This window comes from Larimichthys crocea, chromosome XVIII (assembly GCF_000972845.2).
Source record: "Larimichthys crocea isolate SSNF chromosome XVIII, L_crocea_2.0, whole genome shotgun sequence".
Lineage (NCBI taxonomy): Eukaryota > Metazoa > Chordata > Actinopteri > Sciaenidae > Larimichthys > Larimichthys crocea.
The window spans coordinates 12732208-13003849 of record NC_040028.1 but is presented as its reverse complement, the minus strand read 5'-3'; the positions used below and the strand labels follow the sequence as shown (position 1 = coordinate 13003849).

Below are 271642 nucleotides of genomic sequence, written 5' to 3'. Positions count from 1 at the left end.
TATATATATATATATAAACTCTCTTCAACTTCAGACTTTTCAGCCCATCAAGTCTTTCAGAGCTTGTCTGAGAGCAGTCTGCTGACTGTATATTGCAGTGTGGATGGGCAGGCAGTGGGTGGAGCATGATAGTCTGAATGCACCTGTGCGTGCACCACAGACATTACAGTGCAACACAGCACTATGTGGCCACTAGCCAACTTCACCACATCAGCCTCAGTGCCAGCTGCAGAGGAGACATTTTAATTGAATCGGTATACGGTTTCTGGAATCAGGCACTAACATCAAAAGGTCACATGATGCAATCATGACTAAACAACCTTTGTGCGGATGATAAATGCTGAGGCAATTAAAATGACAATGATGAACTTAACAGTGCGTAAAGTGTGCCCCCATACACCGTATATATACACCTGGACCAGGCCTGCAGGTAGTACTTTCTGTGTGAACGTTGGCATTTACAAACTGTTATTGAAAGTCAGTGTCAAGGCTAAAATACACTGCATGCGGAACGGCTCAGCCACGGCGATGGAGCCGATACGTTTCAATCTTAGTCAATGTGTCAGCTCACACAGTCTCCGTCCCCGCTGCGTCACGGCTCCGGAACGACTGCGGCGTCCGGCAGCCCTCCGCAACACATACGCAGAGCTTCTGTTTTTCACAGACGCCAGAGCACGGCGCATAAATTCAGCACAGAGCAGATTGTGCGGGTAAGGAAATCGGCTACAAAATACAAAATAAAACCCCGGGTTGATTTTAAAAATAAAACAAGAACACGTCATAATGGGCAGGGCCGACCTGAAGTCAACAGGTGAGGGGTTTTCAGGCGTAATCATTGATGACATCTCACATCTTTTTTATAAGGATTCCAGAAAAAAGATTCGGTGTGGAATGCCATTGCAGGATTCAAAGAGACTACAGCCGGCAATATCGCACGATTATGCGTGAATTCACGAGATCTCGTGCGTTCTCGCGGCGCTCAGTAGCTGGCGGAGACACACCTGAGCGTATCGCAAACGGATTATGTGTGAGTTGGCGGACGGCGGAGTACGCAGTCGTTCCGGAGCGCAGCCGTTCTGCAGCCGCTCCGCATGCTGTGTATTTTCGGTGTGAGGCTTAAACATGGACCGTGGGAAAGGTAGGGGGACAAGCAGATGATGCTTGTGATCAGGTGTCTACATTATTTGATTTGTTTGAAGAGGTCAGAACTCACATGTGCATAAAGAGTGACTTTACCCTCTACCTCTACCGGGTAGCAATAAAGTTACTCTTCAAGTGTTGGAGTCCTGACCTCCTCAAATTCAAGCTGTGCCTGAAATTGTTACAGCTGCTTGATTTGATACATTTGTACGGAAGCCGTAAAGGGTCATACATTTTATTCCACCCGTTTTTCTGTCATAATGAGATAATTTCCTCCGTTTTCCCGTGATAACGAGATAAGCAGGACCATCCTGACTGTTCACTCACTCAGTATAAAGCATATGTACTGTATCATTTTGGAGAAATTCATCCTCAACGTTCATTATTTTGAATTGAAAAGGGCATTATGTACAATATTTACTCTACTGTAAAATCTCTTTGATCTATAATTTCTGACAAAGGGTGATACACTTTGACTAATCCTCCCTCCAGTCCTGAGATCAAGTGTATCAACCTTTGTCAGAAACTATGGATCAAAGGGATTTTACAGTGGCGTAATAGGTTTGCTTGCTCCGTATCATGGACTACATGCATTTGCCATACATTCTGTAATACGGGCGCACTTGAAATCAGAAAAAGACGAACATCTGCTCACTTGACAGCAGTTGACATTGCTACACTAAATTATGTTTCATGCAATGATTTAATACACTAGGCTATCGTTTTGTTTTCTCGAGATCTCAAATTAATTATCTCGGGTGGAATAAAATGTATGTATGTATGACCCTTTAGGGCTTCCGTACATTTGCATGCTAGATCACTGTTGTTTACCAAATAGAGTCACAGTACATGGCACAGCACATTTCTGAACTGGATAATATTCAGAATTGTGCTCGGTGTTAGGACACAGACAGTTTATTATGCTGTATATCATATATTTTACTTTAGAATTTCCACTGAACTTACTTAGACTGCACTTTATTGATCCCTTTGGGATGACTCCCTCAAGGAAATTGAATTTCCAGTAGCATACAGACACTTGTATACAAAATAAAGAAGATAAGAAAAAAATACAATATAAGATAAACAAAAGACTCTTAGCTAAATTTATAAAGTAAACAGTAGACAGTAAACAATAAACTCTTAACAGTAAAACTCTTAGCTAAATATATAAAGTAGACAGTAAACAATAAACTCTTAACAGTAAACAGTAAAACTCTTAGCTAAATGTATAAAGTAAACAATAGAACAATAAAACTCTTAACACTAAGCAGTAAACTCTAAATATATAAAGTAAAATAGGATCAGATTTAAAAAATGTAGAGAACTGTATGAAGAATAAATATAGATAAATAGATAAATATAGAGGACTGTGTATGGCATGTGTTATTTTGCAGTGGATAAATGACCAGTTATGTAGTAAGATTGACTTAAATTAACTTAGCAGTTAATTAGAATATTGCACTTGCACGATATGACTAATGGTGTATTCCAGTATGCTTGGTTGCTAAATGTAGAAGTAGCTAATTTTTAAAATGAATATGTGCATGTCCATCATGTATGGTGCAAGGCGCCAAGAAAGAAAGAAGAGTGTCCAGATGATTATTGCACAGTGAGTAAACTACCACTCTTTCCCTTCTGTCCTCTTTACTCTATTTCCTCCTCCCCCAAGTGAGGAGTTGTAGAGCCTGATGGCATGAGGGACAAAGGAGTGGCATGAGGGACAAAGGAGTTGAACAACCACTGTCTTCTTCCAGATCGTGTTTTATGAAGACAAAAACAAGGTCATTACTATGAGTGTAACCATCACTGTCCTGAGCTTAATGCTCACTTCAGCCGCTGTAACTCTGTTTGTGTGGAGAACGGAGCCTGGATCCTGAATGAGAGTCAACTACCTGGGCTACCAGTACATTTTGACCACAGGGGAGTACTCTGATTACCAGCGTTGGATGAGCTACAGCGACAGCATCAGGTCCTGCCAGATCATAAGAAACGTGAGTCACTTTCATTTCATTTTTATGATTATGTTCAGGCATTCAGAACTTGATTTAGGTTCAGGGAAAGTTTCTAGCCTTTGTTAAATATTGATTATTATTCAGTGTATTGGAGACACATTTAACTGAAAATCCGAGTTTTCTTATTGATGAGTCTCTGACTTGTAAATAGTGATGTAATTGTAATTCTGAGGTCAGAACTTTGGAAAGCTCCAAAATGTCCATGCTTCATAACATGGAAACCAAGCAAACAGGCCTCGTATTTGCCAATAAATCTCAGTCAATGTAATTATAAACCCAAATGTGATGCATGTACTGTAGTGTCACATCAGCAACCCTGAACACTTGCAGGTGCATTGAAGTATTTTGTATATTTTCTCTGATTTTTACTATCATAGCTGTTGCTCACCCCTTGTGCAGGGATTAACTGAATTATCTGTCTTCGTCTTGCAGACTTCCAGTGGTGTGTTTAGGGTTTGTGTCTACGAGTGTCCCGACTTCAGTGGTCAGATGATGGAGCGCACTGATGATTTGAGCAACCTGCTTGACCACTGGCACCTCCACAAGGTTCACTCGGCCCAGGTGCAGGATGGTGCCTGGATCTTCTACGAGCTTCCCAACTACTGTGGACACCAGTACCTGCTGGAAAGAGGAGAGTACCGCCGCTTCGCAGAATGGGCAGGCCCAAACTCCAATGTGGGCTCTTTCTGCCAAGTTACCAACTTTTAGACTGTCACTCTTTTAGTTCTTGTTTTCCATCTCTGTTCTTTGGAAATTCAATAAAAAAAGATTGTGCTCGACATAAATATGAAGTCTGAATCTCGTCTTTCAATCTCAAATCATTCCTCAAAGAAATAATGTCAGATTTGATCAGTCAAATCAGAAGTCATTTGTGTTTCTCTAACCTGATGTCATGCTTGTAACATTATATGACTAATGGTATATTCTAATATGCTTGGTTGCTAAATGTAGAAGTTGTAGCTCATTTTTAAAATGAATATGTGCATGTCCACCATGTATGGTGCAAGACGCCAGTGTTGGAGATGCAGCTTTAAATGCAGCATTAACAAGACACGTATAGTCAGTAAATATACAGAGAACACTAAGTTTGACATAATATCCACAATAATCGCAGTAACAAATTTATTTAACTAAGCTGAGTAGAATCAGCTACCTCACTTAAAATATTTTTATTTTACCTTTGATACACAATGGAGGCTCTGAACTGCTCAACACTGTCCATGGCATAGACACTCACTTCAGATACAATAAATACTCTTTTCTTACATGATTAGAACAACTGGAGCTTGTGACTTAAGGATTGGTTCAGCTGGTAATTAGTGGTAGTATAAATATGATATGAGATTTCTGCACACTGCTCCTGTATTCAAAACATTTACGTCACAGTTTCAGCGGAGTGCAAGTGATTCTAAACCACAAAAGACTCAAAGCACAAATATTTTTTCAAACCTTCTAAAAATCTGATACAGCTATAAATATTTGAAGCAGTAGTGGTAATAATTTAGATATTGCATGTTTGAGAAGATGAAGATAAAGCTCATAATATCATAGAAATTATTAATAATTGGTATTGTAACAAATGATAGTAGATGTAACCTGAGGCCACAATTAAGTAAAAAATACTAACAAAATAAATGCATTATCTACTTTTATGCTTACACACATTTTTGAAACGACAACAACAACAACAAAAGCCATTATATTACAGAATGACTTGAGCGTCAACAAAGCTGATAGGAGTGCAGGAAGAAGGTCAAAGAGCTCAGCTAAACCTGTGGACAAAGAGGCGCAGCTTGCTGATGATTCAGTGGGATTTGCCAGTAAGAGCCCAGGGCATGCCAGCTGCTGTTAGTGCTGACGCTCAGCTCACTGGAACAACGCTGTGACCCCAACAACACAAAAGGAATCCAGCCAGCATGTTCTCCCAGCTGCTGTTATTCACCCCTAAAGCCTCTTTGTTTACCCCAACTCGTGATGCTGTTTTTGGGAAACAGGAGAGAGAAAGTGCAGTGCAGTGCTGCTTATCACATTAAGCTAGTGTGCGCCCTCTTGTGGATGATGTTTGGAGCTGCAGTCCAGACAGTTTTCTGTACTTTTAGTCACATGTGGCTGATTTTATTGATTTGGATGACATCCCTTAGTTTCAGTCAATACTTTTCAAAGCTGTGTGACTTAAACCCATATTGCATAAGGGCAGATCCGTAAAGAATTAGTTTCCCACTTTGGTGTGGAGGGACATGACTGGCCTGCACAGACCTCAACCACATCCAAAACCTGGAACACAGACTGTGAGCATGACTTTATCACCCAACATCAATGTTGGACCTCACTTATGTTACAAAATCTTGTGGGAAATCTGGAGAAGTGTGGAGGCTGTTATAGCAGCAGCTTATTTAGGCTGCATACGGCTACAACATCGTCCACATAGTTTGGTTCACATAATGGAAAAAGCTAACTAAGTGTGGCATTGTCTGACAATTCACTGCAGAACAGAGATGAATAAAGAAATGAGAGAAACTAGCATGTTTTAAGACATGTACAACACTTTAAATCATAATTTGTCTGTGGTATAGGTTTTCCAGCAATAAAGTTAAATTAACTTGTTAAAGTCTTAAAATTAAAGTGAAGCAGAAATTCCTTTTAAAATGGACTAGTAAAAATCATTCAGAGGCCTAAGACTTTAGGATTAATATTCTACAGTCATCTTTAATCCCCTTGGGTCTTATTGATGGCCCTATCCTTTCTTTGGACCACAGAGGGTTAAAGATCTCCTGTAGTTTTGTTTGTGCCCTGAAATCATTTTTACTGTATCATGTAGACATTTTACAATTCTCAGCAATTTGCTCCCTTAAACTGCCTTAAATGTTACAGAAGTCCTAAAACATTTCTGCTGTAAGTCTTCCCCAGTTCCCCACATTTCCTCCAGCTCAGTTATTTTTAACTTGTGTGGATATGACTTCTCTCAGCAGCTAAGAGAAACTATGATAATCCCAGGAATGTAGATTCTTGGCTGCATGAGTTACCTTGTAAGGCAGCAATGGGTAGATGGGAGAAGAGAGATAGACATAAAGTGAGAGAGAGCGAGAGGGTCAGGAACATCCAGACAAGGCTCATGGACAGAAACAAAGTCAGCTGTATACAAAACAAAGTCTACCGTGGGATTAAAATGCTGTCGAAACACCTTTGTTGGTAACAGCTTGGTCCTGCAGTGTTATGATGAGTAATACCACCATGACGTGCACATATTTCCTGAAAATGTCTCCCAGCAAAACTCCTAATGGGTTGCTCAATAAATGATGATTGCTGATGCACCCTAGGGAGCTAATGAAAGGCTGTGATATGACACAGCATAGGTTCCAACTTAAAGTAATTAAAGATGACAGTGGCCACAAGTGCCACTACTGCTGCATGGAAAATGACATGCTATTATTAGTGTAGGAATGCTGTATGTGGACAGAAAAACAATTCTGTAACTTTATGAAAACTGTTGTCCAACACCACTTCATGCTGTAATTGTTTAGCCAGGGTCTGAACTTCTCTCACCTTTACATTTTCATTCTTGGTCAAACTATTTTAAGAAGCAACTCCGTGCAACACTGTAAATCTCTTCAAGTCAGGTGTCAGGTATAAACACTTTTGATGTCGCTGTACAAACTTGGTCTGTATTGAAGCACAACCCCACCATTACTCTAAGACAAGTGAACATTTGTGTTAACAGTGGACTCCCATTTAAGTAAGGCATACTGTCCCTGTAACCTGATTTGTTCATCTTATGGTTAACCAACATTTTAATCGTCTTGCTCCTTATGAGCAAACTGAACTACCATTGGTTTGGACTCACCTCTATGGAATTAGCAGCATCGTTAAAGTATTTTGAGTAATGGTTTGTTGTTGTACCTCAGCATTTTTTTTCTTGTTTCGTTTGTTATTGGTTATGAATCTGTTGAGTCACCCTGCACTGAATCCAGAGATTCATCTTCAGGTGCATACATTTTGTAACTGTTTTTTTTAATGTTCTCATGCATTTAATCTGCTACTGTTCACATTAAATGATTGCTCATTATCTGAAAGAAAAAATGGAAAGTACAATATATTTAACGGATAAGATAGACAGAAAAAATAATAATACATAATATAAAATACAATTTTGCCTGAAACTTTTAAGTGCAGACTGTAAAAATTGATGCTGCTGTGCAGATGTAATAACATTTTTTATTATTACATGATCAAAAAAAAAAAGCTTATGATCTAGAACTAGCAAGCAAACAGTCAAACATCAAGCAAGGTCAACAACACAAGACATAGCAGCCAGCTAATATTACTTACTAGTCCAACAGCAAGAATCCCAGCTAAAAGTCAGTCCCAGATTTACTCTGGTCTTGTCTCTTTTCCTGCTGACAACAAAATATCTTCAGTGATTACTAGATATTTAGACATGAGGAACAACTTGAGCAAAAAAAGGCTGCATCAGAAAGTTCAGGAAGTTCCAGTGTTATCATTAAGACGGACATACTGCTATGGCCGGACAAGATACATTTGCTCTCGGTCTCTTGACACTCTCTTGTCCTCTGAGGAGACCCACTGCAGAGAGGTCGTGTCCCTGTGATGTGGCTCTCTGCCCACGACACCCTCAGTTAGCCAATATTCTCACAGCCTCCTTCACACACCTGCCACTCAAAACACACACATGCACCTTTTGCTAACACCTTTCACAGCATGCACCTTGCACACATACGGACCTGCTGGGACCTTAATTTGGACCTGAGGTCTATGCAGGGAAAGCACCCCACCGTGCCAGACCCAAAAAAGATCCTGATTTGAGGTGTCATGATGAGAGTTTATATGTCATTTGCTGTTATGTAAAAAGTGATATACTGCAATGTAATAAAGTATTAGATGTGTTACTTCTACCACCACTACTACTTGTTATAGCAATAATAAGAATTATTTAATATATCTACATTTGGTATCAGAACAAATGCAGAGTGCCTTAATAATGCCATAAGTATTACTGTATATTAACAGTGTATCATTTTCTGTGATCTTAAATCATCAGTATGTTGTTAAATACACAAACAACAGGTGTAGTTTTCACTGGAGACCACAAGATGGCAGAATCGCACACAGAGTACTTACCAGTGTAAGGCTTGGTTCATACAACCAAATAACCTCTACAAGCTGGTTGATGCATGCTTCACTAAAAGAACAGCATCACTTATCAGCAGCCTTCAATATTTTTCCTGCCTGGTCTGATATTCAAATCACTGTGTGAAATATTTGAGAGTAAAAATAGATTTTTTTTTCTTCTTTTTTTTTTTCTTTTATTCCATCGCAGATGGAGGCTTCCAGGGAATTATTTTGCTGCTGTGGCAGTTGTCAAACATGATAGATAAGATAAGACACAGAGTAGCATTAAGCAGGCCAGTATGGAGAAACAGGAGGCAGTGCCTCAACGATCAATAGATGATTCACACTGCATTCACAGTGAATATGGATTGGACAGTGTCGCCCATTTTTGTATTCATTCCCTCTTCTGCTCTTCTGTCTGTACATACACACACACACACCTTTGTGATAAAGGTTTACCGGGGAGCCTGATGTGACGTCAAGCTGGGGAGAAGGAAAAGAAGCAGTATTGCCATGGAAACCCATCTCCCTCAGTTTCTCTATGATCTCTGATCCATCCCAGATCTGAGCACATGAAGGCTGTATTACTGCACAGACGTGCAGCCCTGCACAAAAGAAGAGCTTTTTGGAAAGCGAGACAAACGTTTTAGGTTACTTGAGGATGACTGCCTGGGAGCGATATTAAAATGTTTGTGGACACTGACTTCACGTTTATCTTTTATGGCAAACTGCATAAATAGATTTTATTGCCTGTTTAAAGTATGCCAGTATGCCATTTATAGACACATGCTATACCCAACATTTGTGGGAGTTGTCTTGTGTTTTTCAGTTATTCAGTTCAGTTGGTTGTACTATGTGTTAAAGTGATTTCTACCTGCTTATCAGATGACCAAATCTATGTGTTAAAGGTACAAAATCTTTAGTTATTCTGGCTTAAAACAGTGTGTACACATTCCTGAGAAGATACACGGTCAGGCAAATTAAGCATGATAGCACCACCTTCCTTAAAATACAACAATTCTTTCGTCTTTGTACGGTTCTGTGGTTTCAGCATCTTGTTGTCAGTTCGCTGTACATATGTTTATGCAGACAGAGAGAATGAAATACACATCTTTGGTTGTGTTGAATCGATTCAGAGCAAGTGATGCATATAACACCCCTTTCGCATCTCCTGTGCTGTACACCTGTACTGGTCTCATTGATCAGGAGGTATTAATACTCTAAATCAGCTCCCAGCACAAACAAACCAAAGAAGCATGCTCTGCAGTAGTTTTTTGATTCAGGTTGTTAAAAAAGCTTATCTGGCCCAAACATAAAGTTTATACCTCCAGGGTTTCATCGTGTCATCTCCAGGCTGTGGGGCACGTGTTGTCCTCTTCAGTCATGTGGATTTGTCGTTGTTTGGATATCTGAGCTTGTTTGTGTTGTGTGTTTCATTTGCATTGAACAGAAACAGCCCTACAGTCCTGATCTGTCCAAAGTCACAAGTCTAACCCTAACAGCCAAAAAACTTTTATCATGCGCAGTAGATCACGAGTAAGTAAGTGTCACGATTTTTTGCTCTGCTGTCTTTAATGTTTGTCTTTTTAATGTCTTCTACAGTCATCTGATAGGCTACAGCTTCATAGCATCCTATTTTTATGATGCTGCCTAATTTACTCTGAGATTAGCAGGAAGCTTACCTCACTCCATGTGTGTACAGAGTTTGACATTGTTTGATTATAGTGTCTAGTGGCCCCCTGTCAGGTAATAACAAACTTTGTGATAAAGGTGACGGTCCTCGAATGTCGCCTGTCATGGTGCAGATTTCTACCAATGTGTCATTTCACAATGTGACTGTGGACCGAGCTTTGATTTATCAAGATGAATGCTTTGTGTTTACTGCACCAGCCTTGTTCAAGTAAAAACCCCACAGATGGCTTTAATTGTACAGCAGCTCAATGATGCATGCTCGCCAAACCAAACACTGGTTTATGACTTAGGTGGGGTGTGCAAGGACTGCAATCTGACTAACACACACCAGTTCCTTAACTGTGTTTGCACATACACACACACACAGGCCTAGGCTGGTTGCTGCCTGTCGCTGGCTTTCTGAGTGTTTACAATGCCGTATGAGGGGGGATCCTGGGAGGCAGCTATTTTTAGCTCTGGTTTCATCATTCCTCTCTCTCCGCTCTGCGTGCAGCTGCAGGCTGGTGCTGCATTCTAATGAAAAGACGAGCGGATGGCAGTAAAACACCTTCTGTTTGCCTCACACACGCAGAGAAAAAGGCTCCCACAGCTCACACAGGTTTTTAAAATCCAGACAGATAGCTCAGGCATCACAGACTGCTTTCACCTCTTTTATTTATCCAGTGTGATTTCTATTTGGATGTTACTCAGCTGCATGCACGCGCTGTTAAATAAGGGACAATGGTTGCGTGTGGCAAATGTTAAATTTATATGAGGCGTGAGCTGAGGCACGTGTTCTTTGATGTGACCAGGCAGCGACCTCAAGCCTCAGCCTGCAGTGTAGTAATGGCGGATGGGAATGTTAACAGTCATATGCTGCAGAACTGCCACTGTTTCCTCCGTGGGTTGCCACAACACACTCAGCATCTCACCCTGTCATGTCTTACATTGCATAACACCCCCACCCCCACCGCGTCCCCCTTCTTACCCTTCAACACTTGGTACAAATGGTACAAACAGATGAAAATGCCACTGTGACAGGAAGGGATCATCATCACCACTTCACCACCGTGTTCTGTACACTTGCTACAATTAAGAACAGCAAGGTTATATCCTCTGTGTTATTGATTCTGATGAAAGACTTGATATCTTTAAAGCTGCACTCACCGATATTTTCATATTAGCAAAGGATCGATTAGCTCTGTGCAATGTGAAAGGTTCATAGAGATGAAGCCACATAAAATGATCACCCAACAATCCTGTTGTAAAGCATTTTGGCGTCTTTCAGCTCATTGTTTTGGATTTACAGATTTATTAAATCAAAAATGTTCATAATAATCAAACTTTTTTAGTATCTCAAATCAGGACAACCAGTGGCTCATCTGGTAGTGCCCCATGCAGGCTGGCCCCTAATGCAATTGCCCAATTCAGTTCAATTCAATTTAATTTATAGCAGCAAATCATAACAAACGTTATCTCATGACACTTTCCATACAGAGCAGGTCTAGACTGTAGTCTTTATAATATTATCTACAGAGATCAAAAATTCCACCATGAGCAAGCACTTGCCACTACGGTGGCAAGGAAAAACTTTTAACAAACAGAAATCTCGGGCAGACCCAAGCTCATTGGTGGACAGTCATCCACCGCAACCAGGTTGGATTCCAGGCCCCCCCTCTATTCACCACTCCTATGAACTGTTGACTGTGGCTATCAAATTAAGGCATACAAAATGCCCCCACCAAGATATATAAAAACAAATAAATATCTCAGTAGGGGCTACCTGAACTCTGGCAACGTCTCAGTCTACAAGTCCCTGGGACTGAGACAAGGGACAGTCCTCAGGAAATGAAGTTTGAACTAGGAGACCTTAGCCTTGTCAGCTCTTTTGGTTCAGGGTGTGTATATCTTTGGAAATTAGCTTGCATTCTCTTTGAAGGGAAATTGTCATGGAGACACAACAGCAAAACAAGCTCATGATGGAATCAGAGGTTCCCAAAGCGAGGTCTATTGATAGCCCACGCAGAATGGAAAACGGACATATCTGGGATGAACTGGTGTGTTTTCCTTTCTTCAACCTTTCATCTCAGCTACCCCCCCCCCGCCCCCTGTGCTTCTCTTAAACGTCACCAGATTTGTATTACATGGTTGTTACCGTGTCTATTTTTGGAAATATAAACTGAATTTTGCTCCAAAGCAGCACAGTGTGGTTTGTTTAGAGAGACCGGTTGCGTCACATTAATTAAGATCCCAGTGAGAGCGTGCTGTGTTTGAGCTGAGGAGGCACTAGAAGAGGCAGATAGATGGCAGACCCTTGTCCTGCAGTCAAACCTGAAAAGAAGCAGTACCGTATGTCTTTGTTAGAGATTTTCCATCTTGTGAGAAAAAGTCAAGGTTTATAATGCTCCCTCTTGACCAATTCCTGGTGATTTCAGCAGATGTGCCTCTTGCAATAGAGGATAATGCAAGAGTTTTTGTAGTTTTGTTCGAGCCACTTTTGAATATGGATTTTAGTACACATTGTCAGGCTATTCGGAGATATCCACCACCTTCAACTTGCAAGCACTGCACTTGCATGCAAAATGTTGATGTAATACAACTTTACTTCTGCCCCACTACATTTCATTTAATATTATACTTTTTACTCCAACTAGTCAGGCATGAGTTGGGTGGAGTCAATCAGGGTATTCATCAAACTCTATATCTTAAAAAAAAGAACTGTCCCACCTACAAATATACAGTGTGTCTGTAGTGTATGTGTGCACAAACTTTGCATACTTTATTGAAAGCAATTATACATTATAATTGATTAAAATACCAAACACTATAGTAAGTAGTAACGATTTAAGTATAATTTATTTGACCACTAATCACTGTTATATACACATATATCAGACATTGCATGACATGATGACTACTTTTCTTTTAATGTATCTGATAATACCTAGTTCTACTTAGATAGTTAGATGGCATTTCAGTGATATTTCAAAGGACTCTTACTTATATCAATATTCTGAAATAACAAATCACTTTGCTGGTTTGAATCAGTTTATTCAGTTATGTATAAACACTGCAGTTCATACACCAGTTAAGTAAAGGCATCACCATTCATCACTGATTCAAACTGTTCAGTAGTACAGTATATAAGGTGCTGCTGGCTATGGCCTCTGGTTCCTGATCACCTCACCACTTGCTGCTTATCATCCAATCAGCCCATGTATTATTAGGGTTGCAAAGGGGCGGAAAGTTTCCAGAAAGTTTCCAGGGGAAGTTAAGCTAGGGAATTTTGGAAATATTCCAAAAAGGAAAACTATCCATAGGAATTATCAACATTTATGGGAATTATCTACAAATTGGGGCTAATTTAAACAACTTTTTTAAAATTTAAACATCATATCCAAACAGAAAGAGAAACTTCTTGTTTTGTCATAAGCAGACATCCATGCAAAATAATTTAAAAAAAAAGAAACAAACAAAAAACAACATGACATTTCAACAGATTTGTAAGTGGAACTTTATCAAGTTTGAATTATTTTATCGAACAATATTATGCAGTCAACACGCTCTGTGTGGCTTCAATAGTCTCTGTGTGCTCTGGTCCAGAGTTCTAGAAATCATCTGTGCATGTGATGGAGGAATGCACAGTGCATGTAAGGGGCATGGCCTCAATAGCCCTGCAGTAAGCAGTGTGTTATCAGCATGTGACTGAGGAATAAAATAGATATTCAAGTGTACTTGCATGAAATCTGGTTGTTTTAGTCAAGATTATGCTAAAATATATTATCCCCAACTATATTTAAGTTCCCTGTAAAGGGCCAACGTTTAGTTTATTCCCTTAAATTCCCGTCAATTCCCATGAAAAGTTTTCAACTTGGAAAATTACCGGAATTTTGCAACTGTATGTACTATTAAACACAGGTTAGATTTTCCAGCCCAGCTCAGCCAGATCATTCAGTCTCCATTGTTGTAACAACACCACAGTTAACTCTGTCTGGACATTGCGCCTGTTTTTTACGGTGGCCGGGAACCCTCAATGCTGAAAATAAAAGAAACGCTGCAAACAAAAAGAAACAGCGCTGCAAATAAAAGAAACGCTGCAAACAAAAAGAAACAGCGCTGCAAATAAAAGAAACGCTGCAAACAAAAAGAAACAGCGCTGCAAATAAAAGAAACTTCACAACGGAAGTGAATTACCGGGGACTATTTTTGCCGGTGCACCTGTAGTTTTTTATGTGAGCGAAGAAGAAGAAGAAGAAGAAGAAGAAGAAGAAGAAGAGTACAGAAGCGTATTGCATTCACTTGAAAAAAATAATTAGACACCTGATCTCGTAATTATGAGATAAGGAAAGGTGCCTTATTGGCCACTGCACTTCGGTAAAGTTAGAAAGATATTGGCACTTCTGAGATCAATAACTCTTAATTGAAACGTTGTTAAAACACAAAACGCATATTTTCAACCGTAGTAAGACAGACAATGAGCTACAACCTAATGTTCATCACAACGAGCTACAACCTAATGTTCATCACAACAAGCTACAACCTAATGTTCATCACAACGAGCTACAACCTAATGTTCATCACAACAAGCTACAACCTAAATAATAATCTCTTTTCTAAGACACATATGCAGATTTAGAAAAGTCATTAAATGAACAAATCAAATTGTTTTCTGACAACTCCACCTGATTCTTGTTCTACATGTTCCCAGCTACTTCTGGGGTGATTTTCAAGTTCTTTTACTGTACCGTACCGGTTTGTACCGTACAAACTGATGTAGTCGGGCACTAGATTTTAAAGTGTAGATAGCGTTACCGCAGTACTGTATCATATTAAAGTTATTGATTAATATTCCTAATAGAAAATTCCTAGAAATTATGAAAAGTCTTAGTAAACACTAATGTTGTTGGTGTGGCTCCGAGGATGGCTTGTTGTGATGAACATTAGGTTGTAGCTTGTTGTGATGAACATTAGGTTGTAACTCGTTGTGATGAACATTAGGTTGTAGCTTGTTGTGATGAACATTAGGTTGTAGCTCGTTGTGATGAACATTAGGTTGTAGTTTGTTGTGATGAACATTAGGTTGTAACTCGTTGTGATGAACATTAGGTTGTAGCTTGTTGTGATGAACATTAGGTTGTAGCTCGTTGTGATGAACATTAGGTTGTAGTTTGTTGTGATGAACATTAGGTTGTAACTCGTTGTGATGAACATTAGGTTGTAGCTTGTTGTCTGTCTTACTATGGTTGAAAATATGCGTTTTGTGTTTTAACAACTTTTCAATTAGAGTTATTGATCTCAGAAGTGCCAATATCTTTCTAACTTTACCGAAGTGCAGTAGCCAATAAGGCACCTTTCCTTATCTCGTAATTACGAGATCAGGTGTCTAATTTATTTTATTCAAGTGAATGCAATACGCTTCTGTACTTCTTCTTCTTCTTCTTCTTCTTCTTCGCTCACATAAAAAACTACAGGTGCACCGGCAAAAATAGTCCCCGGTAATTCACTTCCGTTGTGAAGTTTCTTTTATTTGCAGCGGCGTTTCTTTCTTTTATTTGCAGCGCTGTTTCTTTTTGTTTGCAGCGTTTCTTTTATTTGCAGCGCTGTTTCTTTTTGTTTGCAGCGTTTCTTTTATTTGCAGCATTGAGGGTTCCCGGCCACCGTAGTTTTTGGATTCTTACCACCACCAGCCAGTTTTGGATTTCCCTCACTGACTCCTGTCAACTCCTGTTCAGCTATCCACATATTACAGTTTTCAGCAAACCAACAACAATCTCAAAGGTGGCAACCAACATGTTAATGATGAATAAATAAACAAATGTCAATTTGAAATATAATACTTCTTCCTCCACCATGTTTCTGAATCCAACTGTGATGGAAAATCACACCCATCCATCTATCCATGCCTCCATTTTCTAAACCCAGTTATCTTAAAGTAAATAGGTTACAGCTGTTTCTTTTGTTTGCTTTTGCGTCATCTCCTCATCTCCACAATATAGATGAATCTCTTTTTGTATTGTTTTTTTGTTGTCTCGTTCATCTTCTTTTCTTTTTTTTCTAACATCAATATTTCAAGATGAGTGTTCTTCAGTATGCCAACTGTCTCGTCACAGCCAAGCTGAAAGGTTGGAGCAGACAGGTTCTGCTTTCTGCAGTCTTGCCTCTGAGATATATCTGGTGCACTCTTCATGTTTGAATGTATATGAAATTGATTTACTGTGTGTAATGATGTACTCAGTCAGGGCAAATGAGTCAGACGAACCAAAGAGGAGTCCTGTGTGTTTATATAACATTCACAGGAAGATGAATGAGGGCTATTTTACACTGTTCAGCTGCTCAGATGCTTTCAGACACTCAACTCGCTGGATTCTGTCAACAAAATGTTAATGAAGGATCAACAGAGATGCTCAGCACTTCAGAGAGCCTCATTTAAATTTCATTTGAGACAAGAGACATGGAGCCACTGGTCTTAAACAATAACCATAACAAGACAATTATGTTCTCTCTCTCTCTCTACACACACATACACACTCACACACACACACAGTAGCTGTCAGGTTCCTGTGGAGATAGGGGGTCAACTCACCCACTCAGTAGTTGCAATCGCTCTAACAAGACTGAGAAGGTGAGAAGCCTGAGACAGAACAAGAGGAGAACACAGCCACGCTGTTTGACCGTGGGGAAAATAAAGAAGCCACACGATGCAGTCATGGCTGTCAGAGTACCGGCTCCCTCGAGGAAGGAGGAACGGACTGACCTGCATGTCATCCATCTTAAGACGCTCTTCTGATGGATTTGAGTTCATTCTTTCTGCAAATGGGTTTGATATTAACCTCATGAATGTGCACCCAAAACGACAAAATTGAATTTCTAATTGCCAACGCAGTGTCCATAAATCCTGTACTGTGCAGATTGTAAAGCCCATTTGAGTTTTGTGATTTTGAGCTATACAAATAAAATGAACAGGAGTTGATTTGCACTACCTCAAGATGGTGTTATATTGTTGTTGTTGTTCTGTTTATTGTATATACTTGTTTTCTTAAATTTAAATTTGCCTTTACTTTTTATATTTTATATTCTATATATATATTTTTTTCTTTTTTTAAATAATGTTTTATATTTGATATCGGGCTGCTCCGGGACCAGAAGAAACCAATTATGTTTCATCCCATGTTTTACATGTGCTGTAATGACAATAAAAACTCCTTGAATCCTTGAATTTAAGGCATAACACCCCAGTACAGCCTCACAGAGCTGAGTTTCTGTCTTGTTTTGAAGTATATTTGCATAGATAAGAGAGAGAAAGTGAACATTTTCATATTGTGTGCTTCTCAAGGAATCAGAATTGAACCTGTGAAGCTGTTTTACTCCTGTGGTTACAAACAGTACCATCATAAGTGACATCAGAAAACACAGACAATGGCAGGGATCAATGTGTTTTGATGGCATTGACTCTCTTTCTTTGCATTTACCTCTAAAATATTGTCAGTTTATGGAATGGTGACCTCTGTATTATGTATCATATTGAATTGGAAGCTAATTGTACTTCACCGTGGCAGAAATATAGCCAGAAACACGTACAGTGGGGTGAAACCCAAAGCTTTTAGCATCTCACTCTGAATTCATGCAGATGAATGTAACAGAGCACATACTTGAGCAAATGACAGCACTTCCTGTCAGTCTGCATGTGAACACAGACACATTGGTGTTATGACTGTTAAATAGCAGAAGTTGTATGTGAACTGCGAGTGGGTGTTATTTATGTGCAACCCCAAAATATGATATTTGAATTTAATATGACTGGGGAATGAAGGAACGTTTTTTGTGCTTATTGCGGATCGAGAGAGTTTGACTTCTCTTTTATCAGGCTGCAGTGATCCATCTGAGAGAACATCTTGTTAAAGTAATACCTCAGCTATATTTAGAACTGTTTGCATCCTTTGTGTCCTCTCTGAATTAGGATCTCATCAAGGCTTTCAGTAACAGTAAACAAGCCCCCAGATGTTTTAAAAGTGGCATATCAGTCCTAATGAAATGCTGTGAAACAGTAGAGCTTAGCCAGCAGGGATGGATGCAGTAATTTATTCTCTTGTATTTCTTCTCCCAGGCAGCCAGGATAGGTGGCACAAATGCAGCGTTTTAATTAAAAACTGCTGAGACACAGCGATGCTGGAAGACTTGGCAGCCGCTGAGAAGTCTTCCCATTCCTATGGTGTGTAGGCAGTACACTATGGTGCGCTTAATTCAACTGAGGGAAACCAATAACCAGGAACCCAATTATTACCTTTACAGGGAGCCAAAATTATCTCCAAGCTCTCCCATTGTCTGCTGTTCCTGTGAATTTATTTCAGTCCATTTTTGTATGGTTACAGGACTAACTAAAAAAAAGTCTCCCAGCAGGTGTGTCACTCCAAATCTGACATGCAGGACAACGACATTTTTATATGAAGAACAATGTGCAATCCCACAAAGATGAGACTTCCAAAAGCTTAAAGAAGAGCTGGACTTTGCCAGACTTTAAGACTATGATTCCATCATTTTGGTTTGTGACCTCTTAAAAGACTTACTGGCAACTCTTCTCGCTTACAGGTTAAAATAAAAGTAAGGTCATTCATTTAAAGAAAAAATGGCAACTTGTGTTAATCATTTCAGGACCTTTATGTTAGAAAACAATGGTTTGAGAGATTAAGGTGCATACAGTTAGAGTTAGTTGTAGGGTTAGAGTTGGTGCCTGTCAGATGGTCAAACAGCTTCAAAAACACTCTCCCCCCTAACTTTTCCTTTGTTAGAATTGGAGAAGGTGTGGCTTTGTCTGACGATAACTATAATTTTCTTAAACTCACAGTCTTAATCTTTGGACCCACAGTTGCGTGGAGGTGAGACACGACCCAGGGTTTGATCTCCTCTTTTTTTACACAAATTCTTCTGTTAATATTTTGTGTTTAGAACTGAGTGCAACAATTTCAGGCAGTCTCTCCTGTAAAGTTTTCCAGGAGAGCCTGCCTGAAAATGTACATTGTAATCCCCAAACGAGAGTGCATCTCTCCCGCTCTATGACAAAACGGCTATAAACACTTTTTTTCTGATTTAGTAAGAGAACATGGCGAACTAACTACTTTTTTTTCCTGCAAGCTAATATCATGGATGCATTCTGAGTGAACTGGATGTAACAACTACAATTCCAGATCAGTTTTTACCCCTCTGTAATCTCACACTTTATAAAAGGTTAATATTTTACAGATTTTCAATTGCTTGTGTTATCATTAGTGAAAATGACCCCCATTTTTTCACTCAGTTCTAAACTAGCAGCTGCCACTTTTTTGTAAAAAAAAAAAAAAAAAAAAGAATAAAATGAAAATTGAGCTTCACCCAAAAATTTAACAGGCATAAATTCTTGGAGAAAGACAGCAGATTGTTGAGTCTCATTTCCAGGTTGTCAAAAATACAGATGTTTTTATGGTGAATGGGAAACAAACAAAGTATCTCAGAGTGAGCCACACAATACTGAAGCTGGCCTTTACTCATCTTTCTGACTGACCCCTTTTTTAATATGTCTCAATGATTTTATAAAGCCAGCCAATTTGTTTTTTTAAATGATTCAAAAACAGTAGGAGATTTCATGTTTCATTAAAATAAATGTGTTCTTCCAAATACTTGACTTCTTTCTTTACAGGGATTGTTTAATGGCAATAAAGCTTAAAAACCTCCCTGTCACGACCGAACTACGGACCAGAACCCAAATGCACAACTCTCAGACAAAAGTTTGAAAATAAAGTTTTTGTTAACAAAAACGAAAATCGCTCTTGACAGAGGAAATAACTCTACACTAATCTAAAAAACTAAAACTCACTCGACAAAAGCTAGACTAAGAACAAACAGAAAATCATTCTTATGCAAACAAAGTAACGAAACAACAAGTCTCCATTTCCTGGTTGAGCCGCTCCGTTTGTCCATTGGACTCACGGTGGTATCCGGACGAGAGGCTGACTCTTTCAGGGTTATGGTATTGGTTGAAGATGCAGTCACATCTCCCTTAAGTGAAATTTTATCATTTAATGTAATTGTACAATATGTCTCTGTTGATTTGTTCTGTACACCTAACATCTATTGCACGTCTGTCCGTCCTGGGAGAGGGATCCCTCCTCTGTGGTTTCTTCCACCTTTTTTCCCTGTTAAAGGTTTTTTTGTGGGCAAGTTTTTCCTCATTTGATCCGAGGGTCTAAGGACAGAGGGTGTCACTCCCTGTACAGATTGTAAAGCCCTCTGAGGCAAATGTACTTTGTGACTTTGGGCTATGCAAATACATTTTGATTTGATTTAATTTAATTTGACGGTGGCACCGCTCAAACTGCAAAATTCCTCCCAGAACTGAGAAATGAATTGGGATCCCGGGTCTGACACAATGTCTTTAGGAAAGCCATGGATGTGAAACACATTATTTAACATGATTTCTGCCATCTCTTTGGTGGATGGTAGTTTAGGCAAGGCAATAAAATTAGTCATCTTAGAGAATCTGTCTACCACTGTAAGAACAGTGATGTTACCTTGGGAGACTGGGAGCCCTGTGACAAAGTCCAACGAAATCTCAGCCCATGGTCGACTGGGTACTGGAAGAGGTTGCAGCAGTCCCATCCGAGCATTGGAGGACGTCTTGTTTCTAACACAGACAGGACATGCCTCCACATACTCTCGGACCTCACAATCCATGGAGGGCCACCAAAACCTTTATTGGATGGCGTACATGGTTCTCTTGATTCCCAGATGGCAGGTGAGCTCTGAGGTGTGAGCCCATTGAATCACCTGTGGACGCATAGCAACAGGAACAAACAGGCGATTTGCCGAACAACCACTAGGTCTAGGGTTCTCACCATTAGCCTGCTTCACCTCTGATTCTATCTCCCATGTTACTGCTCCATGGTACCGTGGCAGGATGGGCTCAGGTTCCTTGGCAGCAGGCTTGGGGTCAAACAGATGAGACAAGGCGTCAGGCTTGGTGTTCCGGGACCCCGGCCTGTAAGACAAAGTAAAGTCATAGTCCATCTGGCTTGGCGGTAGTTCAAACGGTTAGCCTTGTGAATATAGTCTTATGATCGGTCCAGACCACAAATGGATGTTGGGCCCCCTCTAACCAATGTCTCCACTCAATTCCAACGCTATCTTAACAGCAAGTAACTCACAGTTGCTGACATCATAGTTCCACTCCGCTGGTGAAAGCTTGCTGGACAGGAAAGCACATGGATGCAGCTTGTGGTCCTTGGCAGAGCACTATGAGAGAACCTCCCCTACTCCTTCGTTGGAGGCATCCACCTCCACCGCAAACTGCCGTCTGGGGTCTGGTCTGGAGAATGGGAGCAGTGGTGAACAACATCTCCAACAGGTCTTTGTCATCTAAAGCTGTCTTAGTCAATAAATTAATATCTGACTATGATATTGATTTGTTTTGCCTCACTGAAACCTGGCTGCAGGAGGATGAATATGTTAGCTCCTCCGAGTCATTATAATACTCATGTTCCTCGAAGTACTGGTCGAGATGGTGGAGTTGGAGCCATATTTGACTCAAGTCTATTAATAAATCCCAAACCTAAACTAAATTATAATTCATTTGAAAGTCTTGTCCTTAGCCTCACTCACCCAACCTGGAAAACTTTGCAGCCAATTTTATTTGTTACAGTATATCGAGCTCCAGGTCCTTATTCTGAATTTTTATCTGAATTTTCAGAATTTGCATCAGGCTTGATCCTTAAAACAGATAAAGTAATTATTGTAGGTGATTTTAACATTCATGTGGACAACCACAATGATAGTCTTAGTACTGCGTTTATCTCTCTATTAGACTCAATTGGCTTTTGTCAAAGTGTAAATAAACCGACTCATTGTCTGAACCACACTCTTGATCATGTTCTTTCATATGGCATTGAAATTGATAATATAATAGTCTTCCCACAGAATCCTCTTCTGTCTGACCATTTTTTAATAACCTTTGAGTTCATACTACCGGACTATAAGCCTTTGTGTAGAAGCTTCTACAGCAGATGTTTATCTGATAGTGCTGTAGCCAAATTTAAGGAAGTGATTCCTTCAGCATTGAATCAAATGCCATGTCTAACTGTAACAGAGGACTTGTCTACTTCCTTTAGCCACCCACAAATAGACCATCTTGTTGATAGTATTACAGGCTCATTACGGACAACTCTAGACTCTATTGCACTTCTGAAAAAGAAGATAATTAAACAAAGAAGGCTAGCACCATGGTATAGCCAGCAGACTCGTAAATTAAAACAAGAGACGTGTAAATCTGAACGCAAATGGCGTGCCACTAAACTGGAAGAATCTCATCTAGCCTGGCAAGATAATCTCAAAACATACAGGAAGGCTCTCCGTAATGCCAGAGCAGCCTATTACTCTTCTTTAATTGAGGAGAATAAGAACAACCACAGGTTTCTCTTCAGCACTGTAGCCAGGCTAACAGAGAATCACAGCTCTACTGAACCATCTATTCCTTTAGGTCTAAGTAGCAATGACTTCATGAGCTTCTTTAATGATAAGATTATAACTATTAGAGACAAAATCCATCACCTCTTGCCCTCAACAGGCATTGATCTGCATTCTGATACAGCAAGTTTTGAAACAGCTGTAAAACCTGATATGTATTTAGACTGTTTTTCCCCCATCGACCTTCATCAAATAACTTTAATCATTTCTGCAGCTAAGCCGTCATCCTGTCTCTTAGACTCCATCCCAACCAGGTTGCTCAAGGATGTTTTACCTGTAGTTAGTAATTCGTTATTGGATATGATTAATCTGTCTTTATTATCAGGATATGTACCACAGTCCTTTAAGGTAGCTGTAATTAAACCTCTTCTTAAAAAGCCCACTCTAGACCCAGAGGTCTTAGCCAACTACAGACGATATCAAACCTTCCCTTTCTGTCTAAGATACTTGAGAAAGCTGTAGCTAATCAGCTGTGTGACTTTCTCCATAACAATAGTTTATTTGAGGATTTCCAGTCAGGATTTAGAGAGCATCATAGCACAGAGACAGCATTAGTCAAAGTTACAAATGACCTCCTAATGGCATCAGACAAAGGACTCATCTCTGTACTTGTCCTGTTAGATCTTAGTGCTGCATTTGACACCACTGACCATCAAATTCTTTTACAGAGACTGGAACATCGAATTGGCATCAAAGGAACCGCCCTAAGCTGGTTTAAATCGTACTTTTTAGATCGATCTCGGTTTGTTCACGTCAATGATGAATCCTCCATGCAGACCAAAGTTTGTCATGGAGTCCCACAAGGTTCTGTACTTGGACCACTTCTATTCAGTTTATATATGCTTCCTTTAGGGAACATTATTAGGAATCACTCTATCAATTTTCATTGTTATGCTGACAACACCCAATTATATTTATCGATCAAGCCTGATGCAACCAATCAGTTAACTAAACTCCAAGCATGCCTTAAGGATATAAAAAGTTGGATGACCTACAATTTTTTGATGTTAAATTCAGACAAAACTGAAGTTCTTGTAATTGGACCCAAACACCTCAGAAACTCTCTTTCTAGAGACTTAGTTACTTTAGATGGGATCGCCCTGGCCTCCAGCTCCACTGTAAAGAATCTTGGAGTTGTTTTTGATCAGGATTTGTCCTTTAACATCCACATAAAACAAATTTCGAGGACTGCATTCTTCCACCTACGTAACATCGCTAAAATCAGACGCATTGTCTCTCAGGCGGATGCAGAAAAGTCCACGCATTTGTTACTTCAAGGCTGGACTATTGTAACTCTTTGTTATCAGGCTGCTCTAATAAGTCTCTTAGAACTTTGCAGTTAATTCAGAATGCTGCTGCACGTGTTCTGACAGGAACCAAGATCAGAGATCACATCTCTCCCATTTTGGCTTCCTTGCATTGGCTGCCTATTAAATCTAGAATAGAATTTAAAATTCTTCTCCTTACTTACAAAGCTCTTCATGGTCAGGCACCATCGTATCTAAAAGAGCTCATAATACCTTACTACCCCTCTAGAACACTGCACTCTCAGGACGCTGGGTTCCTTGTGGTTCCTATAGTTTCCAAAAGTAGATTGAGAGCCAGAGCTTTCAGCTATCAGGCTCCTCTTCTGTGGAACAAACTACCATTCTGGGTTCGGGAGGCAGACACGGTCAACACCTTTAAGAATAGACTTAAGACTTTCCTTTTTGATAAAGCCTATAGTTAGGGCTGGCTCAGGTCATCCCTTAGTTATGCTGCCATAGGATTACACTGCCGGGGGACCCCACCGAGGGTTATGCCTAGCCAGGCACGGTATTGGTTGAAGATGCACAAGCTCCCGGATCGAAACCCCGCTCCGCCTCGCTGTCGCTCTCGCTCTCTCTCTCTCTCTATATATATATATATATATATATATCTATATCTATCTCTCTCTATATATATATCTCTATATTTCTCTATATCTCACTCTCTCTATGTATATATATCTATATCTCTATATCTCTCCATATCTCTCCATCTGTGGACATGTCTCATTAATGCATGTTACTAACCAAACTTCCCCGGAGTTTCTGTGCTCTGTCGTCCAGCAGGTTCTTGTGGATTGTGGCTGCTGCTGTGATCCTGCATGACGTCCACTACATATATTACTACTGTCATTATTGTTACCATATCTCCATTACAGTTTATAGTTAGTTGATGATTTGCTGCTGCTGTGCATTTGTGTCTCTATATGTCTCGCACAAGTACCACTGCTACTGTAATCATTTTATCATTCATTGTAATTCATTGTCTTTTTATCATTCATTGTGATTCATTGTCATTTTATCATTCATTGTAATTGTACAATATGTTTGTGTTGATTTGTCCTGTACACGTGACATCCATTGCACGTCTGTCCGTCCTGGGAGAGGGATCCCTCCTCTGTGGCTCTTCCTGAGGTTTCTTCCACATTTTTCCCTGTTAAAAGGGTTTTTGTGGGCAAGTTTTTCCTCACTCGAACCGAGGGTCTAAGGACAGAGGGTGTCACTCCCTGTACAGATTGTAAAGCCCTCTGAGGCAAATGTACTTTGTGACTTTGGGCTATACAAATAAAATTGATTTGATTTGATTTGATTTGAACATCTCCTTGAGCCGGGTGAAGGCCTCCTCAGCTTGAGGAGACCACAGGAATGGAGCTTGAGGAGATGTGAGAGCATGAAGAGGAGAAGCTTTTGCGCTGAAGTTTCTGATAAACCTCCTGTAGAAGTTACCAAAGCCCAGAAACTGCTAGACCTTCTTGCGGTTATCAGTTGTAGGCCACTGAGCCACAGCGCTAACTTTAGCCGGATCCATTTGTATTTGACCTGGGGCTATGGTGAAGCCCAGGAATGACACAGATTCGGCATGAAATTCACTTTTTTGTGCTTTAACATAAAGCTGGTGGACATGACCAACATGAGAATCTTTATCTGGGGAGAAGATCCCATCCAAATAGACAAACACAAACTGGTTGAGAAATTCCCTCAGTACGTCAGTGATTTGGGCCTGAAACACTGCAAATGGCATCACACGGTATTCGTAATGCTCAGAAGGAGTGTTAAAAGCAGTCTTCCACTCATCCCTCTCTCTAATGCGGACCAGGTGATATGTGTTTCTTAGGTCAAGCTAGCAAGCAGCAAAAAACGATGACATGAGGGTACCGATTCTTAATGGTAATGTCATTTAGAGGTCCATAGTCAATACAGGGTCTCAGGGAGTCATCTTTTTTCCCACAAAGAAAAACCCTGCCCCTGCTGGGGGGGAGGATGAGGGGCATTGATGAGTCCTGTATTTAAGAACGCACAGGTGGAAACAATCAGGGCGGAGATAGGTAATCCCGAAAGAGGGGAAACAGACAAAAGGGAGGAAGTGAAACTGGTGACAACAGACACAGACAGGAAGTGGAAACAAAACAAAACAGGAAATCACAAGACAACATAGACACAAGACAAAACTAAATAAATTAACTTAACAAAGTTTTCTGGACATGACACTCCTGAGGCTATTCATTCTGAAAGAGCAATGGGGAAACTCCAACACTCGAGCGAGCAGTGGTCTAGTAACTAGTAATAATGCTGATGGTATGTGTGTGAGCAACCAACACACACATGAAATATGAGCCTTGCACTTCACTAGCTGGGTAACGTGCTGCCTTCTTCCTCAAACAGCATTTGCACCCTGCAGAGGAACTGACAGCACACTCACATTATACTTCAGTCCTGCTAATATTCGCCTCATCATTTACTTCAATTGAAGCTTTTATGAATTGAAGCATGCATTTCCTGTTTTAATGCATCCTCTTGTCGGCTGTGGCGGACCATCAACCAACTAAAATGCTGATGGACTGTGCTGGAAATGAAGAAATTGACCAGGTGGCCCAGGGCCACGAAGTACTGACGTTCAAGTCTGGATAGAGAATTTTCAAACATGTTCTCCAAAAATGACATTTATATACTAGTTTTTCAAGTGAGGTTGAATGCAATAGATTCAACAAAGTAGTTATTTTATCCGGTAGATAAAATAACTGCTTTGTTGAATCTGTATTCACAGAGTAAGAGTGAAGGAACGAGTCACTGTTATCACGAAACAAACCTAACCAAACATAACCATGAACCTTAGACTGAGTTGCTGCCCCAAGTGAGGGAGTTCAAGTATCATTTTCATGAGTGATGGAAAAATAGAGCATGAGATGGAGTGGTGCAGCATCAGCAGTATTACAGCCATTGTATCTGACTGTCGTGTGGAAGAGGGCGCTGAGCCAGAAGGCCAAGCTCTCAATTTTCCAGTCTATTTACATTCCAACCCTCACCTATGGTCATGAGATTTGGATAATGACTAAATAAATGAGATAGCGGTTACAAGCAGCCGAAATGTTTCCTCTGCAGGTTGGCTGGGCTCAGCTTTAGAGTTAACACAAGGAGCTTGGACATTCAGAGAGAGCTTGGTGTAGAGCTGCTATTCCATCATGTTGAAGGGAACAAGCTAAGGTAGTTCAGGCATCTAATCGGGATGCCTCCTGGAAGCCTTCCTTTGGTGGTGTTCTGGGCACATCCAAGTCATAGGACACACCGGGGCAGACCTGGTCAAGCCATATTTCCCCCTCCTGAGTTGTCAAACGGTTTGCCAGAATGTCTTTGAGGCTAATTGATAGTCCTTCCATGGTCTACCCAAACTCCTCTACAACTACTGAAGCTGCAGCCCTGTTAGCTGCTTGATACCCATCCACTGCCTTAGGAGACCCCTAAGCGAACAAAGCCCAAAATACCTCCTTCTTCAGCTTGATTGCCACCTTCACACACCACAACCGGCGCTGGTGACCTTCTGACCACAACTGCTATCAGTTGTCTCAGTAATGAAGGTTTTGAACATGGCCCACTCCATGTCCCTAACTAACCCTGAGATGAAAGAAAAATGATTATGGAGGTGTGATTTCAAAATTTCAGGGGCTAGGCGTTCCCAGTTCACCAGGGTTGGGTTGGCCACCAGACATTCAAAATGGCATAGCAAAACTCATAGGAAACTTGCAACAAGTAGGACTTATGGTGGAGATGAGGAAACGGTATAAAGTGTGTTTTCATTTTATAAAAAAAGATGACAACAGTACTTGTTGTAATTTTTGCTGTACAAATATTAAGTAATTTCTTTCATTATTGCGGATGACAGACAAACTGAAATAGTTGTTATGGCTAGCTCTCAGGCTAACTGGTTCCAAATTAAACAGCCGTTAAACAGTGCAGTGTTCTATTCTGTGGTAAAACCTGTGTAGGCCTACAATTTTAAACTGATCAGGAATCAGTCAGGAAATCAATTAAGAATCGGAATGATAATCAGAATCACTAATGGCATTGGTATCAATAAAAATGTTTTGGGCCATAAGTAAAACTTGCATAGAACTGTGGAAAAAACACAGATATAATCAGTGATTAAAATAAATACCTCATTGTACTAGCAGCAGAACAACCTTGTGGGTGTTTTTGCACTTCACATTAAATTTATCATTCATTATCATTCAAATCAATGTGGATCTGTGACCCTGTTGTCAAAATGAAAACAGTCAATACATTTAGTACCAGTTCCATGTATCTTGGCCATAATGTGACTGTACATCCAGGGGCGCAGATAGTGGGTGTGTCAGGTGTGTCATGACACACCCACTTTTGAATGACCGTAGATCCGTCCCACCCACTTTTATGTAGCTTAACGTTTTGTTTTTTTTTTGTTTGTTTTTTAAACTTTGTCTTCTTCAAATCTTCTGATTCAAGCATCACGAGGAAACCAAAATATGAATTAACATAATATTTGGTTTACTGAGGTGTGTGCTGATGTGCATGCGTTGTGTGTAACAACGCGTACGCATCAAGCAAGTGACTCGTTTGGACTGTGCAGCAAAGAGTGTGGAGTCGTCGTCGACTTTGGTTGCCACGGTTACCAACTGATCACTTGGACAGCTAGCTGCACGTTCAGCACGGCATGGCATGATGAGAAGGACAACAAAAAAGCAAAAGACTATTGCGTCATTTTTTCAAAAAGTCACTTCTGTAAGTAAATTGTACTTTTTAAATATATACTTCATCACACCACATTGCATTTCTGAGAGTCTCGAAATGTCCTCTCGTGAAAGTAAAATCGTACGAGGCAAGAGACAAACTTTCGCCTTCTGTCTCCGCGTAGCCTGTAGCCTACATGTAAATACCTCGTTGGACATTAATAACGTAATGCCGTTTTAATGTTAATCTGACTTTCCTCGCCACGCACGAGCATAGGCCTACTGTTTAACAAGGACTGACTAAACGCACGTAGCCCACCCAGTTTCTCAGCATTTTTTAAAACGAGTTTAGCATTTTTGTGAGGGGGTTTCTGTGTGTGATGACAGTTAATAATTTGTAATGATTTTCATGAGCTACGTTAATATCATCATTGTCCTGGCCTGCAGGTAGTGGCAGTACGTGTGTGGTAGTAGGATTTGATATAATATTGGTTGAAATAATATAATTAGCATATCCGTGTATGCTGGTTTTGGGTTCGACGGAGCTCCGGTGATGTCTGGGCACACGTTTTGCCTACACAGGATCCAGATGTGAAGTAGCAATGGAATGGTAGCTTAGTCAACATGGCTCGCTAGCAGTGCAGTTGTGTCCTGTGGATTAAAATGGAATAATCGCAAGAAGTCATGGTATCAAGACAACGTTTTAAGGTAGGACGTTTGGTTATTCATTTTGCCCACTGCTGCGACACATTGACTTGAGCTCATTTGGTTGTTTTGAAGCATTCCCTGAAGAAGGTTCTGCTCATTTGCGCTAAATTGTATTTTTATTGTGCTAATACAGACGGGCATTTTTGTATCTATATTCTTCTAAAAACTCACACACTTAAAACAAACACTTAAAGCGATGGCCGTGTGTCTCAAGTGTACAATTCACCACTTCTGCGCGATTTTGACAATAGTATCTGCACAACCTTGGCTAGCAGGACCGATGGTTTCATTATCAGTCAGTTGAGAGGGGTCCATGGTGTTTGCATTATTCCATTTCATGTGACTACTCGCAAGGAATTCTTACCGCTGAGCCATGTTCATGTATTCATTCTTAAAAAGCTGCTACTGTAATGTTTTGTGTTCTATGGTGGGGATTTTTTGGACAGCACTTAGGAGCACTATAGTGTGAGAGTGGGTGTCAGGCTGGCAGCCTGAGGGGGGGGGGGCATTGGGGGCAGCTTCGTCCCCCCCAGTTTCTCAAACCTATCTGCGCGCCTGTGTACATCACAGTGTTTTACTGATCACGCAGGGGATGTGTATTAAAGTCTGAGAAGGACAAAGTAATGACTGTACTATTAAGGCAGGAGCAAAGGAGAACGTAAGGTGACCTTACGTTAGGTGAGGTCAGTTTTTTTAAAGCAAGACTACAATCGTTGCATACTTCAATGTATCAGGACCTGGTCAAACAGTATATTTTGTGGTTTTGGATTTGGAGGTCTTGTTGTGTAGGGTGTCTTATGTGAAGGGTGGATATGGAGACACGGTTAGCATCAGAAGATTTACCATGCACTCATCTGCTTTAAAATAGATCCACAATTAAGAAGTAAAAAATTGGAATTGTTATTTTTTATTACACGAGTTCCTCAGGAAATAATTTCAGCCCTACTCGAAATCTTTCTGATTTAAGCATGCGTGCCTCATACATCATCACCAGAGGACTAGCAGAAGAATTTAATGAAAGTGACCAGTGTCTCTACTGAAGGGAGGACAGAAAAACAATGTACCATCGTGAGTGTAAAATAGACAGTATGGTTTGTCTTATCAGCAATCCTGTAACACATAATATCACACATTAGGAAAACTTGTCATGGTTTCTCTTTCTCTCTTTTTTCAATGCTTGATGTTTCTGTAGTGTTGTCTTCCCTTCTGCAATGGGTCATCTCGTCTTCCATAGTGGGTCTTGTACACTAAAGCATGATAATCACATTAGGAGCGCAGCTTTTCGCTGATGGAGAACAGTACATCAATGTGTTTACTTCCAGCAGCTGGAATATATCCATGACCAGCAACGGAAATGAAAGAAAATGATCCAGGATGATCACAAGGCTTAAAGGCCAAACTAATCAGATGACCATTCAGCTGGGGATTCACTAATTCGCTAAATGCCCATTCAGTTTTCTGTTTTTCCTCTCAGAACACAGCTTGTGCACTGATGTGAGGAATGTTTCACTAATGTTTGGGTTTACATCAGCCTCATTAATTCTTAATTCCGGTGTGTTGTAAAAAGTGATTTATTGTGATTAAACTAAAATATGTTTGTATAGAAAGGGAATTACAAGGTCATGAAATTTTTTTTTACTTTTCATCAGTTGGATATGGTGGAAGATGGACAGTAATAACTTCAGATGAGAGGAGAACTGGTGACAATATGTAATAACGTAAATGAATTATTTTAAATTTAGACAAAGATTATTTCATTTAAATCTAATGATGAATGAATAGCGTCTAACAAAGTGAATTAAAATGTAATGGTTCATAAATAATATCGAGTGTATCTCAGGAAGCATATGACTTAAAACAGAGAGCTTCACAGTCTTACAATATTTATTCCCTAACCACTTACTCTTAGTGTCTAAACATCCATAAAAAGTTGACACTTTAAGTTGTTAGTTGTAATTAAACAGTGGATATTGTATGTCCACATTTTTGCTACTTGCCAGATTTGCTAATTAACAGTATTTTCTGGTTTTGTTAAGGAAAAATGTAAGATGTGGAGAACAGAGCTCTCGAATCACCTCAGTGGACAGGAACATCAAGTTTACATGAAAGGATGTTGCGAACAACAGTCTGCCCTTCTTGGACTGCGACGTATACATTAATGAAGATATGAGCCTCCAGATTGGTGTTTACAGGAAACCTACTGTACAGAGCAGTGCCTACTCTTCTACTCTCACCACCCACTAGCTAGGTGTTATTAGAACCTTGCAAAACAGGGCTGACAAAGTGCCTACGAGTGCCCAAGCTCAAGAAAAGGACCACCAACATTTAAGAGAGGCACTCAAAATTTGTGGCTATCCATACTGGACTTTTGAAAAAGTTACCGCAAGATCAGACAAGACAGTTGGTGATGAAGAAAAGGATTACCATCCAGATACCAGATTAACATCGTCATCCCCTGCGTATCTGGCATATCAGAAAAACTCAGGACGATCTTCAACAAACATATAATATAATCCTGGTGTTTAGCAACACACTGAGGCAGAAACTGGTACACCCTAAAGACACCTCACACCCAGCAAAGCAATCTGGTGTATGCTGTCCAGTGCAGTGAGGAGTGTGCAGACCTATACAGTTGTCCCTCACTATAACACGGTTCACCTTTCGCCTCGCTGTTTCGTGGATTTTTTTTAGTGTAATTTTGCATGCTTTTTTTTACAGCGTACTGTACAGTATGAACGCGCATTGTGTTCAGCGTCCTGATTAGCTAAGGGAGTACTGTACAAAATGCGTTGTATGTTCTGCACTCGGAAAAAAACACCTGCACCAAGGCCTTCAGAAGAAAAAGCCGTTACAGCGGATCGGCACCAGGCCAAAGAGGCACCGTCAGAAGAACTGTGAAATACGGTTTCATTTACTAATACAGTATTGTACTTATTTTTGTTAAATCTGCAAAAGTTTGAACTTTGAGAGTGTTTAAATAAGAGAGCAATGTGAGAAAATGTTAATGCCTGTCTGAGAAAAGTGAATAAAAGTGTGTGGTTAGGGGTTTTACGGCCTTAAAACATGTATAATAATTGTAAAAAATAAAGCTGATTACTTCACAGATTTCTTCTATTGCAGGTTATTTTTAGAACATATCCCCCGCGATAAACGAGGGACCACTGCACATCAGTGAAATCAATAAAACCACTCGTATAGCGTATAGCTCAACACAGAAGGGCCAACTCATCAAGACTAGACTCTGCAGTGTTTTGCACATTTTGGGCATTTTACACTGGGCTTCATGTGACTCCAACAACCATCATCCACACCGGAGCTCAGTTGACCTTGACAACTCTGATGAGAGTTGTCACGCAAACACTGAGCACTAACGAACCAAATGGAACAATGGGCTGGTCAACGATCCTGGATAAATAGATCTCCCCACAGGTTAGTCAGAACTGAAGAAGCTTCTTGGATGAGAGGTGCAAGTCCAGTGGCCCCTTTTTTGCCGATTCAATGTTGTTTTTGTGTGTGTATGTATGAATACTTGTGTGATTGTGGGTATCTGTACAGTACACGGCGGAGCAGTTTGGAAAATGGCAAATGACTGATTTGAATATCAAATTGCTATGAACACAAATGTCTTAGTGACCATTTTTTCCATTTCCATTTGTGAGCAGCGACCTCTCTGCCAACCACAGCTGAAAAAGCAAACCCCAGCTACTGCATCATCTCACATAATTTTCACATTAAAGAGAACATGCAGCTCCTGCCTTCACACCCTCTGAGAGGGTGAGGTGAGGAAAGGTGAGTTTCATAGATGAGAAACCGATGAAAAAATAGTGCTCAGGTTTCAGGTCTGCAGTTCAATAAAGTGGTTAAATCTCCCACCTTTCTCCTTTGAATTGACAGATTCAGGTTCAGTTCAATAATTTATCACACATCTTATGAAAGGCCTTAAAACAGCGTTTCAGGAGAGCGGAAGAAAAGTTTTTTAAATGCTACAAAGCTTAATAAAAAATACATGACTTGGAAGGAAAGAAGAAAAAGAAACCTGTAGCAGTGTGAAGGTGCTGAGGCAATGTTGCACCAGAGGCTAGTCATCTGGAGCTGTGGGAGTTTCCCGGGGGCTGTTTGACCTGCAGAGCTTATTGTGAAATGCAAAGATTGTGGGGGGCTGGAGTCAATGGAACTGGCATCGGGCCAGTGGCGGGGTATGCCCTGGACAAGTCTCAAGTTCATCATAGACTGATACATAGAGACAAACAACCACACACTCACATTCACACCTATGGACAATTTAGAGCCACAAATTAACTGCACGTCTTTGGACTGTGGGAGGAAGCTGGAGCACCTGGAGAGAACCCAACCCAACCCATACAGACACAGGGAGAACATGCAAATTGCAAACCTATATTGCCTATACATCTCCAGCTGTAATGAGTTTCAGATCAGAGTTTCTGATCACCTGATGAATTCAAGTACAATAGTCATTCTCCTTTTAGCTCTTTTTTTGGTCTCTATAGTCTCTTTAGGGAAATATCTGGCTCTTTAGCAGTTAAATGCTCCACTGTGTTCACCAGCTAGCCGCTAACTGTGTCCATCTGTGTTTTTCTTTTGTTCTTGTTGATGAAAACAGCTGCCCGCTGTGGCTGGAAACAAGGTTGCTGAGAATGGTGAGCATGAACCAAAACAATAAAGCTGTGGGCCATAAACCTAAAATAATGTGCTGCAGAGTCAGATGGTAATTCTCTGTGGGTGCACCAAATACGGTTTCACAAAACACATTGTTACTATAAAAATCTGGATTATTACAGCTGTAACATATTAGTACATGCACGAATATAATGTATATTATATATCATATATTTATTGATTTTAGGATCAGGAAGAAAATGAATAAATGCAAAGGATGAAAAAAGCATCATTAGTAAAATATTAAACTTTAGAGTGGTTAAGACTCCAGACTTCATTCTCTTTAGTTCTTATTACTGTATTGCACATTCAAGCATAAGTATCTCCAGAGGTCTAATGCATTTGAATATTTTAAATCCAATTTATGCATTTTCTTTTGAATTAAGGATTAAATAATTGAAGTGCACCTTTGAATAATTCAGTAGTTGCTTTGGAAGCTGAGGTCAGCAGCATGAGGCCACAGATCTGTAAGTTGTAGTGCAAATTTCATACATACCGTGGTGAACAAACAGTGCAGATTCTTCCACACAGGACACTGAATAGTTTTTTTTTTTAAAAGGAAGACATGAATCAAGGCATAAGTACATAGGTGGATTGAGGGTTAGTTAATGTCCTCCACTGCTAAGCCTGGGATTTGATTTCCCAGTGGTGGTGCTTGGTTGTGCATTCCAACAACGGGTGAAAAATCTAATCTTGTTGTTACACAAGTAACTTGTTCTGGTTAGTTGGAGGGAAAATAAAACATTAAATGCATTTTATGTACACCTGCAATTAACACCTGGTCATATTAGTCAGCGCAAGAAGTTGTAAACATGACACAGAATTGATATATTGGGACTAACTGGAGTTAAACATTAGGGGCCATGATGCCATGACATGAGGACATTTCACTCGCCCATCTACAAATCGCCAACAAAACAGTCTGACTGCTGCTGAAAACTTGCAAAGGACGAATGTTCATAAAGACATAATATACTTGTTTGTACCTGCACAAGTGGTTTCAGGTCAACTTACTAAAGAATGAGCTCAGCTCATGAATACACACTCTTTTAGCTCTGTTTGTGGTCTCTATCAACTCCTGAGGAAACATCTGTCTCTTTTGCCGCAAAATGTTCCACTATGTTCAGCTGCTAGTCTTCAAGTGTGTCCATCTGTCATTCGGTGCTGCTGTGTCTTAAAATGATGCTGATAAAGGCAATATGAGTAAACAACATGTGGAGTATGTTGTGACATTATGGTTTTAGCTGGTTATGTTAGCTTGCCAGCTAATGTGAACAAATTGTTAGGTAACTAGTGTAGCTAAGCTGGGGTTGGCCAGCTGGAGTCAATGGAACTGGCATCGGGCCAGTGGCGGGGTATGCCCTGGACAAGTCTCAAGTTCATCATAGACTGATACATAGAGACAAACAACCACACACTCACATTCACACCTATGGACAATTTAGAGCCACAAATTAACTGCACGTCTTTGGACTGTGGGAGGAAGCTGGAGCACCTGGAGAGAACCCAACCCAACCCATACAGACACAGGGAGAACATGCAAATTGCAAACCTATATTGCCTATACATCTCCAGCTGTAATGATTCAACAAGATCATTACATGATCATGTGGAGTTTCTGATCACCTGATGAATTCAAGTACAATAGTCATTCTCCTTTTAGCTATTTTTTTGGTCTCTATAGTCTCTTTAGGGAAATATCTGGCTCTTTAGCGGTTAAATGCTCTAAATGTAACTAGTGTAGCTAAGCTGGGGTTGGCCGGCTGGCTGTAGCTTGGCTGTGCAGCGTGGCTCCTGGCATTGGTTGCTGTAGGCTGATGGGGTGATCTGCTAACAGCAGTTCGCAGTTACTACTACGGAGCCAGGGGTCCAGATAAAACATTACAGATACAGTAACATTAATCAAAAATTCATACTTCTGTTCTTGGACTACGTAAATGTGGGCTAACATGTGTAACACTCATGGCACACCACTACCACACCATGTATTTCAATAATTTGGGGGAAAATGGATCATATTTTATTAAGAAAATGTTCTGTGATGTACATGGTTTCCTGACAGACAGTAAAGTAACTGCCAGCAACTGCATAGCTGCTGTAAACTTGTTCAGTTAGCTTTACTACCTCCCAGATTGGATGGACGACCAGTGTTTTTCACTGGTAGCATAAATGGAGCATCAGGCCTGGACCAGTGGAATGCAACAGAGAGCAGTACTGGTGTTGAACAAAGTAATCAGGCTCAACAGCTTCTATATAGACACAAAAAAACAGCAGAGGCAAGAAGACTGAAGAGGACAAAGACAAATCTAAGAAAAGGCAAGGAGAGTGGACAAGCAAGAAGCTGACTTTTAATCGTTGGTGAGAACTTTGTGAAATAAAAGGCTGGAAGACAGACTGTACTGGGCTTCTTGCTGTTAGACCGGCTTCAAACACTATGTTTTTTTTATCTTACTACCCCCAGTTTGAACCATAGTGCACCTATATTTTATACCCAGTCTGCCTCTTTGTTGTTTGAAGAGTATGGAGAACAACCATGATCTGTTATGGGATTGTTTACATTTCTACATTATTTACTTTGTTTACTTCATATAGCATCATAAACAATTCATTATTGTACTACAAATGATTTCTTCATCTGAATATGAGGCAAAATTCTTATTCCTCCACGCTGTGTTCAGTTCACAACTGTGTAACACAGCTTGTGTTTTTTCATTAACAGCCAGCATGTGAAAAGTGGAGTGGCTCAGTGACATCAGAGAGGGATTTACCTAGTAGGATCAAAGCGATCCTTGATATTAGTGTCCTTCACCGCCTCCTTTGCATCCCAGCTCCCACATCCACCCACGAGTCGGCCATCTGGGATGATTTCAAGAGACTGCATGCTCCAGATTAAGGCATAATGAGCAGGGGAAGTGGGAAGTCACTGCATTGTTTCACCTGCCTAGTATATACAGATACACATTCTTTTATTTGGCCATACTGTTTATTACTGAATGAATCTCTAATATTGGATTTTTTAGTCTACATATATTTTACTGAATATATCATTTTAGGTCAAATACACCATTTTACACTTTTACATGCAGACATTTTTTATGAATGTATTTGTCCTTGCACACATTTTACTTTAGAATCAACAGATTGTGGGTTTTGAAAGCTAACTTGAATATTTTTAGATTCATTTTATTAAAATTTGGCTGAAGAGACATTTATATAAAAAATCCTTCACACTGTTAATCATTTTTACTCAGTTTAATCACAAGGTTGCAGTCCTCAGATCAGGTTTACCTGTTGAAATTAACAAAGTGTGTGTTATTTTGTAATTCTCCCCTCTCCTTGTGTCTTTACTTCTTTCCACTTTTCATCTTCTCTCCCACCCTAAGTAGTTTCACCTGTGTCCAACAGATGAACTACTGTTGCTCAAATTGCTGAAAAAGTTAATGCTGGTTCTGACAGAAAGGTGTCAGAACACACAGTGCATCACAGTTTGTTGGTACGGGGCTGCGTAGCCGCAGACCAGTCAGGGTGTCCATGCTGAACCCTGTACATTGCAGAAAGCCCAAGCAATTATTAACATTATTAGGAATCACTCCATTAATTTTCATTGTTATGCAGATGATACCCAATTATATTTATCAATCAAGCCTGATGAAACCAATCAGTTAATTAAACTCCAGGCATCCCTTAAGGATATAAAAATGCTGAATTCAGACAAACCTGAAGTTCTTGTAATTGGACCCAAACACCTCAGAAACTCTCTTTCTAGAGACTTAGTTACTTTAGATGGGATCACTGTGGCCTCAGCTCCACCGTAAAGAATCTTGGAGTTGTTGTAACATCGCAAAAATCTGACGCATCTTGTCTCAAGCATTTGTTACTTCTAGGCTGGACTATTGTAACTCTTTGTTATCAGGCTGCTCTAATAAGTCTCTTAGGACTTTGCAGTTAATTCAGAATGCTGCTGCACGTGTCATGGGCTAAGTTTCCATTCAGTTTAAACACTCCCAAAAAACTCAGGGACACAGATGATTCACTTCCATTAAGTTTAATGGGAATCTTGTGAAACTATAACACAGTACAATGAGACATTTATATCATTAAAGAAGCTAAACACACAGTATCAAGGTAAATAGCACTGCTTAGCTAACGTAGCTGTGTAGCTTATATGATGAAATACAATCGAGCTAGTAAAAACAAGAAGCAGTAAAACATAAAGATAACTTAGCCAAGCATAAAACTAATTAAATCAAATCAAATCAATTTTATTTGTATAGCCCAAAGTCACAAAGTGCATTTTCCTCAGAGGGCTTTACAATGTGTACAGGGAGTGACACCCTCTGTCCTTAGACCCTCGGTTCGAGTGAGGAAAAACTTGCCCACAAAAAACCTTTAACAGGGAAAAAATGTGGAAGAAACCTCAGGAAGAGCCACAGAGGAGGGATCCCTCTCCCAGGACGGACAGACGTGCAATGGATGTCAGTGTACAGAACAAATATACAGAGACATATTGTACAATTACAATGACTGACAAAATGACAATGAATCACAATGAATGATAAAATGACAATGAATTACAATGAATGATAAAATGATTACAGTAGCAGTGGAACCTGTGAGAGAGATAGAGAGACACAAATGCACAGCAGCAGCAAATCATCAACTAACTATAAACTGTAATGGAGATATGGTAACAATAATGACAGTAGTAATATATGTAGTGGGCGTCATGCAGGATCACAGCAGCAGCCACGATCCACAAGAACCTGCTGGACGACAGAGCACAGAAACTCCGGGGAAGTTTGGTTAGTAACATGCATTAATGAGACATGTATGTTTACAGATGGTGGTTGAGGAGAGAGAGAGGAGAGAAGCGAGGAGAGAGAGAGAGAGAGAGAGAGAGAGTAAGAGAGAAGTTTTGAGTAGACTGTTCAGTAAAGGGAGATGTGACTACATCTTTAACCAATACCTTATCTGACTAGGCACAACCCTGAGATAGAGAGATAGATAGATAGATAGGGGGGGGGGAGTCCCCCAGCAGTTCAGTCCTATAGCAGCATAACTAAGGGATGACCTGAGCCAGCCCTAACTATAAGCTCTATCAAAAAGGAAAGTCTTAAGTCTATTCTTAAAAATGTCCAATAGTCAATAGAACAATAGTCCAGCCTAGAAGTAACAAATGCGTGGACTAGTTTTTCTGCATCCGCTTGAGACACGATGCATCTGATTTTAGCGATGTTACGTAAGTGGAAGAATGCAGTCCTCAAAATTTGTTTTATGTGGACATTAAAGGACAAATCCTGATCAAAAACAACTCCAAGATTCTTTACAGTGGAGCTGGAGGCCAGGGTGATCCCATCTAAAGTAACTAAGTCTCTAGAAAGAGAGTTTCTGAGGTGTTTGGGTCCAATTACAAGAACTTCAGTTTTGTCTGAATTTAACATCAAAAAATTGTAGGTCATCCAACTTTTTATATCCTTAAGGCATGCTTGGATTTTAGTTATTTGATGAAGGTCAATGAGAGAAAAAAAGGTTTTACAGCTGTTTCCAATCTTGCTGTGTAAGAATTCAGATCAATGCCTGTTGAGGACAAGAGGTGATGGATTTTGTCTCTAATAGTAATAATTTTATTATTAAAGAAGCTCATAAAGTCATTGCTAGTTAGACCTAAAGGAAAAGATGGCTCAGTAGAGCTGTGGCTCTCTGTTAGTGGGCATTCATATCGGGACAGTTGTTTTTCAATTCATTTCAGTGGGGCGCGCGTGTTTCCGCACAAGCAGCCCATTTGCAGGCATTGCTGCAAAAAACTTTGCAGGTGTGTGGGAGAGAAGTTGAGTCAGATTCAACTTTTGGGAAAATGGAGCCCCACGTCGCGCTCCGGCCGCCAATCAGCTTCTAAATCTGATTCCGACTCACAATTTACACCGCAAAATAGTGATACGAAGAAGTTTAGTTTGATTTGTATCCGATGATAAGGGAGAGAGAGAGAGAGCAAGCTTTGCTAGAGAGACATAGAATAACAATAATAGAGAGTGAGTGCTTGCCTCGATAAAGCTGTTAATCAGAGAAATAAAGTTATTTCCTGATTGTTTCACAGTGGTTACATTCAGCAGGTATAGACAGAGCCACAGCAACCCACTACCCTCCCACCACCAGTTTCGGGTTTGCCTGCCCCTGTCTGAACGTGGCCTTAGCCTGGCTACAGTGCTGAAGAGAAACCTGGGGTTGTTCTTATTTTCCTCTGTTAATGAAGAGTAGTAGGCTACTCTGGCATTACGGAGAGCCTTCCTGAATGAAGAGTAGTAGGCTACTCTGGCATTACGGAGAGCCTTCCTGTTTTAAGATTATTTTGCCAGACTAAACGAGATTCTTCGAGATTAGTGACACACCATTTGTGTTCAGGAACCGCCCCTAAGCTGGTTTAAGTCGTATTTCTTTGAACGTCCTCAGTTTGTTCACGTCAATGATGAATCCTCCATGCATACCAAAGTTTGTCATGGAGTCCCACAAGGTTCTGTACTAGGACCACTTCTTTTTAGTTTATATATGCTTCCTCTAGGGAACATTATTAGGAGTCACTCCATTAACTTTCATTGTTATGCTGACAACACCCAATTATATTTATCGATCAAGCCTCCAAACTCCAAGCATGCCTTAAGGATATAAAAGTTGGATGACCTCTCTTGTAATTGGACCGAAACACCTCAGAAATTCTCTTTCTAGAGACTTAGTTACTTTAGATGGGATCACCCTGGCCTCCAGCTCCACTGTAAAGAATCTTGGAGTTGTTTTTGATCAGGATTTGTCCTTTAACGTCCACATAAAACAAATTTCGAGGACTGCATTCTTCCACTTATGTAACATCGCCAAAATCAGACGCATTGTCTCTCAAGCGGATGCAGAAAAACTAGTCCACGCATTTGTTACTTCTAGGCTGGACTATTGTAACTCTTTGTTATCAGGCTGCTCTAATAAGTCTCTTAGGACTTTGCAGTTAATTCAGAATGCTGCTGCACGTGTTCTGACAGGAACCAAGATCAGAGATCACATCTCTCCCATTTTGGCTTCCTTGCATTGGCTTCCTATTAAATCTAGAATAGAATTTAAAATTCTTCTCCTTACTTACAAAGCTCTTCATGGTCAGGCACATTCATATCTAAAAGAGCTCATAATACCTTACTACTTGAGCAAGGCACCGACCCCGATATAACTTATAGTTAGGGCTGATATCAGTAGTAGTCTACGGAAAGCAGAAGGCCAGAAGATGACCTTGAGTTAGATTCACAGTCTGTGTATGGTGGGAGATGGAGTTAGATGATGTGAAGGCCTATGGGACTGGAGAAGGTTCTAAAATACGCATTCACAGTCACAAATGGTAAATGGACTGTACTTATATAGCGCCTTTCTAGTCTTCCGACCACTCAAAGCGCTCTACACTACATATCTCATTCACCCCATTCACACACTGATGGTATTGGCTACCATGCAAGGTGCCAACTGCTCATCAGTTTGCGGATCTAACCATTCATATACATTCACACACCGATGGCACAGGGTTCAGTGTCTTGCCCAAGGACATTTCGACATGCATACTGCAGGAGCTGGGGATCGAACCCGCTCTGCCTGTGAGCCACAGCCGCCCCAACCCCACTACACCTGCTGATCAAATCTGATTACATAGACACATATTCTCAATACACATCAGCAGAATCCATTTACAAATCTCTGCAGAAGGCTTGCACCAAAGTAATATAAATTTTACATTCAAGTTCCAGTATGCACGATTTAGTGGCGTCTAGTGGTAAAGTTGCATGGTTACTGGTGCCTCAAGTCAATAAATATATAAAGATGTCTGTCTTTGCTGCTCCCTTCCTGCTGAAGTACCAGGCAAGACACATAAGCTATCATTCTGCATACTGACCTACATACCAGATAAAGTTCACATCAACAGTTACGCTACATCTCACTCCAGTTTGGAGCAGCGAAGCAGCTGCTGAAGTAATACGTCATGATATAATCAGCCTAGCAAATGTCACATCCTACGTAAGGTGAAGTCAATCAGTACATTGATTCTCAGAGATTTACTTTCAAACCTGTGCATAGGATTAACTGTTGAGTTGAATGAATAGGAAAATGTACCCTAGAATGCATTTTAAAAGGGAAATTGTGCTCAACTCTGCTAATGTTGAATTCATGTCAAGATGCTCAAAAGGCTGTTGTTGTGTTTTTGAGCAATATTGGCAAACTGTTTAAGTTAAGAACACAGAGTCAGTAATGGCTTTTCATCAATGCAATAGATTTCTTTGTATCAAAAAACAGATATTGTACTGTGAACACACAGGGGGTTTAGAGCAGTCATTCTAATGCCTCTTCTCCCCAGAGGAATCCAGGCTGCTCAATATTCCAGATATAAATCCCATTATTGGCTGGGTGTGATGTATCTGGATTGTCTGCATACATTATAGCTGTTCAACCACCAGAGAGTAAAAGGGTGGAGAAGAGCTGGACACCTCATGTTGTCATAAACATTGTTCCTGTTAAGACCCTTTAGGCTCTAATGCTTAAGATGTAGTGAAATGAAAAACCCATTTCTTGGATCTGCATTCTGCAACAGGCATCCAATATTTGTATTTACATTCAGTGGAAGGTGGTAGGAATTATTCGACCCTCTTTCTCTCACACCCACCATGCATTATGCTCTTAAAGACTATATGTGTTTGTTTACTTATACATGGATGTCTACTTTATATTCTCCAGATCAGAGTCAATCTTTAGGGTCTTCTTTCACCAAAGAAGTGGTGGGGGCATGACACAAGGGATGGATGGGCTGCTCTCGTCTGTGCCACAGTTGCTCAAACAGCTCAAAGAATTCTGCACTCAGAATTCTGGGACCTGCAGTGTTAAACTGCACTTTTTGTAAGACTGAAAGACTTTTATTTTTAGTCCAGTGTTTAACTCTCAACTCAATAGTTACAGATGGTTGCCTCTTCCGTAACTATTGTGCAAAAATCCTGAAAGCTGGATGCTTTTAGATGAACTCACATTGTCTGAGGGCTATTAAATGATCATCCATGTGTATGACATCAAAAATGACTGCCAGCTGATGGAGGAATCAAATGCCTGATGTCAAGGCCACCACACAAAAAAGCAACCTACTCTTCAGTAATTGAGTTGTCAGCCACTTACCAGCTGTGACTGCGCTCCATTATGAAATGTGCACAAATGTTACTGATGGCTCTGGAGAGTGTCCCTGACTGATTTTTGTGAACTCTTTGATTCATCCATTGTGGGTGAGGTGTGGATGCAGATGAATGGAGCTCAGATGAGTAGGCTGGACAGACAGGGGAATTGAATGACTACTGTTGCTATTATTTTCCATGAGCAATCTAGGATGAAAAAATCTGTCATGTTACTGGGTGAAAAACAGCTGAACATGCTGAACCAATGGAATGGAAGATCTGTTGTGTTGTCTTGTTCTTGTATACAGCTCACGCAGCTGCCTTGCACTCTTCAAGCCACTGCATCTGTCTTTTGTCCATTTATTACTACCTCCCACTTCCTGTTTTGCAGTAGTCATATTGATTCCTATTGTGTGTATGTGTGTGAAACACTGCCTGTGTGGGCGGTGTGTAGTCAACGTTGTATACATGGTGGTGAGTTGTTTCCATGTATATAATTGTCTACGACACAATACTGATGGTGAAATGATGATGATGATGGTGGTTGTAACGTATCAACAAGAAAATGTGAAGTTTAGAGGAAGTGAAACAGGCTGCAGTGCAGAGGCATGTGGAGCGCTTTCTAACTCAACCACTATAGGTACAGAGGGTCTCCAGAGGTGAAATAAAGAACCAGAGTTTGTAGCTATAGATGCATCCTCTGCAGTTTCTTCCCCCCTTGTAGCAGGTGTCACATGAAACTGACTGAATTGTGACCTTCAAACCTTCAATCTGTGCGTCACATCTTCTCATCTACTCACAAACCATCCTTGAAGTTGCACCGTGTTCGCAGTGTATAACACATTTGATGTTGCAACTGCTGTTTCTCCCTGTGATGAAACTAGACTGGTGTCCTCTCATTTCATCACTTGGACGGTTAAAAGCCACCTGTGTCCAAGCCCACATGACACGCCCACACACTTGTTAATGGAAAAAACAGTCAATCGGGGAAACTATAGAGGAGGTTTCTTGTTCTTTTTCTCATTTCACAGAGGTGATTAGGGTCTGCTGTCGCAATAATATTCTGATAACATACTTGCACCAGATACCTGCACAAACAAGTATGGTCTTCAGTTGGAACAGCAAATATATTTGAGAGAAACATGATGTCACTAACATACCCAATTTGTTTTCCCTACATTATCTCAGAAAATAAAGCAGGATAATCATTATAGTTATGTGCCTATAATTAGGAACTCATAGCACTTGGTTAAAGGGGACCCCTTTTGCTTCTTCTTAGTTTCTATCATATATATAATAGGGGGTGTGGTCTTTGTTTAAGACATTTTGGAAATACATCAATGTGTTACTGTTTTGGTTCACTTTCACTGCTCCTATAAAATTGCTAATTCCACTACAACAAACAGTGATTTCCATTGAAAAAGCTCTAAAAACCCACTGTACATTTTCCTGGTGAGCACTAGTCAAGAGGGATGCTAGTAAAAGTAATAGTAGTAGTAATAACTAGAAAGATTTCCGAAGAAATTCTGAGTGTGCCTAACTCTGGCCCCATCGCCCCCATAAAAAACTTCGGGAGAAGTAGCATGCCAAAAAAAGGGCGTAAGAATAATAATAAGTGCTGTGAATAGTATATAGTGTGCTCTTTCAGGAACACTCAATAATAGTATTTGTAGTAGATGTCAAGCAGGACCACAGCAGCAGGCACAACCACAATCACCGATCTAGGCATAGCCACGATTCACGAGAACCTGCGAGATGAGAAAACATTGAAAAACATTTCATTGAAAGAAAAGCAAAGAACAACAGTGAAGAGTGGTGATAGACAGATGGTTCATCCAATCACCTGATAAGTGTTTTTTAAAAGTGGCCGACCTTATTCCAAACAGTTTCCAATGACCACTTCCCAGATGGTTCTGTGGGAAAAAACATCTGATGTAATCAGGTTAAAATTAGTTTGCCCATTACACCATAACAATTAGTGGCAAATTAATTTATATGTAAAGAGACAGGGTTTTGGCACAAAACAAAATCAAGACCTGAGCAGCTATATAATGGCTTTAATCTGTAATCTGCTTTTTGTCACAAAAGAGGCAAAATTGTGCTTTTGTGCCTGTTTGTCTGCTTCTCAGTTTAAGCTGTGGGCCATCTGTGGCCCCTTTTCTTTATTGTTGCTGATATTCAAGTTTCAATTAGTGGAATATGACTTTATCCCCACCACGTGACCTTTTGCCTTTACAATTACATCATCATCTCTGACATTCAACAGACCGTGTTCCCTCCTCTGACTGCCTTGAAAAAAAAATACAGAATAGTGCTTGAAAGTTATCAGTGAATGTCAGACATACTTCGGGAAGTGTTAGAAACTTGGAGCAAATGGTGTTTTTCTCCTCCAACACAATCACATTCCTCTGGGCTACTTAGGAGAACCAAGGCAGCAGGAGAGCCAGTTTCCCTTTTTTAGATTAGCTCGTGCCCTGTAGGTTTTTTCTCTTGTGCCTCCACAGAGTTCCCATCGTTATAACTGTCCCCATCTTTGGGTTGTGGTTTTACAGTACAACCTCTGTTCATGGCTTCTTTTTTTGACAACCCCCCCTCTATGCTGCTTTGTTTGACTGCTGTTGATATCAGACAGAGAAAGTTACAAATGAACTGAAGAACTTTTATTCACTAAAATTAACGACAGCTCAGTGTAACATCCAGGCAACAGGAAGATGGAAATGTGAGAACGAGAGGAGGGGGAGAGGGGAGAAAATAAAGCATGCTCTTCTTGTTTCTCTGGGGATCAGCCTCTTTTAGCTCACATGTACAGCAGCAGGAAGCAATGCAGGATTTAGTGAAATGAGGCAACACGCCACATGTGTGTGAAAGAGAAAGCAAAAACTGTTACATGTACATCTATGTACATGTATGTGTGTTTGTGTGTGTGTGTGTGTGTGTGTGTGTGTGTGTGTGTGTGTGCTGTAAGGGGGAGCTTTAAGAAAACCAAAGTGGACAGATAGATGGCTGCTACTGGCTTTATTCATCAGTGACTTCACTACAGAAATAGCCGGCAGCACAACAACAGGCCGACACATTGCAGTGACACCTTTAGAGCTCTGTGACATACTGTGCAGGATGTACTCTGTGTGTGTGGGTGTGAGGGGGAGAAAAAGAGGCACACAGAGAGATAATGTAATGGTAATGGTGAGAACTATACAGTAAGAAGAGATCTAACAGAGGAGGCAGTCTGAGGGAGCACAGTGCAGTTTTATGTTCTCTTGCACTAGTTTTCCCTCAGGCTTTGACATGCTCTGCCATATTTTCCTGTTTCCATGGCGTGGTCAGAAATGAATTGTCTTAGAACTTAAAGCAACATTATATAACTTTTCTGGGTTCGAGTGACAGCTTCAATACTATTTTGATGCTACACAGAACTTGTAATGCCTCTGTTATTCCCACTCTGCACACACCACCAACTACTTCACTGATTTTGGTGAAACTGGATCATATTTTATGGAGAAATGTTTTGTCCCAGTAGGGCATGCTGAACGGGAGCAGAGACGGTGTCATGCTAGAACTGGAGCTGGGCAAGCGATCAATGTAATCTGACGCCGATCTGGGCTTCTTGCTGTTGGACTAGTAAGTAATATCTGGCTGCTATGTCTTGTGTTGTTGACCTTGCTTGATGTTTGACTGTTAGCAAAGTTTCCTCATTTAGGATCCCACCTCTGGGATGGACTCTTCATGGGCCTCTCAGTGCTGGTCAGGTGTATCCAAACCCTTCCTCATGAGCGCAGCAAGAAGAAATGCTGACATCCTGGTGGTTGGGATAAATAAAAATTATCTTAACTTTGTTTTTCCAGCATCTGATATAGATGTCTTTCAGGCATGATAGAGTACCAGCTACTGAAAGTTCAGCTCAACCATACCAGACAGTAATGTTCGCTCTCAATGGTGTAGAGTATTTGAGTATTTGAGTAGATAGCTTGAATTTCTACAAGCGTCTGAGATAAAAAGAAAAGGCCAAGTTTTTAAGCAACACCTCAATATAATGTAGTCCTGTACAACACCACATTAAAGTATGACCTTGGTAGCAAACATAAAACTATAGTTTTCATATAGATAGCATGTCAGGGCTGTGATATGGACTGCACTAGATTTGACATCATTTAGATTGATTGGTGTAACTATTGTAAGATAGACAGTGTACAGTAGATGTTTCTATTCGTGAGCAGGCTGAGCCCCCTGACTACAATGACCCTTGTGGTCAAGGGCCTCAGCCTGCTCACGAATACAACAACATACATCCAGCCTGTTCTCTTCCTCACATATGCATGTTTTGTGATGACCCTCAGCATCTCATATAGACACAGGGTTAAGCATCTGCATTAGACAGCTTCAGGTGACGTAGTGTATAGAGCAACAAAGTGTGTCTGCACAGACACAATGTGATTTTTGGTGGGCTCATCGCTGGGCTCACCCCACACACCCCACATCCAGAGTTTAACCTGGTTGAGCTTTGGGTGCAAGTGCATTGGCAGTGTGTTATGCTGTGCACTGCACATTGCTTGACGTAGCAAAAAAACACAACACAGCACAAACCATTAAAAATAATGGGTTTCAGAGCACAGTGCTGCTGTATCACATGACTTTTTGCCACAGTAATGTCAACGTGACTTGCATAATGTGACCTAACTTAAGTACATTTCTTGAATGTGTTAATGTGAATGTTATTGTTACAAGGGTTTTCTTATAGAATCTATATAGTGCTTGAGCCAACAAAAAAATCTGGCAGCTGCCAGAATATTACCATAATAAATATGGTATAAATATATAATTTCACGTTTAAGGTTGGCATTTTATTCCATATTTTAAAATGAACTTTGTTAATATTTAAGACGCATGACATGGAGTTTGCTTCTTAATGTGCATTTGAATTTAGATTTAACCTGCAAAAGAAGATTTTTTGGGCCACTGGGGGGCAGCAGAAACAAATTGTGCACACATGATTGACATATCCTCACTTTTTAAGTTAATATGTGGGAAGAACAACACACACAACCAAGTCATTAACCAGTAATGTGACGCTAATGCCCACTGGTCTTCCTTATTCCTCACACACTCGCCTGTCATTTGCTGAAAACAGTCAGTCAGAAGGAGGAAGACATTTAATATTTTAAAATGTCTGTAGATATCACAATAAAAAACTGCCAAACAATGACGGTAAAAGACAGTAAAATATGCCATTAAATATTAGTGTTTTACTGTATAATTAACATTTTCTAATATAAAATACCACTTTATTCTGTACAAATTCCTTTGTACAGGTTTTGTTTTACCCTATACAGTCATATTTCATGCCGCCTTTTACTTTTTCACGGTAAAATCTACAGTGCAGCTCTGGTGGCTCTCAAAATGATGGCTGTAAGGTTTCTAAAGACAGAGTTTAAAATTATTTAAAAAACAAACAACATTTATTAATCATCTGTCATGAGCCAGTTAACTGCTAACACCTAACAGACAGAATAAGAAAATATGAAGTCGAAAAAAGGAAGGAAAAAGAATGATTCGCAGTTGTTGATCAGCGAGAGAGAAAGAGGGAAGAGAGCGAGAGAGGAAACTGAACAGAGAGAGAGAGAGAGAGAGAGAGAGGGAGAGAGGAAACTGAACAGAGAGAGAGAGAGAGAGAGAGAGGGCATTAACCATGCGCACATGAGAATCAGACAGGCTGAGAGAGAGAGAGAAGATAGAAAAGAGAGGGAGAAGAAAGGCTTAATTAATTCAGGGTGGATGGGAGGGATGTTGCCGCTGTCCCTGTCGAGGCTCCAGTACCTCTGTTGTCGTGCTGCATGTAGCCGCGTGTTGGTGTGAGGAGAGCGGGAGAGCAGAGGACGACTCGCCTGCTACACACTGTAGACACTACGGTCCAGCCCCGCCGCATCCTGGAGCCAGCTGGCCGACTTGTCTGAATAGCTGGGGCTTCACTAAACCACTGAACAGGGATGTTACATGGACTGTGGCTGGAGCTGTGATGGCCAGAGGTAGGGGAGACTTTCTCTGTGATTACTCCTCTTCCGTTCATGTCGATGATCACGCTGCTTTTCCTCTGTCTTGTCCTCTCTGTCTCTTCAGCACTTTGTCACACCTCCCTCCTTGTCTCTTGTTGAATTTCCTTTTCTGGCCCAGTTTTGTTTTTGCTTGTGTGCACAACAATTCCTCACTCCAACTTCTTTATTTTTAATGCTCTGTGTGTGTGAGGCAGAGATGCTGATCAGGCTTTGTGTTGAGGTTGAACTCTTGTAGTTGTGGAGGTTCGAACAGCAGTGGATGTGTGTGTGTGTGTGTTTGGGTGGAGATGGATTAAAAACAAAATGTCTCAGACTCATTGTGCCTCGGGAACCAGAACAAATCAACACAACATCATGTCTGTAACTGTGGTTAGAATCCAGCGGCAGCAGCTCTCAGGGTCAGGTCACAGCATGGAGAGGCTTTTTGTGATGAATGACGGATGTATTGAACTGAAAATATACTCGGACATGTTTCACCAATAGGGTGACCTTTGTTCGGGAGTTGCGAGCTGAAGGACAATGCAAGAACATTTCACATAATCAGTAATGACTCATTTTAATACAAGATATATTCCATTAAAAGTGTATGTATCTAAAAATGTGTTTGTATTTACTCATATTATCTTAATCTTGTGCTGTCCTTAGTTCTGACAGGGAGAGGTAAGATACAGAAAGGCTGAGATAATTATTATGAGCTATAATTCTCCCACTATGACTTTATATTTTAGTCTCTAATTAAACTCTATTGGTTTTTGAGTATATGTTAATGTCACTCCCTTCTAATCCTAGGCTGCCTCCTTGAGAGCGGTGCTTTAACATGAGACGGCTGACTTCTCGTGATTAATCTGCAGCCGGCACGCCTAATTACATCTCATCAAGCAATCACCAAATGCAATGGTTATTTATTCCTTGACAGCATCCACTTGGTTGGTGATAAACATTAGGGATCCTCGTCTGCGAGAGCACAGCAGCGAGTCAGAGCTGAGGGAGAATCAGGAGAAGAGGGATCAACAGAGGAAAGGAGAGAGGCAGCAACTGAATAAGGAGGAGAGTAAATACAGAGGATGGATAGAGGGTGAAGGGAGGAGGATCGTTTAGCAGCACTCTCATATGCAGCTCACGTCCTCAGTCCCAAGAAAGAATATAAGCACCAGCGTGTGAGCTATATGTATACTGCCATGTGTGTTCAAAGTGTGTTATTCATGTTGACATCATGTCTCTGCGAGAGGCCAGCTGGTGGGTCAGTGGGTCTGTGAAGATGGTGGTGAAAGCTTCCTGATGATGATCCCTGTGCCATCAGACAGTAATTCATCACATGGATTAAGAGGTGAACAATCGCCTGTCTGAACATGGATCTGCGTGATTAGGACGAGAGCATGCACAGACCCACTCAAATTGATTCCTTTCATTTCCGTAGTGACCCGGATAGAAGACACCACCACCACCCCTCCTCTACAGCAACACCTGTTTTTCAAAGCAAGACCTTTAGACAAACATTTAAAACAATGTTTAAATTAAAACACTGTAAATCACTCAAAGCTAGTTTGTACATAAATATTTAATACCTCGGCTGACCCGATGCTTTTTAGTTGTTATTGTCACTGACTGAATCAGTAGCTTTTGGCACTGCAGCACAGGTGACTGACAGTTGTTGATATGATAAATTGTACTTCCAGAGTAAAAACCCAGTGAAAGGCTAAAAATTCCACAGACAGGCAGCTAATGATGAGCAGATTATAAACAGTCGGCCTAGTTTTATGCCTTATATCTGAACAAGCAATGCGCTGAAGTTGGAGTTGACGTGGAGTTTGTCTTAATGTGCATTTGAATTTAGATTTAACCTGCAACGACAGATTTTTTTTGGCCACTGGGGGGCAGCGGAAACAAGTTGTGCACACATGGTTGACATATCATCACTTTTGAAGTTAATACATGGGAACAACAACACACACAACCAAGGCATTAACCAGTAATGTGACATGCTAATGCTCCCCACACACTCGCCTGTCATCTGAAAACAGTCAGTCAGAGGAGGACATTTGTTTTCATGATAACATCTAGTCTTTCTAAATAACTCTGCTCAGTCCATTTCTGAAGTAAACTTAACACAACACTTTCCACTTGTTGGGAATTTGTTTATTCTGTGGCAGGAAAGCACTTAGTGAACAAAAGCGATAGTGAAACTCTTAAATGAGGCCTAACCTGCCTAATCGAATGGTGCAGACACACTGCAGCACTCTTGTTTGTCTCATAATAACAGGCCTGCAGTCACATTATTTGCTTTCACTGGAATGTAAAGTCTGAATATTTGTGATGGTTATATTGGCTGGAGCTTTTGCAAGTGCAACATGAGGTCACGATTGAAGGTGGACTGATTTTCAGGATGTTTTCAAGGCCTTTATGTTTGCGTCATGTTTGGTAACTGTTGGCTGATTGGTGAAAGATGACATATGGTAGTGAAAACACTGTAAGAACTGTAAGCTATTTTAATATTATTTATTTATGCTTTGCTAACATATGAGTAGAATCAAAACTGGGAAGAACTCAAATAGATGTTTGATAAAATCTCAATAATATCCACAGCTACTTGTAGACCTTCATGTGATTTATAATATAATACTTATGACCCCTCAAAAGTTCATTTAAAGCACCCTGCCACTCAAAAACATGTTTTGCTTATCATTTTGTCACTTGGATGTCTGTGCAGTTATTTTCACATTTATCCTCTAATGGATGAACATTTCTCTGCGCTCACAAGCAGGATTTTAACTTGAAGATGCAACTTACATGCTGTGATGTGTAATTGTGAAAGCCCCAGCAGATACACACTGGTAATGAACTTTTCAGTGAGGGAGACAGCTTGTAAAATGAAGAGTATTTATTGTGTTCCAGTTAATTGCTGGGTGTTTAGATTAAGACATGTAATTTAAGGCTTCAATGTATGCAGATACAAAGTTTTGAGTCTGTGGATTCAAGCTCTGGAAAACAGTTCATTTCATTTCACATCAAATCATCATAGACCAGAGAACGAGCATGTAAATCTATTATTTCAGTTTGGGTGATATTCCCCTTTAAATACAGGGCATCAGTTGTGGATAGATTGGACTTTCCATTCCCCTCTGCGTTTTACACACAATCCCCCAGTTGCCATGACACCCATGCCTTCCATAAATACTCCTGGTATTTGTGAGGCTACATCCCCAGTAGGTTAGAGAACAGAAAGCCGTGGCCCTATGTGAGCCTTGCCTGCAGCAGAGCTAATCGCAGATCAATCCACAATGTTCCTTAGATAGTTTGAGTGTCAGCTGCAGTGCCATTTCCAAGCCCAGTCTGCTCCACTGGATCCCCAGCACATCACACACATCATTCCTTCCCCCCATCTTCGTAACCATGACAGTGTACACCTGCTATAGGCAAATAGTCTGGTAGAACTTCATGCGATGACTAACGATACTGAGGAAGATCTGACGTTCATCATACTAGTCTCCGCTGCAAGCTGTGAAAACAGAGCTGATGATTCATTCTGTGGAGCTGGAAAGTACGACCGGAGAGGATTTAAAAAAAAAGATTAAGTGGAAACAGTGAGTTCTGATAACAGGGGCGAGAGGCGAAGATGGTCTTGGACAAGAAGAGGGAATAGTGTGTGTGTGTGTGTGTGTGTGTGTGATTCTGCGTATCGTATGTGTGTCTTGTCAAGTCTTGACAGGGGATTAACAGTGCTCCTTTTATGGGTAAAGATGTAGCTCTGTCTGCAGCCCCTAAGGTTAACCGTGCCCCTGTGCAGTCGATTCTGTGAAACACTATTAGCTACTCAATTTGTCTTCAACTGTGTCTTTGGCATGCGCTGACCCCCCCCCTCCCCACCACCACCACACACACACACACACGCACACACACACACACACACACACTAAAAAACCTCAAACAGAAGGAAACTCTATCCGGAATGGAAAACAGTTCTCCTTTTTGAGGAGTGGTTAACAAAAAGCTCTTCATTTAAAAAGGCCAGTTCTCTGTATTGTTGTCATTGTCGCTGCTAATTCCTGTTGGCCCGGGGGACGGTGCGTACTCTACAGTCATGCACTACCACTGACTAACTGAATGCACCAGGCACTTCTTTGTCAGCAAGAAGTTTCATTGGTTCAGTTCATAAACACACACAAAATATAGATTTTAAGAACAAGTTAAGGGGAAGACACTGAAATATAAGAAACACGACAATATGTAAAATACAACACAATTAGCAATTAGATAAATGATGATGAAATAAAAGATGATGATGTATGAATATGTACATTCTTTTCTGTCTACAGTCAGCATTTCGTATTGATCATTGAAAAGATGTTTTGTTTCATCGTGTATGTAGGATAGACAGAAGGAGGAGAGCTTTGGATAAATAATGTTTTCAGTTTTGATTCAAAGATAGACGACGGGTTCTGTGATCTCTGAACAGTCAGACTGATGCCCACATGTCAGTGACAGATGGCCATTAACCTGAATTATGCTGATTTCATGTAGGACAGCCTTGATATTGATACTTTACCCACCGAGGTGGACATAGACAGGAGAGTCAAGGCTCTGAACCACCTGCATGTTAATTATTTATTATTTATTATTATTTTTATTTAATTATTTAAAAGAAATGCACATATCCACATTAATAAAATATTAAACACAAGCTGATGATTTTCTCTCATTACACATGGCACAATCCATACTTTGTTCTGTTACCATGTGTCAGCACTATGGTTGAGTTTTGTTTAGGTTTAGTAAAAGATTGGGGTTGAAGTTCTGATGAGACCTTTAATGTGGTTATTCTTAAAGTAAAAGAACACTGACTTCCAGTTGGAAGTGAACAGCACTCTCCCACATTGAAGTCCAATATTTTGTTGACCCATCTATCCACTCCAGCCTCCTCCCACCTGATTTCATCCTGTGCTCCCGTGATGCAGAGAGCTTCATCACTTGGACATAAACATATGTTGTTTTGAGGGCCCTTGCTGAAATGACTGAGTGTCCTAATACCAGGCCTGATCCTTCTGTGCCTAATGAACAGCCATTTTAGGTTTTAAAACATACTTTTCCTAATGATATAAATAGAACCTTTAAAGGTTCAACAGTGTTACTATTCATTGGGAATTATATAAGATGAGCCCGGTTCCACTCACAGACTTTGATCCACGAGAGCTCAGGGAGCTGTCCCACTGGGAAATCAGCCAGTGTTTGAGTGTTTGAGGGATCTTTGCTTGACTTTTTGAGCATTTTATGCACAATCTGTAACTCCTGGTTACTTTGCTCAAGAATATAAACCCACTGTGTGTAAATGTTGTATACACAATGTGTACAAGAGCAAGAAATATGAACAAAAAGACATGTTCCCTTTAATTGATTATTTTATGTTGTGTACTTGTTCCAATACTGTTGTTGCAGTTCTTATGCTTGAGGTTTCTGCCTGTTTAAAAGTTTTTCCTTGCCACTGTCACCAAGTGCTTGTTCATGATGGGAAATGTTGTCTCTGTATAAAGATATAAATAGATATAGATATATATAGATATAACGAGTATGGTCTAGACCTGCTTCTAGATAACTGCTGTTATGATTTGGCACTATATCATTTTGAGTTGAATTGCATTTTGAACAGCAACATTTTAAAGTGCCACTCCGTTCATCATTCAGATTTTGGGTTAGAGTAACCCCTAACTCATATCACAGGTGAGGTAAATCACAGTGTGTGGGTTCAGTGCTCATGGCTTCACATGGGCCATGGTGTTATGTCCATTCAAAATGATATCTTGTCATATCATACTGTAACAGCTTTTCTTTATTGTTCTGTATTGTACACATTAAGTAATGTGTCTTAGACTGCTATAAAGAGCCTAATGATCCATTACAAGTGCTAATTGTTGTGAACACGGCAGAGGAAACCTGCCATAGGAACCAGGTGATTGAAGTGATTCAAGTGCTTCAGTGACTAATAATGAAGAATTGGTCCTCGTTTTGTCTCGGAGGGTGAAAGAATTAAAACCTCAACCCACGCACACTCGAGTTGTTTGATTTCCTTCTTTTGTGGGAAGCTATGAATACGCAGGAAATGATGATGATGGCAAAAACTGTGGATTTCAGGCTCGCACAAAAACACACCTACACACAGGAAAATGCTAATCCAACCCAACAGACACGAGCCGCTGCTGCAGGTGTGCAAACGCTGTTAGAGTTAGAGACACCCAGCCAAATCGCATACTGCACTTGATGTATTACAAGTAAGAATGCTGCATGTGTGTTTCACTGAACTGAATGTTCAGCTGACGTGATAAAGCAGATAAAATGCAGGGCCTGAGATGCCATGCTGAACAAACACGCCGCTCTGCTCTCACTGAGTCTAGGTCTTTGAGAGAGTGAGCTTTGACTGTGTCATCTTGATTTTAATAATATGAATATAATATATAAAGATAATTAGTGTACTCGAGTCCTTTGTGAAATTTCTGTTCGCTTTCTGACTGCACTAAATTTCAGTTGACCCAGCCTTTAGCGTGCCATTTTTCACCTCCTTTTTGCTGCCTGCCAGGTGGAAGCGTGAGGCTACGAAACAACAGTGCTCTCTGTCAGGGGCACGAATCTGGTTAACTGTGTCTCCACATTATAAACATTGACATTGAAGATCGGTTTCACATGTGTGATTACAGCCTAAAGGCCTTTATTCGAGTGAAACGTGCAGCTGAGCTCTTGTGTCCGTGCAGATCTGGGTTAACAGTTTGTAGTCTTTTTTTCTGCACTTGCACAAGAAGCGCTACATCGTTTTAGTAGGACCCACCACAGAATGCAGGTGCAAACTGAGTTTTTCAGTAAGCTACTGACCCAGTTATAGCGGGAGGCTCTATATTTAGCAAGTGCATGGATCATGAAGATTATCGCAGTGCTGAAAATGACTGATGTTTGACACAGAAAAGCTGCCGTTGGTATCCATTTAATGGCTTATGGCCTATGGCTTCCTGCAGCAGACGTGTCCACAGTGAGTGAAAACACTTTTCTGGCGAGAGTGTATCTGTGTCGAGCTGCTATCAGGGCTTCCACACACTCTTCCTGTAGCGAGGGCCTGCCTAGCCCACAGCATCCTGCTAAACACTCTACAGGGGTATGTCAGTTAGAAGCGTCCTGCGTGACATTTAGCTCCCAGTTTTATACTAAAGTGTACTGCCAACTTTAAGCCCGACTCTGAGTCTGGACCAGCCCTTCACTTTTGTCACCATATCTTCCTCTGTTGTTTTGTCAGAGCTCCAGTTTGTGTTCGGCGGCCCTCCTCTTCAGTGTTATCACTGTAATCATCATCAGTATCCAAATTTGGCAGTGCTGCTCTCTCCACATGCTTTATGTCTTAGAACACCTCTTGGTGGTGAATGTGCAAACACAACAGCAGTAGAATGATGTGTTGGACAGAACGGTAATCAATTGTTCAGTCTCACTGAGTTTAAGATTCCTCTGGGGTGTAGTCATCGGGACTTGTCTCATCATTTGACCGTCGTTTTTAAATGTCTTGTCATTTTTTGTCACAAAACATTATGTCTGCTTGCCACTGATTCTTTAAGCTTTCAAATGAAAGAGGTGGAGCATTGATGAACATAATGTACCGTGGGGTGTTAATAACCCCTTCTTTTTTTTCTCTTTGTCTTCTGTTTGGTAACGCCAAGAGGCTCTGTGAGTCACTGACGCCAAACAAACCACAGCACTGAGGCAGCACATTTGAAGATGCCTCATACAATGGGTGTCCTTTGGTCAGGTCTATTTCCTCCCATACATTATTGAGGAAGAGTTAAAGATGGAGAGACACTTAAGAGGAACCTTGTATTTAAATTTATATTTAAACTTGCTTACACTGTGGCAGAGAGTTAGATGTGATGGTCAGGACTGTAAATACAGACGTTATGTTAGCGCTCGAGCCCATAGAGAGAACCATCAATAATGTGTCAGTGGACCTTCTGAGTGATTGAAAATGCCACCTTAGAAATACATGGAGTAACGCCCTGTAAAAGGCGACTCCATGTCATATCTGGGTAACATGTAAATTAGTGTTGTCCAGTGTCAGGCCTCTATTAGATCATACAATGATACAATTTACAATGGCCAGGGCCGATCATAATATCTTGTACTAGGGCCCATTACTGTATATTACACTGCTGGTGATGATTCATACATTTTCCGTCCACCAGTTTTTAGATGCATTCTCAAAATATCCTGAAACAGTCACACATACATACGTGAATTCAGGGGAGTGTCCAGCATCTTTGCTGTTGGTTTGAGGCTCCACATGAAGAAATGTGTGGATGAGCCCTTGTGCAAACACAATTTTAAATAAAGAAGACTAAAAACGTCCACGGAAGCTTCCACTCTGCTGAACAGATGAAAATGGTGGGCAGCAGATCTGTGTGAAGTTGTGAGCAGACTGTAATGTTCCTCAAATTAACATAAAGCAAACGTAAATTGCATATTTCTATCATGTTTTCATGTTTCCGGCATCTTTTTCCACCTTTAAAACAAATAAATGCAGCCTGTCTGAGGTGTGGTATCTTTGGACTGAGTGAGGCTAGCTGTTTGCATTACTGCCATATGTTTAACATACAAGAGTGAGAATGGGATTGACCTTGAGCTAACTACTGTTTTGAGAGAGTGAACTCTTATTCTATGGTTGAAAAAAAAGAAAAGTGGTTTGTGTTAAAAACAGACAGACATATTGAGGAGACGCAGACACAAATGATTCATAACTTGTCATTACATCTGCTCACAGCATCTGCAGCGCTCTCCCTCTCCCCCTTCCTCCCTGCGTCTCTCAGTCTCTCTCTGCCGTGGTGCTGCTCTTTGTCGTGCACTCCAGTGACGTCATAGTTGCCGGGCAACCTCGTGAGCAAAACAGAATCCCTCTCTGCACAGAGGGGAGGCCCCATACGCTCTCTGTCTCTGTCACACGCTCACAGTATATACATATACATCCCCCATTTGTTCCCTGTGCTCTGAAACATCACTGAACCTGTGCACCATTAGTACCTGCCACCTTCCACATAACCCAGGAGAAGAGATCAGCTGATAGGAGAGGGAACCATGTTAAGTGGGAAAGTAAGAACTCTGCTTCACTTTGAGAGCTTGCTAAATTTAGGATAAAGATCAGCCCAGAATTTGATTTTATGTGCAGAATCTTCTGTGACTTTGATGTTGGGAAATCCTTCTCAGGCCGAGCCTTTTTAGGGTTTAATGATGTATGCTTTCAGCGGGAATAAATGGACTGCTGGCAATCAGCCCACTGGACGTCTGTTTAGCTCACTGCATAGCTGTGCGCATTTTTTTAAAACAGTGAGAGCAGTGTTGGATAAAAAATGAAGAATTTAATGATTGTGATTCAAATAAGTTCTAATATACCAATAAAAGATATGCAAAAGTAATTTAATACAGTCACAACACAGCTGGGTTAAATGTATCAGTGTGATCTCATCACAGCATCATAAACAGCCACTAAAAGAACGTGTTGATGCCTTTGAACCTGTTAGAGGTGCACGTGTGATGAATTTTGGACATGCAGGAAAGGACATGACAAGTCATGTGACCTTCATCGCCATGGTAACAATAATCATGTGGTTAAAGTTGTGAAGTTTGGTTAGATTCAGGCGACAAAACAATGTGGTTATGTAGTCACGTAAGTGAAGTAATAGTTAACTTCAAACAACAACATCTTTTATTCTTTAAGATATTATAAATCTCATTGTAATAAATATAATTATGATAATAACACAGGTCAGACAACCACCCCCCACCCCCCTGTGCTTTGCTATAACCCGTGAATAAACAAAGAGAGCTTTGGCTGTCTGGTATTTTACTTGAACAAAGAACTTTGATGCTGCTATATATATTAGCAGTAGTCGAGTTGTAAAATGAAACCAGGGGGGATGGTGAAAATTTTCATTTATGTGACATATTTTCCAGCAGGGGGGTCTGGGGTCCTCCCCCTGAAAATATTATATTTCTTAGATGCAATTTCCTGCATTCTAGTCAATTTTAGGGTGACTTGCTAGACATGGCAAATCCTAAATCCCATCTGATTCATAGCTTGCATTCTCAGTTGCATGGCCTGCACACGACAATACTATTTATCGGAAAGAAACAATAACCACTTAACTATGGACATCATGTCATTCACATCTTTTTTAAACATATTTGTAAAAACATTTTAAATATCTTTATTTGTGAATGTGCTCAAATATTTTTTTAAACACAACTTTGTGTATGTTTTTAACATCTTTGTGTGTTTTTAAACACATTTAAATACATTTAAACACATTTTTGTTAAAAATCTTCACTTAAAAAAACACAATTTAAGGAGGAGGAAAGAAGACTTCGAGTTTTAAGACGACGCGATGTTTGAAACAAGCGGTATTAAAGAATATGAAGCAGCAGGTAGCAGCTAGCGGTGCTGCCAAGGCTAAAACAACACAGAGTGTGGATGATTGACACCTGTCACCTGTCGACCAATCAGAGTCAGGAGAATCTATTAGTACCGCCCACATTCACCTTTGACCCACCAATGACGATCCAGAATGAAGTAAACCCAAAGGTAGTATATCGCAGCAAGAGGTCTCACTTCACTGTCAAAGCCTCTTTGTCTTTATGTAACAACCAGGAGTGATTGATTGACTGATTCAAACTAAAGCAGAGACATAGCAGAGACATTAGCAGAGACATTAGCAGAGACATAGCAGAGACATTAGCAGAGACATTAGCAGAGACATTAGCAGCGTTTCTTCGCTGAAATAGAACTTTTGACACAAAACAGCAAAGATAAGACATACTGTGTCATTTTGTGGATTTTTTTTGCTACTCTTTGTGGGCTAGCTCACCGAGTTTTCATCGCACAGTGATGAGACACATATCTTTGTAAGATATATTTTTATTTTTTCCCCAGCCGCGCCTCCCCTGAAGTCCTCTGGCGCCCCCCAAGGGAGGCGCACCTCACACTTTGAAAACCGCTGACATAGGTAATAGACTGATTATCATAAAGCCCCCCTAAATGTCGAACGGTAATTCTATTTCCAGTGTTAAATATAAGTAATTTTCACATGCATTGATAAAATGCCATAAGGGATGGAAGAAGGGATGACCATTTTAGAAGAGGGATGATTTTGACCATTTCCCCCCCCCCACCCCCCCTCAACTCGAGTACTGTATATTAGACTTTGTCGCTCCTAATACTACATCACCTGACATCTTTTTCTGTTTGACCCTCAGTGAAAATTACAATATATGCACAATGTAATGTGCATAAAGGCAATAGAGACTAAATGGCTTGAGATGACATAGATTATTACATTTATGCGGAGGTCATGTGACCTCACCACATCCACCGCAGATTAGTTTAGATTAAGAAGATGAATTTGCAAAATACTGTGACTTTACAAAACAAGCAAAAATCTTCCTCTGCCAGCTTACTTGGTGTTGTCACTGATACTAAAAAATCAGTATGACATAGAACTTGTTAACATTATTTGCAGAGGCCACAAGTGATCACTGAACCTGCAGTGTTTTTCTTTATTGGCTAACTTGGAATAAATGTCATTTTGTTGTAGCTCTGACAATCCTTCATGTCATATGTGCTATAAAGCTGCTCAGGTATTTGCACAAATGCAGACGTGAGGTTGAGCACATGTCAATCTGCACAACATGACACATTACCACTTTGGGAGTAGCCAGGAAGTTAAAAGATACAATAACAGAGTCACAAACCATAATGTTTTGGTCACAGTTCTGACACATGGTGGGTGGAAGAACTATAAAAAACAAATGCTCAACAGAAACCAACTGCTGGTGACAGCAGAGCCACAGGCCGGACAGGACAGGGAAGTCAGTCAGACAGCTGCAAACACTTCTGTTTTTTCATGTTTTGTGCCCACCGTAATTTTTTCCTTAATGCTTGGAACGGAGTGGGGGGGGGGTATGCCCAGGGGGTATACCCCCACTGGTCCTCTAGAAAGATGATCTTATGAGATTTGTTGCATCATATGGGTTCATCTCAGTGTGGCCTTCATGTTTTGACCCTCTTCTATTTGATATATGTTGTATGCAAAATGTTTTCAGTGAATGTGACCACAGTCAAATCATGATGATCTGCTCTCACACAACACACTGGCAGAATGATGGGCAGTACTTAAAAATAGACTGACTCTGTTATCAAGATGATTGAAGTCTTTTCAGTTTGTATTTTATTCTTAGATTGAGTTACAATACAGCTTTATTTTTTAGCTGTATTTTTTTTTGTATTTTTGTAGATATTTTAGAATTTCTCCTCAGTACCTGCAGCAGTAAATCCAAAGAGCCAAACATTGTAAATATATTTACACCAAATGCATCCCAGCTGACTTTGGGTGAGATGCAGGGTACACCCTGGACAAGTCACCTGCTCATCACAGGGCTGACACATAGAGACAAACAACTATTCACACTCACATTCACACCCAACGGCAATTCAGAGTCACCAATTAACCTGTTAAGTACGTGTCTTTGGACTGTGGGAAGCCGGAGAGAACTCACACAGACACGAAGAGAACATGCAAACTCCTTGACCCGGATCTCACCAGGGTTCAAACCAGGAACGTTCTGTGCTAACCACTGCAGCACTGTGACTCCAGATTGATGCTTTTTATTTTACACTTTTACAATGGAGACATTTTCATTGCAGAAGAGCACAGATGGAAGCCATAACATTAATGACAGCTCTGTTTCTCAGCGAAAGCCATGGCCCACAACTCCACAAAGCAAACTGGATGCAGCCATTAGTAATGTTATTAATTACACTGATGCCATTTCCGCCGCTGCAACAAATGTGTCATGAGAAGGACGTACTGCATGAAATTTATGAGATTATATGTCTCATTTGCAAGAACATACATTATTTTGTATTAAGCGAACAATTTCATTTGAACAAACAAAACTCTGTTCTGCACTTAATGGATTTATATGTTTTAATTTTCGCAACACAACGTGTGCATTTGTGCCTGCCTGCATATTTCCTGACCTGACACAACAGACAATAACATTTTGAAAAGCGCTGATGTCATTGTGCTGACACCAGATTAACATACATTTGGGCAGTTTTGAGGGTAATGACTGAAAATGAACTTTTCTGTCATTTGGGTATGAGGACTTAAATGCTTCAGCTGTTTTAAGAGTGAGGCCGGATTCAGGCCAAATCCAGCACTTCAGCCAAAATGCAGGTTTTTCCGTTCATTTGAATGTGGGCACTGCATTTCAGCTGCAGCATTGTCAAATGCCACCTGCTCTGTTTGTATTTCAGGTAAAATGCATGCAAAAAAAACGCAACTAAAGATTAAGAATACAGTTTCTATTCTATTCTATTCTATTCTATTCTATTCTATTCTATTCTATTCTATTCTAACATTCCACCAATGAAGAAGAATTAGAATGAAGCTGCTTTACACTGATGTTTTTTTTTTTCTGTTGTTGTATTCAATATATATATAGATGATCTATATTATCTTAAATATTATATATCTATATATAATATATATAATATATTTCTATATATACATTTATATATATAAACACTGTTTGTCCATGTGCTCTGCAGCCCTGAGCGTCTATTGAAGATTGGTTATAGAAAGACTAAAATGAGAGGCCAGAATGCCTGAGAGTGGTCAGGCTATGGGTATCAAAGAGATATTTTTTGAATTTAGTTTTCTCTGATCTCTGCTGAATTTTATTTGTGAGAAGAACCGCAGTGAAAACTTTCACTCAAAAAACTGGACACCATCTTGTCTTTTCAGAAACGTGTCCAGTGTTACTCTCAATCAGTGCTTCACAGTGCACAGTGCAGTTTGACTCCACAGTGTCTGGGGCGCTCATTTTTGTGTTGGTTCAGGTTAGGCCAACCTCTGTCATGGTAAGGCTAAATTAGACTAGGACTTAACTGTAACGTAAAAAAAAAAAAAAAAGATCTGTTTGGGTCTAATTGACATTTCTTGTTCTATAACTAACAGCCAATTTCCCATGAGAGTAGCGTCAGTGATGATGACTGTAACACCACCACAGGAAGTGACATATTCTGAAATTAAAACAGGTCAGATGTGTTTGTATTAAAGTGCTGTTTCAGCTCTCTCTGTACTTAATACATCACTCTAGTTTTTACTTACTTTGATCAGTGTTGTTTCGCTGTGTCTCAACCAGCTGTGGAAATGAAATGTGTTTTGACACTGACAATAAAACTAAAGTGCACTAGCCTAAAACTATAAATTCAGTCCGTTGATGAAGCTGGTCCAAGCGCTGTTTATTTCAGCCAGCTGATTCCCAGGCTGCTCCTCCTCCTTCACATCCGTCATTCTCCACCTCCCATCTCTGCTCTAAATCTCTTCATTCATCATTTTCTGTCATCTCTGCTGCCTCTTCCCTCTGCAACCACCTCACTCAGGTTTTTATATTTTATATACAGTTCAGAGAATGTTGATGATCACCTTAATTTATGTTCTCTCTCTCTCTCTCTCTCTCTCTCTCTCTCCAGGTCAGAGAAGATGTTTTTTGTTGCAGACCTGCTGAAGAAACCTTGTCCATGATGAGTGCAGACAGTCCCCATACATCCTTTGTTTTTATATTTTGCCATTCAAAGTGATAATACCAATATTCGCAGCAGCTCTGCAATATTCAGTGTGTGAAAGCGACGAGCCCCAGCTTCAGCCGAACACTTCTCAGTTGACCATCATCCTCAGTTTTCTGCTTTCGGCATTTCTCCTGTGGCCTCAGTTGTTTAGACCTCAGCTCACAAGGTGCTTGTTCTAAAGAGGCAGCGATGACATTCCAAAACCTCTTCAGCTCAGTCTTATTACACAACCTGACCCAAGGATAACCATCAATCCCCACAGCGGCACTCGTGTACCGACACACTCCCAGACACAGAGCCACTTCCCCGGCTTCAGGCAGTATGGGAGACGGGAGCTGGGTATGTCTGAGCCCAGCTGAGTTTGCACAGCTGCAACAATACAGTGAATGTGAGTACATAGATGTGTAAATCTGGGGGTGCCACATTTGTGTGTGTTCTTTTGTGTGTGTGTGTGTGTGTGTGTCTGTGTGTGTGTGTGTGTGTGTGAGAGAGAGAGAGAGAGAGGGAGAGATTGTGGCATATATGATGAGTTTCTGTGTGTGTGAGTCTGAGCAAATACTGTGTGGGTGTGTGTCAGGGCTGTGTGATATGACCAAAATCTCACACAACAATACATTCACAATATGGCACATTTTCTGTTGATTCAGTGAATATAGTGGACCACACTGTCAGACTTTTCATACACATCCATGCGACAGAAGGAGCCCTTCGTTTAGGTGCTTCCTTCTCCAGATTAGGGCCGTGTGAAAAATATGTTTTATTCTCAAAAGTCTGAGAACAAATTCTGACTTTTAGGAAACATTTTTTCCACATGAAATACAAGCAACACAGAGATTCATAAGCATATTTTTGAGTTTTACATGGAATTCACTTTTCGTGACCGCTGAGGTAAAAAACTCATTTGCACAAAGCTGAACATTTTACATGACGTTATTTGCCTCAACACTGTAGTGACAAAGAAAATGTGATGTAGTGGAGGGACAGGAAATTTAGCAATCACCTGCCGTGGATGTTGGTGTAGTACCATAGAGACGTTGCTGTAGTACCATAGAGTGAAAGAATGAAATGAACAATAGAGCATAATATAAAAATGATTTATGTTTTCCATGTCACATGATATATACAGTCATATTGTACAGCCCTTGTGTGTGTGTAGCTGATGTTCATTGTATTCATGGTATAGCGTGCAGAAGACTTTATGCAAATCAAATTCAAAAGAGTGCATGACTGGACTTTAGGTTGGTGTGCAGACCCACAAGCCACAAATGTGACCAGTAATATGAAGTGAATGTCCCTAATAACTTCAACAACACAGTAGGGCTGCACGATATAGCCTATAACCAATATCTTGATATTTTTAAGCTATACACGATATATATCTCGATATTTTTATTTCTCCTGTAAATCACTATGAATGTTAAATTCAACCCTTTGATGCAAAAAATAACATCAGTATGATGATTCAAGTAGACCCCTCTATTAGATTAGTAACGGCTGCGCCGCGTTTTAGCTGCGTCCTCTGCCCTGCGTGAACTCACACCGGGCGCATCTTGGCAGCGTAGCGAGCCGGCCAGCTGTTACGCGGCGCGTACGCCTCCGGAGTGGGCCTTGTCTCCCCTCACCTGTTACAAAAAGTACGCATGCGCACAGGGGATTTTTCTGGGTGGGCGGGGCAGTGTGCTGCGTGCTGTGAGCAGCACCAGGAGTGACACAGGTAAAACTCCTGAGAATTAAATGCTGACGGCTTAAAACATTTACGTGACAAGTACTCGATGGTCGCGATATAGTCATTTCATACATCTCACGGAGAACAAGCCGTGATATATCGAGTATATTCGATATATCGCCCACCCCTACAACACAGTAAATATATTGTCTATGTACTGATGTTAGCTGATCTGTGTTGTCTTCTTTGTTGCTTATATGATAATGAGCATGTTGCGTTTGTCCTAGAAGTCTTGAATGGACTGATTTAAAGTGAAGGAGATTATTTAATCATTTTCTAGAGTTACTGAAACTCACTTAACTTACACACTCTGTCATTTCCTGTGTGTAGGCAGAATGTCAGTCTGTTAATGACATTTGTTCACTCTGGGACTTGTGGCTATCTCTTCCCTCGCTAGCAAACACATTTGTTAGTCAAAAGAGCATCTGTCTTCTTGTTCCTGGTGGATTCTGCCTGTCAGCATGGATGATGAAGAGAGTATGACTCGCTCATGCAAGCTATTCTGTTGAGGAATTACACAATTATGCATAAATCAGTATTTCATTTAGAAAGTGGAATCACATCAGATCATTCTGTAAGTCGCTTTGGATAAAAGCGTCTGCTAAATGCAATGTAATGTAATGTAATGTAATCATTATGTCAGATTGACTGATTGACCGGGAGGTCACTGACAGAAGATTCAAACCACTAAGATAGAGGAAGTCGGTGTCTAAGCTTTGTTAAACCTATGTGTGGGCAAACACGTGCAGGGCTCCAGGCTGCCCCTAAATGGTCACATTTTGCCCATTAAATTTGAGACAGTGCGATTCAATTTTTCATCTATTCGCACATGTGCGACCAGTAAATTTGCCGATTTTTTTTTTTTTTTTTGTGTGATTATAACCGAGTTTCCTGGGTGCGTTTAACTGGATGCAGCTAAGAAAGCAACAAACGGACAGGAGTTGAGGTAACATCAGCGCCAACCACTCACTCTCTAACCAGCACGAGAACACGCCTTACGGCAGAGCTCTGCCAACCCTAGCCCTACGGTAACTCTGGAGGGACACCATACTTCACATACAGGAAAACTTGGCTAAGACAAAACAGTATGTTACATTATTAAATATTTTTTTGTTGCTGACAAACTTCTGCTCCAGTCTGAAACATAATGTAAATGTGAGTTTCTGCATTTATTGTCAAAGTATTTATCAGTAATACAGTGCAAATTAGAGGAAATGTGAATATTTACAAGTCGATATAAAGTGTGTGCCCCTAAATTATCTGCTTGCGCCCCTAAAATTTTAAGTTGGGGGCCACTGTGCTCCTAGTAAAAAAAGTTAGTCTGGAGTCCTGACATGTAGGCTCTAGATCTATACTGTATGCATGTATGCTGATGATGCATGCTTTTATGTTGCATGTGAAGGAAGTCTACCTTCACTTCACACTGTGCTGCTAACAGTCCTTTTCATTTCATCTCTGCTTCATCTGGCTAACAGAACCCCCATCATTTCCCCATCAGTCACTGCACTGCAAACATTTGAATTAGGGGAGGAAGTTTTCCTACTTCTGCATAAGATCTACTGAACTTCTGCTGAGAAGTTCATCTGCCCTGTCGTAGGTTTTTATGGTCGAATTCTTTATGATCTGCGTTAAGCTTTAATGAGAATCAGGATCAGGTAAATTGGTGGTAACTGTTGTCAGGCTGCATGCTAGCTTGAGAGTGTTGACACAACGTAGTGTAGAGACGAGCAAGAAGTGGCGTTGCGCAGCTTCCAGTGGTTGCTCGCCATGTGACCCCGCACAGCAGAGAACAGAATAGTAATCCAGGTTAATCCTCACCCCGTTCGTGTTGCTGTCGCTGTGGTCGAGCAGGGTTTTTGCTTTATGAGTCAGGTTGCAGTAGAGATAGGAGTATAATGGAAACATGACAAATGTGCACTCTGTGAAGGCCCCGGCAGGCTGGGAAGGTCTCATTTTTACTGATGGAGAGGAGGCGAAAGACAGGAAGGGCTTGTGTATCACCATCCGATCAATCAAGGGCATAATGAAGGACACGAGCTGTGCTTTTCTCTAGAGATGAGCATATGTGAAGGAGCTAAAGACTAAAGGACTGGTGTAATTAATGAGCTGTATAATGTAATGAAACAATTAGTTCATCACAAACTATTTCAGTAGCTGATTAATCACTTAAATCATTTTTGTTCTAGCTCCTGCAGTGTCATTTTATGATAATTAATGTAATATCTTTTGGACAAAACGGATCATGATCTTTTATTTTTCACAGAAAAAACAATGAATCAATCAAAACATAATCAGCAGATGAACTCTTAATGAAAACGTTCATTAGCTGCAGCCCTAATTAAATCAGTTATAGCTGATTAATTGATTAGTCAATCGACAGAAATGAATCAACAGTTTAGATAAATGCTGATTCATTTCAGTCATTTCGAGCAGAGATGCAAAACTGTCCCTGGTCCCACCTGTTAGGATTCACTGCTTTTCTCTGTTTTAAACAATTATGAACTGAACACTTTTTTTTGAACTGTTAATGCATGAAGAGGCTTCAGACTTTGGGAACATGTGATGGACATCTGTCATTATTTACTGACATTTTATAGACTAAATGATTCATCGTAGAAACTATCAAAAAGAAATAATGTTGCAACCTTTTAATTAAAACCACAGTTGACTGGCTGAAGCTGTTGCGTAATTTAATTTATTTAATTATTATCACTGTGAAATCTGTAAATTAATGTATATAAAAAACACACACACAATTTCGCTAAGGTCATTTGGTTAAATGTGTTTTGTTACTGATGCTAAACAGTGTGTGTATTAAAACAAATCTCTCTATAATAAAGTGAAATCAAATCTGTGTTCTTCAATCAGCCCTCACGGTTGAGAAGCTGTTGTTAATAAATGACTTCAAATGTTAAAATGATTATCAAAGTTGTCAATTAACTTTCCTTTAATTGATGACATCATTCTGTAAAGACTAATTTCCTCCAGCTGTAATGTTGCTGACCTGAGTGCAGACCACTGACCACACGTTGCACACCGGATGATCTTACCTGAAACCATACACTTGTCTGTCTCTCTCTCTCTATCTCTGCTCCTCCTCCTGTCATTGTGGTCTCGGAACGCAGGACAGAAATAGAAAAGAAGCTTTACAGACTGCAAAGCTGCTGAGCACTACGAATAATGAAGTGAAGTGTCATCCATAGTTGATTATGTGAGCTGACGTGACGGGTGAAATCAGGTCTTGAGCATGTGTGTGTGCCCATGCACAAGTGTATGTCTGTCCCCTGTAATTGTTTGGCAGATGATCGTGGGTGGAGGTCATAAATGTTCTAAACAGAGGCTCTGTGACATGTGCATGTGTGTGTGTGTGTGTGTGTGTGTGTGTGCATGGGTATGGGATTAGCATCTAAAAGTGAGAAAGACACCATGTCCCCTTTTACTTTTGACTAACAGGGTGACTCACAGGCTGAGCTCCACTGATGCAGCACCTCATGGAACAGACGAGTACTTATCAGGGCATTCGTTAATGAGATGCAGCGTGTTTATTCACTTTTCGTGAAAAAGAACATTTTGAATGAGACATATGATTACATAAACCTCTTGAGGAAATGTACTCGGTGTGCGTACAGCATGACGGGACTCCTCTGTGCGCTCCCAAGGTTTTTTAGATGTGAATCAAATGTATCAAAGCAAACACACTGCAGTTACAGTGATGAGGAAATTCTGTTTTTCTCTTTCTCAGACTCCACGAAGAAGCTGAAGGATGTGCTGGAGGAGTTTCACGGTGATGGAGTCCTTTCCAAATACAACCCGGAGCAGGTGTGTCTCCATCAGCCTTCATCCGCTTTTATCTTTTACCTCTTATTTTGGTGGCTGATATTCTGTCTCACTCTGACACAGCTAGTGTCCGTGCGCACACAAACACATGGTGTGACGTTATCGGATACTCATTTAGTTTCCTCTGATTCAGTGTGATATCAAGAAGCCGAGTGCTTAGTCATTCCACCACGTTTATAGATAAATGCTGTGGTGGAGACACACCCGTGGCATCAACTTTGGCTTCTGACGTCAGCAGCTGTAGTGCAGACTACAGCGCAGGCTGTTTTATACCGCCGCCTGAACTCTGGACACTGTCGCTATTTTCAGGGCTGACTCCTTTGACACTTCTCTCTGTCCTCTGCACATTCCCCACCTGGCATTCAAGTGTTTGGTTCTTCTAAACTCAGCAATTAACTGCCAGCTTACTCATTTTCACTGTTCATTTCTGTACATCATTTGATCCTGTGTGGTAACTTTAACTGTTTGGGTTCACACATATAGTTACATATATTATATATGAGCTGACTGACTTCACTGCCAGTGCTTACGTCTCGAGCATTCACAAAACATGACTGACAGTTTACAAAAGCACAATATTATGGCATTTAATTTAAAAAATATGTTTCAGCTGGTGTGTGTGTGTGTGTGTGTGTGTGATACACAGGTCTTCCCGGCATTGCAATGTGTTCTGAATAATTAACGCAAAGCTTAAGCACAATGTGAAATATGAACCATCTGGGCTGAAGCAGACAGATCCTCTTTAGGAGGTCGATCTAGGGATCAGTTTAGTTACTAGAGGACTCTAAGTCTCTGTGTTCTGCTGCAGGCTCGTGGCATAGATTTGTCACTTTTACAGTTTAATATTTGTTGAGTATATATTGTGGGAAATCCCACAGCAAATCTTGAATGATGATATGATCATTTTGTGGTATGGTAACAGTGTTGTCAACACAAATGATGACTGAAGCATAAAGCTTTGTTCAAGTCCCGCTCATCTTTAACATGAAGTTCAATGAGATGCTCCGTTTGATTATTAGTTTTTTCACCTGCATCATCAAAGCACACTTCCTGTTATCAGCCACTTCAAACAAACTGAAAGCCATGAAAATAGCTGTCACTTTAATTCATCTCCATGAAATCTTGACGTTGCATGCATGTTCTCAGTGTGCACCCACAGAGGTATCAGGCTGGAATTTTTCCAAATTTGACAGTTTTGTGTGTTTAATCTGATTACAATAAAAGAAGTTTTGTAAGTTCAAACATGCTGCATGTTTTTTTTGAGAATTCATTTACACCTGCATGGAATGTCATATGTCAGAGGGAGGGGACCTTCAGCCTAAACAAGGCTGCAGTCACGTCCGATCCCTCCCCCACAGTATTATCGCCCCCTCTCTTCCTCTCTCTCTTCATTATCACCTCCTCTTTTCCTCACTATTTGTGATGACATGACTAACGGCCCGGCTGGACGTTTGACGCCATAGGGGACCGGACTTAATGTTCATGTGGTCTTTCAGCGACCACACTGTCACCTGGCGCCACTGATGACCACCGTGGCTCTGCTTCTGCCATCTTTCAGTGTGTGTGTGTGTGTGTGTGCATGCACCTCTAATGACTCATCTACCCACTGTGCCAGCTGTAGTGGAATCTTATTTTTTGTCATTGTGCAGCCTGGCCTCTTCTGAAGGAGTTTCAAACACTGATCAAAGCAAAGACAGTGGATAAAAAGAAAGAACAGTGATTGACACTTCTAGCCGTCAGTCTTGTTGTTTTTTCTCCATTGAACAGACGAACAAGCACAACAGCAGCACAATAATTCTCAGTGATTGATGAGTGACTGAGAGAAACACCCACAGGGTTTCCCTCCACAGCAGCAGGCTCCATTAGGCGTGACCCAAACGTTTTATGTCATTGTTGAACACGCTCGGCTCAAACTGTTTGGAAGCGTGTGTGCTTTGTCTTTTCACTGCGTGATATAAGAGTTGATGTGTCGGTTATTTTTTCTCGTTCTAGGAGGACCCTGCTTATTCTAAACTATGGTCAACAGTGATTTCTAGCAGCAGGGAACAATGAGTTGGATCAGCGAAACACAACATTCGTGTGAAAACTGAATTCCATTTAAAAAAGATGAGCCTTTAAGTTCCCATGCAACGGAAAGCAGAATGCTGTTTGCTTCTCATCTGAAATGTTTCATGTAAAAACAGGCGGATATGAACAAACAGATATTGATTGGCGTTTGCAGTAGCCAATAGTGAGTGCGCTGCTGTTAGCGCTATGAGCTTGTCTCAACGTTTACTTTTTAGTGAACCCGGCCCAGTCTGTCAGGGAATACAGCGTCTTACAGATGTATCTTTATTGCTGCTTTTGGCTTCTGGCATCCCATGGCAATCTTCCCACCAGGAAAGTCTGTAAATCACCCCAGTGGTCTAACATTATTTCCGGTTGGTCTCAGAGGCCGTGCTCAAACCCGGTCCAGTCCAGCTGATGGCACAGATTTTGCCTGGCACGACAGACAATTAGAAGTTAGCTACTTTAGCTAAGTGGTTAGGCTAAAGCTATCTGTCCAGAAACTCTGTATATCACAGAGAGTTGATGCTGAGCAAATATATTGTGTACAAAATCTGATCCAGTTTCTCCAAAATCATGAATAAAGTTGTGCTTTTGTACAGTTACTCATAGACTGGATCAAACAGGAAGCACTCTGCTCCATCGGCGTCAGAAGAGACAAAGCGTTTCATTGGATGTAAAATTAGTAAGTTTATCAGGAAATGACAAACTCTAAAATACCATGAAGAATACCTGAAAATACTGCAGCCCTAATTGAATCAGTTATAGCTGATTAATTGATTAGTCAATCGACAGAAATGAATCAACAGTTTAGATAAATGCTGATTCATTTCAGTCATTTCGAGCAGAGATGCAAAACTGTCCCTGGTCCCACCTGTTAGGATTCACTGCTTTTCTCTGTTTTAAACAATTATGAACTGAACACTTTTTTTTGAACTGTTAATGCATGAAGAGGCTTCAGACTTTGGGAACATGTGATGGACATCTGTCATTATTTACTGACATTTTATAGACTAAATGATTCATCGTAGAAACTATCAAAAAGAAATAATGTTGCAACCTTTTAATTAAAACCACAGTTGACTGGCTGAAGCTGTTGCGAAGCTGTTGACTGGCTGAAGCTGAAAATACTGAAAACACTTTGTGTCAGTGTGGGTCCAGATATTAAACTTCATGTGCTGTAAGCACATCAAGAATATCAGGTTCTTATGCCCTTTGTTCATTTCTGGTCTAGTCCTTCTAGTCCAAAGTGGTCGCAGCCTGTCACAAATGATGTCTGATAACAGTGCGCTTTAGATGCAGATCTGGAATCTAGGCAGGACAGTCTGTAGTCTGTAGTAGCCTGAAGTTTGATGCCAGAAGAAAGTCAATCAAATCATTCTGACAGCCGTGCCAAAATGAAAAAGATTAAATGAACCATGTAAATGTGTCACAGCTGCCCTTGGGAGATATTTAAAGATTGGCAGCCTTAAATGTGAGTCCGCTCACAGGGAAAATGATCGTCGCTTAGACTCTGGGGTCAAAGTGTTTTTCTGTGTGCTTACATTCAAGGAAATCTCACACACAGCTTTGGTTTCATAAATTGTATGTCTGGAGTGTATGTAAAAAGACTGTGTACAGTCACAGCATGAGTACACATGAGCATATTTGCCTGTAACCTGCCATGCTCCACGATGCACAGCAAATTAAAGCCTCATGGTTTGTTTGGCCAAATAAGGAGAAGTGAGTGATATGAATAATGCCTGGCTGGCTTTGGGAGCTGTCAGGGTTAGGTCAACAGTGTTGCGCAGAGGGAGGATCCTCATCACGGTGTGTTCTTCTGTGATGGGCGTCAGTTACTGCAGCTTCCAATCCTCCGGACAGGAGCACATTAGAAGCATATTTTCTCGAAGTCTTGGCGTGCAAAAGGGATCAGTTTTACTTTGTCCTATTTTGGTGTGAACCAAATGTTCCCTGGAAGGAAACAGGGTCTGTCCATACTGCAGCCTTCTAATGTTTGCATAGTGTATTTGCTTTTACTTAAAACCAGAGAGGAACTCTTGACCAGACACAGCTCACCTAGAACTGATGTGGCAAATGTTGATGGCACTGGTGTGATGTAGATCTATAGATGTAGAAATACAAGTGACTCTTTTTAAAATTTGAAACAATAATTGTGGGAAAAGAGTTTCTCGTTCTAGCTTCTTAAATGAGATGATTTGTTACTTGTCTTTGTCACAAATCATTATAAGTGGTGCAGTTTTCATCACTGTCACCTCATGGCCACCAGTCCTCTGGGACCTTTCTGTGTGGAGTTTGCATGTTTTCCCCCTCCCACAGTCCAAGACAATGCAGGTTAATACTGTAGGTGACTTTAAATTGTCCATAGGTATAAACCACTATCAGTATAAAGAATGGACAGTGTATGCGTGATGTCACTCACAGGTTCCCTGCCGATCTGAGGTGGGCTGTATGACACCTGGTTACTCTGTTATGGCACCCACCTGTCAATCAAAGCGACCATGCTCTTATTCTGCATAACTTTAAGCCTTAATATAATGTGAACAGGTGAGTTGTATATAAATTCACCCTCAGTACAGTTGTCATGAACGGGGAAATTAGCTACAGAGACCAAAACTGTTTTTTGTACCAGGCTGTAAACATGTTTATTTCTGCTGTGAAGTTGGACATTTGGACATGGGGACTTATGGAGACTGACTCACTTCTGGAGCCAGCCTCAAGTGGACGTTTGAGGAACTGCATTTGTTGGCACTTCCACCTAAGCTTCACTTCACAGCCATGGAGGTTGCAGCTTGGTGTGAACATGTCTAACCCTAACCCTGAGATGATGTGGCGACTTCAGGGTGTACCCACCTCTCACCCAAAGTCACCTGGGATTGGCTCCAGCCCCCTCTGATAATTATAAGCGGTTATGAATTATAAACAGAATGTCTTTGGGTTTTAGACTTTCCATCATTGTCGCATTCCACAGACTAAACAATTGATCTATTAAAAAAAAAAAATCAGCAGCTTAACCATTAATGGAAATAATGGTTGCAGTCCCGATGTGGTCACTTCCTTTGGGAACATGAATAAATGACTGAGATGTGTTGTTAATTGACCTCTGTAGGGAGGGAATAGGTCATACATTTACAGAATATTCACTTCTTCTTTTTATTGTTTTATCAAAACAGACTAGTTTCTAATTTTCAGATCTGTTTCAGCTCAAATGAATCCAAGCATCAGAAATGTTAGAGAAATATGTGTTTGACAAAGAATGTGTGCATACTACCTGATACGTGTCACCTTTCATTTGACTTCAGAGTATGCGATCAGATCACCTGTGCTTGGAAGAGTAAGAACTAAAACAGTCCCTGCAGAAATGTGGAGCGCTCCGTGTGATCTGCAGCCTAACAACTTCTGACATCTTCACTGACGATACAACCTGGCACAAAGCAGCTAACCCCTTCTCTTCTTCTACCCACTCCTCCCTCACTCTTTCCTTCTTCCTCCTCTGTCCCTTTCCCGTCCGTTGTTTTCCGACTGTTAAACAGAAGCAAGACGTTCTCAACCAAGTAAGCCTCAGCCCGGCGGGCTCTGCTCTGCATGCTGTGTGGTGTCTGTGTCAGCAGACTGCATGCACATTCTGTCCACTAACATAACATAACCCAGCCTTATCCGCTACAGATGGTCTGTCACTGTGCCACAGGGAGGAAAAAGGCCAGAGGTCATGGGGTCGCTGAGTTGAGTTGGGTGCCACATGGCTGTGTGAGGGGCAGCTGAGGGAGGGTGGATTAATCAAAGGAGCATTACATGTCTGTATCCAGCAGTCTGTGTTAATATGACCTCTTTCCTGTCTGTACTGCTTTCTTTACATTGTTTTGTTTTCTTTGAAGCCATCAGGACTCTAAATGCTAACGGTTCATCCGGGTGCAGGTTCCAGCACCTCCATTCTGCTCCTGCTAACCTTAATGAGATATGCTGTGGTGGTCAGTCGACTGGTGTGACAGACATTTTACTGACCTTTAAAGCCTGGCTGTGAAGTCTGTTGAGAATGTTTCCACTTTAATGGCTTCAAACCATGTTGTCATTAAGCTCTTACTTATAAATACTGGCATGTCACCCCAAATCAAGGCTGCAGACCATTGCAGATCCATTTCAGGGCCGATCAACCTGAGCCAAATGTCCATCATGTCTTTTTTTCATTGATGTAACAAAAGAATTGTGCATCTGTGGTTGGTGTGAACTTCATTTCATGAGAGTACCTCAGTAATTCTGCTAACCTGTTTGTTCTTTTCCCTGTCTTCACGCAGCCCATTGATTATGAGGGCTTCCAGCTCTTCATGGCCACATACCTGGAGAATGACATCCCAGAGGAGCTGTGCCAGCACCTCTTCACCTCCTTCAAGAGCAAGACGGGAGGCTGCTCTCCTGATCAGTCTCGTGCAGGAACGAGCTTGCTGGGTAAGCTTTAACAACGCCGGTCAAACTTTTCATTTCACTGACGTCACAGGACACAACAGCGATCCAGTGTCTTCATGAGTTTTTGCCATTAGCTGTTTCATTCATACAGATTCACTTTGAACTAATCCAGACTGGGTATTGAACACAAGGGAGCTTAAAAGATACTATCAGAGGATGAGATTAATACATTAATAGAAGCAGACGAACCTGTTCACTTTCCCAAAGATGTTCTCAATGTTTTGCTCTATTTTGTAGCCTATCTAGCATGCTCTTTCCAGGATATCCATGTCATGTTTGAGGTTCGATTCCTGGCCTCACAGTCGGGATAAGATACCGAACCTGCATGTGTTTCGTTGAGGTCAGCATTTTGGATATGCAGTGCTCCTTGATGAGCAGCCGCTGAATGGGTGGATGTGTTGTAAAAAAGTGCTTTGAGTGGTCGGTAGACCAGAAAAGCACTATATATATATATATATATATATACACACACACACGTCCATTTACCAAATGAGTCATACTGACCAGAGCAGAAGACAGAAATGTCTGTGTTGTAGGTCTCTTGCTCCTCGCTCTGTGCAGCATGTAAACTGTGTCCGCCTCCATCCTTGAGTGCTGTGTGGGCCCTGGCACCAGGATCTGCCTATCTGCTCCTCACTGCAGAGCAGCTGAGGTGACAGATGGACTATTGAATTAGAAATCTATTTCTGTGCTATAATGTTTGTAAAAGTAAGAGGCAACAAGTGCACAGGAGCGAAATGTGAGTGACGGCGTGTCACTTTGGCTAACAGCGGTGGTGCTGGGGATGCCAGTGTCACAGATAGGTTGTGACATCCCAGCTTTGACTTCAGACGTCGGATTCATGTCACCCGCCAGCTCTCGCTCCCTGTGCGATCCTTCTTGCTGCTTTCACTGTGAATAAACGGCAGTGAAGTCATCTTTTCTTCACTGTGATTGCAACAGAAGAGCTTCAGTCAGATCTACAGCTGCACGTTTGTGTCCAGATGATGGCTGCTCATCTATCCGTGTTGAAATTGAACGTACCCTGTGGAGTTTTCCTAAAAACAAAGGAAAGTTATGTTTCCATTTAGTGATCACCAAAAATGCAGTTTGTATCCTCGAGGTCCAACGAACCTGCTCAATGCATCTTCTTCTCATAAAACAGTCAAAGCTGATTTTTCTCAGGAGTTTGAAGCCTCCTCTTGTTGGTGCACTGCTGCCTGTTTTGGCACACATTACCACATATCACGCCAAATCATTGACGGTGCCGTGTAGCGTCGCCTGCATACACCAGACGCACAAAAGCAGGACCCACAAAGTTCTTCATTGTACCACTAGACAGTGTAAGTAAGTGTTACTGATGAAATTCAGCTGTGGAGGCAATTTTACTGCTACTATATCAATGATGTGACAATTATTTAGCTGATTAATTGTTTTGTCCATACAGTGTCAGAAAACTGTGAAAATGGCCATTGTAATTTTCGTCAGAGAATGTTTGCTAATATTTGCTCGAAAAATTAATGATATGATTAATACATTTAATTTTCTGTCAATAGACTAATTGTTCCAAGCAGTTTATTGTGATATGATGTCAGCAGAGTCTGGACCATCGTGTCCATCTGAGGTTATATTCACATTGTGCAAAATCTAATCTGCTTCCGGTAGACATCCAGGTACAAACAAAATACAACAATCAGGAAGCCCAAATAAAAGTGACATATTCACTTCATCATCGTGGGAAAAATTCAATATAATAGACCGGAGGTTTCGTTTATCGAGGAGTGCACTGGTTGATCAGTGTGGATTCTGCTGCTTCGTCAGTGTGTGTTCAGGTCGATGCAGCCTGTACTGCCACCTGGTGGTGTTTCTGAAGAACCATCATGACATGAAGCAGCCTGGAGTCGGTCACTGTACTGATCGAACCCTTTAGTATGCTTCAGTGATGTTTTTATTATTTTATCATCCATCATCCGGCACCATCTGGTCTGAAGCTCCCAATCTGTGAAGTATCATCAATTTTTGCTGTGTGGACAACATGTTTCACCACATGTAATATGCTGCTCTCTCACATATAATACACATCTCTATCTCGTCCACTAACAACGCCTTCTGCCATTCCAGCAGTTGACGTAGAAACATGCAAACATTTGTGCTCTTAAAGGGTCTGAAAGGATCCATAACCCATGCAGTGTCTGTAAACAGTGTCTGTGTGTTGTTAGAGGATATAAAGAGAACTCTTTCTTCACTGATGTTCACTCATTCTTGCTGCTGCTGCCGCTCTCTTTTTTCCTTTCTCGAAACAATGACTGACTGCAGAAGCCCGTTCCATTGATGCAGGCATCTCTATTCAGACCGAAGTGGCCTGTGCCCCCATTACAGGTACCAGAGCAGGCCGACTATTGTCGGGGTGATGTCGTCTTAATGGGACAAGAGTCCAGCTGGCTCTGACCTCCCGCTCCCTGTTTGCCATGCTCTTGTTGTGTTGATGTGAGTTTATGGTATTTTTGGCTGTGGATCAGTGGGTGACTTGATGCTTTGTGAATGGTATTTGTGAGGTTTTGACGCGGTGTTGTCATTTTATTCTGCTTCCTGTCCCTCTGTGCATCCAGAGTTTTTTGAATTGTTGTGACAGTATTTCTTAAGCATTTCTTTATGTTGCTCTTAACAACTAACTGACTCTTTGTGCATCTAACATCGAGAGGCACCTGGCTGCAGACCTCCACTGTCAGGCACCTCCACTGTCAGGCCCGGAAGTGATGACGTTTTTTGGGGGGTAGGGAGGTGGAGAGGACATTTTGAGAGGGTCATTTTCATAGACGTATATACATAGACGCCTCATTGAGCAGGTTGGTCTGTTACGTTAACGTGTCCGCCATATTGGATGTGGCAGATCTGCCCGTAAACTAATAAAAGGAAATGGACTGAACTTCATAAAGCGCCTTTCTACAAAGTTCTTTAAGTTAATGTCTCTTATACCACCATTCACACACACACTAATTATCTGGGAAACAAACAGGCACCAAAAACAATTACTCATATATATATATATATATATATATATATAATATATATATATATATATATATATATATATATATATATATAGATGACAGTGGAGGTCTGCAGTTTTATTTTGAAATATATCCCGTTAATTTCCGGGCCTGACAGTGGAGGTCTGCAGCCAGCATCTCTTGCTAACATCTCCTCCCCTGATCCCCAACTGTCTTCATCACTTCTGCTCACTCTTTCTCTCTCTGTTTCTTTTTTTCGGTGTCTCTCATGCCATCAGGGATGAACGGGAAAAGCATCCTTTCTGCAATGGGCCGACACACACCGGAGCACTCCAGTGTGATGAGCACAGCAGGCTCAGGAGCCACCACCTCGCCTTGTTCATCTCGCTCCTCCTCGCAGCGCTCAGGGACAGGGGCCCATACGCCTGGGGGGCCCCACAGATCACCCTGCACCCAGGTCAAAACCTCAGAGGGCAGCAGCAACGCCCTGACCCCCAACGCTGGTCCTGCCAGGTCACCGGTGTCCCCCAAACTTTCACCAGGTAAGGTTAGCGACACTGAGACTGACTGAAATAGACCATAAGTCTGATGAAGACCCAGTCTGACACAGACAGGTGGTCCACTCAGCTCACGTACATGTGACATATCAGGGTGCAAATAGTTACTGTAGACAACAAACAACAATTTTTTAATATTAAAAGTGTTTATCAAGCTTTGAGTCTGATTCTTGAACTTGGACACATCAGTTTGAGCGCTCTACTTTGTGTTCTCAGCCACATTTCCTCTTCTTATTTGATCAATTCAAATTGAATTGAAGTACGAATTTATAGTTCTTACTTAATGTTAATGGGTCTCTACATGCTCTGCAATAAGCTGGCGACTTGTCCGGGGTGTACCCCGCCTCTTGCCCAAAGTCAGCTGGGATAGGCTCCAGCCCACCATGACCCTGATGAGAAGAGGTTACAAGTGGTTAGTGTGTAAGATTTACAGGGGTATATTGGCATAATGTAGCAGAATTATAATATTCACAACTATGTTTTCATTAGTGTATAATCACCTGAAAATAAGAATCTTTATGTTTTTGTTTTTGTCCTCTTCCACCATATACGCCGTGTTACCAGGCCAGTGTGTGTACAGTAGCTCAGGACAGACAAATGAAATACTGACTCTAGATATGGTCTTTTTTTTTTGATGTGATAAGGAAGGTGAGGTGTGGGGTATTCATTTGGTTGCAATGTGCAAACCTCAGCATTACATGCCACTAAATTTTACACACTGGACCTTTAATTCAAGTTTTATTTGCATATGCCAGATAGAAAATGCAAACATTATTTCTTCATCTATATAAAACTACATTTAAAATAAGAAATCCCAAGATTAGAGTGTTGAAGGGATGAATATTTGACAAGGGTTGTAAAATTAAAATTTACTGAAAACATCAGACCAGGTTTCTGGTTAAGAACATCAAAGTTTGCAGGTGAATTTAGAAACCTGATCAGATTTAGTCGTCAATATTATACTTTAATATCGATAATGTGAGTAAATAAATAGAATCAGAGTTTGATTTTGTAAAAATGGAATTTGAGTCTATTTTTTAGACGTACAGTTGTTCATCCATTTGTCTTTTCTGATTGGTTCTCCTGTCACATGATGTCACATTGTTTTGATCCGCAGCCTCTGTCTGTACTGTAAATAGACTTTTGTGCTCTGTTTTGTCTCGAGCTTTAGCTTTGAGTTTTTACAGGGGTCAGACTTCTCTAAAACTGTCAAACTACATACTTAATGTGTAATTTAGCTGCTGTTTTTTTTACTCCATCCATTCCATTCATTTCACCAGAGGAAGCACAGTGCTGTAGAAAGATTGATGGCTGCTGTGAGTAGCTTTAAACACTCATGTCGTACATCAACAGAGAGGAGCCACTCGGAGAAGCATTTGTCACTGCGGAGGAGCCCATCGCCCCAGAAGGGCTCCCTTCTGCTGTCGCCCCAGGTGGTCTTTCTCAAGGACATCGTCTGCTACCTCTCCCTGCTGGAGAGGGGGACACCAGAGGACAAGCTGGAGTGTGAGTGACAGGGATGGAGGGTGGGGTACAGGCGGAGGGTCAGCTCCCCTCAGAGGGATTTGGAGTTAGAGCATCTGTCGTATGCTCGGGTCATGATGGAGCTGGTCTCTGAGCCTGTCAGCTCAGGTTGACAGCAAGAGTAATAAGGCTGTTCCCTCCTTCTCGAGCTGCCTCCCCAGGGACGTAGATATGGAGCTTACACCTCCCACACAGGGCAGAGCAGTGACATGCTGTGCCTGCTGTGCCTAGTTGACTTCTTTAGTGTCTGATGCTGTATTGGCACACACTGACAGGGCTAATCTCTCCTAACTGGTCCCAATGCCCCATTACAGAAGTGGCACGCTCTACTTCTTTAACCCCGTGGCCATCTGGAGAGAGTCCAAGAAGGAATGCTAGAGCTTCAGAGAGCTACTAATTATCAGACATAGCGTCTGATAGCGTCTGAGTCATCACGGGATCTCTTGTTTCTCTCCTTTCCCCTCTAGTCATGTTCCGGCTGTACGACACTGATGGGAACGGAGTTCTGGACAGCTCGGTGAGTTTTTACCTTTCTACCTCTCTCTCTTTTCTTTCTTTCTCCTCCATCTTCATCGCTCTCTCGCTGTGTTTTGTGTCTCTCTTTGGCCTTTGCACGCAGCAGCTCTAAAAATAGAGAACTGAACACTCTGGTATTTACACGAGATCATTTGTGATGCTTGTGTTCAGCTTGATGTTAGCCATGTGCTGAAGTGACCACATAAACACACACTCTCTCCTGTGAGTGTGTGTCATACATGCAGGGGGAAACACACTCCATACGCTGACTAACAGCACATCATTCACATGACAAGCAGCAGAAGTTTCACATTTCTCACACCTGTCATCATGAGATGAATCTGTGAGCCGTGATGGATGCGAGAAGTTAAAGCTGTGGTGGTCGTTCTGTCTTGTCATCTTCCTTCTGTAGGAGCTGGATCGCATCATCAATCAGATGGTGCATGTGGCGGAGTATCTGGAGTGGGATTCAACAGAACTGCGGCCGGTGAGCAAACTCTCTACTGCAGGGGTGTCCAAACTTCTTTTTTAAGAGGGCCAGACTTGACAATTTGACAATACTAACATTTAAAATATGAAAAAATGAACAATACGTTACATATAAATGCACAATTATCTTTTTTTTAATGACTCTATCTATCTATCTATCTATCTATCTATCTATCTATCTATCTATCTATCTATCTATCTATCTATCTATCTATCTATCTATCTATCTATCTAAAAAAAAGAACGATACAAAAAAGCAAAGCTTTGTGTGGAGGTGTACTCACAACAGTCTGTCTGTGCCTCTGATCTGTCCCTGCAGATACTGAAGGAGATGATGGAGGAGATCGACTACGACAGAGATGGGACGGTCACACTGGAGGAGTGGATCAGAGGAGGACTCACCACCATCCCTTTACTGGTCCTGCTGGGCATGGATACGGTATGGATACATATTAGGATAATCTGTGTGTGTGTGTGTAACTGTATGATTTGTCTTCACACAGCCATTTCTATATTATATATGTGTTGTGAGATCAGTTCTCAGGATGTTTCTCAGTAATAATGCTCTCTGGTGGACAAACTATAGATATATTTTTGAATTTCCTGATACACGATCAAATCAGCTGTTCATCTATCAGTCAGGCGTTAACTGAGTGATGCACTCCATATACGCATGTGACATACCTCACACTCCACAATCATTTTCCAAACACACCCTCACAATTTAATGGCCTATTTAAGCTGCAAGATTGACATCTCCCAGGCTGGTCATCGACACTCAATATCTATAGAGCTGCAGCCTCAGCTAGGAAACTGTGATTATCTTCTTAGCTTTCTTAAGAATTATACTTTCAGTGCTTCATCTATATTTTGTTGTCTCCCCCCAGAATGTACAGGAGGACGGGCAGCATGTTTGGCGTCTGAAGCACTTCAACAAACCAGCCTACTGTAACTACTGCCAGACCATGCTGCTCGGAGTCCGCAAGCAGGGCCTCTGCTGCTCCAGTGAGTCTCTGTCTGTCTGTCTGTCTGTCTGTCTGTCTGTTTGTTACCTCCTGCATCTGACTCAATTTTCAGCTTGTTGTGCCTGAGTGTCTCGGAGTCCATGTTGTTTTTCCAATTAGAAGTCCTCACAGTCATCATTAAAAAAACATTAACACGGGTATTGTGTGTAATTTGATGATTGATTTCTGCAGGGAGCTGATGTTATTGTCACTGCTGAATGAAAGTACTCACTTATTGTCTAAAAAGATCTTTTAATGTGGTGAACCATGTATTGAGCCATGTTTGTAGTTGCAGTTATTAAGATGAGACAGGACCGATGTTCCTATACCCTTCAATATTAAAATAATCAATATGTTTGTATGCCACCATACTGTATCTGTCTGAACCGTGATGCTGTGAGAATCTCACAGACTGTTTCCTCTTGCTGTGTCCCCACAGTATGCAAGTACACAGTACACGAGCGGTGCGTGTCCAAAGACATCGCCGCCTGCATCAGCACCTACGCCAAGTCACGTAGACACACCAACGTAAGTACAAACACCACGCATGAAGGGCTTCATTCTGCGCACGAAGCGCCGTGCCACTGATGGACTGATGCTGCTCAGTAATGAGACAGGAACACTGACCTGTCTGTTTAGCGGATTCCCACTGGCTCATGGTCCTGTTTAACAGAGCAGCGAGCATCATGGGACAGTCTGTGAGGTCATGCACAGCTTCTTCTAATTATTATCCTCTGTATTTTAGCACTCACACAATTAATTAAGGCTCTATAGAATCACATGCTGATTGCCGTGTGTAGAGTTTGAACTTCCTGTCAGACTTCCCTGCAGTCATTTAGCTTTTATTTATTTGTCTACTAATTGATGATGAATTTAATCATCAATAGTTATAACTGACAATTCATTTAAGTCAAGCAAAAATGCCAAAAACTCAAGATGAGACAATTTGCTGATTTTCTCTTTTATATAAAAGTAAATAACTCTCTGCAGTCTGAAGACTTTAGACTTTTAACTTGTTATAGCCGTTCCTAATCATTTTTTTAGACTAAATGAAAACAATCAACAGATTAATCGACGTGAAAAGCATCAGCTGAGGCTCTCCCATCCCTGCTGTGGATCACAGCATGTGTGTCTGCTTGTGCTACTTCTGTTGGAGCTCTGCGAGGCAGCGGCCGTCTGCGTGGTGCGCGCAGCAAAGTTCAAGTCAAGAAAAGGAAATTTAGCTTTTTATCCTGGAAAGCAACCAGGTGTCTGAGCTTTTGTTATTCCCCTGAGGTTATTTTTACTTCCATTAACATATTGTTTCTCTCTAGATAAACAGTGTTTAGCTTTTAATCATCACAGTTGCCTTTGTTGTACTGTACAATGGTGCGTGAAGGTTGTGTGGAATAACTGAAAATGTTGCTAAACCCTAATTGATGTTTACACCGTGATTTGATGACTAATAAAATGATTAAAGTATTAAGAAATATTCCTCTTTTAACCTGCAGGCTATGCAGCATGTATGGATGGAGGGAAACTCTCCTACCAAGTGCGACCGCTGTCACAGAAGCATCAAGTGTTACCAGGGCCTGACGGGCCTGCACTGTGTGTGGTGTCAGATCACTGTGAGTTGTTGCTTATGCAGACACATATATATAACTCAAGTCACACTGATCTGCAGTGGCCGTATACCAGACTGTGTATTGACTGATAGAAAACATATTAAGTACGCAGCAGTATCAATTGTGATTGTTTTTATGCTAAGCTCTCACATTATGTATTCTGAAGTCTATCTGTCAAACTCTTTCAGGACATTACATTCAGTTGCCAGTTTATTCAGTAATGTAATGTCTTGATCTAACTGTATTGTGTTATACTGACAGCTGTATACGAATTATTGTTATTATTTTGTCCATCCCATTTATATCAGTGATGGTAAGCTAAATAACAGAAACCGCTCTCTTTATACTGTAATGCAGTTCACCACCACAAACTACAACAACCATAGAGTCAACACCCATCAACACCTCAGCACAAATTAAACATTGTAACCTTGATATAGGTAGGATTTATTGCAGGACCACATTGGGTCAAGCTTGGTGTATCATTCCCTGGACTTACTGAACCTTAACCACAACCATTATAAGCCAAACCCCCATACTCAAACATTAACCAAGTCATAGATAGATAGATACTTTATTGATCACGAAATTCAAGCATCCAGTAGCAGCATGCAAACATACATTAAACATGCATTAGAATGAACATAACACAGCAGCCATGCGTTAAAAAAACCTGAGATTTATCTAAATTTAAATTAAACCTGTGCTAAAATATTGAACATTTGCAGAGGAGTTGAACTTTTAAAAAATTATATATGTGCAGAGAAATTAGACATTTGCATAGAAATTAAATATATATCTGTGTATATCTGTGTCATGACAGCAGAGTTCAATTGTTTACTTAATATGGATCAACCTTTTGTTCCAAATGTACTATGTGAACGTATGTCCCCACAATGTAATTATTACAAGTACCTACACACACACACACACACACACACACACACGCACACACACGCACACACACACACACACACACACACGCACACACACACACACACACACACGCACACACACACAATTTACTTGTCATTGCCTTTCAAATCCACTAGATGTCACCACTGACCTGCAGTTTGCTCAATATTAGCCCTGCAGTCAAAGCACTCACACAGCAGTTGCTCTCATGTCAGCATGAGAAATATTCAGCACAAATGGAAATGTTTTTCGATTGATGCTGGACGACCTGTCAAACAGTCCACGCATACTGTCCAGATAAACAGCCTGCAAAGTGTAGCGTTTCATACTGCTAACATTTGATATACTCAGTCCCACAGATGGATTACGCCCACATTTCTTATGTTTCTCCCTCTCTCCTCCACAGCTCCATAATAAGTGTGCGTCTAATTTGAAGCCAGAGTGTGATGGAGGAGCCTTGAGGGACCACACTCTGCTGCCCTCGTACATCTGCCCTGTTGTCTTGGTGAGAATGCATTTCTCTGCTATCCAGACACATCACTGCACACCAACCAACCAACCAACCAATCAATCAATCAATCAATCAATCAATCAATCAATCAATCAATCAGACTTTATTTGTATAACACTTTTCATACTCAAAGTGCTTCACACAAAAACACTTCATTTTGGTATTATTAAAAAGCCACTCCCAGAAGACCTGAGGGTCCTCGAGGGTTCATAGGTTAAAAGTAAATCAGATAAATAGGCTGGACTAAGACCATTAAGAGATTTATAAACCAGTAAAAGAATCTTAAAATTGATTCTGAAGCGCACAGGCAGCCAATGCAGAGACTTTAAAATGGGTGTATTATGTGCTCTCTTTCTGGTCTTCATCAACAGACGAGCAGCTGAATTTTGTAATAACTGTAGTTGATCTATAATAATGTCTCTGTGTTGGCTTGAGAGAGAAACAGCCATACATTGATATGTACAATATACAATGATAACTCCCAGGTTTTTTACTTGTTGACTAGGTTTGAAATAGTAGTTTCAAATTTAGTTTCTCTCTCTGTGCTTCAGTACCAATAATTACAACTTAGGTTTTGTCCTGGTTAAGCTGTAAAAAATTCTCTGCCATCCATAATTTTATGTCTAAACTGCAGTTAAAAAGGGGCATGTATTGGCCATGAGTCATGAGGAGATGTAGCAATGTAGAGCTGTGTGTCATCAGCGTAGCTATGGAAATTAATGCCATGTCTTCTGATGACGTCCCCAAGCGACAGCATGTAAAGGTTAAAAAGTGTAGGTCCTAAAATTGAGCCTTGGGGAACACCACAATTGAACACCTCACAACTGTGACTGTATTCTTATTTTAAAAGTTTCTTATTGATAGAAAACAGTGTGTGTGACCAGTTCGCCTCGGTTTTTTAGAAGATTGTATTTATTGCAAGACTGTTATATTAAACCTCTCCTGCAATGCTGTTCATCTGTAGCTCAGTACGATTGCACCCAAAGTTGTTATTTTTGCCAAATATGGCCAAATGCACTCTTCTGTGTCATACTACTCATTGAAACAAGGGTGGAACAAGGATAAGGACCACGCATAAAAACAAAAAGAACATTTTTAACCATATATTGAGGATTGTTTAAATATTTTGATGAGTGGAAAGCCACCACAACCTGGATAGGCGGAGCTGTTTCTTGCTATATGTGGACTATGTGAATGCAGCCACCAGAGAGCCCCCAAGCTGCAAGATCAGCTTCAATATATTGTATTTTGGGAGAATTAAAAATACCTGTCTTTTTTTGTAGCCAGGAAAACCACCTAATTTGCTGTGTGAAGCACATATATGCTTCAAAAAGCATATAAGCTTTTTTTAGGTTATAGGCAAACCTAAGCTGCTCTGATAGGGAAGCTGTGACTGTGTTTGTGGGGTAATCGAATCAAAATCATCTTTAGACTGTCACGTCAAACAGTGAGTAATGAATGACAGCCGCCCGACATTCACTGAAGTGAGGAGAATAATGGTAGGCACCATTAGCAATTGTATCATGGCATCAAAATAATAATAGATAATAGCTTTTGCTGGTTTACGCAGTGGCCTAATAACGTTGTGGGTATACATACCATAATCACAGAAACAGATCCAAAATGGTACTGAAGGGATTGCAGTGTTACATGGAAATGTTTCTTACTACCTGAAACATCAGTACCATTCTTACTATTTTTTTGTTTTTTTATTGTTTGCACATTAATATGGAGGCTGGTCAATTGTATTTTTATTCATTTATATAAGTTCAGTTATTTATTTTTTACTGTTTTGGATTGGTGGGGAAAACATTTTTATGTTTTATGTCACCTTGTTTTCAAAGTTTACATTAAACATGTTTCCGGAACATGCTGCATCTGTTGCATTTATTAATGTACTCCAGCCTGTTTTCCTCTAAAAATGTAACAGATTGTTGCATTGCCACGGATCATCTGATAAGGTTTAGAATATCTCCCTCAGAGTTTGACTAAAATAGGGCCCCCAAACAGCTAGAAATGGCCTTGTGGATAGGACAGACGATAGAGAATAGATGGAGTGATGACTTCACTGGCTCTATTAGTGACATGTCAGTCAACAAATTTCCTCTAACAAGTCGAGTCAGGCCACATCCTCCACACACCTGCATCAATTTCACACCTAGTGATGATTCTAGTTTCAGGTTTGTGGTCTGACTTCTCAATTTCCATCACAGATACATCATCGACGAGCTGATTTATATGCATGTTATCCATATCCATACATTAATACAAGGAGCCATGCACCTGCAGAATATTTGATTCTAAAGATTTCAGAAATAAACAGTCTTTTTCTTCTGTGCTCTGGAATCAGTGTAGAGTAAATGAAGCCTTGACCCATGGTTGCTTATCTACAGGATCGTCATTCTGTGGTGAAACGCGGTGAGGGGGAGTCTCCACCCAGCACGAGCCCCGATGACACCAACCAGACTTTCAAATTCTCCCCTGGAGACGGACAAGCACTGCAGGTACGCCAGTCCAGCATCCAGCAGCGCTCCATCATCTGGGTTGTTTAAAGGTCTGGTGTGTAGGATTTAGTGGCATCTAGTGGTGAGGATGCAGACTGCAACAAACTGAATACCCCTCACCTCACCCTCTCATTTCAATTGTGTCAGAGAAACTATGGTAAAACTTGTGTAAAACACCCTGTCTAAAGCAACGAAAACGTCTTCCAGGTGACTGTTTATGACTGAAACCAAAGTTATGAATATCATATTCCATTTCTGTCAGTAGATTCTTCTGCATCTTACTCAGTGGACCTTTAAGTGACCACACAAAGCTAGTTAAGAGATGCCTGAGTCGGTTTTACTTTCTTGTCTCCAGATCACCCCTCTCCCAGGAACTCACCCACTCCTGGTCATGGTCAATCCCAAAAGTGGGGGGAGACAGGGGGAGCGGTAAGTTCCCATCACCCACTCACACCCTCTACTGTGGTCAGGTGGTCTGTTCTACTATTGGATTTTACATTTAGTTACAAGTTATAAATTAAGTTGATCACAGCTGCAGGAACACTTTGAAACTTGATTATGTCAGAGATTAATAGTGCTTTTTATTGACATTAAAACAGAAATTAATCGTTCAAAAATCAAAGATTTGGTGAATAATAGTCCAGATGTAGTATTATTAAAAGCCTGTGTGTTATTAGAGCTTATCATTATCTGAAAATCACAGTACACTTCAGGAAATGGATTTCACAGAGGGCTCCAGAGGTTCGCCACCTTCCTGTTGTCTCCCTGAATCCTATAATTTTAGGCGACGAGGGCTATAGATCAGCGCTTTGCTCCCCACCTACCACACAACAGAGACCAATCAGACCCTGTTGCTCTCCCTCAGCCTGACACATTACCATAGCAACATACTCTTTATTACCATTAGAAAGGAAATTATCTCCTATTAATAGACCTTACAAGAACAAAAACACACTGTGAACAGGAAACCAGAGGCTGTTGCGTTGCTATTTTTGTCTGTGTGAAAACTGAAACAAGTTTTTCTGTTTTCATCTTCTAACATGTTTAGTTTGACGGATGACTGCAGCAACTTATCACAAGTTGCTTCTGCCCTACATACAAATATAATAAGTTTAAACTTATTTTACATAATCCGTCTAAATCTGTATTATCCACTGACTAATACAGATCCATCAACTCTCTTACACCTTCCTATAGTGTAGATCCACGAGGCTGAAGCATCTTTCTTGTTTGTATGAATATTTTCAGGTATTCTGATGGAATAAACCGACTGTCCTCTTGTTGGATATTAGAGGCATATTAGGAGCTAGTAAAATTGCCTGCATGAGAGATGATTGTGAAGGCTTCAATGAGCATTTTATGTAACTCTCACAAGGTTACAGGAAACTATTGTGTTGAGAGAAGAAAGACTTCTTCGTCTCTCTTCTTCCTAAACTCTCCAATGATTCATCCTGCACACTTCAGACAGTAACACTGAAGAACAGATTATTTCATAAGCATGTGGAGTCATATCTTTGAAGGTACATAATGCTTACACTTGGTGTGAATATTCAAACTCAACATGGCATCATTTTCATGGCTGCAGCATTCCATAAAATTGAAAACATTCTATACAGGTTCCTCGGAAAAGCAGTCATAAATTTAATATCTCATGTAGAACTTTAGATATAGTTTAAACACTGGTTGAGTGCATGATGACCCATCGAGTTATCTCTGCTTAAAGTGTGCTATGTGCCGCATAAAGATGAAGAAGGAAGACATGAATTGATTTGCATTTATTTTTTCTATCAACGTCACGGCGCTCTGATTCACCAAACATTAAATGCATGTACCATCTGACATGCTTCAGAATAGATATCGCCTCACAGAATTTATGAAGCCCATACAGCACAATATTATAATATTTATTTTTCATTCTTCTAACATGTAGACATAACCTAGATTATTCATTTTGTATAAGTCTGATATCATGATTGGCATATAGTGTTTCAATGATCTCCGGAGGAGTTAAAGTCCATGTAAAGGCAATACTGAGATTTCTTTCCAAACACATTAAACATGTTGGAAAATAGTTGCTGAAAACATGTGAAGGATATATTACTGAAATGTGGAAATGTTTCAGTCCAGGATTTTGTGGGCGGTCCTTAAAGGGCGGCTCGATGACACGCTGAGGCCACCCTGAGAATACCCCTGCACCCCTGGTAGATAGACACATGAATTCATCTCGCTCAGTGTTTTAAAGTTAGTCATATTATATTCTGAACTCATCTGACACGTTTCAGTCGCTTCAAAATGGCTGCCTGACTGCTCCCACAAGCGGGCGTGGCTTCAGCACATTCAGAGGACACGCCCCCACAGTCCTGGAGCTGAGAATTCATTTTTACCTGATTCTGACAGCTAATTTAATAAACTTGTTGATATTTTTTATTCAAATTTGGCTGGATGGTTAATAACACTTTCTTCTTTAGTCTGACAAACATATTTATTCAGACACAGACTTTAACAGTATTTATATTTATCTTCTTCTTCCAGGGTACTGAGGAAGTTCAGGTACCTCCTCAACCCCCGGCAGGTATACAGTTTGGATCGAGGGGGACCAATGGTAGGGTAAGTGTCTGCTGCATTCATCCATCTCTATCCATTCGGTCAGTGCTCGGGCTTTGTCAACTATTTGACATGTTAATATGAGGATGACATTTGTTTTCTATGTCTCAGAACATATCATCGCCAACATGTCATCTCATTCAGACAGGATTTATTTCTAGAGTGAGGATCGGATGAAATGAAGCTATCATTTGTTGAAGGACAAAATGAAGGTGTGCAGTGTGCAGTGGATTTCAAGCATTCAGAGTGCAGACTGCTGCATCAGGAGTTTGTGTTTCCGAAAAAAAAAAAAGAAAGACCAACATGAATATAAAGTAGAAATACAGTTAGTTATTGTTGAGTGAAGGAGCTCTGCTGTCAGCCACGTCTTTCCTTTATGTCAAATGAACCTGCATTGGAGGTTGCTGAAGGAGAATGGGAACAGCGCATTACTGTCGCGCAATGCATTTGACCTCTTGACACACACACACACACACATATATACATACACATACGTGCAGAGCTGAGAACAGCTTGTACTTTGACGTGAATGCTGCTGCACGTCTCATCCGTTCACGGCAGAAAAATGGCAGACACAGCTGACAATGCTTTACCTTGAAGGTGAAGCACTCTCTTCACCATCCTCTCACTTCCCCTTTGTCTGTGCATCTCTCTCTCTCAGTCACGACTAACAGAGCTGCTGCTCTCCAGAGCTCATTGTAGGAAAGACGACCGAGTGACGCACTCAGGGCCTTCAGGGAAAATTCTGTACATGATACACGTGGTGTCACACACTAAGACTGGTACCCTGATATTACACTGGACTCTGGAAAAGATATCAGTGTTGGGATCAGAGACTTTTTTTTACAGTTACAGTTCAGTAATAAAACTTTTTTGTTCAAAGTGATAAACAATATGTTTTACAGTCTTCCCAAAAATGTCATGACTTATCACTACAAGGATGTTTAGTCAAAAATATTATAAATTATATCAATGCATTAGTCACATTTGTTCCTTAATTTCTCATTGCAGCCATCATATGATATTGCTCCCACAGTGTTTTAGAACATCATCATTCTGTTGAGATTGGGACTGGCAGTGATGATGTCATTTTTAATAAAGCAGCCCAATCATCGTGTTCTGCTCCATCTTTTCAAGTGCATGTGTCTATTATTCCAGTAACACACATCTGAGCACATCTCCGTCAAAGTGATGTAACTCTGCGCTGCTGAGCGGCGGCACAGTCGGTGTGTCGGTGCTGCTCAGAGGCTCTACGCTATGCACAAGCGAATGTAAACACATGCATACAAATAAACACGCAGGGCTGAATGGAGGTCTGTTGTCACACAGAGGGTTAACTGGCTCTCAGCTGAACCCTCCACAACTGTTACCATGGGCTCCCTAGCAACAGGCTTAGCAGGCTTTGAGGTGAGAGGCAGCTCACTCTGAGTAATTTGTTTAGGGAATGCAATTCCTCGCTGTACTTTCAGTCATTACAAACATTGTTTCAGCCCTTCCATTAATGTAAACCTCCATTTGGCTCCGTGTAGAGGCGCATGTTTCTCCCAAGCTGTCATACATAAAGCATAGCCACAAACAGTCAGGAGTAGGTGGCTTAATGAAACTTTTATGCTGACATGAAAGGGCTTTGGTTGGATGTGATACACAGCTCCGTGTTGTGGAAATGTCCCCATGGTGGGTGTATGTCAGTGTAGTTCCTCTGCATGTCTGTTAGAGAGGGACCTCATCGAGCAACCTACTGTTATTTGAGTGGACTGCAGTAGCTTAGACTTGAGGGAATAAGGCTGGCAATATTGTTTCAGCTGCCAGTGAGACATGAAATCTGATTCAAAAAGTCCAGTATGGTCCAGGTCCAAAAAGGTTACAGTGGCAACGATTTTATCTTTCCTTGTGAAGATGGCGAGCAGAAATACAGCCTTCACAATAAAAAGTGACCTGTCTGTGTGCACGTGTTTGCAGAATGATGCCGCATTGCAGTTTGGTCAAAAATCAAGCAATGTTAGGTTTTTTGCTGGAGGGGCTGGAAGCTGCCCTACCGCCTCTGCACACACTGAAGATGGGTCACAAATATAATAATAGTTTTTTTTTTTCTTTTTTAGAAATGATATAAATAGTACATTTGTGGGAGCATACTCACAGGTGTAGATTTGGTGATGCAGTATACACGGCAGCAGCTGAAAGTGCATTGACTTAAAGGTCTGGGATGTCAGATTCATGGTGCTCTATTTACAACTATGTTTTCATTAGTATATAATCACCTGAAAAATAATCATTATGCTTTTGTTACCTTAGAATGAAACTTTTATATCTACAGAAGGTCCTTCTTCACAGAGTCCTCCATGGTGAACCGCCATGTTTCTACAGTAGCCCAGAAAGGACAAACTATACACAGGCTGTTGACAGAACCTTTTGTGTTTTTTTTGTTTCACAGCCACATCATTTCTTCTTACGCTAGGAAAGAAAGGGTGAAAAAGAGGGTTCCAAGCAGTTACTACTTGATTAAATGAAATCCTACATCCTGTCCCTCATTCATGTGTTTAGTTACGGCTTAAATCATCAGGCGTTGGCTACCTAGGAAAGACAATTCATTGTTGGTTTTGATTTTTTCGTGGGATTATGTGACAGTAGTAAATCTGTAGAATAATGATCACAATGTTTATCCTTTAGTGTCGAGTGAGCCTGTCATCTTGTTTGTGCTGCCAAATCACCACCTACATTTATTTATTTTGAGATGGAGACACAGTTTGGAAGGTCTACGGCCATTACTGTTCAGGACCAGGTGGTTGGTGTGAAAGGGGTCGGTGCACTGTATGCAGCTGTCTCATGACGGAGAGAGATGAAAGCTACTGTCGACACCTTTGTCCCGGCACACATTAAAGGTCCCTTTGAAGGGCACGCACTCTGTGACCACTTGGTGACGACGGTTTCCAGGGAAAGGAGTGGAGGGAACACAGCTGGAGAGGGCGCACATTGATCAAACTCTCCCTCTGTCTTTCTCTGTCGACTCTTTTATGCAGTCTGTTTAAGGCAAGAATGTAGCACCGTCATTCCTCCTCCCCGTTCTGTATAAAACGTACAAACACGGAATTGAGGGGCATTGTTGTTCTGCCGCTAAGCCGGCAGAGGAGGTAGTAAAAGAGTTGAATTGACTTCTGTGTAAAATGGGGGAACCGGCAGCTATTCACACACATTTACACGTCCTGCTTCCGGAAGGCCAGCAGGTTTCAGCCGGGTCTTCAGCATTAGATCATTCACAGCTTTGATAAAAAAATCCTTGTCTCAACTGTTCCAATCCAATCAACGATTGGATTATCACAGATAATACACTTTGACACTGAGACTGAGGAGCTCTGTGTAGAAGCAAACACATTGTAAAACACTTGTTTCTGCTTGTGTTGGTTACATTTCCTGTATTTTCTGTCCTCCCAGGCTCAACTTTTTCCATGATGTCCCAGATTTCCGGGTGCTTGCTTGTGGGGGTGATGGCACTGTGGGTTGGATACTCGACTGTATAGGTACACTGATTTTTATCCTCTGAAATAATGCCTGGAACATCACAAAATATCCAACTGTTACAACATGGATTAGTTAGTTTGATGGTCTTTTTAAAAACCAAGTTCACCACAGTTTATAGACAGACTTCTTGGCTCAACTTTAACCTGCCAATCCAGGTCAGACAGCTTCCCTGCAGTGAGGGATGATTATAAACACTATAGTGACAGATACATGACTAAAATCAAATCAGAATTGTCTTTTATTACATCTCTTAAGCAAGAAACTGTTTTTCCAAAAAAGACTGATGTGTTCCTCTTTGCCTTTGCAGATAAAGCCAACTTTGCCAGGCACCCCCCAGTGGCCATCCTCCCTCTGGGCACAGGGAACGACCTGGCACGCTGCTTACGCTGGGGAGGAGGTGAGGCACTCACCTAATCATCTGTTTTGTGTAATCTTTCACAGTGGCTCTTACTGCTCAGACAATTATGGAATTTAAGTAAAAAGTCAAACCAAAGCAGACGAGTGCAGGCCCATCACATGTGAATTTTTTCACACAGTGTTATTTAGTACCCCACAAAATGTCATTACATAGAAATTGTTATTTTTGTGTTTTAGCGCCCCCAGTTTCAGAGTGTAATCCCACTGTGGTAAATGTGGACAGCTGTACACATGTATTTCTTCTGATTACATTACTTCTGATCAAAAACTAGCCGAGCCGACAACTTTGCTAACAGCCAAACATCAACAAGGTCAACAACAAGTGTTAATACAGTTATTACAAACTAATGTTGTGCAGTCAAACATTTATAGTGGAGAGTCCAACATTTACGAGGATGCCAAATGTTTGGGGGAAATTAATTTTGCATCATCTGAGATTTTTTCATTTGATGGAAAACAGAAAAATACATGGAAAAGAGGTGGTGGGTCATTACAAATGACTGGAAAACTCATCATGAGAATGAAAAAGATTGATTTATAGATTTCTAGTTATAAAATATGGATATCAGATCATGTGTAAAGGTTCAGCTTAGTTCATTAAAATGGAACAGGCTTAACGTGGGTAGGTTATTGACAGGAGTCTTAACACTCTGTTTGGGTCCATTGTAGTGCTTCAACAATGAGCCTAGTTTCAGGATAGGGGTCTCCGTTGCATACTAGAATTCAAAGGCAGGCATGTTTGTGCATGTTTCTGGGAAATGAGAGATGGGAAGACGGGAGTGGGAGCCCTTATGTGACAAATTAAAAACAGTTATTATGCAAAGCGTTGTGTAAATCCTCTGCCAACCATTGATTTGTTGCAGTACTTTAGGCCAGTAATTAGAATGGCTGGTTATGACTGCTTGATTGTTACTGCTTGGAGGACCAGCAGGGCACTTACCCGGGCTTATGAATGATATTTTGTCAATAAGTTGCCAGGTCCAGGCGGCTTTGGGACTTTTATTGGGACTTTCTTTCCTACTAATAAACATTGAAGCAAGAGATTGAGTCTCTGCAGCCTTTTAGCCTGATGATGATCTTTATGTGAAGGTGAGCTGATTCTAACGTGTCACTGGAGGAATGACAATGTCAGTCATTCAATATCCCAACAATCCCAACAAATGGACTAAACCATGTTTCTGCTGTGTTGTCGCTTGGTTTATTTCATGTAGCCAGCTTGTATGTGTGTCTGTATATGTGCGCATTCACAATAAATGTGGTGAGGATCTTTTTAGAAGAGGGCAATTGTTTTTACGTGAAAAGGAAATTGTTCCCTCTTAATGTGTCAGAAGATCCGCATATGCAAACACACTCATATTTCACACATGATGTTCCCAGTGTGATGGCGCTCATTAAGGCCCGTGTGACACCTTTGGAACAAACTTACGCCTCTGATCACTATTAAGGAGCCTAGCTGCTGAAGCAGACTGTCAGCTGTGGAGCTCCCCAGGGTGCTGTTGGGCTCAGAGGTGTTGCAGGTGGCGGTCTTTATGAAACAGTAGTCTAATCAGTGCCATTGTATTTCATGATTGAACCCATAGAATCCACTATTTCACATATAGCCATAGTATGGACTGTGTGAAACAATAATTAATCAGGAGGCACTGATTAAAATCTCTGCCAAATCACTTCAGTCAGCTCTTTACAATAATGGCTCATGTTCGGGGTGTCGTTTAGCTCATTTGGTAGAGCGGCCGCCCCATGTACAAAGGCTCAGTCCTTGCCACGGCAGCCCAGGGTTCAAATCTGACCTGTGGTTCTTTCCTGCATGTCATTCCCCATCTCTCTCTCTCTCTCCCTGCATTCATGTCACTCTTCAGCTGTCTCTGTCAAAATAAAGCTTGAAAAGGACAAAAAAAATTCTTAAAATAAATAATAATGGCTTATGTTCATGTAGGTGTACACTTATTATTGTTACTCTGCTGATTGAGCTCAAACCAGCACTAAACTAAATCGACAATTAAATCTGACTGTAACTGTTACCAAGAAATGTTCAAGTTTCTCTTACTGAATTTAAAATAATTGCAGAAAACAAAGTATATAAAAATGGACCTGGGTGTACCTTTAGGGATCGTATGTATAATTTATGTTGTTTCTGTTCTCTGCAGGTTACGAAGGTGGCAGCTTGTTGAAGTTTCTCCGGGACATCGAGCACAGCACAGAGGTGGTGCTCGACCGCTGGAACATCGACATCGTCCCTGATGACAAGGAGGAGAAGGGAGACCCCGTCCCCTACAGCATCGTCAACAACTACTTCTCTATTGGAGTGGTAAGACAACTGATATAGACAATAACTGACAGATTCAAATATCTACTGTTATCCTTCCAACTACCAAAATGATGTCTTACACTCATTTAACAAACTAATTAATTATGCGTTTACCAACAGGTACTGGTTCATTACTTTGTTATATCAACAATTACCAAATGTCTATAGACAAGTACAATTTAACAAGCTGCTCGAAGTCTAATATAGTAAACAAAAACGAGATGTCACCTCTAACCCCCAAATTTGTGATGCGTGATACACAGCCGTGGTCTGGTTCAGGAGCGTCCCAGAAGTCTCTGCTGTCACTCCCTGTACAGATTGTAAAGCCCTCAGAGCCAAATGACTTTGGGCTATACAAATAAAATCTGATTTGATTTGATATATACATACATGATAAAATATTTAGACATATTGGGTATTTGGGATTTGAAGTTCTGATTAGTCATTATGTGTATCAGTTATCAAACTTCAAATTGTCTGACTGAAACGTACGCTGAAAAAGATTATTTGGTCTTTGTGGATGAAGGCAATTAACAGATTCATCAGTGAATTTCAGCTCCCTCATGGGCAGGTTTGGTCTTTTAATTGGAGGAAAGAAACATGCTGCCAGGTTCCAGTTGCTTAGCAACCTTTTTATCTTGTCCTGATGGAGATACTGGTATAAAGGCTCAGGGACGTTTATACAGAGGTGACAAACAAGACCTTCATGAAGTTATCACGGTGCTGCTCCGCTGATTTAGCTTCAGTGGAGTCAATTAGTGGATGTTTCCTCACTGCGAGCCAGTGAAATGTGTTGCTTCAGTGTTTCTTTATGGAATATAGCAGCTTCCAGACCTACACTCTACAGTTTAACCATCAACAACAATTAATTATTTAAATGAATTTTGCTGTCATCAGCTCAGGGTCGTTGCAGGAATCCTATAAATAGCTTTGCACGCTACCTTTTCCCCTCGCAGAGCGGGTTAGTGTGAGCAAGCCTTCACTCGGGTACCAATACACCAAGTCAGTGCAAAGCAGACTGTTAGCGTTGGTGCTTTGCCAGACTTTGAGCTGAGTCATCACCATAGCAGCTAAAGTAGGAACCATCTGATGTTTTCAAGCACCATTAAGCTGATAAATAAAAAATAACAGTTAAGCGCGTTGGACATGCAGCACGAGTGTAAATAAACAGACGTGACATGAGTGCGAGGAGGACATATGTGCACAGGTAGAAGTTAGAGTACTGGCAAGGAGAGGATCAACCACGGTGATGTTATACAACTGCACCCCCGCTGATATGTGCACATGAGTCAGTGTACACACACAACGCGTGAACGAGCCCATGAAACACACACCTATACATCACTGCTTTCCATTTGTCCTGGACTTTTCCAACAATGACTCTTTCTCCTCCAAACCGGGTGAAGCCAGTGTCAGGAAGGAGCGATGCTCTCTTTGTGGTCTGGGTAGCACTGCCAGTGTGTCAGATAGAGCTACTCAATAGTATTTGGCAGGCACGTTCATCCTTGTGTGTGTGTGCACAAGATAAAAATAAAAAACTTTAGGTCTTTAGGTCAAGAGTTTTAAATCCACCATCTGATGTACTGTTTGACTTTTCCATTGTGAGATGAACCGTTTTGTGAAAAAACATGATTTTAATACTTCCACCACAGATAACCACAGCTCCGTGTTATCCATAAACTGTTAAAGCCATCACATCCATGAGCCGTTCTGTTGTACTAGCTGACATGTTGCTTCATTACCACAAACACAGTTTATTTTGTCTCAGTCTTACCTGTAATTTACACTCAAAATGCTAATTGAGGCCGCATTCAAATGGGGCAAAAACACATTTTTTTTCCATTCATGTGAGTGAGGGTAGTGTGTTTTGGTTGTGGCGTTGCAGGCTGCAGGGTTGTCTGCCAAAAAACACAGCAACCTGAGTTGGGCCTGGTCCAATTTTTGGGTTTGGGTTAGGTTTAGGGTTAACAGGGCCAGGGCTAACCTGAACCCTAACCTGAAATAAAACGTTATTTCTGATTTTCACAGTGGTTACAAACCCCCAGCAGCCCCCAACACATCGCTTAATCCTGTCCGAATGCAGCCTAATCCATGAAAAGTCATAGTCCACAGCAACAAACTTTGAAAAAAAACCCTTCTTTTTTTTAAATAAATAAAAAATTAAATCAAATTAAAGTAAAAATGTACATTCAGTAGGAAGGAATAGACAGGACAGGGAAGTTGTCATATAACACTATTTTAATTTTTCATGGGATTTGTTCACAAAAAGAAAAATAGAGAATAACAGCAGTTTTATCCTTTAATGTGAAAGACCTGTGTGGAGCTGTGACTGTTGTCCTCAGATTCTGACAACGCTCCAATGTGGCACGGCCGCTAAACAAAGCGACAGATCGCCGTGCCCCCGAGAGCCACAGTGACAGATGGCCGAGTATCTGGGTGCACACGACACCTGAGCAAACCAATCTCTGACTCACACCAATGATGTAGCCATTAGTAACCCTCAAATCTGGTTTACTAACCATACAGGGTTTGCGTTTCCTGCCGTCCCATCGCAGACCTTGCTACTCGGGGTTGGGTTGCTATGGAGACAGGAGGCTGGCAAGGCCAAATCTGAGAGCTTCTACAGTCATCTGGCCTTTATCTCGCTGACTTAATTGTGGATGACATGGTGTGGAGCATGTGGTTGGCTCAGGACTGTAAATCTGAAAGTCTATTATGTCACTTCAATCTATTCCCATATTTGAGAAGATTTTATTGATCCCCAGGGTCAAAAAACACGTTTTTCTGTTCGCACAAGTGCAAATATTTTTATGTTTGCTGAACAGATACCTGAAGTTATATGCGTCTTCTTTACAGAAGATGAGGATTTAGTAGGTTCAGCTGTTGTGCTATTGGCAGGAGCAACTGGCTGTGTAAAGATGCATTGAGCAGTGGGCTCGCTGTGGGGGCTGGCAGCACCACACTAAGAGACAGGGTAGCAATAAGAATATGTGTGAAGCCTCTGCCTCCTGCTTCAAACAAACCTTCCTTTTAAAACGTTCGTCTTAAATCTGTTGAATTATTTAAAGCTATACAAATAGCAAACAATGGCAGTGGATGTAACCGTCTGTGTGCACACGCAGGTCGGTATCTGTGCTTTCGTTTGACCCGCAGCCTGGAAAGAATCTTGTGAGAGGAATTTGAGAGAAGGATATCACACCATGTCAGCAGCCATTAAAGATGCCACCTCATGTTGCAGTGAGGAAGCTGATCCCTCTGCAGCGCGTGTCTCCATGCAGGAGATTCTGTGGACAGGTGCACAGGTGTAAATGTGTATGTGCATGCACTCCAATGCACATGACTCTGTGTGTGTGTGTGTGTGTGTGTGAGAGAGCCCTGCAAGATGATTCCTAGTGTTAATGGCCAGTTCCTAATGTGTACCACGATCCCTGACTTTGCCATTAGTCAGGAGGGTGTAGACTATCCCGCGCCTCTTCTGATGGACATATAAGTCGCTTGCTGCTGCTTTCACCTGATAGGCAACAGTTGCACCAGGACAGCTATTATGAAGGGGTTAATGCTGGTCAATGCAGACATCGCTGCAGCCCTCTTAATCCGAGCACAGATAGGATTACAGTAGTCTAAGAAAACATTTTTATTCTTGAACAATCTAACCACAAAGTCTATTTAGTAGCTGCTCTGGAGCTGTCACACAGCCTTCCTTCCTTTACATGGAGTTTGTCCAGTCGTCATGGACGATCAGATTTCTATTTTTTCGAGCATTTCAATACTTCACATTCAGCTTAAAAAATGAGATGAAAGGTTTTCTTGTGAGCAGAGATAGAAACTAGAAAAGTGTGGAGTGCGGGGATGGATGTTGATGATAGTGTTATATAAGTGTTAAGTTAATAAAAACCTTTAGGCTACAAAATAAAATGCATTGCCATGTCAACTACCAGCACAACATCATGGCATAGAGCCTTATCCTCAAAATGCTCTGTTACAGCAGCTGCACTGAGCAGCACTGGTCTACAGAAATGAAATGAGCTGACAGTTTAACAGAAGAATAACACATCACCAAGGGCTGAACAGTTTGCACACAATAATATAGAGCATGCATACACACACACACACACACACACAATTGCATTGCTAGGCAACTCAGTGGTTGTTGATGTTATCCTCCTGAGAGAGAGTTGCAGCCAGAGCTGAATTGTAGTCGTACTCACCTGTCTGAATGTCATTCCGTGAGCTCTGCACACTGCAATTATGCAACAAGGCCTCCGCAATTTCCTCGTTCATTCTCAACATGTCAAGTGTAAACCCACCATGACATCACCCAATCTGCCGCCTCCTGATTGGCTAATCTAGAGAGCCAGAGGATGTTCCATAGTAGCGACTTGTCAATCATACAGTAGCCACGCTATAAAGCATATGGTTATTAATTCTAACCCTAACCCATGGTGACATCAGCCTTCATTTTATTGCATTGTTGTGCCCTTGACACTCTGATCAGCGGAGTGCTGATTGTTTCTTCTCTCCTAGGTGGAATCAGTAAGTGACTGACGTTTAGCTCTGATTCAGACTGACAAACTGACAGTTTGTTGCTAGTCTGAGCTGTCATTTAGTACAAAACTATCCTGTGTAAGCACATAAGGTTAATCAGCAGCCAATTATTTATCAGAGTATCATTATTTCTGTGGCTTTCAAGGTCTTTTAATGAGGGAGAGCCATGCTGTGAGTCACAGCTGAGCTGACTACAGTGTTCGGTCCACGCAGTGACAGTAATGATTCGGTGTAATCAGTTTACTTTGAAAAAGATTAGTTCACCCCAAAGACTGTGTGAGATATGGATGAAGTCTCTGTGATGTCACCACAGGTTTCTGAAGACCATCTTAGAAGTCCTGCCTCCACGTCTACTGACTAATCTAAAAATGAGAAAAGGCGTGGAGCTGAATAAGCCTGGTTGCTCAAACAAGCGACATGTGATGGCACGCACCTGTCAATCAAAGCGACCATGCTCTTAATTCTGCATAACTTTAAGCCTTAATATAATGTGAACAGGTGAGTTGTATATAAATTCACCCTCAGTACAGTTGTCATGAACGGGGAAATTAGCTACAGAGACCAAAACTGTTTTTTGTACCAGGCTGTAAACATGTTTATTTCTGCTGTGAAGTTGGACATTTGGACATGGGGACTTATGGAGACTGACTCACTTCTGGAGCCAGCCTCAAGTGGACGTTGCAGCTTACTTGTCTCCTTTTTTTTGTTCCGTTTTCACAGTTTATCAGGATTTGTAACAGATGCAACCTGAAATGTAACAAGCATTAAGCATCAAGATTAAAGTAAAGGTAAGGGGGGTGTCTAAAAGGGGATTTATTGAGCACTCAGCAGATCTCTGGGATGGTTGGCGAGTGTTTGCCTCTGCACCACTGAGATGCCACAGAAGTTGAGTCACATCCTAATTCTTCTTTGGTTAAAGTAAGAAGACTGTAAAGATATTACAGTTATTGCCTTATTGCTGCCAGTGTGGGACTTTTTATGAGAGGGCGAGTGTACCCGACAAAGACCCTATTACGCCGAACAGAAAGCTGTTCAGAAAAGAAGCAAGACCACAAGGAACAGAAAGCGTGCATATAAAATGATCTGTGAGTGTGTGTGTGTGTGTGTGTGTGTGAGCGAGCGAGAGAGAGAAATGGAGTAGCGCTGGCACAGACTGAAGGTCAGGGGAAGTATCAGTGACAGGAAGTAAGCGCCTGCCAGGTTCAGGCCAGGTTACCACGGTAATGAATGACCGTGCTGAGTGACACCTGGCTGGTCTTAAAGACGGGGGGAACGGCACTCAAAAACACACACGGTTGAACACGTGGACACACGAGCAAATTCACACACCTAGGCAGGCTCCTGAAAAGGTGGCTTCAAATCAAAGTGTGTCTCTATAACACGAAATATTCACGACTTAATGAGCAACGTAAAGTTACAGTTCTGTTACTGCGATCAGCTCTTCAGTGGAATGTCCTGAATGCATCCTGCATGAAGACAAGATACAAACAAACATGGACCCACTCTGAAACACTCAGATACTGTGGGACCCTTCATGTGTTCATTCTCATATACACACACCTGCATCAGCCCCAGTCACTTACTGTTCTGACAAACAACAGCAAGGATACAAAGAGTAGACAAACGTGAAAGCACTGTTCATTCAACAGACCTTCTTCACAGCAGCCATTTTGACATGAAATAGTATGTGATTCAGGTTCAGTTCCATTCAGGTCAGACAGAGTCAGGGTGCTGCTGTGGTGCATGTCGGCTCACAGTTGCTCATCAGGTTGTAAGTGGTCAGCTGTTTCACAAATCAAAGTGTTTCCTGATTTCACTCCGCTGTGGCTCAGGTTTGATTTGAGCAGGGCACAAAAACCTCTTGGTGAGTGTACGTTCATGATCTCACATATACTGTTAAACATCTACATACAATAAGGCCATCACAATATCTTTTTAAAAACTACACCATTATGGTGGACAAAAAAATGAATACTAAAAATGTTATCGATAGCGATACTGATAATATGCTATCAGTCACAACTTTTATTGTGTTTTGTCTCTTTTTTGGCAGATAAATTGACACTGGCAACCACAAGGTGCATTACCACCTACTGTGTCTAAACCACCAAGTGAGAAGGGAAAGGGTTATTTACACAATACATGTATATTATTAACATGATATTATATGTCCATACTTAATTTAAATATTGGCCTTTTTAAGCTTTATTGAATAGAAACAGCTGAAGAAGTGACAGGAATGTGTGGAAAGAGACATGGAGGATGATCGAACCCTGGGCCGCTGTGGCAAGGACTGAGCCTTTGTACGTGGGGGGATGCTCTAAGCTAACTGACACCCCTATACTTCATATTTAAATATTACGATTGTCATCAATATCATATCAATATTTAGTAATCCCAACACCTTTGTCTACAGACAAACAAGTAAATAAATGTTTTGTAAGCAGACTATCTAAATAATGTGTTACCTAGTGTTTTTTTCTTTTCTTGGCAGTAATTGACTTCCATAACAGGAGCAGGAGTGTACATAGGTTCTTAGATATAGCGCATGTTGTTATAAATCATGGATGATCACTTACATAGATGAATGTTTAGCTTGGTTGTCGATCAGAATCATAGGACATGAGAGATTTGAGGCTGACTATGACATTTCTCTTTGACATTAAGCTAACCAGAGGCCAGTGAAACACGATAGGGGTGAGCTGACAACCTATTTCCCCACCTGGTGCTATGGGTCGCCCCGAGGTGACATTTTCCAGCCACTGTTTTTGTTGTTGTTTTTTCTTGTTTGTCTCTCTTCACCCTTCTTACTTTTCACATCACTCATCCAACAGCACCTCATCTACACACACACACACACACACACACGCACACCATGTGCAATACTTCAAATGGCAAGATCAAAACACCCTTCATCACACGGGCAAGCATAGGAGACGGCAAATGTCACATATTGTTACAGGCAGGTGGAGTGGTGAGCGTGGTCAGTGATGGCCTGCAGCAGGAGACTGAGAGCAGATTTAGTGACATGAAACAGCCCGTCATGTTTTGGAAAGCTTGTGTGGACACTTTGTGTCATTGTCTGGCATTGATCCACATGCTGTGCTGGACACCCTGCCCACATTGTACCAAAATCAGTGAAAACATAACTCTGTGTTTTGTTCACATGTGACAAAGCCTCCTCAGGCAAATTGTAAACAGCTTACCCTCACACAACTGTCCCATGTTCTGTTGTGATGAGTAACACTGCCACGACAATCAGCTCTTTAGTTGGAGCTCTGCGGGCAAAGTCAGTCTCTCGTGTCTCGGGATCATTGCAGGAAAGCGGTTCACCTGTGATGTCTCCTCACCGGCCTCGGTTCCAGTATCAGATTGTCTGTTAAAGCGGCAGATGCAGCTCTATTTTAAGATCTGATATGTGCTGATGCCGTGAGATCTCAGCACATCGCTGTAGTGTGTGGTTGTTGCATCGCAGCAGGCCGGTAGCACCGGTGGATTTTGATTGTGACAAGTGAGGATGTGTATAATTGTCCACCTGTCTTGTCACAAACCTTCCGTTCTCCTTGTTGCAGAGAAGTGAAACACCTGCACCGGCAGGCGCGGCGCCAGGCGGGTGTCTTCGCCTGTCAGAGTTGCACAATGGAAGACTTTGGTGTAAACACACACACTGTTACAAGCCAGAGTCCCAAAAAATGGGTAAAACAGATAAATAGTTTGCCCCAGATTTACCATGAAATGAAATAAGGTGTGGGTTACACACACTTCCAGGAAGTGGAAATGCAGGAAGAAAACACTTGTTGCCTCTTAAACAGCGGCTTGCTCATTTGCCTGTTATATCCTATTGGCACCTTAACACCTAGCGACGAGCCAGGTCAGTAATAGCACACTGTGTGGTGTCACATTTATATTTATTGATATTTATTTTTAGGCTTTGCACCACTTTCAACATCCACAATGTTTGAGTTTGTTATAGTTTGGGCACCAGAAGAGTAATCATATCTTTTAGCAGCTCTTTGTTTATGGTGACAGCACTAAATATATATGAATGAATGTTATTTGTTGCCAGAATTAGAAAGTTAATGGGACAGGGTCATGTTTACCACTCTGTTCATCAGCTCTTCTTTTAACGACACATCCCGATGTAGATTTCAGCTCGTCAACAGTTTGATGTCTCCTTTGTCGTATCTGACGTTTCATAATGTGTCAAACATTTTCAATAGATGACAAGTCTGGACTACAGGCAGGCTAGTTTAGCACCAGCCCACCCATTTTCTTCCCCTACCCGGGGCTGGGTTGCAGTGGCAGCAGGGTGCTCCAGATGCCCTTCATCTGGGTGATACAGAGGCGTTCCCAGGATAGATGGGTTATGTAGTACCTCCATCAGGTTCTGGATCTGCCCCAGGGTTTTGGACATGTCTAAAGGAATGTGATGAGACTGAACCACCACAGCTGGCTCCTTTGGACACAACAGAGCAGTGGCTCTACTCTGAGCTCCTTACAGTCCAAACTCCTCACCCTACAGTATAAGGCTGAACCCAGCTACCCTTTAGGACTCTATACTATGGAGCCATGCTGTTTGAATACATACAGAATGTGGTTTGACATTGTCTTGCTGAAATAAGCAAGGCCCTGAAAAAGAAGTTACCTACTTGGCAGCATATGTTCATGTATATTGTTCAGCATGAATGGTACCTTCACACATGTGCAGGTTACCCACAAGCCCGATCGTCCCGCTCATCTTTAGCCCAGAGGACTCATCAGACCACAGGCCAGTTTTCCACCTCTCCACCTCTCCGTCTTTACTTTACAAAGACTCTCTGGATGTTCTTTTTAGACCCACTGCTGTTTCCAGTTCACCTGGAATCCTTGTCCACAGAGATTTGCACAGCAGGAATCCTTCAATATTTTCTGTCATGCACATGGAATGAGTACAGCTTTGGTGATCATGTGTTTCTGATTTGTTTGTCTTTATGCACTAACTGGTGGAAGTCGGTCTGCTTGTGTCATGCGTCTTGTCTCTGTTAAGCACTTGGAGCAGAACCAGATGATGCTATTATACAATGATGGAGTGAAAGGATGAGTCCTTCACTCTGCCTTCATATGTTAACGTCATTACTGACTCCACCATCAGACTGACACTTTCCATCCACCATGATCTTGTGCTGTGTACCCTCTCCACCACACGAGCCACATACATGAATTACATCCATGTTAGCTATGTTACTGATGGATGGTCGATATAATCTGTGAGTCGGTGCGTCTTGAACTTCTTGTTTGTGTTCAGAGGCTGTTTATCTGTGACAGACAGAACACGTCCTCGGGCCTGAGCGCAGAAGAAGCAGCTCTGGACAAACTCAACCCACTCAACTTAAAGCAGCTCTGTTTAATTCATCACTGCTGTGTGTTTATGTGTATGCTGTATGGATAGATAGTGTACAGCCAGTTTGCAGGGATGTTCATGGGATATTCTTCTGTTGCTGTAGCCTTTATGTCAGATCAGACTGGAGCTTTATTGAAGGTGTGATGAATGAAACATGATGCTAATAATAAAATGGCTGCGTGTTGTAAGATGCAGAACATGGATAATGTTGTTTGGACAGCGTGACTGCTCGTGGTGTTTGTGTTTGTCTGTGAGTGAGGTCAGACTCAGGCTGCTCTGACTGATCTGGGCTACATTCACCTCTGACCCAGAGTTCAGGGGTTAAACACATGGGGAGAGGAGAGCTGGTTCCAGCCTGAGCCCTGTTTGGATCAACTTGTGACCTTTCTTTCAACACGGCAGCGTGTCCATTACAGCTCTATTCCACTCACTGCAACTTCAGACTGTGTAGTGCTGCACAACAGAGCCAGGAGCCACCATTACTGTGACAATTACATTACATGGAAAACTCACTTTTTGCTGTAGCTTTGAATGGTTTATTTATACATCACAGTCCATTTAAGATTGTGGACACATGCTAAGGTGGAAAAACTTCAGTAAAACCATAGACTGTATAAAACAAATACATCATATCTATGACAGTTTTCTGAAGAGCCGTTGTGAAGCTCAAGTGTTGTGACAATCATGCCTCTGCCGGGAGCTGAGGCAAGCTGAATGAAGCCTGGTGGGTCAAACAAGCCACCTGAAGCTATAGAGACTGTAGAGACCAGGCTGTAAACATGTTTATTTCTGCTGGGAAGTTGCACATTTTAACCTGGGGGCTTATGGAGATTCACTCGTTCCGGAGCCAGCCCCAAATGGTCGGTGGAGGAACTGCAGTTTTTGGCACTTCTGTTTAGGCTTCACTTCACAGGCACAGAGGTTGTCACTTTAGTGAAACACATTAATATGGTAGGGGAGTTGCAAATAACAATTATGTTCAATACTGATTAATATAACATGAAGGAAAGGTGAAACTAAAACATACATACAAAGAATAATCAGCACTATGCAGCTTTAAACATGTACTGATACACAACTTAAATATGCTAATTCAAGCCCTCATACCAATGAAATGCCATGGCTTTTTACTGTTTTTACTGCTTACAGGTTTTATGTATTTATTGCTATTTAACAACCATGTAAATATTTTAACACATCAATTATATATTTATTTATCTGTTTGTGTCTTAAACATAAACTTTACATATAATTTTAATATAATTTATCCAAGAAATAATCATCTGCAATCAGTGATGGATAGGATGTGTGCAGGTGTCACTGGATCATCTCAGATAAAAAAAACTACTGCTCACATGACTCTTCCCGCAACCAGCATCCTGCAATTACCGAAGTGGCCACAAGGACATAGAACAACTTAGTCATAACAGAACAAACTTTTGCTATCATATACGACAAGGCAGCAGCACATTTAGCATTTTATTTTGGAAAATAAAAGCTTTTAAAATAACTGCTGCTTTAATTTTCAGTCACAGTACTGTAGGTGAGTCATCCTGCAGATTGAATAGATTGCAAATTGCTTCATTAGACTACGTTGTAAGGTGTGTGTCCTATAAAGAGGAGAGTGCAATGATGTGCAAGATCTGTAGACATATTCACCAAAACTACAACAGTAGATGTGTGGATCAAAGTGTAAAATGATACAAAGGTGCTTGGGTAACACTTTATAATGAGAACACACTATTAAGCATTAGCAATTTATAACATTTATCATTTATAACGCATGTGTACTCATTAGTATGTGGTAGTTACCGGTGCTTGTTCTAAAAGTCAGGGATGAACTTTCCCAGAGTGTAACATCTGTTAACATTGGTACCACGCTGTCTTAACGTTTGACATAGCGAGCTGTGATAATGTGCAGGTTTTACTGACGTCCTGCAGCTAATGTTGTTTCTTCTGTTCTGTCTCACAGGATGCCTCCATCGCTCATCGCTTCCATCTGATGCGGGAAAAGCACCCGGAGAAGTTCAACAGCAGGTGAGAGGATGACGAGATTTAGAAAAGCAGCTTGGAGGAGTGAAGCACGCTGGCACTGAGCAGTCGATGAGAGGGAGTTTGTTTGTCGAAAAAGGCCGTTAACCTTCCCCATTTCATCGTCTCAATGCCATTAGCTAACAAGCCTCAACCTTATAACCAGCTAGTGACCTCTCACTTTAATCTGGAAACCCAGTATCATTCTGAGCCACAGTCGTCAGCAATCAATAACAGAATAAAGGCTGCCTGCCTGCTGCCTGCCTGCTGGGATCAATATATTGGCAGTGCCTCGTTTGAGTTAAAGCTGAACTGAGCTGTGACATGTGTGTGAAGTCCAGTGAGACTGGAGCTGTGGTTTCCACAGTCCAGCTACAAACACTTGGAATGCCAAAAATGTGTCTTTTTTGTTTTTGTTTTGTTTAATCAGAGAAAGTTCTGACCTAATTATTAAAGACAAATGAGGAGTTAATTATGTAGAAACTATGCTGTGATGGAGACAGCCACAGCGTAAATGAGACTCACACCGCTTTAATTCAGATGTAAATTAGCGTTCTTGCAAACTGGCATGTTCATATCTGGTATTTGTATGATGTTCATTACGTGCTCTGTCTCCGTCTGATAAACAAGTGTAATGACGTATTAATGAATTGTTCTGTATGATTGGAAGCTGCCTCAGTCTGACTAAATTAAGAGAGGTCAGCAGAGAGTGACAGCGATCCAGAGTCAGATAAGAAGAAATGCTTCAGTGATGATGCACTGGCCAAGTTCAACCTCCACAAGTCAGACATAATCTGAATCATTACAATAATAATATTAAGGACAAAGCTCCTCCAGAGCCTCGGAATACAGTATACAACAATCCTCATCAAGACTGACATCAACAATGAATTGATGTTAAGTTGTCACTAACAACTTAACATCAGTCATTTTCAGTGCTTTGTTTTGTGCGAGAATAGAAACTGAAGTTCTTCTGTTATTGTACGTTCCATTAGTTCTTATAAAACTTCTTATATAACAGTCATTGATCATAATTGGCTGTGTTGAGGTAGGGCCTGGTAAGTCCTTGATAAGTCCTTGAATTTGATGTTTAAGAAGGTTTGGGATGAAAGGTGAGGGGACATGAATGTCTGCGCAAACCTTCTTTACAAAAATGTTTTACATCCTACATTCTGATCAACATCTGAGTCAGTCCTTTGTGAAATGTCTTCTGGGAAGACAAACCAACAGTGGTGAATTTTGACCTTCTCATGAGAGTTGTTGATAACAGCAACAATGGCTGTCCTCGTCCTTCAGGTGTAAATATTAACCACCATCCACAAATATGAGAAGCTGTGGGGGAAACACGGCCTTTGATGTCTCCCTACTTCCATTCCCATCAGCCTTTGCTGTGGCCACGCCTCGCTGTGATGCCTCATCATGTGGACAGTCAGACAACAAACAGCAGCAGTGGACGCTCACTGATCACTGATGATGAGCGCATGGTGCTGCTCGCCTCATTTCTGCAGCCATCTGGTTGTCTTTGCTGTAGCCTGAGGCTGAGGTGTGTGTGTGTGCGTGTGAATAAACAAATGTGTGTTTATGGATGTGTTCATGTACTCAAGTGTCACAAAGCAAACCTATATGCAAATCTTGCATGTGGATAAAAGCCTCTCTGAGTGCACATGAACACAAATGGTGTGAGAAATCAGGGCGGCGTGTGGCTCTGAAGGAAATCATAAGTCCATAAGTCATAATAAAGTATAAAAGCTTGTTTTGAATGCTTGAGTCACCTGGGAGGCAGCTCTCTGTGTGTCGTGGTGTTTGTATGCTGCTGCATCCCTCCACCACTAATTAGCCTACATGCTAAGAGAAAATCTAAGAAGAGCAGGGAGAGTACGAAATGCATGCAGTGTTTACTCTTTGAAATTCAATAATTAATGCCTAAGTTTCCACACATGGTCCCATACCTGCTTCCAGCATCACAGTCAGAAGGAAGAGAGTGTGATGAAAGAAGATACCTCTGTTCCCCCGGGGGGCTTTCTGTCTTCCACTGAACAACAGGCCACGGTTAAAGCATGGTAAAGCATGGGGCACACTCAGGACACACTCAGGACACACTCAGGACATACTCAGGACACACTCAGGACACACTCAGGACACACTCAGGACACACTCAGGACTTATTTAGGAAATACTCAGGACATACTCAGGACTTATTTAGGACACACTCAGGACACACTCAGGACACACTCAGGACACACTCAGGACTTATTTAGGAAATACTCAGGACACACTCAGGACTTATTTAGGACATACTCAGGACATACTCAGGACTTATTTAGGACACACTCAGGACACACTCAGGACACACTCAGGACTTATTTAGGACACACTCAGGACACACTCAGGACTTATTTAGGAAATACTCAGGACATACTCAGGACATATTTAGGACATACTCAGGACACACTCAGGACACACTCAGGACTTATTTAGGACATACTCAGGACATACTCAGGACATATTTAGGACACTCTCAGGACACACTCAGGACACACTCAGGACATATTAAGGACACACTCAGGACATATAAATCTATAAAGCTGCATGTCTTCCCTCTAAAATGTGCCTCTCTGTTGCTCTTTGATGGTTCAAACTATTTCTGTTCTCCTGACTGATCGCTTCATCACTGTGTGAGCCACTCGTGGCGCTGATCCAACTGTAGATCCAAGTGGGAGTGTTTGCAAAACATGAACTGTACTGACACTCCGCCCTGCACAAAATAATACCAACAGTCCAATGTACACTATTTACAGTAAGCCAACACTGGAGGTTATTGTTCTTCTGTGGGTTTTTCTTCTTTGGTGCTTCCACGGAGTAACAGACAGCTGATGGACAACCACGACTGTTCTGTTGTTGTCTGACGGATGTTTTGGCACGCTAATATCCGTCCTCTTTACAGCGATTTGAATTGAAAGGAGTCAGTGTGAAGGACGAGCTGTTTTTTGTCTCTATGGGTGAGCGATGATAAATCACCTTTGACCTGGTGAGAGAGGCCCGTGGCCTCATGGAGCACTAGCTCAGCCCCTCCCTGCCACTCACAATCCCGCATTGTCTTCATGTGTCTCTCTCAGACACTTGCACCACACACCATCCCCCGCTCGTCAAAACATAACAACCCCCACCCCCTCCGGTGTCACCCTCCTATCCCGGGCCTGTTGGACAGAGGAGATGTGTGACTCCTGACACCTCACGCTGTGGAGATTCATCAGCACCTAATGGTCACAGTAGCCAGACCTCCAGGAGCCCAAAGTCCAGGTGCTAATGACTTCTCACAGTGAGGACAATGCTGTCTTTCTGTGTTTGTGTTTGTCATGTGGGGGAGTTGGAGACAAGAAGAGTTGAATTTGGAAGTGTTGAGAGGGGAGGGAGAAAGAATTAATTTAGGTGCATCCTTCCCTCCTGATTTCGGCCTCAAATCTACATTTGTGCAGACTGTTCTATCTAAAGATATATTCCATTTCCTGAACATGGCAGTTCATTACACAATGCAGTTCCTCTAAGGGCTGATTCAGACCAAATCAAGCGCTGCTGCGAAAACACCAGTGTTGCCAACTTGGCGACTTTCTCACTAGATTTAGTAACTTAGCGATTAAGCGATTAGATTTCTAAAGAGTGACTTGTGACAAATTTAGTGATTAGTCAGTCCATCAGGGAGAAGATGAGAAATATATTCAAATAGTTGATTGGAATTCATTCCCATGCAGGCAGCACAGCTCTTCTGTCAACAGCTCCGGGGTCTCTCACCCTCCTCCGTCATAGGCAGTGGTTGATGAGGTCTGCCGGGCAGAGACGCTTCTCTGGATCTCTGGATCGGGATGATCTAAAATATGCAAATAGTTTGTTTGGTCTTTTCAGTGCCTTTGTAGATTTTTTTGAAGTTGTAGATTATTTTTATTTTTTACTTTAAATGTCCCTGTAGTCAGTCTGTGATCAGATTTCTTTATCCACCGTTTATCTGGCTCAAAGTCATCTCCTTCTCACTGCGACCACAAGTGAGACCACAAAATGAGTAAAGTGACACAAGTGACATGCAAATGACCATACTTTTCGTGCTAATTGTGGCTACTTTTATTTGGAAAGAGTAGGCAACACTGGAAAATAGGTTTTCCTGTTTATGTGAATGGTTCGGTCGGTTTAAGCTGTGGCTATAGGGCTGCAGGGTATGCTAAAAAAATGCAGCAACCTTTGGTGGAGAAGTCGATACATATTTAACTTTTAGTGAAACAAAACCTGATGTCACACTGCAGTGTCCAATCCAACAGTTGGTGTCCATATTCATGCACACCATGTGTACCTGCCTAACTTTCACTCCTCCAACCGAGTCAGGTGTAGAAGCAGGTGTGATGTTGAGTGAAGCTGTGATGGTCAGGCAGGTGTGCTATGTGCACTAATGAGCAACATGTGACACTGTACCCAACACTTAGAAAGTGGGACATTTCTAGTTACATGTAGAGGCACGCGTGGCCTATCAGTGCATGGTTGACTGAAGTTAATGTTGGCAGGTGTGATGTTGCCTCATCTGATGCAACAGAAAGAGAGACTGACCATCCATCCTTCACCCAGCGTGTCATTATTGCAAATATATGTTTCTTTTACAGGCTGCAGTGCTAATGTTACGCAACTTTGCACTGCATTGTGTTTAAAGGATAAAACACGAGACTAACTTTTGGTAAAAAAAGAGCCAAAGATGATCTTCTTCATAAAAAAAGCAGATTATAGATTCATAAACAGCCAGTCTGCGGTGTGTAGATATCAGATGGTTCTACTGTAGCAGCCCACTGTCATTTTCAGGTGATTTGATGAAGGGAAACCCGTGTGTAACCATGGGGGGTTTGTCTTGCCACCTTGTATCCTCCCGATTTCACACGATGTATGAGGGGGGAGGGGAAGAGAAAGAGGCGGTGGGGTTAGAAGGTCAGTGCTCATGTTGGAGATTAAAAGAGATGCTTATCTGTAGGGAGGGTAGCGAGGTAGGAAGGGCACAATGAGTGAGAGATAGCTACAGTAGATACAGTAAACAGCTAGAGAGCTGTGGAGCCCCCGAGCCTCGCTGAAGCACCCAAACACTGTTTCCATAACACCACTTTCAACCTTCTTACTATAGTGCCAACCTCTGTTGTCTTTCCGATGAAATGTGATTCCACCAGGTCTTTGAATTTCATTTGAAATGTTACAGTTTGGAACCTATCTTACAAAGCAACTGTATTCATTAAAGTTGAATTAAAAGTAGAATTAGCAACTGCTTTGCTGTTTTATGGTATCAGCTGTTCGCTCTTGCATGCACACTTCCTTACAGACTGAACAGGAGACCAAAAAAATGATTTCAAAATGTCCCTGTCATAATTGGAAGAATACCCCCTATTAAAAGATTATTTCAGATCCTTTTTGTACCAACAATTGACTAGATTTGGTGCAAAAACATGGAAATAATGGAGGAAAGGCTTAAGGAAGTAGTGTGCCTCCCTGTTGCACTCTCTGTTCATAAGAGACGGGAAAAACACGAGTTAATTGCATTTCTTACAGGCCGTCTCAAGTGGAAGCAGCTTAATGAGGTTAGGCAGCTCGCCTAGTTGAGAATCACAACTGTTCCTAATTGTGATCTCAAATATGCTCATAATCCCCTGATTTGACAGCAGTGGAGGTTTCTGGGGGGGTATTAAGGTGAAAGAGAAAGAACAAGGGACAGAAAGACAATTAACAGGAAGACAATCGTGAATGAGTGCAGCGGCTTAAGTCACAGCCGCAAGTGAGAAAAACACAGTGATTGTAACATCTGATGTGTGTTGTACAGTTTAGGTTCATGTTGGGTTCTATCTATCTGTCTTCTTTGAAAATGGACAAACCATGTGACAGGGTTGTGTTCCAATTAAATGTTCTATGTCCTGTTCTTGTTCTCAGTGCCACAGTGGTACATAACCTAGTATGCCCACATGATCCTGAGCTGTTGTGTCAATAGCTGTGTTGTCAGTATCAGCAGCATGTCGACCTGCCAGTGAACTTGTCATATCATGAAGTATGTGTAGATGTCTGTAATAATGCAGCAGTTATGAATCTTTTGCAAAAAGGTGACGGAAATACCCTTGGTGGACTTGAGTCATGGAGGTTCATGATCTGTTTTGTTCTTGAGACCACATACAGCATCCGTGATCAAAAATTACTTTTCACTTTTCACATTCTAATAGTGGGGAGCCCCCTGTTGAACATGACCCTATGTTCAAAGATATAACATAATTTCCAACATCTGTGGTGAACGCTGCAGTGCAGAAACAACAATCACCCAAGTAGCATCAGAAGCAGTCAGTATCAGCTGCCTGTGAGCACCAGACCAAAAACAGGCAACTCGGAAGGCGTCATTGACAGGTCATTGACTAGGAGTCAGTTGATGGCCATAAAAAACCCAAGAAGGGTATCCATCCAATGTAAAGGAGGACCGTCTTTGAACAGAGACAGGTCGCTGTCTTGCCACTGTGCCTCAAATATAGCCTCAAAGAACTGCACGGCTGTAGACTCTTGTCTTGTTATCACACATTTTGTAGACAGGTTAGGGATAATTTTGGAACTTTGCGTCTTACAGTCACTCGGTGTGAGCTGTAGTGGGAAGATGGTGGGAGTGCTTTCTGTAAGGAGCTATGAATCCATGTGATAGCTTTTGACAGGGTTCAACAGTGTGTCATCTTTGCTCATCCAAAAAAAAAAAAGTTCAAATCAAACGACTTACAGAGACCAGCCAAAGACTGCTGAATGTGAATTATGACTCTTCAACATCTTGTGACAGAATTCCCACAGTTACCTCCCATTCACTTCAGTCAGCGAACCAGTCAGTTCCCGTCTTAACTGTTGAGAGCTCTGAATACATGCACCATCAGAGCTCATCAGAGCTTCACAGTTGATATTTACAGACTAGTCAAGCAGGGATTTCACCTTGACTGTAAAGTGAAAAGTCATTTAGAAACTGCAACAAATGACACCAGACAACACTGCATCTATCAGGTCACCTCTGACAAATCCTCTGCAGGGCAGAAATGAAACATTGCTCAGTCAGTTTTCATTGAATGTTATGAATCACAATAATATTTATGCTGATCTTCAAGTCTCCACCAGCAATGTTTCCCCATGTCCCCCCCAGAGGCTATGTTGACTTTTTTAACTCATCTCTAAGGGCAATGAAGCACATTGTTTGTGCATTGTTTCAATGAGCATGTTACCTCATTCTGAACATTTCAAATATTCTATATTTGAAATTATATTCTATAATGTAATACACATTTTTGCACCAAAAACACCAAGACAAATTTCTTGTATGTGAAAACCTACTTGGAAATAAATCTGATTCTGATTCTCAAAGAGCGGACATAGATGGTGGGTTCTGGGGTTCAGTATTCAGCAAGCAACACTGCCAATACCAGTCCCTCCACAATAAAGCTCTTGGTGCATCGGTGGAGCTTTGACCTCTGCGGTCACAAGGCCGCGAGCTGTCATGAGCTGTCAGATTTGGAAATGTGAGGTAACTCGAGCCACTGGACAGCTTCAATATGTGTTCAGTGCACCTGAAACGAATCACGCTGTAGGCACGCAACACTGAACTCGTGTGCAAGCTAAAGTTAGGACTGGGAATCTTTAGTGAAAAACATGTTAGTGAAAAACATGTCTGTCCTCTGTGTCCCCTCTCACTCCTCAGGATGAAGAACAAGCTGTGGTACTTTGAATTTGGCACCACTGAGACCATATCTGCCACCTGCAAGAAGCTCAATGAATGCATAGAAGTGGAGGTGAGTCACAGTCTTATCAAAGCTGCTCTCAGAGAAGGAGTGGAGACAGCAAAAAGCAAATGATTGTGTAACTGACAGCAATACAGGAAGATGTAATTAAATACTCCCCAAAAAACAGTAAAAGGGGTCAAATAAGAAACACTGTGTGTACACTACTGTCTTTTTCCTGACAGAATTTTAAGTGCTGTTATTTGTTTTTCTAAAGAAGTAGTTTTCTCATGAAAAAATTAGGCGAGCACGTCATCAGATTAATGCTCCATAAAGTCACCGAAGGCCTCATTCCGCTGGATACCTGGATGATTAAAGCACAGCAAGACTCCAAGAAAACACACTCACACACTTTTTCAGGAACTACTGGAGCTCTGAGGGTTTATCTCAGAGGGGTTCATGGCAGCTTCATATCTTTATTATTATCTTAAATAAAAAATCCAATTTGACCATCATTGGAAATGGGTTTGTATTTATTGTTAGACAAAATATCATTGTTTTCTTGATTTAATTGAATTTAAATGATTAATGTCTTGATTTAGATCTATATTTACATATGCTGTATTATATTTTTGACAAATATTGCCTAAGTCAATATTCTTTAAGATCAAGGCTGACAAATCTACAGACCAACCTGTGATGATCTGTATCTTCCTACGCTATCTGTTGCACCTGGCCACAAGCACATGAAGACATAAATCTTTAACAGAAATGATCTTTTTAAATAAACAAACTCATAAAATGAAAGTAGATCTTCAAATCCTCTTGAAACCTTCTGCACTTTGAAATGCAATCATTTAAACTTGAAATATGACACAAGACTTTTTGAAATATTAAACGTGTATTCAACTTTCTAAATTCAAATAAAGAGTTTTTGATTTATTACAGTTTGAGTGGTACATACTGGGTTTGCACTGGGCGGAATGTTCAGAGTAAAATCTTCAAAAAGGTTTTTCTTCATACATAATTTGTCCATCAAAAAAATGGAAAAAGGAAAATGTGTGCTGGTCGCAGACACGTAACTCCTGAAACAAGCAGACTTTTGGCTCCCTGATCTTCCAAGCAAGAGGAGCACCAACCGATTGCTACATTGACTCCTGTGTTAAATGAGAGCAGAGATTTCTGGAGGAAAGTGCACGTGCTCTGATATAGATATTTTTTTTTACTTTATCCACACAAATCATATATGTATGTTAAGCAAACCTGATTAAACCAGTTATTTCTTTCTGTCTGCATCTTTCTCTGTCTGTCTCACTGTTTCATTTAAACAGTGGCATGTTTTTTGCATCGCTCCTACTTCTGTAGAATTTTCAGTTGCTTACTGTAGTGCTTTGCAAACTTTACTCAAACAGGAGACATTGTACATTTGCTGAGAGCTATTTACTCATTTAGCGTGTGTATGAGATTGGCTTAAAATAAACTACAGTTTGTGTGTTCATGCTAATGAAGGAATGTGTTACCAAATGCAACAGTGTGACTCATTAACAGTTTTTGGACAACAAAGGAGCTCAGAGGAATACGATATATCACACAGACAAGACATGTTAGTCTTATACTTGAATCTAAATATGCTTTTATGTAGCCATTCACTGCATTTATTATTTGATTTCTGATATATGGCATTCTATGGAATGATATGTTCCTCCATGTTAGTAGTTATGATAGGTCCTATTGTATTTATCAAATGCTCAGACTGAACAGAGCAGTAAATAATCCATCTGAACCACACGCTGTATGTTAGAGATTTTTATAGAGAGTATAGATACCTGCTCCTGTTTCCTAGCAGAATTTGTCGCCCTGATTAAATTTTAAGGTCTTCAATTCAATCAGTAAATATTATTACATCTCAGAGACTTTGCATTTATACAGCCTCTTAGGGAGAATCTAGCTCAAGCAGTGAAGGCTCAGAGGGGTGTGACTTCCACATAAGGTGACATCATGTTTAATGAGGAACTGTGTAGGCGGGCAGCAAATCATGAGCTTGGTCAGGTGATGCGCACAGGCAGGCAACCTTTGGAGGTCACATAGGGAGAGGTGCTTAACCACGTGGTATAGAAAATACACAGCAGACACACACACAGACAGACAGATGGACAGAGAGGGATGGTGTCATCCTGACAGCATTTACTGTGAAGCTTCTGCATTCATTGTTGGCTTTGTGTTACAATGACCTTAACAACGGAGGACTGAACAGAAAGCAGTGAAGCTACTATGTGTAAGGGAAATAATAACGCCAGTGTAGGAGTGTCACAACATATTTATATTGGTCTTATTGGCCAAAATGCAAGATGGCATTTGTGAATTGAAATTACACAAAAAAAGGTTGTTTTAAATCCTTACAGTGAAAATACATGCATGTGTTTGAGGGTCTATATAAAGGTTAGTACAGATACAGTATGTGAAAGCTGAACAGGTGTATGCGAGTGGCCCAGAAACAATGGTCTAAATTACTGGATTACTGGATTAGTACAAATCACTGCACAGTGTGAACACTTCTTTATACACTTTACAGAGCTGACCGGTACCAAACTGCTATGCACCCACTGACAGGCCCCTATTAATATTGGTTAGAAAAACATGTCAATGAACATAATTAAAAGACCATGTGTAGGATTTAGTGGCATCTATTCACTTCACTTCAGTTTTATTTATATAGCACCAAACCAGCTTATCTCATGACACTTTCCAAATAGAGCAGATCAAGACTCTACTCATTATAATAGTATTTACCTAACAGTTCCCACCATGAACAAGCACTTAGCAACAACGGCAAGGAGGCAAAAACCTCAAACAGAACCCGGTTCATGGTGGATTCTGCTGTGTCAGGTTGAGTTTAGAGACACAGAGGTAAGAGGCTAAAGCGCCTCTAGGGGTATAGTGATTGCAATCGCTTTTCCTCACCCTCCTGTCCCTAGTGTGAAAGAGAAAAACGTGAGAAAAACATGGAAGGCCCTATCTAGAGCCTGTGTTCTGTTTGTCCATTCTGGGCTACTGTAGAAACATGGCAGAATCTGATATTTATATATATATAAAAGTCTCATTCTAAGGTAATAAAAACATGATGATTCATATTTTCAGGTGTTTATAAACTAATGAAAACAAAATTATGGATATTATATTCATTTCTGATATTTTCTGTAAATATTGCCCCACTAATATAAACTTGTGCAAGATCTACTAGTACTGTATGACTTCATAAATAGATGTACTGCATAGTATTCCACATGTTGTGGAATAGACACACACACACACACACACATTATGTGGTGTGTGTACATTTGCCCGCATGTTGTGGGCACGCTGTAAAGTCCAGCATTTTTGTGGCTGCCTTGATCCAGATGTGGCTAGACACAACATAATTTAGAAGTCAAGAGTGCCAAATATTATGCAGTATATTGTTAGTATCATACTGTATGCATTGTTATTAAGCCAATCTCATTTTTACCGTCTGTTTTGCTGCTTCACACTTGGCCTCTGTCCTTGTGCATCAGGCCCAAATATCTTGCAGTCTTAAACAAATCACTGGTGCAAAGAGATAAAAGTATAAGCATGGACAGCTATTTTATTCCATGATGCAGCAAGTCATACACTGCAGCTTTAATGTCTGTGATGTTAGCATTAGCTCCCTCTCACTCAGTATATTTAAATGCACACAAGAAGCTACAGACATTAAATTAAAAAATCTACAAATGAAAGAAAAACAAACTGAATAAACGAGTAATGAATGCGATTTCCACCCATATGGCATGAGGGGTCACTGAATTGTATGAAAATGAAAATGATGTGTATCAGTTGAGGCCTTCACAGTCACCACATCTCAACCCAAATGGATGAGTATAGGAGACTTTAGATGGATATGTTAGACAGCATGCCCCACCACCATCATCAAATCAATGAATGAGGGAATATCTTTTGGAAGAATGGTGTTCATCCGTCTAGTTCAGAGACTTATAGAATCATTGCCAAGGATCTTTTAGTGGTTCATGGTGGTCTAACACGTAGCACACTTTGACACTATGTTGTTTTTTCTTTTAATTTGTCATCCATCTGTTGGGTGACCAGGGCTAGTAATTGAACCCCTACTACAAAGACTGGAAAAATACTAATTTTAGCTGAAGTTCAATCAGGAAAGACAAGACAAGTGGAGGAGAAGAAACTGCAGTAGATTTATTTGACTTTGGCAATGACCCTTTAGATCAGATTTAATTATACAAACAGAGCCCTTTAAAAACAGACATCATCTTCTTTTCATTTCTTTTTTTTACAAAAGGCTTCATGATTCAACAAATAACTTTTTTTTATTCTCATATCTAAAAGCTCATTGTTTACGTTCTAATGTAACATGTAACAAATATATGTGTTGAGATGATGCAAATATCTTCACAGACGTCTAACATTAATTTTTCTTAAGTTGTCCTTCTACGTAACTAAGACTATAGATGTGTAAAAAGAAGGCTACGTCAAATTATTCCCAAGGACATACATGAGGGGGTTCCTGCTATTCTCTTTCTTGGCTGAAAAAAAGAGGAACACTAACACTAACATGCTATGAAACATGACCATGGTCATGTTATTGTGTACTGAAAACTTCAACACAGTTTCAAGAAACGGCTTTGTACCAGAATACATTTGCCAGTATTATATCTTTGCACAGATGGAAGCAACACACAAAGGATCATAGCGTGGAAAACCCTTCAAGACGTTTCTTCTATCTGCTCCAACCCCAACTCCACATAGCTCCCTTCAGTTGACTCAGAAAAGATCACGCCTGAACCACACACCCTCAAAACAAGCTGTTCTACAAGGCCCTCCTGGGCCCTGTCCTCTTATTCTTCTCCACTTGCATAGTGTTCCCTACCATTGCTATGCAGATGACCAACAGGTATCATTCTAATTCCTCCCATCTGTGTGTCAGATGGGAGAAAGGTGGTGGTGGTGCCAAACTTGGATGGCAAGGAATATAGGAGTGACAAACTGTCATTATCTGCAAACATCTCATCCCATCTCTGAACTAGCCCCTTACTGTTGATCTCTAGTTTACAACATCGGGAGGATTTATCCCTTCCCTGTAAGGGAAGCAGTCCAGGTACTTACTCAGGCTCTTGTCATATCCCACCTGGACTACTGCATGCACTTCCTGTCTGTCCTAAGTTTCTCGCACCAGTCATCCTCCATTTCTGCTTACTACATTAGCATTGTATCCAGTTCAAAACTCTGGTGCAGGTCAACAGTGCAGTGAAGGGAACTTCTTCCTAGATACACCCTACACCCTAGATCTTATACCCCAGTGCAACCATTGTGCTCTTTTGCCTCTGGACACTCAACCATTCCATCATTCAGAAGACCCAGTGGTCCTCTTGGTCAAGCAAGAAGTCTGGACAGCAGAGTTGTTGCCCATCTTCCCATGCAGACTCCCTGTTTTTCAGACTACAACTCTACAACCCCTGCTAGCACCTACTTTCATGTTGCCTAGTTTCTTTGGGATAAAGGGATATCTCACACTGTCCTACTGTGGTTGAAATGCATCTATTGTATGTTGCTTTGGACAAAAGTGTCTGGCAAATTTATGTAATATTATCATGGTGTCTGATTTTGCTGTTTCTGTGAAAATGAATTACGTGTAAGAATCTTTTGTATCCTTGTCAGTCAGGGAGCAACAGAGTATTGAAATGAAATCTTTGTCTGTCACCTCTCCTCAGTGCGATGGGATCATCTTGGACCTCAGCAACACCTCCTTAGAAGGCATCGCTGTGCTCAACATTCCCAGCATGCACGGCGGCTCCAACTTGTGGGGTGAGTCGAAGAAGAGGAGGAACTACAACCGCATGAGCAAGAAGGTTCCCGACAGGATGCCCGGCAGCACTGTCACAGATACCAAAGAGCTCAAATTTTGCGTGCAAGGTGAGTCCAAGGAGGTGAATGAGTTTCTGAAGGAGGTGTTGAAAAAGGAAATAAGAGACTCAGGAATTAATTTAACTGTTACACATTTTCAAGAAGGTGCCATAAATGGCTGACTTCCAAAATTCAAACATATAGTATATAGACACATTAAGTACAATAAACAGTTAGCTCTGCAAAGTTGGAGCAGAATACTAGAGGTGGTCAGGCCCTACTGAATTAGTGACTGGCTCCTCTATAATCATAAGTAATAATAATAACGCTTTCCCTGCCCCACCATAACACTGTATTTGTGACCCCTCATCACAGGTTATGACCTTAGTCTGGACATATCCTTAGAGGTTTCTTCCACCTTTTTTCCCTCTTAAAGGGTTTTTGTGGGCAAGTTTTTCCTCACTCGAACCGAGGGTCTAAGGACAGAGGGTGTCACTCCCTGTACAGATTGTAAAGCCCTCCGAAACAAATGTACTTTGTGACTTTGGGCTATACAAATAAAATTGATTTGATTTGATTTGATCTGATGAGTAGTTAACCTAGGCAGGGATTCAGACAAACCCGCCCTGCATTTAAACAGCACATGGGCCTCCATTGGTGGTGATATGTTGTTTAAGGCACCAATGAAACAATGAAATCTGATCCAGGAAGTCCAGCTGGAGGAACAGATTCATGTGTTTAAAGAATTAGCAGACGGAAGTCTCACATCGTTTTAGCACTGTGCTAGTGCTGGAGAAAGATCTGGCTTGACTCATTATCATCCTGGTATAGGATGACTTGTGTATTTCTTTAAATCTATGACCAATTGTCTTGGGAGGAACCCAGGATTCGTTAAAGAAATGTTGAGGTAGGACTTGTTTGTTTTAACACTTGCATGTGGGGAGGTGAGCCTTCCCAGCCAGAGAAAATGTAGCAGCTGCTAGTTTAAATGCAGTTGTACCATGAACGAACAGGTCAGGGTCAGGGAAAATCGCTGTTTTCAGAGTGCAGGTTGCTAGCTATGCGGCTGTTCTTCTTGTTTCATGTAGCGACGGGCAGATAGTGGAAGGGAATGACAAAAACACATAGCCAATGGCAGGCTTATACAAACAGTCTACTTCCTGTGAGTCAGACTATTCAGAAGGCAAAACACTACACAGTGGCTAACAAAACATGGAGATTTTTGTCTTAGAGATTGCAAAGCAAACAGAATGTAAGGTATAAGGAACATGCACTTGCATGTATTTGACTGGCCAACACAGAGTATCGAAGAGTGACGTTCAACTTCGTCTGGATGAACCTGTGTTGGCACCACCGCTGACTGAGATAGCTGCATATTTTCCATGCAGGGCTGCTGTTGGTCTGAACACAGGGCTGTGTATTGTTGACAGAGAACAATGATAATGTATTTTCATTTATTGTTCAATTAGGTTTATTCAGTGGTGTGCAATGGTGAAGCAGTGTCATGGTGTTTTCTGCTGTCTAGCTGTCATCTCCAGCCTCAAACAATTTGCATCACCTGTCACCCTTTTGTCTCTGGAGATGAAATGATCATGAAATGTTGCATTTGATGGGAAAGAACAGAGTGTGGTGACTTTTTCACTCACGTTTACATTCATGATAGTGTGGTTTTTTTGGTAATAGGGTCAGGTGTTGCACCTGTATATAAAAAGGAAACCTGCACTGTAGATTCACATGTGATGTGTGAAATCAAGGTTACAACCCAGGAGTGAATGGGCATAAACTGACAGAATAATGCCTGTAATCAGCCGCTCTGTGGTGTCCGAGCCTTAAGTGGTTGCTTGATGTGGGGCGGCAGCTTGTTCGTGGTTCATGCTACAAGTGTAGACTTCATTTGAATGTGGTTTAAAGTATTACCTTTTAGTCACTTGCCTCTACAGCAGTAATCAACTTAATTAAGGTTCTTGATCATCAATGGTTTTCCTCAGCGAGCGAAACCAAAACTTTCCAAGGGTGACACATGACCATATATAGATACTACACATCTCCCAGAATTCACCTTGTCACCTACATCTGGGCTTTTAATTCTTGATGTTTTAAATAAGTACAGTATATATATATATATATATATATATATATATATTAGGGCTGTCAATCGATTAAAAAAAATTAACTAATTAATCGCAAAAATTTCTGTAATTAATCGCGATTAATCTATCAATAAATGTATCAATAAATTAAATGCATTTTTCTGAGACTGAAGCTTATAATGAATATTTATTTATGTAAAATGATCAAATTAATGGAATAAACTCGCTAAAAGTATATGAAATTCATTCATTTATTGGCTTAAGGTGCACATATGCACCTGCAAACAGAAAAAAGCCAGAATGAGGAAATATACTGAGGAGTGCCACACTCCTGTAGTGTGACTGGGTGTTTTGCTTTGAGGTGATTGTTAAAGTCGGTGTTACTTCTGTGGAATTTAAATTCGGCTTTGCAAACTGTGCAAATTGCCTTGTTTTTGTCCAACGAGCCATCGGGCAACTTTTAAAATGAAATGTTCCCCCTAAAAGTCCGTCCCTATCCCTCTTTCCGCCATAGACTCTCCTTTAGTTAGGATAGATCATAGACATATATACACAGACTCTCCTTTGTTAGGATAGATCATAGACATATATACACAGACTCTCCTTTAGTTAGGATAGATCATAGACATATATGCACGGACTCTCCTTTAGTTAGGTGATCATGACATATATGCACAGACTCTCCTTTAGTTAGGTAGATCTAGACATATATGCACAGACTCTCCTTTAGTTAGGATAGATCATAGACATATATACACCACGCCTCACTGAGCAGGTTGGTCCGTTGCTGCGATACGTTACGTGTCCGCCATATTGGATGGGCAGATCTGCCCGTAAACTAAAACAAGCAGGGCCGGTTTTAGCTATGGGCAATGTGGGCGACGCCCCGGGCGCATCTCCGTGAGGGCTTTAAGTTATTGCCTCTTATACACCCATTTCACACACACACACTAATATATCTGGGAAAACAAAGCTACACTTTGCCACATCCAAAATGGCGGCCGCCACCGGAAGTAAACAAACCGTGTTAATTGCGTTAATTTTTTTTAACGCGTAATTCTTTAAAATTAATCGACAAAATTAACGCGTTAATTTTGACAGCACTAATATATATTATATATATATATATATATATATATATATATTATTATATATATATATATACTATATATATATGAATACACATTTTGGCAGGTATGGGCAGACAGCACCACAGCTGCTGAAGGGATGTCTTGACGATTGTGTCACTCTGGGTGCTGACATTTCATCAGTGTATGACAATGTGTGCCTGCTCACTACCTGAGTGTTGACTTGTTGATCTGCTGCTGCCGGAGCACATAAAGGTCAGTTTACTTGTCACAAGGAGTACTAGTCCACTTTAGAGAAGAGTTGAGTAACAAGCTGTCAGGTCTGAGCTCAAGTTTTAAGCAGTAAGCCTGTGTTACAAACTGTTGCATGGGTGTGTGGAGTTTAAACGACACAGGCATTTAAAGCAGAGTAAGAAAAAAGCTGCATTTTTAGAGCCAGAACATAAGTGATGCTTTGATTTTCTTTTTTAAATCTGACTCATGAGTCCCCGACTTCAAAGTTTTATTTTTCCACACAGCTCTGGTGCACTTTCTCCAGCTCTCTTTGAAGAGGACATTTATATTTGTGAGATGAGACATGTTTTTACATAAATGCCAGTCTAGTTTAGTGCATGACTTCCAAGTCACATGTCCAGGAAAGGACTTACCTCACATCAGTGTGTTACAATAAATACATAAATCGACCAACATCAGCACTGTCTCCAAAATGTTTCAACAGGAATCAGAAAATTTAAACCAATCACTGTCAACAAAACACAGTGCAACCAAACTGATACCAATCACAGGGGAAGTGCTGTCCAATCAAAGTTGATCAATCTGAGTTAATCTTTATTTATTTATTATTATTATTTATAGATTTGTTTTGAGCAGTGTCTGGTTTTATCATGTAACTAACCTTTTTTGTTTTTTGATTTGTTAGCTTTGAGCCTGCGTTTGAAGTCGACATTAGAAAATAACCCCACTCAATGCTTTTTCACTAAGCTTCTGTCTCTCTCGCTTCACTTTGCCTCGACATCTCTGCTGACTGAACTCAACCTTGTTTCCATGGAGACCTACGGGGCTATACTGAAGTAAAGACTGGAGGGGAAGAAGAGCAAAAGGCAGGAGGAAAGGAGGACACAGGCGGAAGACGTAGTGAAAGAAAGTATAGTAGGAGGACTGACACTGATGAGTCATCAGTCTCCTTGTAATTGATTGATATACTTCTGTAGATTTTATTCATTTGAAGTTAAGTGGGCTGATTATAAATATGTTTGGGCAGTGCTGCAATGCCCTACATGTCGTTCTAAAGATTCTTTTGGACACGTTAAATCTATTACAAGTGGCTCTGTACCAATAACGTCACATAGTGGGTGAAATGATTCAAAAATTAGGGAGTAAGCATAGAAAGGTGAAATTTCTGATGTAAGACAACAACCTCGCAATTCTATATGACAGAGGGAGTCAATTCTGATTTCAGGAGGTCTGGATAGAGACGATTTCCCCATGTTCAGGTCCACAGCATCATCATGTTTAAGTTGCATTATAATTTAGTTATACATTACAATTATTTGATATATATTGAAGCAGCATTGTCATTGTATCAACATCTGCACTGTGTGAAGTCAACGACTCAAATCAAACAGAAAGCTATAATCCAACAATCTCTGCCAAAACTGAATAAAACACAATCCACCTATTAGTGACCTGTGACATATGATATAATTACTCCCCTGCTTCGTGTATAGAAACACGCTTAGGATATAAATCACTCGCTGTCTGCCAGTAATGTGGCATAATGAGAAAACAACTCCCTAATCCAAGAACATGTACATGACATACTCTTACATACGCCAGACTCTGTATGAGTGAACACACCATTACTCTTATGAAGTCTCCTTCCTCTCTCTCTTCCTGTGTCTCACCATCCACATCATTTAAAACATTGTTCTTCACTTTTTCTGATGCAAACTGGATGTAAGTCTGTTTCTGTTGTAGTCCAGGAACTTCGGGTTCTTGCTGGATTTGGGGATCCCCCTTGTGATGCAACTCTAATCACAGTCTACCCGCCAATCAATACGTGGTGGTTGTCTCATCTACTCAATGAACCAGTGAGACCTTCTAGTCTTCTGTGGCTCTGGAGCTAATCTCAAATTATCAGGAGGTCTGTGTGAAAAACTCTGGACATGGACTTTGAAAGAAGTGGGCATTCAGTGGAAGGGCCAGGGAAGGTCTAACAAAAGACACTATTGAGTTGCATTATGGGTATTGTAAATGTATTGTAGAGTGTTTTGGAGCTTGATTCAGAGCAGGGAGTAAAAGTGAAGACACAGATTCTGACTCTCTTGTGAGGCACTGCTTAGTGAGTCCTTTAAGACAAAGCATCCTTTGAAACACACACATACACAGTATAGTACAGCACGGCAGATACACGGCAGTTCCCATCACCATGTGGTCACCTTTGAGGCCCCATTAGCTGTCGACCCCAGCATCGTGTTCTGCTGCCCCGGTCCACTCTGAGTTCAGTCCAAAGGTTCAGTCACTATGCTCAGGTATTTACGTGTGAGAGCCTTTGCAGACGTTGACTCCATCCATGTTGTAAATCATCAGCCTGGTCTTAACTCTTGACCTCAATCCAAGATGTAATCCCAAAGTAGCCTCCTAAATTAGTGAAGACCAACACAGTGTCCTCACTTGAAGGGATTTTCTTTATCTTATTACACAGACTGAGCAGAACTACACATAAACACGACCCCGCCGCCCTGTGCTACATGACGCTTCACTGAAAGCTTCTTATATTTTTTAGAAAGAGAGAGGGGGAATGACATGCGGGAAAGAGCCCCAGGTCGGATTCGAACCCTGGGCCGCCACGGCAAGCACTTAGTCTCGTGCAGTCAGTTTTTGTAAATGGGAAAAATGTACATAAAATACAAAGCCTACATTTACAAGTATCTTGTTGAAAAGACAAATATGCAGTGCAGGATGTGTCAGCGTTTCCCATCCCTCTCTGAGACTGAAAGACAGATTTTTGTTCAGAGTTTTGTATTTTGCACAAGCAAACATTTTATATAAAGTGTAGGCCATTAGTTTCTCATACTGGAGACAGTTTTAGTAAAACTGGTGAACCTTTCCGTGTGGATTCATTCACACGGTGCATGTTAGAACGTGTGTGTGTGTGATGGAATGGTTGTGCTGTGCAGAGTTGTCCCTCAGGATTGAACTCTTATTAAATTAGCTTCTTCTGCTAATGCTGTTTAGAAATAGGGCTCAGAGAGGAGTGCTCTAGTTTCACAGAGAATCGGTGTGTCCTCGTGTAAGGTATGCGCTCATGTGCCTCACTTTCTGTGTGCGTAGTGTTGGCGTGCATCTGCCAGCATATGTGCGTGCCTGCATGTTTCTCATACGGCTAATTGTTAATGGCAGTTGCCTTCTCTGGCGCAATAAACTAAAGCTTTTAAATCCATTTGTTGCAGATAATGCAATCAAGCAGGGTTACCCAGAGTGAATGAAAGACGCCTCAGGCGCTTCTGACCTCAGTCATAAAACTTCAGTCCTCTGAGTCACTGCGTTTCTGCTCTGCTTTCTGCTCTGCATGGACTCAAGGGACAACTGAAACAGACACGCAGACACAGCCTATAGTAACGTATAATTGTGTAACAAATGTAATACAGTGACATGCGTCAGAGAAATTTAAACATTGCGTCTTTTACTGTTTGAACAAGAGTCATTAAAGTGGAAGAGAGTACCTGCTGAACTGCTGTGACAGCTTAAAGGCGTGCTCACACTCAATTATGTTTCTCATTGTTTGCACAAATTTGACTTCTGGAAAGTGTTTACACACCACAGACAGCATATTCAGCCGTACAGAGCAAGCCAAGTATGCAACAACTGTGTGTGTGTGTGTGTGTGTGTGTGTGTGTGTGTGTGTGTGTGTGTGTGTGTGTGTGTGTGTGATGTCTGGGACTCTAATAGGTCTCTGAACTTAGCCAGAAGTCACATTTTCAAACCACTTTTCTTCACTTTTCACAATTCTGAGATAAGCTCCGATGTTTTGCTCGAGACAGACAAACATCTTCAACTCGTCTTTTCCTCACTTCATGCTGCCCGGTGCAAATTCACACCTGTTCACATTCCAGTCTTTCTTTCTTTGTTTCTGATCGTGTCTCTGCTGTTGCTACCAAAAAAAAACATTTCTTTACTCTGAGCGCACCTTAAAATCCTGTCTCATGTCAGGTCAGAAAGAACTGATGAGAGTCGGGTTCAAATGGGCTCAGGTCAAATTGTCAAACATCCTGGAAGGTCCTTGTCAGCAGCCTAAGGCGAGGCAACTCTGGTTTAACTCAGACTTCTGTAGAACCAGCGGTGAAGTTATTCTTCTAACATTTATCATCTGTGTAACCACAATTCAAGACCTGCATATTTCTTTATTACTTTGAACGTAACTGGTGTCATTTATTCTGAAACTCTAGAACTGTATTATGGCCCCTGAGAGTGATGTCTTTTTGTGGGGGGGTGTGTTGGTGGAAATCAAAATCTAAAAATAACACACTGAAACAGACATCACGCCTGAGCTCTGAACATCTGTGAGTTTTGAAGCATCTTTTAATCTGCCTCCTGTTCTGGCACTTAATAAACAGCACAAAGAAAAGCCTAAGCTGCTGTGGTGGAGAGAAACCTGTCTGAATTTTGAAATGAGGTGAGGTCAAAAGTCCATTCTTGTCAGCTGGGTGGAGATAGATAACAGTCAGAAGAGCGGAGGAAAACAAAGCTGTTGACAGGAACAGGATTCGCGTATGAAGGCCCCGGTGTGGGCCCATCCCATCGCCCATCACCATGCTCCTCCTCACATTTTATCTCTGCACCATCTCTGCCCTCCCCTGTTTATTTCCTCTCTGCTCCTGGATCAGATTTCCTCAACTTCCTGCTGGGGATTTAGCTTGAAAGGATGCATAAAAATAAAGTGGATGGAGAACACAGAGACTGACAAGTGCAAATTGTTTCTCAGTACTTAAAAGCAAATAATTGACTGTATGATGGGTAGTGCAAGAAATTACAATCAGAAATTCAGTTAATTCAGATTTCAGTTACACTTATACTTGAGTATTTCAGACAAATATAATAATCATTACTCCACTACTTTTATCTGACAGCTTTAGTTACTTTCTAGATTAAAATGTTACAAAGAAACAGCTCCTTCAGCTACAGACTGCTGCTCCCACCATGGAAGAAGGAGATCTGACACAGGTCCTTCATTCAGACAGCTGGCACACTCTTCAACACCAGCATGACCTCATGACTTTCTTCAGCTTGACTTTTTCTATGTATTTCTTATCCATGATTACATTTCTTATAGCTTAGCTCAAGTGATTGCACGCAACTCCCCATCCAACCTGTCCTCACAGTGGAGTCGCTGGATTAAAAGAACCTGCAACTGTGAACAAAAAGCAGCTGGAATGTAGCTAACCAGTGGCTGCATATCATAGCATGTACTTCATCAACCTGTATGCAGATGATGTTAAACCTTCTTTGAAAGAGTCTTAATGAATAACAACCTGAACTGCAGGTGTTAACTGAAGTAGCTAACAGGGGAGCCACCTTGTTTTAGCCAATCGTAATGTGCTAATGTAAACGCTGGATCTCTAACACCTTCCCTGGAAGGTTTTTAGAGCTAAGCTAACACTCCAGATAATTACTGAATTCAGATTCTACACGTCATCGTCCTGAAAAACGTTGGCTAATCGAATTACATGGGCAGTGCTAGCAATCACAGGGTTACAGCGGTTAATGGCACGTCACAGGAAATCTAACTTTAGGCTCTAGTTTGTTGGAAAGCAATAATTAGCAAGTGAGTAACTAGTAATTAGTAAAGTAACGTCAGTCCTCATTAAAAATGCAGTCCACATTATGAGTCAGTAATGAGTTCATTGATAAGTTTAAAGGTGCTCGGCCCTGTCAGTACGCTGGTGCTGTTTTTTTAGAAAGCTGCTATTTTAGGTGTGCTCTGACCAGGTTCCCATTGCATCTCCCCTCGATGACTCATTTGTTTTCTTTCCCCTGCTTGTCCGATTCTCTCCTCCCTCTCTTCTTCCACCCATCACACCCCCCAAGCTTTTTCCCCCTCCTTTCACCTTGCCTTCTCTTGCGCCTCCTTCCCTGCTTCCCAAGGTCCACAAACCCCTTGCCCACCTCCCCACCCCAAGGACAGTCAAGCTGTGACACACCATGAAGGAGGCTATATTGGGCCGATCACATCCAGAGCCTGCATATTGTTTCTTCTCACACAACAGAAACAGCAGACTATAATTACTCTGATTCACCCCCACTGGTCTGTGGAGCTGGAAATAGTTCCTGTATGGAGCTGCTCGGCTGCTCTCAGTGGATGGTGGGAGAGTGGATGACCTTCCAGTCGTAGATTTACTCAAAGTTAATGAATGACAAATGATCCTTAAAGAGGCAAATCAAACAGGATGGGAACGGAAAAGATGACGTGAGATATGAAACGGGGCTGTAATGTGTTCTTTCCCATGATTCTCATGATGATTTGTTTTCTGGACAAAACTGAGAGAAATATAGTGAGTGAAATCTCACCATCTGGGTACTAGCAGTCCATGCAGGGATTTAGTAACGCGGTATATATGTGCGTGCGTGTATTTTTGCCCTGTATCATAGTAACATAGTGTTCTTTGTCAAATGGCCAAGTGCTCTCCCCCGTACCTTTACCTCCGTTGGTGCTGGCGAAGTGAGCCGCAGTTCCTCTTGACCATCTGCCATGACTCTGGCCACCCTGAGACAATAACAGGCCGCTCGGTGAGGGAGGGCAAGTGGGCGGAGGAAGGATACACAAATATGCCTGCTTATAATTATAGCCCAACACCTCGAGCTATCGCACAATGAAAGCTGCAGCTATTCCTGAAGAGGATTTAATTCATCTTTAAGTTTCCAATTCAAGGCTTGTTATAAATAATCATTACTAAAATTAAAACTGAATGCACAGGTCTGCATATATGCTGTATTTTCTTAATGTTAACACATCTCATAGAAAGAACCAGAACCAGTAATAAATGGATCCTGCTAACAGGCATTATGTGTGTGCCCAAAGCTTGATATAGCTCTGTGCCTTTTATTCGGTTCCTTTATTACGATCAACATGGACACTGCAGTTTATTTGATTTGATCCCACATAAACCTTGTCAAGCTCGTGTAGCAGCAGAATAATCTTCTCTGGCTGTTAGCATTTTTTAGCACGTCTTTTTGGGCTTTTTGATCTCCTTCCTGTAAATACATCAAGAGACCCTTTCAACTCATCAGTCATTAAAATCCACCAGAAACTCCCGAAGGTTTATCCGGATGCCTTGAAGTACATTTACGTCTGACTAACAGCAGACACACTATAAATGGACTTATATCAATAATAATCATGATAAACTTGCAAGCCTAGCAACACTAAGGCTAGGCTTAAGCAGCAAAACACTGACTCTTTACATTTAAAAAAGATGATGTGACAGTGTTGATGTCTAGTCTTCAGATATAATGCAACTCTCACTTCTTGAAACATAATTACCATATTTGGGCCAGTACAGTATTTAGCCTTCTTTAAATTATAGCCTACATTTGTGACCAACCGAGTCTGTTTTTAACGAACAAATGTTTTGTTAATAGTTGTTTATTGTTAAACTGAATTAAAATGTTTTTATCAAATCAGAAGAGCTCCTTTCTGTTTCAGACGAGTGTGTCTGTGTCTATGTTTGATGGACAGCAGCTGGACAAAGTAACATGTCGTGGCCGTTGTTAGCATTGGCATTGAAGAGTAAAGAGCACGCCGGCATAGTGGTTTGAGAGCCCCTGAGCTGATAGACATGTACTACATGTTTGTTTAAAATTGTGTTGAGCTCACAGGATTGCATGAAGTAGACAGATTTATTAGTAATTTGCTGGATCCACGGTAATGTGTCTTTAAAAAAAAAAAAACAATTCTTTAAAAAAGCAATCATTTGATGTCCCTCGTGTAGTAACTCTGAGGACCCCCTATGGGTTGCGGACCCCTAGGATTGAATAACATGTACCATTGTGTGCCGAGCAGATAATTGGCTTATCTGTCTGACGTTAGCAGTTTACCATTCTGCCATGATTTCTGCTTTGACATGATGTTTGTTACTGTTTGAAATTTTGATAAGAGACTTTGGCAGGAAAGCCGTTGTGGGCTGTTCTTTATTTATTATCAGACTGACTTCAAGGACTTCAGTAAGAATGAATGGGTTTGGGGGTGAGAGCCACTGAAAGGGTAGAGAGTCAGGAAGTTCTTTGTTCTTTTCATGAGATTTATTGAAAATGATTCAAACATAGAATACAGCCAACCTTATCCTTCGATGTCAATGTTCATCTCCCTCTTAGAGTTTTTGTTTCATACTTATATGTTTAGATTTTAGGTTTAAATGAATGATCTATATTTTATCTATCTTGTATTTGATTATTTAAACAGTTAGAAGATTATCTGTAATAATGTGTTATTAATATCCTAAATAAAGGCGAGTTTTCAGTGTCTTCAGATTGCCCGCACAGAAAGAATAGTGCAGCACAGCAGTGACGATTCTCGCTGCCCGCTGCTTGGCAAAGCAATGCCATCCCATCCCAGAATGCACTGTGGTTGCGTTATGTAAGAGGCTGTTCTATTCTATTCTTAGCTCTACCTCACTGAGAAGTAACAGTGCTGGTTGCCTGAGAGTCAAAAGCACAGAGATCTGATGAGGTGGGAATCATCACTGAGGTGAGAACCAGCACAGTGGGCTATTCTGTCATCAGGCTCTCACACTGGGACACGGGCAGGACGGCATGCCCATTTTTGGTATGGAGGAAGTAGAGATGTATAGGTGGGTGTGTGAAGGTGGGGGATTGTTTTATTTTTTTAGGTTTAATAGTACAACAGGAAAAGGATATATGAATAGTTCTGTTTTAAAATCCTAAAATAAGACGTCAACGCTCACAAGAATGATTACTTCTTCTTTCTTTAAAGCTCGCAGTGGAAGACCAAGACTCACACAGGCCCTGTTTTTCAACTGCAGAACATGACAGACTGCGTCCATCCAGCTGTCTTTTTAATTCCCATCTGTCATGTGTATCCATTGTGTTGGTAGCCCCCCCCCTTCTTGATCACTTAGTCTCCAACTGTCCAGTTTCTTCTTAATGGATGCCCAATCCTATTAAAATGATTTCCTGGAAAGCTCTGCAGAGACATGCATATTAACATGGGTATGTCCCTGTGCAATTAAAGCATCATTTCTGTATTTGATGGAGGATAATGAACATGTGATCAGAACTGTAGCTTTTAGAACACTCAGATCATGTATTGAGTATTTATTCTTCAGTGGAATTCAGTGTGAAACTGGAGGGAATTCATTACTTTGGATCTCAATAAATAAATGATTCAATATAGGATTTAATGGACACCAGCTGTGAAGGAGTCCCTAAAGCTGAAGAAGCGGGCCTTTCATGCTTGGTTGGCTCAGGGGATCTCCCAAAGAGGCTAGAAGTGTGGCAGCTTCGGAAGACATTATGAGGACACAAGTTCAAACCATTCACCATCTCAGGAAGGGAAAGAAGGGCCTGGCTTAGCCTGAGTTCATTCGTAGAGGGGAACTGCTGACCCAGAAAGTCATTGGGGTGGATTCGAAGATTGCCTCATCAGATTGTACTATGCACTACTAGCATTAATACAACATTGGTTATGGGTGCTTGGTGCGTACTGCTCTTGCCTGTAATTTAAGGTCAGTTGTATATTTCTTTTTCTATTGTATTTTTATTGTATACACTTTATTTAAGTTCCTCTTTGTATCTGTTGTGCTGTGGTATTTCTCCTCAGGGGGATTCTTATCTAATCTTACTTTGGATCTAAACAAACATCCTGCACTGTGTCTGCGACGGTGTGGAAAAGAAACATGAAACAGCATGTAGATCTTTATTTAAAACCCATTTTTTACATAATAAAACTGTAAAGTAACTGTTTTTACCTTCACTCCAAATGAAGCTACTTTACTTTAACTTATTTAAACGTTGATACCATATAAAGACTTCTGCAGACTCACAGTTAATGTAATCTTCCTCTGAAAATGTGAAACGGTTGCATCACTGTGTGAATATCAAGCTGTAGTTTTACTATTTCAAAAGTTCCCTTCACTTTTTATATCAATGTGCACATTTTCATATAATGAGCCACGACTGGTTGCAGTGTATTTCTTCTCCTCACGTGCACTTCTCTACTAATGCACGTGCCCCGAGAGTTTAATTCTTAAGTGGACTGACAAAACTGATGTACAGCCTTTGAGTCATTAGAAAACATTTATTCCGTAGACTGCGCTGACATTTTCTTTTGAATCGTCATCTGAAATATTAAAGTGCCTGTGACTCAGCAACAGCAAACTCCTTCCCCTGTAAACCCCGCTCATCTTTGAAGCTAGACACGAAAGGGCGGCACTTCCCCAAATGCATCACGTGCAGGTCCACACTTGTGTCTTTATACATGTGAACCAAACCAGATTACATATTCAACATGCAACAGCTGCTGTACATAGTTTCATTTTGACCACAGTGAGAAGAATTGATTGAGAGCATAGTTTAATAAACATATGTTAGAAAAAGGCTGTCAAAATGCTTACGTACCATTTTTCCAAACGTGAGAAGTCGTGACCCGGACTCATCCTGAGCTCTGTGTGGCAGAACACATTTCCTCTGCAGAGAGGAGCCCAAACATGCAACAGCTTCCCGTTCTTTGTTTTGTTGAAACAAAGCCAAGAAGGTGAGCGATGTCTGATGACATTGGAGAATTATTAACAATGTTTACGCTGTAACAGACAGACAGACCTGCAGCCTGTGGCTCCAGTCACAACAGGCAAGCGCTGCTGGTTGTAGCTTGTCTGGGCTGGAGGGAGGTTTGAGACCCTCAGGGAACGCTGTGACTGGGTGCCTCACACAAACTCTTTTTTCCTGCCTCTACCAGAGCCATTAAATAACGTAGGCTCATTGCCTTTATATTTCCGTACTTTTATTCTTTTTTTCCTTTTGTCTGGCATTAACATTTGGAACACGTAATTATAAGAGAGGAGAATTGCGCATTTAATGGATAGGAACCTTCAGAGGGTCATTCTCTCTTCCTTGTAAGATGATTTTTTTGACATTTTAAATACTTCAGCACTGAACAAAGACAAAAACCATCCGGGGGAAACCTGCTTCTTTTTGCGTGCATGAGAAAGGACTTGAATAGGATAGGATATTCAGCTGGCAGAAGCCTACCTGAATAAAGTTAATCAACTCCTAGAGCGCCGCACTAACCTGCGAGATCAGCCATGGAGAACGGGTTACAGAGGCAGAGATCTGACTCAATATGGGCTCTGTTTTTGTGTGGAGCACCAGACCACATTGTCAAAAAATAAACAGAATGAGAATAGTAGTAGAAGATCTAGTTATAGTAGTAGTAGTAGTTGGCCTTGTCAACTCGGCAACTCAGTTCCTGTTGCCATGTTTGGACAAGATGTACACGACCACAGTGAATTAGTGTCAGCGACTTGCCACCGACGCGGTTTAACGAGAGAGTCTGAGTTTGATTCTGCTGTAGCACCTCACAAATTATCACACTGGCTGCGAGGACAAAACATTTCTCAGATTTTCTCTAATACATCACTTCACAAAGCATTTGTAAAACCTGTGAAGTGGCCGGCGCCATACAAGCACATCATCTCTCTGTCACATTAAATGATGTATGAGCTGAAGTGTATTGAATGTGAAATGTCAAATGACATCAGCACTAACCTTTAAGAGCATGTCTGTAAATATTGACTCTTATGCATCACACTTTTCAAACAGAGAGAGAACACAATAGAAAATGTTCAGGAGTCGTGTGTTAAAAGGTTTGACACAGAATTACAACTCTGCTTGCTCTCTCTCCTTTATTTAACCAGGTGGTTAAATATTATAGAACATAGTCATGACATGTTATGTGTTAGCTAGAGGCAGAAAGAAACTGAGTAAAAGTCAAACGTGTGTGGTGAAAACTGCCTCAATATAATATCCATTAATGATGTCATAGTGGCCACAAACCCTCAAACGCTCTTCTCTTGAAGGCATTTGTTATATTAGACTCCTGTGTGAAGAATGGAAAAAAAGAGGGCTTGGAAGTGAAGTTCAAACCAAGCAGCAACCTCTGTGGCTGTGAAGTGAAGCCAATGCAGCAGTGCCAAAAACTGCAGTTCCTCTTCTAGTCCACTTGAGGCTGGCTCCAGAAGTGAGTCAGTCTCCATAAGTCCCCATGTCCAAATGTCCAACCTCACAGCAGAAATAAACATGTTTACAGCCTGGTACAAAAACAGTTTTGGTCTCTGTAGCTAATTTCCCCGTTCATGACAACTGTACTGAGGGTGAATTTATATACAACTCACCTGTTCACATTATATTAAGGCTTAAAGTTATGCAGGATTAACAGCGTGGCCACTTGACAGGTTGGTGTCATCACAGGTGGCTTGTTTGAGCAACCGGGCTTCATTCATCAGAAGTGTCCTCCCCTCCCACTGTCAACAACACTGTTTTGCGAGAGCACCATCACTGCATGCTGGGCTTAGCGTCGCCCAAGACGATTAAGATTGCTTTAGAGAAGTACGGACAAGCCGTAGCATTGTTTTCACTCATTCCAGAATGATGATCTGTCGCTTTCACTCTGACCATCCAACAGCTCAAAAGACAAATACATGACAAAAAAAGGTCAGGGTCTTGTTCAGATCTATTGCTGGCATATCTTGATTTTGTCTGGACAGCAACACATGCCATTTATTTCTAATTGGAACCAGGCCACGTTTGCTTTGAAATGCAATTCCAATCAGGTTTCTACAGATGCATCTCAGTCCGTATTGTATTGGTTAGTGTCTTCAGAGTAACTTGCAGTATGATACACAACAAGGTCAAATCCAGAGTGCCACAAGTGCCTCAGAGCAGCTGAGCTACCTAGATACAAGCAGAGCAGTACGGAGGACAACATGGTGAACAACGGTCCACAACAGACGCTGCAACAAATCGTCTGCTGGCACTTTGGTTGGTGGGGGGGTTTCTATCCAGACAAAGCTGCTTTGCCTGCAGTCTGAACAAAACCTAGAGGTCAGCAAGTTTGTGTGTAGCCATCATATCACTGTCTGTGACAGGCTGCTTTAGCATCATGGTGCATCTTGTTTTCCATGCTGATTATCATTTGGAACAGCTCCATAGACAGTTTCCTATACACAAACAGCAGTTGTGCCTGATGGGGCTGAGGTGGAAGCACTGCTTCTGGAGAGGGAATGCGGGTCTTGTCAATCAGGGACAAGGACTTTTTTCCCCCCACAACACCAAAACACCAACACCTCAACTCATTTTGTTAGGGAAATTGCTTGTCTTTTATAATATATCTCTGTACCTGCATTATGAATGTTGGCTGTAACTGAACTCTCTAAAACCCTCTCTCTCTCTCTAACCGTCCTTTCAGACTTCAGTGACCAGCTGTTGGAAGTGGTTGGCCTGGAAGGGGCAATAGAGATGGGACAGATCTACACTGGACTGAAGAGTGCAGGACGCAGACTAGCTCAGTGTGCCAACGTCACCATCAGGTCAGAAACTCCCGCCTCTCGGCGGCCTCCTCCATCTTTTCCCTCGTTTAATCCATCCACCTTCTGATCTCCATCCTTCATCTTTCACTTCATCTGTGTCGTGTCACTACACCCTCCCTTCCACTGTATTTCTTCTGGTCAACCAACCAGAAACTTTTTGCACAAAATGAATCCATCTCCATTCCGTGTGTACGTGTGTGATCAAAAATGTATTCCTTTTGAGTGTTTTTGTGCATTGGAAGGATGAAATCCCTGCAGCATCCAAACAATAACATGCCTGTACCTGATAAATTATATATTTCAACTGCACGCTCTACTAAGTGAAGCCGTGGACTGACTCACAGCACAGAATGAGAAATGATCTGTCTGTAGTCTTGAGTTCTGATAGCCAGGTTTGGATTGATTTGGTCTGATGCTAATCACATTCCTTCCTCTTGTAGTGAAGATTCTTACACATGTTGAACATGGTCAGACGTGGAGCGATTGGCTTGCTTTGTAATATATTTGCAGTGAGAGGTGAGCAGGCAGATAGGGACGCACAGACAATCTGACAAGCGGGTGCAATCCCATTAAACTGTCACAGTCATCCCACACAGCGCTCACTGCTGAGCTGAATGGTCTTGAACTTTTTTCTATGTGACGTACAGTAACTGCTGTCACCATGCCACCATGATGACAGACTGGTCCTGACGGTTTGTGAAGTATAACTGTTGTTTGAGCAGTTCTCTGGACATTAACAGGACAGCGTTCACACAGTGGAGCATTGCTGCAAGATTAAATGCATCAACATGTTCTCACTGAAGATAGGCTAACAGTCTGTTATGTGTAACTCTGTGTCAGCGAATCGACCTGTGATTAGTGATCAGTCAGTCAGCTTCATGGTGTTTTGTTCAACTCTTCTTATTTAACACATATTCATATCTGTGAGGTTTCTATGGTTACCACACATAGAGCGCCTGGTGTTTACTCGCTGAGCGTTCGTCTGCCAGTCTGTTCACACGAGGAGTGCAGTGAGAGGCCGCAGATCCGAGCGAGGATGCAGGCGGAGAGTCGCTGCCCGTCTAAGAAAACCTTTAATAATGACACTTTTTACACACACATGACTGCGATGCTCATGTAACTCCATCATCTGCTCACGTCTAAGAGAGTCTGTGCCAGCCATTCCTTCAAACATCAGCCTCCGCTCTCTGCAGGGTGGTCAGAGATCATTTGTTGAAGGGTCGCTCTGCAACAACACGCTTCAGTTGTACAAGTGTGAGGTTTAATAAACACAGCATGATAGAAAGGAGCAGATATGAAAAGCATGTTTGATGCTACATTCAGATTTAGTAAAATTCTCCACGGAAAGGCTTTTATTTTTTGTTGCTCCAGCCAAACTCAGCCGGGTTAACTGTACAGTGAAGCAGTTACTGTACCAGAGAAGTGACATTTACAGGTTGTTCTCTCACTTGTTTCGGCAAACTGCCCCTAATATTTTCCTAGACCAGAATTAAAAGGGCATTCATCACAGTCATTCTCCCATACTGTGTTTCTGTAGCCGGAGAGGCATGCATTAAAGTCTTAAATCAACTTTGTGTGTGTGTGTGTGTGTGTGTGTGTGTGTGTGTGTGTGTACAGTGGGTCTGTGAGTTTAAAGAGTGGGGGCCTGTCTGGGAATGGGTCTCATGGGAACAAAGGGTGCAGTGTTTGACCCTGTCCTGGGACAGTGTGAACAGGCCTCTCGTGCCTCAGAGGTGTGTGTGATCTGACCTTCACAACCTCCAACCTCCCCACCCTCTCTCTCTCTCTCTCTCTCTCTCTCTCTATCTCTCTCCCCTCTCCCCACCCTCTCTCACTCGTCCTTCTGCTCTCTCTTCACAGGACGTCCCGACGGCTGCCCATGCAGATCGATGGCGAGCCCTGGATGCAGCCCCCCTGCACGGTGAGAGTTCAATCGGAAACAGTCGCCATGTTGAAAACTTGTTACAAGATAGGGATCTTCGTGGGGCCTTCAGCATGTCACGTTGGATCCCTTTAGGCCTGAAGACCTTATATTTGTGAGGACTATTGTAATGTACAGCCAGATGTCTAGGTTTCATCACAGCACACAGTAGTGATGTGCTGCAGAAATAGCACCTGCCTAAATTTAACTACAAAAATTAGGAAATTCTTTTTTCACTCAATATTCACACATGTAGGTCTAAAATACAACCAACACACACATAGGACTTATAGACATGCAAATATGCAGAGACAGTGGGGGCACTTAAGAGTACGGCACCTTGCTCAAGGGCACCTCAGCAGTGCCCAGGAGGTGAACTGGCACCTCTCCAGCTACCAGTCCACCCCTCTCCACACGTACTGCGTTTCCGGTTGCCCATGCCAAATCCCTACATCCTGAGCTACTGACGCCCCATCACAGACAGGACTAACTCGATAAGAAGGGTATTTCTGCGTCATCCTTTCATCAAAGTTGGGAACAGTGACCACTGCTTTGACACGAGGGGAAAGCGGGGCTCTTGCATAATTTGGGGGGTCTTATGCAATTTATTGAACGTGCAGGACCGACCAGATCTGCATGGCAGTCCCTTCCCACTCAACGCCTGTCTGTAAGCATCACACCAGGTTTGATCCACGTCACTGTGTTAGTCTCTTCTGGGTCTTTCAAACATCCTGGATGCCAGTGGACTGCCACTTCTCCTTTCCAGCTGATAAAGTCAGCTGTATGCCCGACCAAGACGAGAGTTCCTCTTTTGTTTGTCCCCCTCCTCTGCACACCACTAGCCTTGACCTCCAGCACTGTCATGCCTTCAAATGATACAGAAAAGGAGGACATCAACTATTCATCCTCACAGCATCTCAACATTATTTTCAACATTTTCCGCTTTGTTATAGCAGACCTTCATGTAGGCGGACATTAAAAAGCTTTTTGTTGCATTTTGTGAGTTATTTGCAAGGTCGCAGTCTGTTGTAAAGAGCCGGGAAGTGAGAATGATGATGTCAGCCTGGCAAATGTGTCATAAACCACCGCTGGAAAACGTTTTCTCATCCCGTCCTTCTCTGTCTGATTCTTACAGATCAGGATCACGCACAAGAACCAGGTCCCCATTTTACTGGGCCCGCCTCAGAAGACGCCGTTCTTTTTCTTCAAGAAACGCAACCGGAGCCGCGATTAGGATACATGCATGCACGCACAACAAACACACAAACAAACTCACATATACAGTACATATATGCACACACACACACACACATGCCAACTACCGTATAGGCAGCTCCATCAGATGACTGGTACACTGTTCCCAGTTTGGAGTTTGAAAAGTGTCAAAGTCAGGATGCCTACAGATAATTAATTCCCAGGGGAATCTGCAGTGACAGCACACGAAAAGAAAAGACTCAGTATACAGTACCGACCTATTCCTGTGTAACCATCATCCTTTACTCGTGTCCCAGCCGCCATGGGTTTAATCTCAGCCACTTGGCAACAGCAGGTGTTTCTCAGTCCAACCTGCCCCCCTTTGCCCAAAAAACTCAGCCATATGCCAGTACTGCACTGCCTGCTAAACACAACTTTGGCTGCTGGGATTCCCTCACATCCCTTGAATGAAGTAAAGGAAGTGATAGTGAGGGGATGGAGGGTTGAAGAAGCCGGTCGTATGAGAAAGAAAGAGTGGAAACACACTACAATGGGAAAGAGAAGTGAGAGTGGTGTGGCAGTAAGCAGAGTTGTTTACAAGGGCAGTGAGTAAACAGAGTAAGATCCACCTCTTCGTTAAAACACCTGTATGAATAATGAAACAGCGGTTGCTTGTAAGAGCGCTCGCTCCCGGGGCCTCCCCGCAGACTGGCGGCATGGTACAGCCGAGGAGAGGAGTGGAAAAGCCTCATCCATTATTGACTCATTTTGTCTGCGGGTTGATGGCACTGGGACGTAACAATGGCCTGTTATAGGTGGAAGCATGCAGGGATTTTAGCCTCTTAGCATCACTGGCCTACAAAAAAAAGTATGGTTAAAACCAGACTGTGTGGATGATCCGGCTGTAGACCTCAGGCAAAGGACGTGCTTGTCCAGTTGTGCACAGTTATCTGCGTAGAGTCTAGATTGGAGAGAAACTCATTTGTCCTCTGTGCTTGGTGACGTGAACACAACTGTCCCAATCAAATCAGCTCCTGTGCACCATATGCCATAGGAAGCTTCCACTGGGTCAAGGATTGAAATAAATCCCCTCAAGGGTATAACAGCACGGCCCCCAGGGTTTTTATTTACCACTGCATTGACAGGGGGACTAAATTTATCCCTCTATTTCAGGGAGGGTGCATCTCTCCTCCAGTGAAACCCTACGCCTAATTACCGTGTCAAACATCAACTCGCAATGTCAAGTGTGCTGTGAGAGTGCAAATCCCGGAGACTGCCCCTGCTGTAAGGTGCTGGGTGGCTTCATCGTGTTCATGATTTGTTTAATTACACCAAATAAAGATGTGATGGCGATGGGATGAATTTTGTTCTCACCAGAGAAGACGGAAGATGGATATATCATTCAGAGAGCAGGGAGCTTAGTTCAGTGTTTATAAAGAATGTATCCATATTACTGTCCCCACAATATGGCAAACTATATTATACAGTATGTGCAGAAAGAGTATATGTATATTTCTGGAAAGTAGGTATAGCTCACTTATACTGTACACACGAATGTGTTTTTAATATATCATTGTTATTCATGTGGAAATCTTAGCTTAGAAGGGTTCAGATCAGTATTCTTCACTGTACAGAGCTGCTACACTCACTGTCTGAAGGCAGTTTTCCACTTTGTCTAATTCACATTGTGTAATTGTGAATGTAGCGCTGTGTCGGCTTCTCTTCTCGGCTTGGAAACAGAAAAAGAATTAAAATGACTGAATGTGTGACAAAATAATCTCACGGTTCACAGTCCAGCTTTATACATGATCTTCATCAGCAAATTGATCAGTCTCAAATCCTCGTATATGAAAGTAGAACTGGACCAATATTCAGATTTATTACAGATATATTGTATCACTGTATGTGTTGGCTGATTTTGAAGTAATTTAAGGAAACAAAGAGTCTACAGCTGTGCAAGCAGCCCTGTGAGGCTACTGTTAGCATGCTATCATGTTCACAGTGACAATGCTGTATCTCATTTCTCATACTTCCATTTGCTATTTCGAGTCCATAACTGTCACTTATGGCAAAATGCAGTGTACTTTGAGTATCCAAATGGTTCACTCGTAACAGTCAAAGAGTTGAGTGTGGATCGCTCTCAGTGGTCGTCTTTTTGGCTATGTAGTAGAAGGGAAGGGACCACTGGCATTGTGAAGGAAGCTGCTGGAGAATGGGATAATATACAAATATAAGTTGCACATAGGTTTTCTATTTATATTTTGATGGTAAATGTTTTAAAATGTTTGAATAAGGTTACGTCTGGGGCAACTGGACTTAACCTTTTTGACGAAAGATGACCTGGACGACCCTCACAGAATTGTTGGCGTTAATGATCCACCACGGCAATCGGTAAAGGAGAAGAAAAAAAAATGTTTTCATTTCCAGGACTCAAATTGAGAGAACATGAACCTGTCAAAATGAAGAAGTACAGAGTGTACACAGTGTACTACATACAAGTGTACTGATGGAAGTATCTGAATTGAGACACAGCTTTAGTCTAGCATGTTAGCATGCTAATAAGTACAATATAGTCTGAAGGGAATGTCATGAAACGTTAAGGTATCTTTTGAGTTATTGCAGTTTGAGTGGAGCATGAAGGTCTGTACCAAAGCTCATGGTGATCTATACATTCCACTCAAAACTACAAATCTGAATCTAGCAGTGAGGCTAGAGAAGAAGTCAGTGGATCACCAAGTCAGAAGGGTCTAACCTTTGGTGACCATGAATGTCTGTACAAAGGTTCATAGCAATGCATCAAATAGTGGTCAATTGACCGACCAACAATCGCCATCGCCAGATTCATGCGCAGCTAAAAACTGTTTCTCTGACAGAGAGTAAATCATTTTTCAAGGAAAATGTCTCTCTCACCATTTCTTGGTCACAATTCTTATGTCAGTATGTTTATGTAAAAAAACAACAACAACACAAGAACAACCAATATATGGTCATCACATATCAATATTGGCCAATATTGGTTGTATAAGGTGATGCGTGGACCTTGAGTTGAGATTATTTCATCACACACTTTTACCATGTGGTCAAGATGTTCAAAATAAATTTGACACTGAAACTCAAGGGAGGGTAAATGTTCAAATGTTAAAACCCTGTATGTGATGTGAATTAGATGATTGTGGAAAACTGTCTTGCACCCTGCTGATACGTGCAGGGCGGAGAGAGACTGCTGAGATGTTCTGGTGGTACAAACTGAGCTCCACTGTATAGGGTCAGGCTTTGATGCCTTTGGACCCTGGTTCCCTTTAAAAAACACTGAGTCTTTACTCTGGCACCCAGGCCCCATGAAAACATTCCAGTGTACATATACTGACATTTACCGTACCCAGATGTGATATCGGGTCCCTGCAAACAGCATCAAACATCAAGTTACTCGTTACTGTTACTTGAATCCATCAAAATGGTTTTATTTAAATATTTACCAACTGAAAGCCATCCAACATAACTAATATAATCTTAATATTACAGCAACACTGTGGGAATGTCACAAGATAAGAAATACAGCACATCGTCGTCTTTTTCATTTGTAGTTGACCCCAATGGAGCCTGGGTGCCAAGAGAACTCAGTCTGAAATGAGTGCATGTTTACAGTTATTTTCAATTTACTGAAAGAATGCTTTGAGACAACTGTATTACCAAGTGTATATATCTGTTTATAATATTTTATCTGAAGTTAACTTACATCACCGCATGCCTGCTGAAACAAAAGGAGAGTGAACAAAACGGAGAGTGTGGATCAGACTATTCAAACTCATGTCTTTGCTTCAAGGTTCCAGTTATCTGATATATTTATTTGTTGTGCTTTTCATTTCTTTTTTTGTCAGCATGTTTATGAACATGTTCAAGAGAGATGGCGGGAAGAAGCTGTCTTGTTACATTAAAAAAAAAGAGAAAAAAAAGAAAGAAAGAATTCCCACATGAAGTTTCTACCATTACAACCTCCATTTGTGGTTTATTGTCCAATCAGTGGGCAGCAACATGAAAGCCCACGCAAAGCCCGTCAGTGTGAATTTCCAATGTGTACCACAAGTCATGTCTATTCCTGTCCTGTAAAGTAATCAATTGCCTTAACAGATAAATGTACCCGCTCTGTGCTCACAGCTTTGCACAGGGCTCACACAGAAGACAGAGGAAAGTAGACATGGCACAGAAACAACCATTCTTTGTGGACATTTTTAAATGTTGGTCTAAAAATGACCAGAGAGGATTGGCTTTAACCTTGATTGTCAGCAACCAGACCCTCAGCATTCAGACGAGTAAAACACAGAAGATTCTATCAGTGCTTTTGTGTCATTCTAACCTTCAGGTAGCAGCGGAGGCTGGCCAACATCACGGTAATGGACTGATGTCACGTGATGCCGCTGAGCTTACCTGTATTAGCAAACACGGAGGTGATATCTGAGTCCATCTTTATGTGCAGGTTCAGTTTCCTGAAGTGCGTTCTCTTAAAAAATGAGCCAGCAAATCCAATAATATGTTACTCCGTTCTCTCAGTGATTTGTGAATAACCTGGCACTGTGGCAAACATCACAGGAATCAACGGTCAATTTGTCTGATTATTTTTTTAAATACAGGATCATGTATGTGGGGCGGACTCAAAGACATTAGTGCCCATGTAATGACACAACAGTGTGGTGACTGATGTGTTTACAATAAGAAACGTATTGAATATCACTAGCCTTATCATTTATCCTTTTTTTCTACTTGTAGATATTTCATAACTGACCAGTTGTCACCATGGAGTTCACCAGGTTCAGTCAAATTATTAAATACAAATCCACCCATGGGCACTCAAATATATCAAAGTATGATGTTCATTCCCGGGGCTGTTTTGTGTCGTTTTTCTTCCCTTCAGCCAGTCTGCTTCACTTGTATTCTGAGAATGCGGTCTGACAACAAGTCAGACAGGTTTCCAGTTGTAAACAGAGTCTAAGTCCTCTCATCCACTCAGACTACTCGTGATGGAAAAGCCTCTTTGATTTCTCCCTCTGTGATTTTTGAAATACACATTTTTGAGCCAGGAGAGAATCCTCTGACTCTGAGGTCACAATAAACTTCCTCTTTCTGGAGAAATGTGGAATTCATTTTCTTGCGGATAGTTAGATGAAAATATCAATAGAATCAGGGGTGGCAGGGGTTAGCTTAGCATAAAGACTGGAAGCAGAGGGGAAACAGCCAGCCTGGTTCTGCCTACTAACAACTCTAACGCTCAACAATTAACCTGCCGTGCTTCATGTGTTCAGTCTGTATGTTATTAAAGCAACAAGTTGTGATTTTATGTGGAGTTATTGACACTGCACAGAACATCTGGAAGGTTCTGCTGCGTCTTATTCAAAACGTGACTGCTAGCAGCCAAATGGGACATTTGACATTTGGATAACCTGAGTCTGAAATATTGGAAATTTCTGACAACTATCACTTCTGGCACAAAAGAAGATCATTTAGGATAGTTAGGAGGTCTGACTGCAAGGTTAGTAGTCAGAGGAATAATGCATGGAAACTACCGAATTGGAATAAACAGAGACTTTCCTGTTGCTCCCATTCTGCTGATGGTGAGTGAATGCATCATTAATGTTAATCTGGGAACAGTCACATTGCATAAATTTTGTTTACAGATTAAACTAACGACATACAGTGAGTTAATTAGTCAGCTCTACAGGGGTTGGTTGGTCTTGTACCTTAACTAAAGTGGTCTTTGACTAGGAACGTTGGATCTTTCTGAAATCTCTAATATTCAAACTGGAACTAAACTGAAACCCAAATGTAATAGATATGATGTCATAGTGTCACATGTTTTTTTTTTAGCCTCACAGGATCAACTCTGCAGTCATACAAGCATCTTCTTGTTTCTAATACACACAGTGTTCCTGTCTCTGCAATCCATCCGACGTGACATGAAAGAAACTCCCAGCGAGAAAGCGACTCAGCATTTCCCAGAGTGTGAACTCGTCTTTTAAGTTCTACGTGTTACTGTATAATATTTAACACCCGGGGTCCTGCGTGATATATGAGTACCACCACACAACTCTGTGTTCTTCATTAGCAGCACTTTCATTTATCAACACAATCACAGACATTTGTTTCCATCTGCTCCATGTGGAGCTATCTGCTCCCTCCCCCCACATTCTGCTCGCCCCCTGCCCTCCGAGGCAGACGTGGCTCTACAGTCCTGACTAGTGTGATCCAGTTCTCATCCGAGGACAGATTAGCAGTATTGAGTGACATCTGAGGCACCGATACAGCAGAGCCTCGGCAAATCATCACTCTACATGTAAACTAAATGGTCAAGTCATAGAAGTAGAGTTCACAGGGTGGATCACACGTCAGACAGCCAGGTCGTCACAAAGCTTCAGGGGATTATTACAGAGGAAAAAGCCACTGTATATAAGCAAGAGGACAGTTAATCAAATTATCTGATTTAGAGACTCCACACACTGCTGCAGTATGAACAGCCCCCTCATCCCATCAGGGTCAGCTTATAGGGGACTCCCCCTCCCATAGAGGGTCAAGGGCAGACCATCTCCCGTGTCATTCAGGACCTGACTGGATGAAAAATCAATATGTTCAGGCTCTGCACTCTGTCTCTACAGTATGTCATCCCCACTGTTTGATAGCTGTTGGCATTTTGATGGACAAAACATTTTACCAAATAAATCGAGGAGGTTGAAGATGCATTTGTCCTTTTTTCCCTCCCTTTACTCTCATAAACTAATGGCTGCACTAATCTTAAGTTGGTTCGATCTGGATTGGACCAAAGCACGTGTGATCTGATCACAATGTGTTAGATACCGTCTGTTAGTGCAGCCTGATAAAGACAGAAACCAGATTTTTTTAATTCTTCATGGATCGTTTGAAGACATCCAACAATAACTGAGTCACTGATGACATTAAACAGATTGAGACTGAGAGGAAGTCTGTGATTGAACAAACGATGAGACAATGGTTTGAAGGTGGCCAAAATAACAACAAGAGTTTGACGAACCCTTTCCTGGCGCAGTGTTACAGAAATATCACATTTTAAACTTGACAAAGGTCAGTGGTGGAAGACGTATTCAGATCCTTGATTTCATTCAAAGTAACAATGCTGCAACATAAAACTTAAAAGTGCCCCATGTAGAAAAATATACTCATAAACCCGTGTGAGTGTTTTACTATTATATATTATATTATTCATTGTAATTCTGGATTAATTCGTGGGGAAGTAGAAGTTGGTTTAGGTGGAGCTAAATTGAACAGTTTTATACTATTGAGAGGTTTAATCTATAACAGTGCATCATATTTTATAAACTTAAAAGTAGTCAAACTAAAGCCATCATGGTGGACTCTTAATAAGTGCCCTGCAGACCCAACGTTTTTATCCTCAAGAACCCCTTTTTGGTGTTTAAGGTTCATTGGAGGGCAGAAAAGAGTTCTTTAAGTCACAACAAATAGTTTCTATAGTATAAGAACCTTGTATGTTTGATAATGTTCTTTTCAAAAGTTCTTTGGAGTACTGATTACTGGTCAAAGGGGGACTTACCACCTTTGTAAACCAACAAAGGGACAGTTTGAACACTTGGGTTTTAACTAATGGCAGCTACATGCCTAACCTACTGACTTGTGGCAGTGTGTAGAAATTGTTGTTGTGGTGCTGTTTCTAATTATAAAGGTTAATATTCTACAACTACTTTTTGGAGAAAGCAAGTAATGTGATCGTTTATATATTATTATTATTATAAACTTTAATTTCTAAGGTTTTAGGTTTTTTCAAATCATTCAAAACTACACAATCTGTGGCGTCATTTATAAACTATACGCTATCAGCACTATGAGCAACAACTATGGAATGAATTACAGTGCAGACATTCATCAAAATATTAGTATTTTGGCATTTACAGAGCTGCCAACGATCTCACAGACAAGCTTGTTAAAAGTTACATGCGCACTTTGGTTTCAAGTGTGTTCAAATCTTAAACCTGAAGCAAAGAAAACAATCAATGGGAAACAGATAATTATGATAGAACAAAAGGCTCCTTGTCATTTTCTGCAGCGTGTTCGCCCTTTTGGCCTTCATCTGTAGCTTTCTACAGAGCCAGCAAAAGCACAGCGAGATATCTGAGTGAGAGAGAAAGACAGAGAATCAGGAAGAAAGGAGAAAACGTCAAAGAAGAAGCAGGCATTGAATTAAGAATGGGAGCGAGACAAGAGCGAAACAATAAAAGAAAGCATGGTTATACAACTGGGAGCCTCACAAGAGAGTCTGCCTTTGGCAAGGCTTCTTCAATATGGCTGCTAAGATAACAAGGCAGGAATTATCTCCCAAAGTGCTATTAATAGCAGGCAAGTCACATCTTGTCCCTCAGTGAGGGAGCATCCTGCGCCCAGAGGCACTACTTTCCCATTTTAACTATTTTTCAAATGTGCAGTTTGACAGACATGTGCAAGCTGGGACAGACTGCAGAGACTCTCAGTTATAATGCCTCATCACAGTGACTGCTGTTTTTGCTGTGATGACACTAAAGGCCACGTTCACTGATGGCCAGAGGAACATGAGTTTAAATTCTAAGTAGTATTAAGGAGTAAGGAGTATCTCACCACAAGGTCCCTGTACTGTAGAAGTTCTTCTGGAGCTCTCAATCATATCAGCAATGAACTTTGAACCTCGGTTTATTAAGAGGAACTCTGGAGGGTTTTAGGTGTCAAAGTTTGTTTGTTGGGGAGTACTTCTGCATATGAGGGGTTCAAAAAGAGTTAAACAACATTTCTAAAATGAATAAACCAACACATTTGATTTTTACACCAAAAACATGATTTGGCAAAATACATAAGATTTAGAAAGAAAGAAAGAAAGAAAGAAAGAAAGAAAGAAAGAAAGAAAGAAAGAAAGAAAGAAAGAAAGAAAGAAAGAAAGAAAGAAGAAAAGAAACTGCGCAAAATCTGATAAACTGACTGACATGATATCACTTGGGTCAGCGCCGGCTGGGCCTGTTACAGAAAATCTGAAAGTTGAAGATAGAAAGAGGTGATTGTACCTGAACTCTGCTCTGCTACTAGGACTGTCAGCAGTCCTAGTAGCATTGTGGGTAGATACCAGGTTTTGACCAAGGGCCGACCTCTGTGCCTAAAAACTACAGTTCCACTAATGGTCACCTGAGGCTGGCTCCAGAAGTGTCTCCATAAGTCCCCATGTTGAAATGTCCAACTTCACAGCAGAAATAAACATGTTTACAGCCTGGTACAAAAAACAGTTTTGGTCTCTGTAGCTAATTTCCCCGTTCATGACAACTGTACTGAGGGTGAATTTATATACAACTCACCTGTTCAGGTTATATTAAGGCTTCAAGTTATGCAGAATTAATGGCGTGCCTGCTTTGACTGACAGGAGGGTGCTGTTACAGATGGCGTGTTGCTGATTGTCCACATCTTTGCCGATTTTTAGATTAGCTGGGAGGTGAAAATGGCAGACCACCAACATGGCGGTGGCCAGAGCCACAGCTCCTTGGAAACCAGTGGTGTTCTTTTGATAATGAATTTGAAAATCTACAACTCATTGTCAACTGGGTAACCTCTCACCTGATGACTATTTCCTGATTTAATCAAATGGACTTATTTGATCAAAGGCTGTTTCTTTGGAAAAAGAGAACTTTTAACCTGTAAACTAAGGTGCCAGGCGTAGTGATCTTGTGGCATTCTCGCCCGGCTTGGGAATGAATTCTTAGCATCAGGATTAGCCCACATTGCACCCAGGCAGCACTGCTGACCTGGCCATGATGTCAGTGTCACACTAACCCACAGTAGTAGTCTTTGAGGGAACAGGAAATTGATGCTTTAAATCATACCCTGCCTTCACAGCACCCACTCTCACACTCACAGTCATCCAGAGAGAGAGAGAGAGAGAGGTATGTACACAAGCAGCATGTCACCCTTTGCATATGGCACATTTATTTAAGGAAAGAGTAAGAACAGCAACACAATGTGCTCACTCTCCACACGCCTCCAAGTGACCACCCACCACATCCGCACCAACCAAGAGGTGCAGCGCACAGCGGACCTGCATAGGCTGTTGATTTGGAAATAGTCACACTGAGATATTTTCTGTTCTTTAATGCTTCACACATTTACAATTCAATTGGACAGTGGATATTTTTAAACCTTCTCACGTCCATATTTTTGTCTGCTTGTCTAAGTGGAGCCCATACCCTGAAAAACAAGCTGTTTGCCTTTGGCCTTAGACCTCTAGGACGAGCAACAAAGATAGCACTGTACGCTGTGAGAACTACATGTGTGTTTGTCTGTTCTTACTATGCAGCAGGCTCATAATCTGCATCGTGGCTGCTGGGATTTACAGAGGATTATAGATTTCATACCAGCTGCTGGATTCTGTTTTAAACTTGGACTGACGTTTGTAATAACATGGAGTGTATATGAGGGATTCCTAACTTGGTGTCTCAGGTGATAACTACTAAGGTTATTTATTTATGACCTCTAACCTCTGGGTTTCAACAGCCGTTTCTTCACACACATATTTGCGAGCAGCAAGCACTCACACACAAGTCAGGATGGCTTCAGGTCTGTCATTTTAAACACAATGGAAGTTTTATTCCAACTGAAGAACACTTGTTTTAAAATAATGCTTCACTTGATGGATCTGTTTGAACTCCACCTAGGGCCACCTCATTTAAAAGTCTGAAGACAGATTGTCACAGATGGTTTAATTTGTCCTCTGCAGTGTGTATATTCATATTACACAAACCTCTGCTGCCGCATATAAGAGATGTGACCACATCACACTGGGAATTTTTGGAATGTATTTAAAGATTTTGCTGCTAGTTTTTAAAGCCTTGAGTGGTTTTAAACTCCCCATGAGCCTGATCGCTGCTTGGCAGGGACCTTCTAATGGTTCTAATGGTTCGCTGAAAGTGACTGGACTTTTATTGTCTGTGAAAAGCTCTTCTTAACTGGAGGTATTTGTTGTAATTAAATAAATGATAATCTCATGTTTGGGATTTTATGTACTTTTATTATTTGTTTTCACAATAAAACACGTTGTAACTTTATTAAAGGAGAATATAAATAAAGTATAATCTAATAATCTTTTATTTTAAATAGATAAAAGATGAACATCCTGACTGTGTTGCTTTACTTTGAGCCTTACCAGTAGTGAAGCTGGAGAAGAGCTTGTGGTGTCATTAAAACACTTTCTTGTGTACAAAGTTGAGCTGATGTGGTGGTTGCTAGGAGAAAGGTAGTGGTCAAAATGGAAATGGTTCATCTTCAAAGCAACCTGCCATGAAAAAATGTCAAGTCAATCAGACTTTTGTATGGTGGGCACAGTTGTAAATGACATCAGTTAATGTCTATAGCACATTTTATGCTAATCTGACTACTATCTTGCTGTGACAGACAGATGATTACCTCATCATCACCTTTCTGCCTCTTCACTTGCAGCGCAAGACAACTCCTTCGTTCAATGAATCAGACTGCGAGCAAATATAAACGCTGATGCAAGTTATTTGTATTTGTTTAAATAAATACATAATATAGGATTTTGTATGAAATATTGTTGACACATGTAATCAAGGCCAGTAATGCTTGTATGCTTGAGTATTTTCTTTGCAGATGTTATGTAACACATACAGTTTGAGGTAATGTCTGTAAATTCTATAATTCATTCATTTCTATCATTTACTACATTTTGTAGTAATTTTGTTCCTTTCCATTTAAATCATAATGTGCTGAAGTTAAAGACACGTTGTTCTTTTCAGTGTAATAATCTGTCATTAGAGCTCAGGGAAGTCGTCCTGACACTGACTTCGCTCCAGCAGCTTCTGTGTGGGTCTTTAGTAGATTTCCACTGCAGCTGGCCCTTTAACAGGCGCCTCTTGGCATTGATGCTTGAAAAAAATGTGAATGAAATCCAGCCATTCATAAAAATAGGACACTGCGGCGCTGTGATTGGCCAAACCGAGACTCATGCATAATTCATTAGCTCCATAGAAACCATTGGCTGTTTTGCTTAACAGACAGGGTCGACCAACCAATTGGCGCGTGACTCTGCGTGCCGCTCGAGCCCAGGGGAAAAACCGAGCGGGCCATTAACGAAAAGCTCAGTCAAGTTTTGTGGGTCGAAGGACGCGCATCAGTTTATCCGTACGCAGAGACTACGCGGCTGTCTACACGCTGTTTTTTTTCATTTGTGGATATTTCTGCCGCATTCTGTCCACATAAAGGAGGGCTACACTCAGACACGGTAAGCTGCAGCGTTTATTTCAGCGAGAAGTTGCTCTGACGAAGCTCCGGTGCGGTTAGATATTTTTTCTAACGCTCTCTTAGACTACAGAAAAAGCGCAACGCCATCTTATTAAAAGACTCTTATGTGGTGACCATTTTATTTGGTCACACAGAGCGTGTGTGTGTGTGTGTGTGTGTGTGTGTGTGTGTGTGTGTGTTCTCTCGGGTTATCTGCGTGGATATTATTGTCTTCGTCTTATCAGCGCGGTCAGGCGACTGTTTGATTTTTTTTTTTTATGAATGGACGGGCCGTCTCTCTCTCTCTCTCTTTTTTTCTCCCTCTGTGTTTCCACTCGGGTCGAGTTTCACTTCATTGAGAAAAACAAGGGATGGGTGGGTGGGGGAAGGGGCGGGAGGGGGAGGAGTAGAGGGGGTGGGGGTCGGGTGGATCTCCGTCCCCTCTCTCCCCTCCCTCCCTCTCTCCCCCTCTCCTCCCCCCCTCTCCTCCTCCCTCCCCCCTCTCTCCCCCTCCTCCCCCGCTCTCCCCCCTCTCTCCTCCTCTCTCCTCCCTCCAACACACAAAGTTGTGAGGAGAATGTGGCTAATTTAGTCAGGTCGGCGCGGTGCTAAAAGTTAGCCCGAGTTACGCAGTGTCCCGGTTCGGCTTGTTTACTTTGGACACAAGCTGGCTGACCGTGCTAAAGTCTGCCCGGTCCTGGCGCGGTGTACTTGATGTTTCTGATTCTTAGTGTTAGAGGCTGCTGTCCCGTGTGAGGACCAGCCGGTCACTGTAGTATTTGATTTTAGTAGCAGCAGTAGTAGTAGTAGTAAATGTCCTGTTATTTTAAATCCATAAATGGAGGCTCATTTCTCCTTAAAGTGGCTCCACATGAGAGCGTGTACAAAGACTACATGTTCTGTCTGTAATTATTGCCCAGCAGCTATACTGTATTCGTCATCTATTAACAGCAGATAGAGGAGTGAGTCACGTCACTGTGCTGAGGAGGCTGTGAGCACAGAGGGCAGTGTGGATGCTTTACTGTTGTTGTTGTTGGTGGAAAGGAACTTTTTTTTTTGATAGTAGGCTAGTGTACACAGGGCAGCTGGGAGTTTGAGTTCTGCCAACAGCTTTATGGGTGGTGGAGCCGCACGTCTTTCAGGCTGGTAGGATGTGTGTATGATATGTAATGCTCACAGATGGCTGGTGAGCGTGGCTTATGTAACAGTGATGGAGAATGACCTAACGTGTGTTTACACTGTGCTCTCCTCAAAGAGCTGCTTGTTGGTTAAATAGAGAGGCTGGAGGAAGATGGGGGCTTTGTTGCAGCGTCACAATAGGATGCAGAGTGCCGGTTCTCCTGCTACATGAACATGCTACTGTGTGATGAAGCACACACACACACACACAGTGAAACTGACAGTGTACTTGTACTAAGGTCCAGGTGACTGCACATGTTCCTGCTCTTAAAGTGTGTGTTTCTTGTGTTTTTTTCCAGTGACCCAGGCACTGTCGCTTTAAAGCGAACACCCCCCTCCCCTTCCCCCCAACATTGGTACCCCCCACCCCCATCCCACCCCTCGATCACCCAGATAACATGGACGGATTCTATGACCAGCAAGTCCCATTTATGGTCCCACCCAGTGTAAGTGAACGCACGGCAGCCTCAAACCTCACATCCTCACGCTCCATATATCACCACACATCTACAGTCTACAATCCACCTGACTTTCTGTCTGCATCATCTGCTTTCTGTTGACCCTCTTGACATTTGTTCGTCTTCGCTCTCCCAACAGCACAAGTCTCACGTGGCGGAACCGTCTCACAGCAGGCCTCTGAACGACAGGAAGAGGAAGTTTGTTGACACAGAGCTCGCCCAGGACACAGAAGGTAATGTCTGCTCCTGTGTGTGCTGTTTTAACATGGAATTAGACTGGTGGAAAACTATACTCAATATCGATGACTGCTTTGATTTCCAGAACTCTTCCAAGACCTCAGTCAGCTGCAGGAGATCTGGATTGCTGAAGGTGAGTTCTGTATTCATTTTCTAAGAACTTCTCACGTTGCTTCTTGGCATGGAAAGTCCTCCATCTATCCAACAACACGGTTTCATAATGTGTCTCTTAGTCATTGGTGCACAGAGTGAAATTAGGCAAGTTTTCAGATTAAAGATTAACTTGATGAGAATGTGAAGTATTGCTATTTTTGTTCTGGCAACTAGAGCAAGAAGAGCAAAGTCCTCCACACGAGAAGCTGCCTGTGCCTTCACTAAAAGTCGCCGTGTTCAGCTGCTTCCTTTCTCCCTTTTCACACTGCATTATGTTTGTAGATGAAACAGTTAACTTGCTTCCAGCAGTTAGTTTGTAAGCCGCAGTGAGGTCAGAAGAGGTTTGATTTTTCTCACGTGTGATATTCTCGGTCTCTTTACAGCCCAGGTGCCCGACGATGAACAGTTTGTCCCAGATTTCCAGTCGGACAGCTGTAAGTACTCTCTGCCTGTGTGTCCTCCAAACTGCTTTCTCGACATCAGTCAAAGCCCACACAGGATTAGGATCTTTAGCCCAGTCGGTTTCTCGTGGCGATTGGGTCTGGTAATGGAGTTATGTTTTAGCAGAGCAGCGTCAGATATCTTCACAGCTCTTAGGAGCTCTTATTATCAACCCGTCCTCCCCCTGCAGAGGACGAACCATCCTCCATCTTCAAACAGAAACACGGCTCTGGGAAAGGTTTCTCCTTCCTTCTCTCTCTCTTCCCCCTCCCTCCCTCCATTTTGAGTTTAATCAGCCGATTGGCATGGGGCATCACATGAGCCAAGCTCCTAATCTGATTTCACACTTTCCCGCACTCAGGCCCTGCTGCTGATGTGGGCTAGATTCCAGTGGATAGGGCAGCTTTTTCGGAGCTGCCTGTTTCAGTCCTTCTCCTCAGAACTTGTATCTGAACGGCTCCACACAGCCTTCTGTTTGTCTCCGCACACTGCCTTCAGTCTGCAGCTCAGGGATATATTTGTATTATGCCCAATGAAGCATTTTATGACCCCTCCTCCCCTCCCTGCTGTCCTCTGAGTTTATGTTTTCGTCTGATGCGTAGGAGGTGGAGACAGGGTGTGGTTGCTGCCTGTCTTTGTCAGGGCTGCCTTTTTAAATCTTGGTTAATGTGGCACGACGAGCTGCAAACTGACCACTTGGCCGCCGCACTGTAACGTATTATTGAGGTCGGCACATAGACATGTATGTATTTTAACAGACAGAGAGCACCGTGTGTGTGTGTGTGTGTGTGTGTGTTACTGAGAAGGGAGTTTGGCAGTTGCTTCTGTTGCTAGGCTGCAGGCCATTCTCTCTCACAAGTTGCCTATTCACCAAAACCAGATTTTCCGATATGAGCTACAGTCAGTCGGACATCACATGGGGTGAAGCACCATTCCACTGACCCCAAACTGTGAATCATTTTGCTCTAGGGTGGAGGAGCAAAGAGGTTGGGCGCTACTTGGTTAATCCCCTTCCCCTGGCCGAGCGGTCCAGAGTAAGAAAAGATGCCTAATCTGCCCATTATTTACTGTTCTGTCTGTGTGAGGAGTCTCACTCCAGCCATTAGGTTTCACAGCGCACACATGGGAGCTCACATACCCATTGTTAGCTCTGCTTAGGTCCATCAGCACCACGGGTGATTTATTTGGCTCCCACTCCCTCTGCGCCCAGGGATCCAGTTTCTGCCTGGCTATTATGTGGCGCCCCGGAAACTGCAGCCGATCGGCAGAAAGCTGCAGCGAGTGTCTAATGGTTACAGCGCGGGGAGAAGAAAATCATTCACCGCCATTAGATTACAGCCACACTGATTCATGGGTATTGGTGCAGGGCTGCCCTAATGGGAATCAGACGAGAAGTTTGATAGCTTTTGTGTGTGTAGTGCAGTTAGTATCGCGCTACCTAGCAGCACTGGATGGATGGCTGTTTTCAGAGCCTGGTCAACCATCATTAGGACACATGATAAATTGCTGCTAAGTGGCTCTGTCTGTCGAGGGAATACAGAGACATTGTCCATGCGTCCATTTATCCATCAGTTCCAAATGTGGTTAAGAGAACTGCTGCACTTGTGTTTATGGCTTCAATTAGGTAATATTTGGAGTTTATCTAATGTGCTCCTCTGTGCATCTCCTCCTCTCCTGTCTAGTGATGTTTCATGGACCGCCACCAGCCAAGATCAAACGAGAGCTGACTCCCTCCAAAGAGCTGTCTCCCTGTCGCCAGGACAGGAGTCCCATGCCCTACGGAGAGAAGTGCCTTTACAGCTACAGGTATGTATCTGTGGTTAGATTAGCAGTGCACCGCGAGCGTGGCTCGTATTGATTATCCCTCTGTGATTAATGCTGTTCCATCTGCTCATCCACAGTGCCTGTGACAGGAAGCCCACTCCCGGGTTCAAGCCATTAACTCCCCCGTCAACGCCGGTCTCTCCTTGCGGCCCCACCAGCACAGCGGGAACGCACCCACTGAGTGAGCAGACCCCACCCCCCCACACCCACGTAGCCAGTCAGACTCCGGGGCCCCGTCCAGTGCACGTACAGCAGCCCATAGCGGCGAGCGCGGGATCTCCCAACCAGCAAGCACTCCCGGTCCACAGCCCGCCATTCGCCGTGCCCTGCGCGCCCATCAACCAGGATGCCAGCAACTTCACGCCTGAGCACAGGTGAGCTGAGCTGCTGCATCACCTCTTTCTGTGAGCAAGTGTATCAGTCAAAAGGTTAATTCCTGTTCCTCTCCCTGTCTGTAGGTTCCAGAGGCAGATGTCAGAGCCATGTCTACCTTTCCCCCCATCAGAGAGTCAGGGGCGCCCCCAGTTCTTGCCCCAGCCCACTAGCAGCAGCAACAACAACAGCCTGCCACGTGACAGTCGGCCACCATACCACCGGCAGATGTCGGAGCCGCTGGTAGCCGTGCCTCCCCAGGGTTTCAAGCAAGAGCTCATCGACCCACGATACACAGAGCAGGGCGTCCCCACCATGGGCCCCCCAGGTCCACCCCAGGGCCCTCAACGTCAGGCTGCTTTCCACCCCATGGCCATCAAGCAGGAGCCTCGTGACTTCTGCTTTGATTCTGGTGAGTGTCAGGCTTTAGAGAACAGTCCGTAACTTCTCAAGACTTCCCCATGGAGCTTTCTGCTCTGAACCAAGGCAGCCCGCCGCTCACTGTGTGCAAGCAATTGTCTGGGGCTGAGTGCAAGTAGAGCAGACAGAGTGTGAGGAATGTGCCCGGCCGTGTTTGTTCTGGGCGCTAACACGTGCCTGTGAGTTTTAGCATGCAGCAGAGGGCCCGGGTGCACCAGGTGCTCCTTTCACACAAACGCACCCTCCAAGCGCATGTTCGCGCCTCCAAGCCTAATCTGCATCATTTCTCCAGAGTCATGCCTGCAAAGTAAAAGTGGGTCTTTTAGCTCAGCCTAAGCCTCCAAGGGCAAAAAGTAAATGGGTCATCCAGCCAGGTGCAGAGAGAACCTTCTTCACTGAGCCTACCTGGAATAGATCTAGGCCAGAGCACTCGGAGGACTTAGTGACCTGCAGCGCGGCGTTTGTACGAGCCTCGTTGCGGATCAACAATAACGTACAAGAGGCCAAATGGTGCGGGCCCTCTTCACGAAGCCTTGTCAAACAGTCGCGGCAGAGATGCTGTTTACTCACATGGTAGATCAAACAAGGCAGAGCTACTGTTGCTGCATTGTTTGATCCTAACGCCCACACAACCCAGCTGTCGTCCTCTCTGTTTTCCCACTTTTTCCCCGTTCCCTCGTACTCTCGTTCCACCCCTGCCTGGTGGGTGACCGGCTGGCCGGGCGATGATGTAATGCCAAATCCTCTTAGCTTCTTATGGCCTTTTTAAATACCTACGTCACAGAGGCCTGGTATCTCTGCGTGGTTGGAAGAAGTGTGTGTCCGACATACCATTATAGAACATATCGTTGCCACAGTGCTGGTGGAAGAGTTGCTCTTCATGGTCAGACAGCAGTCGCTTTCTGCAGACTCTTGCTTGAAGTTAGGACGGGAGGAGACAGACACTTGAGGAGACACTCGCTCAGGATTGATCTCTGGCTGTCTTATCAGCAGACAGGAAACAAGACATAAAATAACAGAGCGGGGCTTTACACACTGCAGAGACACTGCAAACGGAAGACAGGCCTTGACCCCTCGGGTGGGGGAGGAGCAGCTTAACTCGATTGTCATTGAGATTTAAAACAACAAGCATGGTGCTAATCCTATTTCCAGGCTCGGTGGACATGCGAGGGATTGTAGTGCACGGTCTAGAGTACTGATCTGGACTTATGTCCACTTTTAGGCATGTTTAGGATCGGACATTTTCAGGCCCAGTTGTTGGAACTGCAGTGTCTCCTCCAAAGAGTTTGGACACTGTGTATCTTTGTCCAAATATATCTGTCAGCTGCAAGGTGGATTGTGATGTATTACACTGTCCCTGGTCTAAATTTACACACCTTTCTTCTTCTCTTGTTCACAGAAGTGCCTAACTGTCAGTCATCGTTTGGGAGAGCGGGGAGCTTCTACCAAAATAACCATGAAAGTAAGTTCTGATGAACGTCTCAGATGTTTGGATTATTTAATCAGCGTGGTCCATCCTTTGTGACCCTGAATCTCGTGGTGCTGAAAGCTCAGCGTCTGTGAGAGAATAGCGGTCAGCAGCAGTGAGATGGCGAAAATCTATCAATGCATCTTGTGTAGCTCCTCCACACGCAGTCCATTTCTCACATCAGCAGCCGGCAGAGGCTTAGCGCAGTACAAGCTTCCACTCTTGGGAAGCTGCCCAGCTATATTGCTTTGCATGCAGTTCAGGTCTCTGGCCTGAACGTGGTCAATGGCCTCCATGTCAGAACAGAAGCCTCTTTCCCACGCTCATCATCTCACTAATGTCGTGCTTCTTCTGTTCTTCATTTCCAGGCTTCTCCTTTGACAGAGATACTCAGCTGTACTTTGATGACACCTGTGTGGTCCCTGAAAGATTAGAAGGTAAAACACCAATGACAGAGCACAGACACTAGATATTGTATGCCTTTTTAAAGGCAGCTACTGTGGGCATTTTCTGGGACAGAGTCCAGTCCTTTGGCTGCTCATGGTGCAGAATGAACAGCGAGTCCACTTCACAGTGACCATCTGGCAGGAATGTCTCACCACACTGTGGCCGTGGTGGAGTACAGTGCTGACTGACACTTTCCCCTTCTGCTTCTTCTTCTTTCTTCTGATCACAGGTAAAGTAAAACAGGAACCCTCTGTCTATCGTGATGGACCGCCCTACCAGCGCCGGGGCTCCCTGCAGCTCTGGCAGTTCCTGGTCACGTTACTGGATGATCCGGCCAATGGCCACTTCATAGCCTGGACTGGTCGTGGCATGGAGTTCAAGCTCATTGAGCCCGAAGAGGTCAGTTCCCAATGTCCACAACTGGACTTCTGTCCTGTCCTGTGTATTCATGTTGATCTAATGAGTTTCATTTCCAATCCATGTTGCTAACATGGATTTCTTTGTGTTCCTGCTCTCAGGTGGCTCGTCGCTGGGGCATCCAGAAGAACAGACCAGCCATGAACTATGACAAGCTGAGTCGCTCGCTGCGTTACTACTACGAGAAAGGCATCATGCAGAAGGTAAAGGCACGTTCACCTTTTCTTTACTCTCCCTCCTCAGCGACTTTGTGCAGCACAAAGATTTGATTAAAACCACGGGGGGTTCTGAGTCAGCAGCTAAATACTTGTGTTTTGGTCACATTTCTGTTCAGTGTTTGCTGCCTCAGATCCAAATCAAGTTTAAATTTGATGGCGGATCAGTGATGGTCACAAACCGGAGTCTAATATGTCTCCCGTCCTTCTTCTCAGGTGGCCGGTGAGAGGTATGTGTACAAGTTTGTGTGCGACCCCGAGGCTCTCTTCTCCATGGCCTTCCCTGACAACCAGAGGCCCAACCTAAAGGTGGACCCAGACAGCCTGCCCGGGCTGGACGATGACACCGTGCCCCTCACCCACTACGATGAAAGCGCACCCTACCTGCTGGATGCCGGGGAGCAGTGCGTGGCAGGCTTGCCCTTCCCGGATGGCTACAGCTACTAAGAAGACGCAGGGTCCCGACGCACGACACACACATGTTAACACGCAAACACTCCCAAAAGTCTGTCGACACCCACTCTTAAAAATCCCGAGCTGGAACTGCTGAGCTGCTTGGAAGAGGAAACTCAGGCGCCCGGCTCCTTCATGGTTCCCCCTCCTGCTCCCTGGAAAAACCTTCAGAGAACTCTGTAAGCTCCCTAAGCTGAGAAAGAATGAGGGGGAGAGAGAGAGAGAGAGAGAGAGAGAGAGTGAGAGAGAGATAGAGGGTCAGCAATGGGTGAACTGGAATCGGTCGCTCTGCCCACCTTACGAGCTTCTAAAAGTAAGGCTGCTGTTGCTATGGAGACCAAACGAAGCAACACCAACTTTAAAAAGAATGGACAGGACCTCCCCGCCCCGCCGCCCACCCCTCCTTTGTACAAGACTGAAAGAGTTGTTACATTTCTGAGTTTGTGACAATCTGCTTTTCTTAAAAACAATCAAATAACCTTTAGAGTAAAAACATAACAATCTAATGAGAGAATTCTAAATGCAGCACTATTCTATAGATGCCTTTTTGGGTACCCCACCCCCACCCACACCCTACATATTCATGTCACCACATCTGATCAACGAGATCTGTGAAAGGGCTTTAAATTGCAAAAGAAAACAAAAAACGGATCGATTAAACAAAAACACACGACACATTCTTACGGAAGAGGAAGAAAATGTCTTTTCTTTTTTCCCCTCAAAATTCTAAGTGGTCAGAATTTAGTTTGAGAATTCTGAGAATAATGATTCTTTTTTTTTTTTACTTTAAACTTGGAACTTAAATAAATTTTTCACGTGGCCATAATCCTCTTCCGTACATTCTACACCCACACTAATGAGTTAGTTTCCTGTAGATAGGACTTGTTTGTTTTTTGATATGCCAGCTGTTTTGTTGAAACTTTTTTCAGACCCAGAACTCTCAGGTTTCTGGGGCGTTGCTGTATTTCAGGCTAGTTGGTTGGGCTGCTCTCTCGTGTAAATGTTCCTTTCTTTAACCATTTCTACCCGCGTACGAGATTGTATCTGCTTCCCTTTAGAGACTGCACCCCGTGGTTGGAGCCCACAGTCTATACAGTACACTCCTCATGTCTGTTCATCACTGCTGGGTCCTTTTTTTTTTCTTTTTCTTTTTCTTTTCTTTTATTAAATATTGCTCAGTGATTAGTACTCCCATCTCCTCCATTTTTTTTAAAGGGATCCATAACACGAGTACATAATTTTCCCAGAGGCATTGATGATTCCTAAAAGCCTCAGAAGTTATTATGTATGATAGATGGTCGCGTTTTGTTTCTCCGTTTCCTCGGCAGTGTACTAGTTTCTCTGATGCACCAGTATGGCAGGAGCATCAGGACGTTGCATGCAAAAAAAAAACAACAAAAAAAGAAGAAGACTGGTGACATTTTGACACCTTCTTCTGGACACCTCTCTGCCAATCACACGTTGTCAGCGGGAGACTTCTGCTTGTCTTTGCATGGTGTAATCAGTCCAGACTGTGTCCACTAACATATCGCTTTACCGTCTCTGGACAAAGAAGATTTGTGATATTCTCTGCATTCTTTTTGTGTTCATTATCTATGTTTCTGAATGGGGGCAAAGACAAACGTATATAAAGTATATATTTTTGCTATAAGGCTGCATTTGTTTTGATTTTAATGTATAAGCTGTATAGATCTGGCTCTAATAGACATGTACCTTTTTAAAAGCCAATTATGATGCTACTACTGCAGACTGTTCCTTTAACAGGCCTCTGTGTGGGGTTGGAGAGTGGATGAGGAGAGGTTGTGTGTGTCTGTGTGTGTGTGTGTCTGTGTGTGTGTGTGTGTATGTATGGATAAAGGCCAGAGTTCCAGCTAAGGCCACAATGAAGACACGCATTATATCATGGGATCCACCCCGGGCCACAGTGGATTGTCTGCACTTGTATAGGCTTCAGTCCCCTCCCTTCACAATGTGTTTCTTACACTGCTGAGTTTATTATAATCTGTACTGGGTACAATAAACGGTCCTTTATGCTTCACTGGCTGCAGTCCTGGTGTGTTTCATCATTCCCTTTCCCCCTTCCCTGTTTGCAGTCCAGTCAGCTGACTGGCTGCCGTGCTCTGGCAGTCACTGCACTTGACCTGGCTGATTTCCCTGAGTCACATGCCTCTGATTCTTTGATACGTTTCGAGCAAACACTCATTCCTCATCTGGTTCATTCTCTTAACGCTGTAATTAGTGCACAAGTTAATTTAAGTGAGCAGTCCTACAAAAGTAATTCAAAAGTATTTCCGATAACGTGTTGAATCAGGGTGTGTTGAGGCGTACACTCGATGTTATCTTTAGTTTGGGAAATGAAACCAAAACATAATCAGTGCTTTAGTTTGCTGCTGATGCATACAGTACAGAGCCTGAGGGAACAAAAGTTCTATTGACAATTTTAATATGGTTATTTACACTTCAATGTTCTCATGATCAAGTTTGACTCATCAGTACACTGTAGGACCTACCCCCTTAAAAATAAAGCTTTGAGGTGTCCTTTATGCTAATGCCATGGGAGAACCTTTGTTGGTTCTGCAAGGAACTTTTTACCTATTGGAACCAGTTGCTTCTAATTGCTGTCTTAAAGAACCAGTAATCAAAACATCTTTAAAATGAAAAAGATTATTAAATATAAAAAGCTTCTTGAAAACACCAAAAGTGCTGCAATTGTGACTTAAAGAACTCCTTTTTTTGGAATTCAGTTACCCAGAGAAAAACACAAAAAATGTTCTTAAAGACAGAAAGTTCCCCAGAGAACTCAAAGTAAAGCTAAAACTAAAGTGATTCTTCGTGGTGATGCCAAAGGAGAACCTTTTTCAGTTCTGCATGGAACCTTTTACCTATTGGTTCTTCAAAGAAGCAGTAGCTGCAAAGGGTCATCTCAAAGAACCTATAAAGAGAGCTCCAACAGTATGTTGGGCTGGATGGCACTGTTGTTTTGTGCTTATTTGAGTATGTAGAATTATTAAAGAGGTTGACTATTAGCCCTGACTGAGAGCTCAGAATCAATACAACCCTGTAATAATAAAGTAATGAAACAAAGTGTGATGATATGGAAAAACAACATTCAATTTGATGCCAGCAACATGTTTGAAAGTTGGACAGAAGACTGGAAATTTTATAAAATGGTGAAAGAAAAACTCCTGGTGGAACATCTCACAATGAATAAAATGAACTGACAACAGGTTAGTAACATCACTGGGTCTAAAAAGAACATCCAGAGTGGCTGAGTCTTTGTGAAGTAAAAATGGAGAGGGGTTCACCACTCTGTGAATTTCTGTGCATTTCATTGTCTATAGTTCATGATATCATTAAAAGATTCAGAGAATCAGAAGAAATCTCTGTACGTAAGGGACAAGGCCAAAAAACAATATTGGATGGTCGTGAGCTTCAGACTCAGAGGGCACTGCATCAAAAACAGACAGGACTCTGTCATGGACATCCCTGCATGGGCTGAGGAACACTTCCAAAAATCATCATCCGTGAACACAGTTCATCGCTGCATCCACAAATGACAGCTGGAACTCCACCAGGCGAAGAGGAAACCGGATATAAACCAGATCCAGAAACGCTGCCACCTTCTGTGGACGCAACCAACTTTAAGTGGAAAACAGTCCTGTGGTCTGACGAGACCACATTTGAAATTCTGTTTGGAAATCATGGACGCCACGTCCTCTGGGCTAAAGATGAGAGGGACCATCCGGCTTGTTATCAGAGCACAGTTCAAAAGCCAGCATCCGTGATGGTATGGAGGTGCATTTGTTCACACGGCATGATGGGTAACCTGCCCATGGAGCAACATATGCTGCCAAGGCGACAACGTCCTTTTCAGGGATGGTCTTAGTTATTTCAACAAGACATTGTCAAACCATATTCTGCATTGATTTAAACAACACTTTTAGATGACAGCAAAGTCTTCTAAGTTCACAGATGCTTACAGAGAGTTGTTAAAAGATGAGCTGATGAATGGAGTGGTAAACCTGACATGTCTAACCATCGTTTCAACATTTCACGATGTGTCTTTGTGCTACTTTCAATTAAATATGTTGTTTCAGTGTTTTCACATGATATTTTGTTTCTATTAGGGTTAGGGTTACATTTTACACAGCGGGACAAACTTTTTGGAAACAGGGTTGTATTAAAATATCTAACACATGAACTCCCGTACAATGATGGCAGTTAAAGCACAATCTGCAAGCTTAGATAAAACTAAGATCAATGAATGGAGGTAAAGACTGTGAACATCTTCCTTTAATCCTTTTATCAAAACCAAATAAAAACTCAATGTGAGATATTTGATGGAATGCTTTTCATGCCAAAATGGTTCACCGTGTGACACTTGGTTTGCAGTCATTAGATTATGAATGAATTCTTGCAGCACTAAAGCACAGTAACTACTACCATGATAAGAGCCTGAAGGCTGCTACCTATCTATGTTGCGTGTTTTGCCCCATGGTCCTTCAAGTAGGAAGTCTTTGCCCGTTTCTAAAGTGTGTACATCTGTAGGTGTGTATGTAGACAGTGGTGGAAGAAGTATTCATATAATTTACTTAGTAGAAAACCTGAATTCAAACTTTTACTTAAATAGAACTACAAGTATCTACGTAAGAAAAAGTACTCCTAATGCTAAAGAAGCTGTTATGCTGTTATATTATTGGATCAATATTATCAGTGCTAAACATTTAAGTGGTTTGTTGAGGAGCAGCTCATCTGAAAAGTTCATATACTGTTGGGTAATTTTGTAATCAGAAACGATGCATGACATTTTTGAAACTGATATTTTAAACATAAAATCTTAACCAGTAACTAGAGCTGTTGGATAAAGTAGCAAAAAATGGAAGTATAAGAACTTTAAAAGTGTACTTCAGTCCTCATGTATTCTCTGAATGGTGTGTGAACTCTCACTGAGGACGTGTGAGCCGTATGATTTTTTACAACCATCTTGTGATGTTTGTTTCATTTGAAGGACTTGCTGAAGTCTGAAACTCTTCCCAGAGGCATGTTTTCATGTCTTTTTTAATTTTTTTTTTTTACAATGTCTGGCTTGTAATATGACAGTGGACTTAAATCTGTCTTGAAGTGAAACACATAGCATGATGGTATCTGATATGTGATAAAACGGTGAGGCTTTAGACTCTGGCTCTGTTTGGATGGCCAGCAGCACTCTGCCTGGTGTTGACTCAGACCCTTATCAAACCACAGTGAGTGTAAAAGCCGAGCTCTGGTCTCCAGTAACACAGCCTGGCAGGCAACTCTGCGTTGATTGAGCGAGCAGAGTGCCTTTGAATGTTGAAAGACCTTTTAGTGTTCTCGGGGGAGGTGCCCTGCCCTGCTGTATATACGTGAGTATATATAAGTAGCTGCCAGCACTCATAACACGTTTTCTGATCAAACTTTACTCCTAGCTGTTTTTTGTGTTTTTCCTCGTTCTTTGAGAGCAGTCGGCAGAGCTGTGGGCTGCGGGTGTCCTGGAACAATGTAGAGCAGTCCACTTTAGACTGACTTCTATGAATAGTGGGACATTGTTGATGTCACTGGCAGAAATTCAAGCATTTGATGGCCCTAATACACTGTTTATGACATGTATGAAAACTGTTCTGCTTTGTATTTACTGAGCAGTGTCTGATTAATACAAGCAGAAATGCATATTATTGTAGAAGTTGAAATAATAACGCCTCTCAACAGACACCCACAGTCGTCCTGTCAGATGTAGATGAACAGTGCATCACTAACACACCTCTTGACTTTTGAAACAGCAGCTTGACCAAATGATCTTTGAAGTCCACTTTAGGGCTCTCTTACTCGAGGTAATGGACTTCATGGCATTAATATGTTTTGTTAGCAGTTCTGTGAGGCTGCACTGAGGGAACCGTGGGACTTTGAGCCACATGCTCACATGTTCACGGTGACAATGTGAGCATACTGATGTTTACCATATATAACTGTATTCACCATCTACGTTTGAGCATGTCAGCGTCCCGTCTTTAGCTCATTAGCACTAAACCCAAAGTACAGCTGAGGCTGATGAGAAGTTTGGACCAAGCAGCAAACTCCTTGGCTGGAAAGGAAAATCAATGCACAAGTACCAAAAACTGTGACTCCTCGAGGGGCCACTTGAGGCTGAAGTGAGTCAGTCTCCATAAGTCCCCATGTTAAATGTCCAACTTCACAGTAGAAATAAACATTCACCTGTTCAAATGATATTAAGGTTTGAAGTTATGCAAAATTAACAGTGTGGCCACTTTGATTGACATGTAGGTGCCATTAAAGATGGCTTGTTCGTCAAATTTTAGATTAGCTGGGAGGAGGAAGAAGTAGGACAGCCAACATGGTGCTGGCAGGAGCCACATATTTGCAATCTAATATTCATAACTATGTTTTTAAAATGACCTGAAAATAAGAATTATGTTTTTTTGTTGCTTTAGAATGAGTCTTTTATATCTATAGATGCTGTGGGTCCTCTTCCATGGACACCGTATTGAATTGTCATGTATGTGTGTGTGTGTGTTTTTTATTTTTTTGTAGCCACAGTTTATCTTACAAGCGAAAGGAAGAGAGTGAAGCAAGCTGGTTCACAATCTGCAACTTCACCCCTAGATGCTACTAAATCCTGCACACTGCTCTTTTAATGAAATTTTATAACTAGGTTCAAGGAACAAGGTCCACGCCTTGAACTCATCCCATTTTCGCTTCACATGTACTTAAACACGCCTTATCCATTTACTCCCTCATTGATGCCGTTTTCACATTTCACATTTCCATCACTTGCAATAAACCCATCTAAACTTAAATCTTTATTGGCGTGGTCCTTGTTAGTGAAACGTGGGGCCAAAATGATGATGATGTTGATGTTTGTGTTTTTAACCCTCCTGTTGTCCTGGGGTCATTTTGACCCCACATTTCACTAACAAGGACCACGCCAATAAAGATTTAAGGAGGGTTAAAAACACAAACGTCAATGTCATGGTGGATGGAGGAGAAGGACATGGAGGATGTGAGGGCCATGAAGGTTTGTACAAATTTGCACAGCAATCAATCCAATCGTTTTTTAAAACATTTCAGTCTGGACTAAAGTAGAGGATCGCCAGAGCTGCTGCTAGTGTGCCCTAAAAAGTCCTTCTGTTGTGCCATATACTTTTTCATCCCCCACACCTGAAACCTGCTATCCACAGTCAAGATTAAGCCATGAGCCCAATATAATGACCCTGATCCATTTAACAGGAGCGACTGAGGCTTTGGAACCGTCCCATCACCTTGGAAATGTTCCATAACTAGTACTGAATGCCTCCTCCTCCTCCTCCTCCTGCCACTTATTGACCTGCCAAAGGTTAACAATAAGGTATGGATGGAGCGTACACCTGTCAGAGAAATGATAAAGAGCTCCACACATATGAAACAAACAAGGCTGCATCAGGCATCATAAATGTCCCTTTAAATCAATACATACACTATTACAGGGTGCTTGACACACGGCCCGGGGCCTGAGCGTGGAGAAAAGTGGATGTACTGAATGAGTAGTCCTTCAACATATATTATACCACATGACCAAAAGCTGCTTCCAAGTAAATTATTGATCCAGATACAAGACAAGGCAGCTTAGGCATAATGTGGTTTCAGCTTTGAATCTTCAGACCATGGCAGGCACTCAGTGTGTCAATACACACACACACACACACACACATACAGTTTGAGAGAGCAGATCACTCTGTTCTGGCTAAGACTACTGAGAAATATGGGTCATGCTGCCGGGAAGGGAACAGCACAAATCTTTCACATTATTTGGCCAACACGCTGTGTTCGCACAATGCTAATTACCATGGTGAGACCATGCTCTTAAAAATTCTGTTACATAACTGATTTCACACAATCATGCACACACACACACACACACACACACACCACCCACAAGTCGTTGTTTATTTCAGATTTTCACAAGCTCATGTTTATCTTCCATTAAACATGGCTGCCCTCCAGTGGACGGGTACCTGTACTACTAGAACACTAGAGTACTGGGGTATCCTGGCTCTAAGATTCAGTAATAGACATACACAGCACAATGTAATTAAAGAATGCACAAGTTAACCAAAAACCGAAAACACATGCTGTCATCATGCCAGAGCCTAAACCAGGGCGTCAGAGAGCTAGTGCCTGAGCCGGGGCAGAGCAGCACAGCACAGAACGTCTGCAGGATTGGGAAGGCCTTTATGGGGTGATGCTGACCGCTTCAGTACAGCTCATTTAGCTAATAACCCCTCCACCAAGAAACCCCCCACAGAGAGAGCAACAAGAACACATAGTGGACAGGTGGGGAGGTCGTGTTTTTCAAACAGGTTTTATTACAACACACAGTAACAAACCACCTGACTCAGAACATGCAGTCAGCACATACAACACTACACAGCAAAATATACAATGATCCTTATATAACAATGACAAAATAATAAACAATAATGTAGCAAATGGTAGCAAAGGTGTTTCCAATGACACTAATTAAGGTTCAGTTCCATTTAGTGCAGCAGAGACTTTCCAGGGAGTCAACATGCAGCACAGCAACACCCTGACTCTGTCTGACCTGAATGGAACAGAACCTTAATTAGTATCATGTTAAAGTGGCTGCTGTGAGAAAGGTGTATTTCTCACAGGTATATAGTCCAGGACGGGTGTCAACATTCAGGAACAGCTCAGCTCTAGCCCTTATAAAAGCTTGTAACCTACCTTTCTCGAGGAACAATATTAATCTCTCTATACCTGAGGGTTTTGATCCAGTTTTGTAGAATACACTTTACAGTGACAAGAAGGAGTTTTTTTAAAGAAGTTTATAAGGTGATGCTGAGAGATGTAAGTCCCTGGAGGGAACATCAGGGTCGGTCTTAGAGTTTGAGATTTTTTTTTCTTGTTGAGCTTCAGCCACTGTCACTAAACAACCCAGAGAATCCTCTGTTTAGTCCATGCAAAGCGTGTGTGCAGAGTTTCTGGTGTTTGACTGATGTTTGTCCACTACTGTGAAGGTTAATGGATGATGCAGGGTGGGTTGTTCAGTCCCTGGCTCTTCCTGTCCTCATGTTGGAATGTCCTTCAGAGTCTCTGCCAGATGAATGTGCTGTGAGCAGAATGATCACTTCCAACATGCCTTTCAGCTAATTGACATGTAATGTGACGGAGGCGACAGCTCTGACAAAACATTTCATTAGCGCTGCTCGGCGTTACTTATGGAAACCATTTGTTAATGAGCTGGTTTGCTGTTAGCTGTTAGGTGTTTGACAGAGATTCAGAACAGCTTTAAAATGCTGAGTAGTAGTAGTAGTGACACACTGAGTGTTTCATATCATTGTAAGCTGATTGAGTTAATAGGACAGAACTGGAGCTATAGCAGACAACAGGTCACTTACTACTTCATTTAAGTGGAGCACATTACATAAGTGGACATAGTAATGTACCGTACTGTAGTAATTATTTCATCAACCAATCATGAAAATACATCAAAATGGATTTACACCTATTTCAACCTATACCAACTTCACTTATATTGAGGTCACTGTAGGGACAGTGTTAAATCTTAGATTGTTATGAGGACACGGACTTCTTCTCCTTGAGTCACAGAGCAGCTGTACGATTGTGTTTAGGAAAGCAGACGTCATTCTGATCGTTACTATGGTAACCGAGGTCAGAGGATAGGCCTGTCTCACTCCATAGACACAACAGATAATGTACCACTAACCACTAAGGTTGAACATAATTCCTTGTTTGTAGACTAATCACCATTTATGGACAGAGAGAAGTTGTGTCACTATTCCGATCCAGAGAAGACTACATGTCATGACAAGTGTATTAATAAATCCTCCATTCTCCTTGATCAAGCTTGAACAAGCTTCAATAAAGCTTTCAGCAGAAGACAGCTTGGACTCCTCTACACTGACTAAACTGACCATTGGTGAACAGAATTCTCCACACCATGGATGAAATCAAAATGAATACATCAAATAAAACAGACAAACATCTGAGGTATGTCTGTTGTTGTATGCGTTGTAACTCCATCACTAACTAGGGCCAGTTTCCTGGCTCAACAACAAAAAGACAAGTCACACATGATTGACATGTTGCAACAGATGGACAAACTGTTCCTGCTGCAGCTGAATTCTTCACAGGCTGCAGCTTTCTGTCTGTCTGTCTGTCTGTCTGTCTCTTTCTGTGAATCGTGGGTGTCATGTGGGCTTTGAGGACTAGAGCTGGTGTAATGTGTTTTTCACTCTCTGCTGAACACTGAATTTCCACAGCAGGACAATAAAGGTGCTGAATCAACCCGCACAAAATCAAATGTAGCACTTACCAGATTGGGATGTGAATCCGTCCTGGTGGCCACTGTACAGCCACAGGGGGCTACACCTCACTTTATTTCAGATACCACTTTTCTTTTCAGAGAGCTTAATATATTGAACAGTGCTGTGCTTGGTAAACTTCCTCTTTGATAATGTTGTAAGATGGTTCCCTGTCAGCCAGACAGGGCTGAGTCAGACTACTTTGAAATGTTGTCAGTTAATGAATACAAAGGACCTGGAAATATTTGTAATTATTAACATAATCCACTGGATTGGATTGAGCATTGTTCTTTTCCCTCCCTCCAGCTCAGCCACAGTGTGGAAACCGTCATCTAAGAAAGCCAAAACAAACAAACTTCCATATTTTAGTTTCCGATTTTTACGACAGAATCTTTTGATTCAAGTAATCCTTGACAACATAACTATAATCTAATCACACTTTTTTTTCTTTCAAATGTAATCTGAGCTGATTACAGTTACTAATTGTTAGCAATCTTACACCATTGTGATTACATGTAAACTGTTACCGCCCAGCCCTGGAGCCAGAATGACCCACAGGTGAATGGATGACAAGTTATTCTGCATCTTCCACTAAAGAGCAAAAAATAAAAAACAGCAACCAAGCTAGGTCAACACAGAATATTATTAAAATATTAAGTAACATACTAGTTACTGTTTGCTTTCAATGGACAAAACTCTTATTAATTACTCTAATTTAAAGAGTCAAATAGCTTTACTTTACACTGTACACTGTACGCACATGTTCAGTCTCAGAATACAGTCTCATATTAGCACTCAGTTCACATGAGTATTATCTGATATATGGTCCACGAAATCCATTCGGCATTGTAAAGGTGAGTGGCACGGCAACATGCAGACAGCTGTCACTTCACCATCACTGACGTGCATTTGATGTGCAGTAATGGTCGGTTTGGGTAATTACTAATTGTGTAAAAATGTTTTGCATTTTAAAAGTACACAATTACTGTATTCTCAGTTATTAAACTAAATACTGATGGAAGCATATACTACACAGGAATAGATTCGATCATGTGAAGGAAAATAATGAAAGAAGAAATGCAACTCTAATATCTTTTTTTTAATATGTATTTTTTTTACAGTGCTTAATTGCAAACTAAAAAGAGCCACACCAAAAACAACAACAATAAAAAGTCAGTATAAGACAATAACTCAAGATAAAGATTGCATATTAAATGTTTAACCTGCTTTAAAGACATATTAGTATAAAATATTAGGATAAGTGGTAAGAGGGATTATTTTGAGAGTGAGTTCAGTTTGTAACAAAGTCCATGATATATATTATAATATATATATATATTATATATCAATATAATATAGTGGGAACCTTCGTTCAGTGCTATGTTTAGTGAAGTATGAAGGGAATGTATAGGTTTCACCTGTACTTCAAAACATATGTGTATATGTATATATATATGTGTGTGTGTGTGTGTGTGTGTGTATATATATATATATACAGTATATCACCCTGGCCACATATGGTCACATTCAAATATCAAATATGTTATGTTATATGTTTAGATTTTTTGTGTCACATGTCACATATTGTCTGTGAGCCTCAGTTCAGTGTTCTGTGTGATTTCCTCTGTGTGATTTCCTCTGTGTGGTTTCCTCTGTGTGGTTTCCTCTGTGTGATTTCCTCTGTGTGGTTTCCTCTGTGTGATTTCCTCTGTGTGGTTTCCTCTGTGTGATGAACACACAGCACCAGCATCGTTTGGGTGGACAGCTCCTTTAAACTCCACAGGCTAACAGGCTAGTTACCAATTGACTTGATTAGCAGACAGACGTGGTGTGACAGCAGGTAAACTGTAGCCACGCTGAGCCTGAAACCAACTTTATTTATGTATTTATAATATATGTTCACCTTTTTGAACAGCAGGTAATACGCTTGACTGAACGGGCTCGTTGGTTTGCTGGTGCCGTGTCATGGACTTGCTCTGTCCGCCTGCTTCTTCGTGGCCCTCGGCGGCTTGTTCGGCCTCTCAACCCGTGACTGTGCTTCAGACCGCGCGGCCCTACGTGCTCGGTAACTACGCGGGCGTGGCGCTGCCGCCGCGGGTCATCCCTCGGGTCATCCCTCGGCTCTGCAACACGGTGACTCAAACCCCGCGTCCAGGTGAGTTATCAAACAATATGTCTGCCCGGCGGGAAAATGCCTGATTATTTATCGAAACAGTGACTTTGCACAGTCTGCTTGCTGCTGCGGAGGACCTGTGTGTGTGTGTGTGTATGCTGTAAGCTTGTTATGAGTCAGCAGTTATTGAGGTGACTGTGATGTCATCAACAGGTGAGAGCAGGTTCTTCTCTCTGAGCAGGTAAGCCTCCTCTGTCCTCATGTGCTGCATCATGTGCTGCATCATGTGCTGCATGTGGAAACACGTGAAGAACCTGAAGCTGCTGCTGTCCATCCTGCAGGTCTGTGTTTGACCTGGTGAACGCTCATCATTACCTGTCCTTAACTGACCCCAAGCTGCTCAAGTGGTATCTGAGTCTGTGTCCGGAGGACAGAAAGATCATACAGGGTGTGTATAAAATGTGATTAGTTGATTAATTGTATAATTGACTGAAAATGAGTGAGTCATTTTTCTGTGAGGATCTGCTGCTTGTCTCAGTCCCACCAGACAAAACAAGACCTTTAAAGAGGTCACGAGGGGCGAATGTCATTATTTTCTGACATTTCATAGATCAAATGATTCATTGAGCTCAAGTGTGTGTGTCTGTGTTTCAGGCTGATGTGTGTATGTACACTGTATCTTGAGCTAATGATTATTTCCATTATCAATTCTTTTAACTCATTCATTGATGAGTTGTTTGGTCCATAAAATGTTGATCAGTGTTTCCCAAAGTGACGTCCTCACATGTCCAAAGAAGAAACTCCACATCTGTGAAGCTGAAAGCAGCATTTTGACTTTCCTTCTCATAAACGGACTCACAATGACTAATCGCTTGTTAAACAAGGAGTTGATTACGTTTTATAGTTGATAATTAATGGATCGTCATCAGTGAGGAAGTCATTTTCAACATGTTGACGTTTTTCTTTCTCGTAGATGAAGGAGGGTTCCATCAGTTCCTGCAGAGACACCCGGCTCTGGAGCTGTCTCAGCATCATGTTTATGTGAAGTGTAAGTGTGTAAAGCTGCTGTAATCTTCTAATAACTGTATAAATTATGTAATGTCATTTTTTTAAATTTCCATTGCAGATAGTGCTGGATGCAGCGGTCCTGCCCGGCCCTCCGTGATGTCCGACCTGCAGCTGTATGTCTCACAGTAACTACAGTGAAACTGGTGACAGTACATGAATGAGTTAATGAGTCATTTACTGTTGAAACTGTTCTGTTCTCAGCTCGAGACCGATGGGAGAAGAGAAGTGCAGATGTGGTAATATGCAAACCTCGCTTTTCATTTATATTTTTCCGTTTAAGCACTGAATCGGATTTAAAAAAAAAGAAATGAACGCCTTCTGAAGGTGTTCACATTGTCCTGCAGCTCAGGTTACATGTCCTGTGTTTGGAGATGTCTCTGACTCACTGTCAGACAAACACACAGGAGGTTTGTCTGGAAAGCTGCTGTCTGTCTGCTGTCCCACCTGGATGAATAACCTACTTGTAGAAATCACAGAAAAACATTTAGTCTAGGACTAGTCTTAATCTTTGTCGGCCAAACTGCCCCCTACAAAGAGCTGAGGTTTTCAGTTGACATTAAAACCCAACTTACTCATACTCATAAAGCTTCACCTCCTTCTGCCAGAAATGCCCCATACAATATACCCCGGCAATGTGAGGGAGACTTTGACCCTGCTTAGACCACAACAACATCCACATGTGGAAATCTTCAACACAGAACAGCTCCTCTACCTGCAAGACAGCTTCCAAACAGCCTTCAACCACCCCATCACACAGGAAGCAAACCATCAGCAGATGGTGAGGCTTTCTGTCTATATTTAACAAATGAAGTTTGAACACTGGTGTAGTTGTGAAGTTGTACATGTAATGTGACTAATATTAATATTTTTTTTAGATGGACAGCAGCAGTGCAGCTATGTGTGTGGACGTGGAGCTGGAAAGATCCAGACAGTGGAACAAGCCTTTGATCTGGAGCCAGACATATGCTGAAGTCCGCCCATTACAGTGAGCATGCATATGTGTTGATTTCCTGCAGCATCCAGCCATTCTAAGCTCCTTATTATTTACATTTTGATATGTGGACATGATGAATTGTCATGGTGTCAGTGAGAACTAGTCTGAAAGTCATACCTTGATCAACCAGAGCAAATCATACTCAACTACACAAGTAGTAGTAATTATTTAGAATTTAAATGTTTTAAACATTCATTAAACATTCATCTGAGTGACGTAGATGAATTAAGCAATATAATGAGAGGGTGTGCTTTAACATCAATACTGGCATGACAGTGATGTGGTCAATTAGTTAAAGCTCACCCTTGAATGCAAAATTGTGATTGCACAAGAATTACCAACTTTTTTTGGCTTGTTGTTTCCGCTCCGGTCTCAGTTTCGATGGAGATGCAATCAGTAGACTTAATGGAATGGAACCCAGTTTACTACTCCAGTAAATATTCTGAACCTTCGTAATAATTTAGCAACATAAGCGATGTTAGTTCCAGCCAGCTAACGTTAAAGCTTTCTAGAGATTGTGGAGTTTCTCTAACTGAATAAATACCACACATATATACACTAAACTGAATAAATACCACACATATATACACTAAACTGAATAAATACCACACATATAAACATTAAATTGAATAAATACCACACATATACACACTAAACTGAATAAATACCACACATATATACACTAAACTGAATAAATACCACACATATACACTAAATTGAATAAATACCACACATAGACACACTAAACTGAATAAATACCACACATATAAACATTAAACTGAATAAATACCACACATATAAACATTAAACTGAATAAATACCACATATATACACACTAAACTGAATAAATACCACACATATAAACATTAAACTGAATAAATACCACACATATACACACTAAACTGAATAAATACCACACATATATTCACTAAACTGAACAAATACCACACATATACACACTAAACTGAACAAATACCACACATATACACACTAAACAACAAATACCACACATATACACACTAAACTCTTGTAGTTAATATAGTACAATTCAGCATGCAGCTGATGGAGGGTGTTATCCAAACATTTCCAGTAACTCCACACTGTTGTAAAGTCCAAAGTCAAAATGTGTTGAAAAAGATGGATGTAATGTTTTTATCTAATGAAATATTCCTCTTCAGTCCATATTAATTGACCTTTAGTCTTTAAAAACAAAATTTTCTCTGTGCTCACTTAATTCCGACATGCTGCACATGAGAGGTAAACACCTGTATTAACGGGGCAGCAGGAACAGCACCATAAAATATTCATAGAGAATATTCATTAAAGAAATGCAGACGTATTACTTTATTAAATTTTACTTTCAGTGGACTATTTATTTACAAGTTATATATTTTCAAGGTGTGACAAAGTGGAGATGGTGGAGTAATATTTTTATTGATGAGTCAGGTGTGTTTAGTTGACCAATCAGATATCTTGGCTGGAACTACTTGTATATTTCATATTAAGGAGTAACACTGTTTGATGTTACAGGTCCGAATGGCCAACCATGGAGCAGTCTCCTTCTGTAGACACTGTACATGATGATGAGGCCTGTTTAAGCTTTGAGGATCCTTGTGAGGACCTCAACAACATCATGGAGGATGATAAGAGCATACTGGTCTGTGTGGCCAGTGAAAATGGGAAAGCACATAACACTGACACCTCCAGCAGTGAAGCTCTGTCAGGCAACGGTGAGACCTCAAAGTCTGTCATCGAGGCAAACACTGCAGAGCACCCCCCTCCACCCTGCGTTACTACCTGTGACGTTAGGGTTGGCACAGAGCCTGCAGCATGCACGTCAGCCTCCACCCAAACCGAGGATCCAGGATCATCTGACAAGCATGTCATCACCAAAGTCCACATGGCGGATCTGGACTACCTCGCTGAGGTAAGCCTGGGAGCAGAGAGCAGTCATTAAAATGAAATGAAGCAGCAAAAACAACGTCTTTGTAAACATTTCAGGAATTCATCAAACTCAAGACGGCCAAAGAGCTGAGAGAGCAAAAAGAGCAAATGAAGAGGTGAGACACACTCCTGCTTAGACCAACCCTGAGGAATTTCTGCTGCAGCAGCACTATTATCTTTAATGATCTATATGTACTGTGTATATTTCCAGCCCTGGCTGTAAAGTGGGGAAGGAATGTGAGTGTGTTGAGCGTGCTCAGCAGGCAGAGCTGTGCGTCCTGGCATTGCAGCACAGTATGTGCAGACAGCACTGCTGGAGACTCTACTACACCTCTGCTGAGGAAGGCCAGCTCACCCCACTGTAAGGACGCACAGTGTGACAGAAGCCAGATGTTTGGCCACACTGGTGTTTACTTCATGCCCCCCCCCAACCTGTCCTGCAGGCCAAAGAGCCCTCCTGTGAACATGGCGAGTGTTCTGCAGAAACTAGACTCTGACTATCATCACATGAGGGAGAAGATCCTGGCAGGGGTTCCTCTGGAGAAACTTCCACCTCTTTCTGTTGACTCTGAGAAGATTACCACAGGAGCCAGGTACACCCCTGCACAGGTGAGACTCCGACTGTTAACCCACATTTCAAACATTTGAACCACAGCTGTGATTGTGATGGTCTTTGTTGTCTCCTTGTTTAGATAGTTGGTGTGCTGGGAAATGTTCCTTCTCGGTATGTTAACACACACATGCACGTGAGTCTGGTGAAAATGAAATTCCAGTTCAGCAGACTGGGCGTAAAACGTTCTGTAATGTTCTTTTTGATCCAATGAAGCTCTGAGGAGTCACAGAAACATCACACATCAGGGGAAGAAGACACAAGTCCAGAGAATGAAAGCAGAAATGGCTGCCAGGTATGTTTACAGACTGAGACGTCAGAGAAGTACACCACAAAAAATACAAATCTTTGAGCAACTTGTTTATTTCAGCTTCATTTGTTTCTCAGCTCGGTCAGAGAAAGGAGCAGCCGAAGAACGGCAAAGCAAAGAGAGCTGTCACTTCTGTCCCCCAGAACAGAGCCGCTCTCTGCAACAAGAGCAGGCCGACAGGTGAGCAAAAGAATCCTCCTCATGTTTTTAAGTAGTACTGTGAAGCATTAAATCAGAGCTGCTGTATGCAAAGGGATCAACACGGCCGAGACGTGGTACGATGCTGAAGAGGACGTGGAGCCAGCAGGACCTGCTGAGATCGGACAAGAACCAACAGTGATGACCAAAGAGAAGACCTGTGGTAAGTGAAGGTAGCTACACTCACATATTTGAACAGTTTGGATTCAAAGTTCAGTGCTGAGTCTGTTTTAGTTCCAGAACCAGACGGTGAGGAAGCCAAGACTTCAGTCCTGTGTGTCTCCAACCTGCCCAGGAATGTGACAGAGGTGAGTGTGACGCTCAAACAGTGAGGATCAAGTCAAGCTTAAAGCATTGTAGAGTACTGTGACATCCAGCAGAGGGCAGTACAGGCTCGGACTAAAACCATGTCCTCCTCAGAGTGACGTAATGCTGTGCTTTGAGAAATACCACGTCTGTGAGGTCAACATCTCTGCTCTGAAGAATGATCTGAGGTGAGTTACTGCCGTGCTCTTACATCAGCTGTAACACACACACACTAATGTCAGTGCCTGAACCGTCTGCTGGGTTCTCTAGCGTTGCCATAGTGACGATCAGTGGACCCCAGTCGGCCGAGGCTGCAGTCAGAGAGCTGAATGGCTTCAGCGTGCGAGGACATACTTTACATGTAGAGCACCTGGATGGGAGTCACCATCCGTCCTCAGAGGTCACCACCAAACCACAGACCTCCAAGACTGGAGCCAGCAGCCCTGACAGAAAGGTGAACGTGTGTTACAGATTGAAACGTGCCCAGTTTGGTTCATCTCACACTCTTAAAGTCAAATCTGTATCCTCTGTCCTCTCCAGCTGATGGTTCAGCCACCGCTCAGCTCCAGCATCAAGAGCAGGAGGATGGTCTGCATCTCCCCCACAGCCAAAGGAACCTGCGTGCCCCAACACTACGGCACCATGGACAGCTTCAACACCTTAATGTCAGAGCTGACACAGCACCACCCAGACATTGGGAGGCAGAGGATTGTGGACGCTCTGATGGAGCTGAAGGCCAAGCACCAGGGCGTCCTCAGCAGCCTGCCCCTCAGCACCATCAGGGAGATGACCTCCGAGCTTCTGACCACCGCCAACACTGTGCAGGCATGAGGTGGCAGCGCTTTAAAAGGTTTCTTGTTAGCCGTGATCTGTTGGAAGTTATTTGTTAGTGCAGCATCACAATCCCTCAAGTTTTTCTTTGAAACATTTCAAGTCAGAGGGTATGTAGATGTCCTGAACGTACCACAGCGTGTTCTGAACCAGAAGCATCACAAGGTTTTTGGTTTGTTCGTTGAAAGAGGTTTCTCACAGTGCCTCAGCCAGTTGTTCAGTCATTCCATCAATTTGAAAGGAAACTGTGTGGTGTCTCTGGTTGCATGAAGTTGCTTTGTTTCTATCATTTGTCAATAAAAGAACTGGCATTGAACTGGCTTTGTTTACCTTCCTTGACTAATACTGCTGATTAGACTGACCACTGTGTTACTGTAGACACCAGGGGGCAGCAGAGGGCGCTCTTTACAATGTTTAGATAGTAAACTCACAAGTAAAGCTATCATGGGCCATGTTTCATGTAATTTACTCTTCTGAGATGGTCACCATTCAGTTGCAACAACTGATCAGTTAGTTGTTAAGTATTTGATTATAAACTCTTTATACGTGATTAATTGTGTTTTAAATGATTTCTTAAAGGAAAAAAGTTCTAATTCTGATTTAGCTTCTCACGTGAATATCTTCTGCTGTCTTTAGTCCTCTGACAGTAGAGAGAGTCCTGGACAGTCTGCGGGGCACCGCTAGGTGCAGGTTTGAACCAAGCTGCAACCTCCATGGCTGGGAAATTAAGCCAATGTGGAAGTGCTAAAAACTGTAACCCCTCAAACGTCCACTTGAGGCTGGCTCCAGAAGTGAGTCAGTCTCCATAAGTCCCCATGTTGAAATGTCCAACTTCACAGCAGAAATAAACATGTTTACAGCCTGGTACAAAAAACAGTTTTGGTCTCTGTAGCTAATTTCCCCGTTCATGACAACTGTACTGAGGGTGAATTTATATACAACTCACCTGTTCACATTATATTAAGGCTTAAAGTTATGCATAACTAAGAGTGTGGCTGCGTTGATTGACAGGTGAGTGCTGTCACAGATATACTATTAGAGCACCCAGGCATCTTTTGGCTCGGTAATTAGATTAACCAGAAGGCAGAAGAAGCAGTACAAACAACATGGCGGTGGCCCTTTGGAAACCTGTGGGTGATGCCACTCATGCTCTATCCATCATCATGTTCTAACTGGTTTGAAGGCCTGACCCTGGTGCCAACTGTTCAACCATAGTCTGTATCAGACCTGGATGTAGTATGTGTGACGTCCCCCACAGGTTTCTGTAAAGCTGCTGTGAAGCTCATCTGTTAACCCTGCATAACTTGAAGCCTTAATATCATGTGAACAGGTGAGTTGTATATAAATTCACCCTCAGTACAGTTGTCATGAACGGGGAAATTAGCTACAGAGACCAAAACTGTTTTTTGTACCAGGCTGTAAACATGTTTATTTCTGCTGTGAAGTTGGACATTTGGACATGGGGACTTATGGAGACTGACTCACTTCTGGAGACTTGGAATTTTTCGCATTGGCTTCATTTGGCCGCAGGGTGGCGCTTGGTTGGTCTCGGTCATGAAGAGGTTAATGTAATCCGTGGTGGGAGATGGGCGGAGTTTCCAGCTGGGACGCAAACCCGACAAACCGAGAGAGCAACAGACTCTGTGGAAAGGACTGAGCGCGGATCTGAGTGCGTGTTTGTGTCCATGTGTCCGGACTCTGTTTGGATTCTCCCCGTTCGGGTTTAGACGCACCGTGACCGACAGGAGCCGAGAACTCGATGGAGGAGCCGTGGATCCGCTGTCAGCTATGGGAGAAGTAGTCAGGACGTGGAAGGCGAGCAGAGGCGTCCGACAGGGACAGCGAGACCAGAGCACAGAACTTTAAAACAATGGAAAAGTGTCCTCCGTGTCCACACCGATCCTCCAGCACAAGTCCGCCCTGAGGCTGCCGTGGAGCTCAGACGGTCCAAACACTTTGACTACTCATCAACAGGCTGCAGTCAATGAGAGCTGTGTCCGTGCACTAACACATCACACACACACACACACACACACACACACACACACACACACACGGATCCGGTATTTGACCAAGCGCTGATAAACACAGCGAGCCGCACCATGTGGAGCCCGAGGACGGGGACGTGGATGTGGCGAGCGGCTCTGTGCTGCATGCTCCTGGAAACATGTCTGCACAGTGCCAGAGGTGAGACAAAGCACAGCTCAGTGACTCTGCAATGCATTCACTGTTATCTGTATGAGTGTGTTTGTGCGGCAACGTGAGCAGTCTGTTTGGTGCAAACACAGACAGACAGACAGACAGACAGACAGACACACAGACAGAGTGTTTACAGTGGACAGATGCTGTGAAAACAAGTAAAGGAATTTAACTGTGGGGCTTCATCATGTCATCACTGTGCACCAGATCCACACCACACGCTGACTGATCTGGAAGACACTGTGTGTGTGTGTGTGTGTGTGTGTGTGTGTGTGTGTGTGACAGTGGTCTGTCAGATCACTGGTGTTTCCCTGGCTGCACATACGCATGGAGAGAAAGGATAGAAATCAGGGCTCAGCAACAGTGGTTGCCAGGTTGGTTACCAGGCAGATATTTTACAGACTTTGACTGTGTCCATAGCAACAGAGCATCTGCTGTCGTGTGGATACCTTGAAAATGAAGCGAACAGTTCTGCTTCTGCTAATCTGGAGGTGGTAGTAGTCTGTTTACCTCTGAAGCACAGAGGAGGTGACACAGGGATGGGTTTGTGTTTATCTACACATGCAGACCGTAGGGATCAATGGTGAAGGTTCTACATGTGTGGTGATACATTTTGACACTTTTCAGGCCTCCAGCAGAGGTTCCTTTAAACATAACCGTATCATGCCCAATATTCAATACTGGTACTTTCTACTGTAAGATGTATTGTATCTAACTGTCATTAATACAACAAATACTTTGCCGTACCTCCTTATTTATGTTTGAACAGCAACCAAAAGCCAAGAATGAAGTGCCTATTATCCAGAATGGCTGGTACCCTAGAAACATCTGACAGTTGAGTTCAATCTAATGCAGCTCCAGCTTCAAACATCACTGTCGAGCTGAATAAACAGCACTCTCTCTCACACACACACACACACACACACACACTCTCTCACACACACACGTTGCCAACATACCCAGAGTGCTTTTTGGATTGCATCACCGTGCTCAGGTGTTTCTGTTTTTCTGCTCTCAGATCAGTCCTTATTTTCTAACTGTCCCCTGTCTGTGATGTCGTCCCACACCACCTCAGGTCTCAACATGTGTATGAGCGGCAGCGCTACGTCCTGTGAAGAATGCCTCCTGATTCACCCCAGTTGCGCCTGGTGCGCACAAGAGGTACAGCTCACCTGCTGCGTTACAGTCAGGCTTTAGGTGCAGCGTCCTACAGAGGTGGAGGAATGTAGGGCATGTGAGTCTGTACCATATTCTCATGAGTTTAAGACGGTCAGTAACAGGACGTTTGTGGCTCTCCATCCTTCAGGAGTTTGGGAGGGGGCGGTCTCTGACGTCGCGCTGCGATTTTAGTCAAAACCTGCAGAAGAGGGGCTGTGAGTCACGGTTCATCGAGTTCCCCACCAGCAGCATTTCTATCCTGCGTAACAGGCCCCTGAGTTCTAAAGGGTCCGGGTCGACCCAGTACGATGTTGTCCAGATCATGCCTCAGAAGATCTCTCTCAGCTTGCGGCCAGGTACGTGTTCTGACTGCTGCACGCATGAGAGAGCGCTAAGAAAACCTTTTCTCATAAATAATCCAAAGTGTCTTTCTTCGACTCTTTCACGTGTTTGTTCTGCCCATCCAGGAGACCAGACTTGGTTTGGACTGCAGGTTCGTCAGGTTGAGGACTACCCTGTGGATCTCTACTACCTGATGGACCTCTCTCTTTCCATGAAAGATGATCTGCACACCATCCGTAACTTGGGCACCAAGCTGGCTGAGGAGATGGGCAAGCTCACCAGCAACTTCAGGCTGGGCTTTGGTACCTTTGTGGACAAAAACATGTCTCCTTTCTCTTACACAGCACCCAAGTACCAGGAGAATCCATGCAATGGGTGGGTAGCAGGGTTCACCGCATGCTTTGCTACATATTTACATTTAGTCATTTAGCTGACGCTTTCATCCAAAGCACCGTACAAAGAAGGAAACAATCAACGTTCAGTGGTAGTTGTAGAGGGGGAGAGATTTAGCATGCCCAGCTGTTGGTAGTGCTAGGAGAGGAGGCGCTGGGGCATCAGGTCAAAATGACAGATAGAGCACTGTGTCATCTGCATAGCAGCGAATAATCAGACATAGAGAGGTGTAAATAGCCAAGCCAGGATACGCTGAACGAGTGAGGTAGGATTCAAACCAGGACAGAACCAATCCAGAGATGCCCATGTCTGAGAGTATAGAGAGAATGATGACGGTGCAGTTAACTTGAGGTGATCTTCAGGATGCTGTTCCACAGCAGATGAAAGGGAAATCCTGAAATAATAATTCATTCTGACCCTCACATTCTATTTTTGCACATTCATGAATCATGTATAGTGAGAGATGGTGCAGTTGCAGCAGTGAGAGTTTTTTTTTTTTCATGTGTGATGAAGCTGAACAGTTCTTCAAAATGGCCCCTCTGCTGTGGGTGGCTGATGAGGGTAAACTGACAGCCAGCAGAATAGACAGAGGGTAAAAGAAATGTGTGGCACACCATGTTTGCCCCGGAGGTGACACTGCACTGCTCTATCTCACTGACCCCCATCGCGCATCACTTCCCATCTAGGTTATGGCGTGGCGTGTGCGTGTGTTTGTGTCAGTTACACTCTGTGAAGCAATGCAGGGAAATACTTAAAGGGATACATGACAACATTTTGACCTCAACCCAGCTCACTTCTACCCAATTTCCACGTTGAAGAATTATATTTTAAGCCATTATCAAAATGAACCATCATTGACCCTTAAAATTGTTCATGAATGTCACACAAATCAACTAATTTCCTAAATAAATGTGCTGAGAAACCAGGCCAAACGTTTGATGTGACTCTCAGAGGAAATGTAAATCTCTTGTCTCTCTGTCACCCTGCACAGATACAAACTGTTCCCCAACTGCGTCCCCACCTTCGGCTTCCGCCACATCCTCTCACTGACAGATAAAGTGGACCGATTCAACGAGGAGGTGCAGAAGCAGATGGTGTCTCGGAACCGGGACGCACCGGAGGGCGGGTTCGACGCCATCCTGCAGGCAGCGGTTTGTAAGGTGACTTAGTTTATCTCTCTTATTTTAGAGCTGTTGGAGTTTCTTTAAACGATCCCTGGCTCGGCTGTGCTGACTGACAACGCACAGTTAGTTCAGACGGAGGAGAAAGCTGCTGTGAAACCACAGAGAAGCCCCCGTGACAAGCCTCTGTTTGTTGGTTAATTAAAAGCACCAGGGGGTATAGACAGGAAGTGCAGTCTGGTGCAGCTGGTTAAACATGAGGACGAGTCAGAACGCTCTCCTCCTCTCCCACTTAATTGTTTTCTACAGGAAGAGAATGACTCCTGCCTTGTAATTTACTCGCGCTGCTCTGTTTCAGACAGTGACTTGGAGCCGGGCCTGATTGATCCTAGTTTCTCTGTTTTGTTTAGTTCAGTGGAAGTTCAGCGAGTGGACGTGAAGGCCATCACATGAATATGACTTAATGAACTTAGTAAATTGAGTTAGAGAGTTGCGTGGTGCCTAAAAGAGAAAAGTATTCATGAAGTCTGTCTGAGTAACGCATATGTGGATCTTATTGAGGGAAATTATGTATCATCTTTTCCAATGAAAAATTCCACTGAACTGCTTAACATGATTCTGTTTTAATGCTCATCATGTCCATGAGTTTGCTTCCTCTTGAGATGGCGTGGCCTTCTCTTGCATTATCAGAGACTGTGAAAATGATGAGAAAGTAAAGGGTGTGAACCGTTTCAGATCCACATAAAATGACTGAAACATATCTCATCATCCATGTTCAAACACATCAACATTTCCATCAGATACACCTGAGAAACAACTGCTGCGTGCACCTCTTGGACCACAAGCAGAATTAAAGTTATACTGGGCTGTGTTTTTGCAACTCAGTCCTGGTCATGTGACTGATTCCTCTCTGCATTGAACAAGTATAACCTGACAACAAGAGCTCTGAATTTAAGCAAACACCATTTTAAGGTTTTAACATCAACTTCTTCAGTCCATGTTTAATCCTTTGAATGAGTTCATGGACTCAGAGACACAGTGCTGTATGACAGAAACATGATATAAGCGAGCCATGAGAGCTGTGTGTAGGACAGTAACAGTGAGGCTCTGTTATAAACTGTGCAGGACAAAAGAGTTCCCTCTGCACTGGTTCAACTCTTCTGTTTCTTCAGCGTCATGCATTAGTCAGCGCTCTGTCAAACGCTCACGTTGCTGCTTCCTGTTGTTTCCTGTTGATAATGACCGGCGCCGGGCCCACAGCAGAAACCACTGTTTTGTGTGTGTGTGGATCAGTGGTTCCAGTATCCATAATGAGTTTTTAGTTAAATGACGATCCTGTAGAATATAAATCCATTTACTCATGTGTTGAAATGTTTCTGTCATCTAGAATGGGAACGCCTTCTCTCTCACACACGCAGGCTCTGATAACTTCTTTGGTGTACTCCTAATACACACCAAACTGCAGTAAGATTAGATTTTACCGTCAGGCCTAACCTTCTGTGCTCTGTAAACAGGAGGAGATCGGTTGGAGGAAGGAGGCATACCACCTGCTGGTGTTCGCCACGGACGACGTACCTCACCTGGCTCTGGACGGCCGGTTGGGCGGCCTTGTCCAGCCCCACGATGGACGGTGTCACCTGAATGACAAGAATGAGTACAGCGCTTCCACGAAGATGGTAAGAAGAGCCGCCCTTCTATTATGAGTTATATGGTGTTCTATGCTGGAGGCGGCTGACCATCGTTTTAACAAATCAACAGACAGACGAAAGAGAAGCAGTGTTCTCTCTGAAAAAGCCTCCATGAGTATGAATGTGGCGTTGTAGAGTTCATACTCGCCCCTCAGGTTAAAATGTGGAACTATCTTTAATCTTAAAACAGCAAATTCACCCTGCAGCTTTAAATCCCAGAAGAAACTTGAAACCTGGAATTTACTGTAACACACACGTCGCTAAGTTCAATAAACCTCTGGTACTTTACACAGTCCAGCTGTGAATGGACGTCTTAATCTCCAGTGTTTACTCAAAGAGGCATGGCTGCTGCTGCTTTGACGACAAAGGTTTTTATGATAATGGCTTCATCTTCAAGGCTCCACTGTTTGCCAAACTTTCAAAGCTGACTCAATTCTTTTGAATTTGAATTCATATTCAGTCCGGAAACTTGAGCGCTGCATGCTTATTAATAGCTCCGGCCTGTGGTGTTAACTGCAGTGAAGGGCCAACACACACGTCCACACCTGGAGGCTGCCAGTGAAACCACAGAACACACTGTGGACTGTGAATCCACAGCTAAGGAGGTCAGAGTCTTTCCGTCTCTAAACTCTGGCTCACATTTTCTCTCAAATGTTCATGATATGTACACATTTTGTCAAACACATGAGCGGAGCGGAGTCTGCCGCTCACTTGCCACATCTACAAGCCATAGTCGTTGGGTGAATTGAATGTTGTTCCTGGATTATAGGAAACCACTGGCAGAAGGGTGCATACTGGAGGGGAAACAAAAGAGCCGGATGAATAAATAAATACAGTTCAATAAGTAAAGAGAAGAGAAGAGAGAGATTCTCAAAGTATTTCAGCTTCTCAAACCTCTTGTTTGAGTTTCAAACTGAGCGCAACGTCTCTTAACCACTGAGTGTGGCTGGGCGGGGCAGCATCCCTCCATCTTAGTAGTATAGCACGTCTAGCCAAAAGAGAGAAGAAGGATGGTGTGCAGAGGCCTTTGGTTGGAGTTAGGCGCATGTCATTCTCTCCAGTGGTGCCAAAAAGGGCGACTAAAGGGTTAAAAATTAAAAAAATGAAGATGCAATATCTGTCAAGGTATTTCTCCGGGCTGGTACATGCACCACCTTAAACTAACAGGCAGTGATCTTCAGCTTCAGTCATTCAGCTGTGAAACGTTGAAGTCCTGCTCCCAAAGCAGTTAGAATGTTGTCCAGAGGGACATGTCTCATGCTCTGGCTCACATTTTCAACCAAACTCTTGTGAGTGACGCGTGGATACCACGCTCTCATTCTAACATGCCAACAAGACTAATGCTGTAAAAATGTATCAATATCATGAGGATGACACTGTGCTCCCATTTAATATATTTTCTGTTTTTTCTTGGTTTGTATTCCTCTAAAAACAGGATTTGTAGCTGCAGTCGAGAATTCCTCTTGAATTCTCATTTATCTTGGACTGGAGTCATTTTGCCTGAAACTAGCTGCAGTGATAGTGTGTGTGTGTGTGTGTGTGTGTGTGTGTGTGTGTGGACACTGTTCCACATGTCTGTTTTTGAGTTAAGCCGTTGGATATGAATATGAATCACTGAGGTTCGAACCTCGCAGTCAGGACTGAATTCCATCCAGTGAAAATCCCCACGTCTTACAGTTTAGTCGTTCGTGATCCTGAAATGTGATAAACCACATCCACCTTTCCTCTGCTGTCAGAGCAGCAGAGGGACAACACCAGGGTCAGAAGTGCATCATTTGTTCTCTTCCTTCCCAGCTGGGGAGTCTGTGGACAGAAATACCCATAATGCCTTATCCTTACCGTCTGCAGGACTATCCGTCTCTGGCTCTTCTGGGGGAGAAACTGGCAGAAAATAACATCTTCCTCATTTTTGCAGTGACAAAACGTCTCTACGTGATTTATAAGGTATGTTTGATGTTATTGTTTCATCTTAAAACATACTTAATGTCATTACGTAATCCTGTTATTTATGTTATTTCATGCCGTCTCTTCTTTGATCCCCAAAAAGAATTTCACTGCGCTCATACCTGGAACCACAGTAGAAATCCTGGACCAGGACTCTAAGAATGTCATCCAGCTGATCATCACAGCTTACAATGTGAGTGAAGGAAACCTGGGCTGGTGTGACAGTCAGTGTGTGTGTGTGTGTGTGTGTGTGTGTGTGTGTGTGTGTGTGTGTGTGTGTGTGTGTTAAGTGACGACACTGAGGGAATTGAGATAAGAAGGGGAGGGGGGGGAGACGGAGGGAAATTCTTGAAAGTCTACAGTCCACTACTGTGACACAGTTAATGAGCCTCCGGCTGACATGGGTGGCTGCACACAAGCTGGAATTCTCATTTTGGTGGAGAGGTCGGAGTGTTGAAGAGGCGGCAGCAGCTGACTGTAGAGATGCTTCTCAAAGAGGGAAGACTTGATGAGTCCATGGGCAGAAAAGTAATGACTTTAGTTTCGAGCTTCTTCTTTCTTCTAGGTCCACTGTGTAGGATTTAGTGGTGAAGTTGCAGATTGCAACCAACTGAATACTGCTCGCCTCACCCCCATTCCAAGCATGAAGGGTAAACCACAGTCGCTGTGAAGCTCAACAGGTCCTATCTAGAGTCTGTTTGTCCGTTGTGGTTTGTTAAAAAATGGTGGTTAAACATGGCGGACTCCACTGAAGAGGACCCTCAAAGTCCAGCAGTGAAGGCGACCCTGTTCAACTAGACTGTTCAAAATTATTATGCAAATACACGTCTTCCTCTGTCTGTTTAGATGACGCTGGTGTCAATCCCAGACAGGTTTGGTAATTTGTTTGCCAAGTGAGCCTAATTTAAAGGAAATTGCTAAAGGTGGTTGTTCCAAATTATTAACCAAGTCACGGGTTTCATGCAATATGAGAAAAAGAAAGATCTTTGTGCAGATGAGTGTGAAATAGTGCAGTATCTTGCAAAAGGTATGAAAACACATGATTTCACAAAAATGTGTTCAGACTGGATCCAGATTACGATATGATGATTATTGAGGAATAGAAAATCCCATTGACTGCCAATTATATAGATTTTGAGGTGGAAAAAAAGCAAAAACGGTACATGCATAATAATTTGGAACACAAATTATTTCATTTAAAAATATACCCTCCAAGTACCACTACAGGTACCACAGTGAGACGGAGATGTTCTAGAATGAAGCCGTGGTTCAGGGGCCTCCTCAACAGAAATATGCAGCGTCGGCCAAAGAGTAACAGGAAGCAGAAAAAGTGCTACACAAACTTCTTTTACTTCACTTTTTTTAGACTTTCCGCTCGTTTGTTTCCAGTGAATTCATGGAAAATGTAACCTCGCCACGAGCCTGAAAATATAAATAAGAAAATGTTGAACTGTTTGAAAACCTCCTGGACTAGACAATTTATTGATGAATTATCGACTAATTAATTCAAAATGAAATGAATTATTCATCATTTTGTGGAGCTCTGCAGGAGGATTCTGAAATATTGAGTGTGTGTTGTGAAGTGAAGGCTGCATGTAGTCAACCTTTCCTGAAATGTTTTCCTGCGTGGGCGTTCAGATTTTGTCCTCGCCTTTGAGTGGAACCGCGTCTTGTTTTGGCCCGTGGCAGCGTATCCACCGTGACAGAAACTCGTGTCGAATACAGACTTGACGTGCGTGCGCGCGTGTGTGTGTGTGTGTGTGTGTGGGAGGCAGCTTGAATGAAGAGCTTTGACTCACAGCCTTATTAACATTCCGACTGCCACATTATATTTGGCTGGAGAGCCTTTCACCAAACACTGTGAGGTTACATTGTGTAAGCGGCTCATTTTTCCTGCGAGTTTGACTGCGGCTCAAAGCTGCTCCTCGCTGTGATTGTGTTAGGAGGTCAGGAAAGCGTAAGTGTGTTTGTGTGTGTGAGAGCAAACGAGGCCACCATGTACCATCCTGATTTAACTTTGGCACAGTTGTGTCGCAGTTAACGTGCATCAGTGACCACAGATTTGGTTGTGTGCACGTTGCACAGAGCCAGATGCGGCTGGCATTGCAAGCAGCCATGGTATTTTACATCCACACACACACAGGCAACCTGCGTCCACACACACACACACACACACCGTTTTGTGGTTTTTGGTAAGATTGACTATAAAAATGTGCCTAACCGAGGCAATCCATTCCCCATGTTTCACTCTTTTCCACACTATTACTCAACCAGAGTTACATGCCTGGGGAGATAGACTGAGGTGGTTTTAATATAATAGTCTGTGTGGGAGGCATCATATTAATGTGGCTCCAGTTTCAGGACGCCATGTGTGTCGTAGAAATCCTCTGTTTGCTGTGGCAGAGGAGCCCGGAGGGATTTATTTTACCGTCTGTTCAAGTCACTAATGTGTAACAACCAACTGTGTGTGTGTGTGTGTGTGTGTGTGTCCTCCCTGGTGCACAGAACATCCGTTCTAAAGTGGAGCTGTCGGTGTGGGATCACCCAGAGGACATCAGCCTTTCCTTTACCGCTACCTGCCAGGATGGACGGCCGCTGCCGGGCCTCAGGAAATGCGCCGACTTGATGATAGGAGACACTGTGAGTCCCTTTCCAAATCACCTTATACTCTACACTTCAGTCCAGAAATATTTGGCATGAGATCATTTTCATATTTTGATTTTACAAGCCACCAAAATGGATTTGAAATGAATCAACTTGAATTCAAAGGTTGAACAAAAATATAATTTTTGCCATGATCTTTATGCACGGTCCGATATCTCAGAGGCTCCAAGCAGTATTGTCCTTGAAAAAGATTAATTTATGACTTTATCTGTGACTAAAGATACTTTTTGGAGTATTATCAGTACATACAAATACATAGACGCTCTTCTGTCAAGGTATTTTTGCAACACATTTTGAGCACGGTGTCATGAAGTTTTATTCTGCTCATTCTGTCAGAGATTGAATCACTGTTCCACACATTCAGAGGAGAGTTTGTAGCAAACATGACGGCACATGGAGGTTTGAGAGTGAAAAACAGTTTGAGGTTCACAGGCTTTATGGTCCTGCTCCACTGCATACATACAACACATACCAACACATTCTGTGAGCAGTGTTGTTTTCTTAATGTGGTGTGGTGTGGGATAGGATCTGAGAGTTAATGTGTTTCAGGAAGTGGAACTGTTTTCTGTGACTTGCTGAGATGTTTTCTGTAGATGCAGTTCTGTTGCACGAGTGCTCAGCAGTTTGATCTCATGTGTGCTTATCAAATGTGATTCTTTACACTATGTAACTTTGGGCCCCGAGTCGGGAGAAGTTTGTAACCTTTGCATAAACGTACGTTAACTGCTCCCAACCGTAGCTGCTGTTAGCTAATGTTAGCTCAGTTTGTTAGCCGGGCTGCCTGGCCTGTGAGCTCTGAGAATCTGTTAGTGTTTGTAGCACAGGCAATGTTGGACCACCAAGAAGAAGAGGAGGTTTTTATGCCCAGGGAGTAAAGCTGGTGTTGTGCCAGAACCGGAGCTGGGTGAGCGGGCTACGTAACCGGGTTTAGCAGCTTCTTTGGGCATATTTATACCACAGTGGGATTACACTCTGAAACTGGGGCTGCTAAATTACAATTTACAGATTTGTATGTGATGTTGCTTTAAACTGAAAATAGCTGCAACAATCATTATGTGCACATTGATTCTAATATTGACTTCAGGTTCTGTAGTCCAGCTCTAATACTTCAGTCACTGTGTGACCTTTGAATACTGTAGCCAAAGAGACAGTATTGGCATGTGTGAAGAGCCGTAACCACAGTGATAGAAGTCTGTGTTCCTGACTGAGGATCACTCTCCTCCTACCTGAACCAACGTCCCGGTCTGTCCTGAAGCTGAGGGTCTGTGTTTCTTCACAATTCATTGTGCTGATATGTAAATTGTTTTTTAACTGCTTCAATGATGCTTATCTAGTGCATCTAATGCAAGGAAAGATCTGATTATCATCACACAGTCTTTTTGGCAGTCCCTGTTCATTCCTGAGGGATTATTTGCTGTTTAGTCTCTCAGCTGGATTCAATCAGCAGCACATACAGTTATGGGAAAGCGTTAGAGTCTCAGCCACTGTCCTCAAACCAACACAAGCACTCCAACAAAACACGCACGGTCGCCCAGAACAATATTGATCCTGGCTGACCTTCTGCCTCACAATCATCAATGAGTCCTGTGATTATTTTCCAGACTTGCTAAAGTGTCTCATGGTATTATAACCCACTGTGCAGTGTTTTGCTGTCTCATAAGCTGTTAAGCTCATAAAACCAAACTGAAACAAACTGGACTTTCTGGATTGTCTCGATACCTGTAGCAACACTCCCACAATAACACGGCCCTGCATTTTTAAAACATTTATTTTCATAACGTGTCCATGGTGTCTTCACTGGCCAAAGAGTTAATGAGAGTCTAAATGAAAGAGACGGGCGACTGGTATCACCACTTCACTTCAAACCCAGCTAGATGACCATACCAACCCCAGGTCTGCTGTTGGTGTCCTGCTAAAGACAGACGTGTGTGTATAGGAGGAACCACATCATTTAATAAGGCCTGTATTGTCAGTCTTTACTTTTGCTGACTTTTTGTATTTGCAGAATATTTATGTGTGTTGCTTCTTCTGTTGTTGTCCTGTTTTTCAGTTGTGTGGAACACTCCAGCTGTGTCGTGTGATTGGACTGGAGTTTTGACTGGAAAACTCAAAATTAGCCAAGTTGCTTGCCAGCTTTGTTATACCAGTTATGTGGATCACTCATATCAGGCTTAGTGACAGACTTTTGAACTTGCTTTGTCTTTTTCAAATCCTAACTTGAGTATCTGCTCTTTTCTTACTTTGAAGTAAACGGTGTACTGCTGGATGAGACTCACAGGGGCAGTAAGAGTGTGTCTTGTACATGGAAGTATTCAAATGAATGTTCGAACGTTGTGTATTTTCCATGGCTGTGAGTGTCAGCTGCTTTTTCAGTTACTGTCACTGAATAAAAGCAGAGGTCATGTGACTGAGGAGGACTGTGGAACATCTTAATTGCTTTGAGTTTTGCACAGACCTCTCTCTGGTGGTCACTTTGTATTCTCTGCAGGCCTCAATTAAGATTTGTATTGAGTCCTGGATCCATTGAAAATGCTCGCAAGGGGCAGCTTCATACATGCTGTCACACAGGGAGCTTCAGCCTGGTGGAATTCTTCCCCTAAACCCCCACCCTGCTCTTCTCTTGGCTGCTTTATTTCCCCAGTTTCAGGATGGGAACGGGTGCTGGAGGAGTTGAGGGTGATTGAGGCAGAAGGACACCAGTGAATGGAAGCAGGGTTCTCGGGTGACGGGCCTTGCTCATGTCTTTTATCCTCGGCATTGAAAGGATATGGAGGGTAGAAGCTCAGTCCACTGGGTGCCAAGCTTTCCCAGTCTTCAGTGAGTATGTGGCCCGGTACGCAGCCCAGGTCTCAGTCACTGAGTCTGCCATCGAGCCTGATGCTGCATCTCAATGACCTCACACAAAAGTAGACAGGAGGAGGCCTGTGAAACTGGGAGCCATGAAAGAAGTGAGCTGGCAGGAGGAGAAATGCTAGCTGGGGTGTATATAGTTAAGCTGGCATCTTTTTTTACCGTAACACCGCAGAAATGTATGGCCACTGAATGGGCTCATGAATATGAATGAAAGCAAGTCTGCTCTAACATGAAGCTATAAGAAAATTTGTCCAAACAAACCAGAAGGTTTTAAATCAGGCAGCGTGTTGTTGTGTTTGACCAACGCTGTGGGGTTCAGGCCAGCTACTTGAGTTTTAGGCAGTCAGAAGAGTTCCTCAGGTTCCATTAAAAAGTCTTAAACATTTGGAAAATGATGTTTTCAAGGTTATGAATATGCTTGAATTCTAACAAAGTCTGGTGTTTCATCGACAGTCACTCATGTGAACGACTGAAGTCCAAATATTTAAAATTAAATGATCGTGTCATTAGAAATTAAGCAAAGTGACAAAATGCATTGTTTACTGTGAGCGTAAAGGAATCTCACAACTGCATTTAGTTCAAATTTAGATGTGATTTATAAAAGCTGGGAATTTTTTGGTAAATGCTTGAATATAAAAACTGTAACCAATGCTGCACAGGAAACCACCCAGCCAATCTAACTGAATTTCATGCAGTCATAAGAGTTCCATCATCCAAAAAGATGTTTCCATGGTAACACGTTCTTTGTTTTGTTTTTTTAATTAGGAAAATCTTTGTTAAAAGTTATCTCATGACGCTTTTCACACAGAGCAGGTCTAGACTGTACTCTTTATAATTATTTACAGAGACCAACAGTTCCACCATGAGCAAGCACTTGGTGACGGTGGCGAGGAAAAACTTTAACAGGCAGAAACCTCGAACAGAACCCGACTCGTTCGAGAAATTTGAGATATGCCTAAAAGTAGTAATAACGATAATAATAAAAGTAGTATTTCCAGACCACAGCAGCAGTCTCGACCAATCGCTGATCTAGGCGTAGCCTCGATCCATGAGAACCTGCAAGACGAGGGAGCACAAAAACTCCAGAGAAGATTAAGTTAGTAACATGCATTAATGAGACAAAGAGAAGAGCTCAGTGCATTATGGGAGGTCCCCCGGCAGTCTAGTCCTATGGCAGCATAAGTTGACCTGAGCGAGCCCTAACTATAAGCTGTATCAGAAAGGAACTCATAAAGGTGTTGACCGTGTCTGCCTCCAGAGGCCACAATGGCAGTCCTAAGAGACTTATTGGAGCAGCCTGATAACAAAGAGTCACAATAGTCCAGTCTAGAAGTAACAAATGCGTGGACTAGATTTTCTGCATCTGCCTGAGGCAGGATGCGTCTGATTTTTGTGATGTTACGTAAGTGGAAGAATGCAGTCCTCGAAGGTTGTTTGGACTGTCCATGTATTTCTCTTCAATGCTTCTATCAGAGTTATCTCCATAGTAAACCCAGCACACCGTCAGTCTCTGCTTGAGTTTCATTCCTCCCTGCCTGTGTGATGAAGCATTTTCTCAATGACTTTAGTCTCCTTCTATCGTGTCCTCTCTCTGTCCTCCCCCCCACCCTCCATTGTCCTCTATTACTACTACTTCCTGCCATGTTTACACCCCCCTGTGTTTCCCCGCAACGAGCCACATGATTGGGTGAACTGGCCTCCTCGCGACTCACATTTACAGTAAATTTAATTGTGCCTCCTCGTTAACTTGTTAAGCTTCCCGCGCTGAATGCAGGGGGAGTCCAGGAAGCACGTGACAAAGGCTCTTCCTGAATCGGCTTGTGTTGTATGCTGAACTGAAGTAAATGCCACCGGTATGCACATTGGCTCAGTATGTATCTCTGCATGCTAAAATGTCCAAATAATCAGTGGTCATTGGTTTGAAGCAGAGGATTGTGGGTGTCTGGGATGGTGCTGGCTGGATTGCTTTTCCCAAAGAGATGTGACTCGTCAAACGGTGCCAAAAATGACAAAGTCATGAGTTGTAATTAGTGAGTGCATGTTTGGGGAGTGTGGTGTTGGGATGTTGAAGAGTCATAATGACAAACTTGAGTTTATGTTTATAGCACCTCTGTAGACTGACTGAGGGTCACAAAATACTTCACACATCCATAAAAACAACTCGGGGTGACTGTCACACAGAAAACCTGCACAGACTATGAAACTTTCTACGAGAGACACAAAAGAACTGAATCCCAGCTCCTCCAGTCTGCATGTGGAAGTGTCCTTGGGCAAGCAGTTGGCACTTTGCTTGAGAGCCAATGTAGTCAGTAAATAGGTGTGTGTGTGTGTGTGTGTGTGTGTGTGTGAGTGATGTATAGTGTAAAAGAGCCTTGACTGGTCAGAAGGCCATTCGGGTTAGGGTGCAGTTTATTACAGTACAGTGGTTGAGGCTGTGACCTTGCTGGTCAAAATTCACCAATGTTGAAGTCCACATGATGCAGATCTGCTGCCACCAGCCCCTCGATCGGTTCATGTGTATGTGTGACCATAGCCAGCACCAACACAGCAGCCAATACAACAATAAAACACAACAACCACATCAGTGAGAAAGGCCAGTCTGTGTAACAGTCCACGCTGCTGATGGATCTGATGTCAATAGACAGTATATCGGCTGTTCCAGAGCCTTGGGGCCACTACTGCAAAAGCTGCTTCTCTTTTTGGGTTTGACTTTGACAGAGTGACAGACGATAAGGCCTGCAGAAGACCTCAGAGACCAGATGAGACGTATGTCTCTGTCAGCCAGTACAGTGAAGTCACTGGGAGTCTTTCTGCAGCGTCAGGTAAACAAAGAATAATAGTTGTGCGGTCAGCAGACACAAACAATAGCAAAGCGCTGTGTCATGGCATGATTAACACTTCCAGCCTCCTAACTGTTGGTGCGTTCAGGCTCTGTTTTTACCACGAGGAAAACTCAGAGGCTCGTGATGCAGACTTTCACAATGTGCTTTGTGATGTTGTACATCAGTACAGCTGCTCTGTCATCAACACTGACTTTGAACAGTTTAAACAGCCTGTAACAGTGGAGTTAATGCCTGGACTCCAGTCTTTACACCTCACCGTGTCTTCATCCAGTTTATGGGATGTATTTAGAGTGTGATATTTCCCGAGGACAGAGAGAAGGCTGTTTATTTAACACATTCATCGGGGGGCAGGTCTCACTCGGCTTCCGAAATATTTGTATTGCAGGAGATCACAGGGGAAAACGGGTTTGCCCTTTACTTCCAGAACCAGATCCAAATATGCAGATGTTCTTGCCAAAATCAGCAGGTTCTGCAGGGGTGGAATATTTGCTTTTGGAGCAAGTCTGTCATCTGAAGGTCAAGTGCTTCTAGTCTGAGCTTCAAAGCAGAGAATTGCCTCCCTGCTGTAACAGTTTTGATCTCTGACCCAAAGTAGATGTGAATATGCAACCTCACTCTTTGTACAGCTTTGTGTACTCTATATATACTCTATATAAACTATCTGCCTATCAGTCTGAATGTGTGTATTGAAAAAATAGAAGGACGTGAATAAAAATAGCTACAATAACTACATAGGTTAGCTGTAAAAACAAATTAAAGTTGAAACCTCACAATCATTGTTTTATTTCAGATCCAATGAGTCAAACCAGTACAATGCATGTTACTGCTCCGCTGAGCTTCTCGTTGAACAGGCAGTGTTGAGGATGGTCGCTGTGATCGGATCAATTTGAGGAAAATACCAGAAGAACGTGCTCATGTTGGAAGAGAAAAGGGCAGCCAGGGTTGGGTTTCTCTTCTCGTCCAGACTTCCTTCCTCAGAGCAATCAAATGGGTGTAGGTCTATGTGTCATGTTCCACTTCTTGTACAGGCAAAGCCACATCAGCTGCACACTGTAAACTCCTCTTTGGGTGGAATAAGCCCGCTGGTGTAAATATGACAACACAGGTTCATGTGTAGTTCAGGTCCGTGGGCAGGCTGGCAGCTGCCAGGTGTTTAAATGGTGACAGTGTTTTCAGATGGGTGTAAAGATGACGCCACTTATATCCACTTAAATATGGTGTTTGGTTAAAGATATTGCGGTTTAGAGGCTCCATGATGAGATATCGCTTTTATGTTATCTCTCAGATCATCTGAACTTGAGCTGAACTCTTCTCTTCACGCAAACAGGAAGCCGCTTTCATTTCATTTAATTACACCAATTCTTTTCTTTCAAGGTATCGTTCAACGTGAGTGTGGAGGCAAGGGGCTGCCCTCCCCGCGGCGCTGACCACAGCTTCACTATCAAGCCGGTGGGGTTCAAAGACCGCCTGGAGGTGGTTGTCGACTATCAGTGTGACTGCGGCTGCAGTCGGACGGCACAAACCAACAGCAGCATCTGTAGTTCTATAGGTAGTTCACCTCACATGATGTTTTTTATATTGACTTGCACATTTTACCTGGATTTACAGGCAGCTGAATGTTAACAATAATACAAATAATAGTCCCAATCAAATTAGAAGAACCTGTTTTAAATAATCTTTTATTTAATTTCTACGAGTAGGGTGAATCCATTCTAAAGAAGAGATTAGGAGTAAGTGTCAATATTAAAGTGAGTAAATTAATGATGTAATAATACATTTTTCTCTAAATAATTTTTGTCTGCATTGATTTTAAACAAAATAGGATTTTAGAAGTTTCATTTGATTCAAAAATGTTGTGTAGTTTACAGTTTATCCTTTGTGACTGTTTTATATTTCACAAACTTAGTAAGAGCAATACCATCTTTATAGTGTTGTTTAATTAAATAATATAACATGAGAGGGTGTGCTATGTCATCATTATTGGCACGACATTGATGCAGTCTCTTTGAACACCTTGTGTATATTAGCCAGCCGGCCCTTTGTCTTTCAAAAATAACATTTTTCTCTGCAGCCACCAAACTGTTTGAGCTCCAACGTGTTGCACACAAAGGAGGCAGCGCCTGTGTTAATGAGGCGGTCTAACAGCAAATTAAAGAAGGTGGATTTTATATATTTCAAAACAGGAGGTAGGCCCGCTGTGGCTCATGATTTATTTCATGAATAAAAACATTTCATATTTTGCAGCCTGTATGGGCTATAAGTATATATATTATTATATTATGAACATTTGTTGCATAATTTGTGGTTTATAAGGTATAATATCCTAATTTTACCTTTGAAACATAGAACAAAACATTTTTCAGACTTATTTATTTATTGTAGCTGATAATTATGAAATGACCATGGAAATGTTTTTGATATCTTATAAACCAGCAATTTGCTGAAAATATAATAATATATTATATACTATACTATTATCTCCTGTTATGATAATTAAATCAGCGTTCTTTAATATATATAATTGATGGCGCTGTTTATACAGGTGATGCCTCGTTTGTGTGCAGCATGTCAGAGATCAAACAGTTATTGTTTATTTGTTTTTAAAAGACTGAAGGCTGACTAATATACACAAGCGCCTCTGTCCTGACTGCATCACCGCTGTGCCAATAATGACGATAAACCACACTCTCTCATGTAATATTGCACATTCAAACTGCATAGATCAAACTCTTCTTGCAGGAGAAAGTTTTGAAAGCAGGGAAACATAAAAATGTCAAAAAAAATCAGCTCCTGTTTTGTTGGTAAAAACCAAAAGCCATGAGCTTTGTTAATCACACAGGACCGTCCTGCTTCCTGTACTCTGAAACTTTGAAGGACGCTGAACACCTCAATCAGCGTCGTCAGGCCTGCTATTTTAACTTCAGAAACCGAGGAAGACTCCTACTTTTCCCCGATTAATTGACTACTTTGTTTGGCATGATTATGGAGAGGTTCTCCCGTGTGGTAGCTGTTGTTGAGATAATGACGGCCATCAAAGCCAAAATTATACTCCTAACCATATTTTTAAACTTGAGCCATATAGATATTTGAAGAGGAGGAGGTATGGAGTTATATCAGTTATCATCCTGTAGGAATAGATAAAATTATAACCTTTTGGATGTAGTGTCTGAAATGGAAAGTCAAGAAACTCAAATGTGACTGGAAACGTTTCAGATTCAGGAATTACTGAAGACCTTTAGATGATAGTGAAGCTGAAGAATCCTGCAGAACCCGTTAATAAAAGATGTATAAATCTATAATCAGTCAGTTGAATGAAGTATCTGCTGTGCTTGCAGGTACTTATAACTGTGGGACTTGCCACTGCGAGCCAGGATACCTGGGCGCCCGCTGCGAGTGCCAGGAGGGCGAGGCCAGCAGCATGTACCTGAGCGCCTGCCGGGAAGCCGAGGGCAAGCAGATCTGCAGCGGGCGAGGAGAGTGCAGCTGCAACCAGTGCCTGTGCTACGAGTCCGAGTTCGGCAAGATCTACGGCAGCTTCTGCGAGTGCGACGACTTCTCGTGCGCCCGGCACAAAGGCATCCTCTGCTCAGGTATGACCGTCGGGAGTTATGGGTTCAAACTCTGCTGTCAGGGTGATGTGATGACGACTGTTGAGTTGCTGTGCTGGTAGTGAAGTGTCAGTTGTACTGCAGCTGTACCTCCCTGCACTAACGCTGATGAGAATACAAGCTGCCGTCAAACACACTGCCAGCTCTTCAGATCTGTCCTGGGTTATAATTAAAAATTAAAAATAATACACACTGATGTGTGTCTCTGTGGTTTTGCCCTCTCCTGGCTTCACTATGACCAACCCAGCTTCTTATTTAGTGAGCGAGCTGAAACAGTCACCTGCAGGGCTGCTGGCCTGGCTCCCAGAAGAAGCTCTGAGGAGCAGCTGCAATAGTATTTTAGATGTTCAGCTTGTGTTTTGCCGTTTTGTGAGGGGCTTTGATTTTGGATGAGACTTGTCTCGGAACTCTCGAGGACCGGAGGCAGACGGAGAGATTTGTTTACCGGAATAGAAATCTATATGAGTCAGATTTAGCACAAGTGTTGTGTGGCAGATTAAAAACAAAGAACGTTGAGATTTTATGGTGACCCTCAGGGCTGTGTGGCCTTTAATTATCCATGTTTTGCCATCCTGAGGCACGATTCATGTGACTTCCAACTTGAAGTCCTTTTGCTCTCGCTGAGCCATACCTCGGTATAAAAGGCAGGTTTGGCTCAGTGTTTCTGGTCAGCTACACCACACAGGCCGAGGCCATTGTGTTCCCAGAACATCGGGTCCAAGACTCTGCTTTCTGGTGTGAGGCCTCCTGGCCAGAGGGAGGGAGGGAGGGGTGAGGTAGGGGGGCCACTGGCTCATCCCCAAGCCAACGGCTGTTCCAGTGAAACCACAGAGAGCGCTTTGTGACAGTGGGGCCAGCTTTGGCGCAATCCCCTCACACAATGCCTGCCTCTATTTATCTGTATCCAGCAGAAAGAGAAGTCTTCGTTTGAGACGCACTGAATTCACACATGCAGAATGGCTGCTTGTTTGTGCCGATCATCCATGCGCGGTCATTAAATCTTAACAGTCCGCTACCTTCTGCTGCTCCCTTCTCTTCTCGTCTTTTCTCAGCGTGGAACATTAATGAGTTCCTAATGATACCAAACGGTACACCTCCTCCACACTCTCCTCCCCTCGCTCCTCAGAGGCTGTCAGTTAATTATCGTGGAGTGAACTGTGCGAGGCGAGCCGCACGTTTCTGTAAGCCCACTGCAAATGCTATTAAGGTCTGCTCAGAGCCTCTCGGTGAGCACAAGTATCTTGTAAATAGTTTTGTGCTGCACCTGGATTGGTCACACTCCAGCAAAGAAAAGCCTTCAGACTGACAAACCTCCGAGAGGCGCAGCAGATTTTATTAAAGAGGAAATCAGCTGGCAGGGTATCCTCTGCATTTACTTTTTTTTTTCCTCTTCGTCTCCGTGAATGTCTGAAAGGAGTTTTCCCATGGAGCGCACAGAGCTGCAGTCTGTGAATGCTGGTTCAGAGAGTGGCATGGATCAGGTTTGGTGTCAGATGTTGAACTTGTGATATTTCTTGTCCTGGAAACACGAGCTGCAGAGCAGTTAGACCATAAACCTCTCTGACTGTTCGCTCCTGTGGCTCAGCTTTTTAGTCTACTACAGTAAACACATCAGTTACCTACACACAGACAGCATGTCACACATGATCAGTATGCTGTCATACAGTCTCACATGGGGTCCTCATAGTTGTTTTTAACCTTTTTATTTTCACTGACACACATTTCAAAACAAACCACCTGAAGCCCCAGGCTGGGCTTCACTTCACGTATGTTGGCACATATATGAAATAACACCATACAGTGTAAACATACCTACTACTGGTGTGGTACCACCTACCACTTACCTACTGGTCAGGAAGCCTTGTGTACATGGGCTGCTGTGACAACAGTAATGGTTTTTCTCACAGCCATCAACTAGATCGTTGATCCCGGTAAAAATGTTGTGAGAATTTTCTCCATTTCAAAATATGACAGTCACCAATCGTACCAAAGTTTCTCCAGTGTTTGTTGGCACAGTTGTTTCGGTTTGCTGCATGTCATCCCCTCCCTGTCTCTCTCTCCACCTTTCCTCAGCTGCCACTTTCCAAAAAGGGTTCAAAATCCCCAAAAATAAATGTAAAAGTATTTTTGAGACATAAACTGTCCTGAAGAATCTCATTTTACCTTCAAATCAACCTTCATAGCTTCTCAGCTTCCTTCTGCTTGTTTTCTCAGACATAATCGTCCACTCTAAATGCTGTTTTGACTGTTGAGTCACTGACCGAGCTCAGACTTGATCATCTCATTGTCTTTTTAGTGTGGTATTCTCCTCTTCCTGTTCGTACTCGAGAACACATTGAGCTCTAATCTGTGTTTGTCTTTGCCTCCCTCTTCCTCCTCCCCCTCCTCCTCCCGGCCTTATTTAACTGTGCTGCTCGGATCAGAGACATTGACATGTCGGATGTTTGACTGTTAAGATTTCATCCATGCAGCATGTTGTGAGGACACAGTCCTCCACTTCCAGGTGTGCTCACACAGCTGTGTGTGTGTCTGCACACATTAAATAGGTGTGTATGTGTCACGGTGACACGAAGCAGCCAAACTGGCCAAAAGCACCAGATCACACAGCTCCCCAGTGAGCCTGCAAATGCTTGTTAGATGGAAGAAGAAGCCAAAAAGGATGTTGAAATTTTTTATTTACCACTTTTTATTTTTGCTCCAAGTGAAATGTGCCAGTGAAATCTGCTGCAATCCGCGACTCAAAACAAGATGTTTTCCTTCTTGGTCTTTTTCAGCTGTTCTTATGAGATGTTTGTGCGATGCTCGGCTGTGATAACTTATGTGATAAGTTATCTCTAAGCGCTTAGCAGTGGCTCAGGTAAACTCACTGATGCTGCTGAATAGATGTGCTTACTGCTGCTTTTTATCATAAAGGCCTCTGAGCTGTTGTAGATCTGTAGTGACTGTGGTTCTTTTTAAATAAACAAATAACATAGAAACTGTGGCTGGCTCCAGAAGTGAGTCAGTCTCCATAAGTCCCCATGTCCAAATGTCCAACTTCACAGCAGAAATAAACATGTTTACAGCCTGGTACAAAAAACAGTTTTGGTCTCTGTAGCTAATTTCCCCGTTCATGACAACTGTACTGAGGGTGAATTTATATACAACTCACCTGTTCACATTATATTAAGGCTTCAAGTTATGCAGGGTAAAGTTATGCAGCGTAGACACTTTGAAATTTGACTCACTTCTGTAGCCAGCCTTAAGTGGACACATCGGCTTCACATGATAACCACAAAGGTTGCTGCTTGGTTCTTACCCTCACCTGTGGTCATGAACTCTGGCTTTGAGAAAGATTTCCAGACACAAATGGCTGACGTTTAGTTTCCTTTGCTGAAAGTCTGTCCAGACATGACCACAAGACATGCAGACCGAGTCCTTTGAGGTGCTTTGAGCATCTGATCAGGACGTCTGCCTGTGGTGGTTTTGGGTACCTTGGAGGAGATCCTGGAGCAGACCCAGAACCCACGTGAGAACCTGTTTGAGCTGCTCTCTGATTCCTGAAGGAGGAGCTGGAGGATGTGGGCAGGAAGAAAGATTTCCTTTCTCTGATTTACAAAAGAATCTTGCATTCTATAGAGAATGTCATGTAGCATTGTTTTGGTACAGAGCTGTAACTAACAGCTCTTCTTCTTTTTATTCTGAACTAAACCAGGATGAATAAACAGAAGCAGCCTCTGCAGGAAGTGTGTCGCTCTGTGCAGCATATGTTTCTAAAAATGCTGCTTCACACAGCAGATGTGAAGCAGAAGCCTTGAGTTAAATCTGGTTTGTATCCTATCAGTCAGTGATGCAGAGCGGCTAATCTGATATTTTTTGGTGGAAGTCATGATAGAACTGTTGTCTGCTGTTGTAGTTTCTGAGCTTTTCTGGCCTGAAATATGAATGTCCTCATCTGTTTTCACTAACTAAACAATGACCAAACTTGTTTTTAATGACTGTCTTGATCCATCAAGATGAACTACTGTTAGTTATTTACACAGCTCATTCAGTCACATCCCTCATACTCATGAGATGTTTAGTCAAAAATGTCCAACATGGTTTGTCTGTCTGTTATAAGTACCTGAAGGAGCTGTGGATGGAAGCGGGAAGCTGGGAGAAGGGCACAGTGTATCTGGGGTCACGTGACCTCTGCTGGACGACTGACTGTCTCTGAATGTTCAGTAATCTTATCCCTGCCGCCGCCTGTCCTTGTGTTTATGTCCGTATCTGTCCATGGACTCTGATCTTCAAGGTGAACGACGTGCAGCTGTTGAGCCTCAGCTCTTGAAAAGTTAACATTTTGGACATACAAGGTTTCCTATGAAGTTTATGGTCCGGCTGTAAACTCTTCCTCCTCAGACGTACAGTATGTTGATATCATTATGAGTAGGGCTGTTCTCTCCAGTCCTGCAGTGAGTCTTGACTTCCTTGTCCTCCTGCCCCCCTGACCCACATCTTCAGCGCCAGCCCTGCAGCTGCTTGTAAATAATGATCTAAGTGCTCAGCAGTCTCCGGTTGCCAGAAATAGCATGGCTTTATTATCCAGAGTTATCCATACCTTCTTTTACTCCATAAATAAAAGTTCTGTCCCAAAGCTGTGTCCATACATACACTGTGTGTGTGTGTGTGTGTGTGTGTGTGTGTGTGTGTGTGTGTGGACACCATGTGTAAGTCTCTATATAGGGAAAATGGGAACATGTGTGTTCATTCATGTTATTGTTCGTGCTGAGCACAACAGGAACACACTTACAGTGCCTTTAAGGTTTCAGAGTGGATCAGTTTTGTTGGTTAAGAACAAGAGATGAACTTTCTTTGCATTCTAACAGTCTGACAGGAAGAGACAGCAGACAGGTTTGAGGTGTTTCTACATGTTGAAACACTATTAACCATTAAGAAAATATGTGCAGCTTCAGCTTCAGGACTGCTGAAACAGAAGAACTCGTATTCCTAGAAGTTTCTCTGATCTTCAACACGGCTCAAACAGCAGACACAGGTGCTGCTTGTGGTAGGATTGCAAACTGTCTTGGTTTAATGTCAGGAGTTCATTAAAACGAGACGGTTGGTTGCTCTGAGAAGATTAAAGTGTTTCCTTCACTGTACTGCAGACATGAGCAGCAACTTCTCAGTGAAATGATTACCAGCACTAATTAAAGAATGTGCTGCACTTGAGTTTATCAAATTGATGCTCACAATGTTCATATCATGTTAGGAGTATTCTATCCTTGTGTCTCATGCGGTTCAATGAAGTCGTGTTTCATCTCTGTTTTGAATACGTGTTAGGACTCTGTTCTCTCGTCCTGCAGCTCTGAGTGTGTGAAGTGTGTTAGAACTAGTGGCTGTGGTTCACATTAGAGTTTTATGTGTCATTACTTGAACATGCAGCAATTAGTCGGTCTGGTCTTCGTTAACGTTTGGCTGACACACAGGCAGTCTGAAGATCACTCACAACAGCAAAGTCATTACTGCTGAAATCCAACATGCACTAATACTGTGTGCCATGGAATCCACAGGATCGTATTACACTCACATTTAGAGAATGTGATCTCCACAGGTCTTTAACCTGGCCTCAGTTGAGAGTATGAATTAGAAGATGTCACTAAAGCAGTTTGTACACACCCACACGAGAAGTCTGATTCTAAATCGATTCACAAAAAGCTGTTCTAAACGCTGGTAATAACGTGATGTTAAAGGAACAGAAAGAGCTGGAACTGATCTACAGCACCCACTTGTAGCTGTAGTTCATCTTCTGATAATGCAACAGGTATCTTTTTTTATTTAAGGCCTTTAGGAAACAAACATGAAGTCATGTTTTCTACCTCATCACACCCTGTGAACAGGAAACAAGACAGACTGACCGTCAATCAAGTTGTAGTAAACTACGAGAAAAGGACAAATCGATATTTGTGGACGGTTAATGACTGCGGATGAAAGTCACACCTCCAGCTCAGAAATAGATTTCAAATGTAGATTCATTTTTAATCAACTCTTGACCCCGAGAATCAAAATCAGATTGTGACATAACAAGAGATTCACACCACGACAAGTCTGAAACTACGATTACATCGGCTATGATCAACAATTAGACAATGAAATAATTGATATGTAAATGATATTAATTCTGTGTTCAAACATGACTGCCGGCTGGGGCCTTCCTGTGTCTGGGGAGTTTGTGGGTTCTATCCGGGTACTCCGGCTTCCTCCTACAGTCCAGTTTCATACATCATGCAGGTTAATTCGTGACTGACGCTTGAATGAAAAAAAGATAATTGATTCTGCGTTAAAAGACAAAAATCTGTCTCTATCAGCATCATGTGATTTATTGATTGCAGCTTGCTATGACTCAAAGTCACAGCTGTTCTGAACTGTTCCCTGTATGGCAGTTACACCCATGTCGTGTATTCCGATATTGCTCAAACTTTGAAAACATTCCAGACTGCTCCCCAGTCAAAGAAAAGTAGCAAAGTGTGTGACTGAGCTTGCTGAGCAGCACCTGACAGTCAGCCCTCAGACCCCGAGGTAAAACAAACACCGGATAACTCCTCCTTCTGCTCCCAGCTCTTTGAGACTTGACTGAACTTGACCACTGCAGACAAAGATCTCATGTTTCTGCGGCAAAATCCTCCACATCCAATGCCACACCCTGATCCCACCGCTGTGTGCACACTTATAAAGTCCTTTAGAAACTCGCAGGTGTTTCTTTGCACTGTATGTTTGAGGTCTCTGACTCGATCTGATTTCATTTGTGTGCACTCTGAGCTGAAACAGGCAACAGAAGAGGCTGATGGCTATATGAAAAAGTCACCTGACAAAAACATGTTTGCACTTCCACCAAGTGAAAAGTGTTGGAAGTGTTTGGTTCTCAGGTTGTTGGCTCAGCAGCTGCTTTCACGGCTAATGTTGAAGCCTGTCTGGCTTTTGGCCAGCTCAGCCTCTTGGGTGGTTCTTCAGCATTAGGAGCCCCCCAGAGGTTCCCAGGATTTACATCCTTAAAGCTCAGCAGCTGACTGTGATTGTTTCAGTGGGATGGGGAAAGAAAATCACAGCTGCCTGCTCCATGTTAGGTGCACACTGCGGCGTCCACAGTGTGTTAAACAGGGTGCTGAAAATAGGGCTCCTGAATTTGAACAGCTTTTTGTCGAGTAGGTTTCAGCTGGTGAACAGAGTGTAGCATTTAGTAGCTTACGAGACAGATTTTCCCCTCAGGAATGGGTGGAGACCAAAAACAGAGCTAAAAGAGAGAGAATATTAGACTTTATTGGAACCATCAGGTCATCAGCAAGATATTTACAAATTAATACTAATTTTGCAACTGCTAGATGAGTAAAGACGCAGCTGTAATAATCTTATAATGATGTCTGTGTTGTTTCTGTCATGTCAGAGTCCAAAAGTGGCTCAAAGTTGATCTGTTAGAAGCAGAAAAAATGTGTTTGTGATGGTAGATGACTGGGTCAGAACATCTCCAAAACTGTAGCTCGTGGGATGTTCAGTACCTATCAAAGTGGTCCAAGGAAGGAAAAGTGGTGAACAGGCAACAGGGTCATGGCTGGCAAAGGCATATTGATGCACATGGGGGTGAAAGATGTTAGTTAATGCTGGTTCTGACAGAAAGGTATCAGAACACACAGTGCATCACAGTTTGTTGCTTACGGGGCTGCGTAGCCGCAGACCAGTCAGGGTGTCCATGCTGAACCCTGTACACTGCAGAAAGCACCAACAAGGTCCACCCTTCCATGGAAACTATATTCCTCGATGGCAGTGGTCTCTTTCAGCAAGATAATGAGCCCTGCCACAAAACAAAAATGGTTCTGGAATGGTTTGAGGAACACAAGTTCCTCAAGTTAAGGTGTTGACTTGTCCTCTGAATTCCTCAGATGTCAATCCAATAGAACATCTGTGGATGTGCTGGACAAACAAGTCTGACCCATGGAGGCCTCACCTAGCAACTTACAGGATCTGGAACGTCTTGGTGCCAGATACCACAGCACACCTTCAGAGGTCTAGTGGAGTCCATGCCTCAACCAGTCAGGGCTCTTTGGGCAATAAAGGGTGACAATATTTACAGGTGTTAATAATGTTATGGCTGATCAGTGTACATCTGCTGGAGGTCCACTGGAGCTTCTAAACATCTCTGCAGAAGAAGTGATGGGTTTGGTAACCACAGTACTTTATGTTAAAAGTTTGTGTCTGGTCTTGAAACAAGAGTTCTACCAATTGATCCGGTTCTGACCCTATACCCAAAGGTAGAGATGCCATGATGTAAAGAGTTCCAGAGGTCCAGCTAGTAGAGATGGAACTTGCTGTCTTGTGGCCGGATGGAGATTCTGTTTAATCCTTTTGATTGTCATGTCTGCAGTGCCAACCATCTGACTTAAATCACCATCAGTTCCTGTGTCTGTTATGAAAACATAATCAAGCTGAGCGTGCAGTTTTCCAGTGTTGTAGATGATTACAACTTCCCGCAGCACTACATGGAGTGTCAACACAAGAAATGCTTACACAGCAAGTGTCAGCATTTACCAAATAGCTGGTTGCCTCAGAGTCATGAAGGTAATCATCTTGTCTCCAGGTCACCTCTCTGTGATTCTTCTTCTGTCCTCTGCTTACTGTGAGTAATGTCAGTGGATGCTGAGGTATCCTGTGACTCTGAGACTGATGAGAATCTACAAGTAAACACTATTGTCATGGCTGATAATGACTGTTGTCTGTTGGGCATGTGATGTTATCAACGCTGATACCTGAAGTGCTCCCGATCTCAACCCGCTGCTCATACAGAGCAGATATTGGCATTTGTTTCTTCTGATGACGGGCAGCTTTGCTCGGCATACAAGAGAGAGCTTGTCTTGGCTTGCACATTTTAACAGGCCACATTTTTTAGCTGTTTCACACTGACACACACACACACACACACGCACAAAGATAGGATGCTAATATTGTATATTGCAGCTCTTTAAAGGGGAACATGTTGCCTAGAATCATAGAAGACCCATCACAGGGGTTCCGAACTGACAAAAGTGTGTGTGTGTGTGTGTCTGTGTGTGTGTGTGTGTCTGTGTGTGTGTCTGTGTGTGTGTGTGTGAGCAGCTTATTTTGACTTGTGGGTCATCTCATCTCCCACTCATAAAGAAACAGAATAAGCGTATTTCCCCCCCAACACTCTTATTTGGGTACAGAGCTTTAGCCATCGGGTGATTTGCTCAGTTTAGTTCAGTTAGCCTCATTCAGCACCTCTTAAGCTCTTTCACATATATCTTATTTGTGTCATCAGTTCATAAACTGAAGCTTAAAAACACAATGTGTAGTTTTTGTGGTAGCTTCATGCTACATGTGTTACATGTTACATGTGTATGGAAAGCCGTTTGAGCATTTATTCAATATCCTTGATATCAGACTTAAGGTCCATGTACTAGTAAGCTTTTTGTCCTCACTAGTAAGATGATTTTGTGCACCAGTAGAACTACTAGGGCACACTAGTAGAACGACTGTGTCTTACTTGTAACGTTTTTTACACTACTAGTGCCACTTTTGACCTACTAGTGCGCAATCACACCCTACTTGTAAACTACTGTGCTGCACTAGTAACACTACTACGCCCTACTAGTAGGCATGTGTCACACACTAATAGCCTCCTGGACCCTACTAGTAGCACCAAAATGCCCACTAGTAGCAAAAGTAAGGCATTTTTGACCTCACTAGTACTACTAGTACGTACAAAAATGTCCACTAGTAGCACTAGTAAGGTATATTTTACCTTAATAGTACTACTAGTAACAGCGAGAATGCCCACTAGTAGTACTAGTGAGAGCCAAAATGTCCACTAGTAGCACTAGTAACATGTTTTTGACCTTACTAGTACTACTAGTGAGGGTCAAAATGTCTACTAGTAATACTAGTACGTCTCTTTCGACATCACTAGTACTACTAGTGGGCATTCTCGCTGTTACTAGTAGTACTAGTAAGGCCCAAATTGTCTACTAGTACTACTAGTAAGAGCCACAGCAACCACTAGTAGCACTAGTTGGGTTATTTTGGACCTTACTAGTAAGGCAAAAGTGTCCACTAGTAGTACTAGTAAGGGTCCAAATGTTCACTAGTAGAACTAGTAAAATAAAATGCTAATGGGGAGGTGGGGACAGCACATTCATTGAGGTTTCCTATTGGCTCTTCTGAAAGGATTCCACCCAGCAAAAACTTAACCCCATAAAGCCTGATGAGCTTTTACTGTTGTTGTTGTTGGTAATAAGAAGAACAATAATGATGTTAAGTTATGATGTTGATATCATGTCAGATATCCGATGTCCTGGATATGCATATCTTTGATATCCGTGATATCCTTTATATCTGTGATATCCGTGATATCACAGACATCACAGATATCAAGGATATGTTTGATATCACAGATATCAAGGATGTGTTTGATATCACGGATATCAACATATAACATAATAAACACATCCCTGATATCCGAGATATCAAGTGATATTCGTGATATCACGATATCGGATATCAAAGGTCCACTAGTACTACTAGGGGGACCAAAGTAATGACAAAAACTATTAAAATAATAATTCTGGGCATATCTTAGCCACTAAATATCTATCTATCTATCTGTCTATCTATCTCTAGATTAACTTAGAATATTTTAATTCCTACAAATGGAGATACAATTGATATTGATTTGTAAGTAGTATAATATGTAATAAACATGAATAAACGAAAAATACAAAAGAAACATAAATAAATGACCTAATTAATAACCACTTTAATATTAGAAATGCATTCCGTTAATTTTCATTTTATAATAATACAAAACAAGTTGACACATCTTCCAAAATGACCGCTGCTAAACACTCTGGTATTCAGAACTGCCCCTTTAAGACCTCAAGCACACAGTTTGAACATTCACCAATCAAAATCCATGTCCCACCTTCTTCATTTGCATGCAGTCCACTAGTACTACTAGCGGTTGCATCTTGCAACTTACATGCACAAAAGTAATGGCTAGAATGTCCACTAGTAACACTAGTGAGACTATTAGTCTCTAGTGAAGCGGTAGACGTTAACTAGTACAATTTTATAGTGTCACTAGTAGTACTAGTAGCGCACAGTTGTCAACTAGTGCACAGTTTTGCTTCACTAGTAAGACGTAGTTGTCCTACTAGTGCGCAGAAATGTGTTACATGTTACAGAAATGTCTTACTAGCTGAATGAAGTCACGCACTAGTAGTGTGCACTTGCATACTAGTAGCGCGCTAGTTGCGCACTAGTAGTTTATTGTGTCATACTAGTACAGCCAAACTCCTTACATGTTGGGTTTGGAGGCTCACTAGTAAGACAAACTTTGTTCGACTGAGGTAAAAAATGCCTTACTATTGCTACTAGTGGGTATTTTGGTGCTACTAGTATGGTCCAGGAGGCTGCTAGTGCGTGACACATGCCTACTAGTAGGGCGTAGTAGTGTTACTAGTGTAGCACAGTAGTTTACAAGTAGGGTTTCATTGCGCACTAGTAGGCCAAAAGTGGCACTAGTAGTGTAAAAAACGTTACTAGTAAGACACAGTCGTTCTACTAGTGTGCCCTAGTAGTTCTACTAGTGCGCAAAATCATCTTACTAGTGAGGACAAAAAGCTTACTAGTACATGGACCTTAAGTCTGATATCAAGGATATTGAATAAATGCTCAAATGGCTTTTTCGATACATGTGCTACATGTAACTATGTCTTGGTGAACAACAGAAGCTGTGACTTCTTTCTGTCATAGTGAGGGTGCACAGCTCTCTTGAAAGGTACTTGATTAACTGTGAGATATATATATAGTTTTATTACCCAATAACAATCAATCAAATCTCAGGACAAATGTCTAAAACACAACAGTAAAAGGTTAAGTAGTGTAGGCGGGACCAACCTGAAGGAAGATGAAATACAAATGAGCCATGATTTGACTGACATTTGATTTGATTTGATTGGACTAAACTAAAGATACTGTTTGACTGTAATGACAGACTCCTTCTTTAAATACCTTAAACTCTATTTAACACCACTATAGGTCTAAAATTATCCCCATATCTGCTGCTTTGTTACGGCACCATGCTACAACCACAAATGAACGATGCCTCTACATCGATGCACACCGTTGACTCCAGACTTCTTCAGATATCATGTTAATAACTAAACTGTAGAGGTGAACTTTAGATGGGCAAGGAGTCGTTTTTCCATCAACCACAAATTTCTGTACAGTAACTTAAAGGTCCAGTGTGTTGGATTTAGTGGCATCTAGTGGTGAGGCTGCAGATTACAACCAACTGAATACCCCTCTACTACCAAAAGGTGGAGGGCACCTTCTAGAGCCAGTGTTTGGTTTGTCTGATCTGTGCTACTGTAGAAAACATAGTTCTGCATATTATATTCCATATTCTGTAAACAGGGATGTGGTTAGGTTAGGTTAGGGTTGCATCCTCCTTAATCTGACACAGTGGATCTTTAAATGTTGTTGTGGTCTAATTGTGGAATGGCTTTGATGAGACGCACTACACTGAATTGTTGAATTGTTCCTCTCAGCGAACGTTTCGCTTCCCCCACCTGCTCTCATGTTAAACTCTGGATGAGTGGGATGTTGTTGCTGCATGCTCCCGCCCTGTAAATCTGACAGTGCTGTCTGGATTGAATCAATCATATCCCCCCTCTTTAATCACACGGCGTATAACTCAAGTCCTTTCAAATCTATGAGCTATATCTGGCTTCTTGAAACGCAATTAATCTCGAGAAGCATTGGATGACATTTACTAGCACTCCCCCTCCATCGAGCTTCCTCAGTTTGCTTCTTGGGTAGCAAAGCTCTGATTTTATGGAGGCAGACAGAAGAGCCTCTGTGTGTGTGTGTGTGTTATCTTATCAGAACAGTATGTATTCCAGCCTTTAGCCCTGAAGGAGGATTAGTAATGGTTCATCCTGAGTGACAGAAAATGAGCTTCGACGGTGTCCTCCATGAATCCTAAACAACCTCAGAGATGATACAAACATGTCTTTCTTGTTTGGCAAGGCAGATTTGTAATGTTCTTTCTCACGTCCGAGAGTTTACTCTTTTCCCGTGGAAAAAAATAAAAGTGAATGCCGCAAACGGACAGGAAGTTAAAATAGCTCGAAAGAGGAAATAAGTCAGTTTGGGCACATCAAGAAGTTGAACTGAGTCTGAAAGCAAAGCTTCTCTTTCATTTTTCTCTCGATGTTTTTCACTCACTCAGACAAAGAAATCCACTCTGAAGCCAGTGTGAGCCTGCGACCAAACAGTAATCTTATCCCGCAGCCTACTGTATAATTAGGCTGAGTGGTTCTGGTATTGTTCTGCTGTCAGAGCTCTCATTTACAGTCGTGCAGTCAGATTCTGCGCTCCTTCCCCGGGTCAGGGAGGGGCTGCACGCTGTGTGACATTTGTCTAGTCTCTGACATGAATGCACTCTGTCATTTGACATATTTTCTTTTGGCTTTAAATGAAGTCAGACAAAGAAGCAGCAGCAGATGAAGCAGATGTGGTCGTATTAACCAGAATACTTGATCACAGTCGAACATTTAAGTCCTGTTTTAGAATGGACTGTGGTAGCTGTTCTGTCACAGAGACCACCGCTGTGCCTGTGCTTGAATCGTACCAGCTATGATGTTTGCATGGCTGACAGACAGCTGGAATGATTAAGCAGTTTTTAAAATGATTGTTTAAGCAGAAAAAAACACAGGCTGCATCCAGCCTCTCAGATTTGAGCTTGTCTTGTGTCCTGCTGTGCTGTAATCAGAAACTTCTCTTTGGATTCTGGAGTCTTTATCGGACAAAAGAAGCTATTTAAAGATGTCATGTGGGTTCCTGGGAAATTGTGAAATAATTTTTCACCACGGCCACATCAGCTGAAAGGAAATAACAATGATTATGTGCAGGCCTAAAAACGGCTTCTTCAGCATAAAATACTCACCCAAAAACCCCAGCGCCACGTCATTGTCACATCGTGACTTCAAACTCCACTGGCAGCGTTTCAGAGTGTTTTTGCCCACCTGACTTTGTTTTCTTGCTCAGATTTGCTAATTTTTCTGGTTTATGTGCTTCTAAATTTGTAAATACTGTATGCAATGTAGTTCATTTGTTTTGGCTTTGATTTTTGTTTGATTTCTGCTCTTTCTGTACCTGACTTCCAGTCGGCTGCTTATGGTGTCCATCAAATATAAAATGGTATTCCCCTGTGGAGCCCGGCAGAGGCCCCCTTCTGGGACTGTTTTGAACCGGTTTAAAACATTGACTAGAACAGCCACATATAGCTCCGGGCGACCACAGTACACACAGAACACGGCGCATCCCAGCCCGGTGGAATTTGGGGCGTTACACCGACCGGCCACTTTGTCCGGTACACTTGAACCATCCAATTTAATCCAATTAAGTGGACTCACCTGTTCAAGTTATATTAAGACTTAAAGTTCTGCAGAATTAACAGCATGGCTGCTTTGAAATTTGACTCGATTCACATGATAACCACAAAGGTTGCTGCTTGGTTCTTACCCTCACCTGTGGTCATGAACTCTGGCTTTGAGAAAGATTTCCAGACACAAATGGCTGACGTTTAGTTTCCTTTGCTGAAAGTCTGTCCAGACATGACCACAAGACATGCAGACCGAGTCCTTTGAGGTTCTTTGAGCATCTGATCAGGACGTCTGCCTGTGGTGGTTTTTGGTAACTTGGAGGAGATCCTGGAGCAGACCCAGAACCCATGTGAGAACCTGTTTGAGCTGCTCTCTGATTCCTGAAGGAGGAGCTGGAGGATGTGGGCAGGAAGAAAGATTTCCTTTGGCTGTCTGCTGGCTCATAAATCCAATAATGTGTTAGTTTAATATTCATCTTCACTTTGTAGCAACATTATTCTTCAGATTATATGCAGGTATAACTCTGTACTGTAGGATTCCCACAGGGAACTGTCAGGAGCAGGAAATAAAGCCTGTGTGCCTTCTTCCTCCTCCTATAGGCACACACAAATGTTCCTTCTTTCAGAGTTCTTGGTGTGATGTGATGCCAGCGACCCAGAGTGCACCGCAAGCATTTCAAATATTCACTGAAGCTTTTCATCAGACTCAGCTGAGAGCAGAAAATAGGGCAATTCTTCAGGCTGCAACTGGAGATGGAGGGAGGTTAGAGGGCACGTTTTCCTTCCATACGCACACAAACACAGCACAACCTCAGAGACACGGGCAGCTCTCTGACCACCGCTGCAGGAAGTGACTGTTTCTCTTCTTTAGATCAACAGTGGGGAAGAGAGGGAGTGGTTTGACCCTCTGTCCAGGCTCTCTGAAGGCTGCCGCGTCATATCGGACACTGCGTTCCTAATGAGGGTGACTGAGTTCAGTGTGACGTCCCCGCTCAGTTTGGAGACGACGATTCCTCCAGACTAAGATGAAGAATCTTGGCTGTCTGTTTCAAATGGTATGGTGTAATCACGGCTCGGTTTAGTGTTTCAGTGAATCTGATTTGTTAGGTTTCATTCGAGCTGCTGTGATGATTACACATTTGGCCACAGAAAAACAAAGAAATGTTACGATTGTAGGTTTAGGTCCACCTCTCAAGGCTGCTCTAAAACAACCCAAACCATGTTTGCAGACGTCTGATGGATTACACATCTGTGTCCAGTCCAGCTCGTCTGTCCTCCGCTGTCTTTTCTCCCCATAAAACATGCAGCGTGCATAGATTCTCTCACTGTGGACAGGAAATATTTGGGTATGCACAAAGCTCTGTTGCTCTCAGATGTCAGATATAATTTGTTCTGGTACATTTTGTTTGTTTAAAATGTTTCTTATGAAAGTAGCAGCATTAATGGAGCTCCTGTTTGTTTTCACATCCCGGGCTCTTGCTGTCCGGCACATCTGAATGATACAGTTCAGCACCTGTGATTCTAAAAATAACCCAACAGCTCATTTCCTCTCCAGATAATCTGCAAATATTTACTCAAGCCTGTTTGGATGTGAACCCCAGAATGTCTCCAGGCAGAAAATGTGGGAATGCATTCATAGTCTGCCTCTGTAGTGTATCTGCCTCAGTTTAGTGAAAAATATATTCTTAATCCTGTAATTGTACCTTTTTTAAAGGCAGGCAGTCTGACAGCAGAGAGCCGATAATTCAGTTTTAGGGAGCTGCTGGTGCCGACCACAAGAAAGTAACCTCAGATCTTACACAGGTCCTCTACAGGTTCCACCACTGCAGGTTAACTGGTGTGAGAAGCAGTAACAAGCAAATGTAGGTACATTTTTACGTGCTTCTAAAAGGGGCACACCTTACCCCACTACTCAGCGACCTCCACGCTACCTGTAGCAGCCTGCATTCAATTCAAATCCCTCATGCTGACTACGAAGTAGTCTCCAATTCTGCACCCACCAAGTTAAATGTCCTCATACAGACATACAGTATGTGATGTAAATGTTGTAAAGCATAAATAGAACATTTGCAGTTTATTTAACAGGGACTGTGAACATTAATAAAACAGTTAGGGGTTGGCTGTGGCGGGTCGTCCACTGATCAGATGATCGGTGGTTCGATCCCCGGCTCCTCCAGTCCGCATGTCAAAGTGTCCTTGGGCAAGATACTGAACCCCAAATTGCTCCTGAAGGCTGTGCCATCAGTGTGTGAATGTGTGTGAATGAGTGATGACATGACAAAGAGCTTGAGCTTTTGATTACATTACATGATCTTCATCAGTAGATGGAGTTTCCTTTGAGGACAAAACAGTCTCACCTCAAGCTTCTTCATGTGCTCTTCATAGTCATTGTGTGACATTCTCTCTGTTCATCTCGCTCAGAAGCAGCAATGCAAGATGGGAATGAAGTGAGCGATGCAAGGCTCTGAGCAGAGGAAGTGAGCAGCATGTGGGAGACCCCGCTGCACCAGGCTGAGCACTTTGACAGGCCGCTGTCCTGCTGTTCACTCACTCTGCTGCTCACTTGTTATCCTATGGAAGTGTACTGATGACAAAACGAGCTGAGAGACTGCGAGCCTGTGGAGTACCTAAATAAATAAATAAATATATAAAATGTGGAAATGTAAAGGTAACAAAGAACAAATAAAATAATAAATAAATCTAGAAATGTATATCAGGACAAAATATAGGACATAATATATATTTCACATTTGTTCATTTAATTCTGTTTATATTAATACATTTTTAAAATATGTATTTACTATTAAATTAAGTCATTTTTATTCTGTATTTTTTTCGTTATCTTTATTTCTTTTTATCTTCTATTTTCATTGTTATCCACATTGACGGTTTATTAAGGCTTATTGCTAATGATCAGCTCCAGAAAAAAACAGTATGATTACTTGAGAATGGTATTGATTATTGATTTTTAAAACAACTCTGAGGTATTTCTCGTGAAAAAATGAAGTGTGTGCTCTCTCTACTCTTTCGTCATCAGTATACTTCCATATAAACCTGACTTTGACTCATCTGATGGTATCTGACGGAATGGTTTGAAATTCAGGAAAGTGAGAACTCCTTCTGTCTGAGGTCAAAGTCTCAGAGTCTTCAGCTTCCTCTTAACTTGGCTGCTCGTCCAGGCTGAATGAACGTCTCGAGAAAAAGTCATGGAAAAGTTGCAAGAAAAAGAGGAAGGTCACAGCTCTGAAGGATCTGAACACATTCCACCCCTCCTCCTCTGCCACAGCTGTGTTTATCATGAGCACGGTTTAATCCCACTATTGAGCAGCGAATCAAAACGGTACGCAATACAGCCAAAAGAAACTTAGCAACCTAATAACCAAATTAGGGATGAGAACCCATGAACCTTCTCCACGCATCTGTTATGAGGCACAGTGATGGTGATGACGCTCATGCATTGTTGAGTGCTGCTGTTCATCTCAGGAGTGGTTAACTGGTTATCAAGATGTAGATAAAGAGGGCAGTACCAGGCCATGATTTGATAAGACCAAGACAACTGCAACTCATGGACGGATCCAAGCTAGTACACTCAAGCTGTTATCGCACTGTGACTGTGTTGATCTCTCTTATCTGAGTCATTACTGTGGTAGAATAAAGATGGTTCCTAGCAAGAGGATGTTGGGTTGGGTCGGAATCCCCTGACAGTGGACTGGTTGTATCACTTAAAGTACTTTAACTCCTTTCTTTTGACTTGGAGCACCTTTACGATTCATTTAGAGCTGGCCACCTGGCAAACATACATAGGTCTTATGTTCACTCTCCTTGCTGCTCTGTTTTGGTCTCCACCAGGTCCAGAGGGAATATCTGGTGCTTCACGATGTTCACCAAATGGTTGGTTGGATTGGATGGATGGTTTTGAGCAGAGCTTATCAGAGCTTTTTTTTTGTTGCTAAAAACAACCACCTACTTCATCTAGAGCCAACACTGATGAGAGATTAAACTAAGATAGGACCAAAACAAGGAGCTGAAAGACTCTAACCCCCCCCCCCCCCCGAGGAGAACTGTAGATTTAGGCAATAGTTTGTTTTTCTAGTGTCACACCAAATAAAACAATCCAAAAAATGTTTTTTTACATTTGTGTGCACCTTCAAAGCTGCAGAACTCCTGCAGGACACTCCTTTGCAAACTGAAGGAATGTGGAACAATATGCACACACATGCAAAACTTCTCACTCTGACACAATGAGCAGAGGAGTGAGTAGACAGCAGACCTCGTCAGGACTTGTTGAACAGTAAACTGATGTCTAAGCAGCTGCACTTGCATTTATTTTATCCTCAGCCAACTGTCACACAAAAAATAAGTTCTTGTCCTCTGAATGCCCAAGCAGCAGTGCTGTCTTTTAAGGACTCATTCCCAGAGCTGATACTGTGACTCATGCCACTCGTCATGCTGGCCTCCACTGCCAGAGTTTAGGGCGGTGGTGATCCAGACACATAACCACATTACCCAAAACAGGATTCATTTGATCAGTCTCAGTTTTTCCACCTTTAAAAATGAACAGCTTATACTGAGTAATTAACACAAGTTAATACAAAAATAGAAGATTTATTGCATGTCTGTGTCTCCAGACAGTTTGTTGCGCAACCCTGACCACTATGTTGATGATTAGACAGAATGTTTCCTGTTGATTTCGAGAAGTCTCTGTGACCTCTTTGAGGATCTGGGTTTAATCAGACACTGTGTTTTTCTTCCTCACTGGGTCTGAGGTCGAGTAGCAGCATAATCTGATTGTTCTCATCCCTTGTTGGGTGCACGTTGGACAGAAGGAGCAGCCACTCCTAGACAGACAGCAGTGATTTCATTTGTTAGTGACCCATTTTCTCCTCAGTCTTCACTCCTCTATAAGATCATGATTCTGTCTTCACTGTGTTTCCATTTCAGCTGCTTGAAAAGCAGAGAGCAACTTCTTTCATGCCTTAGAATCATTTTTAGGGATGTACCCGACAGCTATAGGTTTCTGGGTCTGCTCCAGGATCTGTTCCCTGTTGGACGTGCCTGGAACACTTCCAAAGAAAGGAAGGTGCTCAGGGGGCATCAGATGCCCGAACCACCTCAGTTAGCTCCTTTTGACGTAACTCTCACCCTTTCTCTCACCTGTTGTCTCCAAATGGCCTCAGTGCTCATTCTGCACCTACCTCTGGGGACTGAAATGTTCCTGACTCAATTCCCAACAATGATTTGAATCTTTGACTTTCAGCCCTGATAACTTAATCTGATCGTAGTGACTCCCAACCAAACTCAAACACATGATGCAGTGCTGCAACCAACAGTTATTTTCAGAAACTACTGAATAATTCCCATCACAAGTTCCTAAAGAGAGAGAAGGTGACGTCTTTTTGTTTTTGTCCAACCAACAGTCGGAACCCAAATTTAGTTTACTATGACATAGTACAAAGAAAAGCAGCAAATCCTCACAGTTACAAATCTGGAACCAGCAATAAGGGGTTGCTCCGGGCTCTGTAATGAAGCCACATGCTGCTTTTACAACAGTTCTGATCCAGCTGGGAATGCTGTTACAACAGTTTGTCCCTACAGGATCATCACCAGCCACCTTTTCTTGGGGTCTCTAGATTAGTCGCTGTACGTTGCATGTCTGACACATCACAGTTCTGATGTTTTGTCCTGCATATTTCTTCTGATACACATTATGAATTCTTGGATTCGAGCTGCCTTAAGCCCGTCTTGATGAAGTGTTGCCAGCTCCTTTATGTCAACTCTGAGGTAGCGGTCTAATGAATGTGGTCTTTGTGGAGGGACTTTGACCAACCAGTGTGAAATAAGCTTGTCAAGTAGAGCTTCCCTGATTACAGCTGCTGTCCTCCCGCCATCAAGGGTTCCTCTTGTCTCCGAGCGGCCTGTGGCAGAGGGAGAGCGCTCGCAAAGATGAACCGAGACGAATCAGAGCTTCAACATGACCCAGTGGGACACAGCGCTCTCCCTAAAAGGCCTGCCTTCTGTTGGAGTCGTTCCTGTGCAGATAACAAGCTAATGAGCGTGCTACAAAAGGGGGCAGTTTGCTCAGAGCTGGTAGTGGATGTGGATTAGGTCAGCACTGTAAAGCTCCAGCTGCTCCAGCTGTTCACTGGTCTAAAGGTTCTCTCAGGAAGAGGAAACTGGGAGCTAGACTGCGTGTGAGAATGTGTCCACATTATGTCATACTGTCTTTAAAGAAACAAAACTCACTGCTACAAAAACCCAAAGTCCCGATAGACTTCAGACGATCACAGCTCAGACCACACACTCTGATACACACTATATGTTCTTGTCTTAAGTATTTGAACAGTCTTGTCCTGTTAGGCTCCTTAGTTCCAGTTAAAACACATAATAACATTACATAACATCATATCACAACATCTTTGTGCACAAAGACAGGTCCATAAACAAATGGGCTCCCCACTTCGATGTTGAAGAATTTGACTGCACAGAGCCCTGACCTCAAACTCATCCAATCTTTAGGGTCTATCATAACATTGATTGCCAGCCAGTGTCTGGCCTCCAAAATGGAACATTTGTCTTCCTTTATCTCGCACATGCTCTCAACAGACCTTCTGTTGTTCTTAAAGAAGAAAATCTGCTCTCTGTTGTCCTAATTTATGGAAGTTCACAAGCACCAGGAGAGTTTGTGAACTGTTACATCACTGCCCCGTTCTCTGCTACATAAAACAGAGGAACAAAATGGAAAAGTTGGAGTTGTTGTGGTGATTGTTCACACATTTTGGCCATTGTAGTGTAACCCTTTACACAGTGCTTGTGTGTGTTTGTGGTGGAGAATCTTCTGGCTCTGATTCAAACTTTTATAACGGAGCCAGTATCAGGCAGCCACCCCCTGGTGTTATCACATGATGTGCTTGTAAATTTTGTGAATGCACAGTTATTTCAAATATTGTTTCTCCAATGGTGGTAGGTGACCTCCTCATTGTTCTTCTGTTTTCCAGGTCATGGAGAGTGTCACTGTGGGGAGTGTAAATGCCACGCTGGTTACATTGGCGACAACTGTAACTGCTCCATGGAGACGTCGTCCTGTATTTCGGGTGACGGGAGGATGTGCCACGGGCGTGGAAACTGCGTGTGCGGCCGCTGTCAGTGTACTGAGCCAGGGGCATTTGGAGACACGTGTGAAAAATGCCCCACCTGCCCCGACGCCTGTGGCACTAAAAGGTAAATCTACATCAGGAACACACTACACACCAGGCAAAACAACCAAGAGCACTCCTGTCATTTGATGGAGTAAGAGTGTGTGTTCATTATGGGACTGAAGGTGGAAAATAGAAACAAGGTGCAGCAGTTTGGCCTCAGGAATCCGCTTCAGTGATGAGACGCAGTCTGCCACACAGGGATGAGGTCAAACCATCACACGTGAGGTCCAAACACCTCACATAACTCACTCACTTATGGACTTATCTGAGCTTTGATGAAGAAGTCATTAGACAGTTGTCCGAATAACTCTCATTCCATTTGTGACCCTTAGAAATGAAAGTGTTGCCCTGTGGTTTGAACTTGCATCAGTCAGTGTGGCAGCTCGGGCTTTGAGGTTAAACAGCTGTCAGATGTCTAGTGAAGAGAAGGACAGAACAACCTGCCCCGTCCTCTCGTCAGGACTCCTTACATACACATGGCTCCTGTTTTCCAGGGCAGCCTTGATCTTTATGGTGCAACCTTTGACCAGACATTACTGCTTCCTCAGCTGTATGCTCGAGCTGTCTGACCAGTTCAGTTTAGGAAAGATGAAATGAAGCTGAGCAGAGCGATGCAGAGGCATGTACACAGCGCAGAGGTGGAGGTTTGTTACCTTAGTGTGTTTAATTAGCAGAAAAGACGAATTTTAATTCAGTTTGATTCAAACAAATCAACTTGCTCCCCCAGTCTAGTCTAAGCCGCAACCTCTGTTGCTGTGAAGTACCGAGAACTGCAGTTCCCCAAACATCCACTTGAGACAGGCTGCAGAAGTGAGTCAGTCTCCATAAGTCCCCATGTCCAAATGTCCAACTTCACAGCAGAAATAAACATGTTTACAGCCTGGTACAAAAAACAGTTTTGGTCTCTGTAGCTAATTTCCCCGTTCATGACAACTGTACTGAGGGTGAATTTATATATAACTCACCTGTTCACATTATATTAAGACTTAAAGTTATGCAGGATTAACAGCTGGTAACAGGTAGCTTGTTTAAGAAACCAGTGCAATGCTCCCTATTTGGATCAGTCAGGAGGCAACAGAGGCAGGAGCCTCCACACTGAGCTTTACAGCAGCTCTTCACAAACCTGTGGGTGAAGTCGTGGATGCTACGTCCAGGCTTTATTTTGGGGCTCATGTGAGCTTTGAATAGGAACTGCTGTGTGTATGTATACAGCGCCTTTCTGATCTACCGACCACTCAAAGTGCTTTTCCAAATCCATTTAGCATTTGTTTACTTTTTCAGACATCCAGACAGGTTTATGATGTGTAATGTTTCATGTGTCCTGCAGAATGTGGCGCCACAGTGCACATAAATTCAAACAAGTAAAGTAGTTTAAACAGTTTAAACACAAGTAGATGCATCACAGCTTTTTGCTGCTTTGTGTGTTTCTCAGTTGTCAGTTTATTAGAAACACTCAAACTAACAGTCTAACACAGTGCACTGACTCACAAAGTGTTTCAGAGAGGCGTTGATTCAGCTGATCATGTGTCAAGTGTTTCTGTTGTTCGGCCTGCCCTCGTTCATGTGGGTGGACACAGTAATGGACCCTGCCTGTGCTAATAATGAAATCCGTATGCAGGTCTTAACAAACTCGCTGCGTCTGTGAAATGTCAGGCGTTTGTTCCAGCGTTGTTAGCTGATGCACACTCCAACGTTAGTAAGTGAACACAGCCGCTGCGCCGTGTTTGTTTTGTGTTTGCTGCACGGTTGGCCCACTGCTCAGTGTGCAGCAGAGAAAGTTCCAGTGTTTGAGGAGCGCAGTGGGACATTTCTTACAGCTGACATACTCTGAGTAAAAATAACAAGCAGCAGACTCTGTGCTCTGTGAGTGCTTCGTATGTCACGGATAAAGAAGAAGAAGAACCCTTTTATAGATTTGAGCAGAAGTTTTGCTTCTCTTTTTCAGAGAGTGCATCGAGTGCCGGCTTTTCAACTCCGGACGGCTCGCAGACAACCAGACCTGCCAGCGCCTGTGCAAAGATGAAATCATCACTGTGGAGACCCTCAGTGAGCAAACACACACTCTTACATACACCCACTATATACACACACACACACACACACACACGGACCAGCTAGCTGTCAGAGAAAAGTATTCACATGTGTGGCATCTGCAACAGTTTCACTTTTCACATTACATATCTCATCCACTGTCACTTTTTATGAGGCATTTGGTGTTGTTATGATGTACAGTAAGTCATCCTCTCATTTCACTGTCATGTTGTCTGATGGGATAAAGAACAAACATCTATAAGATAACAAGAAATGACTGAACGTGTAACAAGGTAACATGTTACTGACCTGTAAAAAAAAAATCCTGTTACTTTACATTATATACACACTTTATTATTCAATATATTATCAAATAATATGCTATAATATATTGAATTAAAATTCCATTGGCCCTTTAGCATGCAACACAACTGTGAGTGGGAGGGAATAACACAACAAGTTTATAAGGTTGGTGATGAGATCCCAGAGCTCCTTCTTCCATCTCAGTGTTCATTTATCAGCCAGATGCTGGTAAAACATGCTGACTGGTAGCTTTGCTTCACTCACCAGCCAAAACAACAGTCTATTGACAGCTGGTAAAACAATCACCAGCCGTTTGGCCAAAATGTTTTATTTTGCACTCAAAGTGGTCAAAGTATTAAATTAACCGTCAGCTATCTTCATGATTCTGTTTTTTTTCATCAACATTTTCATTTTCTCTTTCCAGCTGTCAACAGTTGTACACATTGTAGACGAGTTATATGCAAATAACACAACATAAATATCCACTTCAAATTCAATGAAATCTTAAATTAAGTATACATATTCAAGCATTCACACATACAACCAAACCCAGATCATAACTGTCTGCTCCATAGTATAATATTGCATAGAAACAAACAGTACTTACTCTAAAAAGCCCCTCCAGTCTGCATGTCAAAGTGTTCTTGGGCAAGACACTGAACCCCAAATTACTCCTGAAGGCTGTGCCATCAGTGTGTGAATGTGTATGAATGGGTGAATGAGATATGTACTGTAAAGTGCTTTGAGTGGTCAGAAGACCAGAAAGGAGATATATAAGTACAGTCCATTTACCATTATACTGACCCGTAGAAAATCCTGTTACTTCCATCACATCTACACTTTGCTCATTGGCACTTCAGTATTCTCGGCCATTTGGCCGCTGGACAAAACAGGTTTTTTTGCACTCAGTTGGACAAACTGTTAAATTAACTGTTAACTGTTTAGTCCTGTCATCATTCTGAGTCATTTTCTGAGGAAAATGTCAAAATTTCCCTGATGTCAGCTTCAGTAGAAATATGTTTTTAGCCCTCTGTGACCGTAAACTGACTATCACTGGGCATTTGAGGACAGCACTTTGGACTTTAGGAAACTCTTGCAACATTTTCAGACATGTCATGAACCAAATGACTAACTGATTAATCAAGAAAATGATCAGTTGTTGGCTACAGCCCTACTTACTTCTACTAAAGTTACTTCGGACATCAGCTTGGATGTGATATTATGTGTCTAGAGCAGAATCACACAAAGCAGCAAACTCCACAAACAATCTGCGAACGTGCTCAGTGAGGAACCAGCCTTTGTTCAACTTTTAAAAAGAACATTGTCATGGATCATGTAAGAATTCCTGCTGAGCGGGAAACACTGGCTTTTTGTTAAGAGTTCTCTGATGCCCTGAGTGGATTGACATTGTGGGTCTCACAAAGGACAGTTTGGGGAATGCAAAACTTTTGAGAGTTATGTTACCAAGCAGGCCCCACTGTAGACTTAGGGTTGGTGTGCAGTATTCACATTGACTCTCCCCCGAGTTGCTGACGACTACGCAGTTTGACATATATATATATATATTATATATATATATATATATATATATATATAATATATATATATATATATATATATATATATATATATATATTCTATATATATATATATATGTGTGTGTGTGTGTGTCAAAGGTAAGGCACTGGCCAGTGCTTTTCACGCATTAGGGTCTATGATCTTGGTTAGGGTTAGGTTTGTTTGCCATGATGACTGATGAATCTAGGGTGTATAGATGCAGTTTTTCAGATAAAAGTTTAGGGATTGTTTAGTTGTAGAAAACAGTTTATGTTGCAGTAGGTGGAGGAGTTGCTTGTAGTCTGTCAGATATTCTGAGTTCTTCGACATGATTATCACGTGGACTTTCACTGGGCTGCCCAAGAGAAGGGGGTGAAAAAAAGAGAGGGGTTAGGGTTGGATTATTATCTCAGTGCGGCCGTTCAGTTTAGGCAAGAAGCCAGAGTGGTTCAGGTTAGGATAACTGTCTGGGCGTTATGTTGAGGATATCCATTGTACAGAAGTGGGTATATAGACAAGATGTTAAGATCTATGATTAGCCAAAGACTAGGCAATTCAGGTGAGACATGGAGCCTAAGTACTTAGGGTTAGGATACCCTTATGGGAAGGTGTTAGAATAAGGAATATCTAAGGTCCAAAGGCAGACATGTGGATGAGGTGTTATGGATTAGGCCAGAGACTCACCAGTTAGGGTTAGGCATGGAGCCTCAGGGGTTTGGGTTTGGGTTCGTTGATACCCGTTAGCTTGTTGATGTTCAACATGTTGTTTAAGACCTCGCACACCTCTGTGATCAGGAATGAAAGCACAGCGCGAGCACTGGCCGTTCGTGTCCTGATGTGTGTTATATGTGGCAGGTGGCAGTCTGGGCCTCTCGGCTCCACGCACACCTTCAGTCAACACAGCAGGAAACAACCACCCACACCTCCACCCCCCTCATTCAGTTCAAAGAGTTCAATCCAGTCGAGGATAAAGTTCTTCCCTCTTTAAAGGGAGAATCCAACCACTAAACAAACATGGACCTGCTGCAGAGCTCTGCCTCTCCTGTGTCATTTCAAAAAGCAGGAAGCTGCACTTTGAGTCCCGCTGTATCTGTAAAGCTTTTTTTTTACGTCCCTCACAGCCCGGAGGGAAACAGTCGGGAGATGTTTAGGAATGTATTAATAAGCACTCGGTGATTTATGGCCTCCATGGCTCTGCTGTGCAGCACAGAGGAGAAAGACGAGCCCAGCGCTCGTGTGTTTAGTTTTAGAGACTATTATAAGAGCATTCCGTATTGGCCCAGCATGGCCCTGGCCCAGATCCGACATGTTTCATAGCATTCCCTACTAGTTCAGCCATCTGACTGGCCTTAATGGACTCCACATGTACATTCCAGATACTTTGTGCATGAAATAGAGAGAGGAGGAGGAGGGGGCGGACCATGGCAGTGTGACCTCACCCTCCTTGAGACTTTTTTGGGTGATGAAGATTGACTGAAAATCAGGGCACCCAGAATAATAGCATCCGGATCACAGCTGTGATTTCACAGCAAAGAAACTCTTGCGATGTGATGATCGATGAACTCTTTGCTCTTCAGTTGTTCCTTCCCTTTGTCTCTCTGTGTTCTGAATCTGAATCCAAACCTTGATGGATAATAAAGTTATGGTTATGTTGTGATTATGTTACCATCTTCAAAACAAAGAGGGCCAGATCCTCCAGAATGAAGAAGAAAACTGACAAAAGCAGAGAAATGACTGTCCGTTTGGAAGAATGCTTCACAAAAACTTGAGTTTTCAGAATTTGTGAGGTTTCCAACAGCTCTTTTTTTTAGTTTTCAGCCTCTCCTCTTTCCATTTTGTGATTAAATGCTGCATAAACAGATGCACATAAAGATGATTGTAACATAACCGTCTGTCTGTCCTTGCCTCTCAGAAACAGACGACCCCGGCGCTGTGCTCTGTCTCTACAAGACAGACAACGACTGTGTTATGAAGTTCACGTATTCTGAGCACGCCAGCGGAACATCCATCCTCACAGCTCTGAAAGAGCCAGGTCAGTGCTCCAAACAACAACCACACATGAGCTACTCTGTCCTGTTAACACACTGATTCGATCAGAGTTTGTTAGATTGTATTATGTAGCATTAAGTAACAACTTTTCATGAAAGTCTTTGTGGTGCGCCTGTCAGCTCACAGCACAGACTAAGACCGACTGAAACTGCGTCTACACAAATGAATGAATTGCAAGTGCAGTGTCAAGTGGAAGGCGGTTGGCAAGTGCAGCTGCTGTTGTGGTTGATGTAGGTGCAACAGCTCAAAGTGCAAACAGACTGGGTGGAGTGACATCATAAATCAGAGGTCGTGGTGATTAATGAATAAGCTCTCAGCTAATTACATTGCTGCTCATAAACAGTGATGCATGACGACAACAACTCATGTTGTTGTATTTTCTTAACAGTTAATTATTCCCAATTCCATTTTTCTCATGAACACAAGCATTAACGCCTCTCTCTGAGTGAGCCTCCCTCCTGTCTGTGCATTTATAACTCCACATCCACACTGTCTTTGTCCCACGTCAGAGTGCGGTGGTGGGACGGATGCTCTCACGGTGCTGCTCGCCGTGGTCGGCAGCATCCTGCTGGTGGGAGTGGTGCTGCTCGCCGTCTGGAAGTTGGTCATCACCGTTCACGACCGCCGAGAGTTTGCACGCTTCCAGAGCGCGCGCTCGCGAGCCCGATACGAGATGGTAAAGACGAACCCTCCACCCCCCCACCTTCACCCTCACCAGTCTGGTGGAGCTTACCGTTTGTGCTCAAACTAGACTTGTTTTCACGTTAGTCAAAAATGTGTGGATCAAAAATACGAAGCTCAGAGTCAAATTCAATAAATCACCACAAATTACAGACTTGAGTCTGTGATCTGTGTCTCTGGTGCATAGATATTGTGAGAGGGAGTTCTGAAGAAGCCTCTTAAAAATCCAGAAACAAAACAATGCATCGTAAAGCAAACTAAATCAAAACCAAAAGAGACTTTTACATCGACATTAAGAGACAAAGACATCTAATGATGATAAATCAGTTGTTTTGGACTATATAATGTGTAATAATTATATATTTTATCTTTGAGACCCTGAAGTTCCTCTGCTGCAGTTTAAAGCTCATCTTGTCTTCCTTTCTGCTCGCAGGCCTCCAACCCTCTGTATAAGCAGCCCGTCTCTACACACTTTGTGGAAACAGATTTCAACATGTATGGGAAGTCTTACAACGGAGGGGTCCACTGATTCCTCAGCAGAGGGCACGGCAGGACCGGTCCAACAAACAGATCCCTGGAGGATGGAGGGGGGTGGGGTGGGGTACAAGGACTTGAACACACTCATCCCTCTGCACGGGTAACAGACGTGAAACGAACTAGACTGTGTCCGAGAGGAGAATCTGTGGCCTTTTTATCTTTACGGAGGAGATTCAAGCCTACCACAGAGACAGGATGTGAATTTATTTTTTTTTCTTCATCTGTGTTTCATCGGCAGCAGCAGCAGCAGGCGGTCGGCGGAGGAGCAACGAATCATGAACTCCTTGTTCTGGTTTAGAAAGAGAGAGTAGAGTTAGCTGTGTGTTTGTTTGCAGTTACACAAAATAAACAGACTCTCTGATGAAAACCATAACTCTCCCCACATAAAACCACACATCCATCCTTTGTACAGAGCAGACAGCAGCACACGTCGGCTTATATTTGTATTTTTATTTTTATAAACACTAAAAATGCCTTTTTTAGTCTAAACTATGCACCCGAAAGAGCTCTGAACAGTTTGAATATCACTTTGCATCAAATAACAGAATCAGATGTACAGGATTATTAAAAAGCACATGTTTCTGAAGGTGCACATGAAGATGTTGTGGTACTACTAACATTTACTAAGCAATAGACTTCTTACCTTCAGTTTGCACAGAGAATATTAAGAGTCAAGTCTCTGAAGATTTCAATTTTCTTTTGTGTTGTGTATGTGTTTGTGTATGCTCCAGTTGCACTCCCTATCTTCATCTTAGTTGCAGGGTACCAACTAACCCCCCTCAGCCTGAGCCCTTAAAGCAGAAGGACGGTGTTATTAATGTTTTTGGACAAATCTCAACAAAAGACCAAAACCAACAATGTGGAAGTCTTTCAGTCTGTCTCAATGCTTTCAGACACAAATAACATTTGTTTTTGCTGAAGATAATTTTTTAAGTCTCTAAATCTCCTAAAACAGCGGAGTTCTCTGGTTTGTAGCAAACATTCCTTTGTCAGTTTCAGCTTTAGGATTTGTTTCTGTTTCCTCTCATTGTAAAATGAAGATCTTTGAATGTTTGGACAGCTGATCAGACGAAACAAACAATCTGTAGACATTACCTTGCGCATTAGGAAGCTGTGGGAGGTGTATTCTCTAAATGAATGGAGAAAATAATAGGTAGATTTAACTGTAATGAAAATCATTGCTATGTGCAACATGTGGCTCATTTGTGCGATTTTGAAACAAATGGAGCTCTGTACGGAAGCCCGAAGAGGCAAATAAGAAAATATCTGGTGATCTATTTTCTCATTTTCATCTAAGTCTGATCTAAATATTTTTTTTCTCCTGTATTTCATGAACTCAGGACAGGAAAAAAAAATATTTTGGCAGCTGTAAAACATTGTTTTTGTCAGGATCATGTTTATTGATGTCATACGTATTTTGGCCACAAGAGGCTGATTTGCACCACAACCCCATGTTCTAAAACTAAAGAGATCAAGACTATTAAAGTTTTCTTCCAGGTTTAATTTCATGAATCTTTTTTGTGTTTAGGATAGAGTAATTAAAAACCTATTTTTTAAAAAATGAACTGTCTAAAATTGTGTCTAAAAATGATTTTTGTATCTTTTTTTCTTTGGAGGCAGCTTGATGGTGCAGTGATTAGCAAAGTTTGCATAGTGTGTGTTCTCTCGGGTACTCCATGTAGGGAAACTGGTGACTGTAAATCGCGTCACAAGTCTGAATATGATCGTGACTGATCGTTTGTCTCTACGTGTCAGCTCTGTGATGAATTGACGTGTGCCCCTCCTCTCGCCCAATGTCAGTTGGGATTGGGGCCATCCCTCTGCCACCCTGAAAAGGATAACAAATTAAAAATGAATGGGTGAAATTAATAAATAAATGTTCTTAAGTCATAAACACATAAACAATTTGGATTAGACTTTAAAAAATGGTTCAGTAGAATTTTTTTTTTTTTTTTTTTTTTTTTTTTTTTTCACTTGACTCTGGGCTTCCGTAGCTCCATGCCTCAGAGGAGTGCGATATATCAAGCTTTGAATACTCAAATGTGTGTGTGTTGGAGCGTTCATTGTTGGTTTTGGTCTTTCGGTTGGATCTGTCTGCAGTATAATGTATTATAATATGAAATATCACCAGAATTCAGAGATGACGTCACATAATAAACACTGCCTATCCAGCACTGTGTTCACTGCCTTAACACGTCCTCATATGATAAAGCAGACTTGTCACAGTCTGATGATTAGTTTTGGGCATACTGGCTGCTACATTATGAAGTCCCTGTGATGCTGGGTCCACCCTGTCTGCACAGGGAGAGGGTGGAAACTTTGAGACATCTCAGAGGAGAAGTGTCCGATGTCATAAATCTCCCATCGGTGTTCCCACAGGAAGAGGTGGAGTCTGAACTGTCACAGGGAAATTCGACAGTGAGAAGATGGGTCGAGCGTGGGCGGTCTGTGGCCTTTTTTATTCTGTGACGGTCGCATGGTAAAAGTGGCGTGGGACGTGGAGTTTGTATGTGCAGGAGTGTGTTTGAGTGAAAAGAGTGTGTGCAGATAATCCATGGGTTTGTATGCTCATACGGTGCCAAATGAAATGAAATGTTTTCAGTTGGGGAGTTTTGACTTTGCTTGGCTGCGTGTCTCGGCACAGTTTATTAAACTCTCATACCCCACACGTCTATTTAGCTCACACATAAATCTCTAGCATAAAAAGTTCTTTCTGTACAGTTTTCACATGGACCAACAGTCCACAGATGGACTCACACCACTACATGTTTATGTAACGCTGCACACACAGCAAGAACAATAAATTTGCTTATGTCAAAAGCCGGTGAGTGTGTTGTGTGTTCGTATTTACAAGGAGTGGCATTGATCTGAGGGTCTAATTTTAAACATCACACGTGACTCTGCCTGTCTGAGTGTGCATACACACACTTCAAAGTTAGTCAAACATCTGTTTGCACCGCTAACCATCTCTTACATGTTTGATGTGTGATCGCACAGACAGAGCGGCTCGTCTGATGCTGTAATTTACACCTCCCTGGTTAGACCCCTCCCAGATATGATGATCGTTATGACACAAAGGTTTTTACAAAACGACTGTATAATTACATATTCAGTAACATATCGCTTTGTCATTTTCAAATACTGTACCTCCATGGGACCATTACTTGGTCAGAGGATGTATTCTGAGCAAATGAAGCTGTATCTCAGTCAGTATGGTACTTTGATTTATGAATTTGTTGTTGTACATGTAGAATTCACATACACAAATATCTGAGTTTAGTGATTTTTGTACACATTGACAAATCTATTTACACACGTTTGAAAGGACAATAAAGAATCTACATATCTAACTTTCCACACACATTTGGAAATAATATTACTCCAGGGAAGTAAAGAAGCCAAAGGTTTGGACACACCCTCTCATTCAATGTTTTTTTTCTTTATTTTTATTATTTACTACATTGAAAAGAACAAAAATATGAAATAACACATATGGAATTATGTGGTGAACAAAAAAGTGTCAAACAGACCAGAATATGTTTTATGTTTTAGATTCGAAGTAGCAAGTAGAAGTAGAAGTAGCAACCTTTTGCTTTAACGAGAGCTTTGCTCACTATTGGCATTCTCTCAATCAGATTCATGAAGGAGTTTCTATACATGTTGAGCGCTTGTTGGCTGTTTATTCTTCACTCTGTGGTCCTCATCTCATCTCAAACCATCTCAGCTGGATTAAGGTTGATTGATTGTGGAGGCCAGGTCACCTGATGCAGTACTCCATCACTCTCCTTCTTGGTCAAGAGGCCTTTTCATAATCTGGCAGCATGTTCTGTTAAAAAAACCCACTCAGATAAGCTATGCTTAAGTGTGCCTTAAAGTTTGAATACATCACTATCAGGTCTAATGTCTATTCCTTTTTTTCACACAAACAGTATTATTCTTGTTGGTCTCCCTCAGTTGTGGTTTCTTTGCAGAAATTCGACCATGAAGACCTGATACACACAGTCTCAACAGTTCATGTTGAAACATTTCTGCTGCTTGAACTCTGTGTAGCATTCATGTGGGCTCTAATCTCTAATGCCATTGTTGAGAGCCAGTTTCATCAGAGTGTTTGATGGTTTTTCTGACTGTACTTGACAACACAGTGAAAATGAAAAAAATGAATCAATGGGACAATTTACTATATGCTTACACTACCTCTACCTCTGCACATCACAACTGATGATCTCAAGTCCATCAAGAAGGCAATATATCCTAACAGCGTTTGACAAGGCACACCTGTTAATTGCAAATTGTTTCAGGTGATGACCTCATGAAGCTGAGAATACCAAGTTTTTAGTGTAAATCTATAAAAAACATTGAATGAAAGGGTCCCAATTTATTTGTTTTGATGTAGTTGCTGAGAAAGTTCTACAATCTTTAGTCTTCTAAAACCTCAGGAAAGGTCTTCTTCATACAAACTGTTTCTCATGTAAGGGTCTCTGCAGCTGGCTTTAAAGTGTGGGGGTTTCAGACTACAGTCTGACAGGAGGAAATTACAGCTGTGATGTAGAACAAGTCAATGTTCATTCCTGGGTTAAATCTGGCTGTAAGAGCGAGGAGGCGTTAGTGCTGAACAGAGGAAAACAAACTGTTAACGGTCCAACACTGATAAAGAGGTCTGACCCTCATTAACAGAATCAATGTTTTTAATTAGCTGCTGAACTCAGCTCCAGTGAATGATGGAAAATTGATCTACGAGACATTTTGTCTCTGTTAGTGTTAGTGTTGTGTTTCAGGAAACCAGACTCTTCAGTGTGAGTGGATAATCTACAAACACGTTTCACTTTTCCAAACACTTTATAGTATATTTATGTTTTTTTGTGTCTCTTATCTCCGATACACTTCTTCATGGGTGCATGTTTTACTTTGAGCTTTCAAGTATAAATAGACTGGGTCTATAGACTGGGTGTCTACCAACCCTCCAAATATGAAATAAGACATCCCACAGTCATAATTTATGTGACTACACATGCTGTTTAAATTTTGCTTCCCTTCGTACATAAGGAGTTGGCTCTTAATATCTCCACCCACAACCTGAGACTTACCTTTGAGAAGATCTGCCATTTCCCTCACAAATGACAGACCCCCTGAGGATACATTAAGCATAGACCTGAAGATGGCAGTTCCTCTCTGTTGTTGGCTACAGTGACCAGCACAAATCTTTACATCAGCCCCAGATTCAGAGGATTTAAGAGCCCAGTGGATTAGGTTTATTTTTGATGGCAGGGTCCTACTACAGTTGGCAAAGACCTGAACATATGTACAACTTGGGTCAGTACAACGCAGGACTAGAAACAGAACTTTACATGAAAGAGGAATGAACACAAACCTTACATGCTAAAACTGCAGACAGTGGTTATGTATTATTATTTTCCAGAAGTGCCACCTACATGTCAATGGAAACAAATATGAAACTACTGGCTGGGCTTTGTATCACATCACACGTGTGTTTCGTGTGCAATATTAAATTTAACATTTTCATTGTGGAGAAGAGATTAGTGTTAAAAACTAAAGATAATGAAATTTTAAAAAATAAAATCAGTTTATCTCCCTTTTTTTTTTCTTTTTTCAGTGTTTTTATATCAACCTCTGCAGGTTGTGTTAAATCTTCAGTATTCTTAAGATTATATTTACTATGCATTGTGTCATCCAGCTGCAACAAAGCTGCATCTCTAAGCCTTTGGAAATCTGCTAGGGTTAGGGTTGGGGTCAGGGATAAGTTTGGTCATTTATCTTGATGCCTCTGCCCTTGTGGTCCGATGACTCACGTGCTGTGGTATAGACAGCCAAAGACATGGCACGGGCCACCGATGTCCCATACCAGAGACTTGGTCACTAGGATTAGGCAAGAAGCCAGAGTAGTTAAGGTCAAGATAACCATATGTAAGAATGTTAGAGTCGGTTTATTATCTCGAACTGGTGGTTCGGTTTATGCAAGACACTAGAGTGGTTAAGGTCAGGCGAGGATCCTCAGTGGTTCGCTTTAGGATAGCCATCTGCGAAGGTGTTCAATCAGGAATCAGGAATATCCAAGGTTCAAAGGCAGACATGCGGAAGTTAAGGTCAGGATATGCTTATGTAAATCTGTGGCCAGTCCACAACTAGACAGTTGGGGTCAGGGTTATGGGTTAACACATTAGCTCTGTCTGTGCTGTCCAAGGACTCACACAGTTTGGTCTTTGTATCTCTATGGTCTAGGGTTAGGGTTTGGGGTTACCCTGACAACACCAATATATAATAATAATAATAATAATAATAATAATAATAATAATAATAATAATAATATAATATTAATATTTTATATTATCAACTTTAAGTATTTTTGCATGCACTTTGCATACTGTAACTCAACCAGTTAACCCACACAACAATGAGTCAGGTTTTATTAATGATTTCTGCCCATTAAAGGAAGTTTTTCCTTGCCACTGTCGTCACGTGCTTGTTCAGGGTGGGAATTGTTGAGTCTCTTCAAATAATATTATATAGTACAGTCTAGACCTGTTCTATATGGAAAGATGTATGAGATAAGTTTTGTTATGATATGGTGCTATATAAATAAAACTGAATTCAATTCAATACATGATTTTTACTGAAATCAAATAAAAAGTAGAAAGTGCCAACATCAGACACTTCTACTAAAGTACAGAAATTGTCTTGTGTTCACACCTTATTTTGCTTCAGCAATATTACTTTCTGACCCGAGCACACAGTGGATGCCACCATAATCCAACGGTAACATTCTACCATTCTACACTCTATAACTGCCAGAAATGATCAGGTATTGCGTTATCCTTACTAATAAAGTGTTTCTCCCAGCATAGATGTCTGTTTCACTCCACACCAAGAAGAGGAAAGGGGAGCTGCATGCAGTCCTGTTCTCTGTGGAACACTCACCTCTTTGTTATGTAAATGTTTTGTTTAAACTCTGGTTTAGTTCCCAGGTCTGAATGCCAAGACAATTCAGGAAATGAGAGATTTTCACATGAACCCCAGTGTGTGTGTGTGTGTGTGTGTGTGTGTGTGTGTGTGTGTGTGTTAGTCGTCACTTGTCCTCTCTGTTTGGTGATGCGCTCCTCTGACCTCAGAGCTGCTCTCACAGCAGCGACACATTCAGGCTGTGTGCATCACAAAAGCTCTCTGAACCGTGTAAAATAACACTGTCAGGAAGTCACAATGTTCTGCCCTTTGACCTCCTCTCACTGAATGCCGTCATTGTCGATCTGATCTGAGTGTTTACATGTGGTGATGGACAAATCTGATCCCAAAAGAAAGAGGTGAATTACAGGAAGTGGACAAAATAAAGGAAACAAGTATGCAGCATGATTTTACAGTTCTAATTCCACAACATTACTGCTCAGTGAATTTAAGAATATGACCATCATCATTATCTTTTCATGTATATCTTGATGTAATCTGTGTATACATTGCATTGTATCCTGATGTCAGATGCTGTAACATTGTTTATATTGTAGGAATGCTGAGGTACTGCCTTTTTTATTGACCCATGTTGATGTTTTTAAATGAATTCTAATAAAGGGAAGTTTGAATGCTGCTGCATACCGTGCTATTATTGTATTTTAGACAACAGTTTGGGGAAGACCCTGTCCTGTTTCAGCATGCTGATTTGTTGTTTATGAGAAGCATGATTGGCCCTCAGTATCCTGCCTTCTGCTGCCATCTAGTGAATGTGCGTGAATTTACCCACACACTCATGTCAATACACTGCTGTAAGATCAGACATACTGTATGTTGACAAGGAATCATGTTGAGCTTGTTAATTATACATCAAATGCTGCCATTGATGATGAAGAGTAAATTCTGTCTTGTCACATACTGATATTAAATCATTGTTGTCTTTCATATCAGCATGGTTAATATTATCAAAGACACTTCATTTAACATAGTTGAAGAACCTGAGCTGTAACTGTCTTAAAACAGTCAGTTTAATTAGTTAACACCAGGGGGCGTAAAAGCTCTCCTGCTCCAGCACTTCATCACTGAGAGCCTGTGGTCTATATAGAGGAAGAAAGGGGCTGTGAAGAGCTGTTTGAGCATTTATGACACATGCTTGATATCAAACAGTATCTTGTATAAAAAATTTGGCAGTACTAGTATGGCATTTTAGAATACTAGTAGGTGTCTGGACCTGACCAGTAAGGCAAAAAACAAACATATTAGTAGTACTAGATAATCCATAAATGTATAAAAACAACAATTAATAGTAGTATTAGTAAGTCTCCAAATAGTCTCCTACCCCAAATGGCTTTTTGATCTTACTATCAGTGTTAATGAACATCTTGGGACAGTGCTAGTGAATGGTAAATGGACTGCACTTACGGTACATATCTCATTCACCCATTCACACACATTCATACACTGATGACATTGGCTGCCATGTGTTTTGGAATTTTCTATCCTTAGGTTACTTGAGGTCACGTGTGAGCCTTGTGGTCCTCGGCAGTATTAATTGTTTGTCTTTGACTAGGTGCCACCATATCTCAACACTGTGGTGTCCAGGGTCGAAGAGGCCTGTTGCTGCATTCCTAGACATAATAGATAGCTAATTGTTGACGTTCCATTAGCATGAACAGACAACAGTGTCTCCAGACTAGAATATGTTGACAATAACACCTCCAAGAGTAAAGACATTCTCTTTGACTAATTCTGGGCGTATAGTATTTGGGGTGTGATCTTTGGGTTTAAAGTATATCCACCATCACGAGTTTGTCAGAATGCGAGACCGACTCAGGCACTTCAGGTGTACTTTGAGAGTGTCTCTAGTTCTCCTTGGCCAAACGTCAATAAATAATACAGCATAAGACACCAGAGGCTCCTGAACACTTTCTTCCCTCCTGACCTCACCATTGACCTTTGACTTCAGCAATTTCTCCACAACAATTGGCGTCATGAACAGGATTTCAACAGAACAAAGACGTGGTAAGGTTTTATTACTATGCCTTACCATGTCTGCGTTTGACGAAATCCTAAAAAAACTATGTGCTTATTTAATCTGTCTGGAATATTAAAACATCTAAGACCCACCAGGGGGTCAGGAGCTTCAGTGTCTTGGGGACAATGTCCTGGCTGAAACCTCTGGCTTTGTTTGGAACGTATGTGTCATACAAACATCCCAGTTAGATGTTCAATTCGGCATATTGATTTAAAGTGAGAAACTGACTCAGCGAAAGCTAAGTCAAAGACAAAACATCTTTCTGTAGAAGATCGAAGAACTAACGTGAAGTTAGATGGTCAACCTGTCATTGATACGCAGCATGCCGGAGCAGGCACACACACATACACATCTGACCAGATATCACAATTCAAAGCAATGTTTTCGCCGCATGTGCCAGCTGGACTCATCGGTAGACTGAAAGGATGGGATTTCCGTTCACTTCTCTTATGTGTGAATGGACGAGTGGCATGTGGCCGTATGAGGGAGCATTCGAGAGAGAGAAGCTGCAAATGGCTGAGATGAATGTTAACTCTAGTGTTGGAAATCCATCCTGGGACTTCAGATACATGAATGAGTGTATGCAAGTGTGGTTGACTGTGGCCCGTGAAAGATGTGGTGTGAGAGTGCATGACAAAAGCTGCGAGATTGGACCGGATGATTTAAGAAAGATGATTGATCTGACTGCTAAATGTGTATTTCCTGCTCTCTTACGAACTAAACGAACTGTTAAGTCTATTGTGTTTGAATGTCCAATTGACAGATGTGATGAGAATGATTGTTATGTTGCTCACCCCTTGATTTTCTCCCAAGGTAAATGGTCGTGGAAAACGCATGATAAAGCTCTGATTAAGACGGAGTTGAGTGCATCCAGGTTAATGAAGGTAACATTCACACCTACAGTATCTATGATTGAACCTTTGGAGCTGTGGTGTTTCACCAAACTGCAATTGGAAAATGACCCAGGTTGTAAATTGTGGAATGTTAATTACCAAGATTTCCCAGGGGAGGCGCACAGCTGTAAAACCTCTGATAAGGAAAAAACAGATGAAGGTGATAGGTTTCTCTATGCTGGTCATTTTTCTTCCATAAATACACTTGAGGCAGCCAAACCTAAATCAACAAGGCGTGATGGAGGTACAGGTGAAGTTTCTCAAACTCTAGTGCAAAAAACTAATTTGGCCTTCAGTCTAATGGTTGATTATGCTCGCGATCGTAATCTCAGTAACTGTTGGCTATGTCAAAATATGCCTTCGTCCATACACTCACCAATGTCTCATCCAATTCCATTCACTAGAACGGATTATGAAATGTTCAATTGGAATAATTTGGCCATGAGATTTGAAGATGAAGCAGATGAGTGCTATACTCCTGCCTACCCTGTAGATTCTTCAAAGTATTCACGTAATGCTGAAATTGCCTTATACGTTGCTAAAACAGTTAATGAACAGTACCTACCGAGCGGTTTCAATTATACTACACTTTTTCGCATTATTCATATACAGATGTATGTAAAATTAGGTTTTGAATATAGAGTTCAAATAGTTTTGGCCCAAACAAACTGTTCAAAACCTCTTGGAGATCAGGTGTGTGTTCCCCAACCATATATTGCATCTTTAATGGTGGAGGCCTTAGTTTCTGTGCAGCCGTGGTCCGGTGTTAGGTCCATAGAGTCAGTTCAGATACAGAAACGTAACTGCTCAGTGCCACAACAGACGGAGCGAACTCCACAACGTGATTGCTCAACTTATGTGCCTCCGGTGTTCACCCATGAGCTGCAAAATGTTTCCTTGTGTTTTCAGGGAGTAGGAGACGGACCTGATAATTTAGGACAAAGCAGTTGTAATACAGTAGTAAATGTCACTCTGAAACAGTCGTCGTTACCTGAGAGAGTGTATCTAGTCTGTGGAGATAAAGCTTATCGCTGCATGCCCTATGAGTTGTTTCATGGCCTCTGCTATTTAGCATACCTAATTCCCTTGATCAGGGAAGTGAAATCCGCTGAGATTGCTTCATTATACCCGCCTCTACATAAATATAAAAGAGAAATCTCAACATCTCAAAAGATAGCCAGCTTCCTCTTGCCTTGGTACGGTATGTATATAACTCAACAGGAGCTTGAATCTCTGTCTAAAGTCCTGGAGAATCATCTCAATGCCTCCAGCCATGTTAGCTGAACACACTGCAGGAAGTTAAAACTGTAGCTTTACAGAATCGTATGGCGCTTGATCTCCTGTTGACAGCACAGGGAGGAACTTGTAAAGTTATAGGTACTGAATGTTGCTCCTACATCTCCGACGCGACTGCTGAGGTCATGGATATGGCGCATGACACAGCTCAAGGTATCAAAGAGTTACATGATAAACATGGGTTTAACTTTGGGGATTTTTATGGTACCTTGGGGTCATGGGGATCAGGGTTAGTTAAATTTTTGACTACTCTATTTGTCGGTGGACTCCTTATTCTTTTCCTCTGCACTTGTATGATCTCATTGATTAAACTAATGGTGAAGAAGACAACAAAGTCAGTGGTCCAAGCACCCCAGGTGTGTATACGCCCAGAGGTTGCCAATCCAGTTGGTAAGAGGTATTATCATTTTGAAGGTTTTGGGGAAAGGATTCGAGGCTTTGACCTTGATGATCTTTCTCTTGGTGAAAATGATGAAGAGGAGACTATTGGTCTGTAAATGGAGGGTGTCTATGTTTTCTGTTTCCTCTGTGTTCCATTTTAGGTTAACTTTATGTGATGATTCTGGCTTTACTGGTTGTTTAGTATTCTAAGAGATGTTATTTTTAATCATTTAGAAATTGCCATTTTATGAATCAGTTTTAAAATCTATTTTCAATGATGGTTTTCACAGTAATGTAATACATGCTTAAAAGTTCAAAGTTACAATTTTGTTATGATGAAATGCAACTGATGGATATCGACTGTTCATGGAAAAGTTCTACGAAGATGGATTCCATGCCACCATGCATCGTATGTGCTAGTAACCTCTCCATGGTGGTGACCCTCTACTGTACATAATGTACATGGGTCGAAGATTTTGCAATATCTTGATTTCAACGATGATTGTTGTGATTGATTTCAAAGAGAGAAGAAATTGGCTCTAGAAATGTTAAATTAATTGTTTTATGGAACCCCTTCTAATTGCTAGGGTTTTATCTACTAGGTGATGGAAAATAAAATAAATTTGATCTTTCTCCTCTCCCAGTGGCATATTTGCACATGATCTGTGACCTCCCTGATGACCTTCTCTAACACCTTTGTGTTGTAGGGGATCCTCGCTAGCTTAAAGGCCCTTGTTGACCTGAAAGTGGAACTCACACATCATGGGAATGGGATGATGGGGTACATAAGAGGGGTTCTTAAAGTTTTTCACTGATTGTATGAATTAATCTAAACCGATTGCTTTGTTTGAAAGGTGATTTTTATGGATGTCCTTTTGAATAATTCTGTGTGATTACGAATGTTTTATAATGTTTGTGTCAATCCCATTCTGACTGTACTCCCTGGTGGTCTCTAAATTTGGTAATTATTATTATTCGGTAGTTAGTATTGATCTTATGATCAATAAGAGGGGATTGTTATGGAATTTTCTATCCTTAGGTTACTTGAGGCCACGTGTGAGCCTTGTGGTCCTTGGCAGTATTAATTGTTTGTCTTTGACTAGGTGCCACCATATCTCAACACTGTGGTGGCCAGGGTCGAAGAGACCTATTGCTGCCTTCCTAGTCATAATAGATAGCTTGTTGTTGCCGTTCCAATCTGCGTAAGCGGACATCTGTGTCCCCAGACTAGAATATGTTGACAATAACACCTCCAAGAGTAAAGACATTCTCTTTGACTAATTCTGGGGCGTATAGTATTTGGGGTGTGATCTTTGGGTTTAAAGTATATCCACCATCACGAGTTTGTCAGAATGCGAGACCGACTCAAGCACTTCAGGTGTACTTTGAGAGTGTCTCTAGTTCTCCTTGGCCAAACGTCAATAAATAATACAGCATAAGACATCAGAGGCTCCTGAACACTTTCTTCCTTTCAACATGCAGACTAGAGGGGATCGAACCACCAGTCTTCTGATTATTGGATGACCCGCTCTACCTCCAAGCCACATCATAGCCCCTCATAGTACTAGGTCACAACATGGGTGGCACTGATGATCTTCTCTGCAGTCCTGACTGTCCATTGTAATCTCTTCCTGTCCTGTTTGGTTGCCAATCTTACTATCAGTGTTAGTGAACACTTTTAGTCTCATTATCAGTACTAGTGAACACTTTTGGTCCTGCCATCAGTACTAGTGATCTTACTGGTATTACTAATGCACAACATGCTAATGAAGAAGGTGTGAAAATGACAAAAGCTGCTCTTTTGGTCCAAACAGGACAGTGATTGAGAGCAGAGAACAAACTGAATGATGGTGGTGTACAATTGCGGCAGGTTGCTTCTTGAGGTGTCGCAGGAAGTTTAACACGAGTCTCATGGGCAGTATTTGGTGAGCACACACATACACATGAGGGATGTGATGTCCCCCAGCCTCACCTGCTGCCTCCTGTCAGTCAGGAAGTTTGTAATCCACTGATAGCTGTTGGTAAATGTTTGGTCAACAGGCAGCACATGAAGCAGATTGCACAATACACTCAATGAGGCAGTGTTGAACTCTTTTGGCTTTGTGTACAGTGAGTGGTGAGCCAAACTACACACTACAAATACAGAAAAGACAAGATAAGCAAACATGGTCACTATATACGTCACTATTGAACATCTCATTTGAAAACTTGGACATGAATCTACTTCTCCAACAGCCTCCACTCTTCTACCAATGTTGGAACCTGCACAGAGCACTGCTGGTCGTCAATAATTCCTGGTTTGTCGTCAGCATATCAGCATTTTGTCAGCAGTTCATCAGCAGTTCATCCCAAAGGATTTGGATGACACAAACCAGTCATGTCCACATCCACAAAGTTTGGAGTATTAAACTTAATGATTATGCTTTTTTCCAAACTTTTTTTTGTTGTTGTTGTTTTAGACTGATTCAACACACATCAGAGAGAAAAATTAAATAGCACTGAACCTCCTTTATATGAACAGACAAGAGTTCAGCTGGTTAAACTGGTTATGAATATAATCCACTGTTATAACAAACAGTAATGTGGTAATAGGCTTAAATGAGACAAGATCTTCAAATTTACATGGAAATGTCGGTGCAACCTGGTCAGTCCACCCTACTGACTCTTCGGTGAACTGCCCCAGTCCTGCCGTTTACTGATGGAGATTGTGTGCTGTCATTTTTGTCTCTTTTCATTCTTCACGGTGGGTCAGGATCTCCATCATAACACAGTAACACAGCTTCCATAAGATTGAAAACCCAGGGACACTTTGTCGGCAGAAAGATTTTTAGATTTACAGTTGTGAAAAATAACACAGATTAACATAATGTTGCATATTTCTGGTTCCGCTTATAGATGACAGCCTAAACTATCTGCAATGCAAAGCTCAGGACTTTATTTTCTGTGTAAAACACTAGAAATTATTTTAAAATGACGGTCACAATAGTGAAATATTAAATAGGTGCTGTGGGGCACTATAGGGTCTATTGGGTTTACTCTTGCCATCAGCAGATTGACATTTTTAATTCAGAGTTAAAAAGGTCTCTACAACTGCTGGATGGATGCACATGAACATACGGCACTGACATCCATGTTTTTAAGTTCATATATTTGTTTTGACATTGCTACCCAGGTGTTTACATTTTCAGTTAATTGTATAGAAATAAATGGAATTATTAGACACTTCCTACAGGCCAATACAATTAAGGTATGATTGGTGAAAGAATTTGTGTTTATGGATGAATAAATGAGGTACACACAGTAAGAAACCAACAGGAATGAGACATGACGGTTTGTTCCAGAGGAGGAGGGATCTTTTGAAGAAACTGAACCTGAAGATGTGGGTTTGTATGAGTGTGCATGCATGAGTGCGTGTGTGTCATAGACCTACAGAGAGAAGAATCATCACCATCACCAGCTCCGGTTTGACACACACCAGGGCCAAACTGTTAAGTCATAGCAGTCAGTCGGTACAAGGGGGAAAAACAGTCTGGAAACAAAGATGACATTATCCTCTGCATCTCTGTCTTGCAGTCGACCCTTTCCCCATCTGGGCTTGTTGTGTTTGGCAGGCTTGTTGTGTTTGGTGTATGTGTGGAACCTCCACACAGTGACCGTCAGACTGAGAGTGGGTCTGAATAATTACAACAAGCTAGTTTCTAGAAACATGCGTGGAGAAGATGTCATGTCATTTAAGGGAAGTAATCACAACCACATGCTACCCCCAACGGTCAGGAGTATTCTGCAGAATAACTGCTGCTAATTTCCAAATAGTTCAAGGTTACTGGGACAAACCAAGCTATACTACACTACAGCTATACCTACAAATGGAAACGGAATAGACCACAAACACAATGCTGACATGTTAGCATCTTTATGTAACTTGTTAGGGGTTAACTATTAACACATCCACAGATACTGATGAACATTATCATTTATTTGGAGCCAATATTCATCTTCATAGTCCATCTATTCTTTCTTTTAGCTGTTTTGGTTCTCTTTAGCTGCTAAAATGGGCAGTGAGAGTAAACTAAATTAAAGTTATAGCTCGTAAAAACTAAAATGAGCTAGAAGACACTACAACACTCCATAATGCTGAGAGCAACCCATCGATGAACTCACAGTACACTGTTTTTCTAGCAACAAATAACAGGCAGATAGTAATTATCTGATGACCACGGTGGACCATGTAGCAGCTAAAGAGACGGAGGAGTAGACCAAAATGGAGCTAAAAGAGAGCGATTATTGGATAGGTGGATACAAATATGACTACAGATAAATGCTAGTGTTGCTTCATGTGTTCTGGATGTATAAATAGGTTTGTCAAAAGGTTAGTCATAACTCTAAAAGATGATAGCATGTATGTGATGTTCTTCCCTCTAAGTGGCCAAATAATATGATTAATACTAATTAGATTAACCTCACACAAAATAAAAGGGGGAGGAATTTAAGCAGTTACATTCATACTGTAGATTTAGGAGACCCTGAATTATAATCAAAAGATGTAACTGAGATGTTTTATTAACAGTCTCATGTTGTTATATATTATTGTATATTTTATTATGCTACACTACATGGTTAACCTTAAAGTGTTGTTTTCTCTTGTTTGATTGCTTATTTTGAAGGCTAGAGTAAAGCTAGAGAAAGGATCTGTATGTTCTCCTTTTCAGCCCTACAAATCAAATTAAATCAAATGTTATTTCTATACCCCAAATTCACAAAACACATTTTGCCTGTACAGGGAGTGACACCCTCTGTCCTTAGACCCTCGGTTCGAGTGAGGACAAACTTGCCCACAAAAAACCTTTAACAGGGAAAAATGTGGAAGAAACCTCAGGAAGAGCCACAGAGGAGGGATCCCACTCCCAGGACAGACAGACGTGCAATAGATGGTCTATTCCAATCTACTTTTGGAGACTATAGGAACCACAAGGAACCCAGCGTCCTGAGAGCGCAGTGTTCTAGAGGGGTAGTAAGGTATTATGAGCTCTTTTAGATATGATGGTGCCTGACCATGAAGAGCTTTGTAAGTAAGGAGAAGAATTTTAAATTCTATTCTAGATTTAATAGGTAGCCAATGCAAGGAAGCCAAAATAGGAGAGATGTGATCTCTGATCTTGGTTCCTGTCAGAACACGTGCAGCAGCATTCTGAATTAACTGCAAAGTCCTAAGAGACTTATTGGAGCAGCCTGATAACAAAGAGTTACAATAGTCCAGCCTTGAAGTAACAAATGCGTGGACTAGTTTTTCTGCATCATGCGTCTGATTTTAGCGATGTTACGTAAGTGGAAGAATGCAGTCCTCGAAATTTGTTTTATGTGGACGTTAAAGGACAAATCCTGATCAAAAACAACTCCAAGATTCTTTACAGTGGAGCTGGAGGCCAGGGTGATCCCATCTAAAGTAACTAAGTCTCTAGAAAGAGAGTTTCTGAGGTGTTTGGGTCCAATTACAAGAACTTCAGTTTTGTCTGAATTTAACACCAAAAAATTTTTGGTCATCCAACTTTTTATATCCTTAAGGCATGCTTGGAGTTTAGTTAACTGATTGGTTTCATCAGACATGATCGATAATTATAATTGGGTGTCATCGGCAACAATGAAAATTAATGGAGTGATTCCTGATAATGTTCCCTAGAGGAAGCAAATATAAACTGAATAGAAGTGGTCCTAGTACAGAACCTTGTGGGACTCCATGACAAACTTTGGTATGCATGGAGGATTCATCATTGACGTGAACAAACTGAGATCGATCTAAGAAATACGACTTAAACCAGCTTAGGGCGGTTCCTTTGATGCCCATTTGATGTTCTAGTCTCTGTAAAAGAATTTGATGGCCTCCACCGATTCTGTAAACTAAAATAAAGTTGTTTCTAATACAAATCTTCACTTTTATAGTAAATGTAAGACAGTAAACATGTTTATTTAGGTTAAGAATGATTTAAGGCAAACTTTTGTACTTATGCTATGTCATAAAAAGTCAATGAAATAACCTACAGAGGGTGTAAAATTAAAGCCTGACATGTCTTGATGACGTAGAATACGAGTTGGTCAGTGGGTCATATTCTATGTTTAACTGTCACAACCAAACTATGGACCAGAACCCAAATGCACAACTCTCAGAGAAAAGTTTCAAAATAAAGTTTTTAACAAAATGACATAGGAAATAACTCTACACTAATCTAAGAAACTAAAACTCAATCGACAAAAGCTAGACTAAGAAAAATCAATAAACAAACAGAAAATCACTCTTATGAGGTTATACTAGGACTAAGAAAACAAACAGAAAATGATATAAAAATGAGGATTATACTGGGGTGCAGATGTTTTAATTCATATAGTGTGTGTGTATCCTGTCTTTTGCATGTCTCGCATACCTCCCTTAGTTGGCCTCTGATTTACTGAGGCTGGCAGAGAGAGACAATTATAAATCAGTAGTACATGGTTAGGAGAGACAGGCTAGGGGAGTACCATTTGGATATAAAACATAATGCTCATTACTGAGCAGAAAACCAAAAAGGAATGTTATGATATTATCTGTATCAGTGGGGAGGTGTCCGAAACAGCCCATTTCTAAAAAATGTATAAGAACCAACTGATAGAGCTCCTCAAGAAGCCTTTTCTCTGTAACCCCTTTAGTGTGTTGCACTGTTGAACACTCCTTCTTATACCAGAATCATAAATTAAACTTAAAATTTGATACTTTGAATCCAGTCCTCCTTATTCAAGGGTACTTCTTTAAAAATTCTTATAACGGAACATCAAACTAGAACAAACAAAGTAACGAAACAACAAGACCTGGCAATGGCATGGAAAAGGCACTGGTTCTCTGACACAAAGGACAAGATGAACTGGCACAGGACAAAGGGAGACATGGACTATATACACACACAAGGTAAGGGCACAGGTGGAAACAATCAGGGCGGAGACAGGGTGGGAAAACAGGCAAAATGGAGAAAGTAAAACTGGTGACAATAGACACAGACAGGAAATGGAACCAAAATAAAACAGGAAATCACAAGACAACATTGACGCGAGACAAAACTGAGTAAATTAACTTAACAGGGTCTCTGGACATGACACTAAACTACATTTATTCATTTACTGTGTGAATAAATACTGTATAATATTTAAAGAGTACTCATTTGTATTTGTTTTTGTCCATTTACATTTTTAACTTGACAGCAGTTTTAAATCAGTGTCTGCTGTGTGAGCTTGCATTTATTACACTCATGACAGACGTGATGTCAGTGGCATAAATAATTTACTGTACTATTATTGTTGTTTAACAATGCGATACAGGGTAGTCACTCCAAGCTTGAGTAATCAGTTTGCCCTTCTGTAGTTGTGGGACACATGGAAATGATGATGAATGTCCTGTTAAAATGTGGCTGTAATATACAGTATGTCACAATTACTGCATCTGAGACAGACTTTCCATGTGTGGGTTTGAAAGGGAGAGGCACACTGACAATTAAGAAGGTACAGATCATTTCCTCCCAGGTCTGGAACCAATTCAGAACAATTTTACCCAGCAGCCACTAGTGTGTGTGTGTGTGTGTGTGTGTGTGTGTGTGTGTGTGTGCCCTCTCACATTAACCTGTGATCCTGAGAAAAGTATGTATTACACTGCAAACTGAGGGTGTTTACCAAGACTTTTCCCTAAACACATACTGTAACAACTCCAGATTCAGTGTTGGAATATTTCAACATGTTTCCTGTTTAATATCCAGTGTTTTATTCAATAAGATATAGATGACATCAATGTTTGACACAAAATATACTGTATACACGCTGCCTCTGAGTTTCCTACCACATGTAAGTCACCCCATGGATCATGGACGCCTATTTGGTAAAACTCCACCTTGAGAACTCGGGCACTTGATATGACATCACGTCATGATAGTTGCTGATTACTCATTTGGGTACCAGGATGTTGCATTTATTATGAAACAATCAGGACTTATGATACAAGTAACTTAGAACAACAAAGCATTGGCCAAACCTACATATTATGAGCTTATAAAGTAAAGTGCTAATATAAAATGATTGATTGAGCAGCATTAAGTATCTCAGTGATAGTAAGAGATCCTATTTCAACTCAGAGTGTGTCCCTGCTGATGTCCCCCAGTACTAAAGCAGTGGATGACAACTAACATCTGGAAAACCTTCACTCATTTGTACACTCTACCAACTCCTGAGGCAAATATCTGTCTCTTAACTGCCAAGTACAGTAAAGTTGCGGACTATACAAGCCAAAACAATTAGCTAAAAGGCGCTAAAACACTTTTATAGAGTATATAGTGACTTCACTGTTTTAGTTGACCCTACCTGCTCACATCAGCCTCAAAAAGCACAAAGGATAATAACATTTTTCCAACATACTTCATCCTCTTTCTGGGTCTCTGGCGGAGAGGAGGTCAGGTGGTTTGTGTCTTATCTGTTTGGTGAAAAATGAAAAATGAGCTGGTGAACACATGCACCATATAAAACTATTGATTAGAGCAGCATTAAGCAATACTAAGCGTCAACTCAGAGTGTGTTCCTGGTGGTGTATTCCCTTGCTGAAGCTGCGGGAGACACCTAACATCTGGAACTGTTCCCCAATATCCATATCCCCCACACTCCCACCACCACCTGAGGCCTGTGTTATTAAGCAACTGTGTTGGGGGAGTGAAATCTCTTTTCATCTGTTCAAACATAAACACAGAAATCATTCTGCATTCAAAATGATGCCACGTTAAGATTAATTGGAATCACTACGTGATTCCCACAGACAATACAGACATGTTTGTCCGCTTTGAACAAGTCAAGTCAATTTTATTTATACATGACAAATCATAACTCTGCCTTGGTCTTTAGACCCTCGATTCAGACATGAAAAAAAAAAAAACCTTTTACATGGAAACAAATGGAACAAACAATGGAGGAATCCCTCCCACAGACATAATACATGTTGTGTACAGAATAGACCAACATAGTGGATCTGGGAGGAAGTTGAGCAACTTCAGGTGCCACCAAACAGATAAGACACAAACCACCTGACCTCCTCTCCACCACAGAGACCCAGAAAGAGGATGAAGTATGTTGGAAAAATGTTATTATCCTTTATGCTTTCAGTATATTCCATTTTTAGATGCCCCTGCAGGGTCATGCAAAGAAATAGCTGATGTGTGCTTAGTTTTAAAGAAGTCGCAACATTAGTGTATAAACAAACAGTTGTAACTGTAATTTCCCATTTAATGCTTAATGTTCTAAAAATGCCCAAGATTGAAACTATGTGATAGGTGTCACTCTTGGCTGTAAGGAGGTGACTGCTGTGTATGTATGTATGCTGTGTTGAACCCTTGAACCTTTGAACATTTGCTGAATCAGAGTCTGTAAGTTGTTCCCTTGCTGCAAGTTACTATTAAATGATATATCTTTGCCTGACGGCGTCTTGAGGGTTATTGAATAATTTTCTTAACAAAGTACACGAGCACAGAAGAGCAAAGGCCCTCAGCACACCATTCACACAGGTAAGGAGAGAGAAATCAAACACACAAATACAGAGAGAGAGAGGCAAGAGGAGAGGACGCATCCAAATCCAAAACACCTGGAATGACGTACTGACAGCCAGTGGAGAGAGAGAGAAGCTCAGTGAGAAGAGAAATGAACGAGCTGTGCTGAACAAAAAGAGATAAACACAGCTGTGATTGTGAGCAGAGACAAAGTCTAGCAGCTTAAACACTTCTTAGCTGTTGGTGGAGACCAAACCACAGCAACAAGGAGAGTGAATATGACAGTTACATCCATCAATGTCTTGTGACCAATGGCATCATCATCAGGGTTCTCTTTAACATAAGATGATGACTAAACTGATTGAAAGTCAATGAATGCAGCTTTAACTTACAAAACATCATTATTAGTAATAAAATGTATATGACTGGATGTGAACCGTTTTTGCTGTTGGTGTAGCTGCAGAGTTGGAGCTCATTAACTGTGCCTACTACATGTGCTGACGCAGGAGAATTTATATAGGCCTGCTTCATATTGAATTTTTTTTTTTTTTTGGCCTCCCACGCACTCCTCAACTATTTGACAAATACCTCCAACCTCAAACCTTTCTACAACTCTAAAGGTCTGCCTTGAAGTTGAGGAAAGTTCCAAGAAAGTTTTGCAATTATTTTCTTACTTGCAACTTTTCTATCAACAGATTTTAGAGTCTGTGTAAAGGCAATTCCATGTTTTCTTTCAAAACACAATACATATTTTGGAAATGTTGCTGAAAACACGTGAAAAGACTTTGAATGATGTATTACTGAAATGTGGAGTTAGAGGTTCAAACAGTTTTTCACCAGTTTTCAGCCCAGGATTTTGTGGGCGGCCCTAAAATGAGACCACATGACACCACATGGTGGTAATTAACATACAATTAACATAACCCTGCCCCCTTGCGCAATGCTATAGAAATTAGTCAGCTGTGCTAATTAGCAAAATGCTAGTGGGATGCATAAATAAGTCATAAAAATAAAGTTTTGGAGTTTATTGATTGCATAACTTCATTTGGCTAGGCAATGCTAATCAGTAATACAGGTTGCTAACTAGCATAAATGGGGAAGGAAGAAAATTTTACCATTTTGTTGTAAATTGGGACGAACGAATTTGATGCTGGGGTTGGTCAGTGCCCTCTGACTCCGAGTCAGATTGTGGTTCTGGTGGCTCAAACATATAGGGCTGAACATAACCAATAATACTGCTAGCTGTAGCATCCATATTGTGCTTGTTACAGTCCTAAAACGAGATCGCCTGACTTTCGTTAACAACGATCATTAACATAAAATTTGCATATTGTGAGACGCCAGGTGGGCTTGGCTTCTGCACATTCAGTGGACACACCCCCACAGTCCTGGAGCTGAGAATTCATTTTTACCGGATTTTGACACCTGATTTCCTAAACTTGTTGTTATTTTTGATCATTCAAATTTTGCTGGGTGGTTAATAACACTTTCTTTTTTAATCTGACAAACTCAGAACACAAATTTATTTTGACTTTACATGGACTTTAAATCATGTTGATGCTAAACTGACTCGTAATCAGGTGAATGATGTCTCTGTCATTAGTACGTCTGTTCTTGCACTATGTTTTCCCTCTGACAGTAGAGGCTGGCTCAATTTGTGGCAGCGCCAGTTGGTAGTGGCACATCCGAAGCAGGTGTCTGACCTGCCGCAGCTGGTGTTTGAGGCAGCTGCTGCTCTCCACTGACCACTGACCAAATTTTTATGTGTTAATACATTAATAATTCAAGTGGCTGTAGTGTTGATCAATCATCGGCAGGATCTGGAACCTGCACTCTGGGATTAATTGCTTTGGTCTCCACATACCTGGAGAATGCGCGGTACACATTCATTCAAGTAAAGCGCTTGCGAGTGAAATACTGTCACTGTTGTGATTCATTTCTCTGCTATATAGCAAGTGTAATGTGTGTTTGTGTGTGTGTGTGTGCATTTGTGTGTGTGCCATGGCAACTGCTGCTGTTATGGGCATATGTTTTTATCTTTTATTTTATAAAACAGTCGTCACTGTCGTATTTGAGTTGCTGGCAGTAGCATTTCTATTATGTGATTTCTGCATTAATTAATAATGAATTTGAAGTTTTCTTAATTAATCTCTCAACCGCTGCCGCTGTGTGGCGCAACTGCCACTGACCTGCCATGGCAACTACTACTGCTTTGATCATCTGTTTTTATTTTTTATTTTATAAAACATTCATTGTTGTATTAGACTTGATGGAAGTAACATTTCCATCATGTGATTACTGCATTCATTTGCATTGATTTAGTCCTCTCATCTCAATCTCTCAACATCTGTCTAAACCGCTACCAGTGTCTGGGGCAGCTGCCACTGCCAATCACACCTATAGACCCCAAAACCCAAATGTGTATATAAAGCCTGCTAGTCTACATTTCTCAGTGCATCACAGGATTCTAATTTAAAATCCTGCACTAAAGGCTTTCTACCATTGAATATGTTTAAGAAAATATGTTGTTAAAATTATGCAATCATGATACACTTTATAAGAAAAAGGTCACAGTAAAGTATAAGTATTTATAAAAAAAATAATCAGACAGCCTATTCTCCCCTCTGATGTCCTGCTGCTCTGCATCAAGTCTCAAGTTATTTACTGAGTTTCACAATGGACATTGAAGTACACTGCTGCCAGCTGTAGCTGCTGTTAGCTCAGTTTGTGACCCAGGCCTCTCGGGCTGTGAGTTCAGAGCACCAGAGGAGTGTGACTAGTAAGTCATGTTAGCTGGCTGCTATGTTTTGTGTTGTTGACCTTGTTTGATGTTTGGCTGTCAGCAAAGACATTGACTCGCTAGTTTTTGATCATAAGTAATGTAATCAGAACAAATACGTGTGTACAGCTGTCCATATTTACCACAGTGGGATTATACGCTGTAAACATGTCTGTAGACTTTACAGTAAAAAACTGCCAAACCATGACAGCAAAGGAGTGTGAAATATGCAAAACCTTTATTTATATGGCATTTCAAAGTAAATGGACTGTACTTATATATCTCCTTTCTGGTCTTCTGACCACTCAAAGCACTTTACAGTACATATCTCATTCACCCATTCATACACATTCACACACTGATGGCACAGCCTTCAGGAGTAATTTGGGGTTCAGTGTCTTGCCCAAGAACACTTTGACATGCAGACTGGAGGAGCTTTTTAGAGTAAGTACTGTTTGTTTCTATGCAATATTATACTATGGAGCAGACAGTTATGATCTGGGTTTGGTTGTATGTGTGAATGCTTGAATATGTATACTTAATTTAAGATTTCATTGAATTTGAAGTGGATATTTATGTTGTCTTATTTGCATATAACTCATCTACAATGTGTACAACTGTTGACAGCCTTCAGGAGCAATTTAGGGTTCAGTATCTTGCCCAAGGGTTTGAATCCCAGCCGAGAGACTTAGTCCCTCCAGCGTGTCCTTGGTCTTCCCCGGGGCCGCCTCCCGGAGGGACGTGCCCGGTACATCTCACCAGGGAGACGTCCAGGAGGCATCCTCACGAGATGCCCGTGCCACCTTAACTGGTTGCTCTCAAGGCGGAGAAGCAGCGGTTCTACTCTGAGCTCCTCGCGGATGGCCGAGCTTCTCACCCTATCTCTAAGGGAGAGCCCAGCCACCCTGTGAAGGAAGCTCATTTCGGTTGCTTGTATTCGCGATCTCATTCTTTCGGTCACTACCCAAAGCTCGTGACCATAGGTGAGGGTAGGAACGTAGATCGACTGGTAAATCGAGAACTTCGCCTTTCGGCTCAGCTCCTTCTTCACCATGACCGACTGGTGCAGGGTCCGCATCACTGCAGAAGCCGCACCGATCCGCCGGTCGATCTCCCGTTCCATCCTTCCCCCACTTGTGAACAAGACCACGAGATACTTGAACTCCTCCACTTGAGGAGGATCTCATCCCCGACCTGGAGACTGCACTCCACCCTTTTCCGGCTGAGAACCATGGCCTCGGATTTGGAGGTGCTGATTCTCATCCCAGCCGCTTCACACTCGGCTGCGAACCGCTCCAGAGAGAGCTGAAGGTCACGTTCCGATGAAGCCAACAGGACCAGATCGTCCGCAAAAAGCAGCGACCCAATCCTGAGGCCACCGAACCGCAGTGCCTCAACGCCCTGGCTGCGCCTAGAAATTCTGTCCATAAAGGTTATGAACAGAACCGGTGACAAAGGGCAGCCCTGGCAGAGTCCAACTCCCACAGGAAACAGGTCCGACTTACTTCCGGCAATGCGGACCAAGCTCTGGCACCGAGAGTACAGGGACCGGATAGCCCGTATTAATGGGTCCAGAACCCCATACTCCTGGAGCACCCCCCACAGGACTCCCCGAGGGACACGGTCGAACGCCTTCTCCAGGTCCACAAAGCACATGTAGACTGGTTGGGCGAACTCCCATGCACCCTCCAGGACCGCGCTAAGGGTATAGAGCTGGTCCACAGTTCCACGACCAGGACGAAAACCACACTGCTCCTCCTGGATCCGAGGTTCGACAATCTTGCGGACCCTCCTCTCCAGGACCCCCGAAAAGACCTTCCCGGGGAGGCTGAGGAGTGTGATCCCCCTATAGTTGGAGCACATCCTCCGGTCCCCCTTTTTGAAGAGGGGAACCACCACCCCGGTCTGCCAGTCCAGAGGCACTGCCCCCGATGTCCACGCGATGTTGCAGAGACGTGTCAACCAAGACAGCCCCACAACATCCAGGGCCTTGAGGAACTCCGGGCGGACCTCATCCACCCCCGGGGCCTTGCCACCGAGGAGCTTTTTGACTACCTCAGCGACCTCAGCCCCAGAGATGGGTGAGACCACCACAGGGTCCCCAGACTCTGCCTCCTCAAGGGAAGACGTGCTGGTGGGATTGAGGAGGTCTTCAAAGTATTCCCTCCACCGACTCAAGACGTCCCCAGTCGAGATCAGCAGCACCCTGCCCCCACTGAACACAGTGTCGACAGTGCACTGCTTCCCCCACCTGAGCCGCCGGATGGTGGTCCAGAACCTCCTCGAAGCCGTTCGAAAGTCGTTCTCCATGGCCTCACTGAACTCCTCCCACACCCGAGTCTTTGCCTCCGCAACCACCATGGAGGAACGGAACAGAAAGGGTGGGTACTCTGAGCTGCCATTCGGTGCATAGGCACAGACGACAGTCAGGACCCGTCCCCCCACCCTAAGGTGAAGGGAGGCTACCCTCTCGTCCACCGGGGTGAACCCCAACGTACAGGCGCCGAGCCGGGGGGAAACAAGCATTCCCACCCCCGCTCTGCGCCTCTCGCTGGGGGCAACTCCAGAGTGGTAGAGCGTCCAGCCCCTCTCAAGGAAACTGGTTCCGGAACCCACGCTGTGTGTCGCTTTTATACACCATTCATATGGTATTTTCATGTCAATTACATCTTTTGATATATTTACATGTTCAAATATGGAACAAAACGCCAACCTTAACTGTAAAATAATACTAATATCCTATTACTGTAACATTAGAAAAGGTTATACCAGATTATTACCTTCAAATTCTGACAACCATAGCTGGCATTTTCTTTTACACTATACTCAAACTGGGGGCTTTACAGACAAATAAAGTTCAGTGTTTATCACTGAAATATAAACTGAAAGTAAAACTAGACGTCCTGTCAGTGACCAGACTCTTGTGAGTCACAGTTCCTGTACAATCAGTGGATCTCCCCCTGTGTTGCTGGCAGCAGGGGTCAGTAGTCAGCAGTCAGTCTCCTCGTCACATATAAAAGCAGCAGCAGCAGCAGCAGCAGCAGCAGCAGCAGCAGCAGCGGCGGCGCAGCAGCGCAGAGCAGAGCAGAGCAGCTGCGCACTGACGGTCGCAGGATGCGCGTCTTTTTCCTCATCTGGACTCTCGGGCTCCTGCTGAAGGAGGCGCACGCATGGGGCTTCAAGAACGGAATATTTCATAACTCTATATGGCTCGGTAAATAACTGACTTTTGTTTTTCTTTCTTTTTTCTTCGTTTGTAGCTAGAAACAAACTTTGTTCTGATTGTTGTGAAGTTGATCGATATATGTGTTGTGATCTGCAGCTTTAAAGTTATTAATACATGTCTTAAGTGGCGTCAGGAGTAACATACTTTTGCCACATAACATAAAGGCACATAGTGAGGAGTAAGGAGGATTAACCAGCAGCCAAACTGCATGTTTATGACCTGTCTGAGTTAGTCCTGCGTGGAGCCAGTAAACACGGGGGAATGACTTCATCTGAGAGCCTTCCAAGATACAAACAGATCACAGGAAAGCTAGTTTAACCAACATGTATACACACATGTCTACTGAGATACACTGTAAGTCAGACAGTTCCCATACACACACCTCTGACTCTCACTTTATGAAAGCCACTGTGTATTTTTACAAAGTGAGAGGGGAAATACCAGAACAGTGGGCTAATGACCTCGCCTGACCTGATCCATATGCATCATTTTCTATTATTTCATACTCCTGCTGTTCTATGTTGCGTTTGGAAGTGCTCAGAGTTCTCCATCTTTTCTTGCTTCTTTTGAAAAGCTGTTTTCTGTTGCTGGTATGAAGGACAAGTGAGTATGAGGGTTTAATTAGTGTAAAAGCATTCATCAAAATATCAACTTGAGGCTAAATTCTGTGGGCTCGCTGCCTAGTCTTGCAGTCATGCATGCGTGAAGGCAAAACAGGATCAGCAGAGGACCCCACACTGAGGAGGCCAGGGAGCAAGTGATCCTGTTGTTGGTGGACATCCAAAAATGTCACACAGTTCTTTTCTCTCAACGTTTTCTCTAAAACGTTGTCACGTGCTCGGCTGTAGCTGCAGTCGTGTGTTAGAAAATCCTGGAGTCACCACAAAAGCGCAGACATCCACCCTCATCCATGTCTCTTCTTGGCTTTAGATGGTGGTAGTAGCTTTTTTTTGTTGTTGTTGTCTCTCTCTTTTACAGAACAAGCAGCTGGAGTCTATCACCGGGAATCGCGCAAAGGGAGATACCAGCTGACGTATAAAGAGGCCAAAGCTGTCTGCAAATACGAGGGAGGGAGCCTGGCCACTTATGAACAACTGGAGGCAGCTCGTAAAATAGGTCTGCAGCGGCTTACACACAAACTCACCAACCACACACGTGAAGAGCTCCTGCCAGGGAAGATTTACTCACTACTTACTACAGTGTATGGATCATAACTCATCATAACTCGCTCAAGGTGTACTGTTTCATCATCGCCAACACTAGTTCCCATGAGTCACAGAGCTGTTTGACCCATTAATGTGACACTATCTCTACATCAATCCAGTTCACCAGCTGGAGGCAGAGCGGGCTGTGTTTACCTTACCTGTCTCCCATGAAACATCACATCTGATGTAACAGTAGCGATACAGCTCTCGACCCACTTGGAATGCTTTCAACATGTAGGAAAAGAGGTTCATATGTTCACAGGGTAAAGGTCAGTGAGAAGCAGTGAGTGAAACACTTTTTTCCACAAACGCTCTGCTCTTTGCCAAATTTTAAACAGCCCCTAAAGTATCGTAAAGGTCTGTGAACACCATCATGTGGGGGATAATATAACTGCTCCCTTGGCACAGAGATTGAATCCTGCCCCTCGCTCTGGCATTATGATCTACCTCCCTGTCAGCTGAGTTTCCCCATAGCAGTCTACCTAGGAGGTCCCTCTTTTATCTGGGCTGCTCTGGCTGGAGACTGCTGATTGTAACTCTGATTGTGAACTCTTTCTGTCTCCACAAATACAAAGAAACAACAAAATAACAAACATCTTGTGAGGCCTGAGGCTGGCCTGTTGGTGGAGTTGAAAGAAAAGCTTCTCTGTGGTTGGAAGGACACTTGATTATCAACATATTGTTGCATAAAACTCATTTTTCTGCTCTTGTTCAGGTTTCCATGTGTGTGCAGCTGGGTGGTTTGACAAAGGACGTGTCGGCTACCCCATCGTCAAAGCTGGCGTAAACTGTGGCTTTGGAAAGGTTGGCATCGTCGACTACGGATACAGGCTGAACAAAAGTGAGAGATGGGATGTGTACTGCTACAACCCACACTGTGAGTACATTTTTTATACTAGGTAGTACACGTGGCTGAGGACACTACTCGAGTGCTACACTTAAAGCTGCATTAATCAATAGTATATGTATATAGTATATGTCCTAAAAGTGTGGTTGAACTGATGACTGTACTGCTGTGGTTAAGTGTTGGAGTCATGAGTCCCAGTGGGAGAGACCCAGACCCACAGGTTAAGAATAGTCATCAAGTCTGAGGCTCCACAGACTCACTCAGGATGTTGTCATCACTGCTGCTTCCAGTCAAATGTGAGGGATGACAGAGAGGACTGAACCAGTGCTGCTGTGACTCAAAGCCACTATCTCAGTCCCACCCTGTGAGTTATCACAGTCAGACCAAGAATAAACGTGGAGCGAGTTAGAACATATCAGTCTGGATAAGATGCCGGTGGAGTAACTGAGTATGTGATAACTGACATACAGGCTGCTCTGTGAAAGAAAGAAAGGTTTTTAACAGGAATGAGTCACCAGAGAGTGAAAGATTAGAGCCTTTCAGATTTCACCATCTGCCTGATTCATTATGAGAATATTCACACTTAAGTAGATTATTGTACATCTGAAAAACATTTTAAAGCTGGGGTCGGCAACCTATGGCTCGCGAGCCAGATGTGGCTCTTTTGATGACTGCATCTGGCTCACAGACGGGTGAAAGTAAGCCGGTCCGGTCCGGTACTGCGTACCACTAAAACATTCAGTGGCTACTTTGTCTGTTTAAAACTTCCTTTTAACTCATTCCAAATTGTTTCTGAACTGTCCGTGCTGTGGTTTAGTCCATGCTGGACGGAGCCTTGGCCGGCCATTTCCCTCTCTCCCCCTCCTTCTTGGAGAGAGCCAAGTGGTTTCCTCTGTGCACAGCCTTCGAAACATGTACCACACGTTTAATGTCTTTACGTTTGTTGCAAAATGTCCCAATGAAAATCAGTAGGAGAGTAAACAGTTGTGTTTTATGTTATTTTGTTCAATTTAACGATAAAACAGCTCGGAAAAGAAACTGCTTATGAGCTAACGACCAGAGAGTTCACTCAGCAGTACGTGAAACACAGCGGTTGCTATGGTGATCGGTGCAGGATCGGGACCATGCAGCACCAGAAGTATTTTATTTATTATCGGTTAGCTTCAGTATAACAACGTCATTAAAAAGTTCAATTCAAATTCAGAGACTTATTATACTCTAAAATTCTTGGTCTTACTTAAAAATGCACACATTTATTTGTATTCTGTGTTAAAAAATATTACATGGCTCTCACAGAAATACATTTTAAAATATGTGGCTTTCATGGCTCTCTCAGCCAAAAAGGTTCCCGACCCCTAGTTTAAAGTAATGTTTTGCTCCTGTGCCTCTAATGAGTTAAAAAAAAAACACTTCAGCATGATGCTGAGCACATAGGGTGGCTCTGGTGTTCAATAGAGTGGAGGCGATGTGCCAATGTGAACTGTCCGGGCTCCGTTTCATTGGGGAGATGGTACTGACTCCTGAGCTGAACTCAGTTGAGCTGTGTAAACGGAATGGAGGGCCAGTGGGGATGGCATCATTGAATGCAAACTGGTGCGGGTCCAGGCTGTTGTCTTTAATGTGCTGGACAACCAGTTTCTCAAATGGTGGTGAGTGCCACAGAGCTGTAGTCATTTAGACTACACTGCATACCTTTCAGGTGGGTTCAACGGTGGCTTCTCGAAGCAGGTGGAAACACATCATCTACATCAACTAGCTGGTTGGGACATGTTTATCAGGCCTCCCTTTCGTCTCCTCTGATATATCTGCCTATCGTTCTTAATGCTGGTTTTTCAGTCTCTCTCTGGTGGTCTTGTCCTTGTCACCTGAACAAAAAGTTAGCTCTTTGGGCTCTACATCGAGCCTTCATCTCTCCATTCATCCAGGCCTTTCTGGAATCCAATTCAATTCAATTTTATTTGTATATCCCAAAGTCACAAACTATATTTGCCTCAGAGGGCTTTACAATCTGTACAGGGAGTGACACCCTCTGTCCTTAGACCCTTATTGTTTTTTGTGAACACCACATCATCAATGCATTTTGCTGATTGATGATTTCACTGATGACATTATTCTTGATGGTTTGCCCTCTTTAGAAAGTACGGCAGGAGGACATTCAGAGTATTGTTTTCCCCTGGAGTCTTGCATTCTGACAGCACAGAATGTGGTCCACCCGTCAAGTGGTCTCTGTGAAAATGTGGGCACAACTCTGATTTCACGTTATTTCATTCATTTTAGCTCTCAACTCTTATCCCAGCTTTCTTCCAGGGAAGATCCCTGTGTTTCCTTTACCAAATGTTGATGAGTGTATTTCTGTCACAGACAATATATGCTTCAGTAACAAAGGTGAAAAGATAACATATTAAAACAAAAATATTGTTTATGGGAGCTACTAGTTGCCACATCTGTATGATATGTCATCACCACGGCGTGCTGTGCAAAACACCTCAAACTTGTACTGAGCAGTTGGCACCTTGCATGGCAGCCAATGCCATCAGTGTATGAATGTGTGTGAATGGGTGAATGAGATATGTAGTGTAGAGCGCTTTGAGTGGTTGGAAGACTAGAAAGAAGATATATAAGTACAGTCCATTTACCATTTACTGTTGCACAACAATGTTTTTGGGCCTCTTGAACATAGCTACCTGCTGCAGCCGATATGAGAGACAAAACAGTAAAGTCACCCATCCTACAGAAACGTGATCACATAAATGTCTTTATTCTGTAACTGTCTGATCCATAAAGTTTACAGTTCCCTCAGTTCAGTCAAGCCGAAGCCATCTCACTGTATACATCAGAGTTTTGGATAAATTGTGATGGATGTTAGCTTACTTTCTTTAATGATCTACAAAGGAGAGACAACGTTAAACAACATTTAATTCTTCATCCCTCCAGGACGTTGAATGGAAAGGCTTTTGATGCCATTGTCATCACTCTCAACATGTGTGTTTGATTTCCGTAACTCAACAAAAGCTTTTCTTTTCCCTGTTCTGAATTCATTCAAAGCTCACACGGAAGAGACAGACCCCCCCCCAAGCCCAAAGTTCTTTGCATGAACACATGCACAACCCCACCAGCTGATTAAAGGAATACACTGTGGCCAGTTTAAAGTGGGCCTTTTGCCTGAGAACACAGACAGCAAATGGAGCCTCTTATTCAGTATGTGCTAGGATATGCTCCACTGAACACTGGGTAGAGAAAGGCAATATGCTGTCAGGTCTGTTTTCAATTTGTTGATTGAAATTGAAATTCATAACTCTGCCAAACATCAGGATTATCTTTTTATTTATTTTTAAAAAATTCTATTTTTATTGGGGGTGGGGGTTGGGGGGTCAAGCTTTATTTTGACAGAGACAGCTGAAGAGTGACAGGAATGTGGGGAGAGAGAGATGGGAATGACATGGGGCGGCTGCTGTACCAACTGAGCTAAATGCCAACCTACAGATCAGGATTATTTTGAAAGAATTGATCAGTCTCTGCACACTGCCTTCTAAGTTTCACATTTCTGATGTAATGCCTATAATATTTCAACACAATTAGCAACAGAGCCCTGGAGACATATGGTGTTGACATCACTTGATAAACATACCTACATACCCTGTCCTTGGAATCATTTACAAGACACTACTGGAAACATTGCCTTTATAGTAGGCATTCAGGCGCCACATTCAAAACATGTTTTAAAGCATTGTTATGTAGAAATTGGTATAATTGTTATTTGTTGTCTGCTGTTTCAGAGTGTAATCCCACTGTGGTAAATATAAACAGCTGTACATGTGTATTTGTTCTCATTACAAATGCCTGTGGTACAAACACTAACACTCCGCCAAGGAAGCCAGACTAACAAACTGAGCTAACATTAGTTAACAGCAGCTACAGTTGGCAGTAGTACTTCGCTGTCCATCAGAGTAAGGCAGAGCAGCCAGAGGACATCAAAGGGAAAACCAGAAAACATTCTCTCCAGAAAATATGATCCAGTTTCAAACCAAAATCACCACATTCTGTCCTTTACGTCTCTCAGGGCCCATGCTACTGCTTATGTAATATGTGAATGTTTTAGTGAGTCAGTCAGTTTGTGTTAGATTCTAATCTAATCCTGTCATTCTGGTTAAGTTTGTTTCTTGTAAAAGAGATAACATGTCATAAGAAAAATCTCCTAAAATCAGCAGGTGATATGTTGAACTATGGGCCCTCCAAACCTTTTGTTCTTTTCGTGATGCAAAACAACAGATGATAATGAACATTTTCTTGCTATCTACTCATCAAATACCAGTTACAGTTACAACTCATGCATTGTTATTCAAGTCATCAAGGAGCCAAAAGACTAATGTTTACCCAACCCTGTAATGGGCTCTATGGGCCTGTTGGCACCATACAACCTTTTCTTGTATATTTCAGCTGTTTAAATGTTCATTTGAGTGTGGACAATTAGCAGTTTCTGTGGTTAATTTATCATTTTCATGACAGTTGAAGAAATATGCTGATTTGAGTTCATGTGTACAGCTCCTCCACAGTGTCACTATTTTCACACAGCTGTCAATAAATGCAACAGACATATATGAATCAGAGATTTGGGAAGCAGGTCTAGAACCGGGCTGTGGTGTTGGCAGGTTGTCTTTAAATTGAGTATCACATTTTTGTATAATGCATAATATGATGCTGTTTGGAGTTTGGCCCAAATCGATTTTATAGGAACTGCAGTCTCAACCACATTAATTTAGAATTTGTCTGGGAATGTATTAACACTATGTCTTGTTAATCCTGAATGACCTTATCTGTATAAAAAGTAAATTAACATGGTATCTTAAAACCTGTTTTTAAGAAACTCAGCATTAAAATATATATTTTAGAGGACTAACCACTACATGCCATTTATGTGTCTTACAGCCAAGGAGTGTGGAGGGGTGCTGACAGATCAGCAGAGGATCATTCAGTCTCCGGGCTTCCCTGAGGAGTACCAGGATGAACAGATCTGCTCCTGGCACATCCGAGTGCGTCTGGGCCAGAGGATCCGCCTCCACTTCCTGGAGTTTGACGTGGAGGATGACACAGCATGTCTGGCAGATTACCTGGACGTGTATGACAGCTACGATGACATCTCGGGCTTTGCTGGGAGGTGAGGGTCTTAGAGGGAAAATTAGAAGGGCCTCAAAACTTTATAGAACCGAAACAGGCATAGAGACATGAGACTGAATAATGCTCATGTAATACTGTAATAATGTAATAATGTATGAACATGTACACATGTACACAATCAGATAGTTGCAAAAATAGGATATTAATTAAATTAAATTTAATGTCACTGCATGTCACTGCTAAAAACACAGAAGATTTTCTGACTGGTTAGAGAGATATGAAAGTTTCAACCAATAATTTAAAGATAAAATCAGCACACTAAATATAAATATAAATATACAAAGTCCCCAAATTTCAAGAAGTTTCATGGAAAGATCAATGCAATTGTACTAATTATGGTGAAAATAGAAATGCCCTTGAACAAAATGCTCCATTTAAACTCTGTATCAATTATTTTCTGATTATTGGAAACTTCTCTGTAGACAGATTTCACAATTTTGTCTGTTGAGCTGATCTACAGTCAGTCAGACTCTCTAGGTACAGCTGCCAGTTAACAGACCTTTTTCACAGCAGCCATTTTGACATGAAATAGTATGTGAACACAGGTGTTACCAATGATTCAAGTTCAGTTCCATTCAGGTCACACTGAGTCAGGGTGTTGCTGTGGTGCATGTCGGCTCACTGGAAAGTCTCTGCTGCACTAAATGGAAATTAACCTTAATCAGTATCATTGGTAACACCTGCACCCTACTGTTGCTAACATTATGACATGTATGAAATAAACAGCACAGGTGTAAATGATAAAAATTATGATGGCTGAATTTCATTTAGGTACATTTAGCTTTTGGTATTGCTCATGTCATACTTTTTAGAAACTCGTGACCTTTTTCACTAAGCCATTGTTGAGTGTCTGTTTGAAAAATGAATGACATGATGAACGCTGAGTGGATGAACATCAGCCCACCTCCTACTGCTGTTTTCCTACATCTGGACAGTCATGCATTATCAGTGCACAGAGCTCACACAGCTGACAGGTGGAACTGTTTAAACTGTAGAGATTGAGATGTGAACGTTTAACGTGGTTTGGTTTGTTTACAGATTCTGTGGCGATTATTTACCTGATGACATCATTAGCACAGGTGAGCTGCCTTCGTGATGTCATATAACAAACACAAACTGTGTCTGTGTTGTCACCACCATAATACTAATAACTACATTTGTCTTCTGCTTTCCTCTGTTTCACAGGAAACGTGATGACACTAAAGTTCCTCTCTGATGCTTCAGTTACAGCCGGAGGCTTCCAGCTACAATATACTGCCATTAATGCATCTCTCTTCTCATAGAATTATACCCACCATCTTCACCCCCCAATGGTTTCATGCACTGATGTAACCCTGTTACTGTATTTATGATGTTACTGGTTAGCTCATGTACTGTATTTAATGTAGATGATGAAATAAAGTCAATAAACATTCAGTTTTACATTGTAGAAGAAAAATGTAGGCTCACTAGAAAGTCAGTTAATACCATTCGAATGAAAATTCACCCTCAGTACAGTTGTCATGATGTGATGAACGGGGAAATTAGCTATAGAGACCAAAACTGTTTTTTGTACCAGACTGTAAACATGTTTATTTCTGCTGTGAAGTTGGAACGTGAGGGGCTATGGAGACTGACTCACTTCTGGAGCCAGCCTCAAGTGGACGAGAAGAGGAGCTGAAGTTTTTGGTGCAGTTATAGTATAATATTTTAGAGGTTTTGTTTGTATACTGTTTAGAATATGAAGTATACATTTACATGGTTCGTTGTTGCATTGTAATCTACAGTCTACAATCTATCAAAGCCACAAGCATTAACAATGTGAATCAACACGTGTGAAGATGTGGAATAAATAAAACTTTAAAATTCTTCAAATTCTACGTTTTTTAAAATGCAGTAGGAAAGGCTAAAACTTAACTGTGTGAAGAAGATAAGACGAGGCAGAAAAAATAGACACAAGGTAGAAAGCATAGACATGAGGTAAAAAAACATAGACACAAGGTAGAAAACATGGACATGAGGTAAAAAACATAGACACAAGGTAGAAAACATAGACATGAGGTAAAAAACATAGACACAAGGTAGAAAACATAGACGAGTTAGAAAATATAGACATGAGTTAGAAAACATAGACACGAGGTAAAAAACATAGACATGAGGTAGAAAACATAGACACGAGGTAGAAAACATAGATACGAGGTAGAAAACATAGACGAGTTAGAAAATATAGACATGAGTTAGAAAACATAGACACGAGGTAAAAAACATAGACATGAGGCAAAAAACATAGACACGAGTTAGAAAACAGACATGAGGTAGAAAACATAGACACGGGGCAAAAAACATAGACACAAGGTAGAAAACATAGACACGAGGTAGAAAACATAGACACAAGGTAGAAAACATAGACATGAAGTAGAAAACAGACATGAGTTAGAAAACAGAGACATGAGGTAGAAAACATAGACATGAGGCAAAAAACATAGACACGAGGTAGAAAACACAGACACAAGGTAGAAAACATAGACACAAGGTAGAAACAGACGTAAAGTAGAAAACATAGACATGAGTTAGAAAACATAAACACAAGGTAGAAAACATAGACATGAGGTAGAAAACATAGATACGAGGTAGAAAACATAGACATGAGGCAAAAAACATAGACACGAGTTAGAAAACAGACATGAGTTAGAAAACATAGACACGAGGTAGAAAACACAGACACAAGGTAGAAAACATAGACACAAAGTAGAAAACATAGACATGAGGTAGAAAACATAGAAACAAGGTAGAAAAGATAGACATGAGGTAGAAAACATAGACGTAAAGTAGAAAACATAGACATGAGTTAGAAAACATAGACACGAGTTAGAAAACATAGACACAAGGTTTTCTACCTCATAGACATGAGGTAGAAAACATAGACACGAAGTAGAAAACATAGACACAAGGTAGAAAACATAGACATGAGGTAGAAAACATAGAAACAAGGTAGAAAACATAGACACAAGATAGAAAACATAGACATGAGGCAAAAAACATAGACATGAGGCAAAAAACATAGACATGAGGTAAAAAACATAGACATGAGGTAGAAAACATAGACACAAGGTAGAAAACATAGACACGAGGTAGAAAACATAGACCCAAGGTAGAAAACATAGACATGAGGTAGAAAACATAGACATGAGGTAGAAAACATAGACATGAGGCAAAAAAAATAGACATGAGGTAGAAAACATAGACACAAGGTAGAAAACATAGACATGAGGCAAAAAACATAGACACAAGGTAGAAAACATAGACACAAGGTAGTCTTCGCCTGGGTTGTGGAGGGTGGTCAAGGACACACCAAAGTTGAAAGAAAGTTGAACAAAGTAGGGGCGGGGTGAGCGTATGCTATGTCAGCAGTTTTGATATATGCTAGCAGTCCCAGTCCCAAATAACTTGATTACTAAGAATCATGTGATTTTGGGTGGCATCAGTGTTGCGATTATACCATTATTAAAGATGATGCTTTGAGCTAAAAAACTGTTTTTCTTCATGAACAAAATCTGGTTCTATTTTCTGTGAAGAGAATAAAACCTCTGCTGCATTCAGCTCTGAAGCTCTCTGGTGCCTTCTTTGTAGATAAGATTTAATTCATAAACAGATGTTGCAGGAGTCAGGACTTAGTCTCTGACTCATGATCCAGACTTCTGATACACAACAGGCTTCACAGCCACTTGGCATTGACCCTTCTATTTCATGTCAAAAATGATCTGTGAATAGGTATTTGGCTGTGGCCCTCCAGTCTCCATGTTGAAGTGTCCTTGAACAAAATACTGAACTCCAGTGCTAAGTGGCGTGCTCCCAAAGGTGTGTGAATGGTCAGCTTGCACCTTGCATGGCAGAGCTGTCAGTGTATGAATGTGTGTGTGAATGGGTGAATGTGATATGTAGTGTAAAAGTGCCTTGAGTTCATTAGCTTAATTATCCTTTAACTGCTGTGCAGGCACAAAACTTTGTTGGACATCATAAGTTTTCTTTTTTCTCTTTTTTTAGATTTAGATATATTGTTCTCACAGTCAGCACAACCCAGCACCATACAGATATACAGTTAGACAACACATGCTCTTCATGCCCAGCTCACAACAGTGTCAGCGAGGTAGTCCGTTCACAGCTGCTGTGGCAGAAGGGACAAAACTCACACTGAAGCGAGGACTTTAACTTAAAGTTCATCTCTGATCAGATGAAAGTACTGTGATCAGTGTCAGTTGTTAAAATGAGAGCTCGGCGTGGTTCATGGTAAAGAAGACAGCAGAACTTTGTTTTGTCATTATAAACTCAAAGAGGAAATCGTTTTGCACTTTGACATGTAGTGATGAAGACGTGATCATGCAGATTTTCTTTCAAACCACACAGCCTGGCCTTTCTATCCATGAGTGGGTGACATCAGACCTTTGTGGGTCACTAACTTCATTGCTGCTCTTGTTGTGATTACTGATTAACACAGTCTAGAAATAAATGACACTCAAATCATCAGAGGAAGATTGAATTGCCCAGCAGAGGTTGTACTTCCTGCGCCAGCTCAGGAAGCTCAGCCTGCCTGAGGAGCTGCTGACACAATTCTACTCTGCCATCATTCACTCTGTTCTCTGCTCTTCCATCACTTTTGGTTTGGATCGGCCACCATCACACCCTGCTCACAACCTGTTTGAACTTCTCTCCTTTGACAGGCACTACAGAACATCCAGACATAAGAACAGTTTTTACCGGACTCAAAATGTCAGTAACATCAGCTGTATATATATATATATATGGCCGCCGCGGCCCGCAGACGCCCTTGGACGGGAGTGACCACCAGCGGGATGACCGAGCTTCGACCCCGCACCCTCCCTCGCCCTCTGGCCTCGGTGGGGACTTGCTCCGCATCCTGCGCATTGAAGGAAAAAGCTTTGTTATGTCCCCTTCTCTAGTTTCCTCTACATTTCAGCTTTGCTCATCAAAATTACAAGCACACAACAAGGACAAATAACAAAAACAGTCTCTTCCAGTGAAGCATGGTCATTTTACCTGATGACGAGTTCAGGGCCTCAGCTCCATCACCAACAGACTGGAGGTCCTCTCATCTCACACACTCTCCAGTGTTCCCAGTATAGCTGGTACCTGTGGAGGGAGAAGCAGCATGGATTTATAGAATCAAGTCACTGGATTCCTCTGGAACTTTGAACCTCTGTGATGCTCACTTTTTTGCGACCACATCTGGAGAGAGAAACTCTGCTTGGAGATGACACATAATGCTCTGGGTGCGTGTTCTTATCTGTGACTTCCACCACCAGGGAGCAGAGTGTTGACAGGATCTCTGTGTTGCAAGGTTTCTGAAACAAAAAACAAGAGCGACCTCACCTCAGAGCAATAACATTCCCACGAGTCAATCTCACCGCTCACTGATGAGGAGTATGAAGTATGTTAATGAAAGTACCGGGCCCTGCAGAGACGACGCGGAATGGTACACGCAGAAGCCCAGAGCTTTGCAGGGCACTTGTCAGCTCCAGTTTGAACTGCTGATGTGAGCCTGGAAGCAACGGGAGACAACAAACAGAGTAGCATCCGTTATGCAGACACAGAAACTCCGCATGAAACGATAACAATGTGCAGAAGATCACCAGGGTGGACTTTACCCAAACGAGAAAAGTGCTTTCTATCTGAGGAGAAACTGTCCGGCCTTCCTCTCGCTGAGTCGACTGGAAAGGAAAGGAAAAAGGAAAAATCACTTGTCACTTGTTCTGGGGAGGCCTGCGTGGTCAGAGAGGAGGAGGCGAGGGACGTACTTGGCGATGGTGAGGTAAGCGTCCCGTCTGCTCGGGTGTCCGCAGCACGTCCTCCAAAGATTCCAGCAGGGGCAGGAAGCCGGAGCTGCTCCGGAGCCCCGCCGCCGCCATCATTTTACTCACCTCCGCAG

The 271642-nt window shown here is 41.9% G+C and overlaps 5 protein-coding genes and 1 pseudogene across 12 annotated transcripts; all 6 read left to right on the top strand.

Moving 5' to 3' along the window:
- Positions 1–3863, top strand: part of LOC104938507 (gamma-crystallin B-like) — a 4245-nt pseudogene extending 382 nt beyond the window's left edge.
- Positions 3864–48704: 44841 nt separating this feature from the next.
- Positions 48705–148043, top strand: dgkg (diacylglycerol kinase, gamma). Of its 3 annotated transcripts, XM_019254630.2 has the most exons (27): positions 48705–49030; positions 63606–64089; positions 69170–69246; positions 74844–74864; positions 75603–75753; positions 78067–78129; positions 79040–79303; positions 80672–80824; positions 81310–81359; positions 81771–81845; positions 82167–82286; positions 82735–82852; positions 83291–83379; positions 84342–84458; positions 85777–85875; positions 88275–88385; positions 88741–88814; positions 90918–90992; positions 94419–94504; positions 94813–94902; positions 97070–97230; positions 109128–109192; positions 116910–117000; positions 122688–122889; positions 139476–139596; positions 141457–141517; positions 142653–148043. In XM_019254630.2, the coding sequence occupies exons 2-27, from the start codon at positions 64023–64025 to the stop codon at positions 142749–142751; spliced, it is 2700 nt and encodes an 899-aa protein (XP_019110175.1). In that variant the 5' UTR covers positions 48705–49030; positions 63606–64022; the 3' UTR covers positions 142752–148043. The 3 variants fall into 3 exon arrangements, with proteins under 3 accessions (XP_019110175.1, XP_019110176.1, XP_019110177.1); XM_019254631.2 differs by lacking the exon at positions 74844–74864; XM_019254632.2 differs by lacking the exon at positions 78067–78129.
- Positions 148044–154514: 6471 nt separating this feature from the next.
- etv5a (ETS variant transcription factor 5a) lies at positions 154515–165115 on the top strand. 2 transcript variants are annotated; one of them, XM_027291007.1, is made up of 13 exons: positions 154515–154994; positions 156472–156618; positions 156770–156863; positions 156953–157000; positions 157404–157454; positions 159144–159267; positions 159363–159659; positions 159744–160069; positions 161477–161539; positions 161914–161982; positions 162222–162391; positions 162511–162618; positions 162841–165115. In XM_027291007.1, exons 2-13 carry the CDS (start codon positions 156571–156573, stop codon positions 163069–163071), a joined length of 1629 nt encoding a protein of 542 aa, XP_027146808.1. In that variant the 5' UTR covers positions 154515–154994; positions 156472–156570; the 3' UTR covers positions 163072–165115. The 2 variants fall into 2 exon arrangements, with proteins under 2 accessions (XP_027146808.1, XP_010738398.1); XM_010740096.3 differs by having other exon boundaries at positions 154526–154994; positions 162511–162612.
- A 10012-nt stretch (positions 165116–175127) lies between these two features.
- Positions 175128–182129, top strand: rbm44 (RNA binding motif protein 44). Of its 5 annotated transcripts, none has more exons than XM_027290720.1 (21): positions 175128–175226; positions 175354–175590; positions 175762–175789; positions 175890–175996; positions 176522–176596; positions 176675–176729; positions 176818–176852; positions 177222–177394; positions 177492–177601; positions 179141–179537; positions 179612–179670; positions 179766–179915; positions 179998–180163; positions 180247–180278; positions 180381–180459; positions 180552–180654; positions 180728–180835; positions 180907–180980; positions 181093–181166; positions 181249–181432; positions 181519–182129. In XM_027290720.1, exons 2-21 carry the CDS (start codon positions 175401–175403, stop codon positions 181807–181809), a joined length of 2490 nt encoding a protein of 829 aa, XP_027146521.1. In that variant the 5' UTR covers positions 175128–175226; positions 175354–175400; the 3' UTR covers positions 181810–182129. The 5 variants fall into 5 exon arrangements, with proteins under 5 accessions (XP_027146521.1, XP_027146520.1, XP_027146522.1 ...); XM_027290719.1 differs by having other exon boundaries at positions 175131–175226; positions 175351–175590; XM_027290721.1 differs by having other exon boundaries at positions 175133–175275; positions 175351–175590; positions 180913–180980.
- Positions 182130–183405: 1276 nt separating this feature from the next.
- Positions 183406–234212, top strand: itgb5 (integrin, beta 5). The gene is made up of 16 exons (XM_027290976.1): positions 183406–183996; positions 185084–185169; positions 185315–185522; positions 185634–185883; positions 186893–187061; positions 188537–188698; positions 190559–190654; positions 190758–190847; positions 193160–193294; positions 200389–200563; positions 202350–202604; positions 224031–224253; positions 226177–226277; positions 230035–230154; positions 230681–230847; positions 231286–234212. Exons 1-16 carry the CDS (start codon positions 183912–183914, stop codon positions 231379–231381), a joined length of 2418 nt encoding a protein of 805 aa, XP_027146777.1. The 5' UTR covers positions 183406–183911; the 3' UTR covers positions 231382–234212.
- Positions 234213–258302: 24090 nt separating this feature from the next.
- Positions 258303–267569, top strand: tnfaip6 (tumor necrosis factor, alpha-induced protein 6). Its single transcript, XM_010740092.3, has 6 exons — positions 258303–258480; positions 259471–259608; positions 260413–260574; positions 265471–265699; positions 266758–266798; positions 266905–267569. The coding sequence occupies exons 1-6, from the start codon at positions 258381–258383 to the stop codon at positions 267000–267002; spliced, it is 768 nt and encodes a 255-aa protein (XP_010738394.1). The 5' UTR covers positions 258303–258380; the 3' UTR covers positions 267003–267569.
- Positions 267570–271642: the final 4073 nt, after the last annotated feature.

Excerpts from the sequence above, each read along its gene's own strand:
- rbm44 (XM_027290720.1), top strand. The coding sequence starts at position 175,401 with ATGGACTTGCTCTGTCCGCCTGCTTCTTCGTGGCCCTCGGCGGCTTGT. Across the intron at positions 175,591-175,761 it reads GACTCAAACCCCGCGTCCAG|GTGAGAGCAGGTTCTTCTCT; the intron begins GTGAGTTATCAA and ends TGTCATCAACAG. Across the intron at positions 176,853-177,221 it reads AGAAGAGAAGTGCAGATGTG|AAATGCCCCATACAATATAC; the intron begins GTAATATGCAAA and ends TCCTTCTGCCAG.
- dgkg (XM_019254630.2), top strand. The coding sequence starts at position 64,023 with ATGGGAGACGGGAGCTGGGTATGTCTGAGCCCAGCTGAGTTTGCACAG. Across the intron at positions 69,247-74,843 it reads CCAAATACAACCCGGAGCAG|AAGCAAGACGTTCTCAACCA; the intron begins GTGTGTCTCCAT and ends ACTGTTAAACAG. Across the intron at positions 122,890-139,475 it reads GCTCAAATTTTGCGTGCAAG|ACTTCAGTGACCAGCTGTTG; the intron begins GTGAGTCCAAGG and ends CCGTCCTTTCAG.
- itgb5 (XM_027290976.1), top strand. The coding sequence starts at position 183,912 with ATGTGGAGCCCGAGGACGGGGACGTGGATGTGGCGAGCGGCTCTGTGC. Across the intron at positions 202,605-224,030 it reads CAAAGGCATCCTCTGCTCAG|GTCATGGAGAGTGTCACTGT; the intron begins GTATGACCGTCG and ends TCTGTTTTCCAG. Across the intron at positions 230,848-231,285 it reads CGCGAGCCCGATACGAGATG|GCCTCCAACCCTCTGTATAA; the intron begins GTAAAGACGAAC and ends TTCTGCTCGCAG.
- etv5a (XM_027291007.1), top strand. The coding sequence starts at position 156,571 with ATGGACGGATTCTATGACCAGCAAGTCCCATTTATGGTCCCACCCAGT. Across the intron at positions 156,864-156,952 it reads GCTCGCCCAGGACACAGAAG|AACTCTTCCAAGACCTCAGT; the intron begins GTAATGTCTGCT and ends TTTGATTTCCAG. Across the intron at positions 160,070-161,476 it reads TGACTTCTGCTTTGATTCTG|AAGTGCCTAACTGTCAGTCA; the intron begins GTGAGTGTCAGG and ends TCTTGTTCACAG.
- tnfaip6 (XM_010740092.3), top strand. The coding sequence starts at position 258,381 with ATGCGCGTCTTTTTCCTCATCTGGACTCTCGGGCTCCTGCTGAAGGAG. Across the intron at positions 258,481-259,470 it reads TCATAACTCTATATGGCTCG|AACAAGCAGCTGGAGTCTAT; the intron begins GTAAATAACTGA and ends TCTCTTTTACAG. Across the intron at positions 266,799-266,904 it reads TGATGACATCATTAGCACAG|GAAACGTGATGACACTAAAG; the intron begins GTGAGCTGCCTT and ends TCTGTTTCACAG.